This window comes from Sander vitreus, chromosome 6 (assembly GCF_031162955.1).
Source record: "Sander vitreus isolate 19-12246 chromosome 6, sanVit1, whole genome shotgun sequence".
In the NCBI taxonomy this organism is placed as follows: Eukaryota; Metazoa; Chordata; class Actinopteri; order Perciformes; family Percidae; genus Sander; species Sander vitreus.
In genome coordinates, this window is record NC_135860.1 from 24,812,570 (window position 1) to 25,038,388 (window position 225,819).

General features: G+C 40.5%; 3 protein-coding genes and 1 long non-coding RNA gene across 5 annotated transcripts; 1 reads left to right on the forward strand and 3 right to left on the reverse strand.

Moving 5' to 3' along the window:
* Positions 1-91,490: 91,490 nt before the first annotated feature.
* On the forward strand, positions 91,491-160,265 carry LOC144519992 (nuclear factor of activated T-cells, cytoplasmic 1-like). 2 transcript variants are annotated; one of them, XM_078253554.1, is made up of 10 exons: positions 91,491-92,040; positions 95,278-96,370; positions 98,258-98,417; positions 108,961-109,163; positions 112,554-112,726; positions 113,724-113,864; positions 124,766-124,821; positions 126,795-126,927; positions 136,311-136,967; positions 158,326-160,265. In XM_078253554.1, exons 1-10 carry the CDS (start codon positions 91,920-91,922, stop codon positions 158,379-158,381), a joined length of 2,793 nt encoding a protein of 930 aa, XP_078109680.1. In that variant the 5' UTR covers positions 91,491-91,919; the 3' UTR covers positions 158,382-160,265. The 2 variants fall into 2 exon arrangements, with proteins under 2 accessions (XP_078109680.1, XP_078109681.1); XM_078253555.1 differs by lacking the exon at positions 91,491-92,040 and adding an exon at positions 93,967-94,190.
* Positions 160,266-181,936: 21,671 nt separating this feature from the next.
* slc52a3-2b (solute carrier family 52 member 3-2b) lies at positions 181,937-189,251 on the reverse strand. Its single transcript, XM_078253556.1, has 4 exons — positions 189,049-189,251; positions 184,956-186,024; positions 184,220-184,343; positions 181,937-182,737 (listed from the first exon to the last, which is right to left on the reverse strand). The coding sequence occupies exons 2-4, from the start codon at positions 185,984-185,986 to the stop codon at positions 182,525-182,527; spliced, it is 1,368 nt and encodes a 455-aa protein (XP_078109682.1). The 5' UTR covers positions 185,987-186,024; positions 189,049-189,251; the 3' UTR covers positions 181,937-182,524.
* Positions 189,252-197,838: 8,587 nt separating this feature from the next.
* On the reverse strand, positions 197,839-200,005 carry LOC144519046 (uncharacterized). Its single transcript, XR_013502070.1, has 2 exons — positions 199,889-200,005; positions 197,839-199,777 (listed from the first exon to the last, which is right to left on the reverse strand). It is a non-coding gene; the product is annotated as an uncharacterized LOC144519046 (long non-coding RNA).
* Positions 200,006-200,323: 318 nt separating this feature from the next.
* On the reverse strand, positions 200,324-225,199 carry macf1b (microtubule actin crosslinking factor 1b). Its single transcript, XM_078251927.1, has 39 exons — positions 224,981-225,199; positions 221,307-222,043; positions 221,035-221,091; positions 220,748-220,918; positions 220,070-220,236; positions 219,801-219,960; positions 219,608-219,692; positions 218,937-219,181; positions 216,779-216,898; positions 216,540-216,647; positions 216,199-216,417; positions 215,618-215,821; positions 215,286-215,517; positions 214,919-215,145; positions 214,702-214,824; positions 214,505-214,606; positions 213,970-214,071; positions 212,611-212,775; positions 212,313-212,468; positions 211,610-211,807; positions 210,635-210,763; positions 210,339-210,509; positions 210,092-210,247; positions 209,770-209,976; positions 209,508-209,627; positions 209,256-209,425; positions 209,000-209,159; positions 207,403-207,597; positions 207,013-207,138; positions 206,535-206,678; positions 205,505-205,693; positions 204,681-204,795; positions 204,363-204,529; positions 203,841-204,003; positions 202,838-202,992; positions 202,665-202,739; positions 202,345-202,462; positions 200,773-200,918; positions 200,324-200,338 (listed from the first exon to the last, which is right to left on the reverse strand). The coding sequence occupies exons 2-39, from the start codon at positions 221,961-221,963 to the stop codon at positions 200,324-200,326; spliced, it is 6,219 nt and encodes a 2,072-aa protein (XP_078108053.1). The 5' UTR covers positions 221,964-222,043; positions 224,981-225,199.
* Positions 225,200-225,819: the final 620 nt, after the last annotated feature.

Below are 225,819 nucleotides of genomic sequence, written 5' to 3' on the forward strand. Positions count from 1 at the left end.
TTTTAAACGAAAGTTTGAGTTTTGTCTTTAAGACTACTCAACACGCTTTTACATGACAGTACAGTACAGGAACCATTCACACACATTCATACACTGGTGGCCGAGGCTCAGTGTCTTACCCATGGACACTTCAACAGGTCCAGGGATCGAAACACCAACCTTCCTATTGGCAGGTGACCGTCTACCACCTGAGCCACAGCCACCCATAGTAAATGCCGTAAACACATTATTTGTAAATCTTTACAATCATTGGCAGAAAGGACCAAGCAGGCCTGCCTTGTTACACCATCAAATCTTCTTCAAAACTGTGTAGCTTGCTAGATTGAAGTTTGTTGTTTCCTGAAGCGAACAGAGTTTGAGAACGGCAACACATAGAGAAAGGAAGGTGAGGGACATCCAGCGTGTGAGCCACGTGCGAGATGTCAGGCAATTATCCTCTTGTGAATTCAGATTCTGATTCAAATCAGGCAGATTTCGGCTATAAACTATTTGCAGTTTCAGTCTGCTCATTTCCTATGTGTCGTACAGTCTAACTTCAAATCTGTTCAGCTCCTTGCAAGTGCTGAAACTTTACACCTGGGCTGTAGTGTAAAATATGCATGCGGACACTATCAGTTACATGCTTCTAGCCTGCTCCAGCTGGGAGAAATTGAGGATATTACAACTCACTCTGTGTTCCACCAGCCAGCCCCAGTTTCCCAACACTGATTTGAACCAGTCTGCTATCTGCTCTTCATTAGATGAGATGTCAGCTCCGCTACTAGCTGCAGGAACGAATAAAGACAGGGTTTGCAAAACTACTCCAGCAGTAGCACTGTTTCCACTGATATCAAATGCTAACATTTGCAGCTTAACATGCAGCTATTATTTTAACATCTCAATTTAATGCTAAGCTCTGGTTTAAAATTTTAGAGATCCCATCACCACATGTTGCCTGTACAGATGTTCTCTTTACATTTTTTTCACAACTGTGACACAGGTCCCTATATTGACCATTTCATTACAGATGAAAAGAGTAAATAAAGTTTGTTATATAAACCTTACGTAAGTGATCACGATACACTTCTGGTAATACAGTGTTGCATCTGTTTCTTTTTACCCCACTTTAGCAAAATTTCCTCTGGAAAAAAAGTCTATTGGCCCTAGTTATGGCTAATAAAAGCAATAGAGAACTATACAGAAGAATGGATGATGCACAGCACTGAAATCGCACTGGGCCTTGAAATACATTACAGTGTGCATTAAAATATAGGAAGCCCAGCCTCAGCAGATCCCGCATCACCCTCTTGACACACTGTTTTTGATGCAGCCAGATTGTGAAGAGTACTTGCTGATGTATGGAATTTGAAGAGTTCAGAGTTGTCGCTGTCAGTGATTGACATGATGAAAGGATCAATGTAAAAGCCTTCCTGCCAAGCAATAATCCATCCAAACTGATCACGCTTAAAATTGCCTGGGGGTATTGATTACATGTGCAGGCCCAGAAAACACCGTAAGCACTGTGCAATAACAATCAAGTTGGCTAAGGAGGCAGATTTTTACCTCTTTTCCTCTTCGGCATTGCTCGTTCTCTTAATTTCATATGCACTGTGCATTAAAAGATTTTCACTCAAACCACAGGGGTTGGATGGTTATCTTGACCAGTTTGTGAGAGATTGTCTCGGAAATCTTAAGTGTCTCCATGCTAACACTTCAGCATGCAGAATGCCTGAGACAAGCTGATGAAGAATATATGTTGACTATAGCCGTGTTTCCATTCACATATCTTTACAGTATGTGCATGTTGAAGTATCGCATTAGAAAAGCTGTATGGAAACGGTTAAATTCTATAAAACTTACTCAATTTACGCTTGCTTGAGTTAGTTTTTGCCTTTGTCGACAAAGAGTTGATGCGCTAAATGGGATATGGAAACGCCTTTGCAAAAAGGTTTTGATGTAACGAACATTTAACTTATATTAATGATCAGCTGTTTACACTGCCGGCGTCTCTCTGAATATTCCCATAACATGTCTTTGTCTCGAGACAGTATGAACCATGGATAATAGCTGACATGAAAGAAAATAAAAGAAAACGTGTCCAATTAAACAAAATTCCTTAAGAACTATTTCCGTATTTATCTCGTAGATGGGTAAGATGGCCGAGGCAACTGTTGTTGTTTCTTTTAGCAACCACTACTTCTTCTACTCTGTTTAGTGGTGGATTACAGCCATGCATAGCCTACCATATAGAGAGTACCATGCTGTAGCCTAGTTTGTTTGCTCTAAACCAGTTGATGGAAACATGCCTAATTCGCATTTTGTAGTAGCCAAGGAGGACACGGAGGATTAAAAAAAACATGATGGACTCTTCAGAAGAGGCAATTATCTTTACTCAAGCTTCTGCGCGGGAAAGTCACCGGATGACACAATCTTCTGAACATAGTCATACTGAGAAATACAGAGAAAGTTGTGTGGAGCTGATAGTCTTAATTAGCTTTGTAGCAACTCATTTGGCAATAGCTTGAATGGAACGGACGTTTATTAATATCAAAAAGTTACGCACTAAAGCTTTAAGTCTACTAGAAAATAGTTCATCTCCAGCTTTGTGAAATACCCACATGCAACAAGTTGAGGGCCTGAAATTGTCTTGAACTGATTGTTGTTATTAGGCACCATATAACCAACCATGTACTGACTATTCTCACCATAGTCTAAATAAGTACATAATGTAAAAGGTGATACAAAGAGATATGGTGTGGCAGCAGGGTGCCACCTTAGCAGCCTGCAGTACAGTATGTAGGACAAAGCTGTTCATGATCACAGTAGACCATTGCATTACACCTTATCATTTCCTCTAGAGCTGAAACTCAAACTGAGACTCATCAATAATGCACCTATGATCTCCCATTCAGAAGATCTCAATGGCAGATCAAGCTACTGTAGTATCTCCTCTCCACTCTCCGCCTCGACATCTTCCAGATACTTTCTTTAAAGCAATGTCCATATATGTAAATTCACTTCACTGACCACAATCTCCACACTAATGACCTCAAATGTCCAGGACCCTCATTTGGGAGTTTAGTTTTCCGCATAGATTTCCGCATCAGTCCAGTGCTTAAGATTCATTCTGTCTTTTTTATTAAAGCCCCCACAAATGGATGTCTCCATAATGAGATTTTTTTTCTTCTGTTGGCCACAGCAATATGATGTCAACCGTTGTCTCGGTACAAAATTATATCCCTGACTATATTGGGTGAGAGATGCACCTCTATTCAGCTCTCTTACGCTCTAACTGAATTATTAAATAAGCAGAATCTGCTTAATCAGTGTACATTTTCCTAAAGGTCAGAAAGTTCATTAACTATGGACTGCCATTGAATGTATCCTTGTGTAATTCTCTGCTAGAGGTAGGTTTCCTAACCTGGTTGTTGAGTATTACTGCCATTGTATTGCTACAGCTATGGAAGTCAACACATGTTTTATGTTTGGTGTAAATGTACTACACTTCTTTATCAGTAAAATCTGGTTTTATTACTTACACTTTGATTTCAGAAGTTTTAAAGGTAACAGTTGAAAAGGTTGTACTTTTCTCCATCCAAGTCAACTTGAGCCAGGTTTCTGAATCCGCTGTAGTTTTGCTGGCTAAAGAACATGGCAGTGTAAAGGCCACATGCTTTTTTTTCCCCCTAGCTGTGTCTTTAAACAGAAAAATCCATAATGACTATGACAGCCACAGTATCTGTTTCACAACAGTCCGCTCATGTCAATCAGCATGATGCCGATAAAGATCTGTATTTTGATTGAACGTGTGCAAAACTACTCATACTTTACACAAGCGACTTTGATGTCAAACCATTTGAAATCATATCAGATGCTGCGTGGCGAAAGAGCAACCCAATCAGCGGAGATGATTTCATAAAGAGGGCTCTTGGGTTTCAGCGTCATAAATAACTCATGGTAATCCCATATTTCTCTGACTTCTCTCATTTGAGCTTGGGATGGAAAGAGGGCAGTTGTGACAAACATTGTTAGTGCGGCTGCCAAGCCATTCTAACCTGGCTTTATGTGTCTTGGCTGCTCTGGTTTCTCCACGCAAAGACCTATGAGGTGATGTCCCAAGTTATCCATGTCCTTACCTTTTTTTTTTTAAACTCATTACGTAGTCTGCATTTAGAAGAAAAAAATACTAGGGTTAGCTTCAAGAAAAGATTTTAACTTCAATCATGACAATGTTTTGCCTTTTCAAGTATGTGAGGCACAAAAGCAGTTTATCCAGAAGGAAAGCGTGCATTTTGTATAATTTCTTTGCTCTTTCAAGTGGCTGCCCGTTTTATAAAGATAATAATGATAATAATGTGTGAGGACGTGTACACATGCCGCTCTGTAAGGATTTTTGAAATAGCTTGATTCATAAGTCATGGTACCCCTGCTGAGACCTCTTCCTACACGTGCAATTTTCCAGCCACTCACCAAGCAATAATTATGCTGAAGTTTTCAATTACACTCCTTCCATTTCATTAACAAAAAATGTTTGGCTATTGTATAATTAGATATATGAGCTTACCACCTACATTTAACATAGCCACTACACAGCAGCTTGATGGAAAACAGAGAGGGATTTTAGCATGTGTGCATTTACGGCGGTTTAGTAGTCTACTATAAAGTGAGATCAGCTAGACGTTATGCAGCAGGCGTCCCCCTCTTATTTTCCATCATTTGTTACAGTCTTATAATCTACAAGACGTATACAGACCTATAATTGAGTATCATGAGGTGGTTGATGGTGTATGGGAGGTTTTGTTAACATGCAAAGTACACATGTACACTGCCTACATGTTATCAGTTGTTGTTGCCTATAAATTTATACGTTCAGACATTTGAACCACGTGTGCCAGTGAGCGATTATTAGTTACCTTAGCCCCTAGAATTAAATTAAAGTAGGACGAACATTTTATATCACCCCAAGGGACAATTTATTTTCCATTAAACATTTTTATAGATTTTTTTTTACACTTGGAAACTTAAACTCTGTCTCCCCTCTCTCCCTGCTGCAACCTATAACCCTTAGAAAATATTATATAAGAAATCAAACTGTCCATCATCGCGGCTATCTTGCCATCTTAAGTGGCTGTACCCTGTTACCACACAGGCTTGAGTTTCAGGGCAATGCAATCCAATACAAGCCACAGAAACTCTCCTCAGTCCTGGCATTTTGTCTGTTCCCTTTCACATCCCTCGCAACAGGTTTCCACTGGAGGCCAAGATTGTTCTCAGTGAAGAGGTATGCATTGCTGCTCTACCTACATTAGCAGAAAACCGCAGAGCTTATTGTGACTAAAAGTAACTGAAATCTTTAACTTGATGTCTACAACAGGTATTTCAAAGGCCCGCTGTTGCATGATGGGCAAATCCAACTGAATTTGGAGGTTTCTATGTTGTATATTAGCACTACGTTATTGTTCACTTGTGAGATGTGGCTGAACTAGTTGCTTGACACCAGTGCATCGCTGATGGACAGCAATGCCTCTAGGTGTGTCTGTGATGTCAAAAAGTTGACTGAGACCATGCTGGAGACAAATAAAAAAAGAAGAAAGAATTGGAGGAGGGAAGAGCGATCTGATGACGCAGAGATAAAGTCAGCAGGGGACAGAGTTTTAATGAGGCTGGCCTCTCATTGGAGAGATGGCTGGATGTTCAGTTCAGCTTGGCTGTAAAGTGATCCCAGCCTGATATTCCCCAGCCCTGTGACAGAATTATTAAAAGCTCATCCTCTTAATGCAGCATCCACAGTGTCACCTTTCACAGGTTCTCAGAGACACTTGCCCAATAGGATTGCCTTTTTTTTTTCCACAGGTAAATTGCCATAGAACAGATGAGCACCCAGTCCAACATCGCCGACTGCGACCGATGACGGTAAATTGAACCCTCTCACCACAACTTGGAACATGGCTCACTTTCAGCCACACTTAATGCTCTTTTCTATCTGTCAAAGTTGGACATCAGTATTATGTATATGAGCCCTAATTCTGTCATTAGTGATACTAATTGCATTATGGTGGTCATCAGTTGCAAAAATGATCTCAAAGTGGTGTCCATTTTTAAGGCAATTTTGATACTAAATGGATTTTACCTCTTTGTGCAAAGGAGCAAGTCCCCTCAAGCCTGTACTAATTACATCCATAATCAAATGCGTTCTGTGCTTTCTTGTTAATGACATTGATCTTTTGGAATATCCAAGCCTATATTCTGTGAGATTATTGGATAAAGTGCAGGGCGAAGTCTGCATGACCCCAGGAGGAAGACGTCGCTGCAGACATAAGTGGGTATTAAATGGATATAATTAACAGTGACCCTTCCTGGCACTCTGCGCTGCCGAGGCCTCTGGTCCATGGATCATACAGCAGAGGGGATGAATTAGCATGGGTTAGGAATGGGAAAACTAAAATTAAGAAAAGGGAGATGGGCTTACAGATAGATCAGTGTTGAGCCAGTGGGCTTATCAGCTGATAGGGGCCACAGACGTAGTGGTCAGGTTTCACTGATGAGGCAAAATACATCATTTAGAAACTTCTGCTATTAATTTAACACCAAACTTCAGCATAGATATAAATGAATGTTCTTTCTCTTTATTTATGTTCGCATCAGCAACCACATATGCATCCTGGGTGGGCATTGACTAGGTTTGCTTATTGATCATTCAGAGGTCACAACCTTATGGCCCTCATCCATTGTGATGATGTAGACAGATGATTCTGAGTGAGATGAATCCAACCTTGCGACGCATAATCAGAGTTTTCCTCTTCACAATAAGGCTAATCGAGCCTTGTACTATGTTTGTAAATGCGTCTAATTGTAGAGTTGAGTATTTCAATTTCTATGACACACTGACCTCTCTTTACAAGCCTATCTGGCAATCATTCCACCCCTGCACAGGTGGGTCCCATTGTGGGGTGTGTGTGCTGTTTGCTTTTCTGCTGTACTGTTGGCATGATGAGGGTAATTGGAGTGTTGGTCTGGTGAATCAGTGCCAGCCTGGGTGGGCAGATTGCATATGATGATCATGTTCTGACCAGATGGCTAGCTGGCAAAAGGGCTTGGATTGGCAGGGTGTGTATATTTATGTTTGCATGTGTGTGTGTGTGTGTGTGTGTGTGTGTGTGTGTGTGTGTGTGTGTGCGTGTGTGTGCTAGAGAGGGTTAATTGGGTATGAATAGCAATTTATTGTGACTGCTCATTTAGAAACATATATTGAAACTCTATGCATATACACACAGAGAGTATAGGCCTCATGCCATGGGCCTTGATTTAAGAGAATTCGTGGCATTCATTGTTTTTCTCGTACTTCTCGAAATTTATGAGCCTGTTGTATGAGTCTTTGTCACCACAAGGGCCCATCCCCAACCAAAAAGCGATCGTATCGGTCTATTATTCATGTGCAGCCAATTACATTTCCATTACGTTTCAACCACTTGTGGCTGTAGTAATTGTCGCAAGAGCAAATAATGAAGAGAGGTAACAACATATGATAGTGTAAGGAGGTAGGTTGGGGTGATGGATGTTTCAAACAAACACAGGACTTTCACTCAAGAGCAGTGTTGGGGAAGTTACTTTTTAAAAGTTGTGTTTGCAGTGTCGCTGTCAAATCTGTCCCTGGGAAAAGTAACGTTGCGGCGAATTGAAAAAGGACCTACGTTTCGTTGCCAAATTTTCAGTAGTAGCGCGTTACACTACGTTTTACCCGAAAAAAGTTACGTTACTGTAACGCGTTACTTTGTTACTTTGTAACGCTTTACACCCAACACTGCTCAAGAGATCCAGGGTTTGTGTCCCACGTGAAACCAAAAGTGACCAAATTGTTTGGCGGACCTTAGTCTGTGACGTCCCGTTCAGTCTCATTTCATGAGTTTTACAGTACCCATTTAAACCAAACTTAACTAGTTCCGTTTAACGTTTACTAAGTGTTTTGAAGTGCGCCCGTTACCTTAACTTCTAACTTAACCTCTCTCCCCCAGTGGTGGAAGTAAAAAAATACATTCACTCTTGTTACTGTAACTTGCTTACTTTTCATCACTGGTCAAGGATTGTACTTTACTTTACTTTACTTTTACTTTCAAGTCACATCCATTACAGAGTAAAAAAAGGCCTGATGGACTGTGTTAGAATGGAACAAAAGAAAGCTGCAAAGAAGAAGCATGAATGGCGAGCTAAGTGACCCAAATCAAAAACATCCAGGATGCTTTGTCATCAACAGGTGCATAGTAGGTCTGGCTAACATTCTAAATGCCACATGCTGATGGTGGACGTGTGTGATGGTGAGTAACGGTGAGTTTTCTGCTGTTTTTGAAAATATTTCCTGATGTGACTGCAGATTCTTATTGAATTTGAGGATGCCAGTGGAACAGAAAGGCTGAGTAGACTGGTAACAGAGGGACAGAGAGTGGGATTATGCTTCGAAAATGAACACGCAGAGAAGTAGTTTGCAGTGCAGAATTACAGCCACTAGAGCCAGTCCCACAATAAGCTTTCCTTAGTATGTGCCATTTCTGTGTCTGTAGCTTTAAATGCTATTGAGGAGGAGAGGGGGGGGCAAGGTGGAGGGTGGGGGTGTGGCCAAACTGCCACTTTGCTTGTTTGCAAACCATGATGTCTCTCTCTTTCTCATGGGTGGGCCAAATTCTCTGGGCGGGCAAAGCAGAGAAAGGGGAGGGAACCTTGCTCCTTATGAGCTCATAAGGAGGAGATTCCAGATCGGCCCATCTGAGCTTTCATTTTCTCAAAGGCAGAGCAGGATACCCAGGGCTCACCATTTCTAGCCACTGGGGGACCATAGGCAGGCTGGAGGAACTCATATTAATGTTAAAAAACCTCATAAAGAGAAATCTTTATGCAATGGGACCTTTAATTCATGTGGCTTAATAATTAATGCTGGTTGCACCTGGTGTCATTTTTGTTTAATTGTCTGAGTTTTGTTTCTTTTGTGGTTAACTCTAGTGAACCTACACTGAGGATGGCGGTTAATGGTTGCAGCCTGGTTGCACAGAATTCCGTGAAATCAGTGGCGTAACGAGCCAACACCGGGCCCCTAAGCAGGATTATCAAGGCGGGCCCCCCTAGTACAGCACGTGATGACGGTGCAATGTCCACAAATAGGCTACCATGAATAGGACAGGATAGGATCATAGAGACAAAGCATATAAGAGATGAGATGACCAGATGATCAGGAGTAGCCTACGCGCACCACAACAACAACAAAAAACACTGGTGAATGCGCACCATAACACATGAAAAAACACACAAAGGCAGTACCTCCAGGATTTCAAGGCCTTTTTTTTCTTTTTATTGTTGTGGCCCAAAATGCCTGATTTCACAGGAGCTTTCGTAAAATATTGTGATAAAAGTCTTTTGTATGTTTGTTATGTTTGTATACTTTTTTTGTATAGTTCTTTAAAAATAAAAAGGAAACTTGTTTTGGGTAGAATAATAATTATTACTATTAATTAATTACTCTGGGCTGAGATTTCCTAGTAATCTTACCAAAAAGGCTCAGGATGCTGCAAGTGTTGGTATAATATGAAAATGGCTGGTGGATTTAAGACAAAAAAATAATAATTTATTGAATAAATCAAATAAGAACATATCTGTCACTGTCAGTGGCTTGTTGATCTTAACTTCATTGTTAGTTAATTTCCTATCCTGGTCACACACACACACACACACACACACACATATTCATACGGTTTGATAAAGTACTTATTGGACTTTAACTTATCATTGCACTTACAATAACAAGCGTAGCTGTCCTCAATTTAGGTCATCGTGTTGTCTCATCTCCGGTTTTTCCTGCATCCACCGTGTGTGATTGTGTGTGTGAGCGCGTAAGTCGCGGGGGAAATGGAGCAGCAGCCCCGCCCGCTGCAGAGATCCAACAGTATTGAAACAGTAGCCACTGACTTTAGAGTGAAAAAACGTTACAGCGTACATTGATGTTAAAATGTATACAGGTTGGCAGGACGGTCTGAAATGTTTTTGTCAATGAGAAGATGACGTAGCATTAAGAGCAACTATGGTAGCGAGTACTATGTAAGGCCGAAATTCCGCGTAAGGAGGTTGGTTGGGTTGGTGGATGGGTCAAACACAGGACTTTCACCCAGGAGACCTGGGTTCATGTCCCGCATGTCAAGTTTCCTAAAGTCACTTTCTTCTTTTCCGTCCCGTTCTTCCTGCGTGTCACAGAACCGTAAGCCCACCCACGACCTTTTCTTTAACTTAAGGGGCCGTGTTTATTTAACGGAATTCTTCCGTGGGCCCATCACGGAATTTTCGGCGATCCGTGTTCATTTCATGGAATTCTTCCGTGGGCACATCATGGAATGTTTTGCGATTCCGTGAAACTGCCACAGATTTTGAGTTAAGGGGCCGTGTTCATTTCACGGAATTCTGTGAGATCAGGTTGGTTTATTGATAATCAGTTGTGTGCGCGGGCTACAAAGTGTTGCCTGTTTTAGTTCGGCCATAATAGGTCATGTTGCTGATGTAGCTCCACTTGCATATACGTTGACAATTTAATTTAATAGTATCATATATCAATTTTTTTTAAAGCGAATGCTTTGAAAAAAGTAACACAGCAAATTTATTTAAGTGCCCTTTTTTTTTGGACAAGTTTGGTATAATTTAGATTACTCTCTCTGCATCAAAACACTGGACCACTAGCAGACCACATTGCGGTGGCCGGTCTCATGTTCTTGTTCTAAAATCCAAGCCACTAGGAAATGTATTACTTTCGAAAATGACAAATGGCTCCAGCTAAGTTTTGCGCATGCGGCCGGATAAAGTTTATCTTTAGGGCATGTGCAGCTGCCAACAGTACTTCCAGAAAACTTTAATCTTTCCTTTCAGAGGCTCACTTCCTATTTCTGCGCAAGGGACTTGATGGGAGGCAGACTGGGGGTGTTTTGACACCCATCTGAGGAAACGATTGCAGTGAGTGGGCCTGCTGCTGCTGCTGCTGTGGCGTTCAAGCCTGTCTCCTTTGCTTCTCACTGGCTGTTTCTATGTTACTTAGCACCCTGGCTACTTAATTAGAGCTTTAAGTTTGGGTGGAAAAGAACCCAGTTGAAGGAGAGCACTTTTCCCAGTAAGGCAGCCATGTGGCTAATCAACTAGAGGAAGGTGTTTTTATTGAAATGTATCCATCAGTGAAATCTGATAAGGTGTTGATGATTAAACTACAGAGTACACGATAAACAGCTTATTATTACATCCTACAGATATGTGATCCAGGGGCGTAGCACAAAATCCTCGGCCCTGTAGAAAGGCATTCTCTTTGGGCCCCTCTCTGCATCCACAGCTATTCAATCTAGCATATTTTTGGGCCCTTCTCACATGAGGGCCCTGGGTACACAGTCCCATTTCCACCCCCAGTCTGACACCCCTGATGTGATCCACGGGCAGGCAGATATTACATGGGGTTGAGTCGCTCGCCCTCACTCTACAGCGGGGGCAAACATCATTACAGTGATGCTGTACTGCTGCACAAATAAAAAAAAAGCATGGAGCAAAGCAAACTGGCAACAGTAAACACTATTGATGTGGCCGGCAGATTTCATTATAACACTGTGCTGTTTCAACTAATGACTAACTTCTTCAGCAAAATCTAACATTTGTGGGAGCAGCAGCAGAGAGAGAGAGGGGGAAGGAGGGAGGGAGCATTACTGGCATTGCTGTCAGTAGGGGGCTCAGGCCAAGTGGGAAAACGTCAGCACTGTCAATGGGAAGGAGGGCTTGATGTCGCAATGATAGGCCTCTGTAATGGGCACTTTGAAAGAACAATCAGTGCCTTCTGTGAATCATATAGCCCGGCATGTAATTCATGTTTGCGTCTTTTGAATTTGTGCCAGAGCATGAGAACAAAAACTATTTGTAGTCTAAGCTAAAGGGTACGCATGTCCTTTTATGAGTCGCAGCATCAGGGCTTATAGTCTGACTCATAGAAGATACTGACATTTATTTTTTATTTTTTTTCTTGTTTTTCTTTATAGAGTCTATTTTTATGCAAAGAATTTCCTGTTACAAGACTTTGTTGTTTTATTGTCAAATATTTTGTTGCAGGCCAACTCCGGGAAGTATCCGCTTGCAATGTGTATTTACAGTATCATAATGTTATATTGGGAACTTTTTGAGCTTATTAGAGTGGATGTTTAAAATGAACCACCACCTGTATGTCACTGGCAATGCATCAAATGCTTGCTGGGAAAAGGTCTCTTACTGATGACATCATAGTCCTGTGCCAATATAAAAAGTGATAGTTGTAGTACAAATGCAAATATGACCAAACTGACCTCACCATTAGTTGCATCAAATCATTATTGGTTTATATAATTAATAGTGACAAGATCAATTTAAATGAACACATTTTGAACATGATGGGTGGTGTCAGTAAAGGGGCATAGCATAGAACATATAAATGAAAACAATTCATCTCACAATATACTTGGCAACAACAAAACAAAAGATGGAGGTTAGTAATTAATAATGGATTAGATCTTCTTCCCCTCCTGTCCTAAGTGTGTTTCACCTTAAAGAAAGAAAAAGATAAATCTCTTTTGCTTAAAGCCCCCTGCTCCTCCTCCCAGATTAAAAATTCATAAGACATATTGAATTGGTGTGGAAATCCCCAAATATATGCAATTTGATCATGTGGGGATTAAAAATGTCATTGTGCTTGTCAATAAGGGTTGGTGGCGACGTGGCAGTATCACATTGACTCCTGCGTATTAATACTTAGTGTCCTATTGGGCCTTCAGCGGATTGTTTGGAATGTAAATGATGCTGCTGATGGCTCCGGTGACTGATGGCTTAAATTCCAATTAATCAATTGCTTCATCAGTTTCCCTAATTCAGATCAAATATCTCCTGAGTGCACACTCTTCGTTCAGTGGTATTAGAAGAAATAAATGCTCTGGAAGTAATTTTCATCAATCTCGTGTACATGCCAATATCCCTCACAAGCCCGGTCCAGGTTGAGGACTTAATGTCTTAAGTGTGTGTGTGTGTGTGTGTGTGTGTGTGTGTGTGTGTGTGTGTGTGTGTGTGTGTGTGGAATGTAAGGAAGAAAGTAAGAAGTGCATACTTATTCGCTTTATTTTGATTATTTTACTTTATAGTTATTTTCTGCCAACATTACATTTGTGAGGCTATAATACAAGACTGAATTAAAATGTTTAACATGTAATGCTGTCTTTAATTTTGCGTCTGCGCTATGTAGATCATGATGAAATGGCCTTTATTGACTGAAGCTGTCAGCAGGTATAAGCAGGTTATACCCGCATGCTGCCTGATATTGCACCATGAGGCGGTTATGACAGGTCACAGGATCCCACTTGTGAGGAAACCAACCGACCGCGTTAAATGAACCTGACGTGAGGCAGCCTTTTGTACCCCTAGGGCTATACGTATCGCCGCATCTCAAAACCCAAGCTGTACGATAAGCCTTGTCAATTATACAAAATAAAATCAACTATTCATAAGTAGGCTGTAAGAGGATATTGGCTGACAGATTTAATAATTCAGTTTTGCTGAGGCCTAACTGGTATTAGTTTGTAGCTAATGGTCGCCTTTGTTAAAAATTCATTGAAGACAATGCAGGAGTGAGAAGATACACATAATTATGTCTACTTCATTTACTTTAGCCCCCCTGCAATTTAAAAGCGACTTCTAAAGAGTCCTCGACTGTTTAAGCATGCAGAAGCAAAGGTACTGTAATTTGATTTATGAATTTGATCCCACCCACCCCCTAATTTAATTCATCAATGTTTCAGAAGGAGCAATTATGCATTGTGCTACAGCTCTTCATAGCTCCATTATCCAGCCGGAATATCTTTGTCAGAGGGTGTGTAATGGTATTGCTACATATTCCATAATGGCTAGACAGGGCCTTGTCCCTCACACCCATTATTAGTGTGTCCGTCTCCTTAAATTGAACCACTTTTTTTGAATAATAGCTTTTGACAACAGCAGATAACAAGGACACGAGGGACGTTTAAGAGGCTGTGCACTCAAGGACTTGGATGTGTATGTTTTGTTTCTCATCTTTTGTTTCATGATCATGATCTTTTGTTTCATGTTAAGAACAAATATGCCATTTTGCCAAACTAAAAGCCTTGTTTAATGTGGCCTTTGCCTGGGCTGTATTGAGTATACATAATTTCAGTGATCCATTTCACATGGCGTTTTAATTTGCTCATAGTGAAATAATGGCAACCAAAGTGTTTCAATCTAATGAAAAATAAATTCCTGCAAACATTGGATCAGAGCACAATTGAAACATTTTTGTGAGAATGGCTCCATCCATTCATTCATTCATTCATTCAATCCATTTATCTGTGAGTCTTTCTGTGTTTGCTTCTCATTCTCAGCTGCAAGGTGCAGCGGGTGGCCAACCAAAAGTAGCTCTGAGGTTTTTGAGAACATGCAGCAGTGGCGTATACACCCAACCACCCCCCCTCACCCCCCGGCCCACCACCACCCCTCGACAAATGCTCAGCGGTCGTGAACTACATCGATCTCGGGTATAATTCTCTATGAATTTGATGGATGAGGGCAGCCATTGACAGAAAGGGTAAAGACCACTTTGAGATGTCCCCTGTGAATAAGTATGATGGAAAATAGATTGTTGAAGAAGATTTATGTTTGTTCTCCACTGCCACAGGAGAGGGTTTCCCTCCCCACCCACCGGCTCTGACCAATCAAACATGTCATTGTGGTCAAATTAAACTCACTGGCTCTATTCAGCTGCCAACTTTGTGACAATTAGCCCATTCTCTTAATGCAAAAAGACAAAAAAACACTTTTTAATAGGGGCATGCCATCTCTATTATTATTACAGTTATGAAAGGTGATGTAGTGGGAAATTACACTGTGGTAAAAGCTTCAGTTAATGATCCACATGAAGCAAAAAAAACTAAAAACAACCATTGAACACAAATAATGATATTTTCAGAAAAGTACTAACTTTAGTCCAGTTAGTCTAAACTAACCTCATATATTGTACACAGGTGTAGAGCGTTGAGTTAATGTAACAATTATGAGGCCACTAGTTTTAATATCGAACAAGCTAAATTATGGGCATTATTAGTGTTGGTAAAATCTAACTAAATGAGGAAAAGCTTAAAGAACTGATCTTAACATTTAATATCTTTATAGAACAACAATGTAGACGAACAATACATTAAAAATGCAATGACAAATCCCGATATCATGGCAAACAAATGACGCATGATATTTGCCAAATATTCCAGACCCACACTATGTTTGAAGCAAGAGCTACTAACTGTTACACAGCCAGTAAGCTCTTGTTTTACGCATGAGGGAATTTGGTTTTAAGTGCAAAGTGAAATACATAAAGAAAGCTTTAAGTGTGTTTGGTTGTAGTTTTATTAACTGTGGAAGAGCGGACGATAAAATCTGATCAAATGGCCCATGGACTGAAAATGTCTGTGCAGGACAGATCATTTTAGTCATGTTCCAAACTGTGAACAGCTATAGCATGGCACATATGGAAGCAGTCTTTTTGATGTAACTATTTTGATCCCTTTTTTTTATTTTATTTTTTTATATTATACATCTCATTATAAGTATGAGAGTATATATAAGTATATGGGGAAAGAAAGAATAGTTGTTATAGCCAGCCTTGTAAATGTTCTTTTCATGCCTATTTCCACACAGGGCAGGGTTTTTCAGTGTGTGTGTTCCACTGCACATGCTACAGTTCACTAAGAAGAAAGGCATTGACCAGCTGAGCTTAGTGAATGTGCGTACAGTCTGTCTAGCTCCCGTCCTGGCTCCTCTGTGCTATAGTATTGTTTAGCTGCCAGCAATGTAATCAGATAATACTACTGAGAGGTCAAAAGCACTGCAAGATTTAGCTTCAGATTTCTGTCACCTTTTACAAAAACAACCAAAAGAACTGTTTCAAAAGGTATCTGTATCCAGCTGTAGGTACAAAGAAGTGAGCTTTGAAGCTGTTTTGTAACTTTGAAAAATAGCTTTTCTTTGCACATTAATTGGGTCAATCAATTTGTTTCCAGTCTTCGGTTCGCCTGTTTCCTTGAGTAATAATGCTTGTATCCTGTAAAGCACAATCAAGTTATAGAAGGCAATCAGGATATATATATATATGCTGCCGGGATGTCATGTGAATGTATAAATTGTTATATGGCTATAGAGACAAAAGAAAACTACTAAACGTAAATTGAATCTCACAGATACGGTATGTGTTAAAATCACGCAGAGAGCAATAAAGAACACAACTTTTTTTCCCCAGAAAAGTCCATACGCTTTTATCCAAAAAAATGAGTTGTGCCCTCTCCAAAGCATTCCCTGTCTGCTATGACATCCAAATCACACCCATTTCCACATCCAGGGTTGCCTGGATGTCCTGAAGCTCTTCTACACACACACACACACACACACACACACACACACACACACACACACACACACACACACACATACATTACATACTAGGCCTTCTTGCTTGTATCAAGTTGGCTGAGCAAGCTGCCTTTCTCACTTCATGTCCATTTCCCTGTAAATAAGTTACATAAAATAAGTAAAAACTAGGGCTGTCAATCGATTAAAAAATGTAATCTAATTAATTACATACTCTGTGATTAATTAATCAAAATTAATCGCATACATAATTAACGGTGCCTGAACCGATACGTTTTAAGAAAGTAAAAAAAGAAAAGAAAAAAAAAGGGTACTAAACAACAGTTGGTGACATTAAAGAACGGCTTGTTTATTGCTAAGGCCATATGGTCAAAATGAAATGATTTAATAATAATGTATAACAATAACAATAACTTATTTCACTAGTAAATTGCTGTTGAACGACAAAAACAACAACCAGATAGGAAAAGGACATTTACAATAACTTCAAATGCACCACGAGGCTGTAGTTTACCAGTTTCATTAAACGCACCGTCTGTGTTGTTTCTCTGACAGCAGCTACAGATTGTTACATCCGGGTGTTGAATCCTCTACAGAGTAGACACAGTCACACTTTACACCGTTTAGCGTTACCTGTCAGCATTTTAATCCAGCTACTAGCTAGCGGTAGGCTAACGTTAGCTGCTGTTAAGTATAGTGTTAACTAGCGTCACATGCAGCGGGGTTTGTGTTTCCTGTAACGTCTGTTTCAGAGCATCAGAGAGAAGCCGAAGTTGAGGTAACTCTCGAGATAGAGCCTTACTTTCTTTTTTGATACAGAGGAGTTATCAGCACTTTTACGTTTCTCCGCTTTGTTTCATTCATAAAATAGTGATGCCGTGGCGGCAGGAAAAACGAGGATGATAGCAGCTAGCAGCTGACCTGATGACAGCAAGGGTCACAGGTTAAGAGGTCCCGGAGGTTTGGCCTACTAAGTAGCCTGCCTACAATTTTAAGAGAGAACAAAAATATATAGTTTTTATACAGACTTTTGTATACATTATATATTCTAGTGTATTATCATAATTTGTTTAACATGTGCAAATATTTTTTTTTTACCTCAACCTCAAACCAGATAAAGACTTGCGCACCCCCTGTGATCTATGACCCTCCAAAATGATTAGAAAAAATGGCCTGACCCTCCCCTTATGTGCTAGCTTATGCTTAGCAAAGATATACAGATGCCATTTGATTTTTTACAGCCATTACATATGTGACTAAACCTCTGCCTTCTCATCTTACACATCACACTGTTATGGTGTGGTGGCCATTTCAGTAGATTTACTCACTAACATTGTTGTGAAAACACAATAAGCATGGAAACTAAATGCACACTTCCTGCATTACTGCATTACTTCAAATACTAAGTTACTCCTCTAGCAAACTAGTATTCACATGAAATAAAACAATAAAATATTCAGACCGGTCAGCAAGGCACTCTGGGTAACATTCAACACACAAACTGGTTGCTATGGACTCGTCACTAGGCTTCCTCCACTTCGCTGTTTAAACAAAGTGGAATAAACTTAAGTCCAAATCTACACAAAACCCGCAATCAATTAGTAAGCTGACATCAAATGTGGCATTTAGGAAACCTTTATTGCAACGTTGGCACGGTAAGATGTCCAGACTAGCAACAGTCATTTTTGTTTTTTGTGTCCTGCTGCTCCCGTCATCAGCCAGGAAATATTTTTTTTACTAAAGCAGTATATGAAATCAGATGTATTACCTACCACCATTTAGTTGTTTTGTGTTATTTAAGATATTTATAAAATATCTGGTCATGCCAGATGTAATTATTCTACTCATTTTTTAAACAGTGCTCCCTCTGCCCCCCAGCTAACTCATGGGTCAGACCCATCTGTTAGCGAAGGAGGGCCGAGACTAAGAGCTACATGAAAAAATATGCACCCAACGAGCCACTTTAAAATTTTGCTGTTTCATGAATACAAAAGTTGGGTGACCCCCCCTCCTAGACTAAAAAATGTTGGGTGACCCCCCCTCTGGACTGAAAAATGTTGGATGACCCTCCCCTCAACAAAGAATAAAAAGACATGACCCTCCCCTAATTTCCTCCGGTGGGCCATTCCATAAATACCGAACGGTCCCTTAGGTTTTAGATTTATCATAGGATCATGGTTTGGGTTGAAATCAGTACACAAACCCTCTCCTGGGTAAAAGACCTGTGTTCATTTGTACATAATTCTAGATGTTCCCAACACAAACTCTGCGCTCCAAATAATTTCACTCTTTTAATTTCCCTCAAAAGCCACAATCTGTTATTTCAAGGAACCAGCGGTGCACATTTCGAAAGCATACTTTCTCTAATCAAACTGCAGTCAGAGGAAAATCTAACACAAGCATGATGTCCATGTTTAACCTTTTGGTATCATGATCAGCGTCTTGTGTGGGCTCTGCCTGTAGCCCCTTCCCATGATGCTCTGTTGGTAGGGGTCCTCTCCTTTTGTAGTCTTTATTTACATGATCCTCTTATGAAAACATCACCTTTGGCTTCCCAGAGGGTTGAAACAGGATAAAACTAGTATCAATTAGGCCGAGAAAAAAAACTCTTCCTACAAACGATGCATCCAAAACTAGAGACCTCCCTTTCATCGGGTTGCCAGAGGGTTAAGAGGTCTTCATTTGTTTATGTTTGATTTGGCAGGCGTCACTAAGCATCATTTGTCGTCAGCAGAATATGGGGACATTGAGGGGTTTACCTTCCCTTTTTAAACTAGTTTGTTGCAGTGAGTTCAGCTTCCTGTCATGCAATGCGTATAGAGACATACAGCAAGCCTTGAACGATAGATCGAGATAGAGAAAATCAAAAATATTGACAGAAAATTGACCCTGTCAAACACACACAAAACCAATTTCCATAATGCATGACCTGTAATTACTGATGAGGTCAGAGTGGATGCTAAAGGGGATGTGTATCTGCATGACCTGGACTAGTAATCCCAAATACTGCAAATTAGAGTGTGAATAAGAAGAGCTGTTTGTTTTCTTGTTCAAAGTATGCTGTTTGATCGAAATTGATCACAAATATGTTAAGAAAAGGCACCAGCCTAAGTATTGCTCCTAAAATATGACTGCCTCTAACTTGCATAGTATTTTGCAAATTATTGTTGATTGATTGTAATCAAATCTTCTGAGCAGGTGTGTGTGTGTGTGTGTTCTTGAATAGCTATGTTTAGTAGGACTACGTGTCATCACAGGGACAGACAGATGAGGAAACACTTTTGAACTAAGGATATTGCTATGTTTGTAATTCCTTTTATGGAGCTATGTTAGCACTTTGGAACTTGATGTCATTTTTAAGGATTAATATCATTACATTTATTTGACAAATTAAAGCACTCCAAACTGACTACGTGTTGGAAAACATTTACTTACACATCCAGCAGACCCTGTATATAATATTAGAATCCATTTGTTGGGGATCTCCTTTAAGCAATGTTTTAGTCTCTAGGAAATATCTGGCTCTTTAGCTGCGTAATGCTCCACTATGTTCCGCAGGTAGTCCCTAACTTTGTCTGTCTGATGCTATGCACTATGAAAGTGATCAGCAAAGAAAGTTCATTTGTGGGCCGTAAAACGGAAACAATGAGTGACAAGTGTCTGAACTGAATTCAACAACAACAAAAATAGTGTAATGATAGATTATGTCTCTTCCCACATTGCTTTATGCATTTATCCTTTTGAATAAAAGTAGACAGGCCACCTTGTTTATAAGCCATGCTAGGAAACAGACTTTAGGGTTCAAGTTAAAGACTTGGGTTTGGTGTTAGTTTAAGAATTTTATCAGGATAAGCATTAAGGCATGTAGTTCTGAGGGTTTGATTCACGGCTCAGGTTGGAGGACAGTGTGTGCTCCCTGTTGTCACCTGTCACCTGTTTGATTTAATGCTGCTAAGGGATGTGCGGGACAGTGAGGATGTCCGGGTAGTCAAACGACACACACACACACACACACAGACACACGCACACACCTATCATCTTATGCAAAGGTGTAACCTAAGCCTTAATAAGACACCAGCACTGAAAAGGGAACGAACGTCCTTATACCGAAAGGAGCTTTATAGGCCTATCTCTCTTAACGAAGAGATGACACCGCCAAGATCTGCTCCGCAGAGTTTGTTGTCTTCCCGCAGCACTTAATGTGATCAGAGAATTAAAATTTCAACAAGTCATTTAATGATAGCCCGGGCCAAAGGGAACTGCAATGCCGAGCTAGAGTTTCCTGCACTTCTGTAGTCATATCTCTGGCATCCCGAGCCCTCTCTCATTTTGTCCATGCTGAATACATTACAGTGAATGCCTCACTCGCTCTGTGTCCGTGTTTAATGTGATCACATAGATTTATCATGGGCCATGAGGTCATTGGGGTTTTCTGTAATTGGAGTCAGGCTGAATTGTATTTAACAGGTCCACGACATTGTTAAAGCAGAAGCATTTACATTTAAGTACTTTTATTGAGCTCCTGCTCATTTTATTTGCAATGAAGGCCGTGCTGTGATTGGCGGCAGATTGGAACCATATTTAAATAAGAAGAACAAATGTTGCCCTTGAACTGACAGGATGGTTTCATGATATCTCTTTTTATGTCTTTTCATCCATAAAGACGCAGAGAGCGCTCTGGGAATCTTGTAAATATGTAAATACAGACACTACAAGGAATTCTTTTTTCCGAGGATATTTTAACAGCTTAGGGCCAAGGATTAGCTCGCTTTCCTTTCTTTCTTTTTTTGTTCTTTGAACATGTATCTGCTGTTCAAGTGAGCGACGAGCTTCTCAGTTACACTTGAGTGAATGGAGCATATCAAAGTAGCAACACTTTGATGGGCTTTTTATGCATTTCAAGGGATTAGTGTTGAGGGACTTGTAATGCTAAAAAAAACAAGTAAAAAATTTGATAATTTAGCAGTTTCACGCTCATTTATTTCTTTGCCTCTTTTTTAAATCCTGTGCAGTGGGCATGTATTATTTGGAACTTGGCCAGCGTGTGTGTACAGCTATGAGATATCAGTGTCAGAAACACTTTTGGCATGCGTGTCTGTGTGTCAGAATGTGTGTGTGTGTGTGTGTGTATATTTGTGTTAATGTGGCTGTGTGTGTGTGACTGGGCTGTAGACGCTTTGTCTCATTAATGAGAGGCGTTCAGGGCCTCCACGGGGGCCTGTGGAAGATAATCTTCTCCTGTTTTGCTATGAAAGCTCTTCTCAACGTAACCGAAGAAACTCACTCAAGTGGCGAAGGGCTAAGTTGAATAATTCAGCATTTACAATCAATTTTGGCCCCCACCTCATCTCGACACCTCCTCGGACCACAGGGCCTGCAGGCTCATCATAGGAATGTTGACTATTCCCTGTACAATGCACTCTCTGGCTCCGTGGCAACATGAGAGGCTGTGGGAGCATGGATATTTGTCTGAGTTTGCAACTTAGTATGTTGAATTATTAACCCCCCCCCCCCAAATACTGTAATATTGCAGAGTGAGAGCATGCCAACTGTATTCTAAGGCTCAAAATACATTTACAAACTCACCGTTTTGTAATATTGTCAGGTGAAAATTAGATACACAATAAAGACATGTTATGAACATTTCATTTTAAATAACTTCATATATCGACCTCAGATTTCACATATTGTAGTTTTAACTCCATCACATGTATCTAACAACTAGAGACTACTTTTCACATTAATATTTATGACAAAAAACACACCACCATTTTATAGCATATGATTTGTTGTGATAGATTAAACCATAATACTGGCAGCAACATTAAAATGCTGGTTAGACATTAAAGAATCATAATAATATAAAGTAACCAGCCTGGTCTCACAGAATTCCATGAAATGATCACGAACTGTTAACACCGCATTACGTGGTGGTGGCACGGAATGTGTGAAAATTCTGTGTGGCCACCACGGAAAACAATGCCAATGTAAAGTCAATGAGAAGATGATGTAGCATTAAGAGCAACTACGTTAGCGAGTAGTATGAATGCACGAAAATCTGCGTTGTGAGGTTGGCTGGGGTGGTGGATGGGTCAAACAACACAGGACTTTCACTCAGGAGACCGGGGATCGTGTCCCGTTAACCGTTTATTGTTTTCCTAAAACCAACTGTTTATTGTTTTCCTAAACCCAACCATCCCGTTCTTCTTTTTCTAAACCCAACCGTCCCGTTGTTGTCCCGCGTGTCATGGAAACGTAAGCCCACCCACAACCTTTTCCTTAACTTAAGGGCCCGTGTTCATTTCACGGAATTCTTCCGTGGGCCCATCACGGAATGTTTTGCGATTCCGTGAAACTGCCACATATTTTGAGTTAAGGGGCCGTGTTCACGGAATTGTGTGAGATCAGGTTGAAAGTAACACTGAAAGAAGATAGCCTGATGAGAAATACTTTGATTAAATTTTTTAATTATTATACCTTAGTACATCCATTTCAGTAAAATTATGAATGCAGAACTTTGACTTGTAATGGAGTGTTATTACAATATGGCAGTGGTTCCCAACCTGGGGTCCAGGCCCCTACAAGGGGATGCAAGATGAACGTAAGGGGGTAGTGATATGAATTTGCTTACACACAGTTAAGTTTATTTTTCAGACTTTTCTGTAATTCTATTTTTCTTTTGAAATACTGTGTACTTCAGGCCTCTAAAACTTCACAATTTGATTCAATTGCTCACAACTCATGACAACAACACATGCATCCAAGGGGTCACTGTTAGACACTGCTGTGTAACAGGTCAAGGGTCACGAGCAAACTATTTTAAAATAAATTGTGATTTTACTCGTCTACTCCATTTCAGAGAGAACTATAGGCTACGTTTTACTCCATTATGTTGCAGCTTAAATTGAAACTACACAACAGCATATAACATAGTTAAAATTAGCTCCACCTAAACCAGCTCTAGTAAAGTGTTGCTTTTACACTACAACAGTAATGATTACACTCTGCTTGCAAAAGACAGCGATACTTCTTCCGCCGCTGGCATCTAATACTTGATATTCAAAGAGAAAAAATTCTGTGTGCAATGTAATTATAGGGCATGTGACTCGTATGTAACACACATGTAACACTTTGTTCAACTATGCAGCTAAATAGTGAACTACTAGTTAACTATACACATGTATACAGTATATGTGCAAATGTGTGCTGAGAGTTTGTTGGTCTGGTAGGTGTTTACTTTCCAGAGGTATGACTTTGGCTGTGACGGAGGAGAGGTGGGGGGTGGGCGGGGGAGTGTTGTGGTGGAGCAGGTGCTGCTGGTGCAGACGGCAGCTTTATTCTCCTGTGCAATAAGCTACAGTATAATAGTCTTGTGGATTACCTCAATTGCAGGTGATAACAGACAGGCAGCAGAGCGCGCAGGCTGATACAGGACACCCACTCCCGTGTGGGAAGGCGTATGAATTATTTCTTGTTCGCCCGCAGACTGTCTATGGGGGCTTTGGGGCCAGTGATGGCTGGGAGGGGGTGTCAATGGTCTGACTCAGTCTGACTTTACAAGTAGAGCGGTTGGAGCACAAAGCACATCCAAGATTACTTCTGTGAGTCATAGCAGTTCCTCTGTGTTGAATTATTTAAATGTGTAATCCCTCATTTGAATTATTTGTTACATCTGGATACTTTCTGATATCAGTACAAAAAGTATTCATAAATGGGGGTTTTTATTTGCTGGTTAAGGGTAACGTAGAACCCTGCCACATCCTCTATGTTACTGTCTGTCAAATGCTTACTTAAGTGGTGTGTGTGTGTGTGTGTGTGTGTGTGTGTGTGTGTGTGTGTGTGTGTGTGTGTGTGTGTGTGTGTGTCAGTGAGCGTGTCAGTCATGGATCCCTTATTAAGCAGGAGGCCGTAGCTCTGCTCAGTGCAACGCAGTATGCAGGATTCTTTGTCAATGGTGGAATCATGGAGGAAGGTGATACCTGGTTTAGGCATGATTAAATTGACACCCCATAGAGTGTCTCAGATACGTTTTTCTGCTCTTGATACTGTTGCGGCAGCTTATTCAACGCTGTCTCGCATTCATTCTCACCTGTCATGCTGACATCATTGCATTGCAATTACAGTGAGTGAGAGGGAGAATGCATTAGGCCAGCGCAGTGGGAAGAGGTTCCAGGAAATGCTACAGTATGTCTCTGTCTTCCTCCTGTCTTTGATTTTAAGCAACACCAATATAAACTCAGGATTCCTTAGATTCCCTTAGTTTGTATTTTTTCGTGTGGGAATATTGATGCACGGATATCCAACGGAAAAAGTTGGAAATTTAACTTTAGAAATGCCAGTCGCCTTTCAAAAATAATGTACGTCTGTCTTTTCCATGTGGAATTTAGTGTATTTGCTGTTTTTGTCTTCAGGTGAAATCACATATTTGTATGAACTCCAAATAATATGCTTTTTCAGTTTTTCTATTGGATGTGTTTTTTATAATTTCCAACTGAATTCAGCAGAAAACTAAATCACATTTCATCTTCTCTGTCATTTTTGAAGATTGTGTTTCTTACTGGACAGTTGGACACATCACTAGCTTATCATTGCCCGTTAACTTAATGAATATCTCTTTTCATACAATAATCACAATCCTGCTGTATGCATTTCAAAAATGATGCATCTTCACAGTCATCTGTGGACCTCCAAAAGACTAAAAGAGTAACTTCCTGAACATCTGCTCCCAAAATCAGACCTCGCTGAGACTATTTTGGTGTTTGCAGTTGCTCAGAGGTTTGGAGTTCATGCTCCGTGGCATATTTATTATTTACATAATTCAGATGCAGACAGTATTTATTTTCACTTTGTTCGCTCATATGTCCAAAATTTCTGTCCAGGCACGTCGTCCCACTTAAGTGTAACTGCGTGATGACACTGGACTTTTAAAATAACTTTGTGATTTTAATGCTAAATTAGTAAGACTTTTAAGAAAATTAGGTGACCTCTTAGGATCAGAGAGAGAGAGAGAGAGAGAGAGAGGGAGGGAGAGAGGGAGGGAGAGAGAGAGAGAGAGAGAGAGAGAGAGAGAGAGAGAGAGAGAGAGAGAGAGAGAGAGAGAGAGAGAGAGAGAGAGAGGGAGGGAGAGAGAGAGGAGAGAGAGAGAGAGAGAGAGAGGGAGGGAGAGAGAGAGACAGAGAGCACTAGAGAGTGAAAAGGAGTCACAAAGAAGAGCTTTGTTTATGGCCGTCTCTCTTGGCCACACGCAGGGCTTAGCAAGAGAGCATTTCCTGTACTGATTCGTTCTCCACTCCATCATTTGTGTAACTCACATCTCTGTTAACAAAAGGAGTCAAACACGTCTGTGGTTGCAAGGGTGCATTATTTTTCACTGACATTCTCAAGTCGCAGATTAGTGTGATGAATTATTATTTATTTTTTTTATCTCACCACTTACTTTATGAATCACCGTAAAGTTAAAGGTGAAGGACACATGGTGCAAATAGATAACAATAAATCTGAATCAAGATTCAGATCAGCCAGCCTGGATTACCTACTAAAGCAGCCAACTGCCGTGAGACCCCCCAGGGTAGTAGTCTTTACTGGTCCAAAATTTCGTGCCAAATCCAAAAACTAACCCAAAATACCCAGAAATGTACTATAATGATTTGACAGCTGATTTCTATTAACAAGTTAACGTTAATTTACTAGTTTTCAAAAACAGAACTTTGTGTCTTACCTTATGTAACATTATTAGCCTTCTCCCCTGTGCCAGGCCATCCTGCTTGACAAGAAAGTTGATAAAATACATCCAGATTTTCTGTTATTTCTCTCTTGCTGATTGAAACAGCATGGGCAATCCAATCATTATTTAGGCCCAGGGACCCTAAATAACATACTGTAGATACACTTTATGTCATTTGGTTTTGGTAACTATAAAGGAAGGGAAAGGGTTCTATTGGGTGCTGCTTAAATCAAAGAAATAAATAGGACCAAACATTTTATCTTTTATCAAAAGTATGGATTTTAAAGCAACATCCTCTAGTATATTTTATACATATGTGGGGATAGGTATATTTACTGAAAACTAAACCTGACACAGTGCCCAGGTAGTTACGTGTTGAACTTCACAATGAAACTGAACTTAATTCTATACAGAGAATTAAAACTTATCTAATATAGACACAGTGCTCTTTTAAAAACACAGCCGCGCCTACTGAAAACTTGGCTGCGTACTGTATATGTAGTAGGTCGTGACTAAATTGCTTCCTCTTGATTGGAGCGCTGAACTGGGTGCCCTTCTCCTGCATATAGAATTTGGCAGCCCCCATAGAGGTTTAAGCCAGTGCCAAAGGAAAATCATGAGCGCCAAAACGTCAAATTTTCAGCAGCGGCCTTCCTCTCATCCACAGCCACTACTGTAGGTTATATACACATGCGGCTGACGCAGATTTGACTGGATCTGAACGCTCTGCTGTAAAGCTAGCTCTAATGGGATCTCCGTATGCAGAGTCAAGCTGTACTGGACTCTCCCGGTGACCACGCTGACCCCGGGGGACTGGCGGCGCCGTGATAAGCCGCAGTGGGCTGCGTCGCCGTCTATTAGTATTAAATTGAGTTTCATAAACTGTGAAAACGTCTCGTAGTCGCGTGAAGTAGCGGTTCAGTCGTGTGTTTTGGTACAGTTGGTTTTAACGCCTGATGCGAGCCAGTTTGGAGCACTTTATCGGCATTCTGCTCCGTCTCTTTGCTGAGCCCCGTTCATGTAACAGCGGCAGTTAAACTGTATTTCACACTACGATGGTCAAATTTGCAATACATCTGCAGTTCACATGCCTGCCAAACCGTAGGGGCGGTCCTTTACACTGCTGTATATTCAACTGACAATGTATTTATCAATATTTCAAAATAGAAAACATTACACTTCATAACATGTTATATTCATAACACTATTGTATTATTGCACAAATTAGTTACAACAGTAATGGCAGTTACCTTATGTAAGTACTAGCGCCTTCATTTTTCAACTTAGGAGCAAAATATGCCCTGTTTATACTAATCAGATAAACCGGACTTTGTGGTCAAGTGTAGTCGGGTGCAAAAGCCCCCCTTCCTTTACTGCATTATATTTTATATTTTGAATTGTTACCTGCCACCAGAATTTTGCATTTTCCTTGGAATAAATTAAAACGTTTTCACCATAAATTAGTGCCTGAAAATGTATCAGAATGCAGGAAATTAAGTTTTTGACGCTCAAAATTTCCAGGAGAGGACCCCCAGACCTCCCGCTTTATACGTGTCCCTCCAAAGGCCCATTCAGAGCCTGGAAAAACCCTGTAATCATGGTCGTCAGCATGGCAACCAGGAAGTAGATCGGCACCTTCTTAGCATCAGCTGGGTAGAGTTATTCCAACATGGAAGTACTGTTTGATCTGTGGGTGTCTGGGCATATGATGAAGATGGAATGTGTGGTCTGCTATTTGCAATCTTCTCAAGGGGAACTTGGAAGTGACAGTGCACCCATGGGTTATAAGTTGGGGCTCAATTTTAGCCCGTACAGCATATTTCGTACTAACCCTGGTTAACTTGGCCATGTTGAGTGCATCTTTTGATAAACAGTTTTTAATCAGATTCAATTAAAAAGCAATGAAGATGAAAAATAAAACGGACTTTGAAGGAAACTGATAAATTCAGTAATCATATAAGTAGATTTTTTAAGAGGTAATTCAGAAGATGACCCAATGGCTTTTAAGAGACACACAAAATCTTAGCAACTTTTAGACCCCTTTGAGTTCGCTTTCCTTGCAATTTTAAAAGAATTATTGTGACTTATTTTTATGGGCTTTTCAGCTAAAGATCTATTTCCATAAAGATAGACAGCTTTTTATGTTTTTGACAGCTTATATTACTAGTTCCAAATCCCCTGTTTGACGCAGTATTGGTTACTATGTTATAATCAGGTTGCCAAAGAGTTTGATGGACACTGTGGGCAGGATATCCCAGCCCTGAAGCACATTTTGAAGACATGTAAATATGCTCATTTGCAGAGGGTGGAAGAGTAATAAAACATGCGGGCTGTTCCTTCACCAGAGCCTAGTTAAGCTTGGCTCTGCCTCTGTGTTTGGGCCCAGCAGGCAGTGTGTCACAGCAGCCTCTCTGTGTGTGGCCTCCTTGTTTTGTCATCATTTCTTATGTGTTTAGGAATAGTCCGCAACAATCTGACCACAGCGTGCTGTCTTGTGAGTTGAATGTGGAGAAAGCAGCGCATGTGGCCTGGGTGTCCCCCTGCTCTGTTTAGCTGTAAAGACACGCAAACGCACAAATGCAAAGATACACATGTATGTAAACACACACACATACGCAAATGCACTCTGGGTTTCCGCTTCCTCGACTGATTTATGAAGGCCATAAAAATATAATTGCTTTGGTTACATATGGAGGATCAGAAGTGCCACATGCAGAGAGTTGTTGCTGTCCCAGTGTCAGCTGCTGCCCTCTGTGTTGCAGTCGTCCTCGAGCAATTGAGGGGAACACCTGAGCCGTTTTCCATATGATGCCAGCATCGGCAAAAGGGGGGGGTGGTGGTGGGTGGGTGGGCTGGAGAGCACCAGGACATGGGCGGCTGTCTTGCTAATGGGACACTTAGACGTCTGGGCTTATGTCATTCAGTCCCAGCACGCTGCATCCAATCGCCCCTCTATCGCAGGGATCCAGCTCCGCAACGATCGATCTGCGGCTAGCCTCCTCCAACCCGGCGGTCATGGCTCAGGCAACCGGAGCTGTCAGGGTCCTGAGGCATCCCTCTCACCGTCTACCTCCCCCAGTCCCAACACACACACACACACACACACACACACACACACACACACACACACACACACACACACACACACACACAGTATACTGTCCCACTGCCCCTGCAACTCCTGGCCTGACCTTGATCTGCCTCTGGAGAAGCCAGCAGGAGCACTCTGTAGTTGCATTCTGAATACACAGACAGAAGCATAACAATGCAGATGAAACAAGAGAGAGAAGAGGGACAAATTCCATTTCAAAGTCATGCTGAAGATCATCCCTGGATTCACTCCCACTGAACAGTCTGCAGCATGGTGTATACTGTAACTGGTGATGTAAGGATGAAACAGAACGGCGGTTATTGTCTGACCTCCAGCTAATGGACATACAGCCACAGAAATTAACAGTTGTTAAGGTATACACCCAGAAAGCATCATTATCATTAGGTCAAACATTTCATTTGTCCAATAGCGCATACTGTGATGCAAAACTAATGCTTTGTGTTAGTGCTAATAAGCAAATGTTAGCATGCTAACAGGCTAGCTTGAGATGGTGAATATGGTAACCATTACCTGCTAAACATCTGCATGTTAGCATTGTCATTGTGAGCATGTTGCCATGCTTGTATTAGCATTTAGATCAAATCACTGCCGCGGCTATGCACAGCCTCACAGTGCTGCTAGCTTGGCTGGAGACTCTTATGTTACATTTTCTGTCTATGAAGTTTGAGTTTTTATCAGCCATGGTGGCTAGCGCTCATCATGCAAACATCTTCAATTTTTTTCTGAAAAACGTGGAGAACACTATCAGACTTTAGTGTCAAGAAAGAAAAATTAGGCAAAGATCCAACACAATATTTCCAATAAAATGTGTTTGATATGGGCCACTAGTAATTTTCTTCGCCCAATATGTTTTGCACAAAACGTTTTGTAATTGCTGCCTTGTTCATTGGGGGAAAAAATGTCCCCCAAATTTGGGAAGTGTGTTATTTTCATACTGCATAGAGATCGAGGTGGATAGCATAGGATTTGGAAAATGGGTTATGTGTCTCACATGTTGTTAACTTAAGGCTACAAAAACACTCATAGAACGATTAAAGGTTTGGATAAATTTTGAGTCCACACATGCCATCTAATTTTACGGCAATTGTTTCCTTATTTTAATAAAGTACCATAATTGCTACCATAAATGTATAAATTGTACAGGTCATCTGTCTTGACTCATACCTTCTCATGTTGCGTGGATGTCTTGGCCCTGCTGGGAACAATATGCTGTGACAAGACAGGAGGGTGGGGGCCTATAAGCTTATGAGTGGCCCTACACCTCTTCCCATCATTGTCATCTAATATTGATGCTGTATCTTCTTAGCTAAGCTCCGGTAATGATGGGCTGATTTGGGATCAGGACGCTGATAGAGATGATAATCTGCATATGCTCGCTCGTGAAAATGGAGAAGGGCCCTCTTGAAATAACCCTGTTTGTCTGACTGCATAAACCTTCAGCATAAACAGACAAGAGGCAGATATTCTAAGTGTTACTGGAAAAGTGAGGTGATTCCTCAATACGAACCTGACTCAAGGGTTATGTGTCAGAGCCAGAATAATGACAAGGAAGCAACACGAGAAAAAAAAGGCTCATGAATTTAAAACTTAAGCATCAGAGTCAACCGATTATGTTCTTTTAGAGTATTTATCAGTTAGAAAATATTTTAAAATAGGTCTCTCTAAACATTTAAGATGTTTAACCTTGAAACCTTTTATGTCTCTGCCTCTTTTCGCCTTTTTTTCTCTCACACACAAACACAGACTGCATAAAAAAAAACACACTTTGAAATACAGGATGTGAAAATCCTCGTTCAGCTTGTTTTTGTCTACATGCAATTCCAAAAAGCCCATATTCAAAAGAAGCGTTTGCTATCACACTATTGCAATGGCGCTGTTGTTTATAAAAATGGAAACACGCAGAGAAAGCATGCTGAGTAGCTGCTGGAGGGGCCTTGTTTGCAGTTTGCTTGTATTCTAATATCTCCTGTATGCAAAGCTTTACTGAAACACTGTGTGTGGTCCACTTCGGTCCGGTCTGCCGAGCGGATGGCCGCGGTGGCCACGTTGTTGTCTTTTTGACTTCATTTTTCAACATTGGCCAGTGTTGCTTATAATAAAACCAGATTATGAAAACATTTTGGAGTCCCGACATGCACTGACAAATTCAAATGTCAACAAGGAGATATGACGAAAAAGGGCACCCAAAGTACTGTGCCAATGCTCGTGTAAACACCATTAGTTAATGAATTGAAGGTTATTGTGACATTATTTGTCTATATTTCATCATTCTATTTTCAGGTTTGTTCTATAAACAGATGGAATTCCACAGAGTGAACCAAGGTGTGGGTTTCCAGGTTATGCTAGGCTCTTCATGTTCCTGCAGAGTACATCACCATCTCTGAATAACTTCTAACTTTACAATTGAGTTGGGGTTTACTGATCAAATCAGTTGACTGGTAAATTACATAAATAACTGCTTTTGGTTCAGCTTTAAGGCATGATTTCTTGATGTTGGAAAATAAATGACTAAATTAGTTTCTTAACACTGCCTGGGCTATCTATTCAGATTTCAACCACCTGTTGGAGGCTGCATCACAACTAATCACTCTACACACAGCTCGTACTACTTCAGTCTATAGCTTAAACATCCCTCTGATGGTGCAGTTTGGGCCTTCCCCCCACCGGCCCGCGACCACCTCTCTGGAGAAATATCACACAGTTGTGGGTGCTAATCATGTTGAGCGGTTTTGTCTTTCATAAACAAAGTGTAAAAATTAGGCCACACTAACAATCTGGTAATTCAGTAGCGGTCGGCAGACGTTGCTGCTATTCCATTTCAGGCTGGATTATGAATCTGTGTGCAAAGCCGTTGCCCTCTTAATGATGGCCCTGTGATATTACAGCTGCTCACAATTAGCCAGGACTCCCCCGCGGCCGCCAGAGCTCCCCTACGTAAATAAACGGTGGGACGGAGGAGGCCGGGCACAGTAAGCGCTGAAACAACATGGTTGATTTGGACATCTGGTGTGGTAATAGAAACGTCTCTTACACACTTTGACGTAATGAATAGGGATCAGAGTCCTGCTTTACAAGTGACTTGTATGGATAATGGAGACATGGCGTGCTTCATACATCACTGTTTATTCTTATGTTGAGCGTGTGGAGAGGAGGGCTACATCAGGTCAGAGAGAGGGAGGGGGGGGGGGTAAAGAGTTGGGATGCTCCCAGAGGAAGTGTGTAAGTGCTGGACAAAATAGTGGAAACACCACATGATGAAGAGGTACATTTGAAGTACAAACATGACAAAAAACACAACATCAATATGTCAATAGAGCAAAATTCCTCCACTGATGAAGACCATGACATTTGGTTGAAAGCTTTTGAAAAAGCTACTAAGTGGATCTTATTAATATAAGTGTTTCTAATACCTTCATATGCCATTATTAGATGCTGGGATATGCACGTTTTTCAAACAACTTTAAAGGGTACTCCATCAAGTATAGTATTTCACTTCCATGAAGTAGGGGGATTTTCCAAAGAAAAATGAAAAGCAAAAAAAGACAAAATCACTGCAACAAATGCTGAGATATGTGACTTTTAATGCTCAGTATAGGTCAGCCAAAAAACCCACTCAATTTCCCATGATGCATTACCTCTTATGACGTGTATTCATGTCATAATGTCAGCCTTCTAGCTGTAATTCAGAGTCTGAGATATCAGGAATTTCTGACAGCGACGATATTTGCAACTTAGTGAAAAGAACTACAGGAAGTGTCAACAAACCAGTGGCAAAATGGCTGCAAAGCCACTATTGCTGGCATCTACTGGCGTAGTTACGTTTAAATAATTTGAAGGGGAATTCAAAAAGTTCAAAAAGTATTAAGGGAAATTTCACAGTTGAAGGTGTTTTCACCGTTGATTTGTTTAACTTCTCACTGTTTTTAAGATCAATAAATGCAACATCTTTCCAAAAGACAATGGGTAATTGTGTTGAATAACTGTGATTTCTATATTGACCAAAATAAATTGTGATTATGAATTTTTCCATAATCGAGCAGCCCTACTGACTGTACAACTGTTGGCACAAAGCTGAATAGTACTTCTTGCGACAAGTAAACTGATGGAGCATCATGCATAAAATCAGGGGAGTTCCCCTTTAAGCAACTACCAGAGCTACAGCAAGGCCAACATGTTATGCACTGGCTAGGAGAACTGCATTGTGAACAGCCTCAGCAGACAGAAAGCTCTCAATGTCTCTGTCTCTAACGCTTCAGCATAGAAGTGGATCTGTGATCTAATAATCTACTGGTGTTCATTAGGTTTGATGAGTGCTCTTCTGCATCATAATGGCTGTATAATGGCAGAGGATTATTACAAGTCCATTCTACAGGACCAAGAGCACCCTAGGGTGCAACCAGTGTTTACCCATGATGTGCCCATTTTGCTAAATGATAAATATATACTGTGGCCTGCACTGCAAAAATGAATCAAATGTGGTACTTAGACAGATATTTGCAAGTGTGAAGCACTGCTTTTGAATATGTTTGTATAACTTTGCTCCAACATATCAACAAAAATGTATTCATGTAGTTGAAAATGTATTAAGCTGTTCAGCATTGATTATTGATTAGTATTCATATAACATTTGAATATATGAAATAAGTAAAAATAATCTAAATTTGAAACACTTGGTAGTCATTAGAGGTGTTGAAATTAATCAAATAATCGATGCATCGAATCGTGGACATGGACGATGCTGCATCGATAATCGGCCGGGCCGTAATCGATTATTTCTGTTTATAATTTAATGTAGGCCTGACAACCTTTCTGTTTACATATTCTATTATGTTTTGCACATTCAGGAAGTGCCATGTGCTCAGTGCTGTAGTTTTATGTATCCAATTTATTTAGTATTAGAGCACTGCAGAATGTTTTGTTTTTGAAGCTTGAAAAGCTATGAATTAAATATCCTATATGGCTTTAATAGAAAAATGTTTTGACGCATCGTGATGCATCGAGATAATGAATCGATTCGAAGACATGATAATCGTAATCAAATTGGGAGATCAGTGAAGATTCACACCTCTAGTAGTCATACAGTAATGATAGGTAGGTTAAGTTGTACCATTCTTTTTCTTAAAGCCTAACTCTCGCCAAAATGCAACCTAGGGTCTTTTTGCGAATGTTCCCGAGTCAAACTTTTATTTAAAAGCATATTTAGGACAGAAGCGCCACTTTTAAGATTTACCGTATTTTTGTTTTCGGTCAAATGGCCTTTTGAATGGGAGAGCTAGGGGCACTACTATGATCGCATCAAAATCGTTATTTTTAAAACACTAAGAAGGCTCGACACAACGTGAAACTTTGCTCGAAGTATGACCAGGGGCTCTACACATGAACTCCAGCATTGAGAACATTGTTTGTGTACACAGAGTTAACTAAAAAGAAAGGTTTTGAACAACTCACTTTAGCTGTTGGTTTTTCCTCTCGCCACCATCTTGCCAGTCAAAAAGTGTCGATCTCCAAATGCGAATGAACGCATCTATTGATTTTAGTATTGTTTCTTATATGAGGCTCCTTTTTCAACTACAAGGTCAATATTGTTTTTCACCAACGACAAAACAACTAATTATCCGTGCATTTATATGGAACTAAGCTTTAGGAGCTTTCCATCTTTACTCTCCTCCCTGTTACGCTGCATTCGGAGATCAACACTTTTTGGTTGCATTATGGCGAGAGTTAACGCTTTAACTAAAGTCTTTACTAACATTTTACTAAAATGATGGTCAAATGTTGAAAAAGAAAACCAAATAGAAAAGTTTTTTTCAAATATTATGTCAACCCCGTTTCCATTTCACTCATTGAATCAAGTACAAACAGGCTGCCAAGACTGCTTTTTATTTGTTCTCTTAAATCGTTCCTTGGTTGGTTCTCTCATATTCCACAGACCCTCACCTGGCTGAGTCGGAGCAGTTAGCCAGAGCCTCTCTCCTTCAGTCCAGTGATCAGTAATCAATCTGCTTTGATACATAGTTTCGTAACGTTGACTTTCAAGATAAAGTTGCCCCTATCTGTTGGAAAGGTCAGGGGCAGATGTTAATTAACCAAGAGGGAAATTAACTAATGGGGCTTTTTCGAGTGGCATTTAACGAGACACCTAATCCCATGGAAAGAACAGTCACAGTATTGCATTTTTTATTCGGTGTACAGTTCCATGCACGGAGATACGCAGACATGCAGTTTTGGTGTTAGACACTTAACAGTCAGAATTTTTTATGCAGTATTATTATTTTAACCAGTTTGGTGTCATTTTATTCAGCTTGATTGTGTTTAATTCTGGGTTTGCTGTGGAATTGAACGGTGCACTTTTTCCTTTTTGCACCTTACCTTTGATATGACAGTAGATGATATCTTGATCATTAGTGCCTCCTGCTGTGAGGGCTGACCAGTTGTGACAGAAAGTTAAGGTGTGAGCAGTGGAGACGTAGGCTAAACCTTTTGGCAACAAGTGGCTTGTGAGGCTCAGCAAGTGTGTCTCTGTTAAACTGAACATCAAACGTAGAATTCAACATTTTGTGTTGTGATATTCTATCACTCATCCTAAGTATTGGATTCATGTAAAACAGCAAACCAAAGCACAAGTTTTGGCTTTAAAAGTGACTAAAATTGTCCAAAATAATTCCTTTATATTCCCTACCTGTGGCTTTGCTCTATCCCAGAAACATTAGGTGGAAACTCATTGAGACACCCCGTCTCTCATAAGGCTAACAAACTGACCAAACACAGCTTCATATTTATGGGAATTTGGAGTCAATCTGGCTGTAGAGGAAGCTCTGAGAGCTCTTAGCAAACACACAAACTCCACACAGAAAGCAAAGCAAATCCACATCCTGTTATCTGTGACTTCAGTATGATATCAACAATCTTAATGTCCCTTACACTGACTTACACCCTCCATTGACTTCAAACAGCGATTGCCACGGTGTGTGTGTTTTTTTTTTCACGTCTGCCTGAGTGGCCGTGACTATTGCTGCTGTGCTTTACATATGCGATTTGTATTTATATGCAAGCGTTTATCCCTATTATAGAGTTTACATACTGTGTGCACATGTTTTGAGAGCTAACGTGGCATGCAGGGCACATGTCCTCAACAGGGCGTGTAGGATGCAATTTTACAACAGCCAGTGTGATGTGCATTATGCTGCTCCAAGCAACACCTGTAGTTTCTTTTGACTTCTCGCATTTTAAAATGAGGCTTCCTTTTACATGGTTTTACCCTGCGACACAGGGAGCACGTTTTGTCCCCTAATGTGTCTTTACATTCTCCTTCGTCTTTATCCTGGTCTTTTCTACCCTCCCCCACCCCCCCTCCCCCCAGCTGTACACGCATGATGCCTTGTATCGCCATCTGGTCCACATTGGGGACTGCCACTGTCATCTGCTGATAATTACTGTCACCTGCACCTTGCGCAGTGCGATAAACACTTGGCGTTACCAGTGGCGAGCCGCGGCACCACAGAGCTTCTTTAGGACACCTCAAAGCAAAGGGATAGAGAGCTGGCAGCAAACAGAGAGAGAGAGGAGAGCATCTCAATTGCAATATGGTGTGCCTTTTTCACAAATCTCCATCAACACCAGGTGAAGAGACTGTACCTGTGTTAGGGTTCAGGCCAACCATTTCTAACAGGATTCATTGCCACACTAACTTTGCCACATCCCCTGTTTGGCGTTACGGCTCTGATTTTCAGGTCAAGGCACATGTTTATACATCTAAATCACTGACCTTTGCTTGCACAGGAAACCCATCTGTGCTGATATACAGTATCTCAAATGATAAATACTTCCCTTCAAATATTTATAATAGGATCAGGAAACCACAAGAACATAATAGTTTAAATTAGGCCCATCAAATGGAAGTGGCTTGTTAGACAACAATTTTTTTTAAAGTTCAGGACACTCTTTTCACACGCTGTGGTGGGTACGAAAAAGAAAAGAAAAAAAAGAAAAATCCCAGGAGTCAAGGGTTGCAATCATAATGATTTAATGATGGGCTTATCCTCGCTGCAGTACAGTGTAAATCCTACCAGCCAGAGAATATAGCTTTGTCCCCTCTAGTGGTTTATCCTCCGGTGCTTCAGTCTCTAAATCTGCCGGTGACACTGACAATTATTTGACCCTTGTGAGGAAGTTGAACGCTCAACCGCTAAAAACACAAAGGTTCATAAGTTTGGAAGCAAAGCAATTATGTTTTATGTTTTAAATACATGTGCAGACTTCCTTTCGGTCTTTAAAAAGATTCTGTGTGTAAAGGCGTTCTAATTTTGTTAAGCAAGGAATCAAATTGTCTCTTATGCATCACAGAACATGCTATCCTTGTTATGTTTTTCTTGGTTTAAACAGTGATGTTTTGTTGTTTTTGCAGTGCCATTTAGCTGTAATTTAGACCACATGTTAATATGGTTGTTTGATTGAAATAAAAAGAAGTTGAATAATACATTTCTGCAAATATGTAATTTCTATTATCTGTGTGTATTTTGGAGGGGTTTTATAGAGTATCATGTCCATTTTTTTTGAAGAATACCAACCAACAATGTTTATTCTTTTTCTTTCTCAACTTTACCTTGAGTGGTTAAGGTTAGGATAGCTGATTGGTCAGGGGATAAGACCTGAACAAATCGGGTTACGTTACCTTGCGTTAAGCATGGACGGCTGGCCAATAGTAGTGTGTGAATGCTATTGAAGGGCAGGTCTTGCCTAGAAGTTGCGTGGGTTCCGTAATAACGCGTAGGCTACTCAGAAAGTAGAGCTAGTTAGCCTAGCTGGCTAACGTTAGCATTGAATCACACTGAAAGTTACATTTTGTTCATGTTATTTCAACGCCTGCTGTGTCATCAGTAGCTCTCAGACACTGTTGTTTTCATTTTATCATGTTACACAAATGAGGGGAGCTAGCTAGCGTTAGCTGTCTCTGTTTCATGGTTCGTGGTTGTGGTGACAGCAAAAAACCAGACTGTGAAAACACACAGCAACGGGCAGTCCTGTGTCCTGAGCGCTCCATACTTTACTTTGTGATTTGAATCACGACACTGAGTAACATAAAGAGTCAGACAGTAATGTAGACGGGATTGAACAGCGACTTAATTTCACTTGGACTTGAGTTTGGGCTTTAGTTTCAATATTTAGAGCTGCAAAGAAGACATGCATTTATTTACCCCTGCAAGGGGAAATTCACATTTTCACTCTGTTGGTACAGTTTTTACACACATTACACACAGGCCTGATATACACACACATGCTCAGGACCTAAAAATGCACCAACATAAGTAAGATTAAGGGATTAGTTTCTAAATATTAAATTAATCAAAGTAAACAAAATCTCTGATTCCAGCTTCATAATTGTGAATATTTTGTACTTTCTTTGCTCCTCTGACAGTAAACTAAATATCTTTAAGTTGTGGACAAAACAAGACATTTGAGGACCTCATCTTGAACTGGAAAACGCTGATCAGGCATTTTTCACAATTTTTGGACATTTTATAGACCAAACAACTAATCGATTAATCGAGAGAATAATCAACAGATTGACAATGACAATAAGCGTTAGTTGCAGTACCACTATGATTCCTACATTTTTGTTTAATTTGAAGTATTTGCGTCGTTACTTAATGTCTAAATGTTATCATATTTCACACGCATCAATGCTTCCAAGGGTTATAAACTTGTAGACATGTAGAGTATAAAAATCTTCCAAAGCAGCACTGGGTGCGACTCGACCTGTCTACTCTTACAGAATTACATGAATGCCTTTTCCTTGACAATTGAAGAGTGGGGAAAAAATGTCCCTGATTGGAGTTCCTAAACTGTCCCCAGTGGCCTGAGAGCAGCTGATAATTGTGAGGGGGATATATATGTATATTAAATAGTTTACAAAATGAAGCCAGCTGTGTTTCCCTTGCATACTGTGGCTTCCTGACACGCACCATTAAACCTTATTAGCTACTTCCTTTAACTGAGATCCTCCTCACCCCATCATCCACCCCTCATATTAACGTTTTTCTGTTCCTGCAACTGGAAATTATTTGCTTTATTGCAGAGTGTCACCCTCTCACTGTAGTTTTCTGACTCGACATAATTGGCACTTTGGAATATAATCATGGATTAGAGCCGTGTGATTTCAGCAGATTGTTGATCACTTTGTTCTGTCTTCGCTCCCCTCAGTCTCGCTGTGTACGCGACTCATCTCTGATCCCTCTGTCAGTCTGGGTACCTTCTCCCAAAGGTCCTCTCTTCGCCGCGCCGCTCAACAAGCCATAAGCTTTGAAATGACTCATAAAGAATCAATTGAAAATGATCACAATAGGAAGTGAATATCAGAGGGGACACTGCGCGGCTCATGAACAGATGTCGGCATACACGCTGCATGTCAGACACATTATTGCTTTATACAGACATTAGCAGCGCAGCCAAATGGTAGACATAATTGCAGCGATGTTTAGATATGACAATAATTTCTTGGAATGTGAGAGAGGGGGCGAAAAGCAAGCTAAAGTCACTCCAAATATATGAATAGATTGGTACAGCTAGTGGAGGGAACAGACAAGTCAGCCAATCATAAATCAGGACATGCCTTAAAGTGCAGGATGTTTTATTTTCTGGAGGTTACCATATGAAGCTCAGTCTTTCATAAGCCAAGCTATGAAGATGATGTATTGCTGGGGGTTGAGAGTGTTGCTGTAACCCAAAGATGTTGAAGTAATTACCTCTTGTACCTGGGTGGTCCCAGTGAGAATAGAGTGCTTGATATGTGCGTGTGTGTGTGTGTCTACGTGTGTGTAGGGTTGGTGCTGGCTTCTTACAATTGATAGCTTCCTATGTGGACAGATATAGTAACAGCAAAGGCAGCGCAGTTGTCTGATGATAATATAAAATTAGAGCAGTTAACCCCTGCAGCGCTGGCTGGATTGATGGAAGCCTCTTACAATGGGGCCCCTATGCAGGGCAGGAAGTTATGCTGATGATTGTGAGAACCATGGGTGAAAAGTGACAACGCACCAAGTGATTCGTTATTTTGACATAATTGTTTTTTACTTCCCTGTAACATGGTTCAGGCCAACAGATTCTCAACTCGTCAAATACAGCAGTTTGGTCAGGACGCCTTTGGCATTTGTTATTGACGCAAAAAGTCTCCTGTAGCGTCATATTTAGATGCGCGTGGTCAAGACTCTTGGCTTCACTTTTTGACGCTCTGTATCTGATGCTGAGAGCCAATTGGGAGTGAGAATGGGTTGTTTGGCGTCACTTTTTACCACTCTAGGTATCCCTAGTGATCTAAATTATTGTTTTCAAATTCTTTGTTTCTGCAACAAAATTGGTTAGGTTTTGGAAAAGATTGTGGTTTGGGTTAGATAAGTATGTTTTTGCGTTTGTTACATAACTTACGTATGTGACGTTAGTTTAGTATGTTACATAGGTAAGATAACTTACATTTGTAAGTTAAAATAAGTCAACGCTGACTTAGTTTCACACAAGACACAAACAGCAGTCTCCTGGGTGAAAGTCCTGTGTTTGTTAGACCCATCCTTCCAACCCAATCTCCTCCATACGGAAACTTTGTTGGCCTTTTTTCCCAGTGGACTTTGTCGCTCTTTAAACTACGTCAGCTCACAGTGCCACAGCCTCATACAGACGCTAAAGGGTGCTTTGTGTGTCGCATCAGACGCTGAGGGCCACTGACCAAGCTTCCGTATTTGATGAGTTGGGAATGAGATTTTTTTAAGCATAATAAAGTGATTTGATTTATGTTATTATTGTTATTTTTATCATTGCAATTATGTGTATGTTGTTAGTTGCCTTATTGGAATATTTTTTTACACCATATTCAGCAAATTGAATCAAATGTCAAATATTTAAAGGTGCCCTGCCACACGTATTTCATTACTTTGTGGTAACGTCTGAAGTTCTACCATGGACTGTAACATTTTTTCTGGAAAAAATGCCTTGGTTACCTTGTTTCAAGCCATTCTGGCGTGGTATAGAAAGCCTGCAGGAAGACTCAGCTCGATTTGTGCCAGTTCTCATTAATATTCAACAAGCTAAGCTGCTTGACTCTTATTGGTTAACAGCTAGCCAATGAGAGCCTGGCTGTCAGCATCCTTTACCCAGCGCAACTGGGCGAGCTCATGAATTGAATAGTAATGAGCTCAGGCAACACCACATCAGACTGACCAGCTTTTGTAATTGGCCTGATTTCTCCGCTTATTTCTTTTCAGTGGCTAGAGCTGACAGAAGAGGTAGCAGGTAGCATTTTCACATTCACAACATAACACAAACATATATCGACCTAACATATTTCAAAAAATGCAAGTAAAAATGGGCAGGGCACCTTTAAGGAAAGGTTTTGGTCATATGTGTGAGCATGTGAGAAGATTACATAATTAATCCATGACCACAAACTCTGGATGACGCTGCAGTTACACCTGACACCGCCGCTCTTTTTGAGTGGCTGCATGGCATGAAAGCTTAGTCTACTGCAGACGAAGCAGAGGCAGGTAGCACAACATGAAGTTCTATTTAATAAAAAAAAAAAATAATAATATTTTTCTTTATTGCATTTTTTCTTTATCTCTTTATTTTTTCGATTTTTTTTCTTTATGTCAGTCAAATGGAATTTTTTTTAAAATTGAAAATATGCATAAAATCAGTTCCCTTCACTAAACTGCATCCATATTCACTTGCCACTTTTTACCATTTCTACTGGCAAGCCTCGACTCTCATTGGAGGAGAACCCATTGAATGAGGAAAGTGACATGAAAATGACATGATTGAAGCACATGAAAAATGATTCAGTAAAACATCTCTGTAGTGTAATTGCATGAGAAGAGGCCTCGCTTTATTTTAATCTAATTATTTCATATGGAAGTAAAGGTGAAATATATGGTGCACATGTACAAGAAACATATCGTCGCTGTTGGCCCGAAACCTTGTGTCTCCATATTTCATCATTTAGATTTTTCTTCTTCATAAATCAGTGCCACTGGTCACCATTTACGTTCTGTTAATGCTTTACAATGACTCAAACAGTGACGAGGCGATTTCGTCTGATTTTGTCTCAGGCATTTAGCTCAATAAAATGTTTTCAAATTAGCCTTTTTTCCATTTCCTGAAAAGCAACGGTTTTGGACATACAACGTTTCTGCGGCATTATTTAATAAAATAATGTAATAAGATAACATCTTTTCAGATGCCATCATCTTTTATTTTTCATTCATCATAACAATTTAGAAACAAATATGCATTAGAGATATTGTTATGACTTATTAACCTTTTATCCACGTGCTCTGTAATGCATCGCTCTGCCTCACATGGGACAGCCAGATTAATGTGACTATATTGAGGGCTAGAAACAGATATTTCTTCCCCCTTTTGTCTTAGAGGAGCCCAACATGTCCTTGAAGCTTTGTGAAGTGTGATTTGTAAATGAGATAGGCGAGTATTACAGACCCTTGGTATTTCTCTTGGCGCCCTGCGATCAATTAAAGAGCGACAATAATAAATGTATACATTTAGAGGGATTTCTCTGTGGTGACAAATGATTTTACCCTTGAGCTATTGACATTGCCTGGGAATAAGCGGTGTCTGTCCCTGTTGTGTATTCTGTCTGAGGGTCCCTTCCTCTGCTCGGGGAGTCTGAGGACATAGCAGACACATATTCATCATTAACATGTGAGCACACAGGCACACACACAAGCACACATTTTCTCATGCATGCAAGTATCCTCATCTTAATGGGCGGGAAGTCTCTGCATTTTTGCACATCTCTTAGATCACAGGTCAAAAGAAAAGTTAGATGTAATCATTGTTCCTCCTTATAATGGGATTTAGAAAGAAATATTTGTGAGGTTGTGTTGCTCACTGATACCATCTTTAGATGGAGGTAATTGGATCCCCTGTAGTCAACTGAATGATGATTGTGAGCGCTCTTATTAAGTGGGACGGGAAAATTGAAGACTCAATGTGTGCTTTGTTGTACGCGTGGCATTTGCTTTGCTCATTAATTTCACAACTCTCTTTTCAAATGTTTGTTCCATTTCTCTCTCTCCATGGCAAGCACATTTACTCCTGCGTGCTCCATCTCGCCCACTTTTCATAATTTATTATTTCATTTTTTTTCGCACCTGACATGAAAATTGGAAAATATATCTTCTAATCCCCTTTTGATTTTTTATTCATGGCTTTGATATGTTACCTAGTTCATATGATTGATTGGTTGAGGGGGTGATGGAATCGTAGTATAAGAAGTCATTAAGCTGGTGGGGATCTAATATTACCAATCTACTAACCCTTGAGAGATCCATCAATAGGTGAGATATTTTCTCGCGGAGAGGGGGGGTGGGGGGGGTGACACATTTAACATATTTCAATAAGGTAATTTTCATGTGAGGCAGGTCAGGCTCTGAGTACAAAGGGCAATAGTGTTGGAGTGTGTGAGTTGAATCGGGGCGTATGCTAAGCAAATCAATAAAACATTAAAGGCAGCATGCAGAGCGCAGCCCATTTGGTACCTGTCTGCCAAGGGCAATGGTCTAGCCACTCAGAAAGAGAGAAGGATTGGAGTTGCTGGGCTTGAGGAATGCTCTGGCACTAACATAATTGGAAGGTAGTTGCCTTATGACTGCAAATTGGGTTTTTTGCGCTTCATCAATAGGCATTTTGACAAGCAGCGTCCATCACGGCGCATCTCACTCTCGCCACGGCGAGCACAGAACAGAGTGTCTCAATAATTACATTAAATCTCTCCCTCTCGCCCACCCCCAGCAACCTTCCTTATTGTTGGACAAGAAAAGCAATATGGTATAATTAGGTTTGATTGGGATGGTGGCGGCGGTGGTGGTGGTGGAAACGAGAGGGGGTTAGATACGTTTCCGGTGAGATTTGCAGATGAATGAAGTTACCATAGCGACGTACATCTGTGTCCACTAGTGCGTAAAGCATAAAGCAAGGCACGTGGGCACGCAGGACAACACATAGCATCTGTTAACTGAGAGCATGCCAGGCGTATTGACACTGACCCGCTGGGATAGGTGAACTAATGGTGTCTAAATGCAGATGTGTACCAGTTCTAGATGACCTGCTGGATACATTATGTACAGTTTTTCACCTGTGACTTGCTGGGTAAAAATATGGCAGCACAAAGGTTTGCGTGTGTTGGGTTTAACTCTTTCCCTGGCAGGCTGGCGAGCTGGAGACTGGTTGATATAACAAAGGTTTATAAAAACCTGTTAATTGGTTTTATTTAGCAAGATTTCTGACTGAAAATATACAAACGAGCATGGGTTTGGTTTCAGGTGGTGAAAGGGAACACAGTGGCATTAGAGGTGCTTATACCAATCTAGCAAATATAAAATTATAACAGTTATCAGGCTAAAAATAAAATGTAAAACAAATCCTAATGTCGGGTGAAAACCTTGTATGTCCAAAATCGCTGTTTTGTCAGGAAATAAAAAAAAACGGCTCAATTGAAAACATTTTATTGAGCTATTTACCTCAGACGAAGTCAGACCAAATTGCCTCGTCACTGTTTATAAACCCACAGACAGACGTGAATCAGAAAAAAAAAAAAGATTTTGAAAAAGTTGTATTGCCAGGTAGGTAGCACTTACTAGGAATTTGCCTTGGTTGATTATGCATACACAAAAACATATACACACGTACAAAGGTTGACCAATAGCATTGATTAATAAACAAAAATTGATATGACGTGATACGGAGATATGTTTCTGCATGACACAGATTATATGCATCTTTACTAAAAAATCCCTTACTGCTGTCCAAAAAGCATATTTCTTTGAGGGCCCAGTAATAAAATGCCTCTCAGATGAGCTTATCAACATTTCTATCAGCTCCTCTTGTCTCTCATCTGGATTTTGGCAGCTGGACTGTTTCGCGAGATTTTATCTCTCTGTAAATCCTAGTGACACTGTAAAAGTTAATGAGAGAAAGGTTGCTTTATTCTCTATTATTTCTCCCATAATGTGTTATTGTAGACACATTAACATGATTAATTCGCATACAGCAGCATACAGTTAGATAAGAACATTTCTAAACTTTCAAATAAGTCCCTGACCTTTTCATTCTGTGTCTATGTCTGTACTGTAGTTTGAAGGTGTATTCCTCTCACTTTCATAGAATGTGTAGACAATACGATGTTACTGCTTAACCACAAGTGAGTTCTACAGTTGGAAAATCTCCGAAAACATCTTAGGATGACAGCAACAACTTCTTTACAGACCACTCACAGTGTTGCCAACTCGTTTCCAATGAAAGAGGCTAGCACCAGCTCCAAAAGTCGCTAAAAGTTTTCATTTGTATATTTGTGACGTCATTACGCAATCATTTGCATAAAGCTCAGTGGTTGTGTCAGCAAGGTAGATAGAAAGAAATAGAAATCTTGAGCCAAATAATCACAAATTCAATACAGGAATTTATTTTACCTTATAATTATTACCTAGGTAGCCTATCTTTGAAGTAAATACAAGAAATTCTACAAAGGGAGGGAAAAAAGATTGATAAAGGATTGTCAAAGAAGGCTGGCTTGCCTAGGGCCAGGCCAGCTCAGCGGCGTCTTTCTCCCGTCGCGTCCCGCTGTCTCTTGTACCTACACCGGCCCCCGCACCCTGTCACCCCTCCTCTTCTGCTCCTCAGGGGCTGCTCCTCAGTCACAGAATAGAAGACTGTTTTGGCGGCCACAAGAGAGAAATACCTTGCTTACTCGCTGGACAATACTGGCGTCTTTTCTACAGAAAGTTGCCAGATTTGTCGCTAGTCGCTTTTTTGAAAAATAAAGTCGCTAAGGGGGTCTGAAAAGTCTCTAAGTTGGCAACACTGACCACTCATACAGCAGACCTGTTCCCATCCAACGAAACTGCATTTTCAGTTATGTTTCGCGAGAAAACGTATTTTGTCCCGGATTTCATTTCTCTTTGACGTATCACCAACGTTTTGAATCGAAATCTGTGAAAGTCCGCACAAGGAGGAAGTCGGATTGGATGGACGAGTCAAACAACCACAGGACATTCACCCAAGAGACCGCTGTTTATGTCCCGCGTGAAACCTAAATCAACGTTGACTTGTTTACGTAACATACTCAACCTACATCACATACGTAAAGTCCTTAACTTTACATTTGTACGTATTATACTATGTAACATAGTTGTAACATGTTATTATAAACCCAAAACTATCATTTTATTCTAACCCTAACCAAGTCGTTTTGCTTCAACTTTAACTATGTGTATAAAACCGCATCATTTGTTTTTGAACGTGTTAACCGTTTTACAACGGAAACATAATTGAGAATGCAGTTTCGTTGTATGGGAACTTTAATTTTTTTAGTAAACACGGTTGCATTTGTTTGAAAAGTCAAAGTTATCACAAGTTTCTTCCGCCTCCGTAGACCAGAATCAGTCTTGTATAAAGTACTTGAAAGCAATACTTGAGTAAAAGTACAAGTATCTTACCAGAAAATGACTTTGGTAGTTAAAGTCTTCTTTTAGAATATTACTTGAGTAAAAATCATAAAGTATCTGATACTTACTGTACTTAAATATCAAAAGTAATTTTCTGATATTAAATGTACTTAAATATTAGAACTAAAAGTAAAAGAAAGACTTGGATTAAAGGTGATTAAAGGTGTGTTACGTTATCTTCATCACCACTGTCGTCAGGGTGGTCATCGTCTGTTACCATGGCGGCAGAGCCTGCACCAGGTGCGTCCATGATGTTATTGGTCATTATGATTCCTCCTCTTCTTCTTTAGTTTTGGCCTATGTTTTTTTTTTTTTCCCGCTTGGCAACAAACAGGCATCAGGTCACCAACTGGAATGGAGGGTGCATTATCTCAGCAATTTAGGAGTAATAATTCGCCAAATCTGTTTTTTTTTCCAGTAACAAGTTTCTTTTTATTTTATTTTGTAGTAAGGAGTAACTAAGATGCTGCTTAGAGGGAATTTAGTGGAGTAAACGTATACATTTTATTGGGCGCCTGGGTAGCTCACCTGGTAGAGCCATATATAGAGGTTTACTCCTCGACGCCACAGGTTTGACTCCAACCTGCGGCCCTTTGCTGCATGTCATTTCCCCTCTCTCTCCCCTTTCATGTCTTCAGCTGTCCTCTATAAATAAAGATTTAAAAAAGCCCAAAAAATTATCTTAAAAAAAAGAAAAAAAGTATGCATTTTATTTAGAAAATGTAAAAGTAAAAGTTTCCGGAAATATAAATAACGAAGTAAAGTACAGATACGTGAAAATTCTACTTAATTCCAGTAGCGAAGTATTTGTACTTCGTTACATTACACCACTGAACAGAATGCAAAGCAGCCAGTATACTGTTCATTCAGTGCGATTGACAGGACTTGGTTGTTGACAGGAAAAAAACAGTTTCTCCACTATCATCATCATTATTGCTGCCCGCACCCACTCATGGAACCCACAGCTGAGCGCAACACATTAACACAGCAGGGTGAGGAAAAGTGGGTTTATCAAAGTAAATCAGAATAAACTGAGATGTAACCCCTGCACTGAACAGCACAGATTGATAGGATCACAGGATCCACAGCCAAGTCTAATTAACAGAATCCACTAAACCAGGGGTCTTCAGTGTTTTTTTAGGCCAAGGACCACTCTGCTGAAAAAGAGATGGAGCAGGGAACCCTTACTATATATATATATATATATATATATATTTTACCGGTCAAAAGTTTGGGGTCACTTAGACATTTCCATTCCACTCCATTATAGACAGAATACCAGCTGAGATCAGTTGCATAGATTATGTTCTTATATAATTGTAAAAGGGTTCTCGACTGTTGTAGAAAGAAGTAGCTGATCTTTAATGCAATATCTACATTCCCCATCATCAGCAACCATTCATCCAATGTTCCAAAGGCACATTCTGTTTACAAAATCATTTTAAAAGGCTAACTGAGAAAACATTGGAGAACACTTTTGCAATTAAGTAAGCACATAATGTCATCTGAAAACTGCTGCCCTGGTTAAAAAAAACTGTCTTCTGTCTATAATGGAGTGGAATGGAAATTTCAAAGTGACCCCAAACATTTGACCTGTAGTTATATATATATATATATTGTATAAAATTGAGTTGCATAATAAACTGGGCCTACAATAACGTGTAGTTGTTGGCGTATCTATTAATCTATACATTATGTTTTAATGTTCAAATGTGGGACAGTGAATCTTAAGCTTAACTACTGTATCTGTGCATGGCTACCTTACCTCTAGGCCAGTAAGCCTATCATCAATGTTGTGTAAATAAAACTAAAAAAAAAGATTTATCTTTACAAATATGTTGGATCCATGTTAATTAATAATTAGTTTTTTCTTTCATTTTAATCTATCGAACAATAATTTGGTGGCCCCCGTGCGGCAACTCTGAGGACACCCTAGGGGTCCCGGACCCCCCTGTTGAAGATCTCTGCTCTAAACAACACCTGATTGGCCGCTGTTGATGTCACACACACGCGCACACCTTAAAGCAAGTGCTCACTGAACATATGTTCACACAGAAGCATTAAAGACGAGAAATTAGCTCTAAGGTCTTGCACAACTGTCTATTTCTGTATGAAGTGGAGGACAGGGTACTGCATTAACAAGTGGGAGTTTCAACTTAACTGCCCACTGCCAACTGGGGGGGGTGAAGGTTTTAAGGTGACGCTGTTTCTGTGTTCACAAGACTAATATGTGAATGGATGGAACTCTGAAAACATAGATTTCTTGTTGATGCGTTTGTCACTTGAAGTTGAATAATCCTGGAACAAAGCAGTAAATCCTCACTCTTAGTCCGGGGGTTCATCATCCATCCAGATATTGTCTGGAGTGCTACGAGCACCGTCGTCTTTGTGTCTGCTTCTTATAAACACAGAAGAGGACAAATAAAACAACAGGAAGTGTATGACAGAGTAGCTCTGTTTGGTGCATGGTTTGATGTGTCATCACATTCGGTTTATGGATGTTTCTGCTCTTGTTTTTGTTTTAAAATTGTGTAAACTTTTTTGCAAGAGATGTACACAGATGAGCACTTGTTTGGATTGCTGCTTGTTTAGTCATCCGTGGGTCTGTTATTGCAGTTGTAATGACAGGCAATAATTGCAAATATCATTTTGACGATGAGGCTACACAGACACGTACTTTTATAGAGTACTTGAAAGCAATACTTTGCAAGTATCTTAGCAAGAAAATGACTTTTGTAAAAGTAAAGTCACCTTTTAGAATATTACCGGAGTAAAAGTATCTGATATTTACTGTACTTAAGATTTAAAAATAAAATTCTGATATTAAATGTAAAAGTAAAAAAAACTACTTTGATCATAGACTTTGCTGTGGCTTCCTTATAGTAAAGCATAATATTCAGGGTTTCCACACTTTCCTAAACATCAAATTCAAAATCTTTTCCAGGACTTTCCGGACACTGGATGCTAGACAATGACGGTAGATCAGATGGGACAACTGAGTGTGATATTGTGCTGTTGAATCCTTAAATCCTTTCTTAAAATTGGACCTCATTTGTTAACTAAAAGAACGTGTAAAACTACTTCCATCCTCTTCTCATTATGCATCGCCACCGCTCAGGTTTCATAACATCTAGCTTTGGTGTCATGTGCAATTTTCCTTTGCAGGAATCGCCTGAAAAAACTAAAAACAATTATCCTGCTATTTTGGAGGCATGTTTCTTTAAAATTGGACAGTCTGGGGATCTGTAATAAACCTAAGTGCAGGAATGAAGAAAAAGCTCCTTTTAAAGGCATCCACCTTGGGGAGCATGCCACTGGAAATCCTTTGGCTCTTTTTAATTCATCAAAGCAGCAAATTAATCCTGAATACAACACATGTACAGGCAGGTAAATGAAGACAAAGCCACAGTGGACCTAGGCTACATGCCTCTTATTACAGGCCGCTGATAAACTCCACCTCGAGCCTTACAAATGGCTTATTGGGAGGTGTGGGAGAAACTTATTCTTAATAAGCCTGTCACTTTACAAGAGAAATGTAAGCAAGAGAAAAATGGAGTTCAGAACACAAAGACAGTCTCTGCACAAACCGGTGGTGCTCTTATCTTTTCAAATACACTAAACCATGTACTTATAAATCATCAAAAGAAGAAACATGTGCCATAGATTAAGTAGTTAACTCTTGTGTTGTCTTCCCGTCAACCTTGAATTTGTTGTACTTTACGTGTTCAAAATTGAAAATGAACTCTCTTTGGAGTACAAAATTCCAAATTCTATGAAAGTAATTATTAATTGTACCTGCAAAGATTGTTGCATAGGTTCCATACAACAAACGTACATGCAGCCATGTAATTTTGGGGCAATTTTGGTTGAAAGACACCCATATTACTGATATAAAACAAACTTTGAAAATGGGTCAAATTTGACCCGAGGAAAACAGAAGGATAAAGAAGGCATCACAGTTGCCAAAAATTGCAATGGGCTCCGAACATTTGCCCACTTAAATCCCTCCTAAATAATACCCAAATACTGTAACTCCTCGTTATTTGTCTCTGTTCTCACTGTGACTACGCTCTTACTCATTGCCATGACAAAGAAGGACGAGCCATGGAATTGTTGTGGAAGATTTATGGTTTGGAGCAATGACTCAGGAGTGGCTGACGTGAAGCTCCAGGACGTCAGAATTGTCAACGGGCTCTTAATTGCAGTTATTAGTCAGTTTTAATTGTTGCATGATGGGGATCAGTGGATCGTCCCCTAATAAGGGATGTGCAACCCTCATTTAATGCTACAACAAACAAAGGGAAGATTTATTATCTCATCAACAACTCATACTGTAGAAAATGTATGCATATTTTTTTTAAACGGAATAGTCAAAGATCAAAACAGCTGCCCATTTAAAAAAAAACTAGTCATTACATTACTAATTCATTACAACAGTATGGAAAGTACATGTTACTCTAGATTTAGAATGTCAGTCAACACTTTTCAAGGGACCTAAATGTTACTATCTTCTTTAACTTTTTTTTTTATCAGTGCCAATAATCTCTATTTAAAAGAAAAAGTTAGTTCAGTCTTTAGTGGGTAAAAAGTCTATTAGAGTAAAGGAGCCCTCTCCTAGATACCTAAGTTTAGTTAAATAAGTTGAATTAACAGTGAAACCCCAAATTCTCTCTGAACTAGGGCTGGGACTATAGTGATATCGTGATATGAGACTAGATATCGTCTCAGATTTTGGATATCGTAATATCGTAAATGGCTTAAGTGTTGTCTTTTCGTGGTTTTAAAGGCTGCATTACAGTAAAGTGATGACATTTTCTGTTACCAGACTGTTCTCAGCTCTTCTGTTATTTTTACCTTTACCCACTTAGTCATTATATCTACATTACTGAAGATTATTTATCTAAAATCTCATTGTGAAGATAGTTTGTTACAGGACCGAATGTCAACCCTATAATATCGTCACAATATCGTCATCAAGGTATTAAGACAAGAATATCGCGATATCTGATCGCCCAGTCCTGCTCTGAACAGCAGTGAGTACAAATCAAACAGAAAGTTGTGCACGGGCCTAAAACTGAGCCCTGAACCCGGCTCATACCCGCACTAGTCAGACCTGACCCACCTGCATTCTGTAGAACCCAAACCTGCCTGAGACCAAGGATATATTTTTAGTATTTCTTCTTTAAAGACAATGTTATATGCTTTCTTTGGAAAAGCTCTCTCAAAAATAAAAGAGAACTAGACACAGAACATAGAATAGGTTTTATGTCAGAAAACCATATGTAAGAATAGCATTGCAATCTACTGTATGAAAAAAAAGTTCCCTTTTTTAAAGTTTCAGCTTTATATCATCCATTGGTATGGGGTTAAGTGCCATCATAGAGCATGACTCATTTGCGTTGAATTAACGGGTTTATTTTGACAGCTCTAGTTTTTACTGCTCTCTACCACCTCTCACTGAGTAGGGGACCTTTTCTCCACAGACATCACTTTATTTAAATTAAATAGGTAAAATATTCAAAGGTTGCATAGTTATCTTTGATTGCCACTTGGGGGGCGCCAAACTGTGACGTTTTCACCAGTAATGGGAAACATTACTCATCTAGCTTTGCTAGCTTTGCTGTGAAAATACATATATAGTGTGAAATGTTTCATCAATAGAATAAGGAGCATGTTGGATGTCAAAGTGAGACATTATTGTTAGACATAGTCATCAAGCAACACGCAAACTTTCATTTGCATGTTTGTGCTTGTGCAGAAAGCGATCCAGAGTCAAAAGGCAAATCTGTAACAATAATTAGTAGTTGACAAATTCCCAGTGGTTTCATGATTTTTTTCATTAGTGATAATACAAAGGTATTTGTTAAGAAGGATTGGCCATTGAGGTTGACAAATGTGACGTAACCTAAAAAAAATGTTTGGACCAGCCAACTGAGCCATAATGGAAAAGTGTGTCTAAAAGTTCTTCCACATTCTGGCAGATTATTAACAAAACTTTTAAATGTGCTTTCATTGAGACTGAATTTCCAACTGGGCAAAGTGGGCAACCGTAATGGAATTTTATACTATTACAGTTTTGATATTTGCACCTAATTTTCTAAAGGGTCAAACAGAGTTTAGTTATGTGTCATTATTGACACAGCTGTGTGACTGAGGTGACATATTTTATTCCCTGCAAGGCTAGAAGACAGTTTTATCCCCCAGAGATGACTTCCTTTTGATAGCGCGCTCTGAAAGCTTCCTGTCACTTAGTGCAGTTTGACGGCATCATCTCAGCGGCCATCGATCCGTTTCCTTGACTCTGCATTATTAAGATGACAATTGTGTACGTGGGCGTGCGCTTTGTGTGTCCCAACTGTAATGCGTGTCTCAGATCCATTATAACCCGATTAGATTACCCTCTCCTGGAAGTGCTGCTCTGTGACAGAGAGCATAATCTTTAATGGAATTTGTGTGAAATTAAATTATACGAGCATCAATAAACATAACATAATTCAGAAGAGTAAATGGGCTTAATTTATTGGATGGGCAGGCGTAATGGCACCGGTGTGTATAGAATGAAGATGTCAGAGAGACAGGTTTGAAACAGCGGGGTAAAAGGGGTTGACAAATACATCATCAGTGTGTTTGCGTGTGTGTGTGTGTGTGTGTGTGTGTGTGTGTGTGTGTGTGTGTGTGTGTATGTGTGTGTGTGTGTGTGTGTTTGTGAGAGAGACAGAGAGAGAGAGAGAGAGAGAGACAGAACATTTCTATGTTAGCATGTGTGACACTTTAAGTGAGAAAGATAAATGTTAATGAAGAGGCATAGCAGGTTCTTCACTGTTCTTACTGTTCTGTGTGTGTGTGTGTGTGTGTGTGTGTGTGTGTGTGTGTGTGTGTGTGTGTGTGTGTGCGTGCGTGCGTGCGTGCGTGCGTGTGTGTGTGTGCGTGTGTGTGTGTGTGTGTCCAATATTCCGAGGCAGGAATTTGGAACAGCAGGAAACTGGCAGATTCTTCATCCACATGAGTGGGTAAAGAAAGTTCAACCTTTTATTAGAGAGGACTGTAATTTAATGGGCAGGGTGCACACATGGACATGGAGAGAGCCGAGGGAGAGATGAAGACAGAGGGTGGCTAGGGAGTGAGAGAGAGAGAGAGAGATAGAGGAAGATAGAGAGGAAGAAAAAGATTAGATTGAGTATAGCAAGAAAGAAATGGAGATGGAGAGGGAGTAAGATGGAGAAAGGGTGGGAAAAAAGGTTGAAAAGGCTGTGGTGAAAACATATTGAGGGATGGGGTGAGAAATAAAGGGTTGAAGTGTGTGTGTGTGTGTGTGTGTGTGTGTGTGTGTGTGTGTGTGTGTGTGTGTGTGTGTGTGTGTGTGTGTGTGTGTTGAAAGGAAGATTTGATGGAGTAGCTCTGCAGCTGTAACAGTCAAGTATTTGATTGCCCGGGTGGGAATCGTGTGAGGTTGTCATTTTGCATCTTAACCTTTTCGGGGGAGCTTTTCTTTTTTTGGGTGGGAGGTTAATAATCAAAAATGATATGCTTCACTAGAGCAGATAAATAGTGTCAAACACAGCTGGGACAGAGAGGGGCTGACTGGCCACCACAGAGCTAAATTGATGGTTGTAGCTGCAGAGGAGACGGGGGGAAAAGCCCCCTCGCTCTACTGTATGACATGAATAGACTTCTAGGTGTCGCTTTATTTTCTGCTCTGTCGTTTTTGTGATGAGCCGCAGTCAGAAGCCAGGAGGCGCAGATGTAAAGTGTGTGTCGCCCGAGACATGGGAGCACGCGGCAGCTGAACCGACAGAGTGCCGACACAACGGCCTTTCAATTTACAATCTGAGAGGTTGACACTTTTATTCATTTTCTTCCTTTCAATCAGGTTGTGTGTGTTTAAGAAATGCTTGCCACAGTGTTGACTCTGTGTGAGGGATCATGTCATAGTCAGACACTCACACACACACACACACACACACACACACACACACACACACACACACACACACACACAATAAGACCGAAAAGGCGCAAGCTGTTGAAGACATATGTCATTGTCACATTTTTTCTCCTCCTCCCAGAAGGACTGTTTTTGAAAGATATACTGTCCACAAAAGCCTCTTCTTTTTTATCCCATAAATCTGTTTGTGTGGCGGATAAAAGGAGATGGACTGAGAGGAAAAAGAAAAGCAACTCAGTTTACTTTATCATCTTTCACTCTCCCACCCTCCCTCCCCACCCGTTCCCCCCACCCCTGCCCTCGCTCCAGCACCAGATTTGTGGCCATAATCGCGGATAACTTACAGTATAATCTTGTTTGTTCCTTTCTTAAATGGAGCGATAACATCTCTCCGGATCATGAGTGGAACGACAGCAGGGGGGAGAGTAGAGAAGAAGAGGGGGGTCCATAGTGGAGGGTTAGAAGCGGGAGGAGGGGTTGAGAGTAGAGCAACGGGGGAGGTGGGAGAGGATAGAGAGGCTGTTGCACTTCTTTTCTTTATGTGGAAATCCTATAGTGCTGGCGTTTATGACCCGCTGCCTGGCTGCTTCCACTCCAAGATTTACAAACCCCCTCTCACACACAAAGACACACACACACACACACACACACACACACACACACACACACACACACACACTCAACTGGCAATATAGGCACAGTGCTATCTGGAGAAAGGACAGTAATAAATATCTGCAATATAAGAGGTCAGCAAAGGTCGATCGGTGCAGGAGATCCCCTGTCATAATTTGTTTAAGGACCTGCATCCAATAGCTGTTTTGGGGATTGTCAATGTGGTGTGTGTGTGTGTGTGTGTGTGTGTGTGTATGTGTGTGTGTGTGTGTGTGGGGGGGGGAGAAATAATGCAAACAGTTCATTATTCGGTGAAGTGAAATGGGCTTTTGTTTAGATCAGTCACAGCCGTAAGAGCTCCCAGTGACACTGACATGTAAACTGGGTTAAAAAAATCCTTACTGGGAGCAGCGCTTTGTGATGATTGGTGATGTTTATCTTATTAAATACAGTGGAAATCAATTATGGAGGGTGAAGCCCATGAACTCGGTTTAGTTTCCAATGCAATTGAAGGTAAAAAGGTTGAATTCTGAAACACTATGGTTTTTGGTTGATTGTGTACATTAGATCAGGGATCATCTGTATGTTGGTCATTAATTTTACTAAAGTAATGAATGGTTTAAAACGCACCATGATGTAGCTGTAAGCAGATATACGTGTTTACAGGAAAACACTATTATGTACGATTATTATATTAATGTAAAAACGTGTATTTAAAAACGTTGCATATTTGCTTACAGCTACATGATATGATAGTGTCCTATAAACCGTTTATTAAATGTTTTATAGGACTATACATGTAAAATAGGGGGGGAGTTAAAGTAACATGTTACCAGAGTAGTATAGTTTTTCACATTACAACCACTGACACAAAACAATTCAATATTTGGAAAATCAAAAAGATTAAATTGAAATGAAACGTGACTGTGGTTTCACTGCTATCAAATGCTACAGTATACACTTAATTCTTGGTCTTTAATTGTTGTTTTTTTATTTGGGATTTTAATGAGATCGTGTATCTTATAATGCATTTGTTTTGAAAGAGTGTGATGTTCCTGTAGTAAAAGTAATGCGAGGCCTTGCTGAAGCTGCACACTTTCTTAAAGCCTGTTGTTTATGCCCCTGTTCCTAGGAGGACAGGAGCCGGGGCATAAACAACAGCTCTGGGCATTAAGGACAGCTCGAAGATGCAGATCCCTCATCAGGAGGGCTACAGAAAATGTACGCCTTGTTAATTATTTAAAAGGCTGCGCAGGCTCAGAAGCTTTACCGATAACGTCGATCAGAGATGAGGGGTTGTTTGCTCACTGTCAGAAACACGATAAGGAAGACCCCAGCCTTTAGACCTTCCCAGCCAAACCTTTGCTGTGTTCAGGGTGGGGCTGATGGATGGGCCTGCATTTTCTAAGCTTGGGAATCGGCCTCCATAAACACACACACACACACACACACACACACACACACACACACACACACCTGTGCTTGCTGCCCCCTCCCCCACCCACCCCCTCCAGCCTCCCCCCTCTACCCGGCTTGGACAGGTGATACAAGTGTATATTTATTTATTTCCTTTAATACTCTTCTTTATCTCCTCCGTTGTTCGCAGGCCTGTGAGATTGATCAATATTTAATTTTCTAGGGAGAAGGAGTGGGGAGGAATTGGGGGCTGCAGTGACACTCAGGAAATCTCTGCATTCTCACATCCTCTCCCTTCCTCATCCCTTCCCTCATCCCTTGTCTCATCCCATTGCTCTATCGCCCCGACATCTTCTCTTTCACACCTTCTTCCTGTTACTCTGTTAACCACTGTTTCCCCATGCTGAACAAAAGTGCCTGCTCGTTCTGATCGTCCCCCCGCCTGATGGAACAAAAGGGTTGAGGTTAACCTCTAATGTGATGAAGGATCATAAAGGGAGTTGCTGTGCCCTCTTGCAGGAAGGCCTTGCTATGAACAAGGCCTTTTGGTGACCTTTGAGCCCATATGGTCATTGCCCAGTGCTTGGATGTGCACTTTAATGACTGAGCAGTCTAATCAATGGATCATTTTTCACAACAGGAAAGAAGCAGAAAAAAAAAATGTTTTTTCAATATTGTCTTTTTCTAAGTCTTTATCTGTATCTGGTGGCAATCTTAGAAGATACTGACACTTAAAAAAAAAAAAAAAAAGGATGAGCAGTGACAGAGCAAAAACACTGCGTTGCTTTGGTTTGAAAATGAGAAATTGGAGGCGGGGGCCCTGCCAATAAACCCTTGAGACAACTGCTTAGTCAGGTTCAACTAATCATGTGATTTTGTCAATGTATTTGAAACGAGCGAATTGTCATCGGTGACATAAGCCATTATTATCTTGACCCTTGAGCCCTGTTTAATTAACCCATACGTGTGATTTAATACTGACAAAACTGAATCTTTCTCATCTTTTTTTTCTTTTGGACATGCAGATGTTACACACTGGAAAGTTTCAAAGATCTTTGTTTATTTTAAATGGCTTGAAAGCTTTTGATACAAATCAGAGTCTAAGCTCGCTTTAGGCATCAAAGGAGCGAACACGTGTTGTGGAAAAGGAGGATATATATATATATTTTTTTTTCCTTTTTGATGCCATTTTACAGAAGAATGTTAAATGGCTCTCTGCGGATTGAACACATTCTCGCAGTGACTGATGAAGCATCCCTGTTTCGCTCCTTGCATTATCAGTGCTGCTGTATAGTAGATGATCATGAAAGGGAGCTGATAGTTTTGACTGCAGGCCATCGAGGGTTCCAGATAGGGCAGTGCCACCGCGGCTCTCATTATGCCCCCCTTCCCTCTGCCCCTCTTGGTAATCGCCACCATAAGGATGAAGGAATTTCTCAGCACATGCTGGTGGTTTCTGGCTCGTTTCAACCTCTGCTTCCCATTGAGCGGTGAGGAATTTAAATTTTCATACACAGCGAGGAGAAATTACTCTCGCAAAGTTGTTCCTGTCTCAGTATGTCTGGCTTGCTTTGAAATATCCCCGCTAAAGACTTTGAAAGCGGGTGATAAAATGTTATCAGGAGGGCAAAAAAAGAGGGAGGGGGGGGGAAGGCTATTCTTTTATAGGTCTCTCACTCTCTGTGAAGTGGCAGCAGCCAGTTTTAGCTCTGTCTATCTGTGATCCACATAGCTGACTAATAGTGTTGTGCAGCATGTGGTCTCTGGAGCTTCAGTCCAGGTGTTGCTGTTGATGCTGGAGCCCTCACAACACCTGTTAGGGCCAGCTTCAGCATCCATACAGACGTCTGCTCTGGTTACCCTGCTGCTTAACCAACTGGACGTACTCTCACTGAGACGTTAAGTCATCTGGAAATCATTACAGAGGAAGTTATATTGCCAACATTTTTATTAAATCTAGGAGTTATTCTGTCATAACTACTATCATATTACTTTCATTGAGTGACATGAGCAGGTTATTTCATTTGATTGCTTGGAATTAAATAAGAGAATAAGTGCAAGACGGATTAGTAATGGTTCCTCCTACCTGAAGGCCACGCTTTGATTCTTTGGACACTTCAGTCCTCATACATACAAAAAAAAGATAATTTGCCATTTACCTTCCAAAACAACTCATAAGACTTGTTAACCCTAAACCTAACCCATAACCCCTAACGCCATACGTTTTTTAATAAAAAACGAATATCTTAACGCAAGGTCCACTTTTCTTTTAGCTTGCAGCCTTCATCGATGGATGGAGATAGCTCAGTTGACATTATGACCTGTACCAGGTTTTCCCAGTAACCAACCTACACTCGCCAATGGTATCACCGCGCAGAAGGAAGCGTACTCGTGAGAGGCTCATGGTCCGACATTGCTAGCTTGTGGAGATTAGTTTATAGCTAGTCTTGCATTGCCAGACCTTCCTCCCTTCCTCCACAGTGCTGCGGAGGAGGGTCTGGCTAGTCTAAACAGCATTCCAGGATTAGGGAAAAATGTGCTCTGGTTTATTTTCATTTGCTTAAACTAATTACAATCAACTTGTGCGACGCTAAGCGCCGAATGGAGCAACCGTGCCGCTGCAAAATAGCCTCAGGAAGGAAATTGTTTTCGTGGAACGTGTACGTTCAATAGTTGTTTTAGTCATGCAACAGAAAACTCAGATTGGACAGATAGTCTATCCAGCTGTCTGGATTTACCCTGCAGAGATCTGAGGAGCAGTTAACATAGTCCTCATAAATCGACCGGAGTTTAGAATGCCAACACAAAGAAAGCGGGAGGCCTGAAATGAGGAACATCCAACAGACTTTCCAGTGGCACCTGAACAATCCCGGAAATTAAACGTTGTCGATATAAACTAGTAGCCTGGAAATCCAGACCCAAATCCGAAAGATTAAGGGTCTGGCAATGAGTAATGAAAATGGTCCAATTGGATAACACTACAACCAATCACAACAGTACACGGGGTGACGTAGCCACATCGTACCCATACGCTTAGCTACCAGGGGAGCTAACTGGTAGATTAAACTCTTGCTGTATCCGTTCGGCAAAACAGCAAAAACGTCCTTCTTGCAAAGGAACGATTCGAGCGTCGTCTTCTGTTCCTCTTTTAGATAAAAAGCCAAGTCTAACTCGTTCATTGTAGCGGCCAAAGCCGTTTCAAACAACTGGTGTTCATACGTAGCCATCTTTCAATGTTTACTAATGACTTTGACGTCGCAGCGCCATCGTCATCTGTTTAGCTCGCCTCTGGCCCGCCAATATCAGATACACCGATGTAATTGGTGCAGCTCGGCTACAAGGGCATCAGTTAATGAGCATCGTTACTGAATGCCAGAGTGACTCGCTGAGCAAATTCAAATTGTGCTCTCGCGAGAACTATGGATTTCCAGGGTAATAGACTAGTTTATAGCTAACCGATACTGCTACCTCACCTGAGCTAGCTAAAGTTACAGCTCAGCTGAGAAGGACGCCGTTAATCTTTACATCTCGCGTTACAAGCCTTTCGTCTATGAGTGCCATTTAGTTCCATTATATTCAAGAGAAGGCAGACATCTCTACGGCCAATATCTCCAACACTGGGCAACTCACACGTAAACTATCTAGATTGATAAAAAGCACTACAGGTAAGAGGAAGATATACATTTCAGTATCAGACGCTGATGGCCATGTCAAAGCGTACACTGTAAAAAAAAAAGTGTTAATGCCATAAAAATACATAAAAATACTTTTATAAATATAAAAAAAAAAACATTAAATAAAGGTTGTAATCTCTAAATTGATATAATGAGACAATATAGTTGTTTAACAAGATAATTCCATTGTTTAATGGTCTTGAAAGTTAAATTACATAGAATTTTATGTAAAAAGACAAAAAATACACATCATTTCACTGGGTGTAAAATTGAGGCATCTTTCTGTTTTTTACAGTTAAACTTTCAATTTAATGTAAAGAAACGTAAGACAATTGTGAAAAAATTTACACTTACACTTACCGTGAAGTGACAGTAAAAGACATTGTTATTCTGCAAAGAACTTCTTAAAATACAGATATTTACTGTACATTTTCTGCATTTTCACAGTCCAACTGTAGAATTAAAAATAATTGTAATCATAAAACATATTTAGAATGTTAAACAAATCTGAACAAAATATTGCAAAATACCCTAAAAGTACATAATTTAAATGATTACATTTTCTTTGGTAAAACAAATTCTGTAAAAATACAGGAAATAACTGTATTTAAAAAAAAAATACTTTTAATTTAATCTTTTACTGTCATTTGACGTTTAAGTGTTTGGCAACTTTGCTGCCAGACTTGGTTTTTTTACGATTTTATTTTTTTACAATGTAGGTATTTAATGAGTTGTGTGACATGACCACAAGAGGTTGCTTGTCCATTTTAAGTCTTTAAACAAGCAACCCGTGCTGTTGTTTTCTAGTGAAGGCAGTCTCACTTGATCCTCCATGCCGTTTAGCAAGTGGCATGGTCACAGGTTATCATTTGTCCTATTGATTGGCTAGACAAATGTCAAGTAGGCGGGTCTTATCTAATATGAACCTGTCAGAGGGCAAACGTCAGGGGGGAGAAAGAAAAGAGAAAGAGAGAGGGAGGAGGAAGGAGGCATTTGAAAATTGGTGTGCGGCAAAGAAAGCAAGATAGTTGAGACCGTGATGGACAGTGTATGATAACTCATCCCTGCCTGAATTATTTTTGTTTAGTTTTATCTGTGTTCGTGAGTTAAACTAAATGAACTGAAACCAATGCAGAGCGCTGAGTCGTCAGCTGTTTGTTCAAAGGACACGACACAAGACACTTTGTCCAAGTTGTCCCCTTAACACTTCTTCTTGTTTTGATCTTCTTGTTTTAAAGGGGTGACATAATGCAAAACTGATTTTACCTTGTCATAGTTGAATAACGACAGTTTGGTGGGTAAATAGGACATACAGAGAACCTCAAAGTCCCATTGATAACTCTTTCCTCTGCAAATCTCACAATTTGAAACTACCTCTGAAAACGGGCAAATCTCAACGAGCTCCTCCTTATTTGGCTATAGTCTCTACCTTTGTCATGCCTCAACATTTACATAGGCTACACCACTGATCTGAGATTGGGTAGTCTTCTGAATAGGTCTGGTGCCTGGGTTGCTGCCTCGCCGCCCGGCCTGTCCTCCTTCACACACCCCGGCCTGCTGTGAGCTAGATGGAGCTCTGTCACGGCCGGCAGCCCGCAGCGCTCCATACCCGCGCAAAGTCACCGTTTCTGGGTTACTGGACTACCAAACGCCGCTGCCCTGACAGAGCTCCAGGGCCTGCAGCTCCCCTCTTCCTGCTAAATGGCCGGTGTGTGTGAGTGAGAGCGCGGTCAGCGAGCTTGTTACGCCCGCAATCTCTTACCACAGGTTCCAGTTAATCTTATAATGGATATGTGTGTTGAGTTATTTAAACAAACGATCAGGGAAATAAACGCCTCTTGTCTGCGAGTGAGCTGCATGGAGCTCTATCAATGAGAGCTAGCTTGCCTTCTCCTAACGAGACCTCTGAAATTCACAAAAATGCATTAAATTCAAATCGGACAAAAGTGTTAGCTAAGCTTTGTAAGACCTTAGGGTAGCTGTGATATACATGCCGTGACGAAATTTAAAGTGTAAATATACTATAGTTATGCCGAAAGTGTACCCGGGGTCTGTGAAAGGACAGGCCGGGCGGCGAAGCAGCAACTCAGGCAGCACCGGCCGCTGTCACGGAGCTCATGAACTCCGACACACAGTCGGACAAAATTTGCAATTAGCCATCAATGTTTGTAAAACGGCCCATATTTGACCTCTACATAGTTGATTTCTTGCATAAAAAAGTCTCAGAAGTGAATTTAGTAATGAAATAGCAGACGAACAATGTATAACATTGCAGTGTCTGAAATATGAGACCTGCTGTCTCGTCTCCAACGTATGTGTATGTGGTTCGCTCAACCAATCAGCGCGCAGCTCATCTAAATATTCATGAGCATGTCATATTTGGAAGAAAAGCTCTCGTTCCAAATAGGGCCAAAAAACAGGGATGCATTAGGACCCATAGAATAGCACCCGGGCCATTTTCAGTCCAACCAATGTTACATACCCTATTAGGAGACCTTAAGGAATAGTGTGAAATACCCTGTATAATCATTCTTTCACCCCTTTAAGGTTGACCTCAATTTGGAGAAACTCTGCAAAAAGAGAGCTAGTGGGAAAATAATGCCTGTAGACATCGAGAGAGGATTACAGAGTGGGACAGCACTATTCTTTATCTAACCATGACAATGGGAAGGGTCAAGACTGAGGCTGTATGAAGGAAATTTTACACAGAGTGAAACACACTCATAACCAACCACACAGAAAAAGGAGAATTTCCCCGTTGGAAAGAAGGTATATTAAATCATATTCAATGCTCCACAGCTTGCCCTTTGGCTCTTCTCTCCAGTATCATTATGTGACCCAGCAGCAGCCACACACAGCTTTACAAGATGTTATGACCTCTTAAACAGTGGCACTTTAAAGTATTCCTCTCCTGCTCAATGGTCCACAGAGGCCAAGTTCTTGCCAGGGATTATCAAAGTTAACAGGATTTTAATGGGTCCGGGGAGACTGGTAAAGACCCTACCAGGGCCAGGTATAGTGCCGTTCTCCTGCTACCCCTCTCGCTCCCTAATGCAGTCAGGCTGCACATCCAAGCACCAGCTAAATAATAAACAGATGGCCACTACCAAATATAGCCAGCCCCAGTTCAAACTACAAAGGGACCCCGAAATGAAATGATAGGGTATTAAAGGGGAGATACAATTTGCAGGTCAAAATGTAATGGTAACCCTTCACTGTGCAAATTGAAAATTAACCTTTGGTGGCACTGAATCATTCACAGCTGATGTGGTATATGCACGGGAGGTGTTTTCCCCGCTGTGGCAGAGAAAAAGCTGTAGGGGGGAAAAGGGGGAAATCGCTGATGATGAAGTTGAATCGTGTTTATGACTTTGGAGTTTTTCTTTCATTTGTCTCCCGTCTTCAGGACCCATTGCAGACAAGAAAATCATGAACAGGACGGAACGCTAGTGCCTTTGAGTTCTGCGGCTGTCCTGTGGTCACATTTTATTCCCACCGCATATCACTTTTAAAAAGTGTTGCTTTGCGCCCCGCTGATCATAAATCCGCCATTTTCTGTGTGGCTAGAAGGTACGAGAGCTACATTTCCAAATTATTACGTTTGCAAAACAAAATGCCACTCATTTTTCAACGAATTATGGAATCCAAAAAACAAATGAGCCATGGTCCAGTGTAATTTTTCCCTTGGATTAATGCCATTATACAAATAGGATAACCTCTTTTCACTGTTCCTCGGGCATTAATCCATGCCCTAAACCCCCTCTGCAAGAAAAGGCTTATGATGCTAACCTTGTCATATTCAGCAGCTGTCAGCGAAATGGCCACTGTACCGGGCCAAGCTGGTAAAGTGGCCTATTCATTATCCTAATCTGATTAGTTAAGATCTGTTAAGTAGAGACCGGTTTTAATGCATGCTTTTCCCTTTTAATTATTGACCATAAATACATTGGAGTGCATTAGGGTTCCTGGGGCGAAGAGCAGAGCGGCTCCTAATAGATTAGGGGACAAGCACATTATCTAAATGTATATATCTAACTAATCATGCATCAGCCGCAGCCATGTGAGCATTGTGACATCAATTGCAGTTTGACCATTGACCCCTGACTGTGGCCTCTCAGAGGTCCAGTCACAACAAGGTCTGACGTCAGGATTGCAGTAAACGGGCTTACAAACGCGGCCCCCCCCACCTGCCCACCCTCCCCACAAACACACACACACTCATGTTTCCCATAATGATTAAGACTGTAGTGTTATTGCTGAATGCTAACAGATTATTTCTAAATTGCTCCATGGTTAATCATGTTACAGATTAAATCATTTGGGGATTAGCTTTGAATATGTGAATAAGCACTGTACTGTACTGTGCTGCATGTCTGCCTGTATGCTGCTGATTGGGGGAGGTCTATCTCTCTTGCCTCTCCTTTCTCCTGCTTTCCTTTTTCTTTTTTGTCACTTTAGCTTTCCATCTGTCTGTTTCATTTCTCTCTCTTTCTCTCTCTCTCTCTCTGCTTCAGCAACACACACACTCAGACACACATTCATTCTCTCAGTGATGAGGGAGAGAAGTGCTCCGTTTGCCACAGAGGGGCTCTTTTACAGTTGTGAGAGGCCATTGTGTAAAACAAGAGCGAGGGCATGCTCCTTAGAAGTAGCATCCCAGCTGAGGATCATCCTAGCCTTGTGTGTGTGTGTGTGTGTGTGTGTGTGTGTGTGTGTGTGTGTGTGTGTGTGTGTGTGTGTGTGTGTGTGTGTGTGTGTGTGTGTGTGTGTGTTATACTGTATATACTTTTTATTCTCTCTCTGTAAGCACATGGATGTATTTTCAGTATCCTTTGGACTAAAAGTCAAAGGTCCTTTCATTACGTTCTCATAATTTTGGTATCAAATGGCTCTAGATAAGCCTGACACACATCATTATGATTTACATATGACCTTGTTTTATTTTTTTATTTTACCATAAGGCATTGATGAATCTATTTCAAGATAACCTCCTCACAATAGTGGATCCTGATTGGCCAACTATGCCTGCTTTCAAATGGGCTAATTCCACTGTTTAAATGCAGTCCTGATTCTTAAGGGATGGGAGACAATCATGATCAAGACCAGCTGTGATGCGTTCACTGGGAGATAATCAGAAAAACGGTTTTGGACAATGGCTTTAAATTTAGAGCCTCAAGCTAAATTTAACGCACAGACATTAATTCCATGAACTGACAACATCATATTTGTCATTTTATAAAATAAAGGTAATAATCGATTGAATAAAAATTTATATATATATATATATATATATATATATATATATATATATATAGAGAGAGAGAGAGAGAGAGAGAGAGAGAGAGAGAGAGAGAGAGTAAAAAACTGCCCCTTTAAACTCAATCCCTCACCTTTAGTCTGTACTTTACCTTCTGCAGGTTGACTTACTGTAAACCTTTACAAATACAAATTAAAAAAATATGTGTTTTGAATCATACATCATGCTATCCAGCCAATGAGGAGATTTTTTTTCTGAAAATATTTGTACTGGTTAATGCAGCAGCAGGCTACAGAGCAGCTGTTGAACTCACAGTACAATCCTCCCCTCACTCCATATCCAGTCAGAGACGCACAGAATAACGACTATTGTCTCGTCCAGCAGATATCCGTAACAGCATACAGTGTGTTTGTGTGAAATAAGAGCCTCAGTGTTACTTAGCCTTAATGACAAAGTCACCAGTCGCAGTATGGTAAAGCACATGTGTAATGTAATGGAAGTAATGTGGATTATGTGCATCTCTGCACTTTGGGTCTTACAATAACACTCAGTTTTGTCCCCTATCTGTGTCGTATTTGCGTCACTGTTTCCAACATCACCTTGTAATATTCCCATATTGTCAATTCAGGGAGAAATAATTGCTGTTTTAAAAAAAAAAAGAGAAAAAAATCATAAATCCTGTAGAATGGAATCAACTCACACAAAGATACAAATTTGGAGTTACAGGTTTTACACATGTCGCAAACAACAGTGTCCTGCTTCTACAGTATTTTTTCCATAACACCCTTGCAGCATGTGTACGTTTAATAAGCTACTAAAAGGATTATGAGTTTTCAGCATCATTATGTATTGAGATCTCTGGTTAAAATGACACACTGCGCATGCAAAAATGCAGTAATTACTGTGTTCTTTTCTAATGCTAAATACAGGTGATGCATTCACAGTGTTTCCCTTTAATCCATTTAATTACTGTATGTATGACAACATGTGTGCGTGTGTGTGTGTGTGTGTGTGTGTGTGTGTGTGTGTGTGTGTGTGTGTGTGCGTGCGTTTACACTTCCTTCCAACCTCTGCTTTATTATTATCAGGCTGCTTCATACATTATGGTCTATTTTAAACTGAGGCAATTATTGCTCGGCTAACATGTATGGATGGATGTCTGAGAGCGGCAGGTCACAACAGTCATATTGTATCGGCCATATTAGCAAGTCAATAAGAACCCAGGGCAGGCTGATTTAATTACACTAGTAGCCTGATTAGACTGCTGTTCCTGGGGTAAGTACAGACTATATGTCATAATCATAACAATGGTGCAAATTATGAACAGGTCAAAGTAATATCTCTTTGTGGTTTGTCATTGCTAATCATTCTGGTAAATGACTGTGCGCGGATGTGTATTCATGCTGTGCCTGCGGTGTTGATTTTATTGGGTTTTGACAAATTGTAAAGAGCATGAAAAATGACTCAATTCTAGAATAGATAAAGCACTTTTAACTATTTCCTTTCTTCCCTATTAAAAAAGGAATAGAACAAATGAATAGTGTTAAATTGTGAGGGTAAATACAGACGTGCTTAAATGACACCCTTGGGCTCAGATATTCATATCTCCTGAAAGCATGCTGGAGTGAAAAAAAATTAAATGATTTTCTCTGTAATGTTCGGAGACTTAATGACTAATAACTAACTATCCCAATCATAGCAAACTTGACATTTAGTCACTTTCTTAAAATACGTAAATACATAAATGAATAAGGTTCATGTTTGTGTTGTCTTTGTTTTAAATGAAGGATTGCACCTACCGAACCGAGCACCCATCACAAAGCAAAATAATTAATTTGGGGGAATGTTATTTAGACACAATTTACATATAAATGTGGTTTGTATTAAAATAAAGAAACAATACAAATACACCATAGTGATAAAAGACACCCTCAAGACTAAAATTTACAATTAAAATGTTAAAACATGCTGATTGTATTCGGGAACAATTTCTTCTTGACCTTTTCATCATTCAGAGCATTTGGGCCTCAATTGAAATTTCACATATTTCTGTTGACGTCGAGATTGTCATGGTTGACTTGTCATCCTATGCAACTTCATAACAGGACTTTTGAGAATCACCGTGCTTTGTGATGGTGATAATAATGAGGTGTAAGGGACGCTACAACTGATTCATATGTAACCAGAGGGGGAAAGTGCAGTCCTTTTTTAAGGCGCGAGCACTTTTTACTTCAGTATGTTCGATTCATGCTACTTTATATTTCTTCTCCGCTGTATTTAGAGAGAGAGATGTTGTACTTTTTACTCCACTACATTAATTGAATTGCTGTTGTTACTAGTGACTTCAAATGTACATAGTAAACCTATGGTAACCCTAACCCTAACCCAGCCTCCCAGGTGTTCTCAGTCACTGGGACTGACCAAACCTGCTCAGGTTGGAGCTGTGCAGAGCTCTGCTGGTTTTTAGGTGAGGTCATCATGCACTTATAGGAATAATACATTGTAAATTGTATCATTCCCTACAACAGTTACGTGTGTGTGCAAATGAATATCTTGTGTGCATAAGATTTAAACATATTTCAGGACCTTAGGGGCTCCATAACTTCATTTTGCATAGTGAGTTACTTTAGATACTTATTTTTGCCTCAGTATTTACTACTTGCCTCTATTCTTTGACTCAAGTTGAATTTTGAATGCACTTGTATCATAGTATTTTTACACTGTGGTAGAAATGTAGTACTTCTTCCACCACTGATTGTAATCAGAGCATGAAAAAATGAAGACAAGGTGCACAAATGTAGGCATAATGGAAACTAAAATAATATTTCTGACGTCTGTCTAGATATGTTCTTCTTAGCAATTTTTCTTTTCTTCTGCATACATACATCTCTTAAGTAAAAATTAAAACAAATACAGATCACAGTCTTTTAAGCTCTATCAAAAGCAGTTAAACATTGTATGATATAACTTATTTTATTAATGTAGCTCCAACCCAAATTTCCTGGGTTACATGTGTAAGTGGATATGGACCATCAACATCCCATTTTGGCTTCCAGAGGCAGATATGTCATGTCTCATCCACATGGTGGCAGCAAAGTAATAGAATTTGCATGTGTTCACATGCGTCCCCGTGTGTGTGTGTGTGTGTGTGTGTGTGTGTGTGTGTGTGTGTGTGTGCGTGCATACATGTGTATGTTTTGGATGTGTGTGCACATGTGTATCCCATGGCATGTTTGACAGCGCTGATCTGACCCATGCTAATGAATGCTGCCGACATGGCTGACACAGAGTGACACCAGGACAAGAAAAAGACCCTCTTCTCTCCAACGCCTCCATTTCTGAGCCTTTAAATAGCCCCACGTAGCCTGCTGCATGTTTATTAGTCATGTATCAGACCAGTGGCTGATGGACATGGATGCTCATTACCAGTTAGTGTTGCTTCAGAAGAGACCAATACGTGCCTTGTGAGGGTCATCACTCAGAAGCAAACCGGCCTGACACGGAGAGAAGTTGAACTCGAACAGAAATTATATTTAACTGAATGAAAAGGCAGGAAAAAAAATGTCCCTGATCAGATCAGTCTGCATGCAGTATAATAGGTATATTGTGCTAACACTGCAGAATGTTCCCATGACAGTTTTGACTAATAATAATGCCCCTGTCCGTACTTTTACCCGCCTCTCCAGGTATTTTCTCAGTAGGTTAGGTTACCTTACATCTGCATAAGTACCACACATCCCTTTTTTTTCTATATTGAGATATCTGATATTTTGGCAATTGTGCAGTGTGACATACACAGGTCTGCGAGGCAGACCTGCTCTCTCTCTCTCTCTCTCTCTTCCGCCTTCCATGCATGACATCACCATGTCTGCTTTTAATTAAAAACACACAAATTGGCAGTCGCGGGAAATATGAGCAAAATATGTGAATTTCAATCGCTATTACATTTCCCTTATTTCACACACACTGCATCCGTGGAATGTGCCATACTGCTGCATATCCAACGATGGGGATCAGTCACTGAGCATTAGGCCTGGGAGCAGAGCAGAAAGGAGAGGGCCGAATAAAGTTCACACAGGGACTGAAGAATGCAGTACAGTCTGTCTGTAGCAGCAGGTACTTCATATATAGGAGGGCTCAGTGTGCAGTGATGGTCACGTTTTTACTTGATGGCCCATTGAACCTCTACAATTCACCAGCAGAGGTGCAAATGTTAAATAGAAGCAGGCGAAATTGAAAAAAAACAAAAAACAAAAACTGTATTCTCCACCAGAGGCCACCAAGGCTCCATAACCGATTATTTTTAAATATTTTAAATATTTTTTTCAAATATGCATACATGAAACATGCATTTTTGAGGCAAACCGTATCAAAGTCATCCCTCATCATCATCATCCATTTTTTAAACTCACCATTGGAGCACATAATAGTGTTCTAACACCCGTGTAGGGACTGATAATGGAAATTTCAGTCAGGAACCCTCACGTCATTTATTGCAACAAATGGAAATACAGTTATGCTTGGCGCTGAGGGTTCTGCTCCTAATAATGCTCCCTAGATCAGCTAAATGGAAATACAGTTATGCTTGGCGCTGAGGGTTCTGCTCCTAATAATGCTCCCTGGATCAGCCAGACAGCAGGCTAAGCTAAGAAAATCCCTAATCAGGATACAAGAGTGGGCCCAAAGCAGGACATTGGAAACCATTTGAACCTTTGGGTCATGTTAGGACTCTGAATAAGGAAGGTGGAGGCTGGGGTGGTCCAGGCAAAGCTTTGCCAGTGGTTAAGTGACGCATCATTGGTGTAGCATGGAGCAGTAAGGAGGGAGTCATATTTAAATGGACTCCCTTGATGTGAGAATGGCTGTGATTGGTGCGTGACTGATAGAAATTATCATTTGATCAGTGGGCGTATGACTTCCCTGTCCTGCATGAACTAACGCAATGCTTCATTTGCAGTACTCATAATGTACGTTTTCACACTGATGCCATTTTTGTATCTAATCTTGTGATATTTGTTTAATATTCCTACAGGCTGTTGACGGGATGTGAAATATGTTCTATGATGTATTGTACTTATTTATGAGGAAGCAATTTGTCATTTTACAAACATTAAGTAAATTACTAGTGAATTTAAGGTAGCACATCTCAAGCTGCCAAGTTGGGACAAAATACTCAAATTTTTGGTCCTCATACGCTCACATTTTGTCTTCCTTAACTTGGGAACTTGAGATGTGCTACATTTTCTTCACTTTTTGAATATGCCTATTGGATTTTAGGTTTAGCGCTCCACCAAGAATCTCCCTGTGCAAGCGCAACATTTTTTCAACTCAGTGAAGTGAATGCGTAAAGTGTAAACACAATGTAGGGTTGTTTGTTAGTTAGTTTAGTTTTGTTATTTGCTTTTATTTCACCAGTTTATTAAAACTGTACGGTAAATACATTGACTATAATTTATTTCATGCACAAAAGAGCTTAAGCAAAAATAATGTAATACATCAGCAACCCAGCAGATGGCAGCAACAACTCATGGACCAGCATCACCATTTGACAGTCCATGCTTGGAGTAAAAAAAAAAGAGCTCGCTGCAGATACCCACAACCTGTCACTGACACACCCTCAATAATGTAAAGACCATGATGAATTAACTCAGCCATACTGCTTGAAGCCTGACAACTTTCATTAGTCACGTTTAATTTCAGTCAGATGTGCTCTGTCAGTGCATTGCAAGCCCACACGATCTATAAAGTGACAGCTCATCTAAGTTATTGATATCCCATAATACTCGATGATGGTACGATTGATGGCAGGTGGACTGATGTGTATGAAAGCAAATTCAACCTTTCAAAACGTTTTATCTGACTACAGATTCTAAAACGTTCAATATCCTAAAAGAATATCCTGAAAAAAATATAACCCTTTAAGTGACTCCAGTTTTGCCAAATTTATACCAGAACAGTTCACCATTACAGATACCGTACTCGGCTAAGCTAAGACTGATTTTGTTTCCTGAAATGAAATCGAGTCAAACATTTGTCGGGAAATGGTTACTACTGATGTACTGAATAAATGCCTAAATGTTATGTAATGTGTGTCTGTCTGTCTGTGTGTGTGTGTGTGTGTGTGTGTGTGTGTGTGTGTGTGTGTGTGTGTGTGTGTGTGTGTGTGTGTGTGTGTGTGTAAAAGATTGAAACATATTTCATGGTTGACTAAACTGATTTCAAAGATGTGTTGAAGAGAATCACGGATGTTGAGATTGTTGACAGCATGAACGCTGACTGACTGCAGACTGCAGAAGATATTCCAATATACTGTACCTCTAGCTTTGTGACCGTTTCCCTTTTCAAAATGTGACTTCTCAACTGGTTTCAAATCAACTGAAAATTAGGGATGCCCCGATCGTTATCAGCCGATAATCAACAAAAACATGGAATTCGGAGATCAGCAATTTTGCTTATAGTCACCAATTTAGCTTTTTTTTTATTTTGTATGTAGAATGACGCACATAATGTGGAACCAAACTTCACAAGCCTGACTTCCGGTCGGACATTTTTATTAGCCGTTAGCAACATGTACTGAAGTTAGCACAACATGCGGATTGCCGTGTAAGTCAGTCAAGGCCTCTTTACAGTCACCGTTCAGAGGTCATGCACCACTCTATTTTTTTCAGCGGCGCACGACAAAGCAGAAACAGGAAGCATGGACGAGTTCGAGGGCAAGGTTTCCCAGCAAGTGCGCCAATAGCAACTGCATTCTGACTGGTACCGGACGCCAGGACTCTCTGCAAGTCTCTCTTGTAAACTTACTGGGTTAAGATGAGTTCTTTTATGGTGAATGAAAGGCTTGATCTGCCATTGTTTACCTTTTTATTCTTCTTCTAGTCCGTAGAAATAGCAAAGTCGGTAGCGTTTCCTCAGTTGCGACACCTCTGTTCAGGAGAAGACTGCAACTAGTGTTGCCACCACCACACGCGAGGAATATTTACGCCGCTCCCCTGACATCACACTGTCACGCGACAGGTCGGGAATGGCGAGTATAATGAGCGCTTCAGACTGTGGCGAGCGCAAATGAAACGTTCCCATTCAGCTACAACAGCAACAGAGAGAGAGATGTGTATAAGACGAGGACAGTGTGTTGCCGTTCCTCCACCGTTGTAGTGAATAGAAACACAGCCAACATAATCCTCATTATGGAAGCACTGGGCCGCTGTCTTCTTCTCCCACTCTCCCTCGCGTAGCCAACACTCTACCAGATCGCTAATGGCAGAATGATATCAGATCAAAATATGTCCTGATTATCCAGATGACCCGCCCAATCAATTGCCAACATCCTGTGGCAAACCCAACCAGATATGTTTATGAAGAAAATGCCGTGGTTCAAGGAAATGTGCCTTGCTGCCTCCAAGATTCTGAAGTTTGAAAGACATCCACATACAGTAATTATAAAGTCAAACATGTCTGCCTAGTTTTTCCATAATCCTACTGTGTGCTTTTTCAAAGACTCATGTCAGCACAGGAGTCAATTAAAAATTAGTCGGGGGGTGGAGGGGTGGGGAGAGAGGAATAAATGAAACATCTATAGCTATACATATAGGCTAGATGTTTTTTACCCTAATTTCCTCTGTGAACTGATACAGAGCTTTTCTGCACTAACAAAGTCTCTGGGAAGATTTACAAAATGCTTTCAGCTCTACCCACAGCATACACAGCCAACTGTGCAGTGACGGCTTGTTAATAAAGGGCGCTAGGGCGCCGCCCCCATCAAATTCCAGAAATATAAATGTATACTTAAACACAAAAATAATATAAAAATGAAATAAAAATAAAATAAAATAGTTTACTCATACATTGTGCCTAGCTCTGGGAAGCTTATTCCCCGGAGTCCTTATGTTTTTTTCACCCAGCAGTTTTCCTTAGATTAGGGTGCCACCTAAATCATAGTTGCAGCTTTCGCCGTGGTCCTGCTCCACACCCTGCTACACCCTGCTACGCTCTGCAGTGCCCTTCTACACCCTGCTACGCCCTGCTACATCCTGCTATACCCTGCACTGCCCTGCTACGGCCTGCAATGCCCTGCAGTGCCCTGCTACGTCCTGCTACGTCCTGCTACGCCCTGCACTTCCCTGCTACGTCCTGCTATGCCTTGCGGTGCCTGCTACGTCCTGCTATACCCTGCAGTGCCCTGCTACGCCCTGCTACACCCTGTAACGCCCTGCAGTGCCCTGCTATGCCATGAACTACTATAACTACTATTTCTAGTCATAGTTCCATTATCTTTATTGTAACTATTATTGCCACTGTTCATCGTACCCCCAACTGGCACCGTCAGACACCGCCTACCAAGAGCCTGGGTCTGTCCAAGGTTTCTCCCTAAAAGGAAGTTTTCCTCCCCTCCAAAGGTTTCTCCCTAATAGAGAGTTTTTCCTCGCCACTGTCGCACTAAATGTTTGCTCTTGGGGGAATTACTGGAATTGTTGGGTCTTTGTAAATTATAGAGTGTGGTCTAGACCTACTCTATTTGTAAAGTGTCTTGAGATAACTCTGGTTATGATTTGATACTATGAATAAAATGTAATTGAATTGAAAATGAAAATAGCCGCAGCCATCTTGATAATAGCATGAAGCTAACATGTTTTGGCAGAGTTAGCTTTGCTGAACAGCTAGATAAAGGCTACAGGATCGACATTAGAATGCACAACAAAGAGGTGACCAAAAATCGACACATACTGTCCAGAATAATAGAATGTGAAATGTTGTGGAGCCTTTGAGTTGGCTTTACCTGGCCATGAGAGTGAGAGCTCAGCTTTGAAAGAGCACCTTGACAGCGCCACTGTATTTTAGGGAACGTCAAAAACTATACAGAACGAGCTTCTGGACTGCATGTTGTCTGTTACAAGAGAAAAAATAATCAACAAAGTCCAGACAAGTGCAGTGAAGACAGAGCTCAGTCTCATCTACAGCAAAGAAGAGTGGTGCTGTGGAGCTATTCCAGCTGTCAATCTTTTCCAAAACTGTCACTCTCATGAAAGTTGTCATAACCACATCCATGACCACAGCTAAAGCTGAGAGGTGCTTCTCAACCTTTAAAAGAATAAAAACATTTCTCAGAAACACTATGACCCAGGAGAGGCTGAATGCACTGGCCATGCTGTCCACGGAAAAGAGACTTGTTACTGAGATGACTGACTTTAATCAGAGAGTCATTGCGAAATGTGCTGGCCAGAAGGAAAGGAGAGCAACATTTATGTTCAAGTAGTCAACATGTTTTTTGGTAGTGGGTGGGAGGATATAGTTAAAAAAAAAAAAAAAAACTCAGTCAGAGTCACTATCTTCTTATGTTTGTAACTTGAATCTTGTATCGTATTGTCTTGTTCTTCTTAAATACATAGTTGTTCAAATAAAGTAGTGCTGGTTGTTTTGCCAGTATCAAAGTATTTCTTTGTATTTATTTGCCCCACCTCACAAAAAATAATTATCACCAGCCGCCACAGCCACTGTGTACAGTAGAACTCCACAGAGCCACCGCACAAACCTCAACTGCAATCTGCAAACATTCATTTGTGTAAGTGTATGTGTACCATGAAACTACTCCATCATTAATGTGGTGCTTTTTAAAGACAGCCATTTGTGTGTGCATTAAAATCAAGGATGACTGAAACTGTGCAAGTAAAAAGTTACTACATGACTGATATTGTTTAGAAAGGCTTTGTCAGGCAAACTAATGGATGAAAAAAGCAGTGACTGTTGGTCAATATTACTCTGTGCTATAGTTCATTAAGGCGCAACAATTGATTTTATAGCTAAGTAAATAGTTTACACAGTCCCAAAAGAAAAAATACTTTATAAGTGAAGAAGTCATTTTTGGTCTGCCTTCACTGGTGGGCTCAGCAGAGAACTGCTTGTTCAGCTTGGAGACTTCAGAAAACAATTCCCTCTGAAACCATATCATGGAACCATAACTGAGACATAATAACCTATTTTCTCTGTGAGTTTTGTTACTGCTTTGAAAAAAATAAGCCACCATGGCAGTCAGTCTGAACTCTGTATCTAATGTGAAGCTAGGACACAGATATGTAAAAAACTTTCAGAGCTAATTTTCCACCTTAAGGATCTTGGAGCTCTGTAAAGCCCACAAGAGAACACACACACACACACACACACACACACACACACACACACACACACACACACACACACACACACACAGAGACACAGTACTAATGTGTTCCGATGGGAGAGCGATCTAGAGCCTGACCGATGCAAAAGTGGGAAATCTCTGTCATCTGGAGGTCTCCTCACTCCTAGCCTGGCATGGCTTTCTGGGAAGTGTGGGAAGCCGAGGCATTGAGTCACTCTAGACGATGGGTCAGGGTGGTTTCAGGCTGTTATAGGAGAATTATGTCGGAGGGGCCGGTATGGAGTGTGTATTCTCAGCTGGGGTAGCAGGGATTCCCTGTGACAAGACCTGAGTTTTATTTTCTTACAGAGGATATGGAGGATGGGAGGGTGGTTGTGTGAAGGTGACGATGTGTGAAATTATATTGTCCAGATGTATTTATACATACAGCCCCAATTGAGGGAATAGAAAGAGACATTAAATTTGGCAACAAACCGTTCCTGACATGTGTGGGCACGTAGCATACATAGCTTTCTACGTACATGCACTCGCTTTTGCACATTTCTCTGCATGCTTGTGTATTTATCTTTGGCAGCGTTGCGGCTCCTGATCTCCTTTTACTGGACGCTGATTATGGGCCCAGACGGTTTCCCAGAAGCCATAGCAGTTACGTAGATTGGTAAGGTTGTGACACACATGGGAAACATGGGAGCTGCTGAGTAACACTGCCTCCTGCTGCCAGAGCTGACAAACTAACAAACCATGAAGGCATGCAGGCTTTCGCAATCTCATCTTCACTATGGGTTGTGTGGGGTGGGTGGATGCTTCATAATGCCAAAATCCAACATGCATCCATCATGCTAATATACAGTAAGGCATTATTAAACCATATGCTGTGGTAAATATTATACCATACGCAGGACCGATCAATCCATCATACCACCTGTGCCGGAAAAGACAAATGTGCTTTCTCAGAATAAACTCTATATCCTGACTAATAGTTTGGATTAATAAAACAATCATCACACTGTTTAATTTGAGATCGTTATGTACACACAAATGACTTCAACTGCAGCCATGCCCTGTTAGACAACATCACAGTATGCACAGTGTAACCTGCAACACACAACTTCTGGCTGTCCTGTCAATCAAATGCCCAGTGCCAGGCGGGTGGGCACGCACTCCCGCCCTGCTCATTGAAAGTCAGTGCAGTTGAGGCTAATCCTGGACACACTTGCTTGCTTGCACAGGACAGGAGGAGAGTATCCTGTTTATTGTCTGAATGTATAGAAGTGCGCAATTGGTGTTCACCTCAGCTCTACCCTGAATGTTTTATCAATTGCACAACATCCACACAATCGCGGCACAATCCTCATCAGGCTCTGGTCTTGTTGGAAAAGAATTGGAATTCATGATTCATTACATTTTGAGTCACTCTGCAAGAAAATATGACAATGTTTTAACTGAAAATGCTGATTTGTACTGCGGGCAGCAAATATGACTGTAACATTGGCTGCCACAACTGAGAGACTACAAAAAAAAATGAATCCCAGACCTCGACAGTCATTGAATACAAAATGGTAATTTGTAAATTGAGACTATTACTTACTGAAATTGTACTTTTATAATAAACCATGCAAGTTAACAGTAGAAGCAGGAGCCAGTTTTCCTACTTGAGTCTGTTTCCTGGATAGGGATCCCTCATTCCACGATTATACTATTTGGTTTCAGCACAGAAGGTCCAAACTGCAGCATCAGGGTATTCCTCCTGATTGGGATCACTGTCTGAGGTCAGGAACACCGCTGTAGGATTCAAGTGAAAAACACACCGCCCGATCAGGTTTCCAGAGACTGGGGAGACGCTTAAGGCTGCAAGATTGAAGGGAATGACTTCTGATGAAGCCACAGCAGGGCAGCATGTTCTCTCTCTGCGGAGCAGCACTTTATTATGTCTGGTTTCATCTCAACAGTGCTTTAATGGCGTAAAACGTGCTGAAAGAAGAAGAAAACATTTCTCCTCTTGGCTTGGTGTGTGTATGGATATGTTAGTTTGTGGAATTCAGTCATGAGTCATGAGTTTTTCATCCAGACGAAAACAATTCTAATTTGAACTGTGTGTGTCGTGCACACTGAAGCCATGCTTTTAAATGTATGTGTGGTGGGTGTTAAACGTCTTAAAAAGCAGAACACAGACTGGTGTAAACCTGACATCCATCGGTGTTATCAGTACACGGGTGATGTGACGGGATGTGCAGGTCCAGCGGAGTCTTCCAACACTTGAGTGCTACAATATGTGGCTCATTCCTCATGTGATACATTCTCGTACAGATGGGGATGAATCAAAGGAGAGGGTTGACTAATAGCACAGTGTGAATCACAACATGGCCATAAAGGTTTTGAGTGTGCTGTTGCTGTGTGCACGTGTTGAACAATCTACACTCCAAAACATGAAAAGGTTAGTTTGAGGAAAAAGTAAAGTTAAGATTCATGCAAAAAAAAAAAAACGATAAAATATGGTTTCTGCCCGACAGCGATGATATAATAACCTTGTAGGGAGCCAAAGTCATCCCGGAACTTCCAGTTTCTGTTCCAGAAGTACAAAAAACACATATTCTTGATCACGCTGACATTTGCAATAAAGCTAACAAAATATCCTGCCTTGGAAGAGAGCCTTGTATGGACGATAGTTAAAAAAGGGCTGTACGATATGAGGAACATATTTAATTGTGATTATTTTTGACTAATATTGCGATTGCGATCATTATTATTCTCAGTGAAAAATATGATTGAATGATGAATGATTATAGTGTGATTTCTGGATGGCGGATGGTTATTCAATATTTTAGTTTTAGCAGCCTTTAATAAACACTGTTTCCCATTAGCCCTAGACCACTGAAGGTAAAATGGCACCAGCTTGACAGAATAGGCCAACCCAAGGGCGAGTCAGGGTTGATGCTAGAGTTTAGACATATCTGTAATAAGAAATGGACACAGAGATTACAGATAAAAAGTTGGAAAAATTACAGTACAAGAGAGCATTGGCAGATATGGATATTGACAAAACCAAGTTATGAAGGAAGTACCCATGCTGCTGTGCTAGTAAAATGTTATGGGAGCTGTAGTTCTTTGTACACCAATAATGTAATTGTTGTAGTGGAGGATAATTAGCTATAGATTATGGGGTTCATCACTGCACATTTTTCTTTGGGTAATATACAGCTTGGGGCAACTTTTTGGCAAAATATGGTCAGGGATGTAGAGGCACATAAAAGATTGGTAAAGTTGGAACAGTTGATATTAATCATAACTAATATTAACAAAAATACATTGTTTTGAAACATTATCATTTACATTTTTGTAATTAATAATAATATAACTTTAATCAACTTGATAATGTGTATTACAATATATTTATTAAATATTGGTATTTACACATTATTTTAAGGTTAAAGCGGAGGCCAAACCAGTTTAGTTGAACAGAGCATTACTTTTGACCATAAATCAAAATGGCAACATAAAAACTGTGAAGCATACCACCCATATAACCTCGTAACCTCCCAAACCCCCCAGTCATGCCAGTAAAAAGAAAAAGAAAATCCCTACCAACTGGACAGCTGCCATGGTTTCCAAGCAACCCACACAAACAGCAGGAAACAGAAGAGGGGATCCCATCAGAGGGGCAGTGAAAAAGGAAGGTATGGACTAGAGACAGGAAAAGGAGAGAAAAAAAAGAGGAAGGAGACAGGGGTTGGTCCTTCAGTTGACCCTCCCCCACCCACCCTTCTCATAAATGTCCAGCGGGGTTATTTTTCTCGACTCCTCAGTCAGAATGACTGTCAGCCGATCTTAGACTAGAGTGTGACTTGCTGCAGCACTGTATGCCAGGAACGAGCTATTTTTAATCTTTTTATGACATGTCAATACCAACACCAAGGACAGGTCAGAATCACAGCAAGAGCAGTGTAAGTGGCCTGCCTCGAGCTTTCTCTGGGTCTGTAAATCACACCTCTGCAGCAGCACTGAAGGACACTAACTTCAACTGACATCGTCCTCCTTTCAATCGTTGTCAAACTTTCAGATTCCATGAATAATACATTTAAGTAACTCATGTTAAACTTGAACTAAAGTGGGAAAGAATGCAGCACAGTAACCTGATGGATGGGATCTTGTTTTAACTTGTTCCTAACCTGTAAAAATTGGCTGCTGTATGAGTGTGTGGCAAAGTTAAAGAAGGTGCAAGCTACTACTCTGAAATGTGAAAGAACATTTGGACAGTTTGGTGGAATCCATACCTCATTTGACAGAGGCATCAGTTAGCGTGTGACAGCATGCTCAGTCCCTTTTTCCAGTCAAAATCTAAGGAAGAAACATGGTTGGAGTGAATACGTATTCCTCTGTGAATGATGAATCCCAATCTACGCCAATCAGGAGGAAACGCAGAATGTTACGTTGTGGAACATGATTTATTTAAAGGGACCTATCACTCACTGGACTGAACTATTATGTGTTTCTTTTTTTAGTAGATCCCATATTACAAGAAATACCAGAAGGGCACTCAGAGAACACAGACCTCCGCCACAACTATGTCATGTCTCGCAATGTTAACGAAAATGAAAAAAATATTTGGGTATCCGCCTCGTGATTTGGATCCGCTCCAAAATGTAATGGGTTATTCATTGGCCGAGGCTACACCTGTCCACCATGTTTCATGGAAATTGGGCCAATATTTGTCGCGTAATTCTGCTGACAAACAGACAAAGAAACCGACTAAGAAACCAAACCGAAAACATAACCTCCTTGGCAGTGGTAACAATTACTGATTAGAGCAGAGGCCTCCAAGAAGGCCTAAAGATCAACCCAGTTAGCTGTTACTTTTTACAGTCTTGCAAAGTGTAGACGACTGAGTTACTACTTTAGAGTAAGTTTGGCCTGTTGGTTTTCTGTCAAGATGTTGTGGCCCAATTATTAATTAGTCTGTTACCTCAAAATTTAAAGAGTAACTCTCGCCAAAATGCAACCTATGGTCTTTTTGTGAATGTACCCGAGTCAAACTTTTGTTTAAAAGCATTATTAGGACGGAATCGCCACTTTTTAGATTCACCGTATTTTCGTTTTTCGGTCAAATGGCCTTTTGAATGGGAGTGCTAGGGGCACTTTCATGCTAGCCTCAAAATAGCTATTTTTAAAACACTAAGAAGGCTCGACACAACATGAAACTTTGCTTGAAGTATCGCCAGGGGCTCTACACCTTAACGAAAGCATTGACAACATTGTTTGTGTACCCATAGTTTACTAAAAAGAAAGGTTTTGAGCGACTCACGTTAGCAGTTGTTGTTTACACTATCCGCCATTTTCCCAGTCAAAAATAGGCGATCTCTGAATGCGAATGAATGGACTCCATACGAGGAAATATCATTCCTATATGAGGCTCCTTTTTCCAACTACAAGGTCAATATTGTGTTTCACTAACGACAAAACAACGAATTATCCGTGCATTTATATGGAACTAAGCTTTTGGAGCTTTCCATCTTTACTCTCCTCCGTTGACTATTTTTGACTGGCTCGATAAACAGCGACCGGAAGAACAACAGCTACAGTGAGTTGCTCAAAACCTTTCTTTTTAGTAAAATCTGTGTACACAAACAGTGTTGTCAATGCTTTCCTTAAGGTGTAGAGACCCTGGTCATACTTCGAGCAAAGTTTCATGTCTTAGTGTTTTAAAAATAGCTATTTTGAGGCTAGCATAAAAGCGCCCCTTGCACTCCCATTCAAAAGGCCATTTGACTGAAAAACAAAAATACGGTAAAACTTAAAAGTGGCGATTCCGTCCTAAATATGCTTTTAAACGAAAGTTTGACTTGGGTACATTCACAAAAAGACCCTAGGTTGCATTTTGGCGAGAGTTACACTTTAATTTTTGAGGTAACAGACTAATTAATAATTGGCCACAACATCTTGACAGAAGTAAAAATAACAATGAAATTTGAAAGAGGAACATAAACAAAAACTAATGCCACATACGCAAGTTACGTAACAAACTTATATACTTATATATATATATATATATATATATATATACTTATATACTATACTTACATACTTCTGCACTGCAGGGGCCTGCACAGGGCCACTGATCGCTCGTCTTGCTGGACATTCATGGAAGAGAACAACAAATTTGCATTCATTTTCGTAAAATATACGAACCGTTGTATGAGGATAGGTTGCACACTGATGGCCCCCGAGAAAAATGTGAATACGAAGTAAAGTTGGCTACTGCGTTTTTCATGCAAGGTTTTACTGGTTATTAAATAGTGATTACACCCACTGTTCCACCCACTAACATGTTTTCAAAAGAATAGTTGAACATTTTGGGAAATAAGGATATTAGCTTCCTTATGAAGAGTTAGATCAGTGGTTCCCAACCTTTTTTCCTTGGTGCCACCCCTACTCATGTCTAAGAAAAGCTGAGCCCCCCCCTGAAACCGAAGTAGGTAACTCTCGAGATAGAGCCTTACTTTCTTTTTTGATACGGAGGAGTTATCAGCACTTTACTCCGCCATGTTTCATCCATAAAATAGTGATGCCGTGGCAGCAGGAAAAACGAGGATGATAGCAGCTAGCAGCTGACCTGATGACAGCAAGGGTCACAGGTTAAGAGGTCCCGGAGGTTTGGCCTACTAAGTAGATTGCCTACAATTTTAAGCGAGAACAAAAATATATAGTTTTTATACAGACTTTTGTATAAATTATATATTCTGGTGTATTATCATAATTTGTTTAACATGTGCACATTTTTTTTTTTTACCTCAACCTCAAACCAGATAAAGACTTGCGCACCACCTGTGATCTTTGCCGCCCCCCTGAGGGGTCCCCGGACCCCAGGTTGGGAACCACTGGGTTAGATGATGGGATTGATACCACTCATATACACTCACCTAAAGGATTATTAGGAACACCTGTAAGATTTCTTGTTAATGCAATTATCTAATCAACCAATCACATGGCAGCTGCTTCAATGCATTTAGCGGTGTCATCCAGGTCTAGACAATCTCCTGAACTCCAAACTAAATGTCAGAATGGGAATGAAAGGTGATCTAAGCAACTTTGAGCGTGGCATGGTTGTTGGTGTCAGAAAGGCTGGTTTGAGTATTTCACAATCTGCTCAGTTACTGGGATTTTCACGCACAACCATTTCTAGGGTTTACAAAGAATGGTCTGAAAAAGGAAAAACATCCAGTATGCGGCAGTCCTCTGGGCGAAAATGCCTTGTTGATGCTAGAGGTCAGAGGAGAATGGGCCGACTGATTCCAGCTGATAGAAGATCAGCTTTGACTCAAATAACCACTCGTTACAACCGAGGTATGCAGCAAAGCATTTGTGAAGCCACGACACAAACAACCTTGAGGCGGATGGGCTACACCAGCAGAAGACCCCACGGGGTACCACTCATCTCCACTAAAAATAGGAAAATGAGGCTACAATTTGCACAAGCTCACCAAAATTGGACAGTTGAAGACTGTAAAAATGTTGCCTGGTCTGATTAGTCTCGATTTCTGTTGAAACATTCAGATGGTAGAGTCAGAACTTGGCGTAAACAGAATGAGAACATGGATCCGTCATACCTTGTTACCACTGAGCAGGCTGGTGGTGTACTGGTGTGGGGAATGTTTTCTTGGCACACTTTAGGCCCCTTAGTACCAAGTGGGCATCATTTAAATGCCACAGCCTACCTGAGCATTGTTTCTGACCATGTCCATCCTTTTATGACCACCATGTAGCCATCCTCTGATGGCTACTTCCAGCAGGATAATGCACCATGTCACAAAGCTTGAATCATTTCAAATTGATTTCTTGAACATGTCAGTGAGTTCACTGTACTAAAATGGCCCCCACAGTCACCAGATCTCAACCCAATAGAACATCTTTGGGATGTGGTGGAACGGGAGCTTTGTGCCCTGGATGTGCATCCCAACAAATCTCCATCAACTGCAAGATGCTATCCTATCAATATGGGCCAACATTTCTAAAGAATGCTTCCAGCACCTTGTTGAATCAATGCCACAAAGAATTAAGGCAGTTCTGAAGGCGAAAGGGGGGTAAAACACAGTATTAGTAGGGTGTTCCTAATAATCCTTTAGGTGAGTATATATATATATCAGTTAAATATGAAGCTGCAGCCAAAAGATTGTTAGCTTAGCTTAGCACAAAGACTGGGAACAGATAGCCTGCTTCTGTCCAAAGTTAAAACTATCCAAACAAAAACTGAAATGAAAAAAACATGTATTCATTTATTGGTGATGCCAGACTATTACCTGGCTGGGAGCAGTGACTTCTTGGAGTCTTGAGTCTTAAGGCAACCAGGCACGAATCCAGGAAGTTACTGCTCCTTTTCACTTTGTTTTTTGTACGGATTAAACAATTACAAAACAAAATGGCAACAAGTGAGCTTTAAAGGTACTGGTAGGCAGAATTTTATTGTTGTACTGTTTTCCCCTGCATCTAGTCTTCATGCTAAGCTAAGCTAACGTTCTCCTGGCTCCAGCTTCATAATTAACTGACATGAGGGTGATAGTAATCTTATCATCTAACTCTCAGCAAGAAAGCAAATAAACACATTTCCCAAAATGTCAAACTGTTCCTTTAAATATTTCTATGAGTCATCGGATCAAATTTCTGTTCAATTAATGACCCAGTGATCTCATTGTGAATTGGAAAGCAGCAGAATGGGGAATGTTTGATCCTCACCTGTGTCTGTAGCACCATGCAGCCTCGAGTAAGGTGAATGCTTAAATGATGCACCACACACTGGCAGTCAGCATAAGAAAAAATATAATGCAGGTTCATCACAGCCTGTTATTCAATACTACACAACTGCTACTTTGCAAAGTAGAAAATGATCTTCGCTAATTGTAAGTGTGTATTAATTTAGAGCACCTTGCGTTTTTCTTTAAATAAAAGATATCACTAAACCGCCTGTCCTGTCATCTTTCGATAAAACAGCAATGGAAACAATGACTGCCTGTGACAAATCACCTCTTAGTATTTATTCGACAAAATGATTCAAGACGCCGGGAGATTGAGCTCAGATTTGTGAGTGACCCTTTCGCATAAGCAGGATGCTGGCTGTGCAGGACTATATAAATGTGTTTTAATGTAGAGCAGCCAAGCTGGAGAGCCCTGCAGTAAAAATGGCCTTGGCATATATGCTTGGGTTTAAATCACCGTAATGGACCTGAATGTGACAGTCATAGGCTAGAAAAATGAAACCATCCGCCCTCATAATCCCATAACCATTACTGGGATTGCAACAAAACTGAATGGATAGACATTTTGTTCGAGGAAAAAAAAACAAAGCTCATATCGTACTGTTTAGTTTGAAACTGACAATATGGCCCTCCTCAGATGTCTTGCCTGAGTAATTATCTGCGTTAGAAGTGATGTCGGAAAATTGTCTCATAGGTCATATGTCTTTGACCTATAGAAGCTGTTATTGGCCACAGGTTTTGAATTAGCTACACATGTGGGTAAGATACAGTACCCATGGCGGAGCTGTTATCACATCTCACACTGTCAGCAATCGCAGAGAAAACAACACTGACAGGGTGCAGTAATAGATCATTAGTTTAAAACAAAAAAAACTTCAACCCTGTGGAGCTGTGTTTAATCTAGACTATTTTTATTCTTCTTCTTTATTTTATAAAGGACAACACACATTAATTAACATTTCTGTAAATGTGCCAGTGTTAGCCAGCCGGCTAATTTTCAACTGTAGTCCTTTGGCCGGATGATTTCAGACCAGAGCAACAGGAAACAGCAAGACATTAGTACAGGTTAAACTATACAGACAGAAGTCAACAAGACACCATACAGACAGCTAGAGCAACAAATAAGCTTTCTCAGTAAGCCATGCAGAGCTACAGGAAGCAGCAAGACATTAGCACAGTTACACATCAACAGTATCCCCATTCAGTATAAGAAGCCATGAAAGCATCAAAACAGAGCCAAGCAACACAGACCCGAGCCATCTTCTTGCACCGTTGAACCATGCAAAGCAGTAACAAGCAGTAATAAAAGGATGAAATAGGCTACATCACTTACGAGGGAGATGTTACTACAGCACAGGTTAATAAGTTAAAATACAAGTTAATCTTTCATACAGACCCAAGGAATACAGAGCGGGCTATATTTGACAACAATAACAAACAATAGAGCCTTATCATACTTTTTCTGATTTTGTTTTCTCTCGTAGTCTTGTATTTAGGGTTTTGTATTCTGGATAGGGGTGGAACAAAATAGTGATATGGCAATATATATATCGCCATCTGTGTGATACGGGAATCAATACACCAATTGGCGCCAATTATCAATATTTTAATAAATAAAATAAGGCGCTCTAAATAGATTTCCCTGCTCCCAGCGTTGATACGTCATGGCTCCTCAAGGTGGCGCTCAACACATGAATGAGGGAAACTTGAGCATAAGTTAACTAGTCAAAGAGGAAGAGGTTTTCAACAGGACAGTGGACAACAGCTTGAGGAAAATAAAAGATGCCCCAGCCACGTTTAAGTCCAAAGTCTGGACCGGCTTCAGCTTTTATACTATTGACCAGCACTTGACCTTTTCACGGGAATATTGATAGTTAGACTGATATCGGGATATATCATTATAGGATTGTCTAGCAATATATTGATTATCACAGAATTGCTGTATTGTGATATTTTGCTATCATTAGCCATGTATTGTTTATCTTATCGTGAGGTACCCTGTGGTTCCCACCCCCAATTCTGGATGCATTTGCAATGTTTTTCCATAATTTGTTTTGTACAGTTTTTGTCTTTTTATTTCACTTTTAAAGCACAGTTGCAGGATATCAGCTCTATGGGTGGCAATCATTTTAAGTGTTCCATTAATCTCACTTATCATACCAAACCTGCAACAAAGGGACTAGACCCCAGACACATGTTAAACAAAAGATCTGTCTGAAGTATAGCAGGTAAACAACCATGACAAAGTGCCAGCCTCACACTTCCCTTTTTTCTTCCAGCACAGAATCTTAGTCAATGGCCGTGTGACAATGACAGCCCTGCTCCAGACATGTACGTTACTTCCTGTTCATAAGAGGAATCTCTGAAAAAAGCCAGTAGCTAAACATACAGCAGTGTCCAGACATGCCTAAGATAGCTCCAAGCAGTTCTCCATTGTGAGCCCTGAAGTATGCGCCTCCATGTGTCTAAATACTAACAAAGGGAAAAGGAGAAGTGAGGAAGTGTGTACAACTGGCTGTGCGTGTGTGCTGCACTTAAGCCAAAGGATGGACCTGACCACAGCCATTCACAACTCACCTTCATTAACCGCAGACACCATTGCCTCTCATATCAGACGACAATCAAAAGATATGACTTGTAATCACGTCTGTAGCTGCAGTAGTAGCCACAGGTCCTGCAGGGCTCAACACGGCTGAGTAACAAACTTGTATCAACAGAGTGCACATAAATGAGTGTTTACAGCTATTAAAAGCTGCATGATTCAAGTTATGGCTCATAGAAAAACTTAGAAAATAGATAATAATAGTGTAGGGAACTCAAGATGCCAGTGTGCACATTTCTCCGGATATGTCAAACATGAATTATATGTTGTAAAAAGGAGAGGATTAACTGTGCAGCTTTGAGGGAAGAGCTTGGGGTTTTTGCAGCCTTGAAAGTTATGTAGCACAGGGATTCACCCAGAGTTAGCTACACTTCTCTTGGTTTGCATGTCTTGTTAGTGTCCACATTGATATCTGCCTAAAGCTCTCTTTTAAAAATCCAAATGGTAGCATTCCTGATGTATAGACAAACAAATACAACAAGATGAAGCCCACAGCTTGGAGAGCCTTAGATGTGATTATGTATACCTGTCAACTTTGGACATTTACGTGTAATTTTTTAAAATATTTATGGAGAGTTCTAAGAAACAGTTTCTGGCCATGCCAAGATGTAGCCTGAATCCTGGGCCAAACCACTGGTAGTAAACATTATAGAAACTGGCATTAAGTACAGAACGCATACTGAAAAACCCACTCTTGTCATTTATTGTATAATTATCACGGTTGGCAAAGAAGTCCAGTCCCCTGACAGTAATGCATCATACTGAAGCAATACACCAACAGCAGAAAACAGGAGGACAACCTTGATCTCGGTTTTTGGCGCATTATGATGTGTGTGTGTATCAAAAATAGCCTTGTTTTATGGGATGGAACAAGGAAAGGAAAGGAAAGGAAAGGGAAAAGTGCAAAACAAAAAACACAACAGCAACATTTCAATCTGTGCAAATGTAAAAGCAAGCAGCGTGTGTCTGCTTACAAGACACGAGCAATGATTATTTTCTGTGAAACACGCGAGCGAGGAGCGAGCCGCCCATAAATCTGAGCGCAAGACGTAGTGTGTCTCTAATGCTCTCCGCAGACATGTTGTGGCTGCTCAGTACATGCAGTGTCACAGGGCCAGATGGAGCGGCACAATAAATTAGAATCCTACACTTCCAGAGAAGATTTGAAGTGAAGGCAAATTCTTTCCGGATGCTTTATACAACCTGTTTAGAGCTTAAGCTTCACAGATAATTTGTAGCTAATCAAAGTATTAAGTCAGATAGACAGAGAGACTAATTCCAACAGTAGTGCTGTCAAAGAAAATGACATTTGAAGGGATGAGAGACTGGAAATTGTAGCATGAGTGGTGCATTATACAGTATAATGTATGAAGGCTCCAAATGCCATTCAGAGATAACTTATTTTTTAAAGTGTAATACTTAGAAATAGAAACTTCACCACTGTTCAGGACACACTGTGGATTTGAACTCCTGTTAACCTGTTAATAACCATGGTAATGGTTATTATTATTATTATTATTATTACATTTTCAGAAACTAGATGAATGTAGGTTTCAAATGAACCCTCATACATACATACATACATACATACATACATACATACATACATGATATTGCAGTTCTGTTAAATTTTGGGTATGGCTAATAGGCGAAACTCAAACAAAAAGAGGTGGATATGAACAGGTTAAGTTATGATTTGGCACTTCCTGCAAGTGCAGGAGTGTCCAACACTGTATGGTGTATTTTGGCAAGTCAATACAGTCCCAATATGGATATTATTTTACATAAAAACCTTACCTCATTGTGTAGTTAAACTTTAGCAGGGATTTGAACCTGAGCCTGAATCACACAGCGCCAGACTTATGAACTGATCCTGACCAAAAGGTAAAGTTACTTTACATACATTATGAGAAGCATTACACCAGCAGGTTTTTAGATTACACACGTCTTTTTAATGAAGTATAGACTGCTTAAGGACCTGATGGCGTAAATGGCTGTCGCTGTCGATGGTCTGAAGTGCTCTGACTTTTGTTAACAGACACTAATGGTTCTTTCCTCAGTAGCACAGAATCCATCAAGATAAGCCTTCAGACGGCCGTCGAACCACGCCACAGGGTTTTAAAGTTGTTCAACAACTACAGGGTAAGCCCATCCCAGTGACAGTGTCAATCAGTTGTACAGCAACTTTTTTTTTTCCTACCACTGGTTCATATCATAATTCATCTCCTAAAGTATGTGATGCCCCTTTTTCATCTTTGAGCTCACACACGTGCACGTCAGCCAAGCCGCAGCTGACGCCAGAGAGCTACTGTAGGCAAAGAAAACACAGCGTACTATTACTTTCCCCCCGTGCAGTCAGCTTACGCTTGCCCCACAGCCTGCCTGCCTGCCCCCAAAACGCAGTCTGCTTCTGATTATGTGTGATCATCCCCGAGCTTGCCAGCTCCATTTCAGACTCACAGGAGTCACTTTTCTCTTCGAATCTGGCCCCCGTTCAAAAGGAATTACATTGTAGCTTGTCTAAGCCATTGTTAATTGCACTCATGGCAGCTACCAGCACTCAGCGATCCTCCTGCTCTACTTGTTTTATATGGAGTTTTTTTACTTGTCATTATCATTTCCAAACTATTTGTAGCCCACATAATGGAGACTCTATTTTCAGTGCTTTGCACTTGCCAAAAAGATATCCATTCAACGGTACCCCTCATCAGACTCTGTTAATTTTAAAAAGCCCCATCAAGTATGATGATGACACATTATCATTACAAATTAAAACTCCATTATTCTGCCAAGTGCTTCTGTTCCTATTAGGAAATCCCCGCCACCAAGGATAGAAGTGTGATTGTAATTCTTAGCAATGTGTATTTGAATGTATTAATATGCTATGTGTGCATGCTATATATTCTGTAACATGTGTTAGCCATATATAACAACACATCCATGTGTTTTCACCTTTCTGTATCAGTTTATATTATTAACCCCAAACTATTACAACAAAGTCATATAATGGGAACTATTACTTTGATAAATGGTGATAGGAGTGCAATTAAGGAATTAAACTGAAAAGTAAACCCCAATTATTTCCCTTAACATAGGCAAAGCAGAAGGCTTTGTGCCCGCAGAATCACAAGGGACTGACTTGATACAAAGTAGTGGAAAGCAGAGATGGGGAACACGGTGTGTTTGTGCTCTCAGTGGTTCACGATAGTTATTCTGGGCGAATCTGTGAAAACCGTATTTCCCTCGAACACGAGGAAAACGCATTTGGAAGTGAAACTTGATAGCAGTTGTGTTTTGATTTGAATCATGGGGATACGCTGAATGTTTGAATGATGTTCATGCTGATATAATAACACCATTGCCAACATTAACGAGGAAGGACATTATAGTCATATCAGTAGAAAGGACTGCAATATGATACTTTGTTTTTGGTGGAGGACACCGCCTCCCCCCTCCCCCCTCCCCCCCTCTCCCTCCCCTTCCTCTGTACGGAAGTCACAGGTCAGGGTCAGCTACAGAAAAACATTGGGGAAAATGATATTTGTTGCATGTATCCTAATAATATACAGTAGCTGCCACTGAGCTATGGTACATTTATATAGCAACCCTGACAATAATGCTGGAATTATTCATTATTGATACTCCAGAGTGACTACCTTATAGTGACTTTTAACCATATAATGTCATTCATAAAATTGGAATTCTCTGTCAATATTTAAGCCATCGTGGAAGAAAAAAAATGACGATTTAACATCTAAAATTCCTTGACAACTGGGCAAACTCCATCGACTGAGGAAGAGTGAAGGGAAGGGCACAACCGAAAGCTCCAGAACAGCAACTAAATGGACCTTGTGCTGAGATCGTTTGTTAAATATTTTTACTATAAAAAGGTCCAGCTATAAATAAAATGGCAATTATTTAAATAAACTCAAGTTAGAAATATAATAAACCAACTGTTCAATTGGCAACTTAGGGACATTTAGCATCTATTGTGACTTATATACACTGTTTTGGAATCTAAGACTGAATATATGCACTACAGTTTTAAGGGCAGCATTATCTTGACAAAATGATGCCGAGTGATGTAAAAACAATACGAAATTGTGACTGTAGAATAAACTTTGGGGCATGCAGGGTCTCTCTCTGTTTTTCTCTCTGTCGCTCTTTCTCACAGACCACACACACACACACGCACGCACGCACGCACGCACGCACGCACGCACACACACACACACACACACACACACACACACACACACACACACACACACCTCCCACCTCCCACCTCCACCGATGGGATCCCAGGGTAGAAGACATCAGCAGGCGGTCCAGGAGGTTGCAGGAGCCGGTCGCGTCATCCCTGGATGGGCGGCGCACTGACGGGAGGACGGAGGGTGTTTTCCAGCTTTAAAAGCACCGGAGCCGGCCCCTCTGACAAACCGCGCTGCGTCATCGACCTGGGGAGACTCTTGAAAACCTTCATTGGGCTAAAGAGAGAGCTAAACTCACCTCCACCGCGGTGCCCGTAGCACCCCTACCTGCGCCGCTCTCCACATCCAACAGTACACGGTTTCTCCCCGGCCGTTCGGTGCGCACAGTTCGCCGCGCTGGGCTTTCCAAGCTGTACACTTTCTTTGCCATAACTTCGCTGCGAATTATGGTTTTATTTGATGGTGTGTGAAGTAATCTAGCTCTTGCCACAGTGTCATTGGCGTTGCTCCTTACAGTCTCACAGCCGGAGAAAGTTGCGCACCGCTTGTTGAATGCAGGATACCTTCTGCCTGAGCGGCACTTCCAAGTTCAGCTTTGGAACAGCAGCCGGTAAGGAGCGGGGACTCCAGTTTCTCACCTCTCTCGCCGCCGATATGAAGTCTGCAGAAGAAGGTAAAAAACATATTTCTTTCATTTCGATGGCATTTTTCATCCAGCGATCATCAGTTGGCGTAGCTGTGGGCTACTCCTTTGATGTTAAGCTGTGTTTACACCCGGTACTGCGGCTAAAATGCAAATTGATAGGGATCTTGTGCACTACTGTAAAGTCTAGTTAAAGCATTTGGTAAGGTCATAGTACAGTGAAAAAGAGCTGTCAGTGTTGGTGAACTGAAATTTCTTTTTTATTTATTAATTTAAGTAGGCCTATGTTTTTTAAATAGCCTATGAAGAAATAAAACATGATAAGGAGTATTGTTATTTGTTTATTTTGATGAATTATTACTAGTTATTACAAGTTGTATCACTGTTCATTTTGGGTGACAGTTGTTTTCTAAAGATGTCTGGTAGGCCTAGACACCTTTTTGCATGATCTTTGCTCTGCATAAGGATCAAATTAGCACTCACTCAACTATGAGTGCCTTGCACCCATTTTACATCCACACCATTAGGTGTCTCCAGCAGCTGTCTTTGCAGGTGCTTCTCAACATGTTCAGCATGTTGATGAGGGTTACACTGTGGCTGTCATCTGCACTCCTCTCGATAAGAGCTTCAAATACTTTGATATTTATAAAAGCCTGTTTAAAAAAATCAGGGAGATTGTCTATTCTCCAAATGCAGAGCGAGGTCAGAGGTCAACCATACAGCAGTAACATCAGGGGTTGGTTAAGATTCTGTTTCTTGTGTGGAGATACTTTATCTTGGAGGATGATTCAGCCCTACCATTAGAAGGAAAGTCTTGTTTGTTTTTAAGCTCTTTGATTCTGCATTTATGGTAGCAAAATTTGATTTGGTCCATCAGAAGTCATTGATAGTCTGTCTTGTCATAATTCACAGAGTCTTCCAGTGCTGATGTAACTGGCTTTTTGTGGATTTTGATAATTTAATTTTGTCTTTGAGGTTTCAGACGGACGGGTGCGGGATGTATTATTATTAATTTCAGTCCCTCAGTCCAAAGCCTTATAATTGGTAACAGACGTGTGTGTGTGTGTGTGTGTGTGTGTGTGTGTGTGTGTGTGTGTGTGCGTGCGTGCGTGTGCGAGAGAGAGAGAGATAGAGAGTGGTGATCTGTGCATTTAGAGATCCTGGGTATAGCTAGCTTGAGACGTGCCTAACCACATACAGCTTCAGCAATATGCCAAGGCCTGCTTTATTATCACACATAAAGGCTTACATAAACTCAGACGCACAGCAGATGCAAGCACGAGACACACACACACACACACACTTTACTGGTGTTTTGCCATAGCCCATACTCAGCCATGTGTGATAAATGGCCCCTGGGTTCTTAGTTCCAGAGGCTGCAGATGACTTCTGTGGGCGACCACCTATCTCTCCCTGAGGTCCTGTCAGTCTGAGCCCCAGCCTAGACCACAATCCCTGTGCATAAACCCCTCCATTCTTTAGTCACGCTGGTTTGGTTGTGGGGACAGAGTGTTTTGATCGTGATAGCATAATTGAGAAAAATTGTGGAGGACAGAAAGAGCACGCTATAATCTGTGTGATAGTCAGTGTTTTTCGAATGAAATGCTTACACCACATTTCAAATGCACAGCAAACAATTGCAGATGCTTTGACTTGAGTGCAAGAGTGAGTCATTTTCTTTTTCTTTCATTTGCTTTTGCCCCACAAATTATGTTCTGGTATCATTTTATTAGTTCAGCAGATGTGACGTGTGTGACCCGGAAAAAGCCAAGTTTCAAGATCACGAGGCACACAAGAGTGAAAGTTCCAGTGTGTGTTTGAGTGGGTGGTAGAAGAAGTCAAGTATGTTGCGGCCTTTAGCACACTGATCGCGTATACATTCAAAAGGGAAGAAGAATGACAGCTGCAACTCTGAGCAAAGTCAGTCAGGCCTGAAGTAAGGAGGTGTGTCACACCGGGTGGAGTGGGCAGGAGATCATCATCTGTTCACCACTAGAAGAGACCAAACCAGAGGAGAAACACATCAGATCAGACTGAGCTGAAGGCACATGCTAGTTTTTAGGTTGAAACTTAGTGTATATTGACTAGGGTGGAGATGAGTTTCCAGCCTGAAGAGCAAGAGTTTGATTTCAGCTATCTGTTTGAGTACAGCCAAGGTGTCCAGAATGAACCAGAGAGAGGTGGGTACAGTGCAGGGTGTCTTTACTTTATTTTATGTCCTGTACATTGCACAGTGTGAGGGCACTCCTGTGTACTGGGATCAAAAAGACTTCAGAAGTCAGTGTGTTTCTGTGTAGGACTGTAAACGGCTCTGCATTTAGAGATGACTAGTTTTATTTGAATTTTGAAGTCTTGGTTTTGTGAATATGTGTCAAAAGTAATGAAAGGTGTGACTGAACATATCTCATATTTCATAATCACCTCTGAAAATAGACTTGTATAAACTAATTTTAGACTGCCTACCCACGTATTATGTGGTGTGTGACAGATTCATCATTTTGTGTGATGCACAGCATTGTGGTTAACAAATATAGCACACTGCTTTAAGGGGAATGCCCTTCACTGAGTTTCAGACCGAATGGTATTCATTCTTTGACCACTTTTAGCCTCACTGACATTATCAATAAAAAGGCTGGCATGAGGTTTACAACTTATGACACAGCCAAGGCTAACTGAAGTGGCATACCTGCGAGGCTGCATGTGCTTCGACTGACTGAGTTTGTATGTCAGTGCACTTGTCTGCCCGTGATTTCGCTTGCTTGTGCCTGCCCTTTGTTTGTGTGTGCATCTGTGTGTAACGCTGCAGCAAACTCCCTTTGACTTAATCACAAGCTCAGAGCGATGCGAGAGTGCTGTCAGTTTTCCACAGGGGAGGGCCTAATTCACTCAGTGAGTGATGCAATCAATCAAATAAAGCATCCATCAGCGTTGCTGGAGGAATTTGTGTGGAGTACATATGACGGCAGGGAGTGCCAAGTAGAGCCTTAGATGAACTGATCAAACAAACAGAGTGGCTGTGCAACTTGCGACTATACAGCAACCACATACAGTAACTGCTTTGAGATGATTGCTAAGCTTCTTCAGATGTTTATAAAGAAGGGAGGCAGTCATTCACTGCGAGACATATTGGTATGATTTGTGTAGGGGTATTGTTCTAAAATGTAATCAGAGTTCATTACCGCCATAATGTTATGGTTCTGAGCATTTGCAGTGGCATGTTGTCATATACTATACTTCCATATGCTTACAGTATGCTTCTTTTTTCAGATGCATACAGCTACACACCAAATGTCAGCCTGTCCCTTCCACTGGGCATGGGCAACCCCTGTCTGGCTAATCACTACCACACCTTACAGTCCAGCCCAGTCATCTCTGTTTCATCCTGCCACCAAACAGGCTACAGCCTCCAAAATGATAACCATGCAGCATCAGGCTATTACCTGCCCCACGGCCTGAGACCCAATGGGGCCCCTGCTCTGGAAAGCCCCCGTATTGAGATCACTGCCTACAGCCAGTACCCCGAGGATGAGGTCGAAGAGAGCAGCAGTGAGGACCACATCATCAAGCGAGGTGTAAACTCCATTGTGACGCTGACGCTGCCCAATGCAGACGGCTACCGTGACCCCAGTTGCCTCAGCCCTGCGAGTAGCATTTCCTCACGTAGCTGTAACTCAGAGGCTTCTTCTTACGAGTCCGGCTTCTACAACTACGACAACTCCCCACAGAACTCCCCATGGCAGTCTCCCTGCGTTTCTCCCAAAGGCTCATCTTCGCTAATGTCTTGCCCACATGCCAGCGGTCCTGTAGCCTCCCCGCACCATTCACCCTCCACCTCTCCTCAGATAGGAGCCGTGGCTGAGGAAGGCTGGCCGACACAACTTCGTGGCTCCAGGCCTAACTCCCCTTCCTGCAGCGGAGGTGGTGGAGTCAACGGCGGAAGCATAGGGAAGAGAAAGTACAGTCTCAATGACACCACCTACCGTCAGACATCCTGCTCACCCAAGCAGTCACCCATCCCATCCCCACATGGCTCCCCCAGAGTTAGCATCACAGATGAGAACTGGCTCGACAACACCAACCAGTACACCAACTCTGCCATCGTGGCCGCCATCAACGCTCTGACCACAGATGGAGTGGTAGACATGGGGGAGGGAATCCCAATCAAGACGCGGAAGACCATGCTGGACCACTCCATGAGCCTGAAGGTGGAGCCTTCTGGCGAAGTGCTGGGTCTTGATGGGGAGCTCTGCCATGAGGACTACCCCTCCCGCCTGGCCCTCAAGAAGGAGAACTACTGTGGAGGGTTCCTGGATGTGCCCCAGCATCCATACTCCTGGTCTAAACCCAAGCCTTACCTCAGGTAGGTGGAGCTGCTTCAGCAACTCAGCAAACAGTGTTAAACCAACCCAGTAGTACTTATTTGGACAGACACATTCTGTCTGAGGAATACTTTAATATTTTTCAGACAGTGCAAAGGAAAAACAATCCATTAACACCACTACGTTGCCCCGTTGTTGTATTTTCATTTCCATTTAGTGTTAATTTATTGCAAGGACAAGATTTCTAGGGCTGCAACTATCGATTAATCTGTCGATTGTTTTCTCGATTCATCGATAAGTGGTCTATAAAATGTCAGAAAATGGTGAATAGATGAGTGAAGAAACTAGAAAATATTCCCATTTAAGAAGCTAGAATCAGATGATAATAAATAGTTCATTTAATAGTTGACAACTAACCAATTAATCGATTAATCTGTGCAGCTCTAAATATTTCAGCTTCAAAGGCCTTATCAAAAGAAAGAAATCCAAAAGTTGAATGCTCTTCACTTCCAAAGGAGTTCTCTTTGAAGATCAAAACTATTTCATAAATCATATTTCGCAGGGTGGAGTTGCCCAGCATGTTTGTGGCATTGTTGCTATAGCAACCCTCACACAAACGCATATAGACACAATCACACAAATACACACATGCCCTCACCTACATCATTGATTTTCACTTTTAAGCAAAACAAGCTTTTTCATTTCAATTATGTCTCTTTTTCCCAAGCCTGTGTCTCTTTTTCACACTCGCCTGTTGAAAATCAAGTGTTTGATTAAGATAGCGGGCAACAGGAAGTATTGCTGACAGGCCTGACTGAAGGGGAAGCCATCAGCCCATCTCTTTCTGTGCAGCTAACCTGATGTCATGCACTGACTGGGCAGATAAAGCCCCGCGGGGGGAAATCAGTTCGTTTTGGGTCAACAAACAGCCCGCAAGTTCCACAAAGATGCCAGAGATTGTTTTCAGTTGAGCCACCTTTCGGGTCAGGGCTTTGCCTTTACCAGGCATCCGGCATATCGAAATATTGTCTTGCAAATGTTTGTTTTGGTTTAGATATCTCCACGGTGTTCACATGGGAAGCTCTGACTCGCCATCTCGAGAACAATGATGTTAAGAGAGGCCAGCTGTAGCTCTGAGAAAGAGATATCATGCTTCAAGGCAGGGTGTGCTGCTGACCTTATTCCATGGTATAACACTATTGTCTTTAATACTTGTGTGGCTGTGGTTTAGAATTATACAGTCATTAATTTGGAATGGATAATAATTGTATCAATAATTGTATCAAAGGACAATTGCCAGTTTGTGTGAGAATTGTTTTTGTGCCCTAGAAATGTCTGTCCTCCCACTGTCACTCACTTAACTCCCTGTGTCTGTTTCCACCTGTCACACCATAATACAAAACACACTGCTGTGTAATCAGGGCACATTCGTCTCTCATTTATTTTTCATAAAAAGGGCCACTAATTATTACCCAGGCCAGAGGAATTACACACGTCAACGAATGACTTCAATTGATTAGATTACAGAGCATGATGAAATGGAGACGGATCAAGCCAGTTGGATTACAACAAAGTGTCCTAATTTGAGACTAATTTAAAAGCAAGTTTAGAACTTTTTGATTCCAGTAACCATGGCAAAAATGCAAGCACGCTGTTACTACATTGGCAAATCAAATGTGATTATGGTTTTAAGAATAGAATAGAATCAAATAAAATACAGAAAGAAACATAAACATAAACATACCCATGTTCCATGTTTTATTCTAAGCAGAGAATATTAGAGGCTGAGTTTTTAGCACAGAAAGTGCAAATCGTGCATGGACTAGATACAAGTTAATTTACTATGATAGCAATCAGTGGTAGAGTAGGAAACAGACATTGTGTGTATTGTTATTTTATCCTAATAAAAATGTGTCATGTAATTGCAGCCCATCTATGCCAGCTCTTGACTGGCAGCTTCCATCCTGCTCCGGCCCGTACAACCTACAGATCGAGGTGCAGCCAAAGTCCCACCACAGGGCCCACTATGAGACTGAAGGCAGCCGCGGGGCGGTGAAGGCGCTGTGTGGTAGCCACCCTGTAGTACAGGTATGTCACCAGCACTGTGTTAGCCAGCAAATGTTTTTCAGATTCACTGTGCACACTTGTGTTTACAGAGAGGAGATTAGCTTTGTGTGTTTGTTTGCTGTCATTACAGCATAAGTACCAAGCAGAGAAGTGCATGCTGACTGATTAAAGACATGTTATTCCTGTCCAACAACGAGCTAGCGACATGGAAGTTTGGCTGTTGTTGTCTTTATGACAGCATGTAGTCTCAAAGTAAAAGCAAAGTCAGAGCAGCCATGACATGTCTTTCGTTAGTCTAGACTGACATTATCTTGTTATGTATTTCTTTATTTGTTCTTTCTTCAGAGAAATCTTGGTTACACTTTACTTGAAGGTATCTACATAAGAGTGACATGACACTGTCATGAACGTGTCATAAACATTATAAACAAGTCATAAACGTTTATGACATAATGCTTCTGTCAGACAGTGTCATTCGGTTTTTGTCATGACAAGTTAGGGTTAGGGTTAGAGTTAGGGTTAGGGTTCATGTGTCATGACAGTGTCATGTCACTCTTATGTAGATACCTTCAAGTAAAGTGTTACCGAAATCTTTAAATCCACCAACGGATTTAAGCAGCATGTCTTTATCTATTAAAGTTTGCATTAGACTTTATTATAAACTTTTTGGAACAAGAAACCACTAGTCAAATATAACTTTACAGAATATTCAATGTGTCATTCAATTAGCATTGCAAACTAGCATTCAAACCACTTGACAACAGCAGAACTCAAAAGCCCTTAAGCCATTCCTGTAACTTTTCCATATGCACTTCAATGTCTATATGTGTCCGTATGTGCTCGTACGCTATGTTATTAATGCTCCCTGAAGCCGGGAGTCAATCTACTGTTGCAAAAGGTCGCCCTGACCAGCAGCAGTGCATGCTGACTCAATTAGTATAGAGCAGGACCCTCGCCTCTCACTATTGTGCTTGGCGAACACTTAAAGAGCACACGTCAGCCTCACTGGCAGCGCAGCACAGAGCTCCTTTCTCTTCTACACTGTCATCATACTGCGCTGACATCTTGGTTTACTCAAGGTGGAGATCCAGCGGTGTGTTTGCGTGTCCTTAGGGTTGAGCATCAATTTGCCTTTAACCCTTTGAACTCTGCAATAGAAATAGTCCGCCAGTGCATACATTGGTATTTTTGCTTATTGTGATGTCATCTCTTGTAGTAAATGCTCCATATCCCTAAAATCAGTACAACCTAAGGTTACGTAGGTCAATAAACCATAATACTTATTACAAGTATTTAAATTGTGTCATCAATAACAAGAAATACAAAAATAAGTGTTTTCATCAAATATGATTCAATAAACACACAAAACGTTTTGATCCAAAAGATTTCTAAATGTAGAAACATGGACAAAATACTTCTTAACACTCCAGAAGTTATCATCATCACAAGTGTAGAATGTAATGGCGCAAAGACAGAAGCCTTAGCTTTCGGCTGCAGTAAGAATGAATGGTCTAGCTGTTATGGTTTTTAATTTTAGATCGATTTAAACAGGATCATGGAAACAATGATCTCTTGGGCTGCCAGCCAGAGGTCGGTTCTCTAAGGGTTAATGTCAAAATGAAACTGCATTTAACCCTAATAATATATGTTCATTGATTATGATTTTGTTACTGGATTTCAAGATTTCAGGTAGCATTATATTCTATTATATATAGGGCTGTCAAACGATTAATTTTTTTTAATTGCGATTAATCGCTGAATTTCTATAGTTAATCGCGATTAATCGCATATTTATCACATGATTAAAATTCTATTATTTTGCAATAAGTACATATTAACAATCGAAAAGCAATTCTTACCAGTGTATCTTGATTGGGAATAAAATGAATGCAAAGAAAGTTACTTTATGAACTTGATTTTAAGATTTGTAATTATTTATTTACTGTAAACAAAAGAATAATGTGTGAATCTGTCATTATTGCACAATTCCTCCAAGTATCTAACTAAAAAACTAAAAATCCCTATCCTTACCAGAGTCAATATAGTGTTTAGTAACTCCTAAATAATGTTGATTACTCACTGACGTCCAGTGATCACCGGTTAATGAGACAGTGTTTGCAGCACCTTGCAGCAGTTCCACTGTGGCTGCTTTCTCCGTGTCATACAGGCTGTGTCTGGGGCTGCTGTCCCCCTCGACGGCAATGAGACGGGTCAGAACATGCCAACCGTAGTACGTCTTTAAGACCCGAGTCCTCTACTATGCTGACAGGTCTGCAGTTAGTTGCCACCCGTTTCGCAAGGGCTGTAGTAATTTTTTGGGATTTGGTTTCATCCGCAGGTCGGCAAGTAGCACTCTCCAAAATACTGCATTGCCTGAGTGGGTAGCATGCTAGCGGCTAGCATCAACGTTAACTGTACTACTATGCTTAGCTCCGTAGGTGGTAGCTCAAGCTTGACATGCTTATGTGATATTTTAATTCGGCTTTACACAATGTGCATATGGCTTTCGACTTGTCTACGAGCCGTCCGGGAATTTTGGAAAATAAAAAGCTCCATTCAGAGTTATTGCTGCTGTCTTTCTCCATCATGCCTGCAGCCTGCAGCAGCAGGATGTGTTACGGGGAAGTGGCAGCTTGTTGATAAGTAACGGTGCTGCAAAGGGTCAAAATAGTAGCCTGTTAGGCACGACGCAAAGCTGAGTGAAGTGTAAAATAAATGAATAAATGCCAGCATGCGATTAATGCGATTAAAAAAAATTAATCGCATCGGCCCTTAATCACATCGAGATTAACGTGTTAACACTGACAGCCCTAGTTATATATCATGCATGCGGCCAAAGCAAACACTGCACCCTGAGAATTTTTTTTTCCGAATGGGTACACTTTCAGGTTGGTGGTCCATCCTTGTCACACACATAGCAATAGACGTCGTTAGCACCCCAGCTGTTTTGTAAATAGATGTTGTCAGCACACCCTGGTCTGCTCCACGTCAAACGCACTTGACAGCAGCTGTTGGCCAACGTGGTGTTATAAACACAGGCCTGTCAGCCTTCAAGTTCTCTCTGTATATACAGGTAATCATTCCCCTTCATTACAAACCTTTGTATATCAACATGTGGGTGGATCAACGTTTTACCCTCGCACCTCCCCCATGAGGCTGACCAGACTGGGCCAGCCATGCACAGCTGTGGCAGGTGAGGCTGGTTTTGATTTCGGTTACACCACTTTCTGACTCTCTTTCGAGGGCCAGAGTAAAAAAGTCCTGAGTAAGCGTCCTGTGTCTCTTTGCATACACAGTGTTGTCCAGATTTAGATGGATGACTCAAGTTGTTTATTTCATACTACGAAGGCACTGATTTATTTGCCAACTTTGCGAGGTTGGTTATTAGTAAGTAGAAGTCATGGAGAAAATATGATGACAGCTGCTTTATCATCAACCCCCCCCGCCGCACCCATACACACACACACAGACACACACACACACACACACACACACACACACACACACACACACTTGCATACCTCACAATTTACTCTTACTTTTGAGTGAGGAGTGATTTATGTGTATGATATTGCATGTGCAGTCAACTGGAATAGCTTAAGGGTTTCATAACGGTGGAAGCATGGCAGTTGGTAGAGAGACAAATCTGTAAGGACTACACAATCATGTGTACATGCTCAAGGGTACAACGTAGAAAAAAAGAGCATGTAGTGTATCTTTCAGGGATGTTTTTGCACAGTTTGGGAGTACAAATCATAAATCAGACTGCCTCGCTCTCTGTTGCTTTCTTAGTCTTTTGTTGTGGTGTTGGGTTAAACTGTGTTGTCTTGGAGGATAGAGCATGCTGTAGTCCCCAGTGCCCTATGATAATGAGTGGCAGTCGCTGGATGGGTGAGGCGCAGTCAAGGAGAATGAGCGTATAATGACACGGAGACATGGGTGTAGGAAGCAGCTAAAGGAAGTGTCTGTGTGTGTGTGTGTGTGTGTGTGTGTGTGTGTGTGTCTGTGTGTGTGTGTGTGTCTGTGTGTGTTTGGTGTGTGTTTGCTTAAGATTGGAGCGAGTAGAGAGAAAGAGAGGGAAGGGGCAGAGGGAGGCACCAGGCAGCTGGGTCTTGGCTACCCCTGGAGATGTTCTGTATCCTGCTGATTAGGGCCTGGGTGGTACTGAGGTTGGATGAGCATAGCAGTGGTGGGGGGTGGTGGTGGATAGGAGTCCCAGCACCCATCGGACACCACCTCCCCTTTCCATGCACCGGTGCCTCTCTGCCTCCCTTGGGGGCCTGAGGATGTCACTCCTTGTGAACCGTTCATCCTTCAACCATCTCCCAAAACCCACACCAGCGGGCCTCCCTCGGTCGAAGCCCAGTCATCCACAGCGCTTTCGTGTTTTTAACTCATGGACGATCAGACTCGCGCCCTATTAGCGATAGTGACATGTGTGTTGGAAAGCGACGACGGGTGAAAAAAACAGACAGATGAAAAACATGAAGGGACACACTGATTTTACAGCTTCCAGTTCCCCCCGGAGAGACGGCAACTGACAGATAATCAAAGCAAGGCGCTCAACTGCACAATTACAGTTGTTGTCTTGTTCTTCAATAACGAGCAGAGGTGTTTTCGTGACAAGAGTTAAGCGTCTGTAAGGTCTGACATCATCGTAGGCTGCAGCAGATCAACCACACCACATTCAGGGCATCCATTGTGGGATGGGTGGGTGGGTGGGGAGAATGGAGTGTCTGTCCTCCAGCCACACACCGATGAAAACCTCTAGATTATAGGTTACCTCGACTCATTACCCCTCTGCTGCTTGCACCAGCTCTCTGCGCTTCCTGTTCCAAATCTCAGTCATTTATTCTGGACTCGCGCTCCGTCCTTCCATCCCCTCCTCCGCATCCGCAGCCTTTTACCCTCCTCTCTCCTGATTGGTCCACTCTGTGACCCCCGCGGCTGCTTTTCCACTTTATTTACTGCAGCAGACCACAACGCCATTAAGAGGATCTAGGGTACTCTATCGGCTCCTCTCACACTGTTCCAGTCTCTCCCCTCTCTCACCACAGCTAAGCCAAACGTCTACAGGGTGATTTTTTAAGCCGTGCTCAGAAAAAAAAACAACCTGGTCTACCTTCACTCAGAATATCACCGTGACATTGATTGATGGCTTTTTCCAGTGGAGAACTGTGGGAAAAAAGTGGAATTGCGCCAAATCATTTTCATTGAGAGTATATTGACCAAGGCGTGACCTGGCTCTGATCTAAAATGTGGGTTCAGTTGGAGATGTTGCAAAGGCTTTCAGCTTCAACCTCAGTCAGGAAACACACAGACATCCGCTAGGCCCTTTAGTAACAGCAGACAGCAACACCTGTGGAGTATTAAACCTATCGCGCAGCGCAGTCCTGCATATGGCTAGTTGGAATAGGATAATGACTGGCCTATAGGGCTTTCCCCCTCACGCATACACACACACGAGCTCTCATTAAGTCTAAAGCAGCAACAGACATGGTGTAATTTCAGCAGGATGTGGCCATCATCCCTATTAACGTGTGCGTGACTTAATACCCATCTCCCTTCCTCTGCAAATGTATGTAATGCACATCAAATTTGCAGTATGTTTCCGCCACAACAACATGAAAGACCTTGGTAAACATGTGCTCGGTTCTTCGCATGTGCGGTTTCACCTTGGGATCCGGTGCTCGCTGGCTGCGTAATGTCTCAGAAAAAAGAAAAAAAAACTGATGTACTGCATCCTATACTGTAGCTGCTAATTGCTCATTAAACCTACTGCCGCCTCTTATTTGATATTCAAAAGGCTTGGTGTACCCTGTAATGCTGTTAGAGCTTAGTCAGGGCTGTTATTTGTTGCCCAAAGGGGTATTTATGCCACTCTTAAATTGTGGTTCTCCATCTGCGGGGCTTCCCTTACACTTGTATTGGGCTACCACTAATTACCAGTTAATAGCAAGTGGAAAAAATGGAGTGATATGTGTATCGTTTTCACTGGTTTGAGGTGATAACCAGACAGCCCACAGATTTATGAGGTAAGACACTGGTGGGTAGTTGTGCTATTGGGGGGCACAGCAGTCATCCGTGCATCATCTTACTCATATTCTTTGTAGGTTTGGATGATATTTCTCATGGCAGGCTATGCTGGTTCTTTTTATATGGAATTTGGACCCTCACTGGTCTAGACATGGGCTAGAGCTTGAAACTATGCCCTAAATGACATAACACTAAAGGGCTCAGTTCAACAAAAAAACTTTGAGGGATATAGCTGTTTGGTTGCTTATAAAAAGGAGCAGCTTTCGGAGCGATGGAAATGCAGCACATTAAAGGATTGCATATGTTGCCTTATGCTTTCAATATGAGGCACTGGAGACATTACAAGGGCAGGAGGGTGATGGAGTAAAGTCTGGAAGGAGAGACAACTTGGATGAGTGTACATTTAATTGGATACAGCAAAGGCTGGCTGTGTGACTGTCAGAACTTGACAGAGAGCGGGGAGCGTGATAATGGGACAAAGCCTGAATCTGCTGTTGTATTTCTCCTCTTCCCCCTCTCCTCTGCTGCTTCCAGTCGTCTTCTGCTTCTCCTCTCCCCAATTCTCTGCGCCACGTGGACCTCTACGAGTCATGACATTTCTCCAGGCAGTGATGAAATCACCGTGGAGGGATAGAAGGCAGCCCGCTGCAGGCCTGTAGAGTGTATTCACACTCAATTTCTAGCCAGGCCAGACACATCTAATTTACCAGCAAGTCGTTATTAAACTTTGCACATTCAAAACTATTGAGGCCAGGTGCCGGCAGAATTGAGAATGTCATTTTTACTAAAGAAATTGGTGGATAAAATGTGCTATGAAAAAAATATTCATATATTAATAAGTTAAAAACACGCCCTCTATCATTATTTTATCACAACTGATTTTCAGTGAGTGATGCAAAGAAAATTAAGAAAGAAAAAAAACAACTTTTGGGTCCATCGTCTCGATACAGATGATGGATCTGTAACAGCCCATAGGAATTGGGAGATGGATGGTGGAAAGTGGATGGGATGCAACTTTCTCTGCCTTTTTAGCTCAACACCCCTCCACATCATCACAACTGACCCAGACAATACAGCTGCATACAATTACACAATTAATGCATGAGCTGCCATATCCACAATGTTTAACTTGAGCCTCAGCTATCAGAAATGGCTCGTGCAGCAGCGGCTTGCGGTGGGAGGTGTAAATGGATCTAGCTGACACAGTGGCAGACGTTGGCACCCTGAAACAGCTGCAAATCAAGCCTCGATTCAAACTCGGTTTAGATTATCTCAAAATAAATATACAGTACGTGTGTGCCAGATAGGCTGCAGTTACAGCTAGAAAAGCTCATCTGGTCAAAATTAGCAGCACTCTGGTCCAACCTCACAGGCTGCATTAGACACAAATACAAAGCTGAGGTCACAGGTGTGTGTCAAGCCTCTGTCGTCGGCCCGCACTTAGCGTTTACGACACTATCTTGACTTTTTTCCCCGTCTTATTCTCCCTTTGAGAATAAAATGAAGAAGTAAGTTTTGTGCTCTGCTCATGGTGTGCATTTGAGTGAGCGTCCCAGGAGTTTAGCAGAAGCAAAGCGGGGGTCTTAGGGAGAGGGTCAGAGGAGCACATATGGTAAAGAAATTGGGGGAGGTCGACCAGGGGGGACTAGACCGCCTTGCTTTGCTGCTGGGAAGACCAGCATCACCAAGCGGACTACCTGACCTCATTAATCACTTCCTCTCCTCCATGAGGTCACGACGGCTTTGAGTGTGGACGCCACCGTCATCGTGTGCTACCGCAAAGACGAGTGAAGGGTTAAAGACCCCCTCCTTTCCCTGCCTCTCTTGTGGGCCTCCTTACAGCCACGTGGCGGCTAAGGTAATGGTTGAAGGTCACCGAGAAAACCAAAGAGGTCTACTGAGGCAAAAGTGACAGGCGACACAGCTTTGTAGCTGCATTTTTATTAAATCATAGGGGAACGTCATGCAATTTAACGCTCCGGTGTTTCAGATTTGTACCTCATGCTCCACCATAGCGGTCTCACGAGTCAATACACAAGTAACTGGTAGCATGTGTGGCTATGGATAATTACCTCTGGTGACACCATAAGTAAAATATAACAAGCAGAGCGGGGTCTGCCGGTGAGATCACCGCATAGATGAAGTGGTCCCTTGGGATGCCAAGACTTCAAGAAGCTCCTGACCTCGGCCTAACTCACTGATGACTAGCATGTGTGACTAGCTCACAGGTCAAGACAGCTGCTAGAGACACTATGAGGAGCCGAAGAGAAAAATAGGACGGTCGGAACTTGAGATGAATGACAGCCTAAGCTTTACCGCTCCCTTTGCACTTCCTCGATATCTGAATCAAAGCAAAGCCAGATAACCACTGGTGCTGTGATTATTGAGACATGTGGATATATGCTCTACTTCAGTGGCTAGTCATATCCTATTTTTATTCAGCATAATTAAGACTTAAAAGTTTTTCTACTGGGAAGGAAAAGAACACATCCTCCGCCTTGTCCCAAATCCAAAAGATCTGTCATCAAGTACAGACCAAAGGCATTTAATCTTCAAGTTTATTATGAGGCCAGACAATGTTTAATACAGTATCCAGACAAATTTGTTCTCGAACCAAAGACATTAGGTGTCCATGACACTGCAGCACTAATTTCCACAGACTACTAATGATGTACTGTCGCTCTCCAGTCGTCCTATCTACCTCTTCCTCACACCCCCATCCCTGACTGCCCTCACAAAGGTGATTATAAACCCATTAATCAGATTATGTCATAGGTTACATGTGGTCTGCATTTTGTTATATGACTCAGTGTCTTAGATAAACAACAGGGTCCTTTTATTCCATCTGACGATACCACTGTTTTCACTCGAATGGAGCTCAAAGAAAATTGGCCTGAAGCGATGCGCTCGTGGGTGCTGGGGTAATTGACCAATTTGTGGGATTTTTTTAGATGGCCATGGCTTGGTGAGCCCTTGTGTACAGTAAGTGATCCCGCACAGTAAATGTCACATGTGGTCAAGTAGCCACCTGGGTGGATCCACGGAGGTCTACACGATGAGAGGAGTCCTCTCGGTTTGAACCAGATGGATCCTGCAGTGGTCTGACATTTGGAGAGATTTCTGAGTCCACACCAACATCTGCCCAAATGACCACTTTGCACTGCATAGAGCAAGCATATCCTGGGAGGTCTCAGTTCCACCAGAAAGCCACATTTGGTTGGCAAATTATTCTGGTCAGAAATCACTCACAAAGTATCAGTTGTCCTTCACCACACTTTGGAATTTGCAACCCTGCCTCTTTGTTCATATTTTTGAATCATTAAATAATGTTTTTTTTAGACATTGTCAGAAAATGATCCAGGGATGTAAATTGGCAGTTACACTTTATATTTGAAGTGCCGTTGACCCCAAAAGTCAATAGTACTTTTGAAACTATGCATAGCTATGGAGCTTTTCTTCTCTTTTTTTTTTAAAGATTTGATCTTTTTATTACTTGAGCAGTAGCAGCTAATGGAGGCCTTCAAGAGGAAGTGGTAGTTGTTTGAAGTTGTGGTTGTGATACAGGAGTCTCTTTCATCACAGTGGGACACAGTCTGTGAGCTTTAATGGAAATCATAATGCATGTTCATAACTGCCCGAAGGTAAAGGGTCTGGATCCCGTCTGCATGCCAAGCTCTGCAAAGTGTTTTGGTGTTAATGTATTTAGGTGTAAAGTTTGCTGAATTTGCAAGCACTGTGCCTATATAGGAACATTTATTTCACTTTAAATGTATGTTGATATTTGTCATAGAAAAACAGAAAAAACTGAAATTTGGACATTGTGTCCATTGGTGGTTTGTTGAACACAAGTGCATGCCATGATTCTAACTCCATTTTTATTTACACAAATGATTTTAAAGTATGGTTTGTCAATGAATTTTCTTTCCACCCTTTAGATGCAACTCATATTATACAGGGAAATTGCTATTAGCCCAATCATTAGTTTAATAATGTTAAAACTTTATAGACTGTGATCATCTCATCTCGAGGCTAACCTGAGATGATTGCCCTGGTTTCTTATTTTGTGTCTGTAAGGTCACTTTCAACTGAGTCACTTTTGACTGCTTGCTTCTCTGTTGGCACTTTTTTAACAGCAGCATTGAGATTGTAATGAACAGTGAAGTGATGGGAAGCTGGCCTCTCCATTAGCCTCCATGTCTCTGTACTGAGGAGATCCCTACCCCAGACAGACTCAGAGACATCCAAAAACCTTTTTTTTCACCCTCTCCTAAAGTAATGTAGAATTAGCTCAATGAAGGAACAGCAAGAACCACTGAAAATGGTCTCCAACCCAACCAAAAAACAAACAAATCAAAGGGGCATATTTCCGCAGCCCCTCTACCATGTCAGAGCTATCATTAAAGGCCCCCTTTAACTGTCATTAGTCGATGTGCATTTAATTTCTATTTCCTAAATGAGGGGTTGCCTGAGATGGTGGTCTTAAAACCTGATGTTGCCTCTCACCTGGGTCCCTTTGTTCTCCCGCCAGCTTTATGGCTACATGGAAAGCGAGCCGCTCACCCTGCAGCTGTTCATAGGGACCGCAGACGACCGCCTCCTGCGACCACATGCCTTCTACCAGGTTCACCGCATCACTGGCAAAACCGTCTCCACCGCCAGCCATGAAGTCATGCAATCCAACACCAAAGTTCTGGAGATCCCTCTGCTGCCTGAAAACAACATGAGGGCCATGTGAGTGCTCTTAGACCTTCACAAGTCACCTATCAATCTTTTTCTTTTCAAATGTGTCACTGGTAACCCCTACTTTAAAATAAACCCACAAAAACACACACTCTTCTCTCTCTCTCTCTCTCTCTCTCTCTCTCTCTCTCTCTCTCTCTCTCTCTCTCTCTCAGCACCTTCCTCTTTGCTTTAGCTCTACAAACAGAATGCCTGATGATAGGTGATATACAGCACACACTTCTAAATAGACCTCCAAAACTGAGAGCTGTGCTTTCACCCCAAGAGATGCATGAGTCGACAGAGTTCATGGGTGACTCATTTCGGACCAATGTGCGCAGGGACTCCAAAAGCTATAGGCTTACAGTTATAAAATAAATGTCAGACCAGGAGCCCGCATGGAAGTCCATTTGGACAAAGTTTTGCACAAATAATATCTTAAAAATGAACAGTCATTAAATGCTAAGAGTTCCATGGTTGTCATGTATGGCTTGGCCAAAATTTACTAGCAAGTTGAATGTATTAGAAAAACACTAGTGGACTGAACATGTCTGGTAAAAGGAACATTGCACCCCAACATCATGATCCAGATTGTGGGATGCTCACAATTACTCATAGCCCTGTAGCCTGCAATGTGCAATGGAAAACTGAACTGCAATAGAATAGCAATAGCAAAACAACGTTGATTAATGACCATTAAAATGTCTATAGCCTAGAGGAATAGAAATTGACAACTCTAAATAATTAATATAATATATAATAAATATAAGCCTTTTCCATAGCAGATATTTTGACTCGTTATAGTAGGAAAAACACAGTTGTTACTAATAACAGTAATGGTGCCGTTCAATTAATTATCATCACGTTTTTCCTACTGTGACATGTCAAATGTCTTCAGTGAAAAAGGCTTTTCTTCTAAATGAACACGCTGTGTTACATGAATTAGCTCTTGTGCTTCATTCACATAGCTATACTTCAGCTAACAAACAGCAGCATTGTTAGCCAACTCTGAAGCACTTGAAGGTTCTGTTCACACACAATTTGCCATTACCTGCTCAAATTTGCTACCGTAGATGTTAGCTAACGTTAGTGTTTACTGCAAGATGAGCTAGCCAACAAGCTAGTTTCTCTGCCAGTTGGGGTGGCTGTCTACTCTTTTTGAGTTCCGTTGGTCTGTGAACTCAATCAGAAATTACCGGCAATTTTTGAATTCGTGAAAGTGAATGTGTGGTTAGAATTGCATAAAATACTCTCCTAAATATAGGCTAACCATGGTTTACCTTTAAAAAACATGAGCAATTTGCTAGGCCTCTCTCATCCTTCCCCCAGATTTACAGTAATCCATGGGGTTGTGCTCTGCAGTGTGTCCAGGCAGTAAGCTCCTGTCCTGGGGCTCCTAGGCTGCAGTGAATTGTTTTGGACTGGGGCCCAGAACTCTGGGTTATGGATAAAACTGCTGTATCTAAACATAGGTTACATAAGACCGTTGCCTCTTTCTGCACCTCAAGTTTATCCTTCTCCGTTTGAAATTTTAAAAACCGTAGGCCTACATGTTTTTGTAAGAAAGACTCAGTAATGATTTAATACATCTCTGTTTTATTTGTTTTGTTTGTTTAAATGTAGGAGATTCTGAAGATATTTTTATAGGATATGAGAGTTTCCTGACTGGACAGTGGCCTTCTTTGGTTGAGCATGGATGATTTTAACATTCACTGCCGTGCAATATAATTTCCAACAATACCACAACGTCCCTTATATTGTATCATATTTAGGGGCACCCCTCACCCATTTCACTTAATGTGCCCCCGAGGATGAAAAAAAATATTCAAGAGGAAGTTTCTGTTCCTCTTTGTCGTAAGCACAAGCTAAATGATGAGGAGTAAACATTCTCTCTTTCTCCCCTCAACTATCTGAAAGGTCAAAGAAAAGCCTTCAACTGTCTCTTTCCACTGAGCTGTTTAACAGTCGTCTTGATAGCGCAGCATCCATCCCTCTGCTGCCGTGCCAACAATCATTTGATCGCTGTGTGGGATGCAGACAGCCGAGAACTGCAATCAAACTTTCAGAAAGTTTCAATCTGTCTTTATTTCCTCTTCTAGGAAAATTCATCTCATTCACATAGAGTAGCTTCATTTAAAGTATATTCCCTTCTACAAATTCATATCATACTGATTAATTATGAAGAACTTGTAACAAATCAGTAAGGTGGTGCTTAGAATAAGTTGTTGACTGTTATCACTACAGTTACTATGAAACAGTTTTGTAGCTCACATATTGACCATGTCTTCTAGCTGGCAGAGAAGACTACTCTCTAAACATTTCCTTGCTGGAGATTCAACTTACGCTTGTTTTAAAACTATATCCACTACACAATACTTATATCATACAAGGCTGATAAGAAGAGGGTATAGCATTGCCTGTTATGTGTTCTTATTTATTCAGATTGCCCAAACCAAAGTCAAGGGGAGAAATTAATTGGTATAAAACCTGACATTTACCCTGTTCCAGGAAATGTGCCAAAAAAGCTACCATGTAAAATAATCTAAATGCCAAACCATGTCCCATTCCCTCACTTTTTTACCAGCCACACTAGTTTTATTTAAATTCATAAAAGGCCATGTCTGAAAATGAATGCCTTTTTTCCACTAAGAAAAGGGAAAGAAAATTCACCGCTTTACCTCCCAAATTGTGAAATGACATAAAGACAGACAGCTTAGAAAAGAGTCTAATGCTACACGTGGCAATGATTAAAATAGGTTTTACCCCTAAACATATGAAGTGTAAGGCTTCAATGGCGTGAAGGTGCTGGAGAGGCTTGGTGCACTCAAATAGCAATAAAGTGACTTTGTGTATAGTGACTGCAGCTGATGGGACCTTGTTTGATGGTGGTAAGCCATGGTGTGCTCCGTCCAGAGGATCCCTCCAGAGAACTGCTAATTCTTGGACCATTGAACCCTTTAAAACTGTGATGTGAAGTCATTAATGTCCAACTCTCTGTCTTTGATGACATGCTGGATTAATAATGACACGGTCGCGCTCCAGTGGACTTCCAGTGCCTGATCTGTAACACCAGCAGGGACTTCGCTGCTGGTCGTATAATTTGCAGCTACTCTGCTCAGTGTCTCTGTTTAAACAGCCAGAGTCGAGGAATCAAATCTGCTCCCATTTTAGCCTTTGTCCATACAGTACCTTCTGTAGAAAAGATTCTGTAGGGAATATCCTTTGTGAGTATACGTTGTGTAGCAGAGAAAGCAGCTATTGATGCTTTTAGAGACAGTTGCTTTGTAATAGCATACAGCTACGCCGTGAAACAAAACAAAAAACACTTTTCACATTATCTTAAATATATGTCATATTTGAAATATGGTGTTAAATTTGACCCTTTTCCTGCCTCTGTCCCAGAATTGATTGTGCAGGGATCCTGAAGCTGCGTAATTCGGACATTGAGCTTCGCAAAGGAGAAACAGACATCGGACGTAAGAACACACGTGTGAGATTGGTGTTTCGTGTGCACATCAACCAGCCCAACGGCAGGACAGTGTCCCTACAGGCTTCTTCGAACCCCATTGAATGTTGTAAGTCACACACTCACAAACTGGCATGCCTTTTCTATTGGCTTTCCACTTAAGCAAAAGGTGGCATCTATTGTTGTAATCCAATAAACTGAGCTACTATTTTATTACCTGCTGGAGAAAATTCAGTGCCTCTGCAGCCAATAAGCTTTATATGATCAAAGCAATTTGCCAAGGCAATAGATGCATTGTACATGATGCCAGACACACATGTTATCTATCTCAATTCACAGTTTACGACTGAATGCACACGTTATTGTGGTAAGACTACCCCATTAGCGCAGGTTCCACAAAGGTCATTTGCCAGCCCTAGTTTTGGCACGGGTGAAGGAGCGCATTGAAAGAAAGCTCTGTTTCTTTGTCATTCAGTTGTTTATATAGGTGTGATGTTATTTGCACCCGTGGAAGCCAATTAAAGTTAGATGGTGAGACGGAGCTGGCGTTACAGTTTATGGTCTAAAGTGGATGTTAATCCGAGTTGGTTCATCATTACAGAGAAGGTTCATTAACTTGATTTTAGAGGTCTTTTGTGCTTTAGTGAGTTGTTATTCTAAAATTATGCAATGGGATAATATATGAAATGCACAGATATGATAATACATACATGTGACTCTGGCTGTGAATCTGGTCATCAAATCCCAGAGGCTAAAGGTGACTAGCTAGCTATAGTTATAGAAAGCAGAGACAGGTGGTTGGCAGTAGGCTTCCCAATGGAAAATAATGACTAAGGATCAGATCATGAAAATATTGTTTTGATCAGTCGTACGCCTTTTTTGGCGTCATTTAAAGAGCAGCTGTTGGCTGAAAACCTCTTAGCTAGGGGTCATGAAATCATCATAATAAAGTTGATAAGCCTGTTTCCATGACCTAGAAAAGCTGTATCACTGGCTTTGTGCCGGGTCTGTGCTTCTTGGAGTGGACGGAGTTCGGGTTGTGAGTTTAGGCGGGCTAACACACTGTTTTGAAATGTGTGTGTGTGTGTGTGTGTTCCCGCCAACAGCCCAGCGCTCAGCTCAGGAGCTTCCCTTGGTGGAGAAGCAGAGTGTGGACAGTTACTCTGCCACCGGAGGCAAAATGATGCTCCTGAATGGCCTCAACTTCCTCCCTGACTCCAAGGTGGTGTTCGTAGAGAAGGCCCAGGGTAAGCTGCCGTCACCAGACCATGTTTACTGCCTCTCCATTTCCCCAATATCTCTTTCAAATGTCTCTCTCTCTCTCTCTCTCTCTCTCTCTCTATCTTTCGCGTTTCCTCAGTCTCTTCTCCCGTCAAAATAGAGCAGGCCCTGCCAGAGAGCCACATGTGGTGTGCATTAAGCCACTATATTTTTAACCAAAGCGTATTTACATTTGCTGAAGTTTCCATTGCCTGTTCACTGGTGCTCGCCACAAGTTAAGGAATGAATCACAACCAGGGCATGTGCAACGTCTCTTTTTCTCACTTTCCCTCTTTCTCTCCCTCCCTTACTCCCATTGCTTTTGCAATTTAACCCTCTCGCTTACTTTCACTACTGTAGCTCCCTCTTCCACCCATTTTACCGGATGCTCACCACGGCTGCTTGTCACTGACTCATGATTAAGAGGCTATTTCTTCCTCATTTCGTCCAGGTTTTTCGGCCATTGGTTTCCTCCCTGTGTGGGAGGGAGCAGTGATAAAACACTGCTGATTAAGTTTGCAAGTGAATGATCATTTGCTTGATTGCACCCATTAAATCAAAGCACAGTGATACCTCTGAAGTCTGTTGAAACACTATGCTGCTGCTCATGATAATGATGAGTAATAAGTAAGGAAGGATAAGGGAGGCATCTCTAATAGTATCCGCTAAATCCAATTGATTAATCATGAATTTCCCAATTTGTGGTTTTGGTTAAGAAACCCCAAGTTACACACAAAAATACTTACCTTTCTCTTTCGCAACATCAAAACCTTTTTTTTCCTTTCCTAGACCAAGGTCACTAACAGGTTTTTAATTGGGGGAAGAGAAATAGAGAAAACAAATAAAACAAACCCTGAATATTAGAAGATAACCTTCTTTGCCAGATCCAGACTGCTTTTAATACATTTACTACAAAAAAAGTAAATACTTCACATCCATGGAGCCCTCTCATGGAAAAACTTGTCATTTTATGTACTATGTACAGTACATAAGAAAATAGGACTTGCTTCTCCCAAATCACATTTCAATTGTTTACATGCCAACAATATTTACCAGGTTATTCAGGTGAGAAGGCTAAAATTGGTTGGGAAACTACAGAATCCAATGCGCAAATCTGTAGAAAATACTTAAACTCTTTTCATCACTGCTTCAACAAAAAAAATGTAGTCTTAACATTGGGAGGTGAATGCCAGGCTTCGATCATGGCTACATTTCCAGCCCAGTCTCATGGCAGTTCGTGAAATGGTCACGTTATTGAATCTATTGATTTGTGTACTGACGTTAATGTCGTTATTTTCGTGTGGTGAGCACGAATTTTAAAGTAATGTATTTCAATGGGAAGCATATTTTGTGATTACAGAACGATTACGGTAGCGAGTAGTATTGATAAGGTGAAAATCTGCGCAGGGAGGTTGGTCGGTGTGGTGGATGGGTCAAACAACACAGGACTTTCACACCGGGGATCGCGTCCCGCGTGTTGCAGTTCCTTTCCACGTTATTCTCTTCCTAACCACAACCGCCCCGTTGTTGTCGGCGTCTCCTGCGTGTGACGGTTCCTTTCCCCGTTCTTCTTTTCCTAACCACAACTGTCCTGTTGTTGTGGCCGGCGTGTGGCTTTTCATGTCCCTGTTGTTGCGTGCCACAGAGACCGCGGATCGTGTCCCTGCGCCCGGGTATCGCGTCCCGCATGTGGCGGTCCGTCCCGTTGTTGTCGCCGGCATGTGGTATTTAATTTCCCCATTGTGGCGTTTCATTTCCCCGTTGTTGTGTTCCCCAGAGCAGCCCAGTGTCATGGCAGTTCATTAAATGGTCACGTTAGAAAATCGTGACCTGTACACGAATCAATAAATAAAAATAACGTGACCATTTCACGAACTGGCATGGCATTTCGGTGTTTGGCGTTGTAAGCCCCCAACGTTGTCTTCCAGGCAGCGCTGCCTGGAAGGCACTAGGATTAGGCAATGGTTAGGGTTAGGTTAGGTTAGGGTTAAAACACAGCCCGGGATGGGCGCTGCGAGGGGCACGGGCACAAGGGCACCTCTGGTGTGAATAAAACACATAAAACCTCCTTAAAAAAACAAGTTTGTTTATATAAAAAAGCTGTTTAAAAGAAGGCCAAATATTAAAGGCAGGTTAAAAGAAACCACTGGACAGGACGGACAGTGGGAGAATAAAACTTTAAATAAAAGGTCACCTCCACACCTGCCCTGGCCTCTCTCCTGGAGACATTACAAAAGAAAATAATATAATATAAATAAATAATATAATATATAAAATATATATATAGAGTTATGAAAATAAATGCCCCAGCATCGCAATACAAAAGAAATTCTATCCCAATCTGTCTCCACATAAAAAGGACTAAAAACATTTCAAAAGTCTAAAATACTATCAGATATCAATATTACTTGCCCTTTGGGTTAAAAAGTACACATACCATTATGTGGTTAAGGTTAGGGTTAGGTGCCTTAAAGTCGATGGTTGCAGCGCTGCCTTGAAGTCAACGTTGGGGGCTTAAAACGCCATCGAGCCTAAATTTCCACCAAAATTTTTAAGTGACTTAAAACAAGAAAACTTTGCCTCCCCCGTGTGAGAGTATTCTTAAGCACCTCAGGGGTTAAGGGATAGGTAGAGATGGGGTGAGGAGAGGGGAGGTGGATGAACTTGGTAATATGGGGTCTCCCTCCTCCTGGCTTTACTTAGTCATGGAGGGGGATCCCCTGGAGAGGAAAGACCATACATACATACATACATACATACATACATACATACATACACAACACCTTCACCTCTCCACTCCCTGCTATTTGAGACTCATGACCCTTTCAAGGCTGTGTTACCCTTTTTTCAACCTCCTCTCTCTCCCTTCCTCTCTGCTTCTCTGTTTCCTTTTATTCTTTCCTTTCACTCCCTTTCTTACCTCTATCCCCGATACCCGTTAAAGACATTAGCCGGCGTAAGGCTCTGCGCTAGCGGGATCCCCACACTCGTGCCTGCCATCCACATTTCAGTGGTTTGTTTTCCGTCTCTGTGGTGTCGAGAAGGAGAGAGAGAGAGATCGAAAAAGAGGTTGTCCGTCTACTACTTAGTCTGCTTTTATGTAAACTTTAATGACCCACCACTTCCAGGGCCTCCTAAGTCAAAAAAGCCCATTACAGACAGACCAACACACTCCATATGCATGCACACACACACACAGGAACACACACGTCACTCACTAATGGCAACTATCTATGAACGAGTAGGAGTGTGTTAAAGTACTTATGTCCCACATATACAGAAAAATGATCATCTTTTGGCATTTTAATCAGAGAACTCTGCTGTTTCATGAAGGATCTCAGACTTTAAGTGTCCCTGATTGTTGATTTAGAAGGACCAAACTGGAATGAGGAAAAAAAAAAAAAGAAACCAATAAAATTATAATTATATTACAGATTTATTCTATAACGTTGGTTTTATTTTCCTCTGGAAAAGTTCATGATTAAATGCACCAATGAAATACAGAGCATTGCACCGCAATAATTACTATTCGCAGACATATGCTTATACACAGAGTGGGACACATGCGCATGCACAGCCATGCTTTTTATACAGCACAACACCAATCACTGCTTTCACCACAGTGGTGACAGCCATTACTGTTTCTGCCATCGAAGGTCAGGACGGCTGCTTATTTTCCAAAATTGACTCCAATAAACACCTTCCAGAAAATTCCGCAAATCCTAAGGAACAGGAGACGGCTTTTGAGTGTCCCAATCCAACTTGTGTGAATAATTACACACTGTTACAATCATCCAAGTTGAGTCAGAATGGAGATCACACAGAGAACAAAAGCCTATTAGCCCAAATGAGACAGCCATAAATCATAAATACATGTATTTCTTTAACTGTTTCCATTTGCTTTCACACACTCAATGATGTAGCTGTTTTTAGAACAAACTTACCCAGATGCCTGTTTTCTGAATTGCCTGCTCTGAAAACAACAAGAGCAGATGTCAATTCATTCCTAAACTCTTGAAATACTGGATAATATCAACATTTGAGAGAACAGAGACACCAAAAACATTCAATAGTCCCACTGGTGCTCCGTGTTACCACTTCAGTTTAAACTTGTTTAATCTAAAGTGGTAACACGGGTCTGACCCGGGCCACTGGCATGTCTTTAAAGTGAGATTGTTATTATAAAATGCATGAAAAAGCTATTTGGGTGAAAACAGGTGATGACAGATTCTAGATATAAATGAATGAAAATGTGAATAGTAAACTTGGCTACATCTAAAAAGGATTTCAATTTTGAGTGTAAAAAGTGTTAATTGTCTACTTCATAGATCTGCCTAATACACTGTAAGTATTTCTGGTGTGAACATAGGGTAGTGTGTGCTATAATAATGACATGTTGCACCAGTGCAAATGATCTTTGAAGGACAGATTTGGTGTTTTCTCTTAATGAGAAAGAAGAAAAATGGGAAACCTGAATATATGTATTCTTGTTGTACTCTTAAATCATTTCCCTTTGTCGGTCTTCTGCTGCAACTTTAATCCTCCTTTCCTTTTCTCTATGTTGTTTTGATTGTCTGTCTGTCCCCCCCTGAGATCAAATGAGCAGAGCTCATAGCTGCTGCCACTGCGGGAGACCTTAATGCGCCTAGAAAAAATAATTACCTCTACTTTTCAAACGCCACATCCATCCCCACTGCTCCACTTCGTCACCCACAGGATAACTGATGCAAACTGTGTGCATTCACAATGTGCATGTGGTTTGTTGTTGTTGTGTACGCGTGTGCGCGCTATCGCTGTTAGCCTGCGGGCCTGTTTGCGTTGTTCAGTAGGAAGTGTTTTCAGTGAGTCATCCGCGAGGGATTCCCTGTGGATGGGTGAAACAGAAAAGACGAGACCCTGAGAGAGTAGGTAGAGGAAAGAGAAAGAGGGGAGGAAGAGGAGAGGGAGAAGGGACGACAGGGCTTCCTTAGAAATCCTGCTTGTGACCTCTTGTACTGAGACGTCGGAGGAGTGATCATATCCTGTCCTCATGTTGACTCTTGTTAAGTGAATAAATACCATGTGAAGAGTCAATTTCTAGGGTCCCAACAGAAGCTTAAATGTATTAATGTGACTTGTATAAATAAACATTTTTTATTCCTCCAATGTATTCATTAATATAACAGCTTTTCCTGTTTTTTACTTCATCGCAGACCACACATAGCAGGGAGAGCAAATTGTAGCTAGATAATAATAGACTCAAGAACCTTAAGTCCACATTTTTGTTTCTGCTGTAATGTAAACATGATTTTCAATGGTAATTATTGTTGACATGTATTTTTAATAGAGCTTATCATTTTTTCTCTCTGATGCAGAGCGTTATGCCCTTCACATAGCCGCAATGTGGGTGCTTATAAAAACTTTCCATCTTTTTTTGCATAGTTGTGCTTGGTTTTTATGTGCTGAGGTTGTGTCAGTGTTTCAGTTTGCCCAAACCGCTCTTTTTTGGCGCAGGTGTCGGAGGACATACCTGGCGCACCTATTGCAGTGTGCATTCTGGCTTGCCCTCCTTTCCATGGATGGAATGAGTGCTAGAGGCAGGAAAAATAGGGAGACAGACAGACAGAGAGAGAGAGAGAGAGAGAGAGAGAGAGACTGAGAGAGAGAGAGAGAGAGAGAGAGACTGAGAGAGAGACTGAGAGACTGAGAGAGAGAGAGAGAGAGAGCTGGGGAAAGCCTACACTCTGACTCAGAGGGGAGGTAAGGGAATTCCCTGGTGAGCTGGATAGTTTTTACATCTGGTCGGATTGGAGCGTTGCCTGGAGCTCGGCAGCACCACACACGCCTGGGCTGCAGCAGGGAGAAGTCTGGTCTTCTCCACCTCTGCTTCAGGCTGGTCCCGCTCACAGCCAGGACTAAGAGAATTCTGAGCTACAGTGTAATCCGTAACATTAGGACAGCAACGTCCACAGCAATACCCCAAGGCTATTTCTCTTTTCACGTGGAAAGTCCTCAGCAACAGGCTGAAATATTCAGATTCTCATACCTTCATAATTCGAGGAAGGCAGGCCTTACAGACTGTGATCTGCGCTGTTAGAGTTCATCCGTAGACTGTTTATACTTTGTTAAACACTTCTACCTAGGGCAAGTCTAAACACCAGACAGATCGGTCGATGTGTTGTACTTCTAGCGCTATGTCTAGACTGCCCTTTGGCTTTAGGCTAGGATCACCTGCATAATCTTGGCTCATATTTTGCCACTATGTCAGTCTAAAAGTCAGATTCCACCCCCGCCTCAGGCTAGAGATTAGAGACGTGTGAGTTGCAGTATCCTGTCTAATTACAGTGGTATACTGCACCAAAATCAATGATTATGTATAATAATCGTAGTTCTAGGAGGAGCCCTCTAACAGAGCTGTCGGGGCTTAACCTCTCATGCTCCTTTACCTTCCCCATAAAGCATGAATTAGCTACTGCAGGTCCAAAGCTGTACCTAAGGGAAATGAATGGGTCAATACCCCAAAAGAACGAACCATGACATGTATTGGAGGGTGGAGACGCCACTGGCCCCTTTACTGAGATTCATTTGGCTAGCTGAGCCTATATTATACAAATCTTTAGTATGAGGATGCAAAGTTAAACCTTTAGTGTCCTGTTATAAGGTGAAGCTTATGTGAAATAGAACTATAAGTGCCCTTCCTACCCTCAAAGCCTCTAGCTCATTAAAGTGGTTTTCTATTATGATGTAAAGTTTCATCAGCAAAAGGCCAGTGCACCATTTTGGAATGCCTCTGCTTTTAGCACGTCTATACATCAAAGGGTTGGATCGGTTGGATAATACCGGAATCATAACAGAAAGATGTCTAGATTGTCCTGTGGTTCTCCACCCTTTTTTTCAGACCTGTCAGAACATGTCATAGCCAGATAAGTGGTTCGAATCAGAGAGAGAGACAATTGTTTCCATTTCCCTTTCTGTTGTAGATCTTAAGAAATGCCCTTTCCATCGAATATGAATAGTGATATATCTTGATGAAACGTTGCTCAAACTTTGGGTCCAATTTGTCCGCAAACAGTTTAAGAGACCCTAGACAAATACCAAAACACCATCTAGCTGCAGTTCTCTACATCCTACACTCAGTTTAAGCCTTTGGAAGTCAGGGTACCGCAGTGACCTTCTCAACGCTCTGATATACTGTGCAACCAACCTTAATGTCTTCCATGTGAACACAAATACTATACAAATGTTAAAGTTTGGATAATCTTCCAGCCATCCCTCTCAGTCTTTAGATCAATTTCAGTCTCAATGCCTGCTACAGCTGGAGTCTTGATAAAAGGATAAAATCCGTCTCTACTGGCCGCCGTCCTCCTCAGCCTGCACCCACAGGTCAAGTCAGCTCACGCGTTCCCTGTTTTACACCCAGAATAACTCAGTGCCTGACTATAAACCCATCATAAATCGACTGTCAGGTCATAATTTATACAGAAGCCTCTCAATCTGAAGCAGATCCCCATTTCTCCAATTTCACCACTCCTCAGATTGGCAGAGGTCAGGTGCTTCAGATTGGAAAGCATCTGCACCTCTGCGATTAGTCATGGGGGAACCCCTTTTTGGCCTTTTGGCTTTGGCTTTGTAATTGCTGTGAAAATATGTGTAAAATCACAGAAGCGCTTGCAGCGCGAGTAGCAGCAGCAGAATGGTACTAAAATGGAAAATAAACTTGATGTATGTAAACAGGAAAGAGAGAGGAAAAATACTCCTGAAAATCATCTCTGGAAAAGAGACATAGTCGCAAAATATGCCTGGGTTGTTTCATGAGACAACCTATTTTCATGTGAATCATATTTTCCATTCTGAAAAATATTCTCTTTGGTCAGTGGAAGTTGTTGTGTTTTTTTAGCAGGAAAAAACACCTCTGGAAAGCCAAAACCTGCAAGTGCATTATGAGGGCCGATATGCCATCACTCAGCTATCTGTGGCTTTGTAAAAACCCATGAAATATGATTTGCCAAAAAATATTGTTGGCATCAGCAGTGGTTGTTTGCCTTTTGATTTTGCCAGATAGAGGACACACGGTCTCTACATCTTCATCAAAATTCGGTCCATAAAAACATGACAGATGAGGGTTTGTTTGTGTGAGATTATAACAGCAACACTGTTGCTGTGTTATCACCATGTACAGTACGCAACATGATGTGTGGTCGAGAATTGAAGAAGCCTCCAAGAAGCCTCACCCATGCTGTCTAATTGCCTGATGAATGAGTGTGTTGTCCTGGTTGTCTGTGTTGGTGTTAGTCTTTGTGGATACCATTTGCACAAGTGAGTCATGTAAGTAGAGCAATAGGCAGATGGTTAGTATACAAAGGTACAATGTGTTTCTATTTGTATGTGTGTGTGTGTGTGTGTGTGTGTGTGTGTGTGTGTGTGTGTGTGTGTGTGCTTCCACTGATTTCTCTGTTGAAACGGGACTGGATTATAGTAAGACTTCTCTAGACACAGCTCCATTTACAACCTATTGTTTTGTGCTTCCCCCTCTTATCATTCAAGTCAAAGGTCTGAACAAAGGTAGAGGATACTGTGGCTGCGTTTGTGCATTTGCCTGCATCTTTGTGTGTGTGTGTGTGTGTGTGTGTGTGTGTGTGTGTGTGTGTGTGTGTGTGCGCGTGTGTGTGCGCGCGCGCATTATGCGTGGGTGGAGGCTGCGTGAAGGAGGAGGTGTTGTCGGGAACAGAAGCATTTTGCAGATGTTGCAGGGAAGGAGTGAATGGAAAGTTCTGCGGTTATCAGTCATACGGCGCTCTCTGACTTGCAAAGGTATGCCACATGTGGGTCCCATGTCAATTCAGTCTCAGATTTAGAATTTGCTAAGTCTGATGGCGTAATCTTTGAAAAGTTTGCAGGAGCAAAGTGGCAGAGAGGTGTAAAAGGTGAGAGAAAATAAGATCAAGAAGAAGAAAAACATGTTTACTAGTGGAGGTTGGGCTTGACGTCGTAGTCTAAGGTTTCCCTCTTGGAGTGTCTCCCAGAGTGGAGGCGGGTGAGATTCCCTCTTGGTTCCCCTAGACGTAACATGAGGAACGCTCATCTCTGTTTGTCTCTGACCTTCTCCCTGTCTGTGCTCACTCTCATTGCCCTTCAATTCTCTGAGCCACTTCACAGCATTACGTGTGCTTTATTCTTTCTCACATCTCAATGACCTGCCACATGCACAGTATCATTGCGTTGCCCCATGGTAGTCCTATAGGACCCTGCTTCTGTCACCCCTTCGGGTCATCCACATCATCACCATTACAGCGAGGCACATTTCTCCATATGCAACTCTTATTTCCCCCAGTTCAAATAGAAAACCCTTATCTGATCTGTTCACCGTCTGTTTTTCTCTTTCTCTGAGTTTTAATAAGGCCATTTTGGAAAGAGATATCTACTGATGTTCACTCTCTGAATAATAAAGCTGACCACCCGCCCCCACTACCACAGCTCACCAATAATAAGCCAAACGTGACTGGGATCCTTTATTCTTTCACTTGCTGCATGATGTAAAAAACATAATGCATTTTACATCTTCCAGAGCTGCTGGACTTCTGCTATCAGTTATTCCGAAACTGACTCTGATTATCTTATCTGATGGTGTCCTGTCCCAGAAGCAAAAGTGCAAGCGTTTCAGCAGCATAAAAAGGCACAGCAGCTGCTGCTGAGCCCAGCTAACGCACAGAAGCAGTGCCACAGTGCCCATGCTGTTGCCTCACTTGGTGTGCCACTGACACAAAGACTGCTCTGTGTCACTTCTATTTCTCACAGCCCTAATGAGTCATCAGTTCTGAAAAAAAGGAGAAAAAAAAACAAAACAAATGGCACTGTGGTCAGTGCTGATTGCCCTAGCAGAGCCCAGAGAGTCTGTTCGCTAAGGTGTGGCATGAAATCACAGAGAAAACCCAAAGAATGTGAGCTGAGCTTCTGCAGACTCCCAACAGCTGCAGTAGCTCACAGGACTTTTATTGCATGGCAGCAAGGAAAGCCTCCCTACCACAACACGGTGGAGAAGAAAGAGAGAACAGACAAAAGCTGCTCTTTTCACAGGGCAGAGTTAAGAATAGAAGTAAAGGAGGGGAAAAAACATCTAATCCAGGATTTAATGAGGGACAAAAATAGTGAAGAATTTAACAGAGGTAGACACAGAATAAGAGAGTGGTCGAAGATCAGAGATTAAACAGAGACAAACTTGTTATTGGCACTGACCTAGGGCTACAATTCATGCTTATCTTAATGATATTTCTGTTTAAAAAAAGTCATAAAATAGTGAATAATACCCATAACGAGTTTCAAAAACCTAAAATTACATCTTCCTTAAATTTTTTCACTTTTCGAAGACTTAGAGGACACATGCATTTGAGAAGTTGACAAATAATCTGCATTTTTACTTGATGAATAGCTTTTGATCAGTTATTAAATTATTGACTAATTGTTTAATCGACAAATTGTTTCAGAACTACACTGAACAAAATGCTCAAACCCCTAATACCCTAGTCTCGCATTGCCAGACCTTTCTCCACAGCGCTGCGGAGGAGGGTCCGGCTAGTCCACACAACACACCAGGATGGGAGAAAAACATTCTCTGGCCGGACAGAGCAATGGTGCCTCTGCAAAATAGCCTCGGGAAGGAACTTGTTTTGGTTGTGTGCGTTCAAAAGTTGTTTTAGTCGTGCAACAGAAAACTCAGATTGGACAGATAGTCTAGCTAGCTGTCTGATATAGACTACTAATACCCTAACCCTCAGCCAGAGCACACATCTGTTATTCTTCACAGATACAGTATGAGTATCATCTCCCAGATTATAGCCACCTTCCATTTAAGGTTCATTGTGTTTGTGTAATAAGACAACTTAAATATTGTATTTTATTCTTTTGCCAATAGATGGGCATCATCTGTGGGAGACAGAAGCCAAAGTTGACAAGGACTCCGTCAAAAATGTAAGTGCACCTCACGGACGTGACTCATTGGAAATGCTCCCTCTGCCTTCAGTCCCAGTCTCCCTTGACACTTTCTCCTTTTCCTCTCTGTCTCCTCATCATCTGTCCCCTGTAATGATGTAACCTTTGCTCAGCCATTACAAGTTGCAACGTAGACAATAATGATTAGCCCATGCAATCTTGAATGGAATTTTCACAAAATCTCTGTACCGTAATGGAGTAAACACGGGCTCTCAGATTTGTTTTTGCGTCTTACATGCACAGAAACACACAAACACACAGATATTACGAAATAGAAGCACAAACACATAAACACACACTCCCGTCACAGTCCTCCCACCATAGCCAGACGTTTAGTTCACAGCAAAGTGTGAAATTGGACCTAAACACCTCATATGTAGCCAAGAAGTGGATTACACCCCTGCTTTTACCTGCTGCTTTTCATCAGAGCCGTAATGAGAAAAAAAACAGTGCACTCATTTCACTGTCGCGCAGCCACACATTCAGATTGTGTTAATATAAAAACGGAATCGTCAAGATGGAACAAAGCAAATGTTGTTCTTCGTGTCACAGTAAGCTGGTTGTGCTCTGGAGTTAATTAGGACTTCATTGAGGTTCGTTAGGTCTGCTTTCAGTGCAAAGAGAGGAGTACAGGATCTGTGAAAAAGCGTTTGCTTGTGCATGATGGCAGTCTGTTTTGCATTGCTGATGCCTTTCATCGTCCTCCCCCACACCCCCCCAATTCCCCCTTTATTTGTGAGAACTAACCGAGGCAGTTTACACTTGCGCGGGGTCTAAAATAAACCACACACATCTAAATGCTGCAACTTCAGGATGTTCTCCTTGTTGTTGCTGCTATTTCACTCAGGTAAAGGACTTGGTTGCATCAGAAGAGTAAATATGAACTCTGATGTCTGATTGGCTTGTAGGGCTGACTCATGTGCGATGGCTGGAGTCCCAGATGCTTGAAAATTAGCAGGCGTGCAAGGCTCGGCCGGGGGTGGCGGAGCGGGGAGGCAAAGTCGTTGAAAGTATATTAAATAAAATATTACAGTGTTTATTTGTACATCTAACAAACAAGAAGAGAGAGACAGCAAGAGAGCCCTGGCCTTCCTCTCACGTCAGTTGCCAACAGACTACCTTAAAGTGCTCCAGACTGTCTGCCCGACTGTGTTTTTATTGCCATCCAGAGCGTGCTAACTTTCATTGGTGTGGATGGAGAGGGAAAAGCCATGTGCACACACACACACACACACACACACACACACTTTACACACTTAATCAGCCACCTGTATGTTTTCTTTGTCGTCATCTGGAGGGCAGACCAGGGTGGAGTACGCAAGCCCTTCAACCTCCAACCCCACACCCCATGGCTCCCTCCATCCAAAGTGATAACCAACAAAAACCTGCTTCCTGTCATTCTGGCCTGTTTAGACCTCCATAAGAGTGACAGCCATCCCAGGAATTAGACACATACACTCGACAAATTTGTTCCACGGTCCCTCGTCAGAAAAAAAGCAGTTGAAAGTTCATAGCCGTCCAGACATGCTGGGCTCTGGCCTACGGGGAGGCAGGCGAGCCGCTCCACAGGGAGACTTGGCTGTGCAAACAAATAAATAGGCCGGCTACCTCTCTCCTCTCCTCTGGTGCTGTACGGGGACACAGCTAAAGCCCTGGGGTTTTCCTCAGAGACAAACACGGGCACTGGACCAACCTCATGGGCTCAACTACTGCGTCTACACAGTCCAGACGAGCTCATTTAATACAGTTCCCAGTCCAGCCTCTTGGAAACAGTACCCTAAATGCAGACCAGCTGAAAAATAAACATAGCTGTTGATTAATATGCTGCAGGAAATCATCGTATAAACTGTAAGTGTGCCATAAAATCACACAAGTAAATACATCTAAAGGCATCAGCAGCTTTCTCATCCCATAAAGGTGTATTATCTTATTGTATCTTATTTGTTTTTAAGAGTACTCTTGTTGTGGAGATCCCGCCATACAGGAACCAGAGAATATCCAGCCCGGTGCAGGTTAACTTCTACGTCTGCAACGGCAAGAGGAAGAGGAGCCAGTGCCAGCGCTTCACCTTCCTGCCTCCAAACGGTAATCGTCATAATTATGTCCCACCTTTTTTTATCACCACACTGAAAGACATGTATGCTTTTCGCAAGCTGCACACTTCACCTTCATCACGTAGAGTATTTCTCAATGTTTTGACATCCATCCACTGTAGTTTACGACAGCCGTCAACGGGCCGTCTGAAATTTGCAGGCCAGCTTTTTGGTCGTTGTTTTTGACGTTATGACATGGCACCGCTTGGAAGTAGCCTGTGAATGAGAGCACAAGATGTGAGGTGTGTTTATTCTGTAGTGAGACGGCGTTCCCCAGCGATGAGGTGTACCTGCTGAGTGACAGAGCCTCTGAGCGCTGTTGATGAAAAGAGGTCAATCCCCGGCGACCTGACTTTCACACCCCACCTCACACAGTGCCCCCCCGCTTCATCGACACACAAATACACACACACACACACACACACACACACACACACACACACACTCACACACACACAAATGCATCTACCAGGCAGCCATTCATGTAGCAACCTGAAAAGTCCAGGAATACCTCTCGCTGTGTTCATCATGTGTCCCTGGCCTCAGTGTTTATAGATGGCTTTCACTTTGGAATTTGAAGAATGTATTCCCGAGAGTTTAGAGAAGAGTTCAGCCTCCAAATTACATTGTGAGCTATTGACTTTTCACAACGGGTGCAGGTGAAATATCAGCATTGGTATCACTTTCAACTGGAATACTGTTATTTTATTGTTACGTATTTAGAGAAAGTTGACTAAGCATGCTTGCTCTTCTTTCAGCGATACAATGCTTTCTATTTATAGTTGCTTTGCTGTTGGCTGTTGAGCAGCAGTCAAGAGTTCAGTGCCTTTCTTAAGGCACATAACAACTTTTCTAGCACCTGATCAATAGTGGTTGAAGGCTTGTTTCCCACAGATTCACCACCCACATAGTGCCAGCTGGTTTTGAGATTCCAACCAGCAACCAGACCCGCTCTACTATCCCCCCTCGTGAAGCCCTGTGATAATCCAGAGATGAAAAACAATGGTATATTGTATTTATTGATCAGTGTCTAATGGGTGTAATGTTGCTGGGAGGCGTGCATTGTGTTATAAGTCTGTAGCTGTTAATAAGATGTGACATTTAGATTATCACCAGATGTATTTATGGCCACAGCAGATAAGTGATTGGGATTTTGGATGAGGCTCTGAGAGAAAGTAAAGCAAGGCCCTATTTGGAGATTATATGATGGGTGAGTTTATTGTGCGTAACTGGACCAGTGTAGGGCTGACAAACCGTGTCCATGCTGTATAAAGCAGATCCATTTCATATACTGTTCTTCCAAGGAGAAAGAGAGGGAGACAGAAAGAGAGATGTAGAGGCTTATCAGCCTCCACTATGCATCTCATTTCCCTGAGCATGCACACAGCTCTAATTAAAAGATGACTTGTTGCTTTCTCTCTCTTTTGTTGCCAAGTAAACAACAAGTACAGTGTGGACCACACAAGTAGCCCAATGTCTTCACAAAGGAGCATAATTAACTCACAAGTGTTAACAGCCAAGGAGACCATGAATCACAAGCTATTGAGTTCTATTTTGAGATTTACCATGCTTTTAAAGACACACATTAACATATACAACATGTTCAAAAACTTTTCAGTATTTCAATCAAAGAGGCTATATTGAGTGTAATAATACAGCTTTGGGTGCGCCTGGATAGCTCACCTGGTGGAGCGTGTGCCCCATGTACAGGGTCTCGGTCCATGTCGCGGAGGCCACGGGTTTGGCTCCGACCTGCAGCCCTTTGCTGCATGTCGTTCCCCCTCTCTCTCTCCCCTTTCACATCTTCAGCTATCCTGCATAATAAAATGCCTAAAATGCCCCAAAAATAATCTTATAATAATAATACAGCTGTATGACAGCTGAGGCAGAACTGCTCTGAGTGCAGAAGTAAAGCTCTGCAGACGACACCAAAACACACAGGATTTCTCTGGTGAAGTAACATCAAAGCTAGTAGATTGCAGGCAATTGGCATTGAGTTGCAACTTGCAGTGCCATTCAGTGCGTTTACATGCACAGCAGTAACTGGGGTTACCCCAGAAGAAATGGGAAGAATGGGAAGAATGATGGGAGTAACTCTACCTGCAGTACATTAGGTGGCACTCTGCAAACGTACAACTGATCGGAATAAGGCTCTTTTGGGGGGAACATGGACAACTTTTCAGCGCTGTACATTTCGTACATTCTCTATGCCTTATGACAAAGTCCTCAGTGGGTTTAAAGGTGTAAAGTAACCCAAGCTGACCCCGATTAAGGTGTATACATACACGAATAACCCAGTTACTAAAGGAGTTATCTAGGTCTGTTAACCGGGGTGTCAGAAGTCTGGAGTAGTTTAGCTGGAGTAAGGTGTTTACATGGTGTTTGAGAAACTGGGGTATTGCCTTAACCTGAATATAATAGTTTTTTTAAACTGCATATAAACGCAGATTATATGCAGTTTAGATTGATATGCAGATTGACATTTGCTACACATTGTCAAAGAGATTTGCAGGCTGTAATGTATCATTATAGAGTTTGACTACTATAACTGTAATTATAAATGTAGATTAAAAAAATATCAATGCAATAGAAACAATTTACTTTCTTATTCACGATGCTTGTATAGGGCTTACTGATTGAAAAGCATTCACAAAGAAAACTGTATAATCAGTGTAAACAGACCCTCTGTGACAATGATGACTGTAATACATTCATGGTTTCAATAACAAAGAATGCGGAAATCCTAGTGAAGCTGTTTGCTTTTGAGGATTTCAGTGTGTGTGTGTGTGTGTGTGTGTGTGTGTGTGTGTGTGTGTGTGTGTGTGTCAACACTGAGAGAAACAACCAACACTGTGGCTGAGCACTCGGGGTGGGCTGGGGCGGAGGACACACACACACACACACACATACACACTGTTGTCAACACTTTTTTGCTTGCTTGTATGAAAAGACTCTTCCGGCCCGCTGTCCCACTTCAAGCACAGTTGTGGTCACTGACGTTGTTTAGAGAGAACATTTCTTTCACACATTGGTGTCTGCTCTTCTATAAAAAGGCAAACCCAACCCTTTAAATAGCCTGACTTGTTTGAAACAGCGGAAGGATGAAGCAAACACTCTGGTACACATATGCTAGTGAAAACCACCTTTATTTTTCCATTCAAGTCATGTGACTCTCTTGTTTTTGTTAAATGCAAATTGGTTGACACTTACTGTGGTGGACTACTGATGCCTATTTTCACTATTCTGTATGTTCCCCTTAGCTCAAAAGACAATATTATTTTAATAGAGACTGTATTGTTTCAGACATATAAGCAGATTATTATCTTCTCTCGGTCTCGCCCTGCCTCCAATGTGAAATAACAACATATTATCAGATGCAGTCTGTAGCGGAGTCATAGCTGCTCTCACTCTTACTAGCTGACAGCCAAAGATAAGCCTCAGTGATATGAGCAGAGGGATGCCGTAGACCTGTTGAAAAATTGCCATTGTGATGTTAAAACTCAGAAACACCTTTGAAATGTGTCATTAGCACTGTGCAGTATGTCAGAGAGAACATTGGATCTTCATGAGCAAAGCAATCCTTCACTTAGTCTTCAGTGAACCAAACAACCTGACCTTTAGCGTTCCAGAAAGTTTAATCAGATGGTTTAATTCTTCTTCTTACAAAATGAGAGCTATAGTCTTTTTGTCTGTAGTATAGCAAAATCAATACATTTATATTCTTGGGGTTTCAAATTCAGATTTGTTGAATGCAGGTGCAGCAAATTCCTCTTAGGGTCAAGTGGAATGTTCACAGTCAAGATGAACATCATGATCACCTCCCTCCATAAACAAAGGTCAGCTATATTACTTTTGTATTTATTCAATTTAACAGGAGTTGTGTTTGTCTGCATCAGCCAATTATATTGGCGTCAAATGGTTTAATTCTAAAGCATTTATTTAAGCTACAATCTCGAAGATCTCCGTTTCGTTCTCTTTGGCGGCCCCTATGGCGATACCCGGTTTTGCAGATGTGTTTTTGGATCTAAACTCCCAAAGATCCATACAGTGTTGCCACGTCGCCCCAAAGATTCTCTATAATTAAAGATAGCGCGTTACTGGGTAACACTTTACTTGAAGGTATCTACATAAGAGTGACATGACACTGTCATGAACACATCACATTGTCATGACACAGTCATGACACATGAACCCTAACCCTAACCATAACCATAACTTGTAATGACAAAAAACGAATGACACTTACTAAAAGAAGTGTTATGTCATGAATGTTTATGCACTGTTTATAATGTTTATGACACGTTCATGACAGTGTCATGTCACTCTTATGCATATACCTTCAAGTAAATTGTAACCCATTCCTGGCTGCACTAATGGTATGAAACAGTACACACTTCCTGTCTCCTAAATGGGCATGTCCTCATTTGAAAGTGTAGTCATGTGGATGGATGAAAAGTTATATTTGTATAATTTATTAATATTCTATTTTGCCAATATTAGATATCAACACATTAGATATCTGCATTTAGATTAGATATCTGCATTTTTGCATTATGAAAATTAGATTTGTTATGGTGTTCACGAACGTTAGTTGATGTTAGCTTATCTGTGTTGCCAGATCTTGCGAGAGTTTGTTCCTGAGACAAAAACATTTCTCAAAAAAAGTAAATTTTGTCTTGATGGGTCCATCCAAAAAATGCCATTTTAGTGTCTGAATGTTCGGGCGACATGTCATTTGTGAAAAATAGGTCCAATATTTACTTTGTTGACTATGGGGCGAAAGAATAATCTGTTGACGTTCACTTCTCCCATTGGAATCAACACACCCAGGACCTGTCGCTAGTCTCCTAAAGAGGCATGGCAGTGGAGAAACCCACAGGACACAGCTACAGGAAATTACTCTGAGTTGGAGTGTCTCGGTTCTAAACTGTCTCTGGTCACTAACAAGTGAATTGAAGATCAAGTATGTTGCATTAGCTCCGCCTACCCTCTCTGGCGGACCAACTACTGCTAAGTGATGGAAAACGTATCATTAACTGTGCGCCGCTTAGGATTCTTCCCGGGAATGTCGCCAATGACATCCACTTTGTTATGCTGCAAATGGAAGGGCATTCATCAGTGGGCCATAGGCTCAATCATCATTGTGTTACCTCATTCAGCGATAGTGACTTAACAGACATTTATTTGAATGAAGATCTATGTGATTATTACTTTCTAAGACATCAGTTAAGCCAATAATTGTCAGATCTTTGCTGCTCATGAGTTATTGAATATGAGATGAAGCTGCCGTTAGCCAATGGATTGAGGAAACATATGCTGTTGATAAATGCAGTACTATCAGCAGTATTTGTGGTGTGCTTCTCAAGCTCAATTGCTTGTCTGTGATGTTGAGATGCACACACAGTACAAGAGTCCTTGTCTGTCTCCCGGAATGAGCCCCGTTTTTTCCAAGCTCCCTTCCAATCATTCTTGCGTGAGTAGAGACGTGACGTGTCACTCTTCAAATAAGAAACAGTTTTCACCAACCACATTAAACAACAAACTGCAAAGAAAAGTCCTGGCAATGACCAAAGCAATAGCGAAGAGCTTCTCGGAACCCCTTTATTTTCACAGGCCGTTTGGAGATTCCTCTGTAATATCGAGTTCTATTCTTAACGCAAACGGGTGCCGACTCCCTCCGCTGCGCTGGTTTGTGGTTGGAGTTGGAAGGGGGAAAGTCAGAAACATGTTCTGTGACACATACAGGAAAAGTTAATGAACCACACATTCTCTTTTTTTGTAACTATTTGCACAGTCATGTTTTTTTTCCACCCAAAATTGGACAAAGACTGAACTGTTTCTGTCATGTCTACAGCCTGGGGCTTTGTCAGACTCACCTACAGCACACTAAGGCCAACAGTATACTGGCTGACCAGATTGCCTACACAGTGGGACATGGTGCACCAGGTACCTTTGACTTAATGAACCACCACCTGCTCCATGTTAAATGTCACTGCAGATTCACGCTGTTAGAAGAAGATGAGTTCAGCATTTTTGCAACAAAACAGTTCCTGATTTTTTTTCGCGGGGGCATGAAAATGACATATCCCAGCCAACACGCATCGGAAATGAGAATCAGAACCTTTTGCATCCCATAATCCACCTTGCCCGATGGCTTCAAGTAGAGAGGGTATCCTTTAGAAATTAATTTACATCTATGTAAGCCCTACTTGCTTGTCCTTTCTAATCAAATACACTGATACAGGCACACACACACACACACACACACACACACACACACACACACACACACATCTATGTCCTGATTCCCATTCCCATCAGAGGAAACAATAAAATACCCAGATCAGACCTGATCAGTTTAATATGAGCAGACAGAGGGGGGGGGGGAACTGCCAGAGATGGAGAGAAAACCATGTGCAGAACATCAACTGTCTGTGGGCCATAACCCTCAGGTTGGGAGGAAATAGAAGCCAGCTGAAGTTGGGACTCGCCTGGTGAATCTGTTTTCTTAGCTCTCATAGAAAGTGGAAAGGAGACACACAGATGGATCAAGCTGGAGGGAGACCTCTGTTTATATCCAAAGCAGAGGGGGGAGAATCTCGGCGGAAAAAAAATAGTTTGAAAGTTAAAAGGAAGACCATTTGTCCCACGTTATTTGATTTCCTGTTTGGCTTATAGTCAGAAGGCTGATGACGAATTATATCACTGGGAATTAAAACGTTAATGCAATAGACCAAACTGCTCTTTAAAAATAAGCTCTAACTGGATTACAAAGTGGGACTGCAAAGGACAACAGCATCCCGTCCCTTCTGAGCTAATGCTGATTTAACCCTATTTTCCTAAATTAAATTCTCATGTTGGTTTTGGTCACAGTCAGGGAACTTGTGACTTGGTACATCAGATTTGTTTATTGTTTAAAAGGGCATCCAGAGAAAGCTACAATCACCAATATTTGACTTTTCTTCCACCTTTTTTTGTGTAATTGTATCACTAATCAGAAGGACTGATAAATATGAGTGGGCTTTGCTCAGTTCAAACATCTTACTTCCATTTGGATATTTCAAGTACAACCTCAAAACCATGACATTCTTGAAAAATATGACATTTCTTGTAATATTTTCACTCATGTAGCATATAAGAATATCTTACGTACAGTATATCAGTTTTCAGGAACCATCAAGCTTGATGATAATTTAAAGGTCCCATGTCATGCTCATTTTCAGGTTCATACTTGTTTTTTGGGATTCTACTCGAACATGATTATATGCTTTAATGTAAACCCCCCCCCACACATTTTTATCATACTGTCTGTCTGAATATACCTGTATTCACCCTCTGTCTGAAACACTTTGTTTTATCGTCTGTCTGTTTATGCCCCCCACCCTAAAAAAACATCTCTGATTGGTCAGCATTTCTGGGTCTTCGCTAGCTGCGCTTGCCGCGTTCTTGCAGCTGGGGGAATGACTCTAATGACACTTTCTACCAATATATAGTTTAGTTGTGACAACCGTACGGACGTCCTGACAGTTCGTTTAAAAAGCACCATTTTTGAATATGGGCTGTGTGCATTTCTCTGTGGATTGAGCATGTTGATACTTTCACAGTATTTAAATACCATCTCAACCTGCTTTATAATCAACAAAGACATGAAAATCTCACTTTTTACAATATGGGGCTTTTAATGTTCTGACGTTATTTAGCAGGACTTTTAAAAGATCTAATGAGGCAAAAGGTCAACATGTGTTTTAATTCACAGAGGACAATGCAGTTCTTGGATTGAATGCGAAAATGATCAAATTTGGTTATAACCCTTCCACGTCACAACTCTGGCATCACACATCTTGGCACCATGGCACTGTGCCATCCGTTCACAATAAACGGAGGCTGACAAGAGACAGAGAATCACTGAGGGAAATGGCTGTGGATGCAGTGTGAACCATGTGACTGGCTTGCTCTATTCCCCAGGCTGTGGAGACGAGGCCTGTGCATCATGGGACTCGCCTTACGATGCTCCCCCAGACACCAGGCCTGGTCCTGGGATTTGATAGCAGACAGGGCTGACGTAAATGTGCTCCCTGCTGCGTTATACTGTAACTGCACCGCATCTCAGTAGCCCAGAGGCTACAGGCGTGATTAATGTATTTTCAAATCCAACTCCCACATAAAAATAACATATTGAAAAACAGCCTGTTTTTCAATGCATACATTTCATTTGCACGCTTTGCTTTTACTATCGCTCAAAGGTTTTATCCAAAGGATCTATTGAATCTTCGAGCAAACACACAGTTCAGACACACATTTAATTCATATTAACATCTGTACGCCTTTGAATAAATGTCACTTAGAGCAAGTTTAGCCAAAAACTGTTAATGGTTGGCATCAAACGTTCACCACACCCATTAACACATTTTAACAATGTGTAGAAATAGAAACAGTGTGTCTATTGTGACTCAGAAGCCTTTGCTATGCATCTGGGTATCTTAACACTGCCCTGTTAGTTTAGTGCTGGCACAGTCTGAGCACATGTACTAACATAACTCAGCAGTGAGCTCGCTAATGTGGATCCCTCTCCATCGCTCAACCCAGGACGTATAGTTCTGTTTTGGAATGTTCAATTAATAGAAAGTGTTTTTTTCAATAACTACTCTTGACAGTGAACAGGAAGCATGTGATACCTGTCCGTCAGAACGAATCAGGAAACCGTGCAGACGGTCTGCACCCGATTAGAAATTAGAAGAGAGAAGGCAGGATGATCAAGTGGGGTCACTGCACTCTGCTGCATTAGCTGAGGTCTGAAGCTCCTGAAACCACAGGCACAGCTCTACAGTCTCTTAAGGAGCTCAGGCGGCCTAATCAAAATCAAATCATCTCCTTTTTTTCACTCTCTGTCTCTATCTTTTGGTCCTGAGAGAAACAATTACTTCTAGAGTGTGGAGGAAACCTTGGGGTCCTGGGCTCCTTGAGCAGCAGCAGCAGCCCTGTGCTTTAAAGTAGTCTTTTTATTGGATATCAGAGCTGGAGGAGAGTCCAAAGAAAATAGGTCGTATTCATTATTAGAGCCAGCTGTGGCTTTCCACACTGATGACTCATTCATTTTTTTCTTTCCCCCCTATTCTTTGGCTTTTTTTTCATGGTGTGGTAAAGAGCGGTGGCGGTTGGGAGGCGTGAGGGTTTCTCAGTTAGAGAGCTCAGCCAAGTTGACAACGAGCCCATATCCACTGGTGGTTGTTTGTTTGGATTATGGAGGGTATCGCAGCCACAATTGTGCCTGCTCACTGCTTTACTCAGCCGCACTCGTGCACTCATTGCGCCACGTGGATTCCCTGCACGTTTTTTTAATATCTCCACTTTTCTTTCTACTTTTTTTCCCACCAGTGCCGATAATAAAGACAGAACCCAATGATGAATATGATTCTCTGGGGACTGCGAGACTGCCCATGCATTCAAAGCCCTATTACAGCCGGCCCAGGCTCACTCCCATCATGCCTGTATCCGATCCTGATGCCTGCCTGGTTGGTGGTTACCCTCCCTGCCCGCCTCGCCACGCTGCAATGCCTTCTTCGTCCCCCAGCTCCAGTCCCACTCTGCACGACCTGTCCCCCGTGGCTTACAGCAAGTGCCTTCCCAACAGCCCCACCCATGCAGCACCACCAGGCCCCGTGGTGCCCCCCATCCAGGAGACCCCTGGCCTCCCCAACCTCGCCCACCCAGCATCGCCAGACCACAACTCTCCCCTAGGGATGCTTCATTCCCAGGGCAGCCCCAACCACCTCAACAGCACAGGGCACCATGGTTACCACACTATGTATGACAACAGCAGTCCCTCATCCTCCCCGGTATCCCACCCTTCCACTCCTGGGGAGAGCCCGTTCATTCAGGCCTACAGCCCGAGTCAGGCTCAGCAGGCAGCCAGCTCAGCCCAGGCCGGAGGGAGCTCACCCAGCATGTTACCTGAGGATGCCACCCCCCCTTCGATGGCCATTACCGTCAAACAGGAGCCCCAGGAACTGGACCAGATGTACCTAGATGATGGTGAGTTACGAGAAACAAGGTGTATAGTTCATACGTTGTCTGCAAGTTTCCATTTGCTAACAATTGGAATAACGGGAGGCATTTTGTTTTTTCAAGATGAAAGCTTCTCTTTATGAGCTCCATATCTATGCCAAAAATGGCTGTTTACGTAGAACATCACATTTATTTAACACCTTTTGCTTATCTGCAAGCCACACATAGCCGCACCCTGCTGCACCTCTCCGTATTTCCTGATGAAATTCATGGCAGCAGATTTACGTCACATTTGTTTAATTTTAGACCCCGGCAGATTTATTTGCTTTTGGTGTAACGTGCGGTCCAGCTTATGGTGTCCAAGTGTCTGCTTTACTTTAAAACGGTAAATTGCCTTGATGGGACTTTGAAACAATCTGTCAAAACATCAGAGCAGTGAGGTCAGCCGGGGTGCAGCAGAACAAAAACAGTGGCACACGCGTAGCCAACCAAACTGTTGACACAACGACTAATGAAGGAAGCAAAACAATGGCTAGGGGTTTCCTGAACCGAGCCATTTCCCCCCCCCCATCTTTCTGGGAGGGATGCTGGGAGGCGGAAGGCAGAGGCTTTGTTTTCCCGTCTTTTCCCCATGGAGTCGACACCATGCGGCTGTCGTCATCAAGGGAGGCTGCGGGGTCACTGGTCTCCCTCTGGCAATGAAACCAGTCACACCCAAGGGACCATATGGTCGAGTTTATTGCCTCCTGGTCCATCCTACATTACGTGTTTCAGGTCATCAGCAACCTGTTATCTGTGTTAGCAGAGGCTCCACTTGTTATCATATATATATATATATATATATATATATATAGTAGATGATGTAGTGTGTGTTTGTGTGAGCGTGTGAGTGTGTGTGTGTGTGTGTGTGTGTTTGTGTGCGTGTCTGTGTGTGCGTGTGTCTGTGTGTGTGTGTTCAATCAACAGCTCTAGGAGCAGAGGGGTGATAGGCACGAGGAGATCAGGGGTGTTTTGCTGTGGAACTGTAATTGAGTTGAAATGCACTTGTCAGCATATCTGTCAGTTCTGATGAGTCCCATTAGTCCTCACCTCATAAACAGACAATGCAAAGATGGGGGGGGTTGTCTGTCTGTTATCAGCTCTATAAACTGATTTCCAACTGTTTCTTTTCCCTTTCCTTTTTTTTCTCTTTTGTTTACTTTTGCCTCATTTTCCTCAGTTCATATAGCAAAACTGCTTTTTTGAAACTCTCTCTGACTGTTTGCAACAGTTATGGCATGCAGAAGCTTTCATTTCAGCATTAATTGAATAGAGTGAAACTGTAGCTTTAGTAAGCATTTTGTAATAAGGTTGGCAAGGGCTCCTTTTACACCAACAGTATGAAGATATGCCCAACGTACATAGCAGTGATAAGGTGAAATCACGTAATCTTGTTTCTCCTACCCACTACTCCATCCACTGTCACTTTAGCAGGCTCTATCTGTCTCCAACCCGGTGGCCAAATGTATTCAGCCAGTGATTACAGTTGCATTAGGGATGTGCAGGAATGTGTATTGATTGACCAAGGACAGTGAGGCAGCCCCTTTGAAAAACCTCAATGCGCTGCCGTTTTGCATCACCTAACGTCTGTACGAGCATCTGTGGTGAGCTACTGGAGTCCCTGTAAGTGTGTGGTGGTAACAGCATACTCCAAAGGCCTCTACTGCTCCCAGGCCCAAGCCCTTCCCAAACCCCTCAAATGAGCCCTAAGCTAAAATAAATAAGATCGGAAGGCAGCTCACAGGGCGTCCCGCTCCCTGTCCACACGCATTACCGCCGTATGTTAGCGAGCTGAGCGCTCCATTAGAGAGGGAAGACAAGCGGATGACCTCACCACAGCGGCGGTGATTTAACGCCAGCCATGTAGAGTAGCGTTCCTCCCCAGCAATTGGGGGCCGGTGATTTGGAGTCTGCGGGAGCACACTTGATCTCCCCCAAGAGTGGAGCGCCTCCCACGCTCGAACGCTGAGGCCTCCGGCTCTCATCAGCCAGAGGAAATGTGTCTCTCTGGCCAGGCCCAGGTTTTACGCAGCCCCTGAGAAATCACTCAACTTATCAACGGTGAGCTACTGTACCGCAAGGAGCTTGGTTAGTATGGAGGGAGTCTGAGATGTAAACCCCCCCTGGCTGCATTACACAGTCTCCATTGTAATGGGCTAAACTCTTCCCTCTGCTGTGATAGAAGCTTACTAACTATAGTGCAAGACATGAGGCGATGATGAGACTGGTGTCTGCAATGAGGTTTTATCTATGTTGAAGCAGCCTCTTTTTACTCGGTGGTGTGTTGCCTCTCACATCCTTCAACCTCACTTGTTTTAGCTGGAATGAAGCAGCAGATCAGCCATAGAAATAAAATGGCTAGAAAGGCCATCGACTTGACCAAGTCGGTTTATACGGAAGTTTGAGATTGTCCTCCCCCTAAAATTGCCCACATAAGTCGTTTGTCTGAGCAGAAATTACGACTCATATTTACGTTTGTAGTGGACGCGCCCTCTAGTCACCCTAGTAATTATGACGAGAGCAAAGCAGGAAGTAATGTGAGTATAGTATAATATAGTATAGTATATTATAGTATAGTATAGGAGCACCAAATTCCGCAAACAGAGTAAGGTAAGGGTTGTGGATGGGTCTAACAAACACAGGACTTTCACCCAGGAGACTATGGTTTGTGTCCCGTTTTAAAAAATAAAGGAAAACGGCGAGTTTTATGGAACAAACAGAGCTGCATCACGCGCGTAACCGGAAGTGAAGTAACGTCTGATTTTAACCCAAACCACGATCGTTTTGTAAACTAAGTAGTTTTGGTGCCTAAACCTAACCAAACTGCGACTGTTTCACAAGGTTAACCACGTGTTTAAAACCGTGACCGTTACGTTCTCTGGTTTAGATATGAAGACGGAAAACGCTTCAGTGGGTCGTATTAGACGGTAGGAATAAACGACCTATCGTCGTATGGTTTGGAGAAGTTATTGTTGGTTGTTGGGAAGTTTATAGAAAAAGTTAGTCCGCTGCCATGGCAACAGCACATATCAACAATGGCTGCCGCTCTGACCATTCTGCTACATTCATTTGAATGGGAATGAACTTTCTATCCATTTCATTTCTATGAGATCAGCTTGTTGACTCAGCGTCGTAAACAGTCCACTATCTGTACTTTACTAGGCACATGACTGTGAGCAAAACGCCAGTCAAATGACATCAGTGTATATAACAATAGAATTTATGAAAAACACAGTCTGCAGCATTTAAGTTTGCCTTGTTGGCCGTACTAATTAGGCCAAAAAAGAACTACTAAAATGACGGAATGCTTTCTCACACGTCTGAAGGAGCAATTCTGGTGACATCATACCCCCTCTTGTCTCAAACAACCACTGACACACATGTCCATGCACACACACACACACACACACACACACACACACACACACACACACACACACACACACACACACACACACAAACACACATGTACACTTTTGATCTCAGACTTGGCTTTTTTAACACAAAATATTTTGAAAAATCCCCCACATCACTTGTTGCAAATCCTTCACACGGAATCCTATTCCTTGTGTTTATAGATATTTTGCTGTGGATGTGTGCGTGTGTGTAGAGCAGAAGTAGTGTGCTGCCGTGAGTCTGGTCCTGTGAGGCTGCTGCCGTGTGTCCTGTCTCATTAGCTGCTGCTGTGATGGGTGATATCATGAAGTGCAGCTGAATGCAGCACACAGCTAAAAAACTAGTCCCAATCAGAGGGCCAGATTTCTACCAGCTGCTTCTCTGGGAAACAGAGGGCCCTTATTCCCCAAAATAAGAAAAACACAGAGTGCAACGCAGCCTCTGCCGATTTCTGACATTTGACATATGTGCTCTGATTGCCTCGTGTTTCCTTGTGATTGTTTCCTCCTCAATTCAAGGTTGGTGCATTTGAAACTCCTATACTTTTAATAGGCTTGTTTTCTCAAAATGAAAACAGAATTGTTGTCAGCCCTCCTTTCCTCCCTCCCTCCCTCCCTCCCTCCCTCCAACAACAAAAAAAGGCATTCTAACCTTCCTGAGGATCTCCGTCCACCACCGAAGCTTCTGAAGGCCACTCAAGGCTTTCCTCATGGAAACTTTTACACATCCTGGCAGGTTGCCCAGACCCCAGGATTCTGCAAAACCCCTAATGATGATTGAGAGCGCGTCCGCACCGCGCTGAAAACATGCTGAGTCGCTAACATTGGAGTGTGCCGCAAGGCTGGCTCTGGGATTGGAGGGGGGCAGAAGAGAGAGAGGATTTAGGGGGGAGGGGGATGGGGGATTTATTAAAGTGGAGGTCGACCTGTCTAATGGGACTCACTAAAGCAGAGCTGCTCCTGTATGCTTAGACGGTATGTATTGTGTGTGTGTGTGTGTGTGTGTGTGTGTGTGTGTGTGTGTGTGTGTGTGTGTGTGCGTGTAAAAGATTGAAACAGACTTGATAGTTGACTAAACTGATTTCAAAGATGTGTTGAAGAAAATCAAGGATGTTTAGATTGACGACAGCATTAACTGTAGACTGACTGTAGACTGCAGAAGGTATTCCAATGTACTGTGTGTGTCTCTTTTAGTTAGTAGAATCAGCGAGATGTGGAAGCGCTGTAACACAGTGACAGCCTGTGCTTTCACAACACTCCACCTCTGACCCTCCGGCCTTCTGGGAGCGGGTCAAGCTCAAGCTCATAGTGCACAGAAAGAAAGGCTGTCTTGTGGTTAAGTGCAATGCAAAGAACATAGTCTCCTTCTATACTCAGTGATATTGAAGGGTTGCAAGAAGAAGGGTGATGGCTTTTTTATTATTTATGACTACAAAGATGATGTGTGTTTTTTTTCTTTACTCTTGTTGTCATTGCTTGCGTTCTCATATTAGGGTTCCTGTTTTCCTGGCAGCTCTTGACACCGTGAGGTGTAAGTAAAATGTTGGGCTTTTATAGTTTAGTATATAGTTTTATAGTCGTAGGAAAAAAATGAATTGGTAGCTGGACTCAAGGATTGGCCTTTAAGAGTCATTGACCGCCTAAGCTATGATTCAACAACTACACTTTTGGGATCAGCAATAGATTTTATTCCATTTCTTCTCATTAGAATCAAAAACCATTACTTTTACTGTGTGAATAGAGCAGCTATGTCTCTTATTACCCATTATCAGATATTACAGACCTCCCCAAGTACTCGAAGGGGTGTGCTCACTCAGTAGAAAATGTGAATAGATGTTGATCTGGTTGTAGTAGAGGTTATGTTTGATATTAATTGATCAATTAGCTTATTACATTTTACTAAAAGACTCAAACTTATAACTTGATCTTACAAACTTGTTCATTCATGTAACATTGGAAAAGATGGGGAAAAAAACGTTAGAAACGGAACTCTTGTAAAGCAGATAACAGTGTGCTTAAACACTACGTTAGTTTGTAATATAAATTGTGGAAGTTACGATGGAAGTACAGTAATGGAACCCAGAGAATACTGTTGCGTCTTTGAATAGAAGAGGAATACCTTTGCAGTTGAGTGGGAGGGCTCTGGATTACCTTAGCACCCTCTGTTTCCTCTTACATCTCTTTTATCTCTGTCCCATTGGCTGAACATAAGAGCATTTAGATTCCTGGTTGTGATCACTTTTTTCTTTTTTCTTTTTTTGCTACACAAACTATGAAACCCACCCAATTATAGACACAATTGTCCAAGATTGCTTGCAGTTCAGCAAATAATTGGAACTAAGTGGTTACATATGACCGTGGCAATGGGGTCACAGTATTAGATTTTTAGCTTTTTGTAACACCATTGGGAATACTGTATATTATTAGTTTTGATAAGCACAGAAAGATGAATCCGTACGAATTCAGTCCATTCATTACCGCAGCCTCGCTGGCTTTTATGTGTGTGTGCGAGCCAGAGGATCTGGTCTGGTTTCAGTCGCTCCGTCATAGTATCCACAGTCACTGAGAAAGAATGTGTCTGCTGAAAAACTGCAGCTAAATTATCTAAACAAATTGGGTTTCTTTTGTGTCTGGGATCTGATACACACAGACATTTAGATGGGAGACTTTTGAAGGGGTTTCAGATTTATTTTGCCCAAATGTCAGCTATGTGTGACGCATTTGCTACTGTAGAGATTTGTGTGATATTTTCTTTCATTATTCCAAGCTGTGTAAAAAGTGGGCTTACTACGTGGACTTTGTATGGAAGTCAATAACCTGGCATTAATAACAAAAGGGACTTCAGTGAAGTATACACTCAAATATAGCATGGTAGAGCCACAGGGCTTCTTTTTCCAAACAAGTTTGAGTCTATTCCTTACAGTTAAATTACTTCAGTACATGATACGTCATGTATATCTTATAGATTCTCCCGACACAGCAGTTTAGAGGCTGGGTTTATGTGGCTCACATACTGAGGTTTAGGAAACACACGTTGAAAAGCCACACGGATCACAGCGGGGCAGGACTCAAGACAGGGTCTGTGGCTTGGCTGGGATCTTCCTGTGTACATCTGCTATGCCCTGCTACACCCTGCTATGCCCTGCAGTGCTCTGCTACGTCATGCTATGCCCTGCATTGCCCTGCTACTCCCTGTAACGCCCTGCAGTGCCCTGCTACTCCCTGTAATGCCCTGCGGTGCCCTGCTACGCCATGAACTACTACAACTAGTATTTATTGTGACTATTATTGCCACTGTTCATCACACCCCCAACCAACACTGTCAGACACCTCCTACCAAGAGCCTGGGTCTGTCCGAGGTTTTTCCCTAAAAGGAAGTTTTCCTCACCACACGAGGTTTCTTTCTAAAAGGGAGTTTTTCCTCGCCACTGTCGCACTATATGCTTGCTCTTGGGGGAATTACTGGAATAGTTTGGTCTTTGTAAATTATAGAGTGTGGTCTAGACCTACTCTATCTGTAAAGTTTCTTGAGATAACTCTTGTTATGATTTGATATTCTAAATAAAATTGACTTGAATTGAATCTGTGATCATGGAGTTACCACCTCACGCCAGACACTCTCATTACTGAATCATAACATGACAAATGTCAGTGTGGTTGACAGGGTGATGACTGAGAGAGTCTCCTTCCTCAAGGCTGTGAGGTTGTTACCTGTGCCTTGGTCGTGGTTGAATTTAAGCATGATCCAAGCCATTAGCTGCTTTCTTTCTGGCTGAATTCAATCCATTGACACTGTTTTCTGCGTCAGGTGCTCATAAGGGCAAAATGTCTCTGTGGCATGGGCAGAACTCAAGTCCTCATTTCGGAGGTTGTGATTCGATGACGGTTTACTATGTTTACTACTTTGTTTGTTTGTGATTGAAAGAACATTCTATAATCTCCGCAAACATTTCACCACTACTACATTTACCATAAAACACTGTTCCTCTGTGGGGCTGATATCTGTGATATTGCTGCTAACTCCACAAACACTGCACAGTCACAAAATCCATAAATTTGCCTTGAAACTTGGATATTTCCTGCTGGCACTAAACATATGAGCACATGGAAAACTCATGCAGTCCAGGGAACATACTAAACACCAAACAAGCAGAATGTATTTGCAGAAAGACACATTTTTTCTTCTTTGACTCCCTACAGGGAGGTCAGGGGTTAGGATCGGAGTCTGGACGACAGCCCTGGAGCTTGTGGGGTGTCTTTCTCAAAGACACGGGCAGTTATGTGTCTCAAAGATGTGATTCTCCATTTGATCGCAACCACACGGAGATATTCTCCCCCAGCAGTTCCAGTGTTTTTGGTTTTGTATTTATGGGATGTAAATACCTGCGGCATCAGTAAACAGCAGCAGGTCTCCATCCCAGACCACTTAATAACAGCTCCCCATCTGAAATGTGTTAGCTCAGTGAAATAGTATCCTGTAGCGACGGATGTCAACAGAGAAGTCTGATCCAGCCAGTGGGGATGGGGAAAGCCGTTGGGTTTTGCAACTCATGCCAGAGTTGGCCGTCTCCTCCATGCGCAGATACCTCAGGAAGAAGAGGGTGGGAGTTATTAAGAGAAAGAGGAGGAGGGGGCATGGAGACGGAAAGTGAAATACAGATGCAGATATAAACTTTGAAAGAGTGAGCGTCTCAGTAGAATCTGCCACAAGACTATAAACCAAATACACATGTCCCCTGTTTTAGTGTTACAGTCCATTGACAAATCATTCTAAACACAGACGTAAAATGCGTCAGTTCAAAATAATGAATTTGTCTAAAATGATTATAATCTCAATCTAACTCTTTTTCTCCGAGACAAACACTTGAAGAATGTGTTCTTTTTTTTGTGTGTGAGATCTGTTCTGTCATAGCGTATGGCCCTAAAATGGAGAGACAGCCTCAAGCCATGAGATTTATTTTAGTGTTTTGAGATCTTGGGGTCAGGAGATTCTCATCATGTCCTCACATCCAGGAATATTCAGTGAGCATGAGAAGAATCCGATCAGCCATAGGAATAAAAGAGACACAGACACACAGACAGGCTAACAGAAAGAGGGGAAAATCTGAGGTGGAAGAAAGTAGCAAAGAAGCATGCGATCTTGGTGATTTTCCCTGGCAGCTTTTCCCACTGCCCCTGTTCCTCACACGCACACACACACACACACACACACACACACACACACACACACACACACACACAGACAGACAGACCACATGCTCCTTTCACAGCTAAAGCTGTTCAAACCAAAAGACTAAAAGTCACAGAAAGATAAACATCGCCAAAGTTAAAGATCACATTTTCTTCCTCTCCCATCAGTGGCTGCTTGCAGTGCAGAGACTTACCAAGCAGTGGGTGAATGGGTTTATTTCAGGGAAGGGAATGATCATAACAACTGAACTGTAAGTGTCCTACTGTTGACATATGACCCATGGCAGTTATAAGGCTCAGCGGGTCCCCCGACTCTCCTGATTGTACTCAGCTGAGCTCAGTTCCTCTGAAAACAACGTGCTAACAAACAGGGAAATCCTTTCACGCTCAGTAAGCCTTTTTTTTATAGCATGAAGCATTGAGAGATTAGCTAATGAAAGGCTACAGCGGCGCTATGCAAACCTCACCATTAAGGTCTTTAGCTCAAGAAAGGCCAAGGGGCTTTTAACTAACCGCTGTGCTGCGTTTTATAGCATTGAAATATCCCAGCTTTCAAATGTTTATGCATTATAACTTTTGAGAAAATGGCATCCCTTGATGAAGGCCATGAGATGCAGCTAAAAGCCCCAGTAGAAATCTAGCAATAGGACCTTTTGTTAGGAGTATTTCATCTTCAAGCTTAACACGTCTTTATGACTTATGGACACATTTATTCTGCCTGGGAATGATCCCATTCTTACAATGTTATAACACATTGTAAGAATGGGTGTAATCATGTACACTTTCACATGGTTACAACTATGCTATACTGTGTTAGCCATCATTCATTAAATGTCACTGGTTACTGCACCACTAGTTACAAATGCTTCATAGTTGTAGTTGTGTAAGTACATAAATAAACTCTTAAAATGCCCTAATATCTACTTGCAGCTACATTATAGTGTGCTATCAACCATGTATTAAGTATTAATACACTGATTAATGCTAAATATAAATGGTTACATTGTTCCCATCTAAGAGTGTTGGTATGACTTTCTAATAAGGCCCCCTTTATAAAGTGTTTATATGGTATTATTTATTCTTTATAAATCATTCACTAATGTTTTAAAGTTATATGCCATTAATAACAACAGCTTTCAGGGTGTTTGGTATTTATTAATAGCTTATAAGTGATCAAAAAAGCATTTGTAAGTTATTTAATCACCTTCAATATAGTCTGGATCAACGGAAGTACATTTCCAGGATAATTGCCTGACATGATCATGAATGATAATCACCTTCCGCTGTCTGTGTGTTGCATTCTCAAAATCCCTTCGCTTCGGGAAACAACAACAAACTTTGAGCTAGCAAGCTACACGCTGAAAATGGCAAGTTTGGAAGAACATTTGGTTTGTGCAACAAGTCAGGCCTGCTTGGTTCTTTCAGGGAATGATTGTAAAGATTTAAAAAGAATACGTTTACAGCATTTACTCTCTAACTGGGACGTTTCAAGACCCATTGGCAGCGATTGCTGTGGACAAAGTACACACAGAGATACACTGGTAAGAGTAACTTACGTTTAAACATGTATCCAGCTAATTTATATAGCTCAGGTTACTGTATTGTGTGAATAGTTAACTTCACTTAATATATGTGGCGTTTTCTTTTGCGGGCTTCCACCAAAACAAGTTCCTTCCCGAGACCAATTTGCAGAGCCACCATCGCTGTGTCTGGAGCTTAGCGCCGCCCAAGACGATTGTGATTGGTTTAAAGAACTGCAAACAACCCAGAGCGTTTTTTTTCTCCTATCCAAAAATGCATGTGTGGAGGAAGGTCTGACAATGCAAGACTAACTTTATCAGGGCCATTAATTACAACTCATAAACACTTTATTAAGGGTGCCTTATAAGAAAGTGGTACTGTTGTTTTAATATGCTGAAATGGACAACTTACTCCTTAAATCCATCGGACCTTCTAGTACCTGAAGACAAGACATTTCTTCACGTCAAATCTGCCGAGAGCTTGAGTTGGAAAGGTTGGCCTCGAATTACTGTGTGAATTAAAATGTAATGTACATTTTAATTAAATCAGTTAGATTTACTGCTTCATAGAGCAAAATAGCAGACTCTTGTTTCTGTTAAGGTATTAGTGTTAGGTAAAGTGGCGGGTTGACTCCCAAAGTGCCAGCAACTGTTAAATTGGTATGATTCGAAACAGCACGATTGATGATTGATGAACATGATTTACAGGTGACAGCAAATGTGTCTGTCTCACCTTCTGTTATATTATATTATATAATATTCATCTCTGACTCTGACACAGCCTGAGTTTCTTGAAAATGATACAGTTTCCAGTTGGATGAAAGTGTGCCTGTCTATGAAAAATCAAAGGGAAGTCGATAGAAAGGAGATAAGTGAAACTTTTGCCGAGATGGCCTCTGCCCTGCCTCCAGACTGGTCTCCCTGAATAGGCCCACGATGTGCCCTGAGGCGACCTCCTCCTCTGTTTCTTTGAATCCCCGATGGCGTTGAGGATTTAAAGTTGCAAGGCAGCTCTCAGGGTCAGCAGACAGAGTGTTAATCAGATCACACTCTGCTTCAGTACTAGAGCTCAGCGGGGATGTTAAAAAAGAGAGAGGCCATGTCCTTGTGCGCAGCAGGAGCTTTTTAAGATTAGTTACCTTTAGTGTCTGTGACTTTAAAAACCCTCTGTCCAGCTTGTCAAGAATCGGATCAGTGGAAATGTTACTTTCATTGGAGCATGCTTTCCAAAGCTGTAAAACATCCCATAAGAGACTAGGATTGCCAGTTTGAGCAAGAGGACTGCACTGCAGTGTTCAGTGTGCTGTAGCTCTTCTTTTTTCTCGGGAAAAAAAAGAAGAAAGGAAGAGTCGAAGAACCATGCACGGGTCCGTACAACCAGTTTGGTTTGAAACAACTGACCAACCGTGTGAACAACTGAGCAGTCTTGGCACTTACAGAGCAAAACTCTTGCTAGCAGATGATAGCAAGCAGAGCTTAATGCTGGAATGGCAAAACAGACAGGTTAACCAAAGTCCACGGTGTGCAGATACACACTCACAAGCAGACATGCACATTAGAAAACAGGAAGGAGCCTCTCTCAGCCTTCTATCTGTGATGGATAGTGAACAATAAAAGTTTGCACTGAGGTAACCTTTTTGGACACAGAGAACACAGATCCTCTGCATTTAATAAAAGAAAAAAACAATTCTGAAATCACACATAATGACTGACAGGCAACAGGTGATTTAAAGAAGCACAGTGCAAATGCAGTTATAAATCGTAGTATATGCAGGTGCGCAGCCAAATTCTCACTCAGACAGCTGGAACCCACTGAAGTATAATCGTTTCAATATGCTCATATTTTTGTTCACCGTGTGCCATTTTCAAAACCAGTGAAATCTTGAGCCATCCACGGGAGCATACCTTTCTAATTCTGAATCAATCACAGGGAGTTTATCAGATGGCTGAGTTATTTTTTTTTCTCCATAAACCCAATGGTAATGAGCCATACAAAGAGTTTTAATCTGTCTCCTTTCATATCTCAATCACAAAGATGTGTGTATTTCACTCAGTTTGGTGTATTTTCAGGCTTTGGTGTTTGCTTTTTGCAGTTATGCTTCACTAGTTGTGTGAAACAACTTTTGATTTTCTCACACTCTTGAGGCATCCATACACACTATATGTCAGAAGCTCTTTAGCTTTGTACTTTTATGTTTGCTTTTGAGAAACACTTTGATTGTGGAGTTCTGTTGTGCTATTCCTCCACTGCAGCGAATTAAATACAACACAATGCAATCAAACTGAACTGTGGAATACAAAGAACTGAAACCACCGTTTTGCTGCTCAGCGTTTGAGCATCTGCAAGGCACTTGTTGACATCGCATGTCAATCAAACTGTGTGGGTGGTACTGTGGTATCCTTTCCTTTTTCCGTTGAAAAGGTACACCCTACATGTTCATGTGCAAGTGCACTTAGTGTACTAGATCAGTGGTTCCCAACTTGGTATTCTCAATACTACTCCCAATATATGTAAGCGTCACATGATAATTAAAAGAACAAGAAAAGAAAAACATATCATTAGCTCAAACAAAAGAAAATTAGGTTCATTGTTTCTGGACAGTTACAATATATATTTTTGTATGTTGTTATTGTTTGCAAGGGAGTCAGAACTGACGGCACACTGATTACAGAGAAGTCAGTGATGAGGGCACTGGAGAGCAGCTCCAACCATGTAAACACCTCCCCCTCATCCTCCCTGGAGACCGACTCGAGTGAGCACACCCGTGGCCTCCTGGGCCCGGGAGGAAATGAGAGGAGGAGGAGGAGGAGGAGAGGGAAGTGGCAGGATCACAAAGAGAGAAAGAGTGAGGTGAGATAGGGAGAGGTAGAGCACACCATGCAAGATCAAAGACAAAGGTTACGCACCGCTGTGGCCAAAATAAGCACATCAGTGACATCACCTTCAGTAAAAGTTGTTGTCTTTAGATTTCTAATTCTGGGATGCTGCTGTTTTATTGTTCTCCAGCCTGGATCACAGCATTGCTAGTAGGGCTGGGTACCGTATTCAATTCACTTTTTAGGCACCGACTGAATTTCCTCCATAGTATCGAGTATCATTCAACACCAAATTTCAATACCTGAGGAGTAAATCTCATCGGGTATTTATTAATAGCTTAGGATTCGGATCTCACAAATAAATCTGCAGACAAATAAATGAAAAGATTTGTGTCGTAATGTGTAATGTTGTAATTTCTTTTTGATAAACTGGATTTTTCTAAAATTGGTATCTAAAATCGTTTAGGAACGAAGTATCGAAGTCACGGTATTGGTATTGGTACCGGTATGAAAAATGTATGATACCTGGCCCTTGCTAGTTAATTTGGCTGTTTTTGAGCGATTTTAGTCTGGCGTAGGCAAGACACCTAAATGCTCCTGGTTCCAGCCATTTGCTTTGTGAGATTTGTTTTGTCAGATTCAGCTGAGAGCCATAAAGCATGTGCTCTGAAAAAGTCAGGCACGTTAGAGACTCGCTGATGGAGATTAGAGACTTTGACTCTCCACATGAGGCACGGAGAGTATGTCATCGTTCTTTTTCTCGACGCTGCTCCAGCTCTCTTATCCAACTGAGCCAGGAGTCCCTGTCTAAAAACAGCAGCAGACATATTGATTGGAAATCTCTTTAGTGACATCAGAGCACTCACTGTTTACACTCCATACTTTATTTCTTCTTTTCTCTTCAGCTTTCCAAAAGACGAATCATATCACTCGTCTTCTAGCATCCCTGCTCTGGGCCTCTCTGTGCTGTTAAATCATGTTCAAAATCTGTCTCACTGTACCTCTGGCTCTCCTTTGTCCCACCTCTCTTCTTCGTCTTCCCTCTCCTTTTCATATCAACTATTTCTTGCTTTGTTGCTTTCTATTACTATGCACAAGGGCACCCTTGGACTCTACGTCTAAATCATACAATTAATGGCGTCATAGTTCACCTTAGCAGTGTGAGGAGATGATTGGCTCTCGGCCCCTGGCCCAGCTGTGTTTTTTTCACAGTACCAAACAGCTGCTGCAGGGCAGTTGTAAAACCTCAACTCTCAGGGTAAACTCAGCTTTGTTTTAAAAACATACTGCGGCTCTGCAGCCCTATCTCGTTCACTCTTCTTCTCCCCATCTCTTCTGTCGGTCTGTGGAGACTGAGTGGTTCCACATGGGAAAGCCCAGGGCTTCACACATCAGCCCAGCTTGTCATCACATCATTAGGTCCAAAATGGATCCCTACGATGGATTAGAAGCCGTCTACCTGCAAGGCTCTGATGAATTGATGAAGCACTTTATCATGATGAAGCATTAGTGGAACACTCTGTCTCTTTACATTTGTGTTTATCTGCGGAGAAATATGATTGCGTCTCTCCCCCGATTTCGCTCATCCCCTCTTGGTCTCTCCATCTTAATTCCTCTCATCCGTGTCATTTATATGTGTGTGTTCTGACCTCTGACCCCGATCCTATTTGTGACGCTGCTGGTTATCAACGCAAGATAAGTGACGCTGTCTCAGCCCCTCTCTCCGTCCAGCCGTTTGAGCTGTGCGTGGGAGGCAGCAAATGGTCCATTAAGTGTTTCTGCTGAGGCCCGAGAGAAGATTTGATATAGTGGGGAAACAAAAGTAATATGTACCAGGAAATTCAATTGTCTCTCTCCAGCAAGTTTGAGCTTTAGTTTGGCTTCCCCAGCAATCACATGAAAGCAGTTCATATGAGGTTTAACGTTGCGTCTGTCTCGCAGCCAGTCTCCTCTTTTGGTCTCCGCCTGCACAGATTTGATGCCAGTGTTTATCTGTGTTTATACGAGGGGGCTTCTATGACTCAGACTTACTTCCTCAAATGCTGCGGAGAGTCTTGAGGGCCACAATAGAAGGAAACGACCTCCTTGTTCTAACAAATCCCCCTTTGCTACAGCGTGAAGGTCCTTGACCCTAACACAGCTGCCGTGTATTTAATGTGTAATGTAGTGAAAGTGAGAGGAAGGTTCCCTCTGCTACTTTGGTATCAAGAGACTCCGAGTGAGAACAGAAGTCCGTTGGCAGGAAGCCTCCATTACAGCCTTAAGTTCCGAGGTTGTGTTTTGGATAGTCAGCTGAGGGAAGCCAGGGGAAGGTGACGTCTCTCTCTGCCAGGTCATTGCCAGTCAGGTAATCTGATTTGGTCCGAGGAGATCGTGTTACGACAGCAGGAACCTCCGAGCGAGGTTCTGCGTCTCACCAAACCATAAGGGCGTCCTCTGTTCTCTGAGGAAGCCTGGCTGTTATCGCACCCAAATGCACAGCGCTCTCCTCTAACAATGCTAACTAAATCCCCAATGCAGGTCAGGTTCACACTGAACTCTCAGAGAAGCCCAATGAAGTCACAACGCCCATGTGCTTGGATTACTGAATAAAAAGGAGGTCAAATTTACAGCACCATAACTGCTTGTTTATTATATAAAAAAACATATCTAGCTTTCTCAGGTTTGCAGGTTGTTTTTTTACAAAAAGCACAAAGTAACTTTATGTTATCACATGTCTTTTAGTTTGGATTGGTTCCATAATTGCTGCTCATATTGCTATACATTGCTTTCACATATATATATATATTTTTTTTTCATATTGGTGTTAGTACCATTGATGGATTTTTCACAGTTGGAAAAACGTTTGGGTTAAAATGGGGTGTTTATCTACAAGTTCCTTTCCACATCAAAAATCATCCTTACTAATTTCAATGAGACCACTGTGTTGGCACAGTCCCGACACAGAGGTCTTCAGCTCAAAAGTTACCCTGGATTTCCACCGAATGCGGAACGGCTTTGGAGCGGCTCCGCTGCATATCGGCTCCGTGCTCCGCCGTCCGTCAATACCCACAAGGTCCGGATTTGTTGCGGTACGGCTGCGGCCATGACTGACAGCTGAAGTCACGAGGACCCACTAGATCTCGCGAATTCAGGTAGAATAGAACCACAAAACCAACAACAGTTTGTTTCCATCCAGAGGAGTAGAGGGGAAACAACTCTGTGCTGTGTTTTCAAGGTGTAGTGCAGGGAAATATGATCCGCCAAGCATGGTGTATTTTATTTTGAAAATTAACCATGTTTTATTTTGTTTCTGTCCTCGACTTCCTGTCCTGCACTATCTGCCGTGTGCTGAATTGCTGCGGAGCTCTCCGGCGTCCGGCAAAAATAGAAGCTCTGCGTATCTGCGCCGGAGGGCTGCGGATCGCCGGAGCTGTGCCGGAGTCGGAACGCAGCTGTTCTGCAGTCAGTGGAAATACACACATTGACTTTAATGGAAACCTAATGACTCCACCGCCGTTCCGCAACCGGTATAAATTGGGGGTTAATCCCGGCTCAACTTTTGCTGCAACTGTTCTACTGTTTACCTTGGGACCATCACAATGGAGACTAAATTGTCACCGTGGTAACTTTCCACAGTCGTAAAAACGATTCAGTCTGTAAATGTAGTTACTTTTCCCATGTGATTGCAGTAGACATACAATTTAAAAAAAATAAATAATATGAATCGATTTTTGATTTCTATGAATCGATTTTGAATCGGTAGAGCTTGAATGGCAATTCAAATGTGAATCAATTGTTTGCACACCCCTAATAGTCAGTGTATTACCTACAGTAGATGGTGGTTAAAAACGTTATAAGCAACGTTATATTTCTAATATTTTCACTGCTTTACCTTGCGGTCAGTCAGCCCTTTCCGACGAGGAACTGAAGCCGTTATATCTATCTGTGCTTTCTGCAAAGCCACCAAGCTCCTTTGACAAAAACAGAACACCAGAGTTGCTAGTCTACCGCTTTGATCGGTTAGTTTGTGTTATTTGTGTGACTTTGGTGAATCCAAACTAACCCTTTACAACACCAAAGTCACATAATAACACAAACATTCTCCAAACTGGGGGCGTGCCCACCGTCCTCTATTATAGTTAATACACTGACTATAGACCTCATACAACCCCACTTCAGAAATTCCCTACCCTACCTTCAAGACTTCAAAAAATGGATATATTCCTCCAACTGGACTTCCTAGCTTAGATCTTATGTGTAGATCTATGTATCATCTCCCTGGTACCTGTACCAACATGCCCACACCTACGCAGCCCCTCGTGTTATTTTAAAGCTGTGCTATTTTTGTTCTGAGAGCCTGCTTAGTCTGGGCCTACGGCTATAGTCGGTCTTAGACAAGCTGTCACACATTGAGCAAATAGTTGCCCCACCTCTGTGTGTGACTGTACATAGTTGCTTTATAACTGAAATGGGTGCAGTTTATAAAAGTTGACATGTACTGTATTGTTGATGTATGCTCGGCACAGACAGCATGTGCATTGGGGGTACTGCACCACCCCTTCTAAACAGGTAGAAGCAAATCATTTATGCAATGTCAACATTCATTCATCCAGCAGTCACACCCGATGGAGACGTTGGGAGGGGGGGGGGGGGGGGGTTAGCTCCAAGCCACTGCCAAGAAACACTGGTAGGCCTTCACAAAGGAGCTGAATTGTCATATTGTCATATTTTTGTGCCACTCTCACACCTGCCTGAAATAGATCTCCCAGCCGCCCAGCCCTAACTATAAGTCCTGACAGGTCCAGGCTGCGGTTCACTGATTGCACTGGCACAACTGCTAATAAAGGATGTCACTCTGTTTAACTAGACTAACAGGGCACGTCTCTTTTCTTCTTCTTTTTTTTTTGTACAGCAGGGGAATATTTTGAGTTCAATTTTCCACTGTTTATGTTTATTCATGAGAGGGTGTCCTCCCAGTTAAAGCTTTCCATTATTAACCTGGGCAACTGAAAAAAGAAAAAACAAAATAATTTTCCAATGCTGTTGAGCGGGATACCAGGCCACTGAGAGTTCATTTATGTACATATCTGTACAACAAACATATTGTTGTGTAACATAACATAGGATTCATACTTTTTATGATAGCATATAGAAACCAGGAAAGTGAGATATAATCATCTGGCATGTTTTTGTTTTGTTTTAACACTGCAACTAGCTTGACAAGGCCTAGTTTACAGAGCAGATCTTGTGCTATACCTCTGCCTTTCCATATTATGCAAAGGGCTGAATGCAAGGGGTTGAAAATGTTCATCAGCATGTTTTACTGTCTTCCCTTATGCTGCTTGTTTGTGGTTGTCTAGTCATTTTGTGGAAGGTGAGACAGACTCAAAAACGAAGCTCTGTCATGCGGGAGAGTTTGACTTAAAAATCTTGGTTCTTCTGTCAGAGGATTTTCTTATTGTCAACACATAATCAAAACATTCTGATTAATACCCATTATGTGTATGTCAAGGTGTGGTTTGTGGAAGGGTATGGCCTGTGTGTATGAATGTATACTTCTAGGCACCAGGAGTAGCACTTAAATTGAATTGTGACAATGTTTTACAATGACAAATAAATGATTCTGATTATTATTCTGATTATTTGAACTAAATAACATCGTTTCACTAAGTTAAAGTAAATGCATTTGGAGAGCTGTTGCCAAAAACTACCTGACTGGATTGAAATTTAGCATGTGCACATTGTGTATTCATTCACAGTCATTACCTGTTTATCTGTCAGCCATTCAGGTTTTATCAAATGTTCTTTCGGATTTTTTTTTTTTGTTTCCGAGAAGTTGTTTCAACTAAATAATGCCACAAGCTACCCCATTAAACAGCTATAAATAGCAGCTTGGTGTTGTTGTGGTGTAACTGTTGGCCACATCCTGTTTCTTAGATTCTCACTTTGCTGCAAGAGTACAGAGATGAAAACACAGGGGCCAGAGTTTTACCTTTTCTTCTCTCTTTATCACTCGCTTCTTCACAACGGAACATCATCGGGCATGCCAATGGAAAATATTAGTTGATAAAGCGCAGCAAAATAACACTGCAGTTGATATGTGGGCGGGGGAGACGTCACTATTTTTTGTACGGTGACTGCAAAGAAGAAAGGAAGCCACTGCTTTCTCATCTGAGAAAAATAAATGGTACGTTTGTGGCTTTTTGCCACCGACTTTTTGGGTTTTCCCTTTCCTTCTTCAAAATGACCTGGAGCTGATTCCTCTCCTCGACCAACCGAGAAGAGCAGCAACATTATTGTCTGATCATCTAATTATTACATGTGCTTTCACTTCTTTTATGTCCTGCAATGGCAGAGCTAAAAATAACCTCAGCGTGTAAATGCCTGTTGAGCCCCGAGTGGAATAGAGTTGAAAACAGCCAGCGGTGTTGGCACAGGTGGGAATTTTCCAATGGGAGTTCCTCCTGTTTAGGGAGGTGAGTCCCAAACTATCTGTGTGTGTGTGTGTGTGTGTGTGTGTGTGTGTGTGTGTGTGTGTGTGTGTGTGTGTGTGTACACTTTATTCATGTATTTGCTTATGTATTTCTGTCCCCATCCTTGGTAATACGTGTACATATTGCTGTGGTGTTTCTACACTTCATTTCCCATGGACCAGTTTGACTAACATCGGTACCATTGTTGTACAAGAAAAAGTACATTATTGTCATTTTCATCAGCACCATAGCCGTTCAATAGTGTACCGAAAATAGTTCACAGCATTGAAATGGTATCAGGATATTAAAGGGACGCTGTCTTGTTTTCTCTCTTTGATGTTTTTGTCTTGGTCAGTGCAGATGCTTCACAATTCACCAAACAGTATCTAGTGATAACACATTGTAGCCTACTCTGGGCCTCAGAGTGGGTGGACTTCCTGTCTCGGCTCCTTACTGCGGATGGTGGTTTCACCAGACTTTCTCTCTCTCTGTCTGCATCAGCGCACTTTATCACGGCAAGCTGAGCAGCTTCTTGTTTGCGTTAAGCTGCAGGGCTCGGGGTCCTCGCCATCTTCACAGTCACTTCCCTCTGTTTTGCCAAAAAACACAGAGGAGATAAAGGCTGGGGACTGATGTGTGTCTGCCCGACTGTGGGAAAGGCGCGGGCACAGGAAGTAGTGCAGGAAAGACTTCAAAACAGATGTGTGTATGGGGCAGATACGAGTTTTTAAGGCTAGTAACGACAGTGATATGTTTGGATTGCAGCTACTGTTATCTAGTATCTTTCAACTTGACCACATCTATGCCAAGTATTCAGGGAAGGAGTACCTCATGTGACATTATTTATTGCAGGCTGCCAAGAGTTACAATGTTTCAAGTGCTCTCTGTTGATGTGATGTCACTGGATGGATGCAGAATGTTGAAACTAACACACAACTTGTAAATAATACACAACTTACATTTATACTGTGACAAACACAGGCATTCGAATCAGCAAACGAATCACTCTTCTTTCCCCAGCATTGACAGGGATCATGGCCGGTACAGGGGCACAGTGCAAAAATGAGCTTTTCCCCCCCACACACACACACACACACACACACACACACACACACACACACACACACACACACATCCCACTCCCACTGTGCAATATGTACGGTTTTCTACCCTAAAATACTACCTTTCCCCAGATGTACTAAGTGGTAGGTTGAATTATGACATTAATTTAGGAATATGCAACAAGAACAAAACTGAAACAACAAAGGCCTTAAAACCAGATATTGTAGTGAGGCCATGTCAGTATTTTAGGTAATAAAGCAGGGCCCACTAAAGGGCCCTTATCATTTAATTTATTGTACTTTTGTAGGGCATATTCCTAAAAAACAGATTAAAGGTAATCCAGTGATTTAATATGGTACTTCTAGAAAGAGAGAGATATAGATAAATGGGCAGCAGAGGACAATATATCCTGATCTTTATTACTCTTGTACACCCCAAAAACCCTGGATCCTACATTTCCCATAATGCAACTTGATAGCATATTTTATTAGACCCTCCCTGTTTGGCAAACACCCACTTCTTTTAAAACGTCACAGCCCTAGTTTGCAACACAGGCTCTCTGTTATCAAGTCTAAAACTGAGATGTTTTCAGACTTATGGTAGCTTTAGAAAGCTCCCTTCACAGTCACATAAGACATTACGCAACTGTTGTGCAAATGGGTAAAATCTGTGGCGTGACCCTTTCATTTTGCACACACCAATGGACACAAAGAGCCCTTGGGGCAGTTTCCCACTTTGCCTGATTTGAAATCCATCCTTGGCAGGGATTTAAACTGACAACCTTCCTATCACAAGCCTAGCCTTTGTGACTTCTATAGGTCACCTCTATAGCTAAGTGTAATAGTGTTTAAATGATCTGAATTTCAATGTGACTAGTTAATAATGATCTTCTCTTTTCTTTTCACAGTTAATGAGATCATCAGGAATGACCTCTCCAGCATTTCCGTGCACACTCATGCATAGACGTCCAAAAGTCTTTCGCAGCGCGTGCACACACACACACACACACACACACACACACACACACACACACACACACACACACACAGCCACACACACACACACACACACACACACACACACACAGACACACACACACACACACACACTCAAACAGCAGCAGCATCAACAAAAAGAGGATTAAACCCCCCAGAGATCCAGATGATGAAGAATACATTTGTGACCAGGATCTCCCACCTGACCATCAGCTCCTCCTATCTCACAGACTTGCTGCAGACTCACATTGACAATCACTGGTTCCAAGCTCCATTTGAATAAACAGATGAATGTTATATTTAGAAAAAAAGGGAAGTGATATCAGGGGCAAAGTATACGACTACACTTGCCTTAAGTCACAGCAGATGTTCTTTAGTGGACCAAACAGCTCAAAGAGACTGAATTACTTCTATCGTTGACAAAATGACAATCTTTCATATTTTGAGTGTGATCTGTATGTTAATGCATGGACAAGCTAATGGGACAATAAGTGTCATGCTTCATCACTTTGGTTCATTTGTTTGTGCAGTCAGTCCGCAACAACCAAATCGGTGCCTTACAGCAGTGATATTGACAGCAAACAACAGCAGCCGTCATGCTAAATGCAAATGGTTCATTGTAACCCAAAGTGGAAGTTTTTATAAGACAGTTTTGTATCATTTCAATGATTTGTTTACAAGGAAACAGAATAAAAAGGCTGGAAAATATGTAGGGAGTATGTTAATAGATTAGAATTGTATTTTTTCTTGCTTCCTCATTATTATCTCATTGTTCATTTATACTGAATGTTATTGTATGATATTCTTTTGTATAAACATGTATTTGAAAATATGTATGCCTTATACTTATATCATGCAGTTTGCTATTTAGCTTCCCCTTTTGTTACATTTGCCCTTGATATGATTTGTACCATTTCTACTACCTTGTAATGCTTTTTCACCTTAGTGCCTATTTTTTATCATTCTGCCCCGGTCTTCCAGCCCTCCCACCCAAACCATGACATCAACAATGATGCACAGACAATCCGAGAAATATATAGTACATATCCTATGACAACAGTTCCTGGTTGCAGGGGGCTTATACAAGGCAGGTAGAACAGGAGTTTTCTTCTCCCCCAGCTATAAGATAGTTGAACAATGGTAGGCTTACCTGCTGAATTTAGATGAGAAAAATGCTGGACCATATATATTTGTCTGTTACTTCTTGCACTGCAGGTTTGCATGTAAATAGGCACAGGGATAATCAACGTCTGTGGCTCAGTTTTACTCTTGGGTGATTCCACTGAGGAGTGGGCAGGACTGTTACTTACAGCTGGCAATAATTGATGTGAGTAAACCAAAGGATTTTATCTTTGGTGAAATTATTGTCCAAGTTTCCTTTTTCTTTCGGAGACTTTAGCATTCAGCGGTTCCCCGTACAAACAAAAACATTATGCACTTTACCGTAGAAACAGACCAAATATTGTAGATGGATTTCCAGTCATGTCATAAACGTACCTACATCTGCTCTTCTCTCACACAGCTGCAGCCTTTTTCATGTTAACTGTCTTTTGGAGCATGCATATTGTACTAATGTTGGGGATCATTTAGCCGACATAATATAGCTTCCTTATACATGTTTTTGGACATAATATAATTGCATGATTAAACTGTATGAATAAGGTTTCTATTTTGTGCCTTACTCTCTCTCTTAGCTGCAAGATCGTTGCAACTCTTTGCATTTGCTTTGTCTGTGTAGGCACAAGGTGAAACATATTTATCTTTAATATGAAATATTTATGAAAAAATGAAATGTGTTTTAAGTGCATTTAATGTGTTTCCAGCAATGAATTAATAAATGGCATAATGGTGACCATACATAACCTAGTTCTCAATCATTTCGGTGTTGTATCAACATTTATAAGAATAAAATAATATGCAGAAACTTAAAAAGTTCTATTTTTCTGAAATAATGCATTTTGTATTGTAATGGATTCAGTCTATTTTCCTCTAAAAGCATTCTTTGACTATTACATGGACAGTATGGCCCATATGGCTATGCTTTAGTTTTAAGGCCTTCACTATAACTTGGCTCGGTGATTTTCTTGTGTTATAGCTTGACCTCAGTAAACCTCGGACTGTTCCAACCTGTACATATATACCTGATAAAACCTGAAATGGAGACAGTTGGACATTGACATGAGGATGACAAATACAGTTTCCCCCATGCTTTTAACTTCAATGAATATTTACATTGATTCATTTATTTATTTTACTTTATTACCATTCAAATTGCTAGAAGAATAGTTGTAGGTACTCTGTGTTTAACATCTTACAATTTTACCTATGCAGTTGCCAGCAATGAGGGCACTTCAATCAATCAGAAGATGGTATTTGGTTTTCCATTTATGTTTCAAAGTGAAATACAAACCACTGTACTTTAGCAGGATAAAATGCAAGAAGCTGTTGATATATAAGTACAAGCAAAGGGCTGTGTTTTTTCCGGTGAGTATTGTTAGTGGTGGGTATTTATGAGTGAAACAGCTCCTCGCCATGGGAGCCGTGCCATGCTCCTGTGTGCCACCTGCCAGTCCTCCACACTTTTTCCATCCAGCAAAGTTATGAAGCGCCCATCCCCATAGTAACAGAAGGCAGGCCTAGGCGGTGCTCCCCTGTACAACCGTGGTAAGCCCAAAATAACCCCACTATTTACAGATGCAGTCACGCCCCTTTTTCCTGGCACCCTGTCCTTCTTACCTTAGTCTTCCTCTGACAGCGCCGTACCCTTTGACACAGTGGAGAGATGACTCCGGGCCATAGTTTCCACCAAAGCAGCAGTCAAGCAGGGAGACTAATTAAAGTGGTGGAATATACATGATATGAAAACAAATGGAGCTTCAAAATCTATTGAAATCATATTGAAAAGACCTGCATCTATTTTCTGATGATCAAAAGTACAGAACCTGCACACAGCAGTGTAATTTAAAAAAAAAAATACTTTGTGGAAGTGTTTTGCATCATTGCATTTTATTTCATCATATTTCATTTGTAAGAGTGAAACGCTGAATTATGCATGCTTTAAAAAATGAATGCTTCAAAGGTTTATCTGCTTGACCTTTGGAGTATATAGGCCAAAATTTGTACATTTACATTTTTTTGTAAAGCACACTGAGCCACATTTCTTCTATGCTTATTTTCAATCTTGCGAAGAGTCAGATGAGAAGATCGATACAACTCTCACTTGTATCTGGTTTATCAGGGTTATATGCTGAGCTATTAATGTCGAACTGAAATGAAATAGCATGTTCTATTTCCTACAGCGTACATATCAGCTCTGTAAATCACTGAGTTCTCCAAAAATTCACCAGGGAAATTGCACTGCTAACTTCAGTTTGCAGGCCACACAGCTAATCAGCTGCTCAGATGCAGCACATTAAACAGCATATAGCCCAAGCATGCTTGCAAACATCACTTGGGTCCGATTGGATGCGGCTGTGGTCCTTACCCATTCAATACCACTCACAACACATTGTCTACCCATAACATGTAAACTACAACACACGTTTGTGTACTTTGTCTTTCGCTCGCTACGGTGGCCAGCACCCTGACAGCCAGCCAGCTGCTGTCAATCAAACACCGAATCAGACCATGATTACACTCGGTTTTAAAATGCCTTTCAGTGATCCGAGCACAAGTGGACAGCCTAGACACATCGCTCTTTACACCTGTCTCTTTTGTGCGTCTCCAGCTGACCACTTGTTCTCCGAACTGTATACGAACTGTAGCTTCATATTGAACGGACACAAATGAAAGTGGTATCAATCTTCTCATTAATGCTGTAAAAAAACAGCTTGTTACAATAATAGTTTGAGAGCAGAATTCATTATATATCACTTCATTCAACATACTATACTGTGACTTTCTATCACTTTTTTCAACGTACTGTACTATGACTTTTTAACACTTTTTTTTATATAATATACTATGACTTTTTTCGACATACTATACTATGACTTTTTTCAACATATAATACTATCACTTTTCATCACTTTTTTCGACACACAATACTATGACTTTTATTGAAATACTTTATTATTACTTTTAATTACTTCATTCAACATTCTACACTATGACTTTTTATCACTTTTTTCGACATACTATACTATGACTTTTTTCGAGACACTATACTATGACTTTTTTCGACATAATATACTATCACTTTTTCATCACTTTTTTCGACGTACTACACCATGACTTTTTTTTATCACTTTTTCGAATACTATACTATGACTTTTTAACACTTTCATTTTTTACATAATATACCAACACGGTTGATTTGTGTACAAAAACACGTTTATCTCATTTTTTTCGTGGTGGCCAGCACGAAATGGGAACCATCTATACGGAGGTTGGGTTTAGGAAAAGATGAATGGGGAAAGGACAACTCACACGCCGGGAGATGGCCACGGGGGACGCGCGACAATAACGGGAAGGTTGTGATTAGGAAAACAACAATGGGGAAAGAAAACGCAATACGCGGGACACGATCCCCGGTCCCCGGGATGAAAGTCCTGTGTTGTTTGACCCATCGACCACCACAACCAACCTCTTTACGCAGATTTTCGGCATTTCATACTACTCACTACCGTAGTCATGCTGTGGTCACGACATATGCTTCCCATTGAAATACATTAGTTTACATTTTCGTGCTGACCACCACAAAAACAACGTGCCCGTTTCGTACACGAATCAATAGATTAAATAACGTGACCATTTCACAAACTGCCGTGAGACTAGGCTTGAATATACTATGACTTTATTCGACATACTATACTATGACTTTTTATCTATATACTATATACTATAGTATCACCTTTTATCAGTTTTTTTGACATGCTACACTATGACTTTTTTCGACATATGATATTATGACTTTTTATCGCTTTTTTTGACATACTTTATTATGACTTTTTTGAAATACTTTATTATTACTTTTTATTACTTCATTCAACATTCTATACCATGACTTTTCTATCACTTTTTTCGACATACTATACTATGACTTTTTATCACTTTTTTTGACATAATATACTATGACTTTTTTTCGACATAGTATAGTATAACTATTTTCGACATATAATACTATGACCTTTTATCACTTTTTTCGACATAGTATATATGGCTTTTTTCGACATACTACACCATGACTTTTTTCGACACTTTTTTCAACATTATATGCTGTGAGTTTTTATCACTTTTTTTGACATACTAGAACATTACTTTTTTATCACTATATTGACATAATATACTATGACTTTTTCAACATATAATATTATGACTATTTATCGCTTTTTCCACATACTATACTATCACTTTTCATCACTCTTTTCGACATGCAAATGCATGCAAATGAATGCATACTGACATACTGTACTATGACTTTTTAATCACTTTTTCCACATACTATACTATGACTTTTTTCGACATGCTTCACCTTGATTTTTTATCACTTGTTTCGACATACTATACTGAGTTTTTATAAGTTTTTTTCGACATACTATGCTATGACTATTTAATCACTTTTTTCGACATACTATATTGACTTTTTTATCACTTTTTTGACATACTAAACTATGACTTTTTATCACTTTTTCGACATACTACATTGTGACTTTTTCAATCACTTTTTTCAACATACTATACTATTCATTTTTATCACTTTTTTTGACTCACTATACTATGACTTTATTATCACTTTTTTCAACATCCTATACTATGACTTTTTTATCTATTCTATGACTTTTTATTACTTTTTCGACATGCTTCACCTTGACTTTTTAATCACTTTTTTCGACATACTATACTATGTCTTTTTATCACTTTTTTCGTTGTAATGTACTATGATTTTTCATCAATTTCAACTTACTATACCATGACTTTTTTCACATGCAATACTATGACTTTTTATCACTTTTTTTGTCATACTATACTATGACTTTTTATCACTTTTTCCACATACTATACTATCACTTTTCATCACTCTTTTCGACATGCAAATGCATGCAAATGAATGCAAATGCTTGCAAATGCTTGCTTTTTGTCGCATTTTTTGACATACTATACCGACTTTTTAATCACTTTTTCCACAAACTATACTATGACTTTTTTCGACATGCTTCACCTTGATTTTTTTATCACTTGTTTCGACATACTATACTATGTCTTTTTATCACTTTTTTTCGACTTAATGTACTATGATTTTTCATCAATTTCGACATACTATACTATGACTTTTTATAATTTTTTTCGACATACTATACTATGACTTTTTATAATTTTTTTCGACATACTACACTATGACTTTTTATCACTTTTTATCAATTTTTTTTGATGTACTATACTATTAATTATTTTCACATTTTTTGACTTACTATACTATGACTTTTTTTATCACTTTTTTCAACATACATATTGTGGTTCCATAGTGGCATCGTCGTAAGCACACTTGCAAATAGCACCACCAAGTTGTCAATGCAAACTTTAGCCCCGGTTCGATGTCCAGGCAAAGCAATTTTGCGTGGAGTTTACCACACTATGACTAAGGTTATCACTTTTTTCGACATATATACTCTGACTTTTTTTGAAGTACTTTACTATTACTTCTTATTACTTCTTATTTACTTTCTTTCTTATTGACTTTTTATCACTTTTTTCGACATACTATACTATGACTTTCTATCACTTTTTTCGACATACTATACTATGACTTTTTATCACTTTTTTCGACATTCTATACTATGACTTTTTATACCTTTTTTCAACATACTATACTATCACTTCCCATCACTTTTTCGACATGCTATATTGTGACTTTTTATCACTTTTTTCGACATACTATACTATGACTTCTTATAAATTTTTTCGACATACTATACTAGGACTTTTTTATCACTTTTTTTAACATGCTATACTATGACTTTTTATACCTTTTTTCAACATACTATACTATCACTTCCCATCACTTTTTCGACATACTATATTGTGACTTTTTATCACTTTTTTCGACATACTACACTATAACTTTCCATCACTTTTTTCGACATACTATGACTTTTTATCACTTTTTTCGACATACTACACTATAACTTTCCATCACTTTTTTCGACATACTGTATTATGACCTTTTATCACTTTATTCAACATACCATACTATGACTTTGTATCACTTTTTTTAGCAAAGTATACTATGACTTTTTCATCAATTTCGACATACTATACTATGACTATTTCCACATACTATACTATGTCTTATATCACTTTTTTCAATGTATTATACTATGACTTTTTATCACTTTTTTGACATAATATACTATTAATTTGTATCACTTTTTTTGAGACACAATACTACGACTTTTTTTGACATACTATACTGTGGTTCTATGGTGGCATTGTGGCAAGCACATCTGCAAATACCACCAGTAAGTTGTCACTGCACACTTTATCTCTGGTTTGATCCAGTCCAGGCAAAGCAATATTGTTTGGACATTGCTTGTTCTCCAAACTTTCTTTGACATACTGTACTATGACTTCGGTTATCACTTTTTCAACATACTATTCTATGACTTTTTTACCACTATTTTCGACATGCTATACTATGACTTTTCATCACTTTTTTCGACATACTATACTATTTATTTGTATCACTTTTTTCGACACACTATACTATGACTTTTTTCGAGACACTATACTATGACTTTTTTACCACTATTTTCGCCATAGTATATTATTACTTTTTTTAATCACTTTTTTCGACATACTATACTATGACTTTTTTATCACTATTTTCGACATGCTATACTATGACTTTTCATCACTTTTTCGACATACTATACTATTTATTTGTATCACTTTTTTCGACACACTATACTATGACTTTTTTCGAAACACTATTCAATGACGTTTTTCGACATAATATACTATGACTTTTTCATCAATTTCGACATACTATACTATGGCTTTTTATAAATTTTTTCGACATATTATACTATGACTTTTTTATCACTTTTTTCGACATACTATACTATGACTTTTTATCTCTGTTTTCGACATACTATACTATGAATTTTTCATCAATTTTGACATACTATACTATGACTTTTTTATCCCACTTTTCGACATACTATACTATGACTTTTTATCACTTTTTTTGACACACTATACTATTCATTTTTATCACTTTATTCGACATACTATACTATGACTTTTTATCACTTTTTTCAACATACTATACTATGACTTTTTTATCACTTTTTTCGACATGCTATACTATGACTTTTTATCACTTTTTTTGACATACTATTTTAAGACTTTTTTATCACTTTTTTTCGACATGCTATACTATGACTTTTATCTCTTTTTTCGACATAATATACTATGACTTTTTCAACAATTTTGACATACTATACTATGACTTTTTTATCACACTTTTCGACATACTATACTATGACTTTTTATCACTTTTTTCGACATACTATACTATGACTTTTTATCACTTTTTTCAACATACTATACTATGACTTTTTATCACTTTTTTTGACACACTATACTATTCATTTTTATCGCTTTATTCGACATACTATACTTTGACTTTTTATCACTTTTTTCAACATACTATACTGTGACTTTTTTATCACTTTTTTCGACATGCTATACTATGACTTTTTATCAATTTTTTTGACATACTATTTTAAGACTTTTTTATCACTTTTTTTCGACATGCTATACTATGACTTATCACTTTTTTTGACATACTATACTATTCATTTTTATCACTTTTTTTTCGACATATTATACTATGACTTATCACTTTTTTTGACATACTATATTATTCATTTTTATCACTTTATTCGACATACTATAATATGACTTTTGATCACTTTTGTCAACATACTACACTATGACTTTTTATCACTTCTTTCGACATACTATACTATGATATTTTATCACTTTTTTCACATACTATACTATGACTTTTATTACTTTTTTCGACACACTATTCTATGACGTTTTTCGACATACTATACTATGGCTTTTTATACATTTTTTCGACATACTATACTTTGACTTTTTATCATGTTTTTTTGACATATACTATGACTTTTTTTATCACCTTTTTCCGACATCCTATACTATGACTTTTTATCACTTTTTTCGACATACTATACAATGACTTTTTATCACTTTTTTCGACATACTATACTATGATTTTTTATCACCTTTTTTCGACATAATATACTATGACTTTTTCATCAATTTTGACATACTATACTATGACTTTTTTATCACACTTTTTGACATACTATACTATGACTTTTCATCACTTTTTTCGACATACTATACAATGACTTTTTATCACTTTTTTCGACATACTATACTATGACTTTTTATCACTTTTTTTGACACACTATACTATTCATTTTTATTACTTTATTCGACATACTATACTATGACTTTTTATCACTTTTTTCAACATACTATACTATGACTTTTTTATCACTTTTTTCAACATGCTATACTATGACTTTTTATCACTTTTTTGACATACTATATTAAAGACTTTTTTATCAATTTTTTCGACACCCTATACTATGACTTATCACTTTTTTTGACATACTATACTATTCATTTTTATCACTTTTTTTTCGACATACTATACTATGACTTATCACTTTTTTCAACATACTATACTATTCATTTTTATCACTTTATTCGACATACTATAATATGACTTTTGATCACTTTTGTCAACATACTACACTATGACTTTTCATCACTTTTTTCGACATACTATACGTTTTATTTGTATCACTTTTTTCGACACACTATACTATGACTTTTTTCGAGACACTATACTATGACTTTTTTCGACATAATATACTATGACTTTTTCATCAATTTCGACATACTATACTATGACTTTATAAATTTTTTCGACATACTATACTGTGACTTTTTTATTACTTTGTTTGACATAATATACTATGAATTTTGTCACATACTATACTATGACTTTTATTACTTTTTTCGACATGGTATACTATGATATTTTCTCACTTTTTTCACATATTATACTATGACTTTTTATCACTTTTTTCGACACACTATTCTATGACGTTTTTTTCGACATAATATACTATGAATTTTGTCACATACTATACTATGACTTTTATTACTTTTTTCGACATGGTATACTATGATATTTTATCACTTTTTTCACATATACTATGCACTGCTACCTGCAAATAGCACCACCAAGTTGTTCGATCACCAGTCGAGGCAAAGCAATTTTGCTTGGAGTTTGCTTATTCTCCAGACTTTCTTTTACATACCATACTATGACTTAGGTTATCACTTTTTTCGACATATATACTCTGACTTTTTTTGAAGTACTTTACTATTACTTTTTAATACTTCTTATTTAATTTCTTTCTGATTGACTTTTTATCACTTTTTTCGACATACTATACTATGACTTTTTATCACTTTTTTCGACATTCTATACTATGACTTTTTATACCTTTATTCAACATACTATACTATCACTTTCCATCACTTTTTCGACATACTATATTGACTTTTTTAATCACTTTTTTCGACATAGTATGACTTTTTAATCACTTTTTTCGACATAATATACTATGACTTTTTCATCAATTTCGACATACTATACTATGACTTTATAAATTTTTTCGACATACTATACTGTGACTTTTTTATTACTTTGTTTGACATAATATACTATGAATTTTGTCACATACTATACTATGACTTTTATTACTTTTTTCGACATGGTATACTGTGATATTTTATCACTTTTTTCACATATACTATGACTTTTTATCACTTTTTTCGACACACTATTCTATGACGTTTTTCGACATATTATACTATGACTTTTTCATCAATTTCGACATACTATACTATGGCTTTTAATAAATTTTTTCGACATATTATACTATGACTTTTTTATCACTTTTTTCGACATACTATACTATGACTTTTTATCACTTTTTTCGACATACTATACTATGACTTTTTATCACTTTTTTCGACATACTATACTATGATTTTTTATCACCTTTTTTTCGACATAATATACTATGATTTTTTCATCAATTTCGACATACTATACTATGACTTTTTTATCACACTTTTCGACATACTATACTATGACTTTTTATCACTTTTTTCGACATACTATACTATGACTTTTTATCACTTTTTTTGACATACTATACTATTGATTTTTATCACTTTATTCGACATACTATACTATGACATTTTATCACTTTTTTGACACATTATACTATTGATTTTTATCACTTTTTTCGACATACTATACTGTGACTTTTTTATTACTTTGTTTGACATAATATACTATGAATTTTGTCACGTACTATACTATGACTTTTATTACTTTTTCGACATGGTATACTATGATATTTTATCACTTTTTTCACATATACTATGACTTTTTATCACTTTTTTCGACACACTATTCTATGACGTTTTTCGACATATTATACTATGACTTTTTCATCAATTTCGACATACTATACTATGGCTTTTTATAAATTTTTTCGACATATTATACTATGACTTTTTTATCACTTTTTTCGACATACTATACTATGACTTTTTATCTCTTTTTTCGACATACTATACTATGATTTTTTATCACCTTTTTTCGACATACTATACTATGACTTTTTTCATCACTTTTTTCGACATACTATACTATGACTTTTTTTATCACACTTTTTCGACATACTATACTATGACTTTTTATCACTTTTTTTCGACATACTATACTATGACTTTTTTATCACTTTTTTTCGACATACTATACTATGATTTTTTATCACTTTATTCGACATACTATAATATGACTTTTGATCACTTTTGTCAACATACTACACTCTGACTTTTTTATCACTTTTTTCTACATACTACTTTGTACGACTTTTTCAACACTTTCTTTCGACATAATATACTATGATTTTTCATCAATTTTGACATACTATACTATGACTTTTTATAATTTTTTTTCAACATACTATACTATGACTTTTTTCAATCACTTTTTTCAACATACTATACTATAATTTTTTCATCACTTTTATCGACATGCTATACTATGACTTTTTATCAATTTTTTCGACATACTATACCATGACTTTTTATCACTTTTTTTGACATACTATACCATAACTTTTGTATCACTTTTTTCGACATACTATACTATGACTTTTTGTGACATACTACACTATGAATTTTTTTCACATACTAAACTATGACTTTTTATCACTTTTTTCGCATACTATACTATGAATTTTGTCCCATACTATACTATGACTTTTATTACTTTTTTCGACATAGTATACTATGATATTTTATCACTTTTTCACCTATTATACTATGACTTTTTATCACTTTTTTCGACACACTATTCTATGACGTTTTTCGACATAATATAGTATGACTTTTTCATCAATTTCGACATACTATACTATGGCTTTTTATGAATTTTTTCGACATACTATACTATGACTTTTTATCATGTTTTTTCAACATATTAAACTATGACTTTTTTATCACTTTTTTCGACATACTATACTATGACTTTTTATCACTTTTTTTGACACAATATACTATTGATTTTTATCACTTTATTCGACATACTATACTATGACATTTTATCACTTTTTTCAACATACTATACTATGACTTTTTATCACTTTTTTGACATGCTATATTAAGACTTTTTTTTATCACTTTTTTAAACATACTATACTGTGACTTTTTATCACTTTTTGTCGAAATACTGTACTATGACTTTTTATCACATTTTTTCAACATAATATACTATGACTTTTTCATCAATTTCGACATACTATACTATGACTTTTTTATCACATTTTTAAACATACTATACTATGACTTTTTATCACTTTTTTCGACATACTGTACTATGACTTTTTATCACTTTTTTTGACACACTATTCATTTTTATCACTTTATTCGACATACTATACTATAACTTTTTTATCACTTTTTTCAACATACTATACTATAACTTTTTTTATCACTTTTTTTGACATACTATATTAAGACTTTTTTATCACTTTTTTTGACATACTATACTATTAATTTTTATCACTTTATTTGACATACTATAATATGACTTTTGATCACTTTTGTCAACATACTATACTATGACTTTTTTATCACTTTTTTCTACATACTACTTTGTACGACTTTTTCAACACTTTCTTTCGACATAATATACTATGACTTTTTCATCAATTTTGACATACTATACTATGACTTTTTATAATTTTTTTCAACATACTATACTATGACTTTTTTCAATCACTTTTTTCAACATACTATACTATGACTTTTTTTCATAATTTTTTTCGACATGCTATACTATGACTTTTTATAATTTTTTTGACATACTATACTATAACTTTTTATCACTTCTTTTGACATACTATACTATGACTTTTGTATCACTTCTTTCGACATACTATTCTATGATTTTTTGCGACATACTACACTATGAATTTTTTTCACATACTAAACTATGACTTTTTATCACTTTTTTCGCATACTATACTATGAATTTTGTCCCATACTATACTATGACTTTTATTACTTTTTTCGACATAGTATACTATGATATTTTATCACTTTTTCACCTATTATACTATGACTTTTTATCACTTTTTTTCGACACACTATTCTATGACGTTTTTCGACATAATATAGTATGACTTTTTCATCAATTTCGACATACTATACTATGGCTTTTTATGAATTTTTTCGACATACTATACTATGACTTTTTATCATGTTTTTTCAACATATTAAACTATGACTTTTTTATCACTTTTTTCGACATACTATACTATGACTTTTTATCACTTTTTTCGACATACTATACTATGACTTTTTTCATCAATTTCGACATACTATACTATGACTTTTTATCAATTTTTTCGACATACTATACTATGACTTTTTTATCACTTTTTTCTACATACTATTCTATGACTTTTTCAACACTTTCTTTCGAAATAATATACTATGACTTTTTCATCAATTTTGACATACTATTCTATGACATTTTATAATTTTTTTCGACATACTATACTATGACTTTTTTTAATCACTTTTTTCACATACTATACTATTACTTTTTATCACTTTTTTCAACATACTATACTATGACTTTTCATAAACTTTCTTTGACATACTATTATACTATGACTTTTTATCACTTTTTTCAACATACTAAATCATAACTTTTTTATCACTTTTTTCTACACGCTATGACTTTTTATCACTTTTTTCGACATACTATAGTATGACATTTTATCACTTTTTTCAACATACTATACTATGACTTTCCATCACTTCTTTCACATACTGTACTATGACTTTTTATCACTTTTTTCAACATACTATATGATGACTTTTTATCACTTTTTTCGACATACTATACTATTAATTTTTATCACTTTTTGCAACATACTATACTATTAATTTGTATCACTTTGTTCAACATACTATACTATTAATTTGTATCACTTTTTTCCACATACTATACTATGTCTTTTTACCACTTTTATCCACATACTATATTATGACTTTTTTTGACATACTATACTATGACTTTTTTATCATTTTTTCGACATACTATGCTATGACTTTTTTATCACTTTTTTCAACATACTATACTATGACTTTTCATAAACGTTTTTTGACATACTATACTATGACTTTTTATCACTTTTTTCAACATACTATACTATGACTTTTTATCACTTTTTTTGAAATGCTATATTAAGACTTTTTTATCACTTTTTTAAACATACTATACTGTGACTTTTTATCACTTTTTTCGACATACTATACTGTGATTTTTTAATCACCTTTTTTCAACATAATATACTATGACTTTTTTTATCAATTTCGACATACTATACTATGACTTTTTTATCACACTTTTCGACATACTATACTATGACTTTTTAATAATTTTTTTCGACATACTGTACTATGACTTTTTATCACTTTTTTTGACACACTATTCATTTTTATCACTTTATTCGACATACTATACTATTAATTTGTATCACTTTGTTCAACATACTATACTATTAATTTGTATCACTCTTTTCCATATACTATACTATGTCTTTTTACCACTTTTTTCCACATACTATATTATGACTTTTTTCGACATACTATACTATGACTTTTTTATCACTTTTTTCAAAATACTATGCCATAACTTTTTTATCACTTTTTTCTACACGCTATACCATGACTTTTTATCACTTTTTTTGACATACCATACTATAACTTTTTATCACTTCATTCACTATACTATAATATGACTTTTTATCACTTCTTTCACATACTGTACTATTAATTTTTATCACTTTGTTCAACATACTTTTTTTGACATACTACACTATAACTTTTGATCTCTTTTTTCAACATTTTATACCATGTCTTTTTTATCACTTTTTTCGACATACTATACTATGACTTTCCATCACTTCTTTCACATACTGTACTATTAATTTTTATCACTTTGTTCAACATACTATACTATTAATTTGTATCACTCTTTTCCACATACTATATTATGACTTTTTTTGACATACTATACTATGACTTTTTTATCATATTTTTGACATATTATGCAATGACTTTTTTATCACTTTTTTCGACATACTATACTATGACTTTTTTCAACATAGTAGTAGTTTCACAATGCAAAAATCTGTTTTTTCAGATTAGTACACATACATTTAGTGTATTATAATTATTAGCGGATCTTTAGGATTGACATATTTTCAACATACTACTACTATGCTATGCTGACTTTTTTCGACAAGCTATATGACTTTAAATTACTTTTTCCTACATACTACACTTTGCATTTTTATCACTTTTTCCGACATACTATACTATGTTTTTTATCACTGATTTCAACATACTACTACTATGCTATGCTCACTTCTTTCGACAAACTATACTATGACTTTTTATGCCGTTTTAAGACATACTATACTATGACTTTTTATCACTTTTTAATACACTATGAATTCATCCAACATATGTTTTCTTTTGACATGTATACTAAGACTTTTTAAGATTTGTCTATATATTTTAGGCCTTTCTTTGGTAGGTCAGCTTACACATAAAAGGTGAGAGAGAGGAGGAATGACATGCAGTAAAAGGCCTCAGTTCAGAATTGAACCGGCAGCAAGGACGTAGCCTTTGTACATGGGGTGCCCACCTTACCAGGTGAGCTACTTCTTTTTTTTTTTCTTCAGATTATTTAGTTGGCCATTTTCAGCCTTCATTTTTGACAGGACAGCTGCAGACATCAAAGTGGAGAGAGAGGGGGGACTGAAGACATGAAAGTGGAGAGAGAGGGGGGAATGACGTGCAGCAAAGGGCCGTAGGTCGGAGTCGAACCCAGGCCTACTATGTTTAAACGTAATCCCTCTATATATGGGCGCCCACTCTACCAACTGAGCTATCTGGGCACCACTTCTGAATCACTTGATTGACATACTATACTTTTTTCGATATACTATACTACGACATTTTTAAGACTTTTCCCGACATACTATGACTTCTTTTGACATACCATATTATGACTTTTTAATGGCTTTTTTTGACATGCTATACTATGACAATGTTTTACATACTGTACTACGACTTTATCACTTTTTTCAGCATACTATATTATTACTTTTTTTATTACTTTTTTCAAAATACTATACTATGACTTTTTTCCCATCCATTTACCATTTTATCAACTCATTCTTTACTCTTTCAGTTACTTCTTCATCCAAATTAAAGCTGGCATTTCAGTTCAGCATCATCTTTTACAAAAACGTTCATACAATATTGGTCTTTTCAACTCTGTCTTTTCTTTTACAAATATTTTTGTTAAAGATTATTTTGTGGGCATTTCCGCCTTTAATGGATAGGACAGCTATATATATATATATATATATATATATGAAAGGGGAGAGAGAGGGGGAAGACATGCAGGCAATTGTCACAGGTCTGACTCAAACCCTGGACCTTCTGCATCGAGAAATAAACCATTTGTATATGTGTGCCTGCAATACCAACTGAGCTAACCCAGCCACTGCTTTTATGCATTTTAAACAGCAATTCAGTGTAGAGACAGCTTTTCAAAAGAACATCGAAATATTCCACTTATGTTTTATACATTAGTGGTAATATTCAAAATTTCATTGAAATTCTTACTAATTAAAACCATTCCCACTTTTCCAACTATTCTCACTACTTCACCTTCTTCTTACATAATCATGCCAGCAATCCAGTTTAGCTTTAGCAATTTAGCTTTTCAGCATTCACAATCAATTTCTGCAGGAAATGCATTTTGTACTTACACTTGTTATCTGATACAGACCAGAAAAAAAATAGCTTGCTTTTGTTATTTGACATCAGAAATGTGTAGGCGCATTGCAGAAATCATTTCTTTACATACAGTTGTCTCATGTACACAGATACTGCAACTGCAGATGAAATTTCGACTGATAGACTGATCAAATGACTTCCTGACACACAGACTGAATGACAGACTACCATTCAATGGCCACAGCATCCCCGCAGTGGAACCAACAGCACATACACGCAAAAAGCCTTCCCTGACCATAATGATGGCAGCGCGTGCCATTTTCTCCCGAGGGTCCACATGCTCACAGCACCTGACAGAGGGCACGACTTAGAAGTTTCATTGCACGGATTAATAGCGTCTTTACGGCCGTGCTTCCTCCCCCATTGTATTCCCACAGAGCTCTTGATTTGGGCTTTTATAAAGTGAGTGCATAGGCACAGCACTGGAGCTCCTGCCTTTGTCTCTCTTCGGGCCATCTGCAAGCAGTAAATCCACATTATACCACTATTATGAAGGGCATGTTGAGAGAACCATGGGGGTGGCTTTAAGAGATGCTTTAAGAGATAATTGCTTGACCATACTAAGATACCTTTGATAGTTCTATAAGCCTTTTCTACATTTGATCTTTTTTGGTCCCTTGAGTCAGATTTTGTGATTTTTCTCTCTCTCCAGAGACGTGTCGATGACTATAAACAGGCCGTCTTATCAATTACCTTTAGGATGATAAAGAAAGAAGATGAGGACCATATGTTTTGGGATTCAAGCATGTGTTTACATGTGTTTTTCAAATCTGTTTAGGGTGGGGTTTTTAGGGCTCCACAGGTGTACACGGAGCCCTTCCCTGGGACCGTTTCACATGTGACAGGACCCAGCAGATGACCCGCTGACATGGTCACATCGTTGCGGACCCAAAGACAAATCACCTTTTTAAAAGACACTTTTAGAGACACTCTGAAAAGCAACCAGATGGGGCCTGGAAAATCTTGTGCCTTCTTTTATTCTCCATCTGCAATCATTCAGCTTGATTCGCTCTCTCTTTTGTGATGCGTGAAATGTTGTGCAAGGATTTATAAAAAATGTAGCGGCGGACAGATGTTTGAACTTAAAAAATGTGAAAAGTGAGAATTATCTTTAAGAGTCTGTTTATATGATCACAACATGAGTTCTCTCTTCTCCACATCAAAGACGATGCATTCAATACCCATTTCTAGGTCACACTAAGAGCTCTTTTTCTTCATCGAAAAATACTCCAAGACATCCCAAGCAATCATTCTTCCATTGTTTGCTGTAAATGTTTTGGTATGTATGCAGAATGTTTATGTTAAAGTACATTGTAGCGCACATTAGGGATGCTCTTAATGGGCTACAGTAAAAGCCCTGGCTAGTCAAGAGTTCAGGCAGGTGCAGACTCTTACAGTAGCTAAAGGAGCCTGGCACTGGAGATGAGTTCATGACAATCACTGTGAGGCTTTTAGACGCCTTTTCCAAGCTCAATCTTCATTTCCCCTGACACTGATTTTGCAATAAGGATCCGGAGAAAAGGGGAATGTCCATCTATTCATTTTAATGATCCCTCATTATTGACTGCTGGCAGGGAGGGGGCGGGCAAAGGTAATGATTCTTTGTCTTTGCTGGCCAATCACTCCTCTTAAAGGAATAAGACTCTAAATAAGGCCACTAATGGATGCCCAGTATGACCTAAAGCTGACCCCACATGCAACCAATGCGAACTGACTTCCCGACATAAAGGAGTGAGAGTCCGCTGCTTTAGTTATTTCTCTCTTTTTAGTGGGTTGGTTATGATTTGTCCAATAGGAGGAGGAATTGTTATTAAATGTCTGCGCTGCGGATGAGGGTGTGGCTAGTCCACACAGCATTCCGGGATGTGAGAAAAACGTGCTCTGGTTTATTGGCATTTCTTTAAACAACGGTCTTGGGCAGTGCTAAGCGCCGGACGGAGCAATGGTACCTCTTCAAAATAGCCTCGGGAAGGAACTTGTTTTGGTGGAACGTGCTTGTTCAAAAGTTGTTTTAGTCGTGCAACAGAAAACTCAGATTGGACAGATAGTCTAGCTAGCTGTCTGGATTCACCCTGCAGAGATCAGTTAAGTTAAGATTAGAGGAGCAGTTAACCATAGTCCTCATAAATCCACCGGAGTTTATAATGCCAACACAAAGAAAGCGGAAGGTGTGAGACATTTGGCTTAAAAAGAGGGCAGAATTTCTGCCGGCACCTGAACAATCAGTACGTCGTCGATATAGACTAATTTAATGGTGAACCATCTGAGAAGCTGTCATTGGAAACTTTGTTGGAAAAGGGCAGGCACTTTCAAAAAATACCTGGCAGGTTAGGGTCTGTCTATCAAACTCTTGACCAAGCCAGCCGGTTGAAGAGCGAAAAACATCTTTTCTGTGCTAAAATCCTTCAGTGCTGTTCTTTTCTCTTCTTTCTCTTCAGTTCTGATATAGCTGAGGCTATTGCAGCATCTACACTGACCACTTTAGGAGCCACCATTGTTGTTTTGGTCGAACAGTGGCCTCTCTATATCGTGACACACACCTAAACCACGACAGCAGCTCTTTGCAAGAAAGGAAACCATCAATCATCACCATAATTTCCCAAAATGTTAGGTATTCTTTAAAAAACCTTTTTCCCACTGAACTTTTTTAAAATACAGATATGTTATCTGCACCCGCAGCATGTTTGTCACATATCGATTTGGAAGCCTTCGGCAAAGGACTTGCAAGAAAGTGATCTTACATCTCAGAGCTCCGGAAACAAATTCCTTTTTTAAGTGTAGGTGTTCGGTTTCATATATATATAAGATCCTATGTGTGCATAATACAAAGAGCACTAATTGCACATTATTTAGCCTTTATTTTAGTATGGGTAAATGTATCTATGTATGTATGTATGTATTTTTATATGTGCGCATCTCAGCCAGTCTTAGCTGTCATCAGTCTGTCAAGGTAATGAACTCTACTTTACTGTAGCCTCCAACAGCTCTTTAAGGCCTACTTCACACCACTGCGGAAATACACTCAGGTATTAGTTCTTCTGCCTGGATCCTCCGCTGGATGATGGGTGGGCGGGGATGTTATTAGGCACATTCATCTACAAGGCTCCCCAAGCCATACTATACTGAAACTGACCACAAGACAACCCTATCATCCTCAAAGATTACCTGTCTCCTGCACTGTATATGAATGTTTTATCATAAAAGCTTTTCTTTTTTGCTAAGTGCCTCCTTGAGTGTTTGCTTTTAACTTTTGATTACTTTATGTCTTGTTGGGAAGAAAAAAAAAGAAAAAGGCCCAGCCCATTTGAATATAATGGACTTAACGGGAAAGGTAGTCTCTGTTGCTTCATTGAAAGGATATATATCGCAGAGGTGTAATTCCACACAGTGGGTGTGAAAAAGTTTGCACAAAGTGGTTATTTCAGTGTCTTGGAGTGAGACTTTTTATCTTGACATTGTCAAATGGGCCAAGCAGGTGGAGTGAGTCAAGGAAAAAAACAGACATGACACAATCATATAAATATAACAGTATGGCAGGCTTTGTATGGGATCCATATGGTTCCATCTATGAGGAAATATAGGATGTCATGCATTACAGCGTAAAAAGACTCATTTACAACCATTAAAAGCAGCCCAATTCAACGTCTCTGCCTTTGATCACATCTCATTCGGCTCTGTTTATATATGATAGCTGAGTTTCACTTTTATACATTCTTGAAGTCATTTAGAAGAACAAATATTTTTCTGTCGTTCGGCCTAGACGTTGAGGTTTCCAGCCCTTAGCCCCCCCGCCCTCCTCCTCTAGGTTTTACCAGACGTCGCGTTGTGAGAGGGGAATGGTCGATTGCATAACGGAAGGCGAGACGTGATCGTTCCTGGCCTTCTCACAAAATTCAATCATTCTCAGCATACTCCAATCCCATGACGGCCCATTAAAGAGCAGCGGGGGCTAGGATTTCCCCTCATGTGTTTTAAATTGAAATTACGGTCACAAAGTCTGCCATATGCATGAATCGAGGAAGACAGAGGAGCTTGGGGAAAAGGAGATATCAAAATAGTTGGACTGAAGGAGAGACAGAGAGAGGCAGGCAGAAAGATAAGACTCTTACTTTCTCTCATGTTGCTTGTGTCATTCTGCCATTGACATTCATATTGGCAAGACTGTCCACCTGTCTGGATCTCAGTGCATTCAATTTTATCAGACTGTTTCAGAAAATAACATATTAAGAATTGACCTAATCTTCAATGTATCCCCAAACTTAAGCTATTGCCCAAATCATTCCAAACAGGTCTGCAGCTTTTAAACTCAGCACACCATAAGTCATAGAAACTACAGGAAGAGATAAGGAGAAAAAGTGAAGTGTGAGACACCAAATGATGACCCCAGATGTTCTCTGAGAGGAACCACTGGGATGTGAATCAGACTCTGACTGGCCATGAGTTCCTCAATCTTATTTGTCCCTGTGGAGTGGAAGAAGAAGGATAAACACACACACACAGACACACACACACACACACACACACACACACACACGTACACACATACACACACACATTAATAAACATACATGAATACACCTACATGGATAAGACAATCTCTGATTTAGTGTTAGGAGGATATGATGCAGACATGGTGAGCTGGGCAAACTCTCCTGGGACATCAGGAGAGTTTGCATCACTCCTCTATCTAAACTGTGGTTGAGCAATATACTTTTGAAAAAAGACACGTTATGAAGGCAAAGAGGACTGACAAGTTAATGTTTATGCTTAGTTTTTCAACCGCATTGGGTATGAAGTTTTGTATAATTCAGAGGACATCCAAGATCCATTTTATACAATATTTTCTTATTGCAGATTTAGCAAATGTGACTGGATCCTAGGTTGGTTGGAATCACCAGAGGCCCCACAATACGATATTATCACGATACTTATGTCACAATATGATATTATTGCGATTTTAAACCTATTGTGATATTCTGCTAAATATTGCAATTCATTACCTTTTTTCCAACTTCAAATTATGTCACCAAAAAAAAAATGCCTCGTTTGTTCATCTCACTTCAATTTTCCATCTAGTGGACTGAAACAGCAATTGATCTTATTATTCTAGTACCAAAAGGTTAAATTCTGATGTGCAATTTATATAATAAAAGGTTGATTACTTGGTGTCCGTGTATCGATACAGTATTGCCATGGAAAATATTGCGTTACTATGCTGAATCAATTCCCCCTACCCCTACTGGATCCAACACATTGAGTAATTTTTTATACTTTAGTTCTGCAGATCAAAACTAACATTACTTGAATCTAGAAGCTTAAGATGTACAGTCAGCTTCAGGTTCATATTAAGGATCTTTTAATCAAACAGTGACATCTAGTGGTGGTTTTAAAGGTGTGCAGGCTGCTGATGCTAATGCCCAATGTCCAATAAATGTGTGCAATAAAGTTGAAAACTACTGTAAATAGCTGGTTTATTTCATGATAAATTGTGTATTGGAAATTAGATCATCCATTTCTCTCAATGGCAGACCTGAGTAATACATTACTTTTCATCCATTACTGTTTCATCTTTTTATTCTTATTCATAGCTGTGCACTGCCATGCCAACCTATGACACCTTGGAATCACCCAGTCATCACTGAAGTTTTGAGTTGAGTTCATCACACCTTTCATCTATGTATCTATAAAAATGCAAGATATTGCATAATATAGATGTGGTTTATGTAGATTTATTAGAGTATGGACAGACTACTAATTGGAAAAGGATACGGTAAAATACGTCTGACTTTGCACAGTTACAATCACCAACTTTGATTAAATCTGTTTTTGTCTTCAAAAGTGCCCTTTCCAACTTCTTGCTTGATTATACCACTTGAACCAAAACACACACACACACACACACACACACACACACACACACACACACACACACACACACACACACACACACACACACACACACACACACACACACACCAGAAGATATTTAAGACAGGCTCAGGATAAGGGGGATTTCTGGTAGCAATAAAACGTGTTTTATTTGGTATTGTTGAACAGTTTCTCCACACAAGTAACATATACAAAGCAAGTTAGAATGTACAACCAGGTACACTAAAAACAAGCACAAATCTTTTAAAGCCAAAAGTGCTGTAGGTTCTTATAAAAGCAACATCAATCAATTATACTCACATCATATTAACAGTTCAAGTAAACTGGCTTTGACCTCTGAATTGACGAAGACTTGTAATGTGCTCAGCAACAAAATGTGCGTCAACACATTCACTAACATCAGCTTGGAGTGTGTGTGTGTGATCTGACACATTGATTATACCAGTGTAATTTCAGCCTTGTGCTGAGCAGCACTCCATAAGTCAATAAATATACAGATATCTGTATAAAACATACATTTACCATTTGACTCTGATGAGAATGAATCTGTTAAGCAGTGATGGTGTTGTAGGTAAACAGCTCAGATCTGTTCACACAAACAGGAATATGTAAAGTTCACAACACGAATGAGTTCAGTGCATCTAGAATAAGCGCAGATTATTTTTCAGTTTGGTACAGCAGTGTTTAACTTCAATCGATTTACTACATTGGACACTTAGTGTTGCAGGCATCACCTGACCTGAACAGTCCATATACACTGACCAATGGGAACATGGATACAGCACCAACCATGGAGCCCAACTGCACTACTGCTCCACACCACACGAGGGCACTGTGGCCCTCATCCCTCAGAATCACCCCAATGATCACCTTCACATAGGACAGAGTCAGGACAAACAGGATCCAGGTCAGCACCTGCAACACAGGAGAGGTCAATATTATGCATCACAATGATCTGACAGCCAGTCTGTGTTATTCAGTACCAAAAATATAAGACTTAACGTGTTCAACTCACATCGAAACTTAGAAGACTATGAAGACTGGGTGGATAATAATATTTAAACGTACTTTGGACAGCACTCTAATTAATACTTTTTATTGCCAATAAAAAGTATTAATTGGAGTGCTGTCAAACGTACCTTTATATATTCAGTACCAAACACATTTGCAAAGTGTCCTAGTTTGACGTTAACATGTAAGCCTGCTCAGTGGCTTTCAATGGTTTGCCATCATTAACAGGTTGGACAAGAGGTTTTTTTTACTCCAAAAACAGACTCAGTTCACCATTTACTTCACCCTCTCTGGAGGAGGTGCTGCAGTTATCGGGTCATGATTACTGGTACACCAGTTTATTGTTTTGTGCTTAAAACATCTGATTGCAACTAAGTTTGTATCCGTTTCGTAGGAATCCCTGTATGCTACTCATTTTTACATGTTGATTTTTACATGTTCTGATTGTCATTATTCTAGCATTTTTATTAGTTTGCTCCGTTTTACAGTTAAGCACTTTGTAACTCTTTAGAGAAGCTATACAAATTAAAATTATTAATTGTGGTACAAGTAAGACAAAATTGCACACATTAACAATGGAGAAACAGAGAATATAATACATTATTACGGGAAAAATCTGATTTGTTAGGCCACAAGCCCAACCGAAGAGTTGACTCTCTTGATAATCTCACAGTTGTCAGCGCTCTTAGCTTTACAGTACACCTCTTGCTCTCTCCCTCATTTTCACTGCTCGAGGAAGGATTTTCTTGGGCATATCCAGTATTTTAGTTTTGGTACACTGTGATAGAGTGATCAAAAAAAAATTGAAAAGAAAATAGCCATATGCCTTTCCTACAACACATGCTAACGTATACCCTGCTCACTCGCTATTAGCAAAATATTTTAAAGCTTATTTTTCGGCACTAAAAGCCTTTACTTTGAAAGAGTAAGGAGCCATTGACTTTTTTTTTTTATAGCATTTACATAGCAGCATGATGTTTTATTTTGCTAGCAATGCTAGCAGATACGGGGGGACAACAGTATTCTCTAAAGCAACTCTGTACACGAGCACCTGCTAATATACATTTGAATAAACACGTTTGTGACGGTGAAAGCTTTCCTCCGGATAATGAGTGTTCACAAATATGCCACAAACATGGTTTGACAGTATTGTCTTAATCAGGTCAGACAAGATTGCGTTGACACAATCTGATATCAAAACCTGCCAATCACACAACACTCCCAAATCATAAGAAACCTGAACATACGCGTGACCATAACAGGCACATTGTGTAGCGTGTACAAGACAGCACACAAGATCCAAAATGAACTGCTATTAAGTGACATATTTCACAGTCTAAATAAAACATCTGTATGTCCAAATCATTTTTAAAGATAAAGTCTTACTATGACTGCAGTTCCGGAGGCACTGTGGACCAGCAGGGGGCATGGACTAAGAGCAGCCATGGCCATGATGTAGGCTCCAAATCCAGTCCCAATCATAGCCAAGAAACCCATGAAGATGAGAGACCTGAAAACAAAAGTCGATGCATATGGTAAAACTGAGCATTTTCTGTTACACTGAAACACTTTTCTTCGTAAAACACACTAATATGAAAGTTTAAACAATTTCAGTACTCAACACTTTTAACGCTATAGTGCGTAGTTTTTGTTGCCCCCATGAGGAATTCTAAGTAATGACAACACAACAACACTGCCGACACATCCACAAACGCGCACCACCCCTCCTCCACACAGTTGCTAGTAGCTTTATACCGTCAAATCAAGGAGGACTAGGGTGACGTAAAACGCATCACTTGAGCTTCTGCGCGTGAATGTTGCCGGACTACACTGTTTTGTAAACATATCCATACTGAGAAATACAGAGAGAGTTTTGTGGAGCTGATAGGCTTAATAAGCTTTGTAGCAACTCATTTGGCAAAGGCTTGAATGTAACGGACATCCATTAATATAAAATAGTCGCGCACTATAGCTTTTTAAAGCTATGACCTCTAAAAACTCTAGTGACCTGTAAGAGTTGCAGTTATTTGAATTTTATGTTATTGTAGGAGACTGAAAGATCTAAGTTTTTATATAAAATGATAATTTCTTGTAAAGAGATGGTTCCAGTAATTATTCCTACCTAATAGGCACAAACATGGCGATGAAGCAGGCCACTGGGTTAGCAACAGCTGCCATGGTGGCAGCTAGATGGTAGGCCTTGTTCCCATAGGGCAGACAGGAGTAGGACTGGACCGAGGGCAGCACTGCATTGGTCAGAGCATTGACCCAAGCCAGTACAACAAAGATGAACACCACCTCCAGATTACTATACGTCCCCATACCAAAAGAGCTCCTTGCTTCCCTCCTGACGGCTTCCAGAGGGCTGATCATAGGCTTCTGCTCTGGTGTCTGGGTGTGCAGGGACAGACCTTGTTCTCTCTTCCCAGGGGCCAGATCACCACTGAAGTACAGGTCGTTGTTTCTCTCTCGCGCCACAGCTGGGTGATGGTTGAGTAGGATGAAGGCTACAAGGCACACAACCATCATGGCACTGAGGAACACAAAGAACACCTGGGCAGAGAATTTAGCTGGCTGGTAGATGGCTTGTAACTCTCCACTGCCAACCATAGTGGCACCTGTTGTGTTGGCTGCACCAGCCAAAGTGGCATTCTGACAGTGGACTACACCAACACCTTGAATCAGAGCCACCAGTGCAGGCACCAGACCACTGAGGCCTTCACCTGCGAAGTACGTGGTGAGGTACTGTGGACGCAGCCGCATCATGAAAGGCAGAAAGGTAACAGAGGAAGTGCAGTCCACCACAGACAGCAGGAAGCTTAACACCAGCAGGGGCACACTGTGCAAAGAACCCCCTATTGTAACCGTGTGCCTCCAGAAGAAAGCTAGCAGGAATGTAGCAACGATCCCCAACCCTACAATGCAGTAGATGACCGGCCGCTCATCTAGCACCCCTGGGCGGAAGCGGTGCATCAAAGTGATGAAGAGAGGACCTATGTTGGCCATTTGGATAATGACTGTGAGGTACGATGGCAGATACCAGCCCTCTGGGATCTGCGGTACGACCAGGGGCAGCTCCACCCACATCCCGTTGATGGCCACCCAGGAGCCCATACCAAACAGGCACGCCAGCGCGTGAGTCAGCAGCGACATGATGGAGGCAGGAATCAGGAAATGTAGATGTATGCAATCTGGAATACAGACACAACATAGGACAGTTTAATTAGTATGCAAAACTTCAGCAAAATCTAGAAAAACATGAAGACAATTAATTGAAGGGAAAGTTTCAGTTTGATATTTTATTAATAAGTGTAATATAAGCATTTTAGCTTTATCCAGCTCTAATAGACGTTACAATTTTTTTTAAACATTGATTCAAAATAAGCCAATTGTCTGGTCTGAACTGGGTGTTATGAAGCCATGATAGCTGTAGACACCTCTGTGAGGCTGTATTTAAGGGCATTGCGGCACTTTTAGCTAGCGTCAGCATGCTAACATGATGATGTTGTGGCGTTTTTCTGTCACCATCTCATAGTTTAGCATGTTAGCATGCTAACATTTGCTTCTCAAAACTATTTCAGTCTGGACATTGTCATCCCTAAAGCCACAATGCTAGCATGGCTATTGGCTAAAAAGAAAAAAAGTATCTCTGGGATGATGTTCGCTAACTACATTAAGGCAAAAAAAATGTAAATATGGTAGCATAAAATAAGAATAGCATAGCTGAATGTCATCATATGCTGTATTTGTTATTGAGAACAAAAGCATGTCCCCATGTGGCTGGGATTGACCTTCCAGTCTCCCTGTAGCCTACTCTGCTTCTTATCAAGTCCCTCTCTCATGTGCTAAATGCTAAGGGTATGCCTGACCTTTTACACACTGACATACTGCCCGCATAGAAAAAAGCCACATGTGGTTGTGACATAAACAGACACATTAAAAAGGAAATGATTGCAAAGTTGTGTAATGAAACTACATTACTACTGGCATTGTGAAGGACCTGGGGCCCTGTTTCAGGAAGGAGGTTTAACAAACTCTGAGTCTAACCCTGATGTCTGAGTTGATTTACCCTGAGATGGGGAACTCCGAGTTTTCGGTTTCAGAACAGCTGATGTGAGTTGGTTCAATCAACTCCGAGTATGTTCACGCGCATGCACCACCACAAGAAAAAGGCAGTATGAATGGAGCCATGATTCTACGATTCACCATGGTAACAACCACGAACAAACGGGTCGGCGGAAATACTTGTGCGCACAAACAGCGAGTTTGAACATGCATTTCGTTAAAAAAGCAAGACAGCGGCTGCTGCTGCAAAAGAGAGAGAATTGGTGTGGGAGAAAATTGCTGCTCGAGTCAATGCGTAAGCATTAACAGTGTATTCATTTCATATTTAATCACAGTTAACTTATAATATTACTGGTGAAAACTGGAATTGTATTACACCTATAATTTCATTTGGGTGCAATCCTGCGGGCGAAAAAGTAAGATAGCCTACTACTATAGGCTATCCCATTCTGAGGCTGCAGCACCATGATCATTAACAGAACTATAATGTATAATAATTTATTTCTTTTTAATGGCTCTCACTGGTTTGTGTCCAGGGAACAACTACAAAAAACGCTTCAGAGCGAGTCACACTTTTCTGACGGCTACAGTTGCTTTACTATTACAGTATGATCCGCATCACCAATAAAGAAACATGCCGTTTGCGAAAAACGTAATGCGACACAAAGAATCTGCTGGGATGTTAAAGCATGTCCACGATGGTGGATGTTAGTGATATGAGGACGGATAAGTTAGGCCTATCTACATATCTGATGGACTGTGAAAAAATGTGGAAATGAAAATACATTTAGTCAATATCATCTCCCAACGTAAACTCTCTGAAGTAATACAGCTTTTTTCAGCAACGGGATCGTCGACAAAAGGACATGACATGTTTGAGAAAAAAACGTTTTATAATCTGCCTAACAATAAGTTTTATTTATTAAGTTTTTATTCATGCAGATAACAAACTGCATTAAAATGCGCCTGATACCGACTGAATGAATGAATGAGGAAATGAGAGAGAAGTTAGAGAAATTATATAATATAGTGCCAACAGTAACAACTCTGCACACACAATAAGTTCTTAGGTTAACTATTACCAACTGTATTGAGCCAAACAATGCGCTCGTTAAACGTGACTGGTGATGTGTACGTGGATAGGCACGATATTAAATCACTGTAATAAACTACTGCTAACATATTTCTTTCGGTCCAGGTTTATATAAGCCTATTTATTGATTGATTTTTTTTCTTCTAACGTTACTCTGGTATAACGTTAGTGCTGCATATTATGACCGTTCTAAAAGCTTGGCTTTTAATTTTAAAGGCTATATTTACTATTACTTCCGGGTCACTTGGCCAACCTGTCTGTCTTTCTTTTAATGTAGATATTCAAACGGAGAAATGAAAAAAGGAATTTCAAAAAACCAAAATCGGACCGTTATTTGAATTTGGTTTAGTCGTTTTTCGTTTTTGGATTCGGAAACCAAAAACAGGAGAACGGCTCTTTTTTTACCGTTTCTTTGTTTTCGGTTTGAAACGACAAACAAAAAACAGGTGGTTTCAGGCAGTGCTCCCTCTGCCCCCCAGCTAACTCATGGGTCAGACCCATCTGGTAGCAAAGGAGGGCCGAGACTGAGAGCTACATGAAAAAATATGCACCAAACAAGCCACTTTGAAATGTTTCTGTTTCATGAATACAAAAGTTGGGTGACCCCCCCTGGACTGAAAAATGTTGGATGATCCTCCCCTCAGCAAAGAATAAAAAGACATGACCCTCCACTATTTTCCTCCGGTGGTCCATCCCATAAATACCAAACGGTCCCTTATTGGAAAAAAAAACATTTTAAGGGTTCTTGTACCAAGCTCATCATACTAAAGAAAAATCTGTCATATGTATCATAAATTTAGAAGCAAGGAAGTGTCGTTAACTATGCTGACTACATGAGGTGAACATGATTAAACTTCCTGTTACCTGCTTCTTTATCTAATATCAAAACTGTACAATGATCCTGGTTCCTATTCTTCCCTTTAAGGGAAGCAAATGGACCAATAATTAAGCCTTGTGGTTCTAGGATAACCAGGAAATTCAATAACCCTTACTTCCTTCATACATAGTATATCTTCCACAGTTGGAGACGGACAGGAGTCCGAATATCTCATCTTACCTTGTTCAGAACATAACCAGGAAGCTCTCCTCTTCCCTCTGTCCTTTCAAAAACTGTCAGTCCATTGTGACCACAGTTTGTTTCTGTTACATCAGCCTTGTGTGTGTGTGTGTATGTGTGTATGCATTCCCTCCCCCTTTTCTCCTCCACACAGACATTAACGACAAGCTTGATCCATAGGCTTAGAGTCTGCTTCCGTGTCTCTGCTGCACTTGGAATGGGAGTGGCTGCACAGGCGCACATGCTTCCAGCACCACCATGACACTTTGATTGTCCTTCTACTGGAGGGCTGTTTCAAAATCATGCAGCCATGTGCTCTGTGTGAGCCTGAGAGCTCAGGGATAGGAGGAAATAGAGTGATGGGGCAGGTCTCAGTGAGAATAGCTCCTCCTTTTCCGTTTTTCTTCCCCCAACCAGCATATGACCTTGTGGCCTGCCCTCCTTTAAACACACAGGCTGCAGTGTGGGTGAGACGAGTGAACCGGCTTTTGGTTTCACACATGTACTAAATATAGATCAAATCACAATGTTTGTTTACAATATCTTCCGAGTAGAAAATCCCTGTGTTCCGTATATACAATGTACAGAGCTAAGCAAACAAGGGCGAGAAACAACTGGACATACAGTACTCTAATCTCAGTCATCTAAAATACATCTAAACTGTTTGAAGTCAACACATTCACTAACATTAGCTTGGAGATGTAATGTACCTGTTGGGCCACAGACTAAAGAAAATGGCACCACTCAAACTAGAAACCAGTTCAGCAGTGTTGGTAATAGAGCCCGACTGATATATCGGTGTGCCGATATTTTCGGCCAATATTTTCCAAACAACGGTATCGGCTTTTATAATGGCCAATAAATTAATATACAGTATATATATATATATATATATATATATATATATATATATATATATATATATATATATCTTTTTTTTAATATTCATTTATCAGAATCCTTTATAATAACAAATGATTTTGATAAATTATTATTTAAAATATAAAATAAAAACGAGTGTTGGCATTGCATAGTTTGTCCATCAGAGGGCACTCTACAACCTCCCTGTTGGCAACACTCAGATTTTTTTTTTGGCATTGTGTTTTTAGTTCAAAGGACTTTAAGTTTCATATCTTAAGTTTGTATTTTTATACATTTTATTTATCAGAACTTTAATATATTTTGATGTTCCTTTGTTCGGTTGTGACAATAAAACAAACAAGTTTACTTTTAAACTGCATTATATTATTTTAGTGAGGACTCATAAATAACTACAAATACTAATACTACAAATGTTTATGTTTTGTTACGCGTTTCTGTTTTGTTGTTTTAAATATATATCGGCCGATATATCGGAATATCGGATTTTTAAGTCACCAAAATATTTGTATCGATATCGGCCTTAAAAATCCTTTATCGGTCGGGCTCTAGTTGGTAACACTAGACTTGGTTCATCAAAGACGCTATCAAAGCAACGAAGTACAGAAAATAAGCACAGCAGAAACAGATAGGTTGGACCATCGTGTTTAACTATATATCTTAAAATGTTACAGTCATGGCTAAAAATCAAAGAAGAAAGAAGAAAAAAAAAAAAGATCATGTATCATATATTTCATATATCTCCGCATTTCAAATCAACTGACATTTGTCTAACCGGAAGTGCTTTTTGTGTTAGCACAACATCACGGTGATTGGGAAATACTACACTGACTTTCCTTCTATTTTTCTGTTCCTGCCTCAGTCCTATTTCTTGTGGCCTGCTGAGCCACTATTGGCTTCTCACTGTGCCAGCAGTTCTTTTGCATTATCCAGCGTGTGAATACAATTACTCAACTGAAAAGACCAGTCTGCCAAGTTGAAACACAACACATAGTGTGGTGTTTATTTCAACCATCCTGAATACGCCAAAGGAATAGGCCTTTACTTCTATTTTTCAGTCACATTTGACACTAGGTAAAGTACAGCGGTTTTAATGTCTCAGTGGTATTCTGCAGTTTTTAAACATCTAAGTTAAGGCAGAGATCTTCAACAGGGGGTCCGGGACCACTAGGGGGTCCTCAGAGTTACTGCAGGGGGGGCGCCAAATTATTGTTAATGTTTTGAACGTTTTTTTCAATAATTAAAATCTAAAGTCTAAACATGAATCCAACATATTATTAGCAAATATAATTCAGCCTATTTGTGAAAAAAATACATTGATGATAGGCTTACTGGTCTATAGGAAAGGTAGTCACTAAGATAGCCATCCACAGATACAGTTAATCCCAAGTAGGCCTAGTCACTGTGCCACATGTATGTTTATCATTAAAACATGATTTATAAAATCATGTCAACAATTATTATTTTAATAACATAGTATTCAATGGCCAAAAAAGGTATGTATAAAGGCTTTAGGCTGCCCACACGTTATTGCAGGCCCAGTTAAATATGCAACTTAAAGATGCAGTAGGTAAGACTTATAAAACTAACTTTCTGTCATATTTGCTGAAACTGACCCTATGTTCAAGTAGAACTACATGAAGCAGGTAATTACAAAAAGAAATCCGGCTCCTTTGGCACCACCTACAGCTTGTAGTGTGATTTGCAAAAATCCACCGCTCCCTGTTCAGATGCACCAATCAGGGCCAGGGGGGGTGTCTAACTGCGTGTCAATCACTTCTCATGCGCACGCATTCATTCTACCTTGTGAGGGGGGAGGGGCTTAGGAGATTGTTTGGGCTTTAGCAGAAAGGGGGGGGGGACTGAGAAGTTGTCGATGTTCAAATTCTTTGGCTAAAGCCTGGATCTTCACAATCCTACCTACAGCAACTTTAATTTTATACAATATATGTAGTAGGGGGTCCCTGATCTGTCCCTCTCAGTTAAGGAGTCCTTGACAGTACAAACTTTGAATTTAAACGGTTTCTTCACAATGTCTGAAAAAACGCATCTTGTTGTCACATAAGGGCCCTGTTCATGTTGCACAGAAATTTCAATTGCATTTTGTGTCTGTTAAGAGGCAGAAGGGCACTCTTTAGAACATGCCCCCACAACTGTCATTTTATCTAACTGGGAGCTCTGGCCATTAGCTGCAGCAACTCCAGTTTGCTAGCACCGAAATTCTCCTTCAAACTCCTCCACACAAAGAAATCGGTGATGGGTGTGGTTTCAAACATTCTGCAGGGCTTCTGGTTGTCTCCTCCAAGCATTTCCTTCAACATACCCTCACAGCAGCTCAGTGAAATGACCATTGGGGTCACTAAGGCTGGGTCTCCTCTGTCCACCTGCTACCCTTACAGCTGCTGATAAACCTCCTGCCATCACAACAAGCTTTAGTTAAAAGTCTTGACAACGTTTGGATGAAGTTCCACAAAATGGGGTGCACACATTCCCCACCTGAGATGGAAGTGTAACTTCGGTGATCCTTCAGCTTTTCATCTAGCACCATCATCAGTAAATGTACATTTTTGAAACAATTCCTGATTTTAGTAAATTGAACTGACTTAAAGGCTCAACTGGTAACTTGGGTATGCTGAAACTGTCACTATATTCTGACATTAGTACATGAGATAAATAATCTGTGAAAAAAACACGTTCCTCTGCCTCCTCCTGGTGCTCCTAATGGCATTACGGGCGCGGTGGAATCTTGCAAATGCCATTAGGAGCACCAGGAGGAGACAGAGGAACATAATTTTTTTCACAGATGATCTGTCTCATGTACTATTGTCAGGATATATTTCAGCAAATATGACAAAAACTTATTTTTTATAAAAGTTACCAACTGCAGCTTTAAGGGGCCTGCAGAAAATGCCGCTAATAAACCAGCCTTTCTGCAAGTGATAACATTTCACTCTGACAGTCAAAGCAGTAGCTTTTGTCAAGGTTGTCAGAAACAGGAGGATTGAAAGTTGCCTGGAAAAGGTTGAGGATATAGCCATGTTATATAACAGACTGAAAAAACTGCTTTAGAATGTCACATTTTGGAATGTTAAGCCGCATCAAAATGACATTTTGCACTACATTTTTTACAACAGAGGGAAATGCTGATACAATGCTGATCTCACAAAGTTGTGTTAGGTGAGGACAGTTGCTAAGGACTAGCTAAAAATGTAGAGTGAAAAACCCGCCAGCCCTGGTTGTTAAAAAGTTTTTTTTCTGTCATTACAAAACTCTAAACTGGACTTACTTAACACAAAACACCATAATCTTTCTGAACTCCTTTCAACATTTTAAATCACCTCTATTCGTCATTCTAAATTAGTCAAGATACCACCTACCTGCTTGTGGGAACAGAAGTGCAAAGTCAGTTCTGGTGAGATGTTACACAAGTGCAGCGTAAAGTGAGCTGAGGGCTTTTCTGTTCAGAGGTGTAACAGCACAGTGGCCTTCTGATGTTTCTGTGCGTAGAGCATGCATGCACATCGAGTTGAGTGCTTTGTATTTTACTACTCTGGGTCTCTGGATCTGTGTCATGTGACTGCAGAGGGCTGAGCCAGGGGTCCAGTTTGGGAACCAAAGTCCTCAGCAGCAAGGGTGGGTGGAGGAAGGGAATGAGGACAGAAAGATGAAAAGCGGGTCGGAGGATTGATGGTAGGATGGAGGGAAGGGAACTTAAAAAAAATGTAGGCAATAAAGTAGGGAAAAAGGAACAGACTGAATCTGATGAGTGTACATTAACATGAAGGTTCTCTCCATTTCTGTAGAGAGCGAGTGCAGACAAATTAGCGAACCAGAAGATTACTTTAGACAGCTGTCTGTGCTTTCTGAGTGGGTGTTTGGTTGGGCTCAGTCTGGCTTTTGTTCAACACAAATTCCAGCCCAAATAAATGACCCCTGTTGGGCACTAAATTCATGGTATTTCATCCCCACCCCTGCACTGACTGGTACTAAATGTTCCCTTCTTGAATTATAACATTGCTTTTCAGGCCCGTGACAGTAAAGTGAATTACTTTTGATAAGTAAATACAAATGATTTGAGCTTTCCTGGATGTGGGATTAAGGTAACTGTTGCATTACTAACAAATTAAATAAGTGGACTGTTTGTTACTGCCAGATGACAAAAAAATATTGTTCAACTGAAGTAATTTGTACATGAAAATAATTATTTCTCTCATTCTGTTTTGTTGTTGGCAAATTGGTATTTGAATCGTTTTGAGTTAATCATAATGTTTAGCAAAGTTATTAGTTTAAAATACATCAAATGTGTCCGTGCGAGATCAGTCAGTTGAGTGGTCTACATAGACAGTCTCTACTCTGTCTGTTCCGTGCCGTCGTCCGTCCGAGGAGCCGTGTCCGACATGTTCAGTCGGAGACAGGGCAGTCGGGACTCTCCCGGAAATGGCGAGCGGATGAGCCTCTAAAAATCTGACGAAAGTCTTTTAAACTAACCTTTGTCAATCTGAAATGAAGACAGATTCAGCAACCGTATGGCCTATTTCTTAAAATGTTTTCAGAAACACGTTTCGGTGAACTATTTTAGTACAATATGAGATCGTATTCTGAACAAGCCACCATGACAGTCTGGCTGTGAATTTCCGGAGAAAAAAGAACCACGTGACGCGTTCCTCCAATCAGCTGCCGGTTTTCATTTTCTGGGAAACAATCAGACTGTTAATGGAAACAATACAGAGCAGAGCGTATGCTCAAGTCGGCGTCTCTTCGGTGTGTTCTGAGGCACCTTTTGGACCTCGGGGACCCAACTGATCAGTCCGACTGCCTTTTCTGCCGAAGGTCGGCTGTCTGGTTGGTGTGTAACTACCTTAACAGGACGTTTGCATTACCCAGTGAAGGAAGACTGATCTTGAAATACAACAGTATATAATGTGCATAAGATACAGTGTAGAGCATTTTTATATCTGGCTGTAGCACACTGCAGCCTAGTCAGAAAAGAAGAGGGATCATGGCCGGGTTGGTTCAGTGGTTAGAGTAGGCGCACATATACTCAGAGGTTTATGCCTCGATGAAGAGGTCCAGGGTTCGAATCCAACCTGTGACAATTTCCTGCATGTCTTCCCCCCTCTTTCTCTTTCCCCTTTCTCACCTAGCTGTCCTGTCAAATAAAGGTGGAAAAGCCCAAAAAAATAATCTTAAGAAAAGGGACCAAGTGTGCGCACATCAGGGGAAAAATAGGTGCAAGACAAAAAAGACTTAATGGCAGCGCAAAAAAAAAGGTCTGCATCCTGGTTGGACTCCAATTAAATAGTTTATTTGTATTTTTGAGGTAAGGTTTTGATCTGTAAGATGCAATAAATGCAATCCTCAAAATGGTATAATACTGTAAATGCAATACGTCCGATTGCGTGAGCTCTTTGCTTTGCTACAATCAAAAATATTGCATATCTTATCATAATTGTGTATTTGTGAGCAAAATACACTGACGGCCAGTCACAGGACAGTGTTGTTTGGATAAAACAGGGCACTCCTGTGGCCTGGAGTCACGGTGAATATTTGTGTAGAAGTACAATACTCTGCTTTCATTCTTAAATACTGCTGGGCTCTGTGTTTGAACAAATATGACTGTGTTTTTGGTGCTGCATGTACGGAGCAAGTTAGTCTGAAACATTCACTTGTTAGACATCAACGGGGGGGAAACTTGAGCTGGGGATCCACAGACTGAATTTGTGCCATTGAGATGTTATCAATAAATAAGATACCAAACACAAGACTATGTACACCTGACCTTTATCCTTATTCTGTTGTTATGGTGACTGGTGATGCTTAATATGTGACAGATTCACCTTTGTATTATGTTATCAAACCAAACATATTCATCATCAGTATCCTCTCCTTAAAACAGAATGTAAGTAATGCAAAGATGCATCAATGTGACTTGACATTAGAACATAATTAGATTATATGGATGGTAATCTTTCCCTTAAAGTCGCTTTTATGATTAACAATAACAATGCATCAAATACCAATGTGTAATATGGAAGGAGTTGCTCACAGTGATGAACTCACAGAGAATGATCACTCTACTCTGCAGTTCCTCTCATGTCTAAAGAGCTTCATAGCTTCTTTTGTCTAGCCTATTTGTTTTGGTTCAGTCTCACTGCTCTCATAGTATCATTTCCTTCAGCAGCAGACCACTGCTTTTAACGAAAAAGCTCTGATAAACCCCGCTGCTCGACTAGGTGGTGAACATAACGGAGAATTTAGCAGCTTATATTTTATAGTTGGTAGAGACCAAAAACTGAGCTAAAGAGAGTCAATATTGGACTTCCATTCATCAGGTACAGGTGGCAATTAATAAGACTCTAATGTTCAAATCTGCTGCATCATCAGCATGTACGACACAGAGCTGGCTGTAAAGATCGGCAGCTAGCGCTGGCTAGCTAGCTGGTTGGCATAGCGCTGAACAAGACGTTTTTTGGCAACCAAAATGTTCCAATGAAGTTTGATGAAGTGAAAACACAGAAATTTAAACTCTTGAATTCTAACCGAAAACAAACCGGGAACTATATTCTCAGAAAGGCTTGCTGCAAATCAAATCACTTCGCCCAAGTTGCAGAAGTAGCAGAGCTTCGCCTTTCTGAGAATATAGTTCCCAGTTTGTTTACGGTTAGAAGATGGCTGTGTCTCATGTTACGTTGTTTTTTGTACACGCTGTGACTACAAATCACAACATGTAAATAGGAACATGTTGGCGTTATTTTGTCACTTATTCGGAGCAGTAGGCTAGTTGGAACCAGTTACCTGCAGGTTTTGTGCTAGGCTAAGCTACCGGTGGAACCGTCAGACAGCGTTACAACACGCACGGACACGAGAAGGGTATGTATCGACTTGTCTTACTCTGGGGGTTACGGTGAATAAGCTAAAGTCCCAATAAGTCGGCGTGTTCCCTTAAAACTAGCGATTGAGACCATAAACTCATTATGAAAATGTTTATTGAGGTAATAAATCAAGTGAGAAGTATGGTTTATTTCCTCATAGACTTCTATAGAAACGCTCTTCTTTTTGGAGCCAGTGGAGTCGCCCCCTGCTGGAAATGAGATTCCGCATTAGCTTCACTTTTTCAGACCAGGAAGATGTGTCCATTATTTTTTACAGACTATGGTTATTGCAGAGGTAAGAAAATACATACACACCAGCATATTAGTTAGCCAAACTGAACAAATGAACATACTTTGTTTTAAAGGAACACACCGACTTATTGGGACTTTGTCTTATTCACCGTATCCCCCAGAGTTAGTCCATACATACCCTTCTCCTCTCCGTGCATGTTGTAACTCTGTCTGACGCACACTAGCCTAGTTTAGCACAGATCCTGGAGGTAACTGGCTCCATCTAGCCTACTGCTCCCAATAAGTGACAAAAAAATGCCAACATTTTCCTATTTACATGTTGTGATTTGTATAGTCACAGCGTGTACAAATAACAAGGTCACATGAGACACAGCCATCTTCTAACCGTATATAAACTGGGAACTATATTCTCAGAGGGCGAAGCACTGCTACTTCTGCTACTTGGGCGGAGTGATTAGCGCAACACCTGAAAAGCACCGTTGTTACTCTCTGCTCCTCACCACGGGGCTTCTGCTGCGATCAAATCACTCCGCCCAAGTAGCAGAAGTAGCAGTGCTTCACCTTCTGAGAATATAGTTCCCAGTTTATATACGGTTAGAAGATGGCTGTGTCGGATACGGTGAATAATCTAAAGTCTCAATAAGTCGGCGTGTCCCTTTAAATCATTTGGTTTGTCCATCTGCAGGAAGCCTGCTTTTTATGAAATCATTTTCTGTCTGTCTTGATTTCAAGAAAAATAGCACATGAATCCAGAACTGTATATTATTAATGAGGGATTGGTCTTGGCAAATGTTTTTATTTTTATTACAAAAAGATTTTTTTGTACAAGTGGACATAAAATTATTAGTGACATTCATCTACAGTTGACCTAAATTAGACAATAGAATGAGTGCTGGGTATAGAAACATTTACAGTACAGAAAGATTAGGGTGCATAGCAATAGAAGTAAAATCTGGCTAATGTATTTTTTTTACAGTACAGTCAAATGTTAACCCTTCTCCAACATCAACACATTGAGGCCAAGAGGAAAATGTACTTTATCATGTAAAAACATTTTTGACTTTTAAAAAAAATCATTTTAACAACTGCATAGACCAAATGCAACCTCAGGTAGATCTAGTACAAACGTACACATACAAATACAGTAGCTTTACATTGCTGATAACATATTGTAAGTATCAACTGCTCTATAATAGAACCAGAGTGGAAGCAAGGCACAGTGCAACACAGAACAGCATCGGCTGTAAACTGATGGTGGTGCTGCAGTTGCTTCTCTCTCAGGGATAACATATTCCAGTACTTTTTTTGCTGAAACGATGCATTTTGGTATCTTCGGGTTCGTGAGAAAACCTTGAAGGAAACAGATGCAGTGTTTCACATGGTTCTTAAACATCTTTTAAAGTAGAGTCATAAAATCCAGCCAGTTGTGAGAATTGCTGAATGGATTGGAGGTCAGAGAAAAAAAACATCAAGACAGAAATACAGAAAATGTTAAATGTACTGCTTTTGGTAAAACAGGCTGGAAAAGGGGACAAAAGGAAACTAAAAAGGTTGATTTCACGAAAGAACTACACTGTTAACCCACACATATCACCTCCAGTGCATTCTCTGGAAAAATGAATTCTCTTACTCATGACAACTGCCAGATTTCCCACTTTGTAAAATAACCTAAATCTAAAGTAGTAGGACACAGAAAAAAAAGTGCATTTTTATGAAAAGAATATGCTAAACAAAACTTTACCAGGACTGTTATACAGAAAATAACACATCTACATTTTCACAGTAATGTTCCATAGAAATACATACATCCAAAGGCAAAAACCAATCCTGAGAAAATAATCTCTACAAATCAACAATGACCTGTCGTACTTCAGTGCATTGTTCAGTACGCAATCTCCAGTGTTTAAAACATCCTTACAGTAAAAAACAATAAAAAAAAATACATCATTATTTGAAAACATGGTGTAAAAAAAAGTAAAAGACAACAAAAAACAGTGTGGCCCTGCCAACAATGTTATCTTTATGGAATGAAATAAAAACAAAACTAATATCACAAAGTTAAAGGACAGCATACTGTACCCTTCACATACTTATGCTTTTGGTATATGTGTTTTTTGGATGCTTATAGGGGCAGTCAGACAGACAGTACAACACCCTTATATATACCATGTACAAATGTGTTCCGGCTGTATGGCACTTTTAAATCACTTGCGCCACATTACTGTCCACGACAGAGCATTATTCTTGGGTTCAGGTACCGTGTGCTCATCTTTACAACCGAAAAAGAATAACAAGCTGGGGGAGAAAAAAACTAAATCTGACTTAAGCAAGGCTCTGGCTGTCATGCAATAAGCATCCATGCAGAACTTTTCAATTCCTACTCTCTACGCAATCAGATACTACTTTATGCAATGCAACAGGGGACAAAAAGAATCGTTGTCACGCATCTGCAATGACCTCCTCATTGTCCACACAGAGCACACAGGATTCTCGCAAACATTTCTAGTTTCAAAGACACTTTACCATCACCTCTGTACTTCTTCTGTCAGGGTCTACTTTTTTATAGATGTGACTGATGCATTTTTTTTTTTGAGGCCCTCTTATCACGTTACTTCTGCTTATCACTCTGTTTCGGGGCCCCAAGGCTGTGTTTGGGTTCAGCGCTGCAGCGTACGCATGGTTCTCAGAGGACAGAGGTAATCATGTGGGTAACCTCGCAGCTTCGTCTAGACGGTGCACAAGAATGAAAACAGACAGAGTGGGGTTAACTCACTGGCTCAAGTTATACGTTCTTTTCATGTTTGCGTATCCAGTGACAAAGCAACTTTCAGGCTGACCTGATGGTGAGGGAGAATTATCGTCCCCTGTTGTGGCAAACTGTAGATCAGATCCCAAAGCAGCGATGGAGCTCCTGGGACGGATGCAGCGGTCACCTGAGAAACTTCTGCGGAGTAGTGCCTAAAGCAAGACATGTTAGACTAATTAGAGTAAGATATCATCATGTGTGCATGGAAAGTGGCTACATGTAGGATTTTATGTTCCTCAAATGAAAATTCAAGAAAACTCAGTTTAAAGGATGTTACTGGTGTCCCGACATTCATTTTATATAGGATCAGATTCTGCATCTTGACTAGTTAAGCTAAGTTGAAACTTCTGCATGAACAGGCAGATTTATACTTAAATCTATATACTCTATTTATACTCTATAAATCTAAAATATACTTATACTAAAAACAGTACATTATAAAAATACTAAAAATATAATTACTTAACTAAAAAGGACACAGCTGCAAAAAAATGCAAATGCAGCAGACACACATGCCAGTCAAGCCTGCAAATCTTATGAAATGTATGAAAAGTGTGTTGATGGTAAAAACAATATATTCATATATATGTATATTCATCTCTATATCAGTATATATATATATGCTCCCCAAATGTAAATAATGCCCTGTACAATATGCCTTTTTCATATTCATATGTATATTGATCTGTAAGTGTTTATAGTGCACATATTAAGGTTATGACTCTCTTCTTATTTTTTTCTTCTATTTCTTATTTTTATTCTTTCTGTGTGTATTTGACAAGTGAATTTATCCATTGTGGGATCAATAAAGTCTATCTTATCTTATCTTATCTAATAATGTCTCAAACTAGTGTGGTCATATTTTGATATTAAAATAACACACGTAGCACCTAGATAAATGACAGGATAACATGCCTTGCGTGTCATGGGGCTGGTGGGGGCCGAGGCACTGCTGTAGAGGCTGAGGCTGGAGTTGGACCTGCTGACGGTCAAACCCTTGGAAGTGCTTCCTGCAGGAGACAAGTACTTCTCCTTGATCTTCAGGTTGGTCCGGCCTTTCACTGTTGGTGACAGAGCAGGGGGATTTAACAGAATACTGTAAAAACGTGTTTGACTGTATAGCATGTATGTCCTCTAATAATAGCCAGCAGACACTGCATGCACACACAATTGAAGCAAGATTGCCAATATAAAATTGGTGTTAAGAATATCTGTATTCAAATTAGGGGTGTAAATCACACATTTTATCATAATACGATATTATATTGATTCTTTGGACAACAATACAATATTTACTGATAGCACAAAGTCTGCCACTGGTATGAGACCATTCATAAGCCTATTTAACACAATTTACGTGTAAAGTTACATTTATATATATTTACAAAAAGCAACTTAAATATTATTTGACAATATCATTACACACAAACTACTCTTTTTAATAAAAAGAATAAATATAAAGTGGGAATTTAAAAATAAAGATGCATCTTAAAGATGATAATATGTATCGATATTTTCATTTTGTATTAATACGTTTGGATTGTTGATGATTGAATCGATGTATCGATCCAGATCGATGTATCGTTATACCCCGAATTCAAATGGTAGACAATAGTCGCAGAAAAAATTACTAAAACATCTAAACTTTACCAGAAACAGATACTTAGTGGAACGCTGATATGTTTGAACAGTTCTTATCGATGCGTGTATGCTTGATGATGAAAAATGCTAAGTGTACAGTACATAAATAATATCTGACATTAGCTACAACTACACTGTAGGAAAGCATGGCACCAAAGAAAAGATAGAACCTTCGTTTTATATAGAATGTTTACCTGACCTTAGAAGAAAAGCTGACACTAAATGTTGTTAGGTCATAACAGTCTGTACAGTATGCATGGATCTAAGCAGCATGTATCACTTGTAGTCATACCAGGTGCTGAAGACTTGTCATATTACAGTAAATAGTATCCATTAAAGGTGCTGTAGGTAGGATTGTGGATTGTGGTAGGATTTAGCCAAAAAAATCGACAACTTCTCAGTCCCTCCCCCCTTTCCGCTAAAGCCCAAAACGGTCTCCTAAGCCCCTCCCCCCACAAGGAAGAGCTGTGCATGATAGAGTGCGTGTGAAGAGGGGGGAAGGGGAAGAAACCTATCTGCAGGTCATGCACGGGGAAGGGCGGACCGCTATGAAATGCGTGTGCCTGAGCAGTGATTGACACGCAGTTAGGCACCCCCCGGCCCTGATTGGTGCATCTGAACAGGGAGCGGTGGATTTTTGCAAATCGCACTACAGGCTGTAGGTGGTGCCAGAGGAGCCAGGGTTTTTTAAATTACCTGCTTCATGTAGTTCTACTGGAACATAGGGTCAGTTTCAGCAAATATGACAGAAAGTTAGTTTTATAAGTGTCACTGCATCTTTAAAAGGTGTTTTGTTAAGAAAATATAGTTTGCAGGAACGATTGGAATGATAAGTAGTGTACTCACCTCTGCACGGGTCATTCTTGACCAGGAACTCATCTAGAGCGGTCCAGCCTCCTCCCACCCGGACCATCAACGTGCTACGCAGGATACGAACCATCCGCAACTGATGGGAATCTCCGAACTGTGGACAAAATACATATTGCAAGTTGTAGTTTTTGAATCACTCGTTGCTATAGCATCTTCACACATTTTCCGCGGGCCATGTTCTTTCCAATCACCCAGGAAAAGTAATATCACTTCCTGTCTGGGCCATTGGAAATCAGAGGAACAAATGAAATAGCTGCTTTAATATGTTTGAATCACAATCTATAAAAATGACTCACCCTGTATCTATTGGCACTTATTTGCTCCACTTCGAACCTCTTGGGACAGTTGCACTGGGATACCTGTCGACTCACCTTAAAAGGACGCACAAGTATAACAAGTACAGTGTTAACACAAATAAACCGTACAAATGACATTTGTGAGTTTTCTTGTGTGTGCACAATGTTCACACCTCTTCGTTGATTTGATCTGCATCCAGTGTTCTCCTGTAGGGATCTCTGCTCGGGTGGAGGGCACTCACAAACTCATAGTAGTCAATGAAGCCGTCACTGTTCATGTCGAAGATGTTTGCCACTGCGTTCATCTCCAGGGAGTTGGTGGGGAATTCTGCAGCAGAGAGGTGGAGGGGATTTAAAACTGGCACCTTAATTACATAGATACATAGATATGGCATAGCATGTTTAAAAAGTAAATATTGGCAAAAGTGACATTTTTGTCATGAAAAAAATTAACTTTTTAAGTATTAACTAATTATTTTTGGGGCATTTTAGGCCTTTAATTTCGTAGGACAGATGAAGACATGAAAGGGGAAAAAGAGCGGGAATGACATGCAGAAAAGGGCTGCAGGTCGGAGTCGAACCTGCGGCAGCTGCATTGAGGAGTAAACCTCCATGTATGGGCACTTGTTCTACCAGGTGAGCTACCCTGACACCTGGAAAACCTAACTTTTGCTCTAAAGATAGATATATTTGATAATGTTGGAAAGGATGGATTGAGATTATTAGCCCACATAGATCTGATTTTAGGTCATAATGGAACATCTACTGGAACACAACCCCCACTCTTCCTTTGCCACACACCTTTTTCTCCTGCTTCTTTTTTCTTCTCTGTATGATTCATTTCAACTGTATTGTGTTAATTGTTTAAACAATATATGTATCTACATATATCTATAAAGCATACAATGTATGATACTCTGTACTTGTTGACTTGAAAGTTCAATAATAAATAAGAATTATGAAAAAAAAAAGTAAATACTGGAAACAATGGAGATTTTGTCATAAACAGTATGGAAATGTTCTAATTCAAAATGTATTCATTTGAATAATGTTAATAGGGTGGAATTCATGTTTCAGCATGCTAATTCGTAATTTCAGATGATGTCTTTTGAATGTCATGGTAACTGAAAATGAAGGATACATTGGTGAACTGATTGATGACAACGGGTGTCTTACTGGAGGCGAGGACATAATCAACAAACTCCTTCTGGCTGATGCGTCCATCCTGGTCCCGGTCGATGCTGCGGAACACGTCTAAGATCCGTGACTTCAGATGACTAATCCACAGCATGTAACGCTTTCGCCAAATATTGAAGTCAAAGTTTGCGAATTCCTCCATCTGTCCAGAAATGCAAAAATATCAAAAAAAAATCTATGTTGGTTATTACATCAATATTAGAGAAAGTGAATACAAATGAATTTTCCACAGCTCTAATGGCATCATAACCGGTTAGGAATGTGGACATTTTATTTTTTTATTTTAAAGATTATTTATGGGGCATTTTAGGCCTTTATTGTGATATGACAGCTGAAGACACGAAAGGGAAGAGAGAGGAGGAATGACATGCAGTAAAGGGCCACAGATCGGAGTTGAACACGGGCCTGCTGCGTCGAGGTGTAAACTACATATGAGTACCCGCTCTTCCAACTGATCTATCTGGGCGCCCGGAATGTGGACATTTTAAAAAGTACAATAACCTCTTTGAGTGTTTGCTGTTGTTGCTCCAGACGGGTTTGTCTCGCCACAGCCAGGAGCCAAAGTTTCTGCCACTGACTGACCAGCTGACTGAGCTCTGGGGTCTGGGGGTCGAGGTGCTCCAGGGGAACCGGTACAGCAGGCTGCAGCTTCAGAGTGCTCCTCCTTTCTAGATGGAGAAACAGCAACATGGGAATCAGGAATCAGCTAAGGCAACTCATTGAATTAGCAGGTAGATGGTCTTTAAGCTGTCAATGCTTATATTACAATAATGACTTTTTGTAAAGAATGTAAACCATGCTGTTTTAATGGTGGCTTACTTGTGAGTGGCCGTTTGCTGGGGGAAACGTGCTGTTTCGAAATGCTCTTGTGTTTGCAGGATTTTGTGGCATGTTCAACCTCTGGGAACTTTTTATTCAGCTCCTCCATGAATATCTGCAAAGAAGAAAGATCAGTGATAACACAAGCAAGCAAGAGATGCTTCTTAATGCTCTGAAAGTTCTGGAACCAGGGTAAAGTATGTTATGCCGTATAGATTCTATTATAATAAGTATAATAGTATATATATATATAAGTATTGATATCAGTAAGATGGTAGTCTCGCATTGCCAGACCTTCCTCCACAGCGCTGCAAAGGAGGGTCTGGCTAGTACACACAGCATTCCGAGATGGGAAAAAAACGTGCTCTGGTTTATTGGCATGTCATTAAACCAATCACAATCTCTGGTTTATTGGCATGTCTTTAAACCAATCATAATCGTCTTGAGTGGTGCTAAGCGCCAGACAAAGCCACTGTGCCGCTGCAAAATAGCCTCAGGAAGGAACTTGTTTTGGTGGAACATGTGTACGTTCAAAGGTTGTTTTGGTCGTGCAACAGAAAACTCAGATTGGACAGATAGTCTAGCTAGCTGTCTGGATTTACCCTGCAGAGATCTGAGGAGCAGTTAACCATAGTCCTCATAAATCCACCGGAGTTTAAAATGCCAACACAAAGAAAGCGGAAGGTAACGGACATTCGGCCGAAATGAGGGACATCCGGCAGAATTTCCGGTGTCCCCGGGCAATCCCTGAAATGAAACGTCGTCGATATATAGACTAGTAAGATGGTAAAGTAGGTGGCTCATCGAACAGAGAAGAATCATACTGTGTGCTGCTCTATCAGCTCTTGGTTCTGCTCTGTGGTCTCCAGCGGAGGCTCGTGGTCTCTGAGGTTGAGGGATTCCTCTGCTGAGGAGATCCAGTCCAGTAGCCTCTGGACTTCCTCTCTCTCTGCCTCCAGTGCTGCCAAGCCGGCCTGGATCTTCTGGCCCTGCTGCTGAGCCCAGGTCTGAACCTGACTCAGAAAACAAGGAGGGGGAGGTAGTTCTATTCAGATGCTGTCAAATGTGACCAAGAATTCTGATGGACTGCCACTTGGTCACTTTAAATTGCTCATATTATGCTAATTTTCAGGTTCATATTTGTATTAAGAGGTTATATCAGAATAGGTTTACATGGTTTAATTTTCAAAAAACACCATATTTTAGTTGTATTTTCACCCTGTGTTGAGCTATCTGTTTTAGCTACAAAGTGAGGCATCTCACTTCTATTCCATCTTTGTTGGGAGTCGCACATGTGCAGTACCTAGGTAAGGACTACTAGCCAGTCAGAAGCAGAGTATGAGGGCGTGCCATGCTAGCAGCTAGGCGAGCATTATAACGTGTGTTACAAAGTGATGCGTGTTCGTCACGGAAGTAAAGGCTGGACTACAATAGAGCTTTTTGGAGCAGTTTGTGAACAATGTTTTCTCTGGAAGATGTTAAGTCCCTTTGGGGTGGACTTTGGGCTTTTTCACTTTGTAAACCTATAACGTGCACAAAAAAAGATATATAACACAATAAAGGAAAGGGAAAAAGCCAAAAAGCACAATATGAGCACTTTAAGATTTTAAGATGCACAATTGTTGTGTATTGTTGTGTATGGCATGTACTTTTGTTTAGAGTGTGTGTTGTCTTATCTGCCAGTGCTACAGACATTTCCATTTTCCATTTTATGCAAATCTCATGGACAATAAAGTTATCTGAAATGTCACTGTTTCACAGTTTATACATGGCTAAAGGTATTTAAACCGTGACTCTCTGTCTTGTGACTCTAACTGATAGAAACTAATAGTTTAGTTTGGAAAAAGCCCTCACCTCCTCATAGCGGGTCTTGGTGACACTGATCCAAGACTTTAGGGTGATTATTGAGTCTGGGTGACAGGAGGCCAGGATCTCCTCACCCAGACAATGGATGTTCTGTAACTCCATGACCTGAGCCTGCAGGGCACCCATTGATTCCTTTACAGGGGGAGAAAAAGGATTTATTTGTTTTATCCAGTAAAACACAGATTTCCATGTAGGATGAACCATTAGCATAACATTTTATTAATTTCAAAACACGTTGGTTTCTTTTATTTTTCCTTCTCATAAGTGTTAAACAGTTTGTGGCCGCAAGGTGATACTAATGGAGTTAGAGTGTCTGTCCATCAATTGGTTTAATGAGTTCAAGCATGAAAGTCTGCAAATATCGGCACCAACATGTTGCTCTGTAGCAGACCCTGAGCTTTGACCTCCCCTGAAGCAAGATGTATTTTTCCTATAGGGAATGATAAAGTATCATGTTATTACTGACCTTGTGTTGTTTGCGGAAAGCAAGCAAGCCTTCCTCCTCCTCTGGTATCACTCCATATTTCAGTATCCTCTCTGCCTCAGTGAGGCGCTCCATGAAGGAGTGGACAAGGCCATCAAACTTTTCAGCCTAACGAGAACAAAGACAAAGATTAAGATGAGAGTAGGTTTGACCCTTCACCTTTTATTAATGGTCAGATATCAACCAATCAACTGCTATCCGTTCCTGATATCATATATATTTTGTCTATGATCACAGTTACCTGCAACAAACTACGAGGGGATTTCTAGCTAGACTTTTCCAGCCAGACACAATTCTGGATGAAACACAACTACAGCTTCAATCAGAACAAAAGCTCATTTACCCTTCACCTTCATTATGTGTGAGAACTACCTGCTGAAGCGCAGCCTCCAGTCTGTCTTGCTTGCTGACCGACAGTTTGCACACCGCCTCCCAGCGGCCCTCCAGCTCATCCATCTGCTCCTGCAGCCAGTGAGCATCAGCTGTGCTGCTCCTGGTCAGATCCCTCACAGAGCGCTTCAGGGTCCTGATGCATCCAGCTCGCTTCCCTAACTCCTTTTGGAAGGCCTACGAGGAAGGACATTTGTTAAGAAACTGCAATTTCGATCAAAACACCAGTGTGAAGAAACACATACAGAGATACAGCAACTTAATATCAATAAATCATTACCAAATTAATAATATAGTGTATAGCAGTTATCCCAAGGCATTAAAATGACTTACAGATACACCCAAATTTGAATTCTCTAGCATGAATCCTGTTTCTATTGTAGATAGTGTTAAGATATCAGCTTATTGTCTTTAGGGAAGTGGGCCTGGTTAGCTGATGGACAGGGCCAGACTGACACGTTTGTGTGAGGCTGATTTAGCCCAGGCCGACAGCAGGTGTGGAAATGAGATTCAGGTGGAGATTGTTTCCAGCGGGAGACAATTACAGAAGCAGCACGCTGACGGCTGCGAACCACACACTTTCTACACAGAGAACACTATTGAAGACAAAGAGGCTGAAAGACTATAGCCTGGTTGACACCAGACCCTTCTCAGTTGTAACTGAGAGTGGGTCTGGGCAAGGTTCATTCGCAGCCTATTTCCAAAGGGTTGTCACCAACGGACGCTGCTCAAATGCCTCCGGGCGCAATTGGGTAGTCTTTCAACCAATCAGACCAACGATCCGGGTGACGTAGCAGCGACAGCGGTATCAACGGGTTGCTGCGCTTCGTTCGGTGGCTGTCATGTTTAATGTAAACAAAAAGCTGCTTGCCGTCGCTGCGCTATCATCATCGTGTAAAGCCCGCCTCAACAGTTGTGATTGGTGCCTCGATTTGGAAAAATTGGAAATGGGCTTGAATGGACTCTTGGCCAGACTGACTTGCAGAGCAAATCTCAAATTTGCCGGAAGTTCGTCAGGGTTTTCCCGGCTAGAAAGACTATTCTTGTTTTCCCACAACACAACTTTTGTAAATATACCTTTGGACAACGCATCTCCACTTCCTCCCACTGTACAAAAGTGAATCCAAAATATCCCGGACACGGGAGTCGCCATCTTGTAATTTTGAAGCCAGAGTCTGCGCAGTAGTGATCAAAGTCACCCAGTCCCGCCTAACCGCCCGACCAATTGCGAGTCAATCACAACTGTCAATCATGACCTTTCACCCTGTTTCTATAGAATTAAATAACTTATTAAAACCAAACCAGAAAAGCGAACACTTGAAAAAAAACATCAGCATGATAGGAGCTACCTAAAATGACCGAAACCATCCTTGGAATTTTTTTTATTTAACGTGTACTTTGATTTTTTAGTTGGCCCATGTCCCATTCGCTTACATGGAGAGGGTGGGATTTATGAGCTATTCTGCAGCCATCCACCAGGGGGCGTTTTGGCTTCACTTACACAGTCTATGCATCAAACCCTGGTTTAACATTGTTAAATATCGAGGCCACACATATAAATGCATGCTAGGTATTGTACCTTGTGTTTGTCGATCAGGTTGTTGACCATGTCTTTGTCTCCACCAACAGGAACGTCCTCAGCCAGTTGGGGCTCCGCTCTATACAGCCAGTCATTCAGTGCCTGGAGAGCATCGGTGAATCTCCCTGAGAACAGCAGTGCTTCCTCCAGCTTGTGTTGTCTGAGAGAAGCAAACCACAATATTGGGTACATATACAAGATTGGGATTTAAAAAAAATACTTGGTAGGAATTTGCATGTGTAATACAGTTCCATACCTCTCCATAGACTTGCCACTGATGGTGTCCCATGTGTCTTTGAGCTCAGCCAGTAGATTTTCCACGTGCTGTCTATCGGGGCTGGTTTGAGCTCTTTCGTGAAGGCTGCGTCCACTCTTCAGTGTAGCTTCATACATGGGCCTCTTCAACCTCAGCAGCTTCTGGAACTCCTAATTACAAGATCAGAGTTCAGTGAAGGCATATATTCATAAACATACAGCATACAGCCATTCATCGTGATTCCTACTGCACCTTCTGTTCTGTCAGTTGCTGTTTAATCTCCTCGTGGGACACAGCAATCTCTTTATGCGTGTCTAATGTCTGTTCTACCTCCGTCATCCAGTCCAACAGCAGGCGCCACGATTCATTAAACTGAAATGTGAGAAATAAAGACATACATTAGAGATAGACACGTATTTATACAAAAGTTCCTCCGAGTGGAACAAGTCACACTTAAAGTACATGTAAAGTTTGAGAAAAACGGAGAAGTGTTGGTGTTAATATAGTGGTATACCTGTTTGGCAGTCTTTTTGACCTCCTCCAGCGCCCTGCCTCTTTCTGAAGCACGCTGCTGTAGCTTTTTGTGGCGATCCTGGACAGTCATGATTAGGTTATGAATGACATCACAGTCTTCCTTCCGGCTCAGTTCTATTAGTCTGCGGGCTATGCTCTCCACTGTGGTCTTCTTCTCACCGTAACCGTTCACCTCATTCACCAGTGTCTGTACAAATAAAAGTAGTTCATGAAGCAAAAATGAATATTTCCAAATGTGTTATGTAACTCTGGATCGAAAGCAGACAGATTATGTAAAAAAAGAAAAGAAAAGAAAGACCTACTCTGTGGTCCTGCAGTTGAATACAAACTTTGTCCAGAACAAAGCTGGGAGCAGGAAAAAGTCCAATGGACTCCTCACACTTGCTCATCTTAGTGAGAAGTTCCTGGACGTTACTGTGGAACTCCTTGGCCAGACTCAATCCTTCTGTAAGCCTCGCCTGTGGGACCAGCATGACAATCAGATATAATCATGCACTACATTAATGATATATCAGCAGGATGACACAAAGCCACGAAGAGTTAAATAACCTTTCGCTCCTGGACTTTGCTGTAAACAGACGCCCATTTCTGTTCAAGAATAGATAAGCTGTGCTCGGTGCTCGATCCCTGCACAACGTCGCTGCTCTCCAGCATCCTGAGGATGGCGTTCTTCACATCCGTGAAGGCGTGAAGCTTTGACTCCATCTCATTGCACAACTCCTTTTAATGGTGAAAGAAGAAAGACAATCAGTTTTTAGGGAAGACATTTTTTTGTACTGGCTTACACATTTTTAATTTCTTGTGTATGTCTTTATTTGTACAGTAAAAAGTCTGGTCCGTTTTACCAAATGTGTATTGAGTCTCTCACTGGCAGAGTCCGGCATACCCCACATGGTTTTAGAGGAGGACAGTCTCAGGTCTGTGTTCTCCAGCCACTGCAGGAGATCCTGAATCTCCATCGTAACATCTTGTACCTGCAGTAAAAAACAACAGAACGAATGAAACGTCTCCTATGGTGATGTGGCTGTCACTTCACTGCAACCTTATTTATGGCACCTCATTTTATTACTGTATGTAACATCAATTGCCATCAACCTTTGTATTGTATTTTATAAGTGGAACAATGACTGCCAACTTACAAATAATATTTGGTTATTACAATGCAGTTTCATTTGTAGATATGGTTTCAATTATTTCATTTTAAACGTTGCCTTCCGTTATCACAATAAAAGCAACCAGTTTCAATTTGGACTCGCCGCTACACATTTTAATGTAAACCTACAATCACCACAAGAGGGCGCCATGATTAACTGATAATTAAACATAAAATGCAGTACAGCTGAGAAAAAAAATATTATGTTATATTATTATATTAGGGCTGGGCGACATGGAGAAAATATCAGGATATTTTTGGCCTAATACCCCGATATTATTATTGTGACAATATTGTAGGGTTGACTTGGTGTTTTCACAAAATAATTTACACAATGAGATTTTTGAAAAATAATCAATAATGTGGATATAATGACTAAGTGGGTAAAAGCAAATAATAGAACAGCTATAACAGTCTGGTAAGTTCAGAAAATTACATCACTTTATTGTAATGCAGCCTTTAAAACCAGGAAAAGACAACACTTATGATAGAACGATATCCAAAATCTAAGACGATATCTAGTCTCATATCACAATATCGATATAATATCAATATATTGCCCAGTCCATATTCTTTTTTAATATATATAGTTAACAATCTTTCTATACTACTTTGTGACTTTTGTTGCAACTGTAACAAAACAACGGATCTGTTTTTCTCTCTTCACCTGACTCAGTCTGTTCTCTAACTCCAGCTGCCTGCGTTCAGTCTCACAGCGGACAAACTCCCAGCTGTCATTGAGTTGCTCCAGCCGAGACTGCAGACCATGCGGGCTGTCCCCGGACCCAACCTCCAGCAGCCCCCTGCCTGCCTGGTTCAGGGACTCCATTGTGCGAACATGGGACATGACATCATTACGCAAGACCTTGTAGGAGAAAGAAACATAAGAGGAAGAGTATAATTCAAATGTATTGCTTGGAGGTGTTAGGAGTGTTTTCTGGTCTGAGTTGTGTCCGGCAGTTCAGACAAAGACATACGTACGTTCCTAGCAGTGTTGATAAAGATGCAGTGTTGATATGAATTAGCAGAAATAATATGTGAGGCACTGGTAAACACCATGGTGAACACTGCCAGGAGTCAGAAGTGTGTTAGTCATTCAAGGCTAAGTTTTATCTAGTAGATAAGTCCACAGCTCTGTGAGAAAGTTTTTTGGGCTTTTCCTTTATTTGATAGGACAGCTAGGTGAGAGAGAGGGGGAAGACATGCAGGAAATCGTCACAGGTATACGTCTGCCTGCTCTACCCACTGAGTCAACCTGGCCACAGCTCTGTGAGAAAGTTAAGAGTTGCACGCTGTTTTCTGAGACCTTCAAAGTCTGAAGAAGCTCGATTACACTCAGTACATCAAATTGTATTCAGGCCACCACCAACCTTGTGTTTGGCCAGCTCTATTTCACAGGCCTGCAGGTCGATGCTGATTGGCCGGCTGCCCTGCAGTTGCTTAGCAGTCCAGGAAAGCCATGTGTGCAGCTCGTCCAGCGTGTTTTGGAACTGACCCAGACCCAGCAGAGCACACTCCAGCTGATGCTGATGTCACCACAGGAAACAAAGTAAAATATAGAGTTTTACGTTATACAGTCTTCCAGCTAAATGTATTTTATACTGGAGTAGCTGTCTGTTGTTGCACAATAATACATATAATACATAATATCTGCCTGCATATTCTCACCTGTCTGCTGACAGTCTCGGACTCCAAGCTGTCCCAGCGCTGTCTGAAGTCACACAGCGGTGAGACGGAGCCTGGGCGCTCCGAGCCTGGAGACAGCCGGCACACAAAGCGATGGTTCAGGCTTTCAATCTCAATTTTCTTCTGGTAAAGTTCTCGCTTAAATTCCTGAGGGAAAGGATAAAGAAATAACATTATGTTTGGATATTAGCTGTCATGACTCCCAACTGTACATCCCACTTAAATCCAGCAACTCCATGCAGCCTCTTTTAGACTGTTTGAAAGAAATTAAAATTTGGATGGCTAACAATTTCCTTCAGTTAAATGATAACAAAACTGAAGTTATTGTCTTTGGCCCTTCAAAATCCAAAAATTCCATCCCTGCCAATCGTGGTGCCCTCGGCCCCTATGTTAAATCCCATGCACGTAACCTGGGTGTTATTTTGGACTCCCATCTTAACCTGGACAAACAAATATCATCTGTTGTAAAGACCAGTTTTTATCAATTAATAATTTCCAAACTCAAGTCTGTTCTGTCATACAATGAAAAAAAGTCATCCATGCCTTCATAACCTCCCGCCTAGACTATTGTAACTTCAGGTTACAATAGTACACACACAAGGGCAGGTTCAAAATGCAGCGGCTAGGCTGCTCACGAACACAAAAAAGCGTGAACACATTACACCTGCCCTAGCTTCCTTGCACTGGCTTCCAGTCCAGTCTAGGATACAATTTAAAATACTGCTGATGGTTTTTAAAGCTCTTCACGCCCTGGCACCCAGCTACATAGCTGGTATCATTCATTCCCATGTAGCCCCCAGGTCCCTCAGATCCTCCAGTCAAGGTCTCCTCCATGTCCCACGGTCCCGGCTTAAGCTAAAAGGTGACAGAGCCTTTTCTGTTGCTGGCCCTCAGCTGTGGAACCAACTGTCACCTGACATCAGAAATGCCCCTTCAATTAGAATATTCAAAACCAGGCTCAAAACTCACCTATTACATTGGCTTTCCCTGTGTTTTAATTGTCCTACCCTGTTATGTCTGTAATTAAGTGTTTGTCTCTTGATATCGTCTTAGCTTAAATCACTGATCTGTAAGTGTATTTATTTTATTTTATTGTATTATTCTGTGGTTAATGCACTATGTAAGGCACTTTGGTCAGTGCGAGCTGTTTTTAAATGTGCTATAAAAATATTTTTTACTAATTTACTAACTTAATTTTACTTACTTACTTACTTACATGACTGATATGTTTTCAGTTATAATAAAACACATATAGCCAAAAGCACAGTCTCTGTATAATATGAGACCAAGAAACATATTGAGAAAAACTTTGTATGCATGTTATTCAGCATATAAACTCACCTTGAGATCACGTAGCTGCTCTTTAACGGATTCCAGGTCAGTTCCTACTATGAACTCTTCAGTAGACCTCAGCTCAGCTGACTTCAACCACTCGAAAAGACCCTATTAGCAGAAAAATAACAGAGTGGGCATTAAAGCACAATGAATGATATACTGTACAAACACTCAGTCCTGAATTCTTGCTGAATTGTGTGATTTTAACAGCAAAGAAATGTCTCCCAACTGTCAAACGCGTAACCCTGTTGGTATATTCAGCTGGATACATTTCAGATAGTTTTCTTTAGATACTGTCTCACACAGTTTGCACCATTACACTGCCTTTGGCAGAGGACCACACAATGTGTCAGTCACTCAAAAGTAAAGCTACAGGGAGTAGTCTAGACTTTGCTATTGTAACAGAATAAAATACTAGCTTTGTCTTTGGAAGGGTGCCATTGCACTGCTTAAGTCAGGCAGGGGTGGCCAAAGTATCCTTTTTAATATGACTATATACTGATACTGAGCATGGAAGATTTGTTAGTATATGGAAACCCACCTGCATAGTGTCTTGATAATGTAGTGCCAACTGCAAGGACTCCTCCAACTTTTTGTGACATTCGCTCCACAGTTTACTCAAGTTGTTCCACGTGCAATAAAGCTTCAAGACACCAAACAGACAAGGTTTTTAGTTTGGTAACACAACATCATAAGTAAAAAATGATTTCATGTGAAATGATTAAATGTATTTCATACTTCATCCAGGCTCTTTGTGACATCTGGTTTGTCTGTATCGCCACATGCTGACATCAGATCCATTCCCAAAACGCCAAGCGTGTCCAGATCTCCCTGTAAACTATCAATATCCTCCCTGAGAGTCTATAAGTTGAAAGGATGGAAAAGGTTACACGGTGTCTTTTTTATAACATTGTGGATTCTTATACATGATTCCTTAAAGAGCTTCCAGACAAACCTGCATGGTTTCAAGGCTCTGGCGGATTGTTTCGGAATCTGTCCGACTAGCATTGAGATCCAAAACTGCCTGCTGAGCATCATTGAGAGCAGCCGTGACATCGCTGACATCGCTCCAGAACTTCAAGGCAAGATCCAACAGTTTGAGCAGCCAGCTTTCCCTCTCCTGGGCCTGAATATGTGTCTCATCCCACAGCTGGGACAGACCGGACACTCGCTCCTGGATTGCTAAAATCAAATGGATATAACAGGGATATTGCTTAGAATTAATCATTTTCCCACAGTAGCAATTTTACTTGTAGCCCTGCATGTACTAGGACAGTATCATATCTGTAGCGTATGCAAATAATATAATTTCTCTGTTTAACCTGTGCCGACAGATCCATCGCCAGCTGCCTGCGTGTTAGCCAACAGTTCATCTGCCTGTGTTTTGACACTGCTAAGGCCCAGCATCAACTTGGATAGCTCGGCCAGGGTGTGCTTGTTGTCCTGCAGCTGCTCCTGGATTCTTGGGGTGAGGCCTTGAAGAGAGGTGGGGGTCTGTAATCGACTGTGCAGGCGGTCAAGACTCTCTCTGATAAGGATCATCCTCTCGTTCAGCTATAGACACAAGAAAATATATGAAGTTGTGTGAATTTGCGATACATTGCAAAGTGTAGGGCTATTTATAGAATGTCCTGTGTTATCCAAACATTCTTACCTGAGTGAATCGAGGCAATGACTCCTCGAGTAGATTAGCAGTCTCTCTGACCCGGTCTCTGATGGCTCTATGCTGCTCCTCGGTCTCTGAAGCCTTTCGACAGAACTCATCCCCCTGAATGGGGTTCAGTTCTGACAAGCGTTTTGCCAGAGAGCATAAGCGTGCAATCAAGGGTCTGTGTTCCGCTATAGACTCCCTCAGACCCTTGGTAAAAGAAAGATGCAAATAAAGGTTTAGTAACAATGTAGAGAGCAGAATTTATTTTCAGAAAGAACCTAATTTGAGTTTAATCCCTACAATGGGTAGAGGAAGTTTGAAAAAAAGCCATGAAAATCATTTTTCATGGCATACTTGACAAAACTGTAATACCATTATAGTGCACAGGTAGAAAAGTAACCCTGTCAGGAGGTAGATAACATTAATGAACTGTACTGGAACAGAACAGCTCATTCACCTAAAGGAAAATAGTGTCCGACTGTGAAGTATTAAAGGATGTCTTTGTTGAACTGGACAGAAAAAAGGAATGAAAAAAAGAAAAAGAAAAGCTGGCACTCTAATGTAGAGAGGCAGGTTTCTTCTACCTGTAAGAGGTCCTGTTGTTCCCGAAATGCCTCATAGCTAATTGTGCTGAGGGAGAGCTGGCCAATTAGGGTTTGAGTTTCTTCAAGCCAGGGCGAAACCTCAGCGAGGCCCTCTGAGAACTGGAGAAGAAGCGACTGAGCGTGCTCAAGCTGCAAGACCACATGGGAATTGGTGGCAGAGGTGGTGTTGCATTGTTCCTGTAAGGCCTCCAGTGGGGTCTGCACAGAGAGGTGACAGTAAAATAAATACATGTAAAATATGCCACACCTTGAACACCTTGAAAGTACATTTGTTTACATTATCAGTAAATTTGTCGAGTGAAATGAAGTGTGTCGAATACCTGCAAATCGACTGTTTCTCCTTCATCACTGTATGTCAGCAAGATTTCAGCGATCTTCACCATCTTCTCAATGTTGAACCTGTGTTGGAGAATCTCCACTGCCAAAATCTATTCAGGAGATAATAATTAAATTCACTTACCAATTTTTCAAACTTTAAATCTGCACACCTTAGAAATTACAGATAACACAAACATGTAATTGTTTTCTTTAATTCAAAGTGGGAAATATATGCCCCGACCTTCTGTTCATAGAGTTGTTCTGCTATGAGTTTTGGATCCAGATGAATGGTTTTCAGCTTTTCAAGACTCAGCGCTGTGTCTCTGAACCAAGCCATTTCTTTCACCACTGCCTGTTCCAGCTGATGAGAATATATTGTTTGTTAGCATAGCATTATTACTGTAACATATAATGTATAACACAATCATATACAATATTAGAACTGAAACATGACAACATTATTCTGAAATCTAACACCACTTGGCAGCACATACCGGCAGTAGTATCATTCTGGGTTATAGATAAATATAAATAAATAAATAAAACTTAAAGCAAACAATATATTTCAGGTTTAAGACAGTTCTTGAATATTAATGAATAAATGAACTTATAGAACTTAAATATAAACTTAAGTATAAGTGTGTATAAAAACAGCAATTAAACATATACACAACAACAAATTCATGAAAGTATGTAGAGAATACAAAAAGTGAAACAGGCCATATCAAAAGAATTGAAGAATTACATTAAAATGTTTTTAAGACAAAAATATTTAAGATACAAATATAAATATTATGAGCCAAGTATATAGAAATATCAAGATATAAGCAGAAAACAATGCTTGGAAATGTACAAAAAAATAATACAATTGTAACCAAATAAGTAATAGCTTGAAAGTTATTCTATGAAGCATTCACCTGGTATAAGACCTTTTTCAGACAATCTGACTTATCAAAGCAGGAAAAGCACAGGTGTAACTAATCAATTCAGTAACATTGTAATTCCTTGTCTGATAATAAGAAATGTATCTCTTACTCTGGAAAAAAAAGTACTTGCTAGCTTCAGTAGTCAGCAGAGTTCACTTAAATTTAACTTTTCATAGCAAGCTAGGTACCTAACATTAACATTAGCTATCCTAGCATTTAGCAATCATTTTATTTACCAAAGCAAAGGCTTTGCTGAATTATTGTAAACATATCTCGAGTTTCTTTGCTAAGTTTAACTGGTAGCTAGCTAGCTACCAAAGCAAACGAGTTTATTCTAGTGAAAAAAACACACTTTGGAAGCTAGCAAGCTACTTTTTAGAACTGATATTGAAACTTAATGTTAGCTTTCACAAAGTGTGTGCTATCCAGAAATGAAGCCAGATGATAGTAACTTCAAAATAACATTATTGCTAATAGGCCTTTTTACAAAAGACATTGACTTGTAATAGTGGGACAAGCACAGGTGTAAATAAGAAATGATGGTTGAATTCCATTTAACGTTAGCTGCTTAGATTTCAGTTTCTTGCTACTTAGGGTTAGGGTTAGGGCTAGACAACAATTTATTTGTAACACATTTTTACTTCTATGATGAATCAAAAAGTTGTGAGAACATTTGGCTTGAAATAATCTAGTGACATCTACAAAAGTTAGCAATACTGCTAAAGCATTGACCGGTTCATTATAGGATTGAGTGGGAACCACTGACTGTAAATATTAATGGGCAGAGCATATGTGACGTCACCCATTGGTTTGTGGAGATCTGCTATGAGTCATCGAGATTGCTGTTACGGGCGCAGCCATCCTGGTTGCGGATGTGACGATTTTAGACGAGAGGGAGGAGTGAGGGAGGAGCCATAGACTGTTGGGCGGTATCTGACTGTGATGTTAGCTGAGAGTTAGCAACGCTGCTTACACTCTACGTTACACACTTTCACTGGCAATCTGGATGCAACTGCTGCTGAAAGCTATCCTACATAATTCAAGGTAAGATTTAGCTTCGCTAGGTTTTAAATATATCTTTGTCCCATAGTTATATTACATATAAAACAGGCCGCGAACTGTCAATCACATCATAGCCACGCCCTAAAACACCACCTGCTTTATCGTCGATTTTAAAATCAACGAGACCATAATTCAAAAAATGAACATCATTCTGTATTGCAGAAGACTTAAAACTAGCGATTGAGACCATAAACTCATTATGGAAATGTTTACTGAGGTAATGAATCAAGTGAGAAGTGGATCACTTTCTCATAGACTTCTACAGAAACCAACCTCCTTTTGCAACCGCACGTCTCGCCCCCTGCTGCAATTCAGATAGAATGCAGGTTTAAGGCACTTCCGCATTTGCAGCACTTCATCGACCCAGATGCTTTTTCCATTAATATTAACAGTCTATGGTGGGAACATTACCCTCTGTCTCTCAGCTGCACATAGTACTGCATCTCCAGCATGTGTCTGCGCTCCTGCTGCCCCCAGGAGCTCCCTCTCGATGCGGCCCAGCCACAAATGGAGGTCCTCCTGGCTGGAGGTGCAGCGACTGGAGGCCTCCAGGGCCTGCTCCAGCCTCTGCAGCACGTCCAGACTGCTTAGACTCAGCACAGAGCAACGGATACGAAGAGCATCTATCTTCTCCTGCACCAGCTGAGATTCATCCTCTGAAACCGAGGACAAATCACAAATATCAGCAGTCATAGGGTAAGTAAATATATTTTTGCAGACATTGATTTTAAGACATTTTTTTTTTTTTAAAGATTGATAGAATGAGCTTTTTATTAACTGACATATATATTGTAGTATTGATCAACAGAATTGATTCACTATATCTATTGGAAATTGATCTGGATTAATTATAGCCTACTGTTTTGACATTTTAATCAGATTCCACACAAAAACCAAATGCAGGAGTATGTATTCATATTATTACCATTAGATTTAAACATTTACAGGGAAATGATTTGCTAATGCTACTGGCAGTTTTAGAACAAAATATTTGTATTGATATTTAAAACTAATATTGATCCAACCTCAATGACCATACAATGCCTATACGTTTTTATCTTACTATATGTAGAAAACACTACCTGAAATTGCTTCCATCAGATCATGTCCTGACTTTTGTATTTTCCCTAGCTCAGCTGTTTTGACTTGAATCTCTTCAACAACGGCCTAAAAGAAAGTGAAAACATGTCAAAGTTATAATTCTCGACTCAAACTGCGTAATGCACATTTACTATACTGTATATGCCGTTGAACCATACATGGTAGAATTCCAACCTTGGCCCTATCTGTAGCCTCTGAGAGATGCAGCATCACTCTCTCTGCATTCCGTAGTTCAGCTAGGGTCTGTTCCACAGATATGAGCCACTGCTGCAAGCTGTCTACTCCTTCCTGGAATAGCTGGGCCCTGGGCAGAATGAGCTCCAGACTCCCTCTCCTACCAACAACAAAATGCCCGCTGATTGTTACCATCGGTGAGTAAAAATTGTATTATGCAGTAACCTTTGCCAAATGTACATGTGGCATTGCCAGTAAAGGTAGCTGACCTTTGCTCTGCCCCCAGCTGTAAGGCCTCCCACTTCTGTTTGAGAGTGGAGAGCTTGACCTTTTCCTGCTCCCCTTCCTGTCCTGGGTGGGCCTCCACAAGCCGAGGGCCCTCATAAAACAAGGAGTCCATACTACGCCTTCGGTCTGTTAGGAGGCGCTGCAGGAGCTGTAAAACAACAGAATACGCCCAGGTAAAGTTTCTGTTTTTGTATTACTACAAAACATGTTTACCTTATATTTAATACCTTTATGTTTTAATTTCAGAGAAATCACATTGCTTCCAGTAAGAATTAATATTTATCAAAGCCCCATTCTTGTTTTTTCTGCCTTTGGATCAGTGTGGAGGAAGCCCTGTCTCATGTGTCAAGCTTACATTGTCAAGAGGTAGGCAGGTTTCACCTCATCCAAAGAGCTCACAATGGGTGTGATTACAGCTGAAAGGTGAGAGACTTCCCTGCCCCAGGAAATATTCACAAAGACTTACTGAAGCTCATTGTGGCTATGAATGCCACCCATTCAGCACTGAATAGCACAGAATGTAGGTTATAAAGGAAGCATTTGAGCATTTCCATGACCTCAGCACTATAGGTAAATCTTTCAGGTGTAATCCCACTACTAAAGTACTCCAAATGTGTTTTTTTGGAACAACAAATATGGTGATATTGGTGATAACAGACCTTTTGTTCTTGGAGCTGTGCTTTCACTACTTTGACCTCTGAGGATGGGGGTTTCTGATTGGCTGTGAGCTCCTCTATCTCACTGACCCATGTGAGCAAAGCTTCCAGGTTTTGGAGAAATGTCTCAGAATCTGTAGACACATCCCTCAGTGCCAAGGCAGATCTTGTTCCCTTGAGAAAGACCATGACAAAGTATTAGCTGAAGTATGAATGAATGAAAATTCTGTCAGCAGAGGTGAAACATGACAAGTTTTACTGCAACACAAGGAGAAAAACGTTAAAGGTACCCTCCATCTATCCAGGCTGGAATCCTGGTCTGAGCTTGAGTGTCCATCACTTTGGAGCTGCAAATTAAAGACAGTCGACATGTTGTTTCATAAAGTCACTGTTTTAAAAAGACCCACCACGATGTTATAGAGACAAGAAAGACAAACTTCTAAAGAGAGTCTAGATGGGAATAGTTACTAATAAATCATTTTAAGTTCAGATGAGAAGAGGAAAGGATGAAATGGAGGACAAGTGAGATTTGTCGTGTTTGAAAGTTGGTGTTTTTATCAACCTCAGCGAGTTCCTCGGCGACACCATTCAGGATTCTAACAGTTCTGGTGACTACGGGGTCCCCTCCTTTATCTCCAGACGGATACTCTGTCACTTCCACAATTTCGGTTACGGTTGTTTCCGTCACCTCCGTCACCTCTGTAACCTCACGTGATCCCAGAGTCTTCCAGGACCAGGGGCTTCCTTCTCTGGAGTCTCTCCTATGGAAGCTGGCCCTCCTCTCTGCTGCGCTCATGTCCGGGTGAGCCAAGGGGGATCTGGTAAACTCTGGAGGCACTGTTCTCCTTGTTAGTGTCCCATTTCGGGATGTTTTTATCGGGGAAGGACTGTTGTGCCAGGCATTATCCAGAGTACTGGTGCTCCTGATTGTGGATGCAGGAGAGCTGCGGAGGGGTTTGTCTGAAATGGGAGTATAAGCTCCTTCCTCCCTCTTATGATCATTTTCCTGTGCCTCCTTGTCTCTCTCCACCTCTCCTTCCTTGTTTGCATCCTCGCTTGCTTTGTTGTGGACAGCAACTTCTGGTTTGGCCTCCCCATGTTGCTCCGGGGGCTGCCACTCTCTTCGTCGTTGGTAGCACTCCTTCAGGAAGTCCTCATCTGACCTTACATGCTTGGACTTCTGGCCCAGGCAGCTGGGCCGGCTGATGAGGTTACCCATAATCCTTCAGCCCCAAGGCTAGTGAGGTAATAGGTGAGGTAAGGCCCCTCGGCCATGCATGCGGAAGATCCTTCAGCTACCTAAAATAAGACAAGGGGGCTCTGGGTCATCATGCAGTGAAAAAGTGTTCATAGTGTAAAACAACATAAAATTATACCACTGATCTTCTTTTTTTTTTTTAAGTATTGCTTGCATCGTCTCTCACATCCTTTATTTGCTAAGTGTTTGTGTGATGTTGCCCTTTTCTTGGCACTGAAACACCAGCGGGAACTACAGCAGAGATACTTGGCCTGGATATTCCCTATCCCTTTGTCTTCCTTTAGACCACATACACACACGCTCCCCATCTATTTCACATCACCAACTGAAATATTCTGGGCTTAGAAATCAATGTGACAGGCTTGTCGAGGATCCCACTGTTGAGCCTGGCACACTGAACCAGTGGCAAACAGCCAGCTCTTTCTCTAACTCGGCCTGGACCAGCCCTGGGAAACCCGTTAAGGATCTGATCAAATATGACAGCCATAAAAAGGCATACATCGCCTCATTTCTCAGGGCATGGGGGCAGTGGGGGGTAGTTAGGAAAACAGCAGCAATCAACAGTATACCTTAGTGTGCAGTATAAACTGATGGTGTTTGTATGGAGAAAAGCTCAAATAAATGCTATTTCATAATGATTACCAAGTAGATCTTATAGGATACAGGGCTTTCCTCTCACTACTACATCACTAAATTACGCTTTTGAATCCAACCATGATGTCATCAACATATTGTTTGACCAAAATTAGTAGATTACTGAAAAGACTCATTGGCAGTGACAATTTCAAACGGTGTCAGCCCCCTCAGCTCAGTGCCTTCATTGTTTTGACAGAAGGGTTAAAGGTGAATGCAATTATCTTGGTCTAGAGGAGCTGAGGTGAGCCCATCAGGAGATCACAGGGAGGGTTCCTGTCGAGGCCGGGTCCTCCTTCTGAGGCGGGGTTGGACTGCTCCATTCAGAATTACACAGGTCACCTCAGGTCATGCTAAAGATCTGTGGGGGGGGGCCAATATGGGTCAACAAAGGGGAAATTGGGATGTTGTATGGGTACAGTAGGCAAACAGAATGATGCTAAATATGCAGCTCTCTTATCTTTGCAGGAGGATATACACAAAGACAGTCGGCCGCTAAGTAGAACTTTGCATTGTGCTACTGTCAAGATCCACCCCATGTTTGAATCAAATCTCATTTGTGCATCTCCTAAACATGAATCTTATTATAATAAAGATACATCACGGCTTTTAACTAAATGAGAATCTTAAAAATGACCTAGTTGGATATGATGACTCCATGTGCATTAGTCTAGTAATTACCTACATCATGTATGTCTCTGCAGAGCAGATGATGCAGTCAGTGGATCCACAGGGGACAACACAGTCGGATCAGAGAGTAGTGCCCAGACAAAGCCCCAGCCTCAAGATCAATGATTACCCAGTTAGCTCAGATCACTGCCCAGCGGTCTCCTGAGGAGGGCAGAGAGAGTGTCTGTGGCCGTGTTCATATGGGTTAACAATTCAAGAGAGAGGGTGTGCCGTGTCTGGTTACTGCAGCGCATGTGTGGTTGTTTGCTAAATTACACAGTTGCCTGTACAGTGATCTTGTAGCAACGTATGTGAGGATATGCTGAGTAGTCTCATTAGAGTGCATATAAATGACTACCAGGGATATGTTATAAACATAAATATGCAAATATATTGTTTTTCTATGTCTACTAGACTGGGCAACTCGCTGATATACAACATACTTTTTATAAAAGGCATTTTAATCATTTTGTAGCTGTCACATATAATAATATACTGTAATAATACCATGATCTACATTATTCTATAATCATAGCAAACCAGAGAAACACTCTCAAAATGCCTTAAGCCAGTATCTGATATGCACTTCACTTTCTAGCATTATGATACTAGAATGAGAACCAGGGAACCAGAGAACCACTCCACCATTTAACTCATATTGCAGATGACCTGCCCATCCCATTACTTAACCTATTTTGAAATGGCCCTTAATTCAGACAGCCCTTTCTTTGCTCTCAACAGTGACTTATGATACATGACCGCAGTCAATTTCCTGATGAATTTGATTACAAACATAGTATAGAGGCTTCGAAATGCAAACGAAATATGAAAGAAAAAAATCCTAATATTATCGTTTTCAGATGCATCAGTTTTACATTTCATGTCTAATTCTTATCTAAATCTCAATATGGGAGATGCGTATGTGCATGTATTGAAAGCATCACCTAACATATAAAAATAGTATATAAAAAACATCAGATTTTTGTTTGTATTGCATCGATTGTTTCATTTACATGATACAAGAAGCATTGTATGGGTGTATTTGTAATTAGTAGCAGAGCAATGATCATCAATCACAACAGCAGAGCCCTATAATATTGTGTGTCTGCTATGTGTCTGCCTCTGTTAAGGGTGGTCCTGGAGTAGTAATCATGGTAGTGGTCCCTAATCAAGGATGGCAGCTGTGCATTCACCCATGAGACTCATAACATTTTAAGGTGGATATTGTACAAGGTCACATGCTTATCTCAAAGACAGCCCTCTAAACATGCAACACAAAGCTACTGTATATAATCTAATGTCAGCATGGCTTTGGCAAAATGAATAGTTATTGAAAATGGCCATGCCGACTGAGATATGTTAAAATGTTGATCAGTAATCTGCATCCTTTCATGAAATCCAGCCAGCTAAGAAAGCCAGTTTCCAAAGAACAAACTGTTGAACTGAATACAATATACTTACATCAGAATGATCCATTCACACTGATGTTGTCTCTACTGGGATATTTAATTGCCTGCCACATTTTGGTTAGAATAAGTGAAGAAAACCCTGCAGTCACAACTAATGTAATGTCACATGGCTCCCTCAATAAGAAAGTCCAAAACCAAACTCTCTGTGAGCCAATCCTGGGTCACTGGCAGTTTTGGCGGTTTGAAGCTTACGTTAACCACACTTACCCTGAAGCACAGTTGAGCCAAACAGCCTGAGTAAAGGAATCCAGCCAGTCCTCAATCACCATTCAAAAAGGAGAGAGAAAAAAAAATCCAGCTTTGTTTGAGCATCCTTTGAATGGCCTCCCGGCTCCAACATCCCAGACATGAACACCCCACACATACACATGCATACTCCGTCCACAAACCTCAATCCAGTACACTCATTTACACATACAAACACACTTTCTAAACACACTCACACATACCCTGATAACTCATGCTTTTCCGTTGCCCACAGACACAGGCAAACAATGTCCTCCTCTCCCCTCGCAGTGCACCCCTCCCCTCCCCTTACTTCACTTCTCCTCCCACCAGCTCTGCTCCTCTCCCTTTCTTCTTTGTTGTGGGAGCTGTGATAGAGGAATTCCTTCCTTGTTAACGCAGCCGATGGGATAGTGCGCCCAGATGGAGACAATGTATTCCAACGGCTCAGTTGAACTCCCACAGTTCCCAGCCAAGTGCAGTTTTCACATTGAGGTCAGATTGAGCCGGTTCTATTTAACAGGAAGGTGGTGGCATTCTCACCAGCGCTGCTGCTGCTCAGGTTGCTCCTGTACCAGGCAGCGAGGCGGCAAAGTGCCCCCTTTACCTTCTCCAGGCTTTTTCTCTCACTCTCTCCCCCTTCTCATCCAACAAAGCCCCTCCTCTGGGTCTGACTGTGGCTCAGAAACTCCATGCTGTTTCTGCTTGAAAAATGGAATGGGTGGGGGGCAAAAAAAGGAGAGTTTTCTAAAGACCCCTGGGCCGCCCTCGGAACATTCACATGTTAAGTGACAGCTGCCTCTGTCCATTCCCTCTCTGGA

Bases quoted from the DNA above. Each gene is read 5' to 3' on its own strand.
- LOC144519992 (XM_078253554.1), top strand. From the start codon at position 91,920: ATGCAGGATACCTTCTGCCTGAGCGGCACTTCCAAGTTCAGCTTTGGA. The intron at 96,371-98,257 runs GTAGGTGGAGCT...ATGTAATTGCAG, and splicing joins AAACCCAAGCCTTACCTCAG to CCCATCTATGCCAGCTCTTG. The intron at 124,822-126,794 runs GTAAGTGCACCT...TTTGTTTTTAAG, and splicing joins ACAAGGACTCCGTCAAAAAT to AGTACTCTTGTTGTGGAGAT.
- slc52a3-2b (XM_078253556.1), bottom strand. From the start codon at position 185,986: ATGTCGCTGCTGACTCACGCGCTGGCGTGCCTGTTTGGTATGGGCTCC. The intron at 184,344-184,955 runs GTAGGAATAATT...TTTTGTTTTCAG, and splicing joins GCCATGTTTGTGCCTATTAG to GTCTCTCATCTTCATGGGTT. The intron at 182,738-184,219 runs GTAAGACTTTAT...CCTGTGTTGCAG, and splicing joins CCTCCGGAACTGCAGTCATA to GTGCTGACCTGGATCCTGTT.
- macf1b (XM_078251927.1), bottom strand. From the start codon at position 221,963: ATGGGTAACCTCATCAGCCGGCCCAGCTGCCTGGGCCAGAAGTCCAAG. The intron at 215,146-215,285 runs GTTAAACAGAGA...ATTTGATTTTAG, and splicing joins CGATGGATCTGTCGGCACAG to CAATCCAGGAGCGAGTGTCC. The intron at 204,004-204,362 runs GTTATTGTACTT...ATTTCTGGACAG, and splicing joins AACAGCAAACACTCAAAGAG to ATGGAGGAATTCGCAAACTT.